Source organism: Myxocyprinus asiaticus, chromosome 12, assembly GCF_019703515.2.
Source record: "Myxocyprinus asiaticus isolate MX2 ecotype Aquarium Trade chromosome 12, UBuf_Myxa_2, whole genome shotgun sequence".
In the NCBI taxonomy this organism is placed as follows: domain Eukaryota; kingdom Metazoa; phylum Chordata; class Actinopteri; order Cypriniformes; family Catostomidae; genus Myxocyprinus; species Myxocyprinus asiaticus.
Genome location: NC_059355.1, coordinates 22,915,082 through 23,203,439, shown reverse-complemented (window position 1 = coordinate 23,203,439; position 288,358 = coordinate 22,915,082). Strand labels below are relative to the sequence as shown.

At 39.5% G+C, this 288,358-nt stretch overlaps 4 protein-coding genes and 1 long non-coding RNA gene across 14 annotated transcripts; 4 read left to right on the top strand and 1 right to left on the bottom strand.

The window, feature by feature from the left end:
- Nucleotides 1-73,373: 73,373 nt before the first annotated feature.
- On the top strand, nt 73,374-161,202 carry LOC127449629 (serine/threonine-protein kinase N2-like). The gene is made up of 22 exons (XM_051713151.1): nt 73,374-73,793; nt 110,505-110,805; nt 124,214-124,374; nt 129,855-129,978; nt 130,071-130,225; nt 131,360-131,573; nt 132,834-133,019; nt 135,918-136,027; nt 142,103-142,246; nt 142,352-142,427; nt 142,778-142,943; nt 152,896-153,022; nt 153,339-153,466; nt 153,556-153,631; nt 155,364-155,455; nt 156,032-156,208; nt 156,309-156,371; nt 156,460-156,536; nt 157,170-157,312; nt 158,112-158,219; nt 158,386-158,466; nt 159,837-161,202. The coding sequence occupies exons 1-22, from the start codon at nt 73,773-73,775 to the stop codon at nt 160,038-160,040; spliced, it is 2,934 nt and encodes a 977-aa protein (XP_051569111.1). The 5' UTR covers nt 73,374-73,772; the 3' UTR covers nt 160,041-161,202.
- A 4,064-nt stretch (nt 161,203-165,266) lies between these two features.
- On the bottom strand, nt 165,267-171,984 carry LOC127449633 (kynurenine--oxoglutarate transaminase 3). 4 transcript variants are annotated; one of them, XM_051713162.1, is made up of 14 exons: nt 171,520-171,983; nt 170,794-170,848; nt 170,658-170,722; nt 170,424-170,568; nt 170,156-170,305; nt 169,960-170,046; nt 169,746-169,871; nt 169,547-169,667; nt 169,371-169,447; nt 167,976-168,065; nt 167,705-167,891; nt 166,292-166,365; nt 165,960-166,046; nt 165,267-165,754 (listed from the first exon to the last, which is right to left on the bottom strand). In XM_051713162.1, exons 3-14 carry the CDS (start codon nt 170,714-170,716, stop codon nt 165,698-165,700), a joined length of 1,260 nt encoding a protein of 419 aa, XP_051569122.1. In that variant the 5' UTR covers nt 170,717-170,722; nt 170,794-170,848; nt 171,520-171,983; the 3' UTR covers nt 165,267-165,697. The 4 variants fall into 4 exon arrangements, with proteins under 4 accessions (XP_051569122.1, XP_051569121.1, XP_051569123.1 ...); XM_051713161.1 differs by lacking the exon at nt 171,520-171,983 and adding an exon at nt 170,929-171,023; XM_051713163.1 differs by lacking the exon at nt 170,794-170,848 and having other exon boundaries at nt 171,520-171,984.
- Nucleotides 171,985-183,064: 11,080 nt separating this feature from the next.
- On the top strand, nt 183,065-216,530 carry LOC127449632 (volume-regulated anion channel subunit LRRC8C-like). Of its 2 annotated transcripts, XR_007898763.1 has the most exons (4): nt 183,065-183,159; nt 194,039-194,180; nt 197,705-200,037; nt 214,246-216,530. XR_007898763.1 is itself a non-coding variant. In XM_051713159.1 (3 exons), exons 2-3 carry the CDS (start codon nt 194,043-194,045, stop codon nt 199,937-199,939), a joined length of 2,373 nt encoding a protein of 790 aa, XP_051569119.1. In that variant the 5' UTR covers nt 183,065-183,159; nt 194,039-194,042; the 3' UTR covers nt 199,940-200,231. The 2 variants fall into 2 exon arrangements, 1 of the variants encoding a protein (XP_051569119.1); XM_051713159.1 differs by lacking the exon at nt 214,246-216,530 and having other exon boundaries at nt 197,705-200,231.
- A 1,341-nt stretch (nt 216,531-217,871) lies between these two features.
- Nucleotides 217,872-229,178, top strand: LOC127449631 (volume-regulated anion channel subunit LRRC8D-like). Of its 3 annotated transcripts, none has more exons than XM_051713157.1 (2): nt 217,872-217,992; nt 225,787-229,178. In XM_051713157.1, exon 2 carries the CDS (start codon nt 225,789-225,791, stop codon nt 228,303-228,305), a length of 2,517 nt encoding a protein of 838 aa, XP_051569117.1. In that variant the 5' UTR covers nt 217,872-217,992; nt 225,787-225,788; the 3' UTR covers nt 228,306-229,178. The 3 variants fall into 3 exon arrangements, with proteins under 3 accessions (XP_051569117.1, XP_051569116.1, XP_051569118.1); XM_051713156.1 differs by lacking the exon at nt 217,872-217,992 and adding an exon at nt 218,006-218,610; XM_051713158.1 differs by lacking the exon at nt 217,872-217,992 and adding an exon at nt 218,735-218,812.
- Nucleotides 229,179-233,058: 3,880 nt separating this feature from the next.
- On the top strand, nt 233,059-238,055 carry LOC127449638 (uncharacterized). 4 transcript variants are annotated; one of them, XR_007898769.1, is made up of 5 exons: nt 233,059-233,177; nt 235,369-235,414; nt 235,522-235,603; nt 235,882-236,718; nt 236,813-238,055. It is a non-coding gene; the product is annotated as an uncharacterized LOC127449638 (long non-coding RNA). The 4 variants fall into 4 exon arrangements; XR_007898768.1 differs by having other exon boundaries at nt 235,522-236,718; XR_007898770.1 differs by having other exon boundaries at nt 235,369-235,715.
- Nucleotides 238,056-288,358: the final 50,303 nt, after the last annotated feature.

Sequence of the window (288,358 nt, the reverse complement as noted above, 5' to 3'; positions counted from 1 at the left end):
CTCTCGAACTCTCTGTACAGCTGCATGCAGCAGACTTATTGATGGAAACATGTAAAGATGCGCTGTCGGCCACTGATGCACCAACGCATCGATGCCCAGTGGTACCAGAGGTGAGAGGGAAAACCAGAGGGGACAGTGCAATGTCTCGCTCGAAGCAAACAGGTCAACTTCTGCTCTGCCGAACCTTCTCCAGATTTGTTCCATAATCTGAGAATGTAATGTCCACTCTCCTGGCACCAAGCCCTGTCTGTACAGGAGATCCACCCCCAAATTCAACTGGCCCAAAACATGTACAGTTTGTAGAGACAGCATATTTTCCCGTGCCCACAGAAGAATGCGACGTGCCAGCCTCAGCATGGCATGAGAACGCACTCCTCCCTGGCGATTGATGTAGGACACCACCGTCCTGTTGTCTGACCAGACGAGGACATGGCTGTCTTGAATCTCTGGGAGGAAAAACTTTAAAGCCAGCAGCACCATGAACATCTCCAGACAATTTATGTGCCAATATTGCCACTGGCCCATCCAAACCCCATAGGCTGGATGACCCTCGTATACAGCGCCACAACCCAAGGAGGAGGCATTTGTCGTTATAACTTTGCGGCGACACACCTGTCCCAATGGAACTGCCGACACCAGAAGGCAGGTCCATTTCCATGGTAGCAGAGTTTAGTAGCACCCACGCATCACTTTGAAGAGATGGGATGCATACGTCAGTGGTTGAAGTCCCTTTGTGGAGTTCATCCAGCATTGAAAAGGTCTCTCATGCAGCATGCCCAGGGGAATGACAGCAGAAACCGCAATCATGAGCCCCAAAAGCCTGTGAAATGTTCCCACAGGGAGAACTTGTCCCACTCTGAAAATTACTAGACAATGATGAAAAGACAATGCGAACTGGAGACAGATGCACCTGCATCACCCATGAATCCAGCTCCAACCCAAGAAACAGAGTCTGTTGCCCTTGCAACTGAACACTTTTATCCAGGTTTACACACAGCCCTAGATTGCTCAAATGTCTGAGAACGACATCTCAATTTTGGGCAGCCAAAGTCTCTGAGTGGGCTAACACCAACCAATCGTTGAGATAATTCAAAATGTGAATGCCTTGATGTCTCAAGGGCATCAAAGCCGCAACCATGCATTTAGTGAAAGTGCGTGGTGCCAGAGCAGGTCCGAATGGAAGGACGCAAAATTGATATGCTTTGCCCCCGAAAGTGAATCTGAGAAAGCGCCTCTGCTTCAGCGCAATCTGAATATGGAAACAAGCATCCTTCAAATATATTGTCACAAACCAATCCCCCGGCTGCACTTGTAACATTATTTGTTTCTGCATCAGCATTCTGAATTGACATTTAATTTGAGTGAATTTCAAATGTCTCAAATCCAGAATGGGACACAAGCCGCCATCTTTCTTCAAGACCGGAAAATAACAGCTGTGAAAGCCATATTTTCTCTGAGAAGGGGGAATCTCCTCTATTGCCCCCTTTTCTAAGAGAGAGTGAATTTCCCAAATTAAAAATGGGGCTTCCCGAACAGAAACTTCTGTTAAAACAACTCCGTTGAATACCGGCGGAGCCCGCCTGAATTGAATAACATAACCGTGCTTTATCATTCGGAGTACCCAGTTCAAAATTCCCTCCAAGCCGACAGATGGGCAGACAGAGGGATTAATGCATGGCTCTTGCCTGCAGCATGACATGTCACCACTAGATGGCGTGCTTGGCTTACTTTTGGTGACTGCTCCAGAACCAACGGCACAGCAGAGGGAAGCCTTCGCTCCCCCAATACTGTGGCTGGTTGAAGGGAATTTTATAATGTTTTTGTGAGAGCCCTGAAATGTATCTACAGCAGGGATGCTGACAGAATAAACCTTTTCCCTGGCATTTTGAATGGGGAAAAGAGTATGAACATTGGGGGGAATGTTTATTTGAGAAAACTGGTTCACCACAACAACCCCAGCATTCTTTATGGGGGGGAAAACTTGTGGTGCATATGTTCACTGTGTGTCTTGTGTACACTTGTGCTTGATGAACATCGAATTCTGTTATGCATGTCTCGAGATGGTCGTGGAGACAGAGGCTGAATTCAGGATGCATTTTTTTATGTTCGCTCCCCAGCGCAAACTGAGGAGGGAAACTGAAACATACTCTGGCTGTCGGGTGTTCGAGGTGTATACAATGGTGAACTCAACCTGATACTGTCCAAAGGGCAAACAGGAATGACACAGATATGCTTGTATGGTCCGGTTTCGTTCACTGAATGGGGGCTCACCCTTCGTTTCGCCGCAAGTCCATCAGGCTCGCTTCTGGTGTCCTGTCAGCAATTTAAAAGGGGCCGAGCCAACATCTAAATGCCTACGTGGACACGTCCGTGATGCGGGAATGAACAAGGACCCAAATCCTTCTGAGGGGGTGCAAAACTCGTGTCCGGTGCCTTATGCGGCTCTCTGGTGGGACGTTGCGAGGATACGGGCTTTTCTCTCTCTCTCTGCGAGGAAGCATCTGCTGGAATGCAGCAGTCTTTCACCGCACGGAATTTTTAGTAAATGATGAGAGAACTTTTGGGTGAATTAACCCTTTAAGCCCCTATAGCCCAGTCTTAAAAGCAAACCCTGCTTAGCTCATAACTAACCAAAATGAAAAACATTTAGTTTTTAGTCCCTGCATAAGACTAGAAATAGTTTTGAAGTTATTGCTCAGAAACAACACAACATTGTCCATTATCTGTCCCAGTTTTCATAAGTAATCCAAATTAGATTCACATCAGAAAATTCTAAACACACCAAAGTACACCACATGTTGTTTTCTAAAGTAAAAATGTGGTGTGTTTTAAGAGGACCCCCTGAGAGCTCTGACAGTTCGAACACTGAAACAGTCCAAATTACGCTATATTTCAAGTCTTCTTAAGCCATGATAGCTTTTTGAGGAATAGACCAACATTTAAGTTGCTAAATTGCTATACATGCTTGCATTTAGATAGCATTCATGTCAAAATTACAATCTCTCATGTGTCACAAAACTATAATATGACTTCAGAAGACTTGGATTATACAGTAGTACACAAGTCATATGTACTAATTTTATGGTGCTTTTAAGGTGTATTTTTATCACTTTTTTGGAGATTAACAGACATGGTCACCATGTGCTCTTGTTTGCTTAAGAGCAGTGTGAAGATTCTTTAAAAAAAAGAAATCTCCTTTTGTGTTCCACAAAAAAATAATAAATAAATAAATAACAGCAGTGGTTTGGAGCAACATGAGGGTGAGCAAATGATGATGGAATTTAAATGTTTGGGTGAACTATCCCCTTAATTCTTCTCACCTAGAAGTTATTACCTTTAAGGTTAAGTGAGTAAACCTCACAAAGAGAAATTGAGAAAGAATTCAATGAGTTTCCCCAATAAAAGAAATTTTCTCTCATCTTGCTCATGTTTTTCTTCACTCAGGTCGGCTCTCCGCAACTCTGCCTTCAAAACTCCACCCTTCCACCCTCATTTAATTCAGTTCTATCAGGATCACATGCCTAGGGGTTTCAATTAAATCAAACAGTACATTTTTTTATGGGGCTCTTCTGAAGATTTAATTTTCACATTATCTAATTCACATTAGACATTTATTACAGAAAGTATCTGAAAGTAACACATGATTCAGTATAAATAGATGATTTGATTCTACACCCAGACTCTGTACATTGTGTCAGTGGACTGAACTACTGCCATGTAATTGGTGACACCTACAGTCATGTGATTCAGTGTAGGAGTAATCATAATTGATAGGGTCAGCTGTGTGTGTGTGTGTGTGTGTGTGTGTGTATGTGTGTGTGTGTGTGTGTGTGTGCTGCTTCAAGGTGTTCATCTAGCTGAGGCATAAGTACTACACCAGTCAGTGCCAGGAACTGTATTGGACATACACACCTGCACTGTCTCCCTTTCTCTGTAGGCTCACTGTCCTCTAGTCTGTCCTGCTGATATTCCACAGCAGTGATACATTGAAACATGAATCTGAATATTTTTTTTAAGTCGATAGCTATTTTTTCCCCAATTCCTTCTGAAAATGTACCTCCTGTCTGAAGTACAAAAACTATGAAGGTAAATTTGTGCCTTAAAGATTTGCATGTGTAGAGTAATATTTGTAAAAGTCAAATCCCAAGCGTAAAAAATAAATAAAAAATTGCACGAGCACAGAACGTTTTGTAAAAGTGTAAATCAAGTTGCAAGCATAAGGAAAAAATATTTGCAATATTTTAATGTGTTGCATAAGTGTAATTCATGTGTTGTGAATCTGTAACTTCGTATTAATGTGATCTGTAATTTTCTTACTTTTTTCCGCACTTACACTTTTGCAACTGTTTTTTCTTAAATAGGGCCAAAAACAATGCAACCTGCAAACAGCTATTTGCAAGCAAAGAAACGGTGTCATGAACAGCAAAACAGATTGACCACATAGAATCAGTCTGTATGTTGTTATGACCATTAAAGACTACAACATAAAGGCGAGTCAAACACAAAATGTGATTAAGAAAATAGATTTATTTTGAATGAAATCAAATGAACAAAGTACATCAGAATGGTCTAGGGATTTAAACAAAATGTCTAGGTTACTATGCTAACCCCAGTTTCCTGAAAGGAGGGAATGAGACATTAAGTCATTGATCAACATTAGGGGTCGCTCCCGAGCCCCTGATCTCTCTGAATGGCATTTCATCATTCTTTCGAAGTCCTGTCTTCTTTGCTCGCCGAGTATATAAAAGAAAGACAGCTTCCTCAGGACATACAACTGAAGAGGCGAGAGGATCTCTAAATCCTTTTCAGTGGCAATCAGTATTGTGGAAAGGGTACATAACATCTCATTCCCTCCTTTCAGGGAACTGGGGTGATCATAGTAACCTAGCTGTTCCTTTTCAAGTCGCTCTCTCCTTGTTGCTTCGCCACAATACTGATTTGGCTGCGCTTGCTACAAAGAATGTGGTAGAAAGCTCTCAGAAAGTCCGCTTCCACACCTAAGTGGGGAAGAGCCCTGGACATAGAGTGACACATCAGTGATACTAAATAAAAATATCTTGCCTAAAACGAGACAAGATAATAGTCTGGGGGTAGCCAATTTCTCCACCGAACTCACATCAGTTGAGGTGATGAACTGATTGGAGGGAGGACTGAATTCACAGTCCTTTGATCATGGTTATAAAACGGGCCTCCAGCAGGGGCACCTTAAACCGATCAGAGGAAGACTTGACTCTTCTTATGTGGAATCTAGGATAAATTCACTAGATTAATGGTCACTATAATTGTTTTATAAACATTGAGAAGTAATTGAGGTGATAGGGAAAAGGCTCGCCCATGGGAAGCACTTTTAAATATGGGAGACAGGAATGGAAAGCTCCCTGTGTGTAATCTAAGTAAAAATCACTAGACTAGAATGATTACAATAGCTATTTTTATAATAATAAAAAGGTAATAATAAAAAAGGGCTCATCCGTGGGGTAGCCGCTTTCTTATAACAGATTGAAGCTTAGACTTCGTACGTGTAGTCTGGGAATAATCACTAGACTAGAATGATTACAATAGCTGTTTTTCCATAAAAAGAAAAATGGCTATGGTAATAATAAAAAAGGGCTCGTCTGGGGGGATCCGCTTTCTTATAAGAAATAGAAGAGACAGCTTCTTGCGTGTAGTCTAGGAAAAATATTGCTAGACTAAAATGCTAACAGTAACTGTTTTGCCGTTAGTAGGTAAGCAGTTAATGTTGGTAGAGAAAGGGCTCCCTCTTTTGGAAGCTCTTGCAGATAGAAAATATTTTCTAATATATAGGATTAAAATAACAGGATAACTGGTTTACCACTGGGCGGCAGTTAACACTTTTTCAAGGACACGCTGTCCCGCAGACACAATGGTACTGTATGAATTGAGATATGATTGATCTCTTACATCAAATTGAGAGAGCCAAAACCTGACAACCAACTTGTTAAGACAAAACGCATAACAAGAGGTGTTTGCCAAGAAGGAACACTTCTTTTGTGCAGGTACAGAAGGGGTTAACCTTCCGAAGTGAGTTCTCAGTGTGACTAACCAATTGGGTAGTGTACAAAAGATTGGTGCAACTAGAGCAGTATTAAACTGATATTGTGTTTAACATCCGAGAGAGAAGTTGTTTTTCAGAATGGAAAACAACCTTCTGTGTGGTTAAAGAGTGAAGCCTTACAGTGACATTCATGTTGTAACAAATCCGAAAGGGGCGTATACAAAATTTGTGTCACAAGGCAATTGTTTCAGCACTACTCATTAGTGATGAGAGCTTAGTTTCCCTCCACAGAAAGCAGCTGTGAAGAGAGGGAGTGAAACGTCTAGATTATAAAATCTAGCTAAAGTATTCGGGGAAGCCCAACCTGTTGCTTGGAAGATGTCTGATAAGGACAAGCCTTTTGCCCATGCCCAAGAGGAAGCTATGCCCTTTGTAGAGTGGGCTTTAACCCCCGCAGGGCATTCCAAGCCCTGTGATTTGTATGCTGATTTAATAGCATCTAGGACCCAATAAGACAGCCTCTGTTTAGAGACTGCTCTGCCTTTGGATCGGCCTCCAAAGCATACAAAGAGCTGATTCGACAGTGGGCGTGTACGCTGAAAGTAAATGTGAAACGCTCGGACTGGGCAGAGTGTGTGCAATAAACTTTCTTCCTCTAACTAAAAAGGATGGGGAGAGAAAGCCTGTAAGTTTATCATATGCGCTGTGAAGGGGGTGGATAAAACCTTAGGAATGTAGCTAATTTTGGGCTTCCAAATAGCTTTAGAAAAATCTGGACCAAACTCTAAACTGGAATTTTCCACTGATAGAGCTTGGAGATCTCCCACGCGCTTCACCGAAGCGAGGGCCAGTAGTAATGCAGTCTTTAACGAGAGAGCGCGCAACTCTGCTGTTTCCAGTGGTTCGAATAGAGAGCTTGTGCTTGCTTATAGAAATGGCGCTGACAGGGGCGTGGAATGCCACAATAGCTGCAGCATATACTTTTAGCATTGATGGGGAAAAACCTGCATCCAAGCACTCTTGCAGGAAGTGAAGCATCACTTTTACCGAGCAATATGCTGTGTTCTCATTCTGTGATGAACACCAGTCTGAAAAAGCTTGCCATTTTAGTGCACTGAGGCACCTGGTAGAAGGGGCTCTAGCTTGTGAGATGGTGTCAAGCACTGTGTGTGACAAACCATCTATTTCCCACGTGTTCTGTTCAACGGTCAAGCGTTTAAATTCCACAGCTTTGGCTGTGGATGCCTGATCGTGCCATGTGCCTGAGAGAGTAAATCTCTTCTCAATGGAATTTCCCATGGTGGAGCTTCCAGTATTTCCAACATCTCCGTAAACCAAAGCTGGTTGGGTCATTTCGGCGCAACCCATAGCACTATTTCCTGATCCAGCCTTATTGTGCACAGCTCTTGGTGTATCAGGTGAATAAGGGGAATACACATATTTGTGTTTCTCCTCTGGACATTTGTGAGCTAAGATGTCCGTTTTCCCAATGGAGCCTGGCTCGGTGAGTACCACATCTGAGAGTGTGCGACCATGTGTAAATCTACAGGGTTTTTCATCCCAAGATGAACAGCATGGGCAAATACCTTGATGCGAGAGCAGTACAGCTCTGCAAGTCAGTTGCCTGGTCCGATTTAAGGTGTTTTGATAGCGCAAGGGAAGATGGTGCATCAAATTCGATATTGTATGCCACTGATTTCCTTTCTGGTGTAATTTATATATGTCACCACAGAAATGTTGTTCATTTGAATCACACCTCTTAATACTGGAGTTCTGGTCGGAATAATTTCGGAGCCAGAAGTACTGCCAGTTATGCGTGTGTCTACGGACATGCACTCATTGTGCAAGAGAACTCTTCACTGAGTTGACTCTTAACCTCAATTGCTATATGTGCGAGCAAAAAATGTTTTGTAAGAAAAATGTTCTCCGCCTAATCTTTTTTAACCGAAACCTGACTAGGGTCTGATTCAGTTGACTAAAGCCCGCAATTGGCCACACGTCCACCGTCTTTCTTTGGAGTAAGTAAGTAACAGCTGCAAAAAGCCCAAAAAGAGGTTCTACACCTCCGGACACAGTATAAATGTGTCCTGCACTCAATCATAGAGGACGCAACGCTGTTAAAGTGAGGTGGCTGCCTCGCGCATGGAACTGTGTAACCGTACATCACGGTTCCCAACTGGAAATGGCTGGTAATGTGTTCAAATAATTTGCATGAAGTGCAATAGGGCATACAGTCTCGGTTTCTGGCCAAGAGTGTGAGTTTGCGGCACAGTGAGGAGGAAAAAAAGCTCTTTTTTTGAGTATGTAACTGTATCTCTAGGCAACATGTTTGCAAGAACACATGATTTTAACTCTCTCCCGGCAGTGATTACAGGGAGAAGAGACATGAACCGAGCATCTTCTGGGCCAGGGCAAACAATGGTTTGGGGCTCTGGTTTCTTCTTTTTGCCAATCTGACATAGTCAGGAGCACTTCAGCTGGCCCGGGGGTTTTATCCTGCCGTAGCGCAAGCCTGGCCATGATGCTTTAAATCTCGGTCATGGGCGCTGTAGTCCCAGCTGTAGCTTGAGGAGCATTCGTTTTGTCAGGGTGTGGCCCAGACAAAAATCGTGAGCGAAGTGGCTTTTCTGCGGTGGCTTTTCTGCAGCTGCAGCACGAAGAGGCATGAAATGTTTCATAGACTACGAGTGCTTCTTTGCAGCTCTGAAACCCAGAGATGCCGGTCGAGTGCCATCAAACTGTCCAGCGATTCTCCGATGGTATAGGCAGTCATATAAGTTGCGCGCAAATCGAGATGTGTAACTGCTCTGAAGAGTGCAAAGTCGGGATTCCGCTCGTCCATGTCCTCTAGGATTTTGCATGAAAGACCTGCAAAACTGTAGGTCTGATGCAGCTTGTCCTGGGGCTGCAGGAGTGTGGGGTGTTACTTTCTAAATCCCCTGTGCTCTGCATGGTTCAGCATGGTAGAGGTGTTCACTCCTGAAGTAGGCTGCTTAGCACATTCTGGAGAGCTCTGCTCCATTTGAAGAATGGCACTTTAACGCTGAAGAGCAGTTTTTCGCCACGCGTCCAGATATCATTTGCCCAATTGGGCTGCAATAGGCACCACACAAATGTCTGGGGATATGCCACACAAAATCGGATCTTCTGTCTACTTTCGTTGGCATGTTGCATGGGCGAAAACACTAAAAATGGAGAGCAAGAGGTCCACAAAGCTTGCACCGGAGGGAGCCTCTTGAATTCACCATGCATTATGTCTGAGTCTTGCGCAACCCCCATCTGTGTGTTCCACAGAGGAAGTGTTGTGGAAAACTGTAAACATGGCATTATTCGTAAAGAATGTCTACCGTGAGCGTAGAATCTCAATGCTCATGCATCCGCAGAGAATACATTGCATCATCAAACATTGCATTAGCATGGACGCTGCCCAAGCCTGAAAGACAGCAATCGTTCAAGAAATACACTTGTGATTATTCCGTTCTTAAAAGGACGTAAATATCACAGGCGTTTGTTTGTTTTGTATGTTAATAAAAAGAACACACAAAACAGTATTTTATCAAGAGGGTTACCAATCCTCTTTTGTAAATATAAGGATGCATTTTTTTTTTCATGGATGTCACTCTTTTCAGACAACAGCTGTTGGATTTACACTCTATGGTTTTACACTCTATGACCAAGGGTCTTGGGACATGCATAACAGAATTTGATGTACTACAAGTGTACACAAAACACATTGTCATAAACACCACACACCGACCCCCCATAATAATGCTGGGGCCCTTGTGGCGAACCAGCTTGCTCCCAAGTCCCCCCAATGTTCACACATTCTTCCCCTTTCTAAATGACAGGGAAGAAGTTTTATCAATGAGCATTCCTGCTGTAGATGCATTCAGGATGTCCTTTTTATAATTGCCTGGTCGAATTCGGCCTCTGTCCCCATAACCAAGGGCCTCAGGACATGCATAAAATAATTTAATGTACAACAAGCAACGTTTATGTACAATTTATGTACAACATAAATTCCACACATTGTCCACCCATAATAAATGCTGGGGCTGTTGTGGCAGCCCGGCTTGATTCCAATTCCCCCAATGTTCACACAATCTTCCCTGTTTCAAATGCCAGGGGGAGGTTTTATTAATGAGCATTCCTGCTGTAAGCACACTTCAGGGAGAATTATAATATAATATAATATAATATAGGCAAAAACATTATTAAAAACTCCCATTCAGTAGATGAGGCACAAGAGTCTTCCCTCCGCAGAGCAGCCGCCAAAAGTAAGCCAAGAGCACTATCTAGTGGTTACACATTGCACCACAGAAACTGATGCATTAATTCCACTGTCTGCCCATTTAGCGGCTTGGCAGCAGTTGCAGAATTGGGTAATTTGAAAGATAAGGCATGGTTATGTCATTCAGTTTAGGCGGGCTCTGCCGATGTTCAACGATGTTCATACAGTCGTTTACATTCAGGAAGCCCTGCTCATGATTCAGGAAATTCACTCTCTCCTGCAGAAAAGAGGCATTAGAAGTGATTCCCCCTTCTCAGAGAGAATGCGGTTTTTACAGCCATTATTTCCTAGTCCCTAAGAAGGACGGTGGCTTATGTTCCAGTCTGGATTTGAGGCATCTAAATTTCACCCTAGTGAAATGCCAATTCAGAATGCTCATGCAAAAGCAAATAATGTCACAAGTGCAGCTGGGGGACTGGATTGTGACAATAATTCCCTGTCTGGAACCAAAAAATGAATTAATTGCTGCTGGATTTAAGGCGCGTATCAGTGGTCACTCTCACACGGTTGAGTGTTGTGCTTCCCCTGGGCGCTTTGGCGGCTAAGTTCACAGGTGTAAAAGAGCAAATTCTTAAAAGAGTAATTTCCTCTAAAAGAGCTCGCACAAATGATTGGCGTCTTTTTAAAGATGTCCTTTCGCCTTTGTGCTACTGGGTGAGGCCATTATCTCTCCCCATCGGACGGCCACAAAATCTCAAAAGTCTCAAGTGCTTGGGTCGCCAGCATGCTGAGGCAGCATTTGTGGATGGGTCATGTTCTCACTGTGAGAATATGCCCATGAGAACTTTGCAGTTGCAGCTCTCTTCTTTCTTAATGAAGCAGAGAGCCACCGCGGCTGCTCTCCGACCCAGTCCGTCCTGTGTTGAAGCACAGGTGGCTGGGGCGGCGAGCGCTGTGGGTGATTTGGATGTGGTTATGGGAGTCTATCCGCCGGCTCCCGTCCCCCAGCATGCTCGTTCTGCCTGGTAGAGTTCACGAGCGAGGCAGGTGGTCCGCCTCAGGGAGGATTTAATATCTCGTTCGGGGCTCATGATGAGGATGAGTTGTCGGTCGCAGCATCGGAGGGTGGGCTGCTATTTTCAGAAGCGGACAAACTCAGAGTAGAAGATCCTCCCACAGGAAGGCGGCACCGCCTGCCCGTCAGCCGGCCGCTAAGAACCTCGGACCGGCTTCGAAGTGGCCCTGAGACAGGCGACCCAGGGATGAGGTTGTTGACTCCGACTGGCCTAACCCAGGTGAGTGCATGGGCTCCACTCCCGCCCCGGGCCAGCACGAGGCAAGTGCGTCGGCTCTACCTCACCACGAATCACCCACCCCGGACATGATAAAACCGATCATCCCCCTGCTTAGCGCTCTCCAGCTCATCGCAATGGCTTATCAGGACGATCCGTCTTGGCTACGTGATCCAGTTCACCAGACGTCCGCCCAGGTTCAGTGGCATCCTCAGCGAAGCGAACCTTCAGGTGGAGGTCGCTACCCTTCTGGCAAAGGGAGCTATAGAGCCCGTCCCTCTAGCCGAGACACACAAGGGCTTCTACAGCCCTTATTTTATCGTGCCCAAGAGAGGGGGTGGGTTGTGCCCAATTCTGGATCTGCGTACCTTGAACAGAGCCTTACACAGGCTTCCATTCAAGATGCTGACGCAGAAGCGCATCCTGGCGTCAGTGTGACATCGGGATTGTATTTGACCTCTGAGGGGTGGCTGAGGGTCTGACCTATGTCAAGAATGCAGTAACAGTGTTTGCTCATTTAGCCTGGCTCCCAGAGAAAAGTGATACATGTGAATTGTAATTAATTCATTGATCATTAGTCAAAGTCAGTAAGAGTTTTATTGTGTTTAAGTTTTTGGTCACTAATGTACCATATGTATTTACAAACACAAATGCATTCTTAGCATTCATCACTAAAAGTAATTTTGTGCCTAACTTTGTTCTGTTGCATTTGGATGTAATGTTCTATCATCATGTTTGTTCCAGCTGGATAATTTTGTGACAGGTGGAATGTTCTGCCTGATGTATTGCTCTACAAAGGTTGATACTTTTCTATCAGGCATTAGAAAAAACATGATAAAGGCTAAGCATAATTATAAATTATTTTATCATTTCTACTTTCCTGGTAATTTATTATACAAATTAACACACTCTCTACATTAGGGGTCGATATTATTAAACAAACTAACAATATTATCAAAATATCACTGTTTTATTCTATTACATTAATATTTTTAAAGCTACTCAAGTTATTCAGCCAAAATTAGTGAGTGGTTTTCTTGTTTCCTTGTTATTGTTGTTTAATTAATAGCCTTTTTATGATATAGGCTACTAGACAGTGCTCTATTCAGTTACATGTACACTTCAAGTCCAACATTTTGATGCAAATACACTTTTTGTCCCACTGTTTACGCTCACTTTAGACCAAACCAACTGCGTTTACATTATTACATCATCAAGATGGGCATTGGCGGAATTATAAAGTGTTTTTGATTGTTTAGGCACGAACCCCCCATAGCGCTCAAACATTAGCCGCCTGTCAATCAAACAACACGCAGCTACAGACATCAGGAAATAAAAAGTCAATCTTTTATATTTTATCTAGATCAACCAACCAGTGGTTGTCTTGTTATCCCGATCGGTGTAATGAACTCCCCTGGTCTAGATGTAGAACATAGGCTAAGTGTAGAAAATTACTCAGAAGTTTATCATCGATATCGATCTCTTTTTTTTTTTTAAGATAAACATCAAGACTGTTTTATCGCCCAGCCCTATTGATAACATCGCCTTAATCTCTCACATCAACCCAATAATCTCAGTGATAGATAGCTAATTTACAGGCTACATTATAGACACACAGAATCTAGTAAGCAGAAATATGAAATTTACCTCGATATGTTTATTCAAATTAGAGGCAGGATTAATGCTGATATCTGGTTTGAGCATGTTAAACTCACATGACACAATCATGCAATTGGCATTTTTCACTGCGAAAAGCCCTTTCAGGTGCGGCCGTGATGTTCAGGTTTTGAACTGTGCTTAAGGCATCCTGCACATCCATAACAGATGGTGCCAGATCTACAGCTGCTGTTCCTGATTTGATTTGATGGGAGTCACAAGACTGTCTAGCCAATCATGTTGATAGTTAAAAATAAAATCAGGACAGGGATGTAGCAAACACAGAGGGTGGGAAAATAGCACAGTCAAAGTACAGTTACAGCACATAAAATGTACTCAACTAAAAGTAAAATTATACAATTTTTAAACTACTTAAAGTACAATTCCTGGGAAAAACTACTTAATTACAGTAACGTGAGTATTTGTAATTCGTTACTTTACACCCCTGCCGCTCATGTTATTGCTTCCTGCATTGCATGCCACATGTTTACTATAGCTTCTTCCATCAGCAGTGAGGGATTTACATGTGATAATTGTAAGGAATTAGTCAGGCTGATGGAGAAATTTAATGAATTAGAGACATGCATCCGAAAGCTAGTGGAGGTCAGTGAGAAAGAGAAGCCGGTAGATACTGTTTTGGAATGCGGGTAGAATAGCGAGCAACACACACACTTTGTTTCTGGCTGTAGAGGTGACGTCTCGGCAGCATACTCGCTCAGCAAAGCAACAGCACTCTCCCATTCCTCTTAGGGTTTCCAGTCGATTCTCCCCACTCAGTGATGCAACCAATGAGAATCATGTTGAAAGCGCCCTTGTTATAGGAGATTCTGTTGTAAGGAACATGGAAAAGAGACTCCAGCCACTATTGTTAAATGGATTTCTGGGGCTCAGGCGTCTGACATGAGATAAAATTTACAAGTGCTGGCTAATGCTAAACGCAGATTTTCTAAAATTGTTATTCATGTCGGCACTAACGATGTCCGGCTTTGCCAGTTGGAGATCACTAGAGATAATGTTAAAGAGGTGTGAACTTGCAAAAATGACGTCAGACACTGTAATATGTTCTGGCCCCCTCCCTGCTTGTCGTGGTAATGAGGTTTATAGTAGATTAGTGTCACTAAATGGCTGGATGTCTGAGTGGTGTCCAGAGAATAGCACAGGATTTATAGACAATTGGAAGAGTTTTTGGGTAGACTTGACCTGCTTAAGAGAGACTGACTCCATCCCTCCAGGGGAAGGTGCCACTCTCCTCTCTAGTAATTTGGCTCATAGTCTTAATAGTGATAGAATTTGAATAACTGGGGACCAGGCCAGGAAGCAGACAGACTTGCTAATCCAAACATCTGCTAGCTGCCTTGAGATGTCACACAGGTCACATAAACTACTACTACACATAGCGAATGAATCACCTATATATATCACATAGATACCGTGTCTGTTCCCCGAACTACCAAACACAAACCCCTCACTAAATCATTTAGAAATAAACTGATTAAGGTAAAACTTGAAAAAAAAAATAATAAAAAAAATAATAATAATTGAAGATAAACATCATATAAAGGTAGGGCTACTAACATTTTTATCTTTTTCAACCAAAGCACTAATTGTAAATATAGTTTGGATGTGCTCTGTTTGACTGAAACCTGGCTTAAACTGGGTAACTATATTAGTTTACATGACTCTACTTCCCCAGGTTATTGTTATAAACATGAGCCTCATCTGAAGGTTCGAGGAGGAGGTGTTACTGCAATTTACAGTGAAGTTTTTGGTGTTACTCAGAGGACAGGATATTAGTTTAAGTCTTTTGAACTAATAATGCTTAATGTAACACTGTCAGATACAAATAAAAAATCTCTGTCATCTTTTGCCCTTGCTACAGTATATAGACCACCTGGGCTGTTTTCTGATTTCCTTGGTGAATTTGCAAATTTTCTAGGAGTTACTGTGGATAGAGCTTTAATTGCTGGTGACTTCAACATTCACATAAATAATGAAAATGATACATTGGTATTAGCATTTATCGATATTCTCAACTCTCTTGGAGTCAATCAAAATGTGACAGGAACAACTCATAATCAGCCATAATCATACGCTAGATTTAATTATGTAATATGGAGTTGATGTTGATACTATAGAAATTCTGCCATAGGGCGATGACATCTCAGATCATTACCTTATCTCTTGTATGTTGCGATCAACTAATGTTACTCAAGCTACACCATGCTATCATTCAGGTAGAACTATTCTTTCGACCACTAAAGATAGCTTCACTAATAATCTTCCAGATTTATCTTATATACTAAGTAAGCCAAAAAGTCTAGAAGAACTTGATGTAATAAAAGAAAATTTAAATACAGTCTTCTCTAGCACTCATGATAGTGTTGCCCCCCTTTGATTAAAGAAAATTAAAGAAAAAAGCTCTGCACCATGGTGCAATGATCATACTCATGCTCTCAAGAGAGCAGCTCAGAAAATGGAGCACAAGTGGAAGAATACAAAATTAGAGGTATTTTGTGGTGCATGGAAGAATAGTGTCTGTAGCTACAGACAGGCACTAAAAGCTGCCAGGTCAGCGTATTTTAGCAAACTCATAGAAAATAACCACAACAAACCTAGGTGTTTATTCAGTAATGTGGCTAAATTGCTAAATAAACTGCTGGCACTGGAAATGACGAAGATGAATTGAAGAACCCAAGTGCAATTTATTAAACAAAAGTGAAATCCAATAAAACCCTAACTATAAACTTGAAACATAAATATGAACTTGACTAGACATAAACATGAACTTGACATAAACTTGACCTGACATGAACAGCGTACCAAACATATACAGTACTTGACAAAGGACAATGGAAAACATGAGGGTTTAAATACATGGCATGGGAGAACAAACAGAACTCTAAACAAGATAATTAAACAATAAACTAATGAAAACAAGACACATGAACATGGAGGGAAAACAGGAATCACATGACTAGGGAACCACATGACATGAACCAGGAACTAGAATTTTCTAAATAAAAGACATGAAATACAAGAATCAACAAAATACACATGACATATCCCCCCCACTAAGGGGTGGCTCCCGAAGCCCCAACACATAAACAAAACACATTAAACATGACATAAATTTAAACGTTCAATAGGGAGCTGGGGGGTGGTCTTGAGGCATGGCTTGGCAGTGTGTGAAGCATGGGATCAGGGCGGAGCCCGTGGGGGTGGAGCCATGAGAGGCTCGAGGGGTGGAGCCATGGAGAACTCGAAGGTCCAGGGTGGAGCCGGAGGCAGGGAGGACCAAGGCGGCTCCGGAGGCTCAGAGGAGCAAGGCGGAGCTGGGGGATCGGAAGACTGAGGCGGAGCCGGTGGGACTGAGGATCAAGGCAGAGATGTAGGGAAGGAGGTCCCCAGTGGAGCTGACAGATTGGAGGGACGAGGCACAGCCAGAGGATCGGAGAGCCAAGGCGGAGCCAGGTGATCGACAGACCAAGGAGGAGCCGGAGGGACGAGGGACCCCGGCACAGCCGACAGGCTGAAGGACCGCAGTGGAGCCGAGGGAACGCAGAGCTGAGGCAATGTCGAGGGACCGACAGGCCAAGGCGGAGTCCAGGGCTTGGAGGGTCCAGGCTGAGTCAGAGGGTTGAAAGTTCCCCTTGCCTGCTCAGGAGAACAAAGGGTGGGTACAAGGGCGGGAACCATCTCCAGGTCCAACTGCTAAGATGTGGCCATGACATGGCATGGAACAGGCTCAGGCGTGGCTGTGACGTGGCATGAAGCAGGCTCGGGCGTGGCTGTGACGTGGCATGGAGCAGGTTCAGGCATGGCTGTGACATGGCATGGAGCAGGCTGAGGCGTTGCTGTGACATGGCATGGAGCAGGCTGAGGCATTGCTGTGATATGGCATGGAGCAGGCTGAGGATCCGGGGCAAAAGATGGCACTAGCTCAGCGACCATGACGAGGAACTGTGGCTCGGCGGCCATGACGAGGAACTATGGCTTGACGGCCATGACATGAAACTCTGGCTCGGCGGCTATGATGTGAAACTCTGGCTCGGCGGCCATGTCGTGGAACTCTAGCTCGGCAGCCATGTCGTGGAACTCTGGCTCGGCATCCGCCTCCCCCACAGTGAACGTAGAATCAGTGATCTGCAGGGCAAGGTCGATATACTGAGCGAGACTGAGGGAACTGCGACCATCAGGCATAAAAGTGGAGATAGGCTCATTTAGTCCAAATCGGAAACATTCTTTGAGTGCAAACTCATTAAAGTCCACCTGGCAGGCCAGAGCGCAAAAGTCCTCAACGTAATCCTCCAGGGGACGATTCCCCTGACGCAGGCGGAGGAGCTGGATTACTGGGTTCATTGTAGGTGAGGTATTCTGTAATGTCGCTGCTGGCACTGGAAATGATGAAGACGAATTGAAGAACCCAAGTGTAATTCATTAAACAAAAGTGAAATCCAATAAAACCCTAACTATAAACTTGAAACATAAACATGAACTTGACTAGACGTAAACATGAACTTGACATAAACCTGACCTGACATGAACAGCGTTCCAAACATATACAATACTTCACAAAGGACAATGGAAAACATGATGGTTTAAATACATGGACATGGGAGAACAAACAGTCTCTAAACAAGATAATTAAACAATAAACTAATGAAAACAAGACACATGAACATGGAGGGAAAACAGGAATCACATGACTAGGGAACCACATGACATGAACCAGGAACTAGAATTTTCTAAATAAAAGACATGAAATACAAGAATCAACAAAATACACATGACATATCCCCCCCACTAAGGGGTGGCTCCCGAAGCCCCAACACATAAACAAAACACATTAAACATGACATAAATTTAAACGTTCAATAGGGAGCTGGGGGGTGGTCTTGAGGCATGGCTTGGCAGTGTGTGAAGCATGGGATCAGGGCGGAGCCCGTGGGGGTGGAGCCATGAGAGGCTCGAGGGGTGGAGCCATGGAGAACTCGAAGGTCCAGGGTGGAGCCGGAGGCAGGGAGGACCAAGGCGGCTCCGGAGGCTCAGAGGAGCAAGGCGGAGCTGGGGGATCGGAAGACTGAGGCGGAGCCGGTGGGACTGAGGATCAAGGCAGAGATGTAGGGAAGGAGGTCCCCAGTGGAGCTGACAGATTGGAGGGACGAGGCACAGCCAGAGGATCGGAGAGCCAAGGCGGAGCCAGGTGATCGACAGACCAAGGAGGAGCCGGAGGGACGAGGGACCCCGGCACAGCCGACAGGCTGAAGGACCGCAGTGGAGCCGAGGGAACGCAGAGCTGAGGCAATGTCGAGGGACCGACAGGCCAAGGCGGAGTCCAGGGCTTGGAGGGTCCAGGCTGAGTCAGAGGGTTGAAAGTTCCCCTTGCCTGCTCAGGAGAACAAAGGGTGGGTACAAGGGCGGGAACCATCTCCAGGTCCAACTGCTAAGATGTGGCCATGACATGGCATGGAACAGGCTCAGGCGTGGCTGTGACGTGGCATGAAGCAGGCTCGGGCGTGGCTGTGACGTGGCATGGAGCAGGTTCAGGCATGGCTGTGACATGGCATGGAGCAGGCTGAGGCGCTGCTGTGACATGGCATGGAGCAGGCTGAGGCATTGCTGTGATATGGCATGGAGCAGGCTGAGGATCCGGGGCAAAAGATGGCACTAGCTCAGCGACCATGACGAGGAACTGTGGCTCGGCGGCCATGACGAGGAACTATGGCTTGACGGCCATGACATGAAACTCTGGCTCGGCGGCTATGATGTGAAACTCTGGCTCGGCGGCCATGTCGTGGAACTCTAGCTCGGCAGCCATGTCGTGGAACTCTGGCTCGGCATCCGCCTCCCCCACAGTGAACGTAGAATCAGTGATCTGCAGGGCAAGGTCGATATACTGAGCGAGACTGAGGGAACTGCGACCATCAGGCATAAAAGTGGAGATAGGCTCATTTAGTCCAAATCGGAAACATTCTTTGAGTGCAAACTCATTAAAGTCCACCTGGCAGGCCAGAGCGCAAAAGTCCTCAACATAATCCTCCAGGGGACGATTCCCCTGACGCAGGCGGAGGAGCTGGATTACTGGGTTCATTGTAGGTGAGGTATTCTGTAATGTCGCTGCTGGCACTGGAAATGATGAAGACGAATTGAAGAACCCAAGTGTAATTCATTAAACAAAAGTGAAATCCAATAAAACCCTAACTATAAACTTGAAACATAAACATGAACTTGACTAGACGTAAACATGAACTTGACATAAACCTGACCTGACATGAACAGCGTTCCAAACATATACAATACTTCACAAAGGACAATGGAAAACATGATGGTTTAAATACATGGACATGGGAGAACAAACAGTCTCTAAACAAGATAATTAAACAATAAACTAATGAAAACAAGACACATGAACATATGACTAGGGAAAACAGGAATCATATGACTAGCAAACCACATGACATGAACCAGTAACTAGAATTTTCAAAATAAAAGACATGAAATAAAAGAACCAACAAAATACACATGACAGTCATGAAGAGCTAACCAAACTTATCGAAACATCAAAAGCCACAACATGTATGTTAAATCCAATGCCAACTAAGCTCTTAAAAGAGGTATTCCCTTTAATCTCAGAACCATTTCTTAATATTATTAACTCCTCGCTCAACCTCAGGATTTAGATCCCGAGGTTTTTCAGAGCCGGTCAGATCTAGCTCCATTCCTGATTGGTGTCAGACTTCACTACTACGTGTCTCTGAGAGATGACGACTAAATGCAGCCGGCACCAGCCAGACATCACTTCAGACTATTACGATGGACTTCAGAGGATGAACTGATGCCAACTCCAACTGTTAAACATGGGATACATCATATGCCACTGCCTAAACCTTGGATTTAGGATAGACCTCACCAAAATGACCTGCCGGTTGAATTGCGATGCACCTCACTGATCTCTGTCTGCATCACCTTAGTCTAATGATGGACTACACTCTTGAAATGGAATACATAGACTATCAATTAATTGCCAACAAATGCCTTCATCAGCTAACTAACAAAGGACAATGCATCTCTGTGAACGTCTGCAGTTAATTCAGGATGGACTTCAGAGACATTAATCATTAATCTTACAATCTTACAAAATCTTTTTTTAAACACTGGCCCTTAACACTAACTTGGTTTGCTAATTTTAAACCATGACTTGTGCTGCACATAAAGAACTAATATGGGCATTATATTCATGCTGTTTAGACGGAGGGGAACTGACCCCAACAGTGAGCCTGGTTTCTCCCAAGGTTATTTTTCTCCATTAACCAACATCTTATGGAGTTTTGTGTTCCTTTCCACTGTCACCTTCGGCTTGCTCACTGGGGTTGTAAATACAATTATTATTTAATTTATTTTATTCTTTATTTTTATACACAATTTACAATCATATTTAATCAAACTACACAATGATGACGCTAAGACTTGATATTACAGTTTCATTTTCTGTTAATGCATGATTTTCTGTAAAGCTGCTTTGAAACGATATGTGTTGTGAAAAGCGCTATACAAATAAAAATGACTTGACTACATTAGATTACACCAACACATTTTTATGGGTCAGGTTAGCACATTTTCACTTTGAACAATGTGCACTACTTTTTTTAAAGAAATTTTTACAAATACATTACCATAAAATGTATCTACCACTTGCCAAGAAACTTTGCTATGGAAAACCTGAAGTAACGATAAATCATGAAGGATTTAAAAAAGGATTTCAACCATATTCCTTAGCTATAACTTTGAAGAAATAGTATGGCTCTGCACCCTCACAGTCTGTGCTTTCCAAAATATTTTGCCTGAATTCATTTAAAAAATAATGAAAATGTAATTGAAAAATACATATTATTTTCTCTTTCTTTTTCTCTCTTTATTTCTCTCTCTCTCTCTTTCTCTCTGTGTGTGTGCGCTCATGCGCGAGTATTTGCTGAATGAGTGGAACGTGATTTGGAGAGTGGCTTTAGAGTTTTTTTCTAAACTTAAGGTTTGTCAATTTTGTGTTTTTACCACTGTTTCCACTTCACTTTTTGTTTATACAGTCACAAAGTACTGCAAATACTGTTGGGGGAAGAGGGGGGTTGTTTTGTGTCAGCCAGTTTTTTTAATTGGTGGTCATGGAGAGTGTGGAGCGGGCGGGTTATAAGCAACTCACCTGGCAGCATGGTATCTAATTGCCAGTCAGAGTTAAGTACTCGTTTAAGGATTGTGTCTTAGCGATAGGAGAGGTGGTTGGTCACAGCAGCATTAGATCAGCTTCTAGAATTAACAGTGCTGTTGTTTTATTCTTAGATAAGGTTGAAAAGTGAAAAAGTGAATGAGATAATGGTTTTATTAGGGTATTCCCACTCGTCAACCCGGTGAGGAATATTTGGCTCTCTAATGTACCTCCGTTCATTAGTGCACTGCAACGAGAATTATCTAGACATGGACAGCTGGTTTCTATGATAAAGAAAATCCCCCTAGGTTGCAAATCCCCATTGTCGAAGCATGTTGTGTCATTCCATAGGCAAGTTCACATGATTTTGAGGAGTGATATTGATGAGTTGAATATTGCCTTTAAGTCAGTGGCTTTGAATATGTGATTTTTGCTACTACGGAAAATATGAAATATTTTGGATGTGGAAAAGAGAGACATTTGGTACGTTCCTGCCCTGAAAAAGAAACGTCAAATGGCACGGGAAATGAAAAAGGGTCTCAAAGTCGCAGTGCAAATCAAGAAAGTGGTGTAGAGAAGAACGTAGAGGGTGGCGGGGGGCTTGAAATGCTTGAATTAAATGCGGATAAAGAAAAAGTAGAGAGTGAGAATGAAAACTGTGATAAAGAAAATCAAAGCAATGAAGAGAGTGTGGATATTGAGATTGATGAAGTGGAAGATGAAATTCTTAGAGAAGATGAAGCAGTTTTTAAAGTGCCAGCTGTGAAGAGAGAAACAAGTCTAAGGAAGACAGCATCTAAATCAAAGACAATGCTAAATAAGACTACCACTAGAAGTTCAGACGAGTGTTTGGGTGCGAATGATTTGTCTGGTTCAGAGAGTGAACAAGAATTTTCTGATTCCTCTGTTAAGGACAATGTGATGCAAAATTACAGTGAATATAGTTTAGAATGAATGAAGATTTTTTTGCAGTGCACGAAAGGAAAGAGGAATGTTTAGGTCAAATATTTCTTCCCGGATCTTTCATTATTCATTGATTCAGCAAAATTCTTAATGAAACAGAAAGGCGATAATTGTTTATCAATCCAGATGTGTATCACTTAAAGAAGTTTGAACAAAAAGTGTGTTCTCAGACAATGCACTATGAATTGTCACAAGAATAATGAAATGGTATTGGTTTGGTATTTAGTGCTGGTTTTGTCCCTCGCTATGAGTGAGTTTAAAATCTCATCTTTGAATTTAAATGGAGCAAGGGATGCAAGCAAAAGAGCACAGCTTTATGATTTAATAAAACTTAAGAAGATAGACATTGTTCCCTGTCTGTCATGCACTCGACGTTGTGTTGATGTAGTGACACTAGGGGTTCGCTCTTGAGAGCCCCAATCACCTTTGCTTTATTCAGAAAAGGCCAATGAAAATTGGCGAGTGGAATTTGCATGCCATTCTCCGGCCCGGACATACAGGCATAAATGGAGATGGCATGCACCACTCATTCAGACTTGTTCTTTGGAGCCGAGCACATGTGTGTGTTCGTCCCGTCACCTTGCTATTGCTGCTGGAATTACGGCACATATCAGCGGTCACCCTCGCTCGGTCGAGTGTTGTGTTTCCCCTGGGTGCTTCGGCGGTTCACAGGTGTAAAAAAAGAGTATATTTAAAAGAGTATATTTTCTCTAAAAGAGCTCGCACAAACGATTGTCATTTTTTTAAAGATGTCCTTTCACCTTTGTGCTACTGGGTGTGGCTGTTATCTCTCCCCACCGGATGGTCATGAAATCTGTCTCGAGTGCAGGCAGTATCAATGGCACATCAACTGCCTAGAGTTGCTGGCAGTATTACTGGCCCTGCAGAGGCTTTGGTCGTTGATTCAGGGTAAGCACGTGTTGGTCCAGACAGACAACACAGCGACCGTGGCGTGCATAAACCCCCAGGGCAGCGAACGCTCACATCGCATGTTGCATCTCGCCCACCGCAGCCTCCTTTGGAGTCAGCAGATGCTGAAGTCTCTGCGAGCCACTCACCTCCTGGGCTTCCTCAACTGTGCAGCAGATGCGCTCTCACGGCAGGTAATGCTCCGCAGAGAGTGGAGACTCCACCCCCATGCAGTCCAGCTAATTTGGGAGAGGTTCGGGGAGGCGCAGGTGGACCTGTTCGCCACCCGAGAGTCCTCTCATTGCCCCCTATGGTACTCCCTGTCCGAGGCTCCCCTTGGCACAGATGCCTAGGCGCACAGCTGGCCTCGGGGACTGTGCAAGTACGCTTTTCCCCCAGTGAGCCTCGTTGCACAAATGTTGTGCAAAGTCAAGGAGGATGGGCAACAAGTTCTGATGGTTGCGCCGTACTGGCCCAACTGGACTTGGTTCTCAGACCTGATGCTCCTGGCAGTAGCCCCTCCCTGGCGCATTCCCCTGAGGCAGGACCTTCTCACTCAGGGGCAGGGCACGCTCCGGCACCTGCGGCCAGACCTCTGGAATCTCCACATCTGGCTCCTGGATGGGACACGGAGGACCTAGCAGGCCTTCCGCCAGCAGTGATAGACATGATCACTGAGGCCAGAGCCCCCTCCACGAGGCGGCTGTATCGGGACCAGGGAGACGCCTTACCTAACTCGCTAGAAGGTCACGACATGGTCGAGCGCTCACTGCCACGCAGCAGCCTGCCCATGTCCGCTGCTCTGTACCTCATGACATGGTTCAGTGCCTGCTGCATTTCATATAGGAACACCTAGTGTCACTACATCGACACAATGTCGAGTGAGTGACAGACAGGGAACGTCTTGTTTACTGATGTAACCTCTGTTCCCTGATGGAGGGAACAAGACATTGTGTCCCTCCTGCCGCGGTGCTGAACCGACCGCTGACATGGCCAGGATTCTCTCTCAGCTCCTCAGCACAACTGAATGAGTCTCCTTTTATACCCGCATGTCCGGGGCAGAGAGTGGCATGCAGCAAAGGTGATTGGGGCTCTCAAGAGCGAACCCCTATTGTCACTACATCGACACAACGTCTCGTTCCCTCCATCAGGGAACAGAGGTTACATCAGTAACCAAGACGTTTTTTTGTTTGTTTGTTTTTTTACAAGAAACACATAGCACAAAGGCAATTAAAGTTGAATGACAGAAAGAGTGGGAGGGGAAGTTTTTTTTCAGCCATAAGACAGCTCTTAGTGCTGTGGAGACTATTTTGTTCTCCAAAAAAAATGCAAAATGTCTTATGATGTTGTGGAAATAATTGAGGGCAGAATACTTAAGGTAATAGCAAAGTATGAAAACTTTACAATGGAAATATTTATGCCCTGGTTAAAACAACTGAGAGAATGCTTACACTTTTAAACAGTGTAATACAGAACATTTCTTAGTATTTGGTGGTGGTTTTAATTCCACATGCAATGATACTGACTGGAATCATATATAACCTAATGCAGCTTCAAGGCATAAACTATTAAGCATTACTGAAACTCATCAGCTTTGTGATGTATGGAGAAACTTTCAAAAGAAAAAAAAGAAAAAAGGCAATATACATGGGCACATGTGAAAGATAATTGTGTTTCATTAGCAAGACTGGATCATTTTACATCAGATACAATGGTATAGGTCTTGTCATATCTGTCCTGTTGATTTTTCTGATCATTCAATGTTGGTAGCATGTGTTTTTATTAATTTTGTTAAGCATATTGAAAGTGTTAAAAAGTATTAAAAATAAAAGTGCATATTGGCACTTTAACAATACTTTGCTTGAAGATGCAAATTTTGGTAAATGTTTTGTTTTATTTTTGGATGGGATGGAAATATCAGAAGTAAAATTTTTACATCAATACAGCAGTAGTGGGATATTGGAAATTTGCATATACAAAATTTTTGTCATCAGCACACTTCAGCGTCACCAAAGACACTGTTCGATCTATTAGAGATCTAGAGATGGATATAATGGAACTCCAGTGTTTGAGTGGAGCCACAGAAGATCGAGGCCATATTCAGGCTCTCAAAAACAAAAAAGCTGTTTTAGCAGATCTGTTAGGTTTTAGAACACAGAGGGCATTGATCAGATCTAGATTTCATAAGTCAGCATAAAAGTAATCCATAAGACTCCAGTGGTTAAATCAGTATCTTCAGAAGCGTTGTGATAGGTGTGGATCAGAAACAGATTGCTTTCACATTCTTCTTCTTGTGTTTTTGGTGATTCACATCACTCTTTGCATATCGCCCCCTGCTGAGCAGGGAGAAGAATGTCTAGCAAAAAATGACAAATATTGATCTGTTTCTCAAACACACCTATCATATCACTTCTGAAGATATAGATTTAACTACTGGATTCATATGGATTACTTATATGATTCCTTTATTTGCTTTTTGGAGCATCAACATTTTGGCACCCATTCACTTGCATTGTACTGACCTGCAGAGGTGAAATATTCCTCTAAAAATCATAATTTGTGTTCTGCAGAAGAAAGGAAGTCATACATATCTGGGATGGCATGAGGGTGAGTAAATAATGAGAGAATTTCCATTTTTGGGTGAACTATCCCTTTAAAGTGATAGCTCAGCCATAATTTAATATTCTGTCATAATTTCCCTACCCTCATGTTGTTCCAAACCCGTGTGACCTTCTGTATTCTGTGGAACACAAAAGATGTTAGACATAATGTTAGAGACGGACAGTCTCAGTCACCATTCAGTTTCAAAATACAGAGAAAAATAACACATTCACTGAAAGTAAATAGTGACTCAGGCAAACATTCTGTCTAAAATCTCCTTATTGTGTTGTATGGAAGAAAGAAAGTCATACTGGTTTGGAACAACATGATGGTGAATGATGATTGAATTTACATTAATAATAATAATAATTCTGTAATACATGTTCAATGTGTATTATGTAATGGAATATAGGGGCGTTAATGTCCATTATGTCATTTGTGAAAGGGGACTTATTAATACATAATTTTAAGTTCAGCCATATGTTCGAGGCAACATTTAAATAAATGTCCGAATTAAACACTCTGGGCACTTTTGTCCATACTGAGTGCAAATGCGAGATAACGGGGTGTAACTTAACTTCGGTTAGTTTAAGAGAAAGGCTTTGCAATGGCGAAATAGGGGCAAGAACTTCCTTTTCAATACAAAACCAGGGAGGGGCTCTCTCAGGTGGAAGCGACCAATGAGCCAAATGTCTGAGACCGAATGCATAATATGGCCTATGCAACTTACTGAATAGTAATCCGGGACGTTTACCATTCCAAATGAAGGACTTAGCTATGCTATCAAATTGCTTAAAATTCATTTTAATAACATTAACCTTCCAAATCGAATTAAGCCCACCTGCCCACATCACTCGTAAACCTTTTTATTAAAAGGGTCAAAATTATCTCTAACTAAGGGTACATTTACACGACAACGATGCACTAAAAACGGAAACATTTTTCCTTTGCGTTTTTGAAAAGTTTCACGTACAGACAACAATGTTGTCAAAACGATCCCCGTTCACACAGATCCGCGAAAACGACTAAAAATATGTATGTATGTAATGTATTATACATGCCAGGCCAGTAGTTGGCAATGTCACTTTGTAAAGAAACACTACGCGCCTGCGCATATAAGCATTCTTCCACAGAGCGCTGAATACAAACAATGAAGATGGCGAAAACATCGAGCAATTTTGTCTGGACGGACGATGAGGTTGCTTTATTACTACAATTACTTTGCTGGAGAAGTGTCAATAAACTCAAAATCTTGAGCAGCACAAACACAGTCCTGTAGTCCGCCATTGTAGTTTTGAATGTCTCGCGTGCTTGCCTATAGACTGAACTCTTAAGATTATGCAATAAACTCATTTTTCCCATCAGTTCATCTCCTGCCTTCTTCTGTATTCCCCCTGCTGACTCTTGGGCTGGTAGGAGAGTAAGTTAACATAACAAGCTGTTGATGTTGACTGGTTTTGGATATCAGACAGAACTCTGATATATGGATATCTTCTGACGGAGAGAGTGGTCTTGTGTACACTGGATCTAACATGCATTTTCACTGCCTCATGTTTTCATATTCTAAGCATATCATTGAATACTGTACATGGCATCACATCTCTGTCTATAGGCTATATACATAACGAATTGCAGGGTAAAGGTACATCAAATAAAATTAAATAAATAAATAACATTTAAAATACAAATACATTTTTCCCATCTGAATCCATACATTAATTTCAAGATTTTCAAATTGCAGGTTCTGCCTACTGTAGAATGTTCACACTCCATACAAAACACTCCAAATGAATACATTGTTGATTATTGTTATTTGCACAGACACCAGTATTCATACTGATAATTATAAATCTCAAATTGATGCCTATCAATCCATCATTCTTTATATAACACGTAATCCACGTGCACATGTCGTCATCGTTTTCAAAAATTCGCGTTTTTGTATGTTTACACAGAGACGATAATGGCATCCTTTTCAAAAACTTGCACTTTGAAACCCGTTTTCAAAAGTTTGCGTTTTCAGGCCCCAAACGCCGTTGTTGTGTAAATGGCCCCTAAATCACATACATTTGCTGGGAATAAAATACCCAAATACTTAATGCCCTGTTTGGGTCACTGGAAGGCGCCTGGCTGAAAAGCCATTACTGGGTATTACGCTGTTAGAGCCAAATCTTCAGATTTAGACCAATTAACTCTGTATCCTGAGAACTTAGAAAAGGAATTAATGATTCTGTGTAGGCAAGGGATAGATCTAGTTGGGTCGGAGATTAATAATAAAATATCATCTGCGTAAAGCAAAAGCTTATGCCACACCTCCCGCCACCACCCCTGGAAAATCATCCTCCTTTCTTATCGCAGCTGCTAATGGTTCCAGGGCAAGACAAAACAATAATGGGGAAAGAGGGCAACCCTGCCTGGTGCCCCTATCCAGAGTAAAATATTCTGAAATTAATCCATTAGTTTGTACCGCCGCTACCAGGTGTCTATAAAGTAACTTAATCCAACCAATAAAAGTATCATGGCTGACCCTGCGCTCTGACCCCAGCTTAGCTGGGATACAGTGCATCCAGAAACTATTCACAGCGCTTCACTTTTTCCACATTTTGTTATGTTACAGCCTTATTCCAAAATGGATTAAATTCATTATTTTCCTCGAAATTCTACAAACAATACCCCATAATGACAACGTGAAAGAAGTTTGTTTGAAATGTTTGACTGAGAAAAAAATCACATGAACATAAGTATTCACAGCCTTTGCCATGACACTCAAAATTTAGCTCAGGTGCATCCTGTTTCCACTGATCATCCTTGAGGTGTTTCTGCAACTTGATTGGAGTCCACCTGTGGTAAATTCAGTTGATTGGACATGATTTGGAAAGGCACACACCTGTCTATATAAGGTCTAACAGTTAACAGTGCATGTCAGAACACAAACCAAGCCATGAAGTCCAAGGAATTGTCTGTAGACCTCCGAGACAGAATTGTATCGAGTCACAGATCTGGTGAAGGGTACAGAAAAATTTCTGCAGCATTGAAGGTCCAAATGTGCACAGTGGCCTCCATCATCCATAAATGGAAGAAGTTTGAAACCACGAGGACTCTTCCTAGAGCTGGCCACCTGGCCAAACTGAGCGATCGGGGGAGAAGGGCCTTAGTCAGGGAGGTGACCAAGAACCCGATGGTCACTCTGACAGAGCTCCAGCATTTCTCTGTGGAGAGAGGAGAACCTTCCAGAAGAACAACCATCTCTGCAGCACTCCACCAATCAGGCCTGTATGGTAGAGTGGCCAGACGGAAGCCACTCCTCAGTAAAAGGCACATGACAGCCCACCTGGAGTTTGCCAAAAGGTACCTGAAGGACTCTCAGACCATGAGAAACAAAGATTGAACTCTTTGGCCTGAATGGCAAACGTCATGTCTGGAGGAAACAAGGCACCGCTCATCACCTGGCCAATACCATCCCTACAGTGAAGCATGGTGGTGGCAGCATCATGCTGTGGGAATATTTTTCAGCGACAGGAACTGGGAGACTAGTCAGGATCAAGGGAAAGATGAATGCAACAATGTACAGAGACATCCTTGATGAAAACTGCTCCAGACCGCTCTGGACCTCAGACTGGGGCGAAGGGTCGTTGTCCTGTTGGAAGATGAACCTAAGCACACAGCCAAGATAACAAAGGAGTGGCTCCGGGACAACTCTGTGAATGTCCTTGAGTGGCCCAGCCAGAGCCCAGACTTGAACCCGATTGAACATCTCTGGAGAGATCTGAAAATGGCTGTGCACCAATGCTCCCCATCCAACCTGATGGAGCTTGAGAGGTCCTGCAAAGAAGAATGGGAGAAACTGCCCAAAAATAGGTGTGCCAAGCTTGTAGCATCATACTCAAAAAGACTTGAGGCTGTAATTGGTGCCAAAGGTGCTTCAACAAAGTACTGAGCAAAGGCTGTGAATACTTATGTACATGTGATTTTTTTTTTCTTTTTTTTTCAGTTTTTTTATTTTTAATAAATTTGCAAAGATTTCAAACAAACTTCTTTCACGTTGTCATTCTGGGGTATTGTTTGTAGAATTGAGGAAAATAATGAATTTAATCCATTTTGGAATAAGGCTGTAAAATAACAAACTGTGGAAAAAGTGAAGCGCTGTGAATACTTTCCGGATGCACTGTATGTGAAAAAAATAATTTCACTGTATATGTGCAAAATGTATAATGTGTGATAAATAAATAAATTTAATAAAAAAATTAAATCAAATTAATTAAAACTTAATCGGTTAGCCAGACTTTTTGACAAAATTTTAATGTCTAGCTGGATCAGGGAAATTGGATGGTAACTCTTACACTCGCTTGGATCTTTGTCCTTTTTAAGAATCAGACTGATCTGGGCTTGTGTCATGGTTGGCGGAAGCTTTCCATTCTTTAATGATTCCGTATAAACTTCTAACAAAAGTGGAGCCAGTTCTGTAGCATAAGATCTAAAAAATTCAGTGGCAAAGCTGTCTGGCCCCGGAGCCTTGCCTGTAGGCAAGGCCTTAATTACCTCGCCAAGCTCCTCCAAGGTTATCTCAGAATCAAGAGAATTTTTTTGCTCAGTTGTCAGTTTAGGGAGTTCTAATTGTTCTACAAAGTTTATTATATCTTCATCAGTAGACGAAGATGTGGAACTATAGAGATCAAGATAGAATTCTTTAAAAGCATTATTAATATCAATGGCCGAGGTAAATATTTGAATGGGAATGGTAGAAAAAGACTCTCTCAGCTTTATATATCTAGCCAAAAGCTTCTTTGCTTTGTCCCCTGACTCAAAGTATGACTGTCTTGCCCTGAATAGCCAAAACTCCACCTTCTGTGACAAAATAATATTATATCTGTATTTCAATCAGGTCAATTCTCTGAGGCCACCAGACGACATTCGGCGCTTCAGCTCTGCCTCGGCACTTTTAATATTCACTTCCAACTCCACAAGTTCTCATGCTTTGGATTTTTTGGTGAATGAGGCATACTGTATGATCCGACCCCTAAGAACCGCCTTAAGTGCCTCCCAAGCCACACCCACAGAGGATACTGAGGACCATATAAACATTGATTTCAACCTTTAACATTTGTTGGAGTTCAGGATTTTGCAAAAAGGATACATTAAAGCGCCAACTATATGATTTGGCAACACCTCTAAACTTACCAGGGTGTGATCTGAGACTAAGATGTTTCCAATTGAGCAATCAACAACAGATGAAATGAGGGACTTAGATATATATAAAATAAAAGCTATTCTAGAATAAATCTTATGAACTGATGAAAAATATGTATAGTCCCTACCAGATATGTATAGTCTCTACCAGACATTTGAATTGTAGATGCTTACTTATCAGTGTAATGACTCCCCTGCTCTTACTTGAACAGCACTAATGAAAACATGTCCACCCCATATTTTCCCAATTTTTTCAGCTTCCTGCGGGAAAGATGCGTTTGTTGAAGAAACACTATATCATATTTCTTACATTTAAGAAGAGAAATAACCTTCCTTCTTTTTATGGGGTGCCCCAACCCATTCACATTCCATGTGGAGAGAGACAATGCACTCATATTAACATTTGACATTTTGACATATTAGAAAAAATTGATTGTGTGTCAAAAATACAATTGTTAAGACCACATTCCAACATTAGTGTAACAATCAAACCCCGAACTTCCCCACAAACCAAACAAACAGAAGAAAGAAAAACGTGCGCATTAACCCCATGCATGACAGCGCCAACTGGCATCCATCCCTCAAAACTCAAACAGTCCATGTACACCTACGAGATCCCCCGCAACAACTTTGCCATCAGATTGCTCAAGTCTGGTGTTTCTATACAAATTTTGTGAGACAGAATTACCCAACAGAAGATAATCTATAAAACAAACTCCAGCCAATAGGCTGAATAAGCACAAAGAACGTGCAGATTCATCTACAACACTGTCCAGAAGGTGTGTTCCTCCACAAAACAAGCTCCAGCCACTAGGCGGAACCAGCTAAAAAAAAAAATAAAAAAGCCATTTAGTGTCCTCGGGCAGTCAAACGAATGTTCAGTGAGCCGGCTCATTCAACTACTACATGAGTGCAACAAATGACCCAGTCACTCCAATGTCCTGCAAGAAATACTCCACAAAACAAACTCCAACCAATAGGAGGCATAAGCACAAAGAACGTGCAGATTCATTGACAACACTGTCCCAAAGGTGTGTTCCTCCACAAAACAAGCTCCAGCCGCTAGGCAGAACCAGAAAAAAAAAAAAAAAGCCATTTAGTGTCCTCGGGCAGTCAAACGAATGTTCAGTGAGCCGGCTCATTCAACTACTACATGAGTGCAACAAATGACCCAGTCACTCCAATGTCCAGCAAGAAATACTCCACAAAATAAACTCCAACCAATAGGAGGCATAAGCACAAAGAACATGCAGATTCATCCACAACACTGTCCAGAAGGAGTGCCACTACACAAAACAACTCCAGCTGCTATGTGGCACCAGCACAAAAAGAAACAAAAAAGGCACTCAGTTTCCTTGGACGGTCAAGTGAATGTTCAGTGAGTCGGTCCACTTGGCTGCAACGTGAGTACCACAAAATAACTTACTCAGTCCATTGACTTTATGAAGTTTGCGGTGGACATGTAAATATTTTGCGGCCCCATCCTTAACATCTATTCTCAATTTAGCCGGGAACATCAGTGCAAAAGCAATCTTCCGTTGATGTAAGAGTTTCTTGCATTCCTTGAATCGATCACGTTTCTCTCTTGCCAAATTCACAAATCTGGGAACAAGAAAATGCTGTGGTTCTTCCAAGAAAGCCTTCCTTTACTCCTCGCCTCGTGTAACACAAGATCTTTATCGGATGATCTCAGAAATTTGGCCAGATTGCCTGTCTCCCTCAGCGGATTGCCGAGCCGGAACCCTGTGAGCTCGCTCGATTTCCAGCGTATGGCCTGTTATGTCGAGCAGACTCGGGAAGAGCCCGTCCAGGAATTTCACCATATCCCGACTTTCTTTGTCCTCAGGAATTCCAACAATCTGGATGTTATTCCACCGGTTACGATTCTCCAAGTCCTCCAACTTCTCCCAGACGCACTCCAAATCCACCTTGGTCACTAGCGGATTAGCAGAAAATTCCCTCTCCGATGACTCTAGATAATTGATCCGTTTCTCGATATCCCCCACTCTTGTAACCACCTCAGTGAATTTCGTCTCCATGGCAGTGATCGATCGACATATTACAGCAAGATCCTCCAAGTCAGCAATGACCTTCATCAGTATTGCCGACATATTCAGCAATTCTCACCAAAATTCACCTCACTTCTCCAACCAAATCGGCTCCCTGGCTTGCGGCCTGCTGCTCAGGGGCATCAATTTGAGCTTGTAAGTGTCTTTTAATGTCTCCAGAGCCCAAGGATTTTGAATTCTTTGACATATTGTCTTCCTAGAACAGTTAAGGATCAGGGTGTGTCGAATCTCACTGGTTTATGACATAAAAAGTATTAAAACTAGCAAAGTGCACAGAGCTCGCCGTTCACAAGTCCGATTGTGTCAAAAACAAAATTATAAAAACCACATTCCAAAATTAGTGCAACAATCAAACCCTGAACTTCCCCCATAACCAAACAAAAAGATAAAAGAAAAACGTGTGCATTAACCCCACGCACAACAGCGCCAACTGGCGTCCATCCCTCTAAACTCAAACAGTCCATGCACACCTATGAAAGCCCCCACGACAACTTTGCGGTCAGATTGCTCAAGTCCGGTGTTTCTATAATCTGTAAAACAAACTCCAGCCAATAGGCGGAATAAACACAAAGAATGTGTAGATTAATCCACATAACTGTCCCGAAGGTGTGTTATTCCACAAAACAAACTCCAGCCACTAGGCGGAACCAGCACAAAAAAAAAAAAAAAAAAAAAAAAAAAAACAAGCTCAGTTTCCTCGGCAGTCAAATTAATGTTCAATGAGCCGGCCCATTTGGCTGCAACATGAGTGCAACAAATGATCTAATCACTCCAATGTCTTGCAAGAAAAACTCTACAAAACAAACTTCAGCCAATAGGAGGCATAAGCACAAAAAACGTGCAGATTCATCCACTCAACAATCCCGAAGGTGTGTTACTCTAGAAAAAAAAATTCCAGTCTGGGAACATCAGTGCAAAAGCGACCTTCCATTGATGTAAGAGTGTTGTGTGCTATGTTCAGGAGAGGGTTTGGTTATTAGCAATAATTAATAATTATCAAAGATAAATATTAATTATTAAAATCAATAGAACATTGAATAGAATCATGTTAGCTTTTTAATCCTTTAAATCAACACAGGTGTATGCAAAACAAACCAAAACACTTCTCTGTAAAGTATAACAAAGTTTATTGATGCAGTAAATTCAATTAATAATCAATACAATGCAGTCAATAAACTTCCCACTTCCAACTACAAACTAAACAGTAACATGATTAGATATGGTAACAAGATAAGACTATAATACATGAGAGGAAGGTATGTGTGTGTGTGTGTGTGTGTGTGTGTGTGTATGAATGGGTGTGTGTGTGTAAGGAATGACGTGCACAAAATGGTGGACGTGGCTCTCGTGGAGAGTACGTCACGCGAGGTTTCTGGCGAGAGAATATGGCCGCGAATGTGGGTGGAGAGAGGCTGGTTAATGGCGTCTGCCCGTTTAGCACGTGTCTCCGCTTGTATGATAACTTAGGGACAAAGCTGAGATCCTCCTGGTTACTTTCATACTCCCCATTCCCTGATGGAGGGAACGAGATGTTGCGTCGATGTAGTGACATTAGGGTTCACTCTTGGGAGCCCTAAACACCTCTGCTTTTTGAAAAAAAGGCCAATGGGAATTGGCGAGTGGAATTTGCATGCCACTCCCCCGGACATACGGGTATAAAAGGAGCTGGCATGCAACCACTCATTCAGGTTTTGTGCTGAGGAGCCGAGACAAGGTCCCGGCCATTTCAGCGGGTAGTTCAGTGTTGTGGCAAGAGGGACACAACGTCTCGTTCCCTCCATCAGGGAACAGAACGCTCCCTATCCAGGACAGGAAGGGAACCAGGACGTTCCCTATCTGTCACTCACTCGATGTTGTGTCGATGTAGTGACACTAGGGGTCCCTATTCAAAACGCCACAACTAGCTGAACTGTGTTATGTGGACTGGCAGTGCGAGATGGGCAGAACGCTGTGTGCCTTGTAGCCAGCGCACCAGGCCGTCACGTAACCTCCCCCAATGCACTTATGAGCGTCGAACGGTCCTTTGGGAACAAGTCGACTGCCCAACAAATAGGGACAGGCTAACCCAGCCATGGCCTCTTTTCCACTTTTTTCTCCCCAAAAGGAGTGGAATTTTGTTTACCGGCTGGGGGCCATAAGTGTCTACATCAGGGGGGTTTCACTCCAAAGGGGAAGAAACCGCGGAGACCACACCCCACCTGGGGGGGGGGGGGCATTTCGAGTGGAAATATGTCACATGGTCTTACCGAGTCTTGTCGGAAGTATGTCATGTGGAGAAGTCCCATGGTAGGTCCTACCCAACAGGGGAGGAGTTCTACAAACACTGTGACCGGGGGCAGAGGATCCTCTGCCCAAGGAAGATGCAGTTTACTGACAGGGAAACAATTTAGCTGAAGATATATCACATGGGGTCATCTATGGGGAACCAGCACATGTGGAGCACCTACCCCAGTACAGGGCTTAGTTAGCACATGTACTGGGCTGGCAGCGAGTTTCTCCGCAAACTTGTCTGCCACAGGGCTATGGAGGAAAGTTATCCAGGGATCACAACTTGTGAACACAACTGGGAGTCAAAAGTGCACGTCTTCACCTCATGGGAGGGAAAAGGTGCTATGCGCAAGCAGTACACCCAGACAGCTGTCCCGGAACTTACATGCTCGTACCTGACAACACACGGGACGAAACTGGCTCAACTTGGAGATTATAGAACCTCGCAAAGGTGTTGCCCAGCCCACTGCTCTGCAGATTCTGCCAAAGAGGTGCCACTGGTCAGGGCCCAGTAGGCCGCTACACTCCTAGTAGAGTGGGCTTGTAACCCCACAGGGTGTGGCACGTCCTGAGCATAATATGCCATCACGATGGCGTCAATGACCCAGTGGGTGATCCTCTGTTTGGAGACAGCGCTTCCTTTCCGCTGTCCACCAAAGCAGACAAAGAGCTACTCGGAGCTACTAAAGCTCTGCGTGCGATCCAAATAGATGCGTAAAGCATGCAACGGACACAGCAATGCCAAAGCCGAGTCTGCCTCCTCCTGGGGCAGTGCTTGCAGGTTCACCACCTGATCCCTAAAAGGGGTCGTGGGAACCTTGGGCACATAGCCCAGTCGGAGTCTCAGGATCACGTGAGAGTAACCCGAACCGAACTCCAGGCACGATTCGCTGACAGAGAACGCCTGTAGGTCCCCTACCCTCTTGATGGAAGTGAGCACAGTCAGGAGGGCAGTCTTCAAAAAGAGTGCCTTAAGCTCAACTGACTCCAGGGGCTCAAAGGGAGCGCCCCATAGACCCCGAAGGACTACAGAGAGGTCCCACGAGGGGATGAGGCATGGTCTGGAGGGATTCAACCTCCTAGCGCCTCTCAGGAACCTGATGATCAAGTTGTGCTTCCCCAAATACTTACCATCCACTGCATCGTGATGTGCCGAAATGGCGGTTACATACACCTTCAAGGTGGAGGGGGACAGCTGCCCCTACAGCCTCTCCTGCAGGAAGGAAAGCACCGATCCAACTGCACATCTCTGGGGGTCTTCGCATCGGAAAGGTAAGGGAATTGTAGGTAACTGAACAATATTTTTGTAAAATCATTATACGTTTGAGAGGTAATCATTTATAGAGAGGCTCTAAAAGTGACTATAGATCACTCCCATTATAATTAAATGAAACTGCACAAATAATTTACTATTACATTTAGTAAGCTTCAATGATTATAATAGGAGCGATCCAATAATCCAATATCTCTCTGCTGAGGACATAATTGTGAGCATCTAAACTATGAGCAATTTTATCACCTCTCTTGCGTAGATGCTCAGTATCAAGAACACATCTGGATAAGTCACTACAGGTAAACATGTTATGTTATTTGAGGAAAATATGTTAAAGGTGCTGTAAGCGATTTTTTCATGGAAAGGTACGCAAAAAATTGTCCTACTCCCTGAAAGATATTAATGAAATAAGCATTGTAAGATATCTCACCTGTCTCTGTGACAGCACTAGACTCTGTAAACAGCAAATAAAAATGTGCCGCAGGCCGTGCACAATAACGCTTTCGACCTGTCAATAATTTTGCGCATTCTCATAGTATTGTGAATGCAGCGAATTATTGAGGCTTACTGGCATTTTTGAGCCATGTTGTACATAACATTTGTCTGGTGAGGGCGCTGTTTTGCTGTTTTAAATAACCGTTTGTGCACAATGTCGGTCTCAATAAAGATAATTTGCTATCTTTGGAGTGCGGGGTTTTGGAAAGAGGGGGTGTGGCTAATTCAACATGGAAGTCTCGTGGAAGTAGAACGGCTGAAATCGTTTACAGCACCTTTAACTCAGAGTCTTATTTACAGGATTTGTTAATGATACCGGAAGTGCTTCAGGAATAGTTGCATTCTAATTCCTTTGTGTAACAAAGGGTAAAGTGGAAAGGAGGAGGCGGGAACAGGACGAACCATCAAAATAATGTTTAATGAGAAATTAAAACATAAAGACAAAACATTTACATTTACATTTATGCATTTGGCAGACGCTTTTATCCAAAGCGACTTACAGTGCCCTTATTACAGGGACAATCCCCCTGGAGCAACCAGGAGTTAAGTGCCTTGCTCAAGGACACAATGGTGGTGGCTGTGGGGATCAAACCAACAATCTTCTGCTTACCAGTTCAGTGCTTTTGTCCACTACGCCACCACCACTCGCACTGCAGCTGCATGTGGCTCTCTCTCTCCCAAACTGCCGTGTCCCGCTGCATTTATCCCTCTCCTCAGCTGATTAGCCCGATTGGGGGCCGGGCGTGCGTAGTCCTCCTCGTCATACTCCTCCCTCCTTTCTGGGGGGGGGGGGTGGACAAAGTGAGGGGAGGGGGGAAAAAGAGGAGAGGGAAAGGGCAAAGTGGAGCGACAGTGAGAGAGAGAGAGGAGAGAGAGAGGAAACACCTGGTTTGCTGGTGCCCAGATATGCTGTCGCCCGGCCCTCAGCCACTCCCCAACCTCCTCCTGCCCCGTGCAGACGATCACGCCCCCCCCCCCTTTTATTTTTTCTCTATTCTTTTTTTCTATGGAGGGGAAATGGCAGCATACCTCAGATCCTCAGCAGCCGGCAGTGACGTCTCCATCCCCAGGCGAATGGCTGCGGCTGCTCCTGAGTTTTCTGGTAGTGGCGAGGACTCCACGACAGTACATCCCTCCCCCTTCCTGGGCTTCGGCCCCAATGTAACAAAGGGTAAACTGGAAAGGAGGAGGCGGGAACCGGACAAACCATCAAAATAATGTTTAATGAGAAATTAAAACATAAAGACAAAACATAAACACAAACGCACACACTGCAGCTGCATGTGGCTCTCTCTCTCCCGAACTGCCACGTCCTGCAGCATTTATCCCTCTCCTTGGCTGATTAGTCCAATTGGGGGCCAGGCGTGGCCCTGCCCTCCTCCTCGTCACACTTTGTTACAGTTTACATGCTTGAAATGGTCTGTAGAGCTTTCAAGCTACATCCACCAAATTTGGCTGACTTAGTGTGCTAAGTCTTTTCTAACTGATTGGACATAGAGTTTTCCCATAATGGACCATTGAAAATTCCAAAAAAATCCCATGGATTTAGGCCACATCCACACTAATCTATTTTCATTTGAAAACTCTGCTTTCTGTTTCTTAATGTCATTGTTACAGCATGTGCCTATGGAGAGGGTTTCGATATGCTCTGTTTTGGGTGGAGGAAAAAGCCAATCTAGTGTGGATGAGAGGCGTAAATGTATCGAAATCAATGCGTATTCAATAAAACCATATTTGTGTGGAGGTAGCCTTAAAATGATGAGTCTTGGGGCCTGGGTAGCTCAGCGAGTATTGATGCTGACTACCACCCCTGGAGTCGTGAGTTCGAATCCAGGGTGTGCTGAGTGACTCCAGCCAGGTCTCCTAAGCAACCAAATTGGTCCGGTTGCTAGGGAGGGTAGAGTCACATGGGGTAACCTCCTTGTGGTCGCGATTAGTGGTTCTCACTCTCAATATGCCACGTGGTAAGTTGTGCGTGGATAACGGAGAGTAGCATGAGCCTCCACATGCGGAGTCTCCGTGATGTCATGCACAACGAGCTACGTGATAAGATGCGTGGATTGACATCTCAGAAGTGGAGGCAACTGAGACTTGTCCTCCGCCATCCAGACTGAGGTGAGTAACCACGCCACCACAAGGACCTACTAAGTAGTGGGAATTGGGCATTCCAAATTGGGAGAAAAGGAGATAAAAAAAATTATGAGTCTTCAAACTTTCCGGCCAAACTGAGAATAGATACTAAGGATGGCCGTAGAATATTTACATGCCCACAGCAAGCATTGTCTTTCATAAAGACATTGGAGTGTGTAAGCCATTTGGTGATTTTCATTTTGCCACCTAGTGGACCTGTCTCGCCGAACATAAACTCGACTGTCCGAGGAAATTGAGTGACATTTTCGTTTAGTTTTGTACTGGTTCTGCCTAGTGGCTGGAGTTTGTTTTGTGTAATATAATTTGTTCGGGATAGCTTGTGGATGAATCTGCTCGTTTTGGATGTTTATGCCTCCTGTTGGCTGGAGCTGGTTTTGTGCAATATTTCTTGCTGGGCATTGGAGTGAGTTTGACTGCCTGGAGAACTGAACGGCCCATATTTTTTTTTTTTTTAGCTGGTTCCGTTAGAGGCTGGAGCTTGTTTTGTGGAGGCACACACCTTCGAGACAATTAAGTGTATGAATCTACACGAGTTTGTTTTATAGATTATCTTCTGTTGTGTAATTCTGTATTACAAATTTTTGTATAGAAACACCGGGCTTGAGCAATCCGATGGCAAAGTTGTTGCGGGGGCTCTCGTAGGCGTACATGGATTGTCTGAGTTTATAGAGGGATGGACGCTGGTTGGCGCTGTCACGCGCGGGGTTAATGCGCACATTTTTCTTTTTTCTGTTTTTTCTGTTCTGGGGAAATTTTGGGGTTTGATTTTTGCACTAATGTGGAATGTGGTCTTTATCATTTTATTTTTGACTCAATCTATTTTTTTTAATATGTCAAAATGTCAAATGTTAATATGAGTGGATTGTCTCTCTCCACGTGGAATGTGAATGTGAATAGTGTTTCTTCAAGAAATGCATCTTTCCCTGCAGGAACCTGAAAAATTTGGGATGATATGGTGTGGGCATGTTTTCTTTAGTGCTGGCTCAAGTAAGAGCAGGGGAGTCATTACATTGATAAGTAAACATCTACAATTCAAATGTCTCAAACAGACTAAAGATAATTAGGAAGAGTCATTATTGTTTTAGCAGAAATTCAGGGGCAAAGGTTGATTTTGGCTAATATTTACGCACCTAACACTGATGATCAGGGCTTTTTTTATAGATCTTGAAGGGATGTTGCAAGCTGCTCGCACCCCTCATGATATAATATTGGGAGGAGACTTTAATCTATTGATGGATTCAGTCCTTGATCATAGTGAAGCAAAAGTGTGCAAGCCCCCTAGAGCAACATTGACGCTTCTCAGGATGTGTAAAAATCTTGGCCTTACAGATATTTGGAGACTTTTAAACCCATCTGGTAGGGACTATAAATTTTTTTCATCAGTCCATAAGATTTATTCTAGAATAGATTTTATATATATATATATATATATATATATATATATATATATATATATATATATATATCTAAGTCCCTCATTTCATCTGTTGCTGATTGCTTAATTGGAAACATTTTAGTCTCAGATCACACCTTGGTGAGTTTAGAAGTGTTGCCACATATGGAGAAAAAGAAATCATATAGTTGGTGCTTTAATGTATCCCTTTTACAAAATCCTGATTTCCAACAAATGTTAAAGGCTGAAATCAATGTTTATATGGCGACCAACTGGTCCTCAGTATCCTCTGTGGGCGTGGCTTGGGAGGCACTTAAGGCAGGGATCATACAGTACGCCTCATTCATCAAAAAATCCAAAGCACGAGAACTCGTGGAGTTGGAAGAGAATATTAAAAGTACAGAGACAGAGCTGAAGCACTGATGTCGTCTGATGGCCTCAGAGAATTGACCCAATTGAAATACAGATAGAATACTATTTTGTCGTGGAAGGTGGAGTTTTGGTTATTTAGGGCAAGACAGTCATATTTTGAGTCGGGGGACAAAGCAGGGAAGCTTTTGGCTAGATAAATAAAGCAGAGAGAGTCTTTTTCTACCATTCCCTCAGTGAAATCCTCTGGTGGTGAAATTTTTACCTCGGCCATTGATATTAATAATGCTTTTAAAGAGTTCTATCTTGATCTCTATAGTTCCATGTCTTCGTCTACTGATGAAGATATTATAAACGTTGTGGAACCATTAGATCTCCCTAAACTGACGACTGAGCAAAAAAATTCTCTTGATTCTGAGATAATCTTGGAGGAGCATGACGAGGTAATTAAGCCTTACCTGCAGGCAAGGCTCCGGGGCCAGATGGCTTCGCCACAAAATTTTTTAGATCTTATAACGGCTAAGTAACGGCAGTAACGGCTTTTCAGCCAGGCACCTTCCAGTGGCCCAAACAGGGCATTAAGTATTTGGGCATTTTATTCCCAGCTAATATGTGTGATTTATTTAGAGTTAATTTCGACCCTTTAATAAAAAGGTTTTCGAGTGATGTGAGTAGGTGGGCTTCATTACATTTATCTATGATTGGGAAGGTTAATGTTATTAAAATGAATTGTATTCCAAAATTCAACTACCTGCTACATTCTCTCCCTGTAGATGTCCCCCTCTGTTATTTCAAGCAATTTGATAGCATTGCGAAGTCCTTTATTTGGAATGGTAAACGTCCCAGATTACATTTCAACAAGTTACATAGGCCGATTGACAAAGTTGGGCTAGGCCTACCCAAGAATTTGTTTTATTATTATGCATTCGGTCTCAGACATTTGGCTCATTGGTCACTTCCACCTGAGAGAGCCCCTCCCTGGTTTTGTATTGAACAGGAAGTCCTTGCCCCTATTTCGCCATTGCAAAGCCTTTCTATCAAACTAACCGGAGAAGTTAAGTCACACCCCGTTACCTTGCATTTGCATGTGGTTTGGTCAAAAGTGACCAGAGTGTTTAATTCAGACATTTATTTAAATGCTGCCTCAAGCATATGGCTGAACCCTAAATTACGTATTAATAAGTCCCCTTTCTGTTGGTCAGAGTGGATTGGGAGTGGGGTTACTACACTCGGTGACCTATATGAGAGTGGAGTGCTGAGATCTTTTGAAAAATTGGTTCAACATTTTAAGATTCTTAGATCTCAGTTCTTGAGGTATTTACAGCTGCGCCACCTGTTCTGTACTATTTTTGGGAGTAGTATACACCCTTCTAAAGCGGCAGATACTCTGGAAGTGGTGATTACTGCTTTTGGAAAAGGTCATGAGGCATCAGTGTATTACTCCCTGTTAATTCAGAGTCTGGGGGACAGAGTTTCGTCTTCTCTCAAGAGATTATGGGAGAAAGATTTAAACTTGGTATTGGAGGAGGGAGTGTGGGCTAGGATTCAAAAAAGCATCAAGTCTATATCTAGAGATGCAAGGGTCCGTCTGATGCAATTTAAGATTTTGCATCGATTCTACTGGACCCCCTCTAGATTGTATATGTTGGGTCTTAAAGACACACCCACCTGCTGGCAGTGCCAATCAGAAGACGGGGACACAACACATGTTTTTTGTGGATGTGTAAAGATCCAAGAATTTTGGTTGGGGGTTCAGAACTTTATGTGTGAGGTATTGAACACTGAATTTTCATTTAGCCCCAGACTCTGTCCTGGGTGATGGGATAGCTGTTAATACTGGGGCCAGATATTTAATAAGTTGGGTCCTAGCCGGAGTCATGATTGGTAAAAGAAATCATCCTCAGGGTATGGAAGTTGGCAGGAGCACCCTCATTTAGGGAGTGGTGCGGGGAGAGCGAGGTGGCAGCGATTGAGGAAATGTTTTTTAGAAGGCTGGTGAAATGGGATTGGTTTGTCAGGAAGTGGGGAGGTTATTTGGCTTTTTTGGAGGGTTCTCGGGGAGGGGCTGTGGAGAGAGATTTGTAGTTTAGTTGGGTATGTGTATTATTGATGTTGTTTGAATGTATATCTTGTTTTGTTTTTGGTTTTTTTATGTTCTAGTTGTTGGTGACCACAGCAGTGCGAGTTTGTGTCAGGGGGAGGGGGTTTAATGTGAATAATCGATTCAGTTTTTTATGTTGTGTTTGTATGTTTTATGTTTGGAATCAATAAAATTGTTAATAAAAAATAAAAAAAAATTATAAAAAAAATCTTATGATTATCAACTGATAATATTTAAATCACCAATTTACTGTCCAAAGAAATATGGTTAGGCTGTTACAATATATGGAAATTAGAATATCTAGTTAGGGTATATGTTATTTTATTTGAGTGTGCTAACAATAAAAGCTTTATTTTAACTATCATCTCAGGGATCCAGCTGAAATTGGTATTCTTTGTTGGGTTCCCTGGCGTTTGCTTCCAAAGAAAGCCTTTGAAAAACAAATTACAGTGAATAAAAGAGAAAAAGATTAATTTGTCACTAAGGCAGAGCCTAATTGCAGTCAATTCTGAGCAAACTTAAATTCAATTTATGCTCATTAAAATGAATATGCAGTGCGTTTCTCCCCATCATTGCTTTGAGCTCGCAGATGAGAACAAGGGAATAACTTCATCCTTATTAAATAGAGTGGAGTTTATTTGGCCCTGTTGTTGCCAGGCCACTTTTATTTTGGCACGGATAGAAGAGAAGAGCAGCTGGAGGAGAAATCAAGTTGAAACCAAGCCGGAAAATTGACGGAAACGTGAGCGTAATAATATTTAATAATTAAATTTGCACAAACAATATCGGGCGGATAAGTAATTTGCAAAAAATGCGCACATGTCATTTGCATATTTGGTCCCCCCTCACCATACCATCATCCCCATGTAGCAGACCCCCTCCCCCCATAAATGAATAATGAAGATAATAAAAGATGTTGCTAAAATTGGGCACAATAACAGCAAAATTTCATCAAGACCCCGCGCTCTGATTAATCTGCTCTTGCAAATCAGCACAGTGAGGAGAGAGAGGGCGGGAAGCGCGTGATTAACAACGCCGGGGACCGCTGCGCTGGGCACGCTGCCCTGCGCGCCAGCCACCCCTCCGCGCGCAGCTGCTGTGCTCGCGCTCTCTGGCGGTGCCGCTGCCTGGAGGAACACGACCAACTTTCCGCTGCCGTAATTTGTAATGTCGTTAACCCCTAACGTACCGGTCCGTGGTTTAAAGCCTCATTAGGCGCTTTCCCTTTCGTATCTCACCCCAAGCGCACTTCTCGCTTTAATTAGCTGCGATGTAGCCTACCTTGAAAACAAATGAGGAAGCCCAAGGCTTTTTCTTTTCCTCTGGTTTATGGGGGTGATGAGGTAGGGAGGGGTAGTGGTAGATGTTGTCCTCAACTCAAGATGGTTAGAGGCTGGCTCTTCAAATGATTCACTGTGTGATGAAATGGAAACTAATTTAGGTTATTAGAAACTGGATTACAGTTTGTATCTGTATGATTTTGTGCTGGCATTAGCTCATTATTCTCATTGATATAAAAGCAGTTACAGGCTGGTATGTCATGGGGTTGTCTTTCTAATCATGGAGACTGTATAAAACACTGTTTGAGTGTGTTAGGCAAAGGTGTATCCCTGTCCTTTAATTTGATGAGTAAACACAGCATTAGGCTGCACAGACCTCCTGTGTGAACGCTAAAGGAAATATGACTGGACAAGTGTTTCTCTCCCTCCCTCTCTTGGTCAAGAAGCTGACACTACTGCCATCATTTAGATAATAACTGTGCTCATTTACAAATGTTTACCAGGTCTGAAAAGCAAGCACAGACAATATTTATATTTTCTCTTTGATACTTTTAATTGAGTTTGTGTTTAATAGTCAATTAGCTTGATTAAATTCATAATTATGGATTACAGTTTATTTTTGCTGAATGATACACTGCTGCATGCATTTGCTGTGCTACAGTCTGTTAATTGGAGTGTGTTGGAGATCCAGCAGGCAGTTGTACTGTCCTTCTTTTGTCACTGTCCACTACCTAAAAGCACAATGTGCACAGTTCCAATGTACTCAGTTGAGATGCTACAAATAATTTATATTTTCCTTTTTTCTTCTTTTTTTCTTTTTTCTTTATTTTATATTTGATTTATTTATGTTTAATTACCTTGCTTACAAGGACATAATTTCTTTTTTAGCATAATTTGTTATTTATCATCATTTTAAATTAGTGAAATTTTTGTAAATGTTGAAATTATCGATAATCGTTAATTGGTAATTGAAGTAGCAATAAGTTTGAGTTATGCATTGGGCATTAGATAGATAACGATCCCCCCTCCTCTCTCCACCCCATAATCAAAAAGACAACAAATGAAAAAAAAAAAAAAAACACAGATGGGCAATGAGAGCACTCTCAATGTGTGAGTTCTCAGTTGCCATTCGCCCAAGTGCTTCAACACATAATTCACATAATACACATTCAGAGCAATTCAATGAGTCATATATGGGGGAATCAGACTCCAGAAAAAAAATTAAATCTTTCACTTTCACTCTTTATTTCTCCCTCTTTCTCTCTCCCATTGGTTGTCAGTCTGATATGACAAAATGTTTATTTAGATATTAGATATCAGCTATAAGTATTTCAGATATTAAAATGTCATCTCTTTAAGATATATAGTTATAGAACAAATACCTGATATCTCAAATCTTTAAGAAATATTCTTGGTTCAAAACAAGTTAAGCTCAATCGACAGCATTTGTGTCATAATGTTGATTAACACAAAAATACATTTCAACTCATCCCTCCTTTTCTTTAAAAAAGAAAAAATTGAGTTTACAGTGAGGCACTTACAATGAAAGTGAATGTGGCCAATTTTTGGAGGGTTTACAGGCAAAAATTTGAAGCTTGTAATTTTATAAATACATGTACATTAATTCTTCTGTTAAAACTCATATATTATTACCAGCCCCCGTAACCTAGCAACCCCGGCACCTGCTGTGTTCATATCATCACAAAAAGGGTGCAATGTGTTTTATTAAATACGAAATAGTAAACTTAAAAACCCTTACAATGTTGAATTGTTAGGCATATTACAACCTCATGTCTTTGAGGATAGCTGAAATAGACTAAAAGACAACAACTAGCTAGCAAGACACACAACAGTGTTAGCTAGGTTTAGTTAGCAGTAGCTAGCTAACCTAGTCAAGATATTGCTTATCAGATGTTTCCTTGTGTTTTTGTACAGCAATGGACATTTTTGTGAAACAAAAACTCACCAACTGGAATCTTGAGTGCCTTGTTGTAAAATTTGCAGGTAACCATTCACAAACATCTTTTTCAATTTCTCTCAAGGTTTTTTTTTTTTTTTTTTTTTTTTTTAGATAATTATGATTTTCTCAGATATAGCCAGTGCCAGCTCCAGCATTTAAACAGTATCAGAGTAATATAGAATGTATATCATGTAATCCATGCCTGCTTTTACTGTTTGTTTTTGTTTGTTATATTCCAGATGAGCAGATAGATGATGACAGTTTCTTGTTATTGAATGAGAACATAATTGCAGCACTCATCCCAAAAATTGGCTTCCAACTAAAATTTTAAACACATTTCCAAGAACTAAAATTAGTAAGTTAGACATGCAATATATCTGTTTTAGTTGCCAAGCCAACTTGAAACAGTTTTTTACACACTTAAGGGCAGTCCACAGCATTAACAGTGCTTCCACACATTTTGAATGCAATCTGAATGGTTGTCAAAGGACTTTTTATTAGAGCTTGGGAAACTACGCCCCTACGCATTGCATTCTGGGTAGTTGCCGCCATGTTTTAGGTTACGCTCATCAGTTATCAGATATTAGTACACAGTGATAATGAACAGAAAAAAAAAAAACAAAAAACAATAATGGACCAAACGAAGACCAATCACACTCCATTTGAAATACGGTTTCCACGCCGGTCGTGAGTGTGATTATGGCAGTTAATTACACAACAAGCATTCACCATTGTTACATATTTTTATCTGTATAATACAAACTATACCGTCTATCTCCAATACAACACAGTATCCACCACAGCTTCCGTGTCCTAAAGTCCCAACATGCATTGCGTTGCTGACGTCACGTTCCCAGAAGCTATATGAGATCATACAGAAGGCACCAAGTTCAACACAATAATGACCATAACACCAGCAGCTCAGCTAGGTGTGATTCTGACCAGGCTCCCAGTTTGACATTTGAGGCACTTGATGCCATCACATGTGTTGATGTCCCTGATCTGACTGATCATCATCCTGTCATTCAGAAAGAATGATGACTGTTTTTATGTGTCTCTCCGATGCAGGGTGTTGTAATGGTCTGAAAAAATGGTCTGTTATTGTTTAAAATGGTAAAATATAATGTTATTTAATTCTATGTAATCTAACCATATCTGGTTTAATCCAAATAAACCTTTGTTAGTGTTTAGTGTTATTGAAGGCTTTTCAAAAATTATTTAGAAAATCAGTTTACATTTTGTCAAACAAATACAGTCTAGGTAGGGGAAGATATTTTTAGTTGGAAGTAAGCTTCATAATTATCTAGCTCCAAGCATGCATAGAGTTCTGTGAAACCAGAGGCGCCTATGTCCACAAACCAGCTATGGAGACGGGTCAGGACCAGCAGACCTTTGACATAGAATTTGTGCACATTTCAGGCTTGGCAGTTGTGTGAGTCAAAAAGTGCAATATGAAATATGATTTGTATTTCCAAGTCTTCCTTATCAATTTCTCAGTTCATTTTAAATGCATTAAGTTAACTTATATTCTTATATAGAATACTGTATATTGTATTTGCCTAACATTGCTTTTTTTTGCTCTGTAGAACGGTATCCCAGCACAGCACTGCATATGAAAATGCGCAGGCCACCATTGCATCTGAAATTGCAGAGCCCAACACTGCATCGGAAAATACACAGCCCAGCACTGCACCTGAAAATGCACAGCCAACATTTGTTCTTAAACTTTTTCCAGATGACACGTTAGTATGTTTCCTTACAACTAGGAAAAGCATGACTACTGACAACTATTTTTAATTTGTTGTCAGTACCTTTTTGCAAAGTAACATTTCCTATTTGCATTCAGTAAGATACTGTAGTTTACTGACAACTCTGCTATGTACCAGGATATCCGTGCAATACTGATGAAAGCACCACATGGACCCTCCATTGTGGAGAGTCTAGAGAGTAATAAAATTACCACCAAACAAAGGCGTGCAATGGTGCAAATTACTGTTTCTTATCTTATTAAGAAATATATCGAAACGTGAGTATAAACATGTTGTATTTGCATGTATTTTCACCCAAATCAAGACAGAATGAGACTATCTATTTTGAAACAATGTTTTTCTTTCTTATTTGGCAATCAAAATACAGACCATCAACAGAGACCAAAAAGGCAATGGCCATGTCTCTAGTAGAGACATTTCCCTGTCTCCGTGACCCTGAAGGAAATGGCTTTGTGAGTATATTCATCTTATTTTATTCTGCTGACTGACATTATCTATCTCAGCTGTCATTTAACTTTTCTGTCATACTGAGTCGTACTGGTCAACTTTTCGTTCCCTTTTATGATTTTTAAAAAAAAATGTATGTGAGTCTACCATTACTGGTGTTTTTTGCACATTGGTGATTAAAGGTTGCAAATGATACTATGTAGATTTTGAAACATTATATAACAACAACAACAACAACAAACATTATCTTTCAGGAGGCCTGGTTCAGCCAGGGGCAAAAACACAGGCCTTCTATAGGATTTCTTGAGGAGCGCCTTCACAATATAAGAAAGAGGATGTGGAGATTAAGAACACAGCCCTCCGTAGTGCCTGTCTGTGAGGAGAGGTTGACTTTCATTCCTAGTAAGACTTTTGCTTATAAAGAACTACAGCACCCTTGGTAAATATAAGGAAATCAAGCTGTGGAAACATGTCTTTCCTGTCTATATTCTTAGTCTTTCATTAAAATATTTAAAATATAACCATTAAGTAAATTAAGGAATAATTGATAATGATCCATTGAATTATTGAAAAATAATGCACAACCAGAGGTGGTAGACAACAAAAGTCTTTTTTTTTATTTTTTTTATTTTTTTTTTTATTAGATTCTTAATTTTTTTTTTTTTTTTTAAAGTAAACGTTCCTAAACATTCTTATAACAACATAAATTTACTTGACAAGAAAAATGCCATAAGATATTATGTCTTGTTATGAGAGAAAATCAAAATTTTAGTAAGATTTGTTTAAAACAATGAAAAACTATTTGCCAATGGGGTAAGAAAAAATCAACTTAAATTCATTGGGAAAACAAGTTTATTTTTCTTAACCCCATTGGCAGATTATTTTGCTTGTTGTAAGAATAAAGTCAGATTTCTCTGAAAATAAAACTTAATATCTTATGCCATTTTGCTTGTCAAGAAAATTAGTTTGGTTTTAAGAATGTTTAGATATTTTTACAGTAAAACTGTAATTACTGAGTAAAAAAAAAAAACATGCTGTGTAATGTGGCACAAGTTTTCATAGCTAGTTGATAGTGTCACTTTAGAAATAATAATGGTGCTTTTAATCAGTTACTGGGGTAACAAGGTTGCATGTGTGTGAGAGATCTAGAGAGCGAGCGAATGAACAGGCTTGTGTGATTACCTGCTTCAGCCATGACTCTCGTCTTGGAGATTATTTAGCCACTAAAACTATTCTCCTCACTATGTGTGGGGTCAATATTGACACATGTCCTTTTCCATTCTCATTATTAACATTACCAGTAGATATAAACTTCTTACTTATTCTTACTTAGAGATGTCCTGATTTGTGCAGCTCAGCAACATTTTTTTGCACATCAATACTGTATTCTATGACTGTAGAAATTTGGCCTGTGTGACACCTCATATTTATACTCCAGTAAAATTATTTTGTGGATTTTCCCCCCACATTTATTTATTTATTTACTTTGATTTTTCAATCATTTTACTTGACTTAAAGGTTAGATTTTTGTGAATATTTAAATGAAAAAACAAGAGGATAAACAGCCTTTTTTTTGCTCATATTTACCAAGGGTGGCAATATTTGTGGAGGGCACTGTACATGTACATCTGATGTAAATTAACCAATATGACTTTTCACTTTGTCAACTTACCTCTCAACAGCATCAACTTTGTCTCTTGAGAGAGCAATTAAATTAAAAGAATGGCTAAAAAACAATACCAGACCACAGGACCAGGTTGAGCAGTATATGAAAGCAATTGCTCTTTTTAGGGCTCACTGGATTCGCCAGAACAGTTCCAAACCAATATCTGAGATTTTATCAGAGTTCCCTCATCTAATGGATACCCCAGGCATGGTAAATGCAATATAACCTCAGTGTCTTTTTCACTCTGTTTCCCAGTAGATTGAGGCAGATGAATTTTAATTTTGATTTAATAATAACTATAATGACATTAATCATGTGATAAAGTGCCAGCCTCACTTTCATCACTTTAAAAAAACTGAGTAAAATAAAAAATACAATAAAAAATAAATTGAATTTATCACTAAAATTCTGTGATGTTATAAACATAATTGTCATAATCATAATTTCCAACTACAAATATCTCAAGACTTTAGTGTACTTCACCCTGATGCTGCTGACAAATTGTGCTCATCCTGGTTGCCTGACTTTGCTGACAAGATCCTGGCCTTTGCTAAAAGAGATGGATGACAGATAGATTTCCTCAATTTAGACAACATGTCTGCAGGTTAGTAATTATGTAAAATCAAATGCAGAAGGAACAGTTGCATTCAAAGTACTTGCCCCTTTTTGATCTTCTCTTTTCTCACTTTTTAAAAACACTAAAACGCTGTTTAGCTTATTTAAAGATGCGTTTCAGGTGAGTTGATCACAAGTGGCCAGGCGAGACATCAGGGGAGGGTCTCTAATTTCATCACCTTTTATGTCATCTCAAACTCAAATAACTTTCATTCCTCTGCAAAATACAAATAAATTATTGTTGATGTGTGCGACCTGTAACAAGTTACATTTTGGTCTGTTTCTTACGCAAAATCTATCGAATCAGAAGACAAGGATTAAACCACTGGAATCTGGAAGGTATGGATTACCTTCATGTTGCCTTTAGGTCAGTTTTGGAACTTGAATGTTTCAGACCCCATTGACATGTATTAAAAGGACAGACAGACATCTTCTTCAAAATATCTTTGTTTGTGTACTGCAGAAGTAAGAAAGTCATATGAGTTTGAGATGGCATAAGGATGAGAAAGTTATGAAAGAATTAGATCTTTTTGGTGAGCTATTCCTTTAAAGCCACACAGAACCAACAACGTTTAAAACTCTTGTTAGTGCAGCAGTTGTTTAGGAGCTGAGAGGTGTACTTTAGCTACTGTCCAGGACGCATTGAGGATGGACTAGTGTTTACACCTAAAATGTGATGTGGTCACTTGTGTTTTTGATGACCTCCATACAGTATATGCTTTTTGTGATCCAGTTACAAAACATTTTGGGCCCCATTTACACCTGTATTTAGTGCTGATCGTTTGTGATCGGATCACTGAAATTAACTTTTATCTCCTTTTAGATACCAAAGGCACCATGGTACTGAAAATATTACCTCAGATCATTCCGCCATCAGTGTACAAGATTGGCAACAAAACCTTCCGGCCAACTATTGAGGAAGCCAGAACCTCTTTCATTGATGTACAACCAGTAAGTAGAACATGTGAAAACAACACCAGAACAGGCTCATTTATTTACTTTAAATTACAGCCATTCATCAAGTGCACTACACCTGTAACAATTTTTTGGTAAGGAGTACATGCATTTTAATGTTTGATGTTATTTTCTTATTTAGTCTGGAACCAACATGGTGCAGTACCTACTAAAACAGAGGGAGGAGAAGCCCTTCCCATTTGTCTTAGAACTTGGAGTTGGTGGACAGTTTTTCGTGGTGGTGAATGAGGAAGCCCTAGAAGAGCAGACTCTCCTCAAGGCAGTAGATGTTTGTTTCAAGTCCTTTTTTTGGTTTGACACCCACTTCCCAAAACAATGTGCCCCTGCCTGGGAGTTTTTACAGCAGGTAGTTTATGAGATGCCTGGTTCTGAAAATTCAACAATTCGCTTTTTGCGTGCCTCCATTTATGCTGTTGAGGACTAAATTGTTTATTAAACTAACAAATGCAGGTATTTTGTATCCATGTATGTATCTATTTTTATTTATTTATTTGGTGTATTGTGAATTGATTTGCTACAATTTAGTAATTCATGTACATTCTTAATAATTAAAGCACTGCCTTGTTCCGAAAATTTATTTAAACATTGTTTGAATTATTTTATGCTGGACTAAATAAATTAAATGTTAAATAAAAATATTGATAGTATTTATTTAATTTGATATTCTGTCAAATATCTATTTGCTATTATTTTGTCATCCAAAAACATAGTTTTTTATTTTTCTGCCTGGTTCAGAACAAAATGACCTTTACTAATTAAATAATATGCTTTCATGTTGTACATGTATACTGTTTTGTTTATTTGGAATTTTGTGAAACATTTTTTTTTTTTTTTTTTTTTTTTAATAAGCATAACATGCTTATTACTATTTTTAGTAGTAGTAGATTATCTAAAATAAAGAACCTTTAAAAAGTATTCGCTTTAACCCAGCATTGTGTCAAGAAACAACCCAGCACACTGGTTAAAATAAATAACCCAGCAAGTTGAGTCAAAAATAACCCAGCATGTGTTCTGTCCAATATTTACCCAGCATTGGGTTACCAAATAACCCAGCAATGGTTATTTTTAACCCAGCATTTTTTAGAGTGTAATAAACATTCAGACTGCAAGGGAAATGAACCCCCTAATGCATAAAAGATATTCCAGGTGATACTGTATTCTAATGCAAAACCAGCCTTTTATTTTAGCTCTTCAAAGATAAAATACTGAAACAAGACAATAAGTGGTACAATTGCAGATTAATTCAAGAAACAAATGCGCTATTCAGTCAGCATGTACAGAAATAAAATTTTAAAAAGTATAGTAAATGCCTTCATTGCATGTCTGACAGAATGCATAGCTTAACTGGTAATCATTTGGATATGGCTATGGCTAATTTTTAAGGTTTTTTTTTTTACCACTCAAAGGAAATAGTATGTAAATGGTTTAAGTTTGTTATGAACTAAATAAATGAATATATTGAAAGGAACTCATGAGAGGAGGGCTCAGAGCTATGCAGAACAAACTCAGTATCAGTAACAGCGAGACCTCCGTGCCTCTCTCTGTGCTGTTATTTCTGTCCACTGCAGCATTAACACCTTTGACATCATTTGCACTATAATCCCTCCACTCAGTGTATTAATAAAGGCTATGAACATCTGTGAGTGTTGAAGTTTCATCTGCACACAAAGCACATGTATGAATGACACTTTCCCTTATTTAATGACAACAGCCTCCCTCAAGCACCTAGCTAAGATCATTCATGACTTAATATTCCTGCAAGCCAGCCGCACCGTAGACTTTCTTGCAAATTCCATACAATTAGTGGGCTCTCGCATAGCCGGAGACATCATTTGATTTTAACCTCCTCTGTACAATTAACAAAATGTAGGTTGGAAAATAAATGGCAGACGCCGGGGCAAATTAATTATGTGTCCTGCAAGATGTTAGCCAGCGAGCACCATGCCGAGCTGCCATTGGAGGCGAGGCTGTGTATGCACCATATGGCTTGTGTGAGAGCGGATATCATTTGGGGTGCTGCAGTAAACCCAATGGATTTCTCACAAATCTTCTCACTTGGATTTCTCACTTTCTTTTTTACTGTCACTAGTACATAGAATTGCATTGTCTCTTTAAACAAGAACAACTACGTGTTATTTGATATAAGGCTTTTTAAATTGCTAGAAATTATAAAAGTTTTTCAAAATCTGGGTACCATTATATTGTTTGTTCTTATACGTCCTTCCAAAAAGTCTCTCTGTGTACTTTTAATATTACAACGCAATCAGTTTGAGTGACTCGCTGTGCAATACCACCCTCTAGAGGTTACATTTAGAATGATGTTCAACATATTCTTTCTTTTGAAAAGTAGATTTAAAGGGGACATATTATGCCCCTTTTTACATGATGTAATGTAAGTCTCAGGTGTCCCTGGAATGTGTCTGTCAAGTCTCAGCTCAAAATAACTCATAGATCGTTTATTCTACCATGCCTTTATACCCCTGTTTTGTAGCCCTGTTCCAAACGGGCTGTTTTAGTGTCTGTAGCTTTAAATGCAAAGGATGCTGCTCCCCAGCCTTGTGTTGACCCTCATTGATGAAGCAGTCTGACATAAAATGGTTTGCACAAACATATAGGGATTTTCCTATTGTTGTGGGCACATTGCCATCAAAAATAAAACTAATCCACTGGGTCTTCAGTGGCTCAGATGCCGGGAGTACATGAAGACTCTTGTGTTCGCTCTTGCAGCCAACAACAGAACATTTGCCGTGTTTACCTCGTAGCTGGGACATTCTCAAGTTAGCACAAGCTGCTCTAGTGAGGAGATAAATATGGCGGACTGTGCGCTGCTCGCTCAGGTTTTAATGAGGGCGGATCTAAGCTACTCTGGCAGATCTCTTCGCCAGCCATGGGTGATACCTTTCCCCTTTTGACGTCATATGGGGCTGCAAACCTGAACAGCTCGTTCGGAAACACTGTTTTTTATTGATGGGGAAAGGGATGAAATGAGAGGATGGTCTTTTACCATATTTTGTGGTTGCCTACACACACTGGGGACACATATAATTATGTAAAAAAAAAAAAAAAAAATTTAAAAGTGGATTTTGCATAACATGTCCTCTTTAATAACTGAAATAATTTGTTTACACCGTTCCCAGATAGCACGCAAACATCTCCGAGATGTCTGCTTTAGATATTTTCATCTGATAAGCATCACGGTCTGATAAACATCTGCTAAATATTTTTAAAAGATCAGGTTTACAAACATTCTAAATCATGAATGTCTCAAAGAAATCTGCTGAATGTCTTATTGACATCCGAGAGGAAGCGTCTTATTGATGTATTGCAGATGAGCGAACAACCTCCAAAATATGTCTTTCAGATGTAAACACACACATCAAATAGACATCTGGGTGATGTATGTGTACTATCAGGGTTGGAACTGAGTCGAAGTTTGCATGTTACTCTTAAAGGAATATTCCGGATACAATACAAGTTAATCTCAATTGATAGCATTTGTGGCATAATGTTGATTACCACAAAAATTAATTACGACATGTCCCTCATTTTCTAAAAAAAAAAAGAAAAAAAAAAAAAAGAAATGAAAAAAATCAAGGTTACAGTGAGGCACTTGCAGTGGAAGTGAATGTGGTGAATAGGGTTTTAGTGTTTGTTGACATTACATCGTCATGGTAACAAAGTTGTAGAATTTGCTATAACTTTACACAGAAAAGGTCAGTAAGTAATTTAATCACACTAAATTCATGTTTACCTGCATATTGTTTACATCTTATGGCTATACTTTTGAAACAGTGAGTATTTTACTTGGAACCCATTCACTTCCATTGTAAGTGCCTCACTGTAACCCAGATATTTGCTTTTAAGAAAATGTCAAAATAAATTTTTGTGGTAATCAATATTATACCACAAATGCTTTTGATTAAGGTCACGTGACGCCATGCAAGAAGCAGACGTGAGAGCGACGAGCTCTGCGCACTTTGCTAAATTCTTTATTATTTTCATGTTATAATTTGGTGAAATTTGATACACCCAGTTACACATTTGCTCTTTGAAGCAAAACATGGCAAAGAAGTCAAAATCCTCAGGCTCTGGAGACATTAAAAGACACTTACATGTTCAGGATGAAAGCCCCGACAGGGGACTCAATTTGGATGGCGCGGCGGGAGAGGAGATCCAGCGTCAGTTGTCCAACATGTCGGTGATGCTGACGAAGGTTCTTGCTGACTTGGAGGATCTCGTTGTAATACGTCGATTGATTACGGCGATGGAAATAAAATTCTCTGAGATAGTTACAAGAGTGTCGGATGCTGAGAAACGAATCGATTATTTGGAGTCTTCAGAGAGGGAATTAACCGCTAATCTGCCTGCGACCAAAGTTGATTTGGAACATCTCCTTGAAAAGCTTGAAGATCTTGAGAATAGAAGCCGCAGGAATAATGTTCGAATTGTTGGAATTCCTGAGCAAGAGGAAGGCAGAGATATGGTGAAATTTCTAGATGAGCTTTTCCTGAGTCTGCTCGACATAACAGGCCACAAGCTGGAAATCGAGCGAGCTCACAGAGTCCCAGCTCACAGATTTGCTGAGGGAGATAGGCCCCGATCGATTCTGGCCAAATTTCTGAGATCATCCGATAAAGATCTTGTGTTGCGCCAGGCGAGGAGCAAAGGGAAGCTTTCTTGGAAGAACCATAATATTTTCTTGTTCCCGGACTTTGCGAACTTGACAAAAGAGAAATGCGATCGGTTCAAAGAATGCAAGAAACTCTTACATCAGAAAAAGATCTCGTTTGCTCTGATGTTCCCGTCCAAACTGAGAATAGAAACGAAGGTCGGTCGCAAAGTATTTATATGTCCCAATCAGGCAATGTCTTTTATTGAATCAATGGCTGAGTAAACTGTGATGTCTTTTATAAAGTTGACGGATTGTGTAAGTCATGGTATATACGTTTATGCAGCCTCCGAGAATATTGACTTGACCATCCAGGGAACCGGGATGCCGGTTTTGTTTCTTTTTGTATTGGTACCACCTAGCGGCTGGAGCTTGTTCTATTGAATAACACTCCTTTGGAACAGCTGTGGATTAATCTGTTCGTTCTTTGTGCTTATTCCTCCTGCTGGCTGTAGTTTGTTTTGTTGAGTATTTTTACAGGACACTGGAATAATTACGTCATCCGCTGAACTCATAAAAGCTGGCTCACTGAACATTTGTTTGTCTGATCGAGGAAAATGAATGGTTTTATATCAGCTGGAATTTGTTTTGTGGAAGATCACACTTTTGAGACAGTTCTGTGAATGAATCTACATGTCCTTTGTGTTCATTCTTCCTATTGACTGGGCTTATTTTACAAAGTATTTTCACAAATTTGTGAGGCAAAATTGAGCAATCCGATGGCAAAGTTGTCACGGGCTTTCGTAGGCATTCATGGACCTTTTGAGTTTAGAGGGATTTTCGCCAGTTGGCGCTTTCGTGCGTGGGGTTAATGCGCACATTTTCCTTTTTTCTGTTTGTTTTGTTCAGGGGGGAGTTCAGGGTTTGATTGTTTCACTAATGGGGAATGTGGTCTGTATAATTTTGTTTTTGACACACAATTTATTTTTTCTGTTATATCAAAATGTCAAATGTTATTATGAGTGGATTGTCTCTCTCCACATGGAATGTGAATGGGTTGGGGCACCCCATAAAAAGAAGGAAGGTTATTACTTTTCTTAAACGTAAGAAATATGATATAGTGTTTCTTCAAGAAACACATCTCTCCCCGCAGGAAGCTGAAAAAATTGGGAAGATATGAGGTGGACATGTTTTTTTTAGTGCTGGCTCAAGTAAGAGCAAGGGAGTCATTATATTGGTAAATAAACATCTACAATTCAAATTTCTCAAACAGATTAAAGATAAATTAGGAAGAGTCATTATTGTTTTAGCTGAAATTCAAGTGCAAAGGTTGAATTTGGCTAATATTTACGCACCTAACGCTGATGATCAGGGCTTTTTTATAGATCTTGAAGGGATGTTGCAAGCATCTGGCACCCCTCATGATATAATATTGGGAGGAGACTTTAATCTTTTGATGTACTCAGTCCTTGATCATAGTGAAACAAAAGCGTGTAAGCCCCCTAGAGCAACATTGATGCTTCACAGGATGTGTAAAAATCTTGGTCTTACAGATATTTGGAGACTTTTGAACCCATCTGGTAGGGACTATAAATTTTTTTCATCAGTCCATAAGATTTATTCTAGAATAGATTTTTTTTTTATATCCAAATCCCTCATTTCATCTGTTGTTGATTGCTCAATTGGAAATATCTTAGTCTCAGATCACGCTCTGGTGAGTTTAGAGGTGTTGCCATATACAGAGAAAAAGAAATCATATAGTTGGCACCTTAATGTGTCCCTTTTGCAAAATCCTGATTTCCAACAAATGTTAAAGACTGAAATCAATGTTTATATGGAGACCAACTGGTCCTCATTATCCTCTGTGGGCATGGCTTGGGAGGCACTTAAGGCGGTTCATAGGGGTCGGATCATACAGTATGCCTCATTCATTAAAAAATTCAAAGCACAAGAACTTGTGGAGTTGGAAGGAAATATTAAAAGTGCCAAGTGCTGATGGCCTCAGAGAATTGACACAATTGAAATATAGATATAATACTATTTTGTCACGGAAAGTGGAGTTTTGGTTATTCAGGGCAAGACAGTCATACTTTGAGTCGGGTGACAAAGCAGGAAAACTTTTGGCTAGATATATAAAGCAGAGAGAGTATTTTTCTACCATTCCCTCAGTGAAATCTGCTGGTGGTGAAATATTTACCTCGGCCATTGATATTAATAATGCTTTTAAAGAATTCTACGTCTTCATCCACTGATGAAGATATTAGGAACTTTGTGGACCATTAGATCTCCCTAAACTGACAACTGTGCAAAACAATTCTCTTGATTCTGAGATAACCTTGGAGGAGCTTGATGAGGTAATTAAGGCCTTGCCTACAGGCAAGGGGCCTGACGGCTTTTCCTCTGAGTTTTTCAAATCTTATGCTACAGAACTGGCTCCACTTTTGTTAGAAGTTTATACGGAATCATTAAAGAACGGAATGCTTCCTCCAACCATGACACAAGCCCGGATCAGTCTGATTCTAAAAAAGGACAAAGATCCAAGCGAGTGTAAAAAGTTACCGCCCAATTTCCCTGATCCAGTTAGATGTAAAACTTTTGTCCAAAATTCTGGCTAATCGATTAAGTAAAGTTATGACATCACTTATACATATAGATCAGGTGGGGTTTATTCGAGGCCGTAGCTCTTCTGATAATATTAGGCGTCTCATCAATATCATGTGGTCAGTAGCGAATGATCAATCTCCGGTCACTGCCATCTCTCTTGATGCAGAAAAGGCGTTTGATATGGTAGAATGGGATTATCTTTTTAATATTTTGGAAAGGTATGGGTTGGGGAGTACATTTATTGGTTAGATTAAGTTACTTTATAGACAACCTGTAGCAGCGGTGCAAACAAATGGGTTAATTTCAGATTATTTTACTCTGGATAGGGGCACCCGGCAGGGTTGCCCTCTTTCCCCATTATTGTTCTGTCTTGCCCTGGAACCATTAGCAGCCGCGATAAGAAAGGAGGATGATTTTCCAGGGGTGACGGCGGGAGGTGTGGCGCACAAGCTTCTGCTTTACGCAGATGATATTTTATTATTCGTCTTCGACCCTATTAGATCTATGCCTTGCCTCCACAGAATTATTAACTCCTTTTCCAAATTCTCAGGATACAAAGTCAATTGGTCTAAATCAGAAGCTTTGGCTTTGACAGCGTACTGTCCAGTAACGGCCTTCCAGCCGGGTGCCTTCCAGTGGCCCAAACAGGGAATTAAGTATTTGGGAATTTTATTCCCAGAAAATTTGTCTGATTTAGTCAGAGTTAATTTTGATACCTTAATAAAAATGTTTTCGAATGATGTGGACAGGTGGGCTTCATTACACTTATCGATGATTGGGAAGGTTAATGTTATTAAAATTAATTGTATTCCAAAATTTATCTACCTGCTACAATCTCTCCCTATAGATGTCCCTCTCTCTTATTTCAAGCAATTTGATAGCATAGCAAAGTCCTTCATTTGGAACGGTAAACGTCCCAGGTTAAATTTCAATAAGTTACATAGGCCTATTGACAAAGGTGGGTTAGGCCTACCCAAGATTTTGTTTTATTATTATGCATTCAGTCTTAGACATTTGGCTCATTGGTCGCTTCCACCTGAGAGAGCTCCTCCCTGGTTTTGTATTGAAAAGGAAGTTCTTGCCCCTATCTCGCCAATGCAAAGCCTTTCGATTAAACTAGCTGGAGAGGTTAAGTCGCACCCCGTTATTTTGCATTTGCACTCGATATGGACAAAAGTGTCCAGAGTGTTTAATTCTGATATTTATTTAAACGTAGCCTCGAGCATATGGCTGAACCCTAAACTATGTATTAATAAGTTCCCTTTCTGTTGGTCAGATTGAATTGTGAGGGGTGTTAATACACTTGGTGACCTATATGAGAGTGGAGTATTGAGATCTTTTGAAAATTTGATTCAACATTTTGGGATTCCCAGATCTCAATTTTATAAGTATTTACAGCTGCGCCACCTGCTCTGCTCTGTTTTTGGGAGTAGCATACACCCCCCTAGAGCGGCAGATACTCTGGAAGTGGTGATTGCTGCTTTTGGGAAGGGTCATGAGGCATCAGTGTATTACTCCTTGTTAATTCAGAGTCTGGGGGACGGAGCTTTAAATTCTCTCAAAAGATTATGGGAGGAAGATTTAAATTTGTTATTGGAGGAGGGAGTGTGGGCAAAAATTCTAAAAAACATAAAGTCTGCATCTAGAGATGCAAAGGTTCGCCTTATGCACTTTAAGATTTTACATAGATTTTATTGGACCTCCTCTAGATTGTATAGGCTTGGTCTTAAGGACACTCCCATCTGCTGTCGATGCCATTCTGAAGATGGAGACACCATCCATGTTTTTTGGGGGTGCCGTAAGATCCAAGAATTTTGGCTGAAGGTGCAAAGTTTTGTGCGTGATGTGTTGGGCACTCAGGTCTCGTTCTGCCCCAGACTCTGTATTTTGGGAGATAGGGAGGTCATGGATTTGGAGGATAAGTACATGAAGGACTGGGTTTTGACCAGTGTGATGATTGGTAGGCAGGTTATTTTGAGGAGATGGAAGTTGGATGGAGCACCCTCGTTCCCGGAGTGGTGCGCGGAGATGGGGAGGGTGGCTGCCTTCGAGGAGGGGTCGAGCATAAGGATGGGGGTTAGGGACTCTTAAAATAAGAAATGGGGCAATTATTTAGCATTTTTGAGGGAATCTCGAGGAGGGGCAGTGGAGGGAGTAATTTAGAGTTTAGTTTTTTATTATACTTAATTATTTTATGTTATTTTATGTTGTTGTTTTAGTTTTGTGGGGGGTTTTTTTCCTGTGTGTGTGTCTGTATTCTACTGACCACAGGGGTGTTGGTGGGGGGGTCAGGGTGGGTTGAGAGTTTGGTAGGGGGAAGGGATATAGTGGGGGTTTAACGTTTAAAGTGTTTGATTCGTTATATATATGTTGTTGTATTTTTTGTGTTAATTTATGAATCAATAAAAATGTTAATAACAAATGGTTTTGATTGAGCTTAACTTGTATTGAACCCAGAATATTCCTTTAAAGGTAGGAAACACTAAAGCAGAAACCTAATTGAGCAGAGGGAAGTCAAATGCAATCAAAGTGCAAATTTATTGGCCAAATTAAACTGACCAAATGAACATTTTGTGGAAGAGGCCTTTCAGAGTTTTGCCTCAGCATGAAAAACATAGAAATGCATTAATTCCCTTGGAAGCTCCATTAATTGAAACAGATCCCTCTTAGTCTAAATATCTGATGTATTTTTGTTGGTCTGAGCTGGCTCAGTTAGTGTATATAAACATGAGGTGTGTTCTGTGCGTCATGGCTCAGGTGGCGGATTTGTAAGCTAGAACTCATGAATGTCACAACATCCCTGTTCGTACAATGGTTCATACTGTGCTTGATAAACATAACTGCTGCCATCTGCTTCAGAGAAATCTGTGATTATACATTGTTTTCTCAACCATTTAAAGTATGGCACATAAAAAAACTGGAATAAGTCAAGATCAGAATAAAATAGCACACACAAGCCCAACCAAACCTACTCAAGAAAGTTTCTAATGTAAATCAGTTTATTCTTTAGCAGATATTGTGTCAGCCCAAAGCTAAAACAGATACTTCTTTGGTTGTTTCTTTGTCAGATGATAAATACAATTCTAAGTGACTGATTGCTGCAAAGTGCATTATAGTTACACGGTGGGCAGTTATCTACCCAGGTGCTACAAAATAATTTCTTCGTTTGAATTAAAGGAATATTCCAGGTTCAATTCAAGTTAATCTTAATTGACAGCATTTGTGGGATAATGCTGATTACCACAAAAATTTATTTCGACTCGTTCCTCATAAAAAAAAAAATAATAATAAAAATAAAAAAAGCAAAAATCGATGGAACAGTGAGGCACTTACAATGGAGGGTTTAACGGCAGAAATGTGAACTTTTAAGTTTATAAAAGCACTTACACTGATTCTTCTGTTAAAACTCAAATGTATTATTTGAGCTGTAAAGTTGTTTAAATTGTAATTTTTACAGTCATTTTAGGGTTTTAGTGTTTGTTGACATTACATTGTCATGGCAACGAAGTTGTAAAATTGGCTATAACTTTACACAGAAAAGATTAGAAAACAATTTTATCACAGTAAAATCATGTTTACATGCATATTGCTTACAGTGCATTCATAAAGTATTCAGACCCCTTCATTTTTTCACATTTTGTTATGTTGCAGCCTTATGCTAAAATGCTTTAAATTATTTATTTTTTTTCTCACATCAATCTTCACTCCATACCCCATAATGATAAAGCAAAAACCAGATTTTTGGTAACTTTGCAAATTTATTCAAAATAAAAAACTGAAATATCACATTGGCATAAGTATTCAGACCCCTAACTCAGTACTTAGATGAAGCACCTTTGGCAGAGATTACAGCCTCAAGTCTTTTTGGGTATGATGTGACAAGCTTTGCACACCTGAATTTGAGGATTTTCTGCCATTCTTCTCTGCAGATCCTCTCAAACTCTGTCAGGTTGGATGGGGACCATTGGTGAACAGCCATTTTCAGGTCTCTCCAGAGATGTTCGATTAGGTTCAAGTTCGGGCTCTTGCTGGGCCACTCACAGAGTTGTCCCTAAGCCACTCTTGAGTTGTCTTGGCTGTGTGCTTAGGGTCATTGTCCTGTTAGAAGGTAAACCCTCAGCCCAGTCTGAGGTCCTGAGCGCTCTGGACCAGGTTTTCATGAAGGATATCTCTGTATTTTGCTGCATTCAGCTTTCTTTCAACTAGAGTTGGGGTACTCGAGTTTGAACTCAGACTCGAATCCAAGTCACGAGTCCAATTTTAATGGACGTGGACTTGTTACAGATTCGGTCAAGTCTTCACTGTGTTTAAGCAAACACACAAACATACCCACGTGCACAGGCACACTCATCAGTCAATAAAGTAATAAAATCTGTCTTGAATGTTACTACAGAGACTACTATATAACATCGACTATGAGGTGGCTGGCACAACGAAAACATAAAGACGGATATGTATCCAGTGTAATAGAAACTAAACAAGGCAGTTTCACATGACATGGACCTGATGACTGGTAAAATTGCATGTGGCATTTGTGCAGCTAAGACGGTGCTTGCATTGCGGTTTCATCGTGGTTAAAAACTTAAAATCAAGAACTTAATTGAGTCAAGTCACCCACATCATGTCTCTCACAGTTTACTAAAATCAGCATATCGAAATAAAAATAAATAAAAATAGTACTATTATTGGATATTAAGTCTTTTTAGGCGTAATGCAGGCTTCTATAGTCTCTTGTGGTCCACACAGTGTTGTCAGCTTGAACTGGTCCATAATAGTTTGATGAATTAACTGTGTAACTTTTTAAATAGCCTGGGAAAAAAAGCGTTATTGCTAAAGCAGACAGCAACTCTAAACAGATAAACTGCACCTATTTATTATTGACTGACTATTTTCAAAGCATTGACGAGCTGCTTAAAATACATTATTTTACAGCATTTGTCCACCATTCACATCATTCAACCATGCACAATAAAATATTAGGATATTTTGGGCAGTGAAATGTTTTGTTTAAAATTTAATTATAGACTATAAAATAAATGTATTATTCGATGACAGAGTTTGTGTACGAAGCTAAACTTCATGTTACGAGATTAATTTAGTTGGTTATGACGTTTTTATTTTAAATTGTATTTTTATTGTAAACCACTGGGTAACTTATGCACATCTTTTTTTTAGCTTACATCTCTGATACTTTTGAAGGACAGTTCTGTTAAATTTATGACTCCATGTTTTTGCAGTTAAAGAAATGAAATTTTCTTTGGTTGGCATTTAAAGATTTCAGATTGATTGCAGACCAACGTGGCTACCACTCAAGCAATTTAAATTATTATGTTTTTGATCTTCTGCAGCAGCTGCTGCATGACGCACATGGACACATCAGGGATTTAGGTACACACGCAACACGCAGAACTGCATTGTGCTGTTTCCCGCAAATTAACTAGAAAATCATGTCCATGACGACATGGCTCTAATATTATCAGTGGGCTTTTCCAGTGTTTTTGGATGTGGCATTTGCAGTCAAATTGTGAAACGTAACTTCTCAGCAAGTGCCATTTACTACTGTATTGACTCATTTGTATGTACTGTATTTCCCAAATCAGTCAGCAGATAGAGAAAAAAGATTCAGAAAGAAATCTCAGTATAGACTATTATTTCTTTAGACAGGGATAATTTGAATTAAAACTAAATTAAATTGAATTGACAGATTGAAAATCAAGTAGAAATAAAAACTAAATAAAAATTTGAAACATAACCTTGGTTGTAATGACTAATGCAGCTTTCACTTTCTTTAGTCTATGTTTGAGTGGGGGGGGAGCAACAAATAATTTAAATGTCATTCTGAAACCACTTTGAAGTTTGTTCAGCAGGATACTAATCATATATATATACAGTATATGAAAGGCAACAGAGGTGTTTTTGTTACATTTATATTGACAAACTGTTTTTCTTAGTTTTGAAGTTTAAAATAAGCTTAAAATATTGAAGTTGAGTATACGGTTATAATTTTAATTCAGATTCATGAACAGATTCATTCGGACTCGACTTGGACTCGGCCTGTTATGGACTCAGTCTTGAGTCCGACTCAGCCCCTTTTGGACTCGGACTCAACTCAGACTTGATTCTTTAAAGACTCGGACTTGACTAAGGTGGACTCGAACCCAACACTACCTTCAACCCTGACCAGTCCCCCAGTCCCTGCTGCTGATAAACACACCCACAGCATGATGCTACCACCACCATGTGTCACCGTTGAAATGGTATTGCGCAGGTGCCTGGTTTCCTTCAGACATGATGCTTGGAATTGAAGCCAAATAATTCAATCTTCATTTCATCAGACCAGAGAATCTTGTTTCTCACATTCCGAGAGACCTTTATGTGGTTTTTGTTAATTCCAAGCGGGCTTGCACTGAGGAGAGGCTTCCGTCTGGCCACTCTGCCATAAAGCCCAGATCGGTGGAGTGTTGCAGTGATGGTTGTCCTTCTGCAAGTTTCTCCCATCTCCACACATGATCTCTGGAGCTCAACCAGAGTGACCATCAGGTTCTTGGTCACCTCTCTTACCAAGGCCCTTCTCCCCCGATTGCTCAGTTTGGTTGGGCGGCCAGCTCTAGGAAGAGTCCTGGTTGTACCGAACTTCTTCCATTTATGAATTATGGAGGCCACTGTGCTCTTGGGAACCTTCAGTTCAGCTGAAATTGTTTTGTAGCCTTCCCCAGATCTGTGCCTCAATACAGTCCTGTCTCTGAGCTCTGCAGGCAGTTCCTTTGACCTCATGGCTCGGTTTTTGCTCTGATATGCATTTTCAGCTGTGAGACCTTATATAGACAGGTGTGTTAAACAGGCCTTTCCAAATCATGTCCAATCAATTGAATTTGCCACAGGTGGACTCCAAGCAAAGTGTAGAAACATCTCAAAGATGATCCAGAGAAATGGGATGCACCTGAGCTAAATTTCAAGTGTCATAGCAAAGGGTCTGAATACTTATGTCAGTGTGATATTTAAGTTTTTTCTTTTTAATAAATTTGCAAAGTTATCACAAATCTGTTTTTTTGCTTTGTCATTATGGGGTATGGAGTGTACATTTATGTGAAAAAATAATAATTTAAAGCATAATAGCATAAGGCTGCAACATAGCAAAATATGAAAAAAATGAAAGGGTCTGAATACTTTATGAATGCACTGTATGTTTTGTGGCTATACTTTTGAAAAAGAGAGTATTTTAACATTTAAAAATTGGGTCCCATTCACTTCCATTGTAATTGCCTCAATGGAACCCTTTTTTTGCTAGTTTTTAAAGGAGGGACAAATCAAAATACATTTTTGTGGTAATCAACTTTATGCCACAAATGCTTTCGATTGAGCTTAACTTGTAATGAACCCAGAATATTCCTTTAATGTTATAAACTCTATTCAGTGAAGTCAGAAACTCTCAACTTACAAGTGAAAAACATGAACATTTAACTCTGGCCAGTAAGCTTGAGTTTACTTACCCTATTTATGAGCATCTGAGTTGACACATGTAATTATTTACAGTTGTGATTTGCTCTGGTTAATATGGAAATAAAATTAGGTGCTGTCGCCTTTAACCCTGAATTGGTAGCCGTCATGCATTAAAGTTGATCCCTCGCTGCACATTCACAGGGGATTAAGGGGTGAAAATGTTTTGAATGTGTATAAAAGTGTTTAAAATGTTTTGAGTTTGTGCAGAGCATGACAGCATTATGTTACAAGGTAGTGAGTAAAGTTTAGAAGCATAAAAAAAATAACAATTTACACATCTCAATCACATATGCATTCACTTCTGCAAGAAGCATGCAAACTCTATAATACAATTAACAATGACAAAATGTAAAACAAGCAGGCCTGGCTCCACAATCATGAACTTGGCCCACCTTGAGAACTACACCTACACCCATCCCTCCAACTGTTCGGCCCACCCAGCGGGTCCTATGGCCCACCTTACATCTTAGAGCTGGAGCCAGGCCTGAAAACAAGTGTGACACATGAGTACAAACATATATTATGGCAAAAAGTATTTGGACGTCCAAACATATATGTGCTTGTTGAAGATTTACTGTAATTAAATTAAATGTATAATTTCACATTTCAAAACCATGAACATTAATAAGGAGTTATTAACAGCTAACAGCTTCTGGTCTTCTGGGAAGGCTTTCAGCTAAATATTGGAACATGGCTGTGGAGAATTTCTCCCATTCAGACACAACTGCATCAGTCAACTCAGGCACTGATGTTGTGTGATGGGGCCTGGCTCGTAGTTGGCATACCGGTTCATCCCAAAGGTGCATTGGGGTTCAGGTCTGGGCTTTGTGCAGGCTATAGTCAAGCTCTTCCACAATAGGCTGAGTAAACCACTTCTTCATGGATGGACAGAGTCGCCCCAACCAAAGGGCAGGGCCCATGGTGAGGTCAATGCAGCGCCCCTAACTGTCCAGGTTTTCTGAATTTTAGTCTTTTCAGGGGCTGGGCCTTCTTGTTTAAAGTGAAAATGTACTCATTCTATGTAATGTTGGGGATATTATTTCCCAGGAACTTGATTTACTCATTTACTCACTCTTGTGTTGTTCCAAACCCTCATGAGGCTCTCTTCCATTGAACACAAAAGGAGAATTTTTAAAGAATATTCTGGCTGCTCTTAACCATATAATGAAAGTTAATCGGGACTGGGCCTGTCAAGCTACAAAATAAATAAATAAATAATAATAATAATAAAACACCTCATAAAGTATAGTAAATGTCTCATTAAAGTAGTCCATATGATTTGTGTGCAATATTCCAAGTCCTCTGAAGTTATACAATACGAAAAGACAAAAAATTATGTCAGTACCAAAGTGCTGAAATGAACTACAAAAGTCATATATGGACTACAAAAATGGCACACCAATGCTATTTGACACCACTGATGCCAAATATGCTTGTCTCCTGCAACGAAACTTCAGTGTTGTCAAACATGACATGAGGATGTGTAAAAAAAAATTTTGGAGATGAATGATCCGTTGAACTGTTAACAGAATTTTGCGAATTTTATGAACTAATCTTGGATGCCAAGCTCAAGATTGTTGCTGATAAACCGCAAAGCCTAATAAATTAATTTAGGGTGTAAAGTGTTACATCTGTCCCCCACTGACCACCTGTTTGCCTGATTTTCTCAGTGACCTTGTATCCTAGCATGTCCCAAAATACATTCATTCTAAGTAAACAAAACAATATACAACAAGCAAGGTTCCTTTCATGATCACTCAGGTTTTAGAATCAGAATCAGCTTTATTGCCAGGTATGCTTACACATACAAGGAATTTGTCTTGGTGACAGGAGCTTCCAGTGCACAACAATACAATACAGCAACAAGACAAAGATAATAATAAAAAAAATAATAATAATAAATAAATAAATATATATATATAAATTTAAAATTGAGTATATATAGAAAGTATATATAGAATACACAATAAGACAATATATAAATATATATATATATATATATATATATATATATATATATATATATATAGGGTTGGGGAGTAACGGAATACATGTAACGGGATTACGTTTTTAAAATACAAAATATAAGTAACTGTATTCCACTACAGTTACAGTTTAAATCATTGGTAATTACAATACAGTTACATTCAAAAAGTATTTTGATTACTGAAGAGATTACTTTGCGTTTTATTGTCATTTGTTTCATTTAATATTTAGTCCTTTCAGATGGGAAACATTTATACATATAAATGATGTGATCCAAAGTGCATTTGAACAGTGGTGAAACACTTTCTTATGATGTGTTACATTCATACGAGCAGACAGAGAAGTAAGTTTGAAGTAAGTTTGGAACAGAAGAAATAGAAATAAACCTTGTGTAAATTGTCAGCTTTACACTAAGCTAAAATGCTTTTTCTAGCCACGTTACCAGGCACGATCATATTTTATCAAGAAAATTCACATTGGATCATAATTTCTTTTTTTCTAGTAAGACCTTTGATATTAGGGCAAAAATCATATTCTTTATAATAATTTTTGTATTGTTTCCCTGTAAAAATGTCTAAAAATCCTTAAAACAAGATCAATTTAATGTATCTTGTTTTAGAAACAACACTGCATAAGATATTTAGGTTTTTCAGAGAATGTGTTTTTAACATGTGTATTTTGTCTTACTGTACTGGCAGAGTTTTTATAGTCAAAACAAGTGAAAAAAATCTACCAGTGCTGAGGAAGTAATCCAAAGTATTTAGAATATGTTACTGACTTTGAGTAATTTAACGAAATACGTTACAAATTACATTTTACAGCATGTATTCTGTAATCTGTAGTGGAATGCATGTCAAAAGTAACCCTCCCAACCCTGTATATATACACACACACACACACACACACACACACACACACACACACACACACACATACATATGTATACATACACATACGTAGTGCAAATTTAAATACAAATCTGTTATATACAGTGCAAGTGAATGTAATGGCAGAAGAGGTAGGATGTGTTGGATAAATATAAAAAGATTAAACTGTGAATTGCACATAATTATTGCTCAATGGGGCAGTTTTAACTGTTCATGAGATGGATAGCCTGAGGGAGTTTAATTTATGATTAATTCACAATGAAATCAGAGTAAGAAAATGAAAAATATACCCTCCAGACAGATGATTCTCTAGTAATTTCGCATTAATGTGGATTACATCCTTCAAATTTCCCACACAGAGAGAGGTTGCAAATATGAATGTGCAGGGTTACACAGTGTTACATCTATACTTATCAATTATAAGTATACAAGCCTGGAGTAAGTGTGCCAGTGCTTACAAACATGTTTATAGTGATACATATTAATTAATCACAAAGAATAAAGCAATAAAACTCTTATTTTTCATTGTAGTTCATAGTTATATTGATATATTATTCCAGAGAAAACAAAAATACTTTCGCAGACTTGTTGAAGACTCTCCATCAAGGGAAGCCGTCAATACAAAATAAAATAAAAAATCCCAACGTATATTAGGCCTATATTTTAGGTCACACATTATTAATAATATTATCAGTTCACTTATTTCTGTGTATTGTGTAAAAAAAATAAATAAAAAAAATAAAAATCATTAGTACAAAATGATGCTCCAATAACTTACCAATGTCTTTTAAAGCAGTTGAAGGCTTAACCTTAACCTAATGGTTATTTATCCATAACCATCATAGTCCACTCTTGGAATATTGCAATGTAATACCACTGATAACCACTAGAGAGCGCCATAAACATGGTAATAGCCAGACGAAATGACTGCGTCGTCCAATCAGAATCAGCCATTATTCCTGATACTGAAATTATTTGAAAGTATACAGTAAAGTAGTACAATGCAATAGTAGTACAAATATATATATATATATATATATATATATATATATATATATATATATATATATATATATATATTTACACCCAATTCATGTGCTACTGCGAAGTTTATTCAGGATTCACTTGCAATCATGCGATCAAATCATTATTTTAACAGACTGCACATCACTTATGGCATAAATGACTGTAACATTGTTAATGAGATAATTATTTGCCATTTTAACAGTATTTGTATCATTTCAACAACTCTACAACATTTAATCTTTTTGTGTCATTACATTTGTTTGTTTGTGTATCAGAAGCATTGACATAGGGATGGTGCACTGTCTCTCTCTGGTGTGACAGGACATTGAGAAAATCCCTCCTTCACATTTAATGCATCCCTGAGTTTGCTTTAGAGATGACTCATTGCCAACCCAGCTCCCATTGCAACACAAATGCAAAAATCAGTTGCTATTATTAACTACATTACTCCAGAGACTGGTTTTACTGGTTTTTCCTTTTGAATCTGTCTGTGCACTGAACTTATATGGCATTTACACCTTTTGTGCTAATATTCTCTTCCCCATTATGTTGTTAACAGCACCATATATGAATTACTGTATTATAAATAATATAAAAAATATACACATCAACAGTTTAAAGATAAAATGCACAATTCCTATTAATACTGTGCCACTGACTGCTATTAAAGACTATCCTTCTAAATAAGGAACTCCTGTATTGCTGAGTAGGGATGCCATTTTGCCTTTAGTCAAATATCTAGACCTCATGTGCCAAGTGAACTGGCATAATGTATTATATGAAAAGCTACTGAAGATTATCATTGTTGATAGAGAAACACATGGTCTAACACAGGAAGCCCAGTTGTTACCACAGGAAGTTTCTAGCTTGTTGCTCTTTGGGAGATGGGGAGTCAGAGTCAATGGTGGTTACAGAGGTTTTAAACAGGACATCCCCACTGTATGAAGCAAATTCAAGCCAAAGACTTACAAGAAAACCAGGGAAAGGAGGAGTAAGCACATTCTCTGTATAAAGTTACTTTACAATGTATGTGAACCAACATAAACAGTACAAAACTAGAGAGTATTTTAAGAATGCAATATATTTTATTTTTTATTAGTTTATTCATGAAAAGATAACCTCACAGTCCTTACAATGAGTCTATTATTCTTTGGTCTAATTTCACTATGTGACCGTCAAACCAAATTATTTACATACATACACACATGCTATATTTATGACTGTTGTTTCCACATTTATCAGTCTTTTTCTTGTTAAAGGTCTTGTAATAAATTATATCATTCACATGGCATTGTACTGTTATAGCCTGCATTACAGTTTTGAAGTACTTCATGCACTCAAAAAATATTTTTGTCTATTTTAATTAGATTTATGTCAAGTCATTTTTATTTGTATATCACTTTTCACAAAATCATGCATTAACAGAAACAGAAAATGTACATTGTGTAGTTTGATTAAATATGATTGTAAATTGTATAAAAATAAATAATTAAATAATAATTGTATTTAGAGCCCCAGTGAGCAAGCCAAAGGTTGTATTTCAATTTCATAACAAAATTCCATCAAATTGATTTAAATGAATAGACTAAAATATTTAGGTTTTTTACATTTTAAGTTTTTAGGTACTTAGATTACTCATTTCAGTTTGATGGTATTTATGTTATGAAATAAAAAAAAATTGCAAATCTTTAAATTATTATTATTATTATTACTATTATTATTATTGAGTGTATGTGCATAGTTTTCAATTAAATTTGACTAAAATTGTGCTGTGTATACTTTCAAGGCATATTGTGTGTTAAAACCACAGGACCAACAAAGACCTTAAACGAATAGTTGGCATCCCAGATGTGTATAACTTTCTTTCTTCGCTGAACACAAACAAAGATTTTTAGAAGAATTGGTCCATACAATGAACATTGTTGGTCCATACAATGCAAGTGAATGGTGGCCAGAACTTTGAATCTCCAAATCACATAAAGCCAGGATAAAAGTAATCCATAAGACTCCAGTGGTTAAATGCATATCTTCTGAAGCAATATGACAGGTGTGGGTGAGAAACAGATCAATATTTAAGTCCTTTTTCACCATAAATCTCGGCTTTCACTTCCACATTTTTATATTTTATTTATTTATTTATTGGGTGATTCGAATTCTTCTTGCATATCGCAACCTACTTGTTGGGGCTGGTCAAAGGTGGAGATTTAAAGTAAAAAAGGACTTAAATATTTATCTGTTTATCACCCACATCTTTCACATCATTTCAGAAGACATGGATTAAACCACTGGAGTCTTATGGATTAATTTATGCTGCCTTTGTGTGATTTTGGAGCTTCAAAGTTCTGGTCTTCATTTACTTGCATTGTGTGGACATACAGAGCTGAGATGTTCTTCTAAGAAAATCTTAATTTGTGTTTTGTAGAAGAAAAAACGGCATACACATCTGCGATGACATGAGGGTGAGTAAATGATGAGAGAATTTTCGTTTTTGGGTGAACTATTCCTTTAAGATGCACATGTAGCCTATTAGTAGCATGATGGTTGACAGTGCAGAACATGCAGCCTTATCAATCCCAATGTAAATATAAACAACATATTTGGCCACTACATTAACTATTCTGGCATTTCATGCAGGTTGTACAGTACTGAACCCCGCCCAGTGTCAGTCTTGTGTAAAAGTGTACGTCTACACAGGGCTATAAATGTTCCTGTTACCCAGGGGGAAAAAAGTGACATTCATATTTGATGTGTTCGGATGTGTGTTTTTGTGATTATTAAACGTTATTGGTTCAAATGTCTGAACCGATCTCTAGTAAATACACAAGAATTGTTGAAACTATATTTGGCAGTGTGCATGGACACTCCTGAGAAAATGCTTGCATAGAGTTTCTGATCACATGACTGGAAGTGTAGGATTTGACTCCAGCTGGGAGAGGAGCGTGTTCAACTATACATGCATTCAAAACACTCGCCTTTCCACATTACAAGACGTGGATCTGTCACAGGAAAACCACTCCATTGATTTCCCGATACTTTTGAAGCTTGTATATGATTGTTTTTCCATACAAGAAACTTAAACAAGGAGACGTCGGCTCCGTCATGAGAATTGGGAAGTTTACCGGCTGAGCGATGGAATAAATCGTGGATCTGATGTTGTTTTCTTCAGTATCGGGAAGAAAGAAGGGCTCGTTAGGAGAGAAGTGGAGGGGTTTTACTTGTTACTGACATTCCTCCCGTTTGCTCTCTTGAGTTTGATTCAAAGTTATTAAGAGGCAAGATGGCGGCCGATTCCGTGCAGGTGAGAAAATGATTTTATCGCATTTACTAAATACGCTCTTCAGCATCGTTAACCCACACTTTGATAGCGAAATAAATCTTTTCATCCCATCTCTGCCTTAGAGATTCAGCAGTCATCTTACCGATAAGGTAGTGACTTTTAACTGTGTCTGAAAGGGTTAAATGTGGCCTAGAAATAATGACACACAGAGACCAACTGTTGCTTCAATCCCAGCCCATAGTTAATTTATCCATACTTGACTACAATAGACTGCATGACATGTGTAATTGCATTATATTTGCTTGACCAGCTCTAATAGCGTTCAGTGCAACCGTTTCGATGAGTTCATTAACATTTCACGTTTTGTAGCTTTTTCTGTAGCGATTGTTTGCTCTGTGTCTTGTTGATAACTAATGCACTGTTAAATGTTACTTTGTTGCGTCTTCAATGTATATTTCTTAAATCTGCCAACTTGACTGATTAAAAACATGTTATGTGAGAAGGAAACACTGAATGATTTAATCTGAGTGTCGATATTACATGTAGAGACGGTATAAATGTACAAACTGTGGAGTCTCTCGTGTATGTGTGGGGAAAATCTGGAGTAAAAATCTATTATTAGTAACATATCCTGAACCATTCCAGACTGGCAACTCCCTTCAACGTTGCTACAAGGCAATGCCATTGTTTGTTGCCTTTTTTCTCCTTAAAATTCACTTTTAGAAAGTTGAACTTTTTTTGTGAAAAATGCAGTTTTACAGGCAATTAACATATGCATAAACGTATAGTGATAAGTTTCAAATACGTCAAAAGCCAGCATTGAATATTATGGAAGTTTAGATTTTTTTTTCTAGGAAAGAATTTACAGAAAATAAAAACCTGAGGCTTATTGCAAATTTAAGCTCCTAACATGTAAATGGCTCTTTTGCCTTAAGTTTTTTTTTTTTTTTTTTTTTAAGACCAGCTTTTGGTTAACTTCATGTAGGCTAACTAGTGTTTTTTGATATTGAGTCTTTTGTAAAATTCTGTAATGTTAACTGATATTTCAGCCTGAATAATTTTCAGAGGGACATTGGCAGGTTGGTTTTGGCTGGAGTGTGCAACAGGTATCCTCTTCAGCATAGCCATTATCTGAGTCACTGAAGGAGAGAGAGAGAGAGAGGCATTAGCTCAGAAATGCCACAGCCTCAGGGTAGGAAGTTATATGTTCCAAAAAACAGGGAAATGTTTTAATAGTGCCCGCAAAAACCCTGGAATTAGAGCTGCTCTTTACTCTTTATTAGAGTAAAATCACGATTCTCTCACAATTCTGAAGAAAAATGCTTATTTCAGTGATTTACAAAACCTGGACATAAGGGTATTAAACAAAGTAACATATAATTTACTAGAGGTTCTGACAAAGTGTTCTCTGCTTCAATCTATGCAAAAATGCAATAAAGTTGTAAATCGAATATATAAATTTAAGTCCACTAGAGGGCACAACGAATACATTATAAACCAAACAGCACCTTGTGATTATTGCAAAAAAAATAAAAAATAATAATCCTGTTAAAAAAATTGCATAATAAATAAAAAAATAAAAAAAAAGATTTAATCTGTTTTTCGCTAAGTAAAAGGCAAAACGAGCAGAAAAAAGCTTCATTAACAGTTCTGTGTTAACTTGGTATTGCACTTGTAAGCAAATATGCAGTAAAACACTGTAATTTTACAGAAGCTTGTTTTATTTAAATAAATATTAACAATTTAAATTAAAACAACGAGGTCTTAAGTGTTTCTCTTGTAAAACTTGCTTCAAGCTTGTAAAGGAATTATTCAAGAGCCAGTAATTAAATAGAGAACAAAGTAAACAGTTTTTAGCAACAGTAGCAATTAAACATTTAAAAAAATTATAATATAAAACAATAATTGAATGCAAAATGAAACTACTTAAATACTTGACACTCTTTACTGTGTGATAGATCTACAGTTTTAGATCCACGTATCAATATTTATATTCAACTATTTGTATATCAAGTCCAGCATTTCAATAAAAAAGAAGCATGTTGTCTAAAGCGTTGAAAGGGGTGTTCCTCAGTGCAGTTAATGACGCTTCTGTGAGAAGCGATCTTCATTTAAGCGATCCCCAAGTTGATTAATAAAATCCCAATATTGCTCTTTTATTCTATATGACAACCTTCTACAATGTACTTAAATCACTCACATAGTCGCATATGCGACTAAAAATGTCTGTGATTGATTAACCACTGGCTGGTAATTTTTCAGATTTCAGTCACCAGTGTTTGAGTGGTGTAGGGGCAAAGAACTATAGCACTGAAATCTTTTCACTGTGTGCTGAGAGTAAAAGTTTGGTTTGACTCTTTCCATGTAATGTGCTTTCAAAGACTAGATCCGCACAATCCATTTGTCATTGAATATTGACTGTTTAAATGGACACCAGAAGGCAGCTTATTGCGAGAAAACAGTGTTCCGGTTTACATGCACTGTATAAGCGGCATACTCTTTAGTCCCATATACAAGCGGTCAATTAGCAGCTTTCTCTGCAGCAATATAATTTCACTGCGAAGCTTGTGTAAGATAACAAACATGGGATCCGAGGAAGACTTTGCCATTTTATTCTCCGTTGCTTTTATTAATTTCTAGATATTCCAGAGTTGTTGCTGTGTTTGTTTCTTTCACTTTCTATCGCGACCTGCAGCGGAATTGGGATGCAGTAGCTGTGTTTCCCTCTTAAAACTCTGGGATTCCCCTAGTGTATGAACTCATAGGCGAATGTGAGGGGCCGTCGATATTTTCCATTGGTGTGTATAAATGGGTATTGTAGGTTCTAGTGGTTTAGATCAGTGTTACTATCAGAAATAATGAAAAATTATTTATTTAGTTATTAATTAATATTGAAATTAATTAATAGAATCTAACTCATTAAAACCTCACACGGCGCACCATTAAATGTAGTGTGCCACGTTCAGTAGCGGGTTTGGTTATTAGCAATAATTAATAATTATCAAAGATAATTACAAAGTTTGAAGAGTGTCCATGCACGCACACTCTTCAAACACCTCAATGCTGCTTATGTGTTTACATGACCACAATAAGCCGCATTCTCTGAGAGAAACGTAGGTGTGTTAAACCGCTTTCTCTTAATCCCTTAAGCGGCATCTGGAAATCAGATCAGCAAAAACCTCTTTCTTAAGTGCATGTAAACATGGTCGATGTCTCTTTTTAATACCCTTTCTGTATATGCAATTTTAAGACATTATATTTATTTATGGAGAACATGGATATTTTTAAATATAATATAATTTGAAAAATTTACACTGACGGCCAAAAGTTTGGAATAATGTACAGATTTTGCTCTTATGGAAAGAAATTGGTACTTTATTCACCAAAGTGGAATTCAACTGATCACAATGTATAGTCAGGACATTAATAACATGAAACATTACTATTACAATTTGAAAAAATATTTCAGAACTTCTTAAACTACATCAAAGAGTTCTCATTAAAAAATCCTCCATGTGCAGCAATGACAGCTTTGCAGATCCTTGGCATTCTAGCTGTCAGTTTGTCCAGATACTCAGGTGACATTTTACTGCACGCTTCCTGTAGCACTTGCCATAGATGTGGCTGTCTTGTCGGACACTTCTCACACACCTTACAGTCTAGCTGATCCCACAAAAGCTCAATGGGATTAAGATCCATAACACTCTTTTTCGATTATCTGTTGTCCAATGTCTGTGTTTCTTTGCCCACTCCAAACTTTTCTTTTTGTTTTTCTGTTTCAAAAGTGGCTTTTTCTTTGCAATTCTTCCCATAAGTCCTGCACCTCTGAGTCTTCAGTATTGCATACTGTGGCAACTCAAAAGCAAACACAAAGACAATGTTAAGCTTCATTTAATGAATCAAATAGCTTTCAGCAGTGTTTGTTATAATGGCAAGTGACTTTTTAGTACCAAATTAGCAATTTAGCATGATTACTCAATGGTAAGGTGTTGGAGTGATGGCTGCTGGAAATTGGGCCTGTCTAGACTTTTTTCATATGGTGATGGTGCTGTTTTTTACATCAGTAATGTCCTGACTATACTTTGTGATCAGTTGAATGCCACTTTGGTGAATTAAAGTTCCAATTTCCTTCCGAAACAGCAAAATCTGTACATTATTCCAAAATTTTGGCCACCAGTGTATATGTTTGTAATGTACCTATAGTTAGAAGGTCCCCTGCATAATTAACAGAATTAGCTGAGAGAGAATTTATTTTATATTTAAGCACAATTGTCATGAAAAATAAATAAGCACAACTGAAATATACCCATATATACTAGTGATGGACCGATATGGGTTTTTCAATGGCCGATGCCATTGAAGCAGGGTGGCATATAGTCCGATACAATGCCGATATATCACACATTTTAATATAGTAAATAACATAAACATAAAATTGCTACAAAATGAATAAACTCTTATTTAGCACTATATTTACTCAATTTCAGACTAAACTTCAACTTTGTAAAAAGAAATAATATTGTATTTTATATGGTAGATAGCAGTTTCTTCTGATTTCTGTTTAGTCATCTAATTTTAGTAATACATTTGCACATTTAGTTAATATATTAGGAAGAAGGAAATAACAGTACACACATTAGTCCAGCAACCATGGATGGCATGTCCACGTTAGCAATTGCATTTTCTCAAAAAATACAGAATCAAACCAATTGCACATAGACTGCATGCACAATTATTAGGCAAGTGAGTATTCTGACCTTATCATTATTTCCATGCACATTTTCCAACTCCGAACCATATAAACTTGAATGCTTATTGGATTCAATCATTTTCAGGTGATATATATTTGTAGAATGAGGGAGGGTGTGGCGAAATGACTAACACCTTATATCAAGGTGTGCATAATTATTAGGCAGCTTTATTACCTCAGGTAAAATGGGCCAAAAAAGAGATTTAACTGGCACTGAAAAGTAAAAAAAAAATTGTAAAATGCCTTTCAGACGGATGCAACACTCTTGAAATAGCTAAACTATTGATGCGTGACCACCGGACAATCAAACGTTTTGTTGCGAATAGTCAGATGGGGCGCAAAATTAACTGCAAAAGACTTGAAGAATTAAACGTGAAGCTACCAGGAACCCATTATCCTCCAGTGCCACCATATTCCAGAACTGCAACCTACCTGGACTGTCCAGAAGTACAAGGTATCAAGTGCTCAGAGACATGGCCAGGGTCAAGAAGGCTGAAACACGACCACCACTGAATAAGATTCACAAGTTGAAGCGTCAAGATTAGGCAAGAATGGTCAAGGTTTTATGGACAGATGAAATGAGAGTGACTCTTGATGGACCAGATGGATGGGGCCCATGGCTGCATCACTAATGGACCCAGGGCACCACTTCGAGTCAGGCGCCAGCAATGTGGAGGAGGGGTACTGGTGGTGGGCTGCTATCATCAAGGATGAGGTAGTTGGACCTTTTCGAGTTGAAAATGGACTGAAACTCAACTCCCAAACCTACTGCCAGTTTCTGGAAAGTACTTTCTTCAAGCAGTGGTACAGGAAGAAGTCCTCAGCATTCAAGAAGGCCATGATCTTTATGCAGGACAATGCTCCATCACATGCATCCAAGTACTCCACTGCTTGGCTAGCCAGTAAGGGCCTCAAAGATGCCCAAATAATGACTTGGCCCCCTTCCTCACCTGACTTAAATCCTACATTGTGGGCCCTTCTCAAACGTGAAATTTACAGTGAGGGAAGACAATACACCTCTTTGAACAGCATTTGGGAGGCTGTGGTTGCTGCTTCAGCAAAGGTTGATCGTGAACAGATCAAGAAACTGACAGACTCCATGGATGGAAGGCTCATGGCAGTTATTGAAAAGAAGGGTGGCTATATTGATCACTGAATATTTTTGAAAGGCCAAAAATGTTATTTAATTGTCATTTTATGTTACTTATTTGTTGCGCTTACTCTAAAAATTGAGAATAAATAATTGAGTTGGAAGAAATTCTTTGTTATTTAGTTGCCTAATAATTGTGCACAGTTATATATTCCCCTGAGGAAGACAAAACTCACTTTTCCTTTAAACATTCAGGTTTGAGGTTCAATAACATTTTGGATTGACTGAGAGCATTGTGTTTGTTCAACAATAAAATTAATCCAGAGGAATACAATTTGCCTAATAAATGTGCACGCAGTGTACAATGCCTAGTGAATAAGACATCTACTTACGGCACACATGAAGCGCTTTTACTTTGAAGTTGCACTCATGCACTGGTGCGGATCCAGCGCGAGCAGCAATATTCTGACAGTTTAAATGGCCTGGATCGCCTGCTTGGATTGTCACGGACTGACTGTCATGATTTGTGAATCAGAGGAACTTTTGATCCTGAAGTTTTTAGATTCTGGTTGATTGAATACGCGCTTCAGAGCAAGATATTAGATGAGCACTCGGCGGGAAGAAAATGCTGGATTTTCATGAGGTTCCTGAATTACATCTTATATCTGCATATTTGCAGATGATATATAATATATGTTTTATGGATATTTGTCTTTTATCATTAGAAAAGTTACAGGGAACTGCTGAGGAGAGGCTGATAAAATACGTGCTTTAGTGGTAAGTGAGCGTTCCACTGGATTCTTGATCTGAAGTTGTGTGAGGTTTGCTTAAGACCTCTGTTTAAACGAGATATGCACATATTTGCAGACAGTATATGATGTTAGATTGATATTTGCCTTTTTATCATTAGAGAAGACAGTTAAAAGTTACAGGGAACTGTTGAGGAGAGAGAGGGAGAATGAAACAGGATAATGAAACTTTAACATTATGAGCTCAAACGCATCCGCCGTGGCTCTGTTATGCAGACCATTTAAAAGAGACTGTGTTGCACACTGGTCTATTATTTTAGTAACATGATGGGACGTAACAACAAAACGAACCATGACTGGCAGTTTTGTCTCAGTTGCTTCACATGCAGACAGGCGATTCTCAGCGCCCTCAAGTTACAAATCAGCCAAAGGGGAAAAATTAGATGCCGATAATTAAAAACATTCAGAATATCGACTGATTTATCAGCCCCGGCGATATATCGGTCAACCACTAATATATACCCTTATGAATCAATATCGAATCAAATCAAGAGCTTGTGAATCGGAATCAAATCAGGCAATCTGTATCAATACCCAGCCCAATGCTTAAGTTTTTTTCCTCAAAGTTTTGGACTGCTTCTTGGCGCAAACAACTATAGTATTTAGGCATGTGCACAAGTAATTGTTATACACCAGCTAGTTGATAATTAAAACGCTACTCGGATGTAGCAAATTGATTTTCTTTTATGCATTTGCTAGCCATGAGCGACGCTGAATTTTACTGTACTTTCCCTCTGAATCTCTAACCAAATCTCATCCACTGGGTGGTGCTGTGGATGTGTGCTGTCAAGGTTTGGATGAGAGCAGATATCATGGTGTCTTTGGCCAAGTGTGAAGTCAAGTATAGCAGTACTTGTAATATTTTGATTCTTACTGAATTGTACTGTATTGGTATTCAGTTCTTGTTGAAGTTATGCCTACCAATGGACAAGGGTCTGATTTCATGTTGGAAAGAAAAGGGGAAGCGCTACGAGAAACTCGGAAGCTTATAGTTTACCAGTTACAGTGCTGTGAAAGTATTTGCCCTCATTCTGATTTCTTTTGTTTTTGTGCATATCTCATACTAAATTGTTTAAAAAAAATCAAACTAAATCTAACATAAAACAAAGGCAATCTGAGTAAACATAAAATACAATTTTTAAATGATAATGTTATTTGTTGAAGCAAAAAAGTTATCCAATACCAACTGGGTCTGTGTGAAAAAGTATTTTATTATAGTTACTAAATCCCCAAATCTATGAAACCTCATTTATAATGGAATTGAGCTGGACTAGACACACCCAGACCTGATTACTACCAATCCTGTTCAATCAAATTAACACCTAAATAGAAATTATTCAGCAGCATGAAGTTGGTTAAATGGTCTCAAGCACACTATGCCAAGTGGAAGGAATGAGGAGGAAAAAGGTGGTTGAAATACATCAGTCTGGGAAGGGTTATAAAGCTATTTCAAAGGCTCTGGGACTCCAAAGAACCACAGTAAGAGCCATTATCTCCAAATGGAGAAAACTTGGCACAGTAGTGAACCTTCCCACAAGTGGTCTACCTTCCAAAATTCCTCCAGCAGCACAGCGACAACTCATCCGAAAGTCATGGAGTGGCCTAGTCAACGTCCTAACTTGAACCTGATTGAGATGCTGTGTCAGGACCTTAAATGTGGCTGAACTAAAGCAGTTTTACAAAGAAGAGTGGGCCAAAATTCCACCACAGTGTTGTGAAAGACTGATCTCCAGTTAACGGAAGCATTTGGTTGGAGTTGTTGCTGCTAAAGGTGGCATAACAAGCTATTAAGTTTAAGGGGGCAGTTAGTTTTTCACATGGATGATAAAGGTGTTTGATAACTTTTGCTTCCAAAAAAAATTAAATAAATAAATTATATATATATATATATATATTAGTGGCGGTTCAAATTTCTCACGGTACGGTTTGTATCACGGTTTTAGGGTCATTGTTTCGGTACGGTTTGGTATTTGCAGTGTAAAGAGAAATTTTTTTTACTGCCAAATCCAATGTAAGAATACTCTATTTGGTAACAAACACTCAACAGGTTTGCCTTGAATAAAAATCTTTGTTTTACAGTAACCATAGTTTAACTATGGTATTTGTAGTAAAATCATAGTAACCACAAAATCAACATGGTTACTGGCATGTTTACAATATATAGTATAATCATGGTTACTATATGGAAACTACAGTATTACTGTTGTAAAACCATGGTTAATTGTGTCAACCATGATTTCTGCAAAGAAAACCATGGTGACAGCAGTCATGGTTACTACAGTATTACTATAGTAAAACCATGGTTAATTTTCGCTGGGTCTTTAACTAAAAAAATGTTTAATAAGTCAACATTTTAACTTAATACCTGCACTATTACGCTACATGCATCGACATCAAATGCATTTCAAACTCTACTGCACATATATTCAATATTTGGAAACTATACATCACTATAGAAGGAACTTTGCTATTAAAATGGATACGAAGGATGTTGTGATGCGGCTCGAGTGTTTTAATCATACGTGGAAATCAGACATCTTCGTCAGCAAAGTAGGGAAACATATCGTTGGCCTAATCTTTTTAGTTATTGTTTTATGCCTGTCGAATCAGCACTGAGTGCTTGCTTAAAAACGAAAGGGAGTGTGTGTGCAGTTTCGGCTCATCTGCAGCTCTGCAGATCTTTCCCCAGTGATTTCGGCGTAAATGATCATGTCGATGTATTACCAGTATACGGCACCCGTGTCGAGCGACGTCTGAAAACAGTGCCTGTTTTGTAAATGTTTTTTGACCATCGCTGTTGTAATTGACTGCAAAAAGAAAATGTTTCCAGTAGGGATGTGCGCTACGACTAATTTGACTGTCGTTTAAACGGAAGTTTTGTAACTGACTATTGAACTAGTCTAAAGAGAAACCAACCTTCAGAAAACAGTAAAAAAAATAAAATAAAAAAATGTATGCGACCCATTTAAAATACTTAATCTATTCCAAATCCGATGCTAAATTCTACTGAAAAGGGGCATTTAGCTGCGACGTGCTCGCCTTGAATTATGATCATTGTATATTAAATATGAACATGACACGCATTCACTGAATCAACATTAGCGAATATTTAATAGACATATTTATTGAAAACAATTGAATGAATAGTGCAGGATCAATGGAACAACCCTAAAACCTGTTCTAAACAGAAATCAAGTAAAGTTTACTTAACATATTAAAACAGTCAGGACATTGTTGAAAATAATTAACAGATAGACTAAGCCAAATCTATGAGAGAGAAAAAAATGCGCTGAAAAGTCACACGTATTTCACGACGTGCGGTCATGCATTAACCATTGATCTAATATGACAGCTGTTCGGTAAAGAATGTTAACCAATAACAGTTATGATGTAAAAAAAAAAAAAAAAAAAAAGTAGCTATAGGATAGAAAAAATAGGCCTGTGATGTAGCCTACAATAAACCTAATGTACTCTAAACATGATGTGCACACAGAATAAAAGATAGTTTAACCCGTTAAGCAGTCGGCACCTCGTTGAAAATAGCCTTCTTAATCAGCAGATTAAAAAAATGGCATACCTAGTCTAAAATATTTTTTAGGCTACTTACTCAAAAGCATACATTTTTTTTTGAGTAAAATTAACCCATCGACATGGTCTGGTGAAAGACGGGACTTGACTCACCTGAGGTGTCTATCCTGTGCTTGAAAAAGCCTGCTCAGTGGAAAAATAACATACAAGCATGCACAGATTTAAAGAAGACTCAAATGTGAAAACATCCTTAGGGACTTTCAAACGTTTGGAAAGTCGATTCCCGCACCACTGAAGTGATTTCACAACTACTTTGCTGAGTTTGCTTGTCTAGCGAGAGGACATTTTCCTGCGCGCGCCGCGAGTGAGAGAGGGAAGAAGCACGCACAGCCTGAGGTGAAATTAAATTCTATCTACTCCAGATATGATATATTTTTTTTTTTTTTTTATAAATAATATTTGTATTATTAATTCTATTTAAAATATGTAACATTAATATGACAGTAATTTAAGTGCAGCCTCTGTAAAAATATAAAGCCAAACGTAAATGTGTAAAAATTATCAGTTTAATGGGGGGAAATATTAACTGACTAGTAATTCCAGTGTGGACTAGCAGCATCAGAACCGTTTAGTCGACTAGTCTCGCACATCCCTAGTTTCCAGACAGGAGACCTGAATAATGCAGGGGGCTTCTCGATCAGCGGGTTGTTTTCTCCAAATTTTCAACTACACACAACGCTTGCAGAACAGTGATGTCATCAAGTTGACCCGCGTGAAACACAGGCGGAGTGTATCCATTTACAGATTAATTCAGGTGCATTGGCGGAGGTTATGCGTGTCTATTTGATGCACAAAACCTTGTGCTCCAGATGCGTCAATAAACTTGAGGTGAACCGCGGTGCCAATGCTTCCTGAATCGTGGGTGACGAACCATACGGTTAGTTTTTTTTTTTATTTAATGAGAACCGTTACACCCCTAATAAATAATTATATATATATGTATATATATATATATATATATATATGTATGTATGTATGTATGTATGTTTGAAAACTGTATTTTGTGTTTACTCAGGTTGCCTTTGTTTTATGTTATATCTCATTTGAAGATCTAAAACAATTTAGTATAACAAATACTCAAAAATAGAAGAAATCAGAAAGGGGGCAAATACTTTTCCACAGCACTGTATGTGTACATGCATTAAATCTCTGAACACCGGCAGCTTTCACCACTTCTGTATTTTTATTTTATTTTTACCGTATAACGTGAAATTATAAAAATGCGATGGCCTTTATGTGGACTCAGAGTTTATTTATGTGCATTTCACTAATGCCGTCAGTAATGATTTCTTGTGTGAGCTCTGGGTGAGTGCAAATGTTTTTTACTCTTATTTTTATTAATGTATATTTTTAATTTCTCTTTTTTTTTTTTTTTTTTTTGAAAAGCATAGTTTAAGTTGGCTTATTTTGAAACTGTTCTTGGTAATGTTTGTGAATAAAACAAAATATGCATGTCACGTGTGTGTCATACTTGTTATTTTTAACTTGCATTTTAATTTACAAATAATCTATTACTCGTTTTTTGTGGGTTAGAGTACTCGAGTACAAAATTACTCCATGCCCATCCCTAGTATTGTGGTTACAAGTGCTAATAATGACAGCCCTTACTTCTGTCTGACTGTTTCTGTGTTTAGATCGCAGTTAGTGATTGTAGCATGAAAGAAATAGCCTAATTTGATAGACGTTCCCTCTCATTCCTCTGAAACACATGCTTTGAAGTGTATGCTCATGATGTCATTTAAATGGAGGTATAGACAGAATAATGTCAGTTCATTGGAACTGAAGTAGGGTTGGGGAAACATACTTCTTAAAATTATATATTTATATAGCCTAATCATCTTTTCTCAGTCAGAGGAACCAATATTTTGACCATGGTAAATATGCAAAATAACAATACCCTATAAAAACTCAAAACCAAAAACAAAACAACTATTTGGCTGAACTTGATTCAATCATGGACAGTGGTTCCATATGTTTGAAATTGATCACCAATAATAACCAATTCCAATGACCATTAAATACTTCAAGTTAGTGTTGCATGGTATAGAGGTGCTACAGTAGTATCACAATACTAAATCTTCAAAATATTGGCGGTGCAACAGTACTTTATTTTTACGGTAGTACCGGCAATAAGGTAGTACCATAAGTTATGTTGTATATGCGGTAGTAAATATTATTTTAGCTAAAACCTTCATTTGAATCAGAACTATGTCTGCCATAACATTAAAAATATAGTCTTTTCGAGTGATGTCCCATTCATGCAGTGCCCTTTAATAGCACAAAATTCTGTTTAGAATTTTCCCTTTACATGGTATTGTTTATTTTGTTATGTGTAGTTTTCCCATGCTTCAAACACACATGTATGAATCCCAGCGTGTTATTTTGACGGTGGTGTCTCCTTATGGATAATATGGATTTAAGTAAAACTTTGGAGAGTGAGAAGCTTTTTACACAACACAATTAACGTAGCGAGATTTGGAATTATTTTGGGTTTTGTCTGATGAGACCGGGAAAAACCCATCTGCCGTGAATGTCGACAGAGATCTCAAACCAATGGGGGAAACACCAGAAATGTATTAAACACCTTCAGACACATTCCACTGCTTCTGCGGAATACACATGGGTTAGTGCCACTTCATTTAACCTAAATGCTTTAACTTAACATTTACAGATTTTCTGTTTCTCTGAAAAATCTAATGTTGCACTTAATTTATTTTCCCCAATAGAGGAGTAGAGGAGTGTAATTTGCACATGTGTGGGTCCTAATGGTCATGGTAAAGCCATAATAGGATAATCTTTTAAGATAAAACTGAAAAGATGAAGCTCAAAACTCATTGGCTCCAAGCTCATTCATGGCTCTGTGCAGTGGGTGGAGTCTAAGATAATTGGCTGTTCATTGATGATGTGTTTGAGGCCCAGCATAGTGCAATGGTGGGCTTAGCATGTTAGAAGTTTTCTTTCTACTTATTGTGAACTTGTTGATTTTAGCAGATCTAAATACATGGATGCCAAATGCAGTTTGTACTTTTTGTAATATGCTTGGGCTGACCACATATCTAGCTTAACATTGTCAGTGACAGTATTTCTCACAAAATGTCTCGCTTGTATGAAATTTGGTACAGAATAGTAGTCAGTGTGTTTCAGGCCATGTGGCAACCTGCTGTCTGATGTGTTGAAATTAATTTGTTATGGAATATGGCCACTGTGTTCCCCGTAAGCGGATTTGTCCCAAAGCCAAGACTTTTCACAGGGTGGGTCATTTATTACAGGACAAAGGCAGAAGCAGGAGTTATAGGCAGTCTCCTTTTTCGTACTTTATTTCTTCCTCTCTTATTTTCTTGTGTTATTGTGCCCGCCTCCCTCTCTCAGTAATTGATTTTTTTATTATTTAAAGTTGTTGTTCTTAGGTGGTAGGACAAGACCCAATAATTGGTTGCAGGTCTGTTCTAATAAGGTCATGGACAGAAGGAAAAAGAATGTCAAATTCAATAAGTTAAAATGCAGCTAACCACATAATTCTTTGTAGTATTAAGTATGCTTATCAAATTTTAAAAGTGTCCTAATTTCTTTTGCTGTTGAAGTTAAAGACCGAATAGGCTACGGTATTTAGGGCTGTCACGATTATGAAATTTGGCTGATGATTAATTGTCAAACAAATAATTAGGATAATGACGATTGTCTGTTTTAGGGCTATGACGATTGTCTCTTTAAGGCTTTCACAATTAATTGTCATATAAATTGTCATATTTCATATGGTGCATAATAAAAAAGGGACCCCCTTAAGGAGCTACATCATGCGCTCCTTAAAAGTGCCCGCCTGCCCACGCTATCATCTCCAGATTTTCTGTACTGCAATGCACACATTATTGTAGCCCATGTTGTTCCTAGCGACTCGCATCGAAGCGAGAATTATTTTCTCCCTTTTTGAGTGGCAGCGCACAAAGATGTTGTTGGAAATGGCGTAACTTTCAGAGCAATTTGATATGCTGCTTTCTGCATTGCAAAGGACCGACGAGGACAACGGCGCTTCATCAAGGCTCACAATTTCTTGCCATGAGGCACTATCCCCACTTGTTCCGGTTCTATAGCCTCCGAATATGGAGCTCCATGAGCTGGATCCGTTTGGGATTTCAGCTCTGTGTTTGAGAAGATGCACTGCAGACAGACACTGGAATCTTCCATGTGATTGTCCCCCTTCACAAGAGCGAAAGATTAAGTCTCGCCAGTCGGACATGCTCTGAGGCCAGGAACAGGCTGATCTCGGCGGCCATTTTCTGATGAATCTGCGTGCAAGAACCACGCTTTGTGAGCCGCCACCATTAAGAAACACTGTATAAGGGGATTCAAAGTTGGATGGTAAGAAAACAAAATGGGCCTCTTTGCCCCTATTGTGTGTTTCTGTGTCGTTCTAAAAGAGTGTACATGAATAAGGCATTGGAGGCGTGGCCTCATGCCTCTCTTTCCCCTCCCTATTCGGAGCTCAGCTCATGGCGGAGGAGATCCTGCATGGACCTGTGAACCCCGGCCTTGGAACAAGGAGGCTGGAGTAAGAGAAAATTCCCCAACTGAGTGATGCCAAACCATCGCGCAGAGTGTTTTGTCTGTGCCATTATTCTCCTGGGATTCTATCAGGAAAAACAAAGTATTTGTACCGTTTTGTTTGCCCGTTTCATGGATTACGCGGGTGTTCTTGCGAGGGCAACAGACAACAGCTGTTGGATTTACACGTGATGGTTTTGCAGTCCAACCAAGTGCATTGCATTAAGGCACGTCTGTTTGAGTTCAAAAAATCGAAATCTCCGCTTGGAATTTTCCTTGACCTTCCCCGCATCTCGCTCGCTCTGGGGAACGAGTCTGTCAAGGCGATGCTTTTGCTTGTGAAAGGGATGATGAAAATGGGATTTAAGGGTTTGTGCCTCCTACGAATTGAGGTTAGCAAATGCTTCCCCTGCACATTTGCATCTCTAGACACGCGAGTGTTTGGAGTTTTAATTGGCACCGTTAAGAGAACCACAGTATTCTGGCCAGCTGAAGCCCATTAACATGGTTTTTGATGAAGAGGATGAGCCCTCATTTAGTGGACGAAACGGACAGTTCATATTTTCCCATCACTTCCTGGTCTGCTCTTCGAACATTGTCGAGACATGTTCGCTGTTCATCACGCCTCGAACGCTCAATTGTGTCTTAATCGTGCTCTCTCCCCCTTGAATCAAATTGTGGATTTAGTATTGGGCATTCTCAACTAAAATTTTGCCTCTGCCCCCCTTGACCAAGTGTCTTGGGGCACACGTAACTATCCCCTGAGTGCAAAAGCACTTTGTCTCAAGCATTACATGTTGTTTTCATTCCGAGTTCGGCCACTGCCTTAATGACCAAGGGTCAAAAAAATCAATCACTTTTATTGTCACACAGCCATATACACAAGTGCAATGGTGTCGTGACAGTGATGAGACATATACCAATTTACAATAACATCAAATTAACACAACATGATTTATAGTCTAATATACACATAATTACACAACACAATATACAAATAATAACATTCAATGTACAGTATACAATACACACAATATAGAATACACATTATACAATAAAAAAGTGTATATATAGTATATATTGAATGTACAATAGGTTGTATTGTACTGTATTGATATTCAGGCTGTCGGTTGATAAAGTTGTTAAGAGAGAATATAATATAATAATATAATTTATGACAGTCCGGTGTGAGATATAAGAGTAAGAAAGTGCAGTGCTGATGTATTTTGATCGTGGGAGATCAAGAGTTCAAAAGTCTGATTGCTTGGGGGAAGAAGCTATCATGGAGTCGGCTGGTGCGGGTCCTGATGCTGCGATACCGCCTGCCTGATGGTAGCAGTGAGAACAGCCCAGGCTCGGGTGGCTGGAGTCTCTGATGATCCTCAGAGCTTTTTTCACACACTGACTGGTATATACAGTATGTCCTGGAGGGAGGGAAGCTCACCTCCGATGATGTGTCTGGCAGTTCGCACCACCCTTTACAGTGCTTTGCGGTTGTGGGCTGTGCTATTGCTGTACCAGGCGGAGATGCAGCCAGTCAGGATGCTCTCTACAGTGCAGGTGTAGAACCGTGTGAGGATGTGGCGGTTCATTCCAAACTTTCTCAGCCGTCTCAGGAAGAAGAGGCGCTGATGAGCCTTCTTCACAACGACTTCAGTGTGGTTGGACCATGTGAGTTCTTCAGTGATGTGGACACCCAGGAACTTGAAGCTGCTGACTCTCTCCACTGGTGCTCCATTGATGGTGATGGGACTGTGTTCTCTGTCTTTTCTCCTGAAGTCCACCACAAGCTCATTTGTCTTACTGACGTTGAGGGAGAGGTTGTGCTCCTGACACCAGTGTGTCAGAGTGTGCACCTCCTCTCTGTAGGCTGTTTCATCATTGTCAGTGATCAGACCTACCACTGTCGTGTCATCAGCAAACTAAATGATGGCATTGGAGCTATGTGTTGCCACACAGTCATGTGTGTACAAGGAATACAAGAGTGGGCTGAGAAAACAGCCCTGTGGGGCTTCAGTGTTGAGGGTCAGTGATGAGGAGATGTTACTGCCCATTCTAACCACCTGGCGTCTGCTTGACAGGAAGTCCAGGATCCAGCTGCACAGCAAGCTGTTTAAGCCCAGAGCCCGGAGTTTCTCATCTAGCTTGGAGGGCACTATGGTGTTGAATGCTGAGCTGTAGTCTACAAACAGCATTCTCACATAAGTGTTCTTTTTTTCCAGGTGGGAGAGAGCATTGTGTATTGTAGATGCAATGGCATCATCAGTGGAGCGGTTGTTGCGGTAAGCAAACTGCAATGGGTCTAGAGAGAGAGGCAGCACAGAGCAGATGTAATCTCTGATTAGTCTCTCAAAGCATTTGCTGATGATGGAGACCGGAGCAACAGGACGCTAGTCATTTAAGCAAGTGATTTTTGATTGCTTTGTAACAGGCACAATGGTGGACGTTTTAAAGCATGTGGGGACTACAGACAAAGAGAGGGAAAGGTTGAAAATGTCCGTAAAAACACCAGCCAGCTGGTTCGCGCATGCTCTGATGACGCGGCCCGGAATGCCATCTGGGCCTGCGGCTTTGCGGATATTCACCCGTTGGAAGGATCGGGTTACATCCGCTACAGAGACGGAGAGTGAACTAACCTCCGTAACTTCGGCCGCGAGAGCGCTCTCCACGAGGGCTGTGTTATTTCCCTCAAAACGAGCATAAAAAGTATTTAGCTCATCCGGGAGAGAGGCAGCGGTGTTCATGGCGGAGTTTTTATTCCCTTTAAAGTCCGTGATGATGTTAATTCCCTGCCACATGCCTCTAGAGTTGGTGGTGTTAAACTGTCCTTCAATCTTTTTCCTGTACTGCGTTTTGCTGTTCTGATAGTTTTTCGGAGGGCATAACTGGCTTGTTTATGCTCCTCCGCGTTCCCAGAATTAAAACCGGAGGTCCGCACATTAAGTGCTGCGCTATTAATCCGTGGCTTCTGGTTCGGATAGATCCGTGTTGTTCTGGTCGGAACGACGTCCTCTACACACTTTCTGATGAAACTCATTACGCTATCAGCGTAAAGCTCGATTTCGTCATCAGAGGCGGACCGGAACATCTCCCAGTCCGTGTGATCAAAACAGTCTGTAGCGTAGAGTCTGATTGGTCTGACCAGCACTGGATCGTTCTGAGAGTGGGTGCTTCCTGTTTCAGTTTCTGCCTGTAAGCGGGCAGAAGCAGAATGGAAGAGTGGTCCGATTTGCCAAATGATGGGCGGGGGAGAGATTTGTAGCCATCCCGGAAGGGAGAGTAGCAATGGTCCAAAACCCGGTCCCCTTGTGTGTTGAAACTAATGTGCTGGTGGTATTTTGGTGCGACTGATTTGAAACTGGCTTTATTAAAGTCCCCGGTCACAATGAACGTGGCCTCAGGGTGCACGGTTTCCTGCTTGCTTATAATCCCATACAGTTCCTTGAGTGCCCGGTCTGTGTCGGCTTGTGGGGGGATGTACACAGCTGTGATAATGACCGCTGTGAATTCCCTCGGTAGCCAGAATGGTCGAGCACAGAAGCATGAGAAATTCCAGATCAGGAGAGCAGAAAGACTTGATAGAATGTACGTTCCTCTGATCACACCAGGATTTGTTGATCATAAAACATACACCACCACCTCTGCTTTTACCTGAGAGGTCTTTCGCTCTGTCTGCTCGGTGCAAGGAGAACCCCGCGGGTCCAAGTTTCCGTAAGGCAGATAATGCAGCAGTCCCTGGTCTCTCGTTGGAAAGAGATCCACGCTTTCAGCTCACAGAGCTTGTTATCTAGAGACTGAACATTTGCCAGTAGAATACTGGGTAGCGGGGGTCGATTTGCACGGCGTCTTACTCTGATGAGAACGCCGGCTCTGTTTCCCCTTTTCCTCCTGCGTTTCCGCGGCCGTGCAGCCCAGATAAAGGGCTCCGCTTGCGTGTTTGTAAACAGCGGGTCGGCATTGAGGAATTTGAAGTCCGGTTTACAGTGTGTAATTGCTGAACCAATGTCCAAAAGTGTTTGTCTGTCGTAGACAATAAGGCAGACAACATCCAAGACAAAAACATAAGAATTGTAAACAAAACAACAAAACGCTACCATGTTGTGTCGGAGCTCGCAACGCAGCAGCCATACTCGGCGCCATCTTGAGTCCAAAAAACTCGGGGCATGTGTAACAGAATTTGATGTGCAACAAGCACAAGTGTACACAACACACACTCATAACGACACACACTGTCCCCCCTAGGGCTGTCAAATTAAAATGTGAATATTTTCGTTGAATTTAAGAAAAATACGCACATTCAAATGCTAAAACTACGCATTAGAATTTTGGATGTGTGCCAAACAATGACTAAAGACCGATCACGTTCTTGCACTAAAAAAGACTAGATGAATTGCAACAAAATACAGTTAAACAGTTTAACTCGAGATGCATTTTAAAGTTTTTAACATGACACACCATCTAAAAACACAGTGCTCCTACATGAGACGCTGAATAAACAAAAACAAAACGAAACAAAGATGTTTGTCTTGCGCATTTACAAATGGTAAACTAAAGCGTTTGGTGTGAACAGCCCCTTACAGTAGGTGGAGGTCTTTGGCTGTTGCGTCTTGCTCTCTTATCAGAATTTCTCAGATTAAACACTGGATTTGTCTGTAAAAGTGTTCAAGTTGGAAATGTGTGTCTCCACATCCTCGTGTTCTGTTCCTTTCTGTTGTGTTATGTCTGTTTGAACAGCCCCTAACCAGGGATCATGAGCCGCTTTACCACGAGTTCAACTGAATACCATTGCTATCTTGGAATAATTCTACCCTACATACAGCTGTAAAAACACTGGTATATCGTTGTTATTATGAAGTTTGAGTCTGTTGTAGTATATACTGTAACACCATGTTAACACAGAACTGCCTATTGAAGCGTGTCCCCCCTCGTTTTACTTTTGACTTAAAATTTGAGAATATAAACAGACTAAAACATTTTATTTTTTTATTTTATGCACTTTAGTTTAAAAATTTTTTTTTTTTTAATAGCCAGGAATGTTCTTTGCAATAATATAACACGGTGCTGTATGGTTATATGTATTCAATGTGCCCTCTTGTGGACTAAAGAAATGATGTCAATTTAAAAAAATCAGCTGACTTTAAAATTCTAATTTAATTCAAATTAAGAAAGTGTTTAAGGTAAAAATTCGAATTTAGTTTCTCTTCTCAATTCACAGCCCTAGTCCCCCCCCCCCCATAATAATGCTGGGGTCGTTGTAGAATTCGGCCTCTGTCCCCTTGGACATGCATAACAGAATTCAGGACATGCATAACAGAATTCATTTTACAACAAGCACAAGTTTTCACAAATCACACTGTCATTAATGCCACACACTGTCCCCCCATAATAAATGCTGGGGCTGTTGTGACAACCTGGCTTGTTCCCAATTCCCCCAATGTTTCACACACTTCCCCATTACAAATGCTAGGGAGGAGGTTTTATTAATGAGCGTCCCTGCTGTAAGTACACTTCAGGGCAACTTCCATACATGCCTTGATATAATAAAGGCGAAAACATTATTAAAAACTCCCATCAGTCAGCTACAGTAGCAGAAGCACTCTGCTGTTGCGCTGAGTGCAGGGCAGCAGCCAAAAGTTGCACCACAGACATTCATGTGTTAATTCCACTGTCTGCCCGTGAAGCGGCTTGGCAGCAGTTGCAGAATGTATCAAATTGGGTAACTCAAATGATAAGGCATGGTTATGTCATTCAATTTCAGGCGGGCTCCAGCTCGCATTGTCATTTCGCCAATGTCTAGCAGTGTTCATGCTGAGGCTGGCACATTGCATTCTTCTGTGGGCGCAGGACAATGTACTGTCTCTACGTGCCGTGCATGTTCCGGGCTGTTTGAATTTGGGGGCAGATCTCCTGTCCAGACAGGGTTTGATACCCGGAGAATGGACATTACATCCTCGGATTGTGAAACAAATCTGGAGGAGATTCGACATAGGGGACGTGGACCTGTTCTCGTCAAGCGAGATGTCTCACTGTCCCCTCTGGTTCTCTTTTTGGCCCTCCGCATCGTTCAGCATCGATGCGCTGGTGCATCAGTGGCCAGTAGAGCGTTTCCACAGAGCAGCCTACTGCACGCAGTTCTGCAGAGGGATCTGGAGGATCGAGTTCGTCTCCTGTTAGTGGCGGCGTATTGGCCATCTCGCATATGGTTTTTGACTCTGGTCTCTCTCCTTGAGGAGATGCCTTGGGAGATTCCAGTCAGAATGGGCATGTTGTCTCGGGTGTGGGGCCGCATTTGGCACCCCCTGCCGGACTTATGGAAATTATAGGTTTGGCCCCTCAACGGGGCACTCTTTTGAATTATGTTTCATCCCCCGCTGTAGTTGATACCATTCTAAATGCTACAGCTCTATCAACGAGGAGACTATATACGTTTAAGTGGCGTAGTTTCACCTCCTGGTGTTCAGCGCGAAGTGAAGATCCAGTTCACTGCCCTGTCGTTTCAGTGCTCAGAGAGAGAATGAAGCCATGGTTACAATACAAACTGATGCACTAATTCCATTTCATGCCTTCTAAATGGGTTTCTTTTGCCTTTAGTATTTCTTGTTTGGATTGAAAAAATATGTTGAGTAGATTTAGTATGTTTGATGAGAAATTTTTGGAAATTAGGCCTACATAACTCAGTACTGTGCTAAAGTCTTATGTTTTTCACAAAACTTTTGTCTTAACTGTTATTTTCTATATTCTGCTTTTAATGTATCAGTAGGAAATATCAATTTTAGATTTCAACATTCCCTTTGCAAATAGAATTGAAGAGAAAAAGAACAAGGAGCCCTACAACAGATGGTATGTCCCCAACAGTGTCAGTCTAGGATTACATGAAGAGACTGGGACAGCCAAAATAGATAGAAGTGTCCAGGTGTACCTAGGAGAATTGGTGCCATTTTGAAGACAAAGGTTGTTGCACCAAATTTAGATATATATATATTTTTTTTAGGTTAACTGGACATTGCTAGAGGTTAGTTGATAAATTATTTATGCCACAACTTTAAGACATCCTCATTATGCAACATTTTTCACAAGTACCTTTGCACAAGACTGTATATAAAAAATAACTTATTTTTTCTGATGTTTTTGATTCACTTTTCCATAAAAATCTGTTTATTGTGGTATATATCATTACCGACCAGAACATTAAAGAATATTGTGATATACATTTTTGTTTACCCAGCCCTTATTTCAGTATTTAAGGACATTTTTGTTGACTTTTGAATAGTTGTGGTACTGTTGAGTTAGCTCTATTTTTTTTTTATTTAAAAAAAATTATAATTTTTATCCCCTCTTCTCCCCAATTTGGAATGCCCAATTCCCATTACTTAGTAGGTCCTCGTGGTGGCGCGGTTACTCACCTCAATCTGGGTGGTGGAGGACAAGTCTCAGTTGCCTCCGCTTCTGAGACGTCAATCCATGCATCGTATCACATGGCTTGTTGTGCATGACACTGCGGAGACTCCCAGCATGTGGAGGCCCATGACACACTCCGTGATCCACACACAACTTACCACGTGCCCTATTGAGAGCGAGAACTACTAATCACGACCACAAGGTTCAACTATTCCCTCCCTAGAAACTGGGCCAATTTAGTTGAGTTGTTGAGTTGGCTCTTAATGTCCTTTGTAAAATCTGGGTCCTGAAGCCAAACCAGTTGAGAACCACTTACTTGAAGCATAGTGTCAGTTCCTGGCTTCTGTGTTAGCTGGATTACTCTCACTCTCTGTGTTCAGCCAAAGCTTTTACACAACTCTTCACAGACTGCACACAGAAGTTTCACTGTCTCTGACTGCTGTATATCAGAAATCTGAGCAGGGATGTTTTCCATCCACAGAGTTTTGTTTACTTTTAATTGACCTGCCTGTGAGTCATCTTCCACTCCCTCCCCATACACTAATGGATGGAGTGCTGACCCTGGGTTGCTTTTAAATTAAAATTATTAAGAGAATCTAGGGAGGGATGATGACGTCGGACTCCTGTTCTTTTCTAGTATTAGCTTGTCCTCCTAAACATACTAACAAAAACAAACCACTTCCTACTGTGGCCACATAAAAATGAGTATAGTTTTAAAGAGAAACTAGACTACTTATCATGTCCATTCTTTAGTAATGTACGATAATTGTTGAAAATCTAAAATCGGTATGGCCTCCATGATTCTTTGTTTTCCACTCTATTGTTGCTGCTCTGTATAGATAGTTGTGTGGTTCTGATTGGTTGAACTGGAGGAAGGAGATTTTTAAGGCAGCTGGAGTGTGTTTGTCTTGGTTCTTGTTATTTTAAGACCTGCCACGACCTCCGTCAGAGTCGTCATCATTTAGCTGTAATGAACAGCTTATCCGACATAAGGCTTATCTGCAATGGGACCTGCTGCTGCCAGAACTAGCTTATATGCTGTTCTGATTTCCACAGGGCTGCCCTTGTTAGAAGATCTCTGGGCTGCTTCACCTTTAGAGTGGACATGTTGGTATGTTTAGGAATAACTCTGAATCCTTAAAATTGTTCGAAAAAGAGATCCTTAAAATTTTCTTTCAAAAAAATGCTGGGATCTGTGTGTGTAGCTGGAATCGTCCATATTTTGGTAAGAAACCAGTTATGTATTGGTTCTGCATGGTTATTATGCCATATACACATTTTATTGACCTTTTTGTCTTGCGAGCATTGCCCTGACATTATTTTGACAGGATATGGACTGATCCTTTAGGATGTATGTGTTTTAGCACTTTAAAGCTTGTGGTGACCTTCCAGAGGTTTATCCCTTTCTTTCAGGAAGCTTTCAGTTTAAATCACACAGCTTGGCTTTTTTTCACTCTGTGTGGCCACATCTTGCTGATGTGAAGCAGTTGGAATCTGTGTGTGCTGACCCCACCCTGCTGATAACACACACTCTGAATGCTAAACCCTGTGTTTGCTGCATGTCTATAAATCCTCCTCAGAAGGGGTCTCCTCGTTCAACACACAGGCATGTTTGTGTGAATACAGGCCATGTTGTAGTGAGAGAGCTGTATGCTGAACCGACCTAAAGTGGAAAACGATTCTCAGATGAACTTGTTTTTGATGTATGATTTGACCTTAACAGAGGAAAGCTTGATGTGTATAATCTCATATACTAGGGCTGTCACGATTATGAAATTTGGCTGACGATAAATTGTCAAACAAATAATTGTGCTTTCAGGATTAATGGTCATATAAATTGTCAGATTTCTTAAGGTGTGCTTTTTTTATTTTTTATTGCTGTGTGCTTCATACACCTTAAGAAGTCATATGTAAGTACATATTTAAATAGAAATATATAAATCAAATATTAAAATAGCGATATGTGATTTCCTTTTAAGGCTTCAAAAAATAACAAAATTCTTAATGTCTCTCTTTGGTCAAGTTTAGTTGGAAAATTTTACATTTACACTGTTGTTTTTTTTTAACTCATATATTTTATATTTTTATAAATAAAAATAAAAAATATGTACCAATCAGCCACAACATTAAAACCACCTGCCTAATATTGTGTAGCTTCCCCTCGTGCTGCCAAAAGAGCATTAGCCCACCTTTCAGAATAGCATTCTGAGATGATATTCTTCTCACCACAATTGTACAGAGCGGTTATCTGAGTTACCTTAGACTTTGTCAGTTTGAAACAGTCTAGCCATTCTCTGTTGGCCTCTCTCATCAGCAAGGCATTTCCATCAATTTTTGTTTTTGGCACCATGAGTAAATTCTAGAGCCTGTTGTGTGTGTGTGAAAATGCTAGGAGATCAGCAGAGTCAGAAATACTCAAACCAGCCCGTCTGGCACCAACAATCATCCATGCGATTATCTAATCAGCCGATCTTGTGACTGCAGAGCATAAAATCTTGCAGATATGGGTCAGGAGCTTCAGTTAATGTTCACATCAACCATCACAGTGGGAAACATGTGATCTCAGTGATTTGGAGCATGGCATGATTGTTGGTGTCAGACGGGCTGGTTTGAGGAAGGAAAATTATGTGGATATATTGAAGCAACATCTCAAGACACAACCAGGAAGTTAAAGCTCGGTCACAAATGGGTCTTCCAAATGGACAGTGACCTCAAGCATACCTCCAAAGTTGTAGCAAAATGGCTTAAGGACAACAAAGTCAAGGTATTGGAGTGGCCATCACAAAGCCCTGACCTCAAAATTTGTGGGCAGAACTGAAAAAGCATGTGCGAGCAAGGAGGCCTACAAACCTGACTCAGTTACACCAGTTCTGTCTGGAGGAATGGGCCAAAATTCCAGCAGAAGCTTGTGGAAGGCTACTCAAAATGTTTGACCCAAGTTAAACAATTTAAAGGCAATGCTACCAAATACTAACAAAGTGTATGTAAACTTCTGACTGGGAATGTGATGAAAGAAATAAAAGCTGAAATAAATAATTCTCTCTACTATTATTCTGACATTTCACATTCTTAAAATAAAGTAGTGATCCTAACTGACCTAGGACGTTGTTTTCTACGATTAAATGTCAGAAATTGTGAAAAACTGGGTTTAAATGTATTTGGCTAAGGTGTATGTAAACTTCTGACTTCAACTGATATATTATATACAGTACTCTGCAAAAGTTGTTGGCACTTGTGAAAAACATAAAAATAGCTTTTTTTATGTTTACTAGACTTTTTATGACATTAAGTGATAAATGAAAACTATTTGTCATTTATTTTTGAAGACATCCTCACTATTATCCAACATTTTTCACAAGTGCCTAAAACTTTTGCACAGTACTGTATATATACTGTTGTTGTTATTATTATTCAGGGTTCCTGCGGATCCTTAAGTCTTAATGTCTTAATTTCAGTTTTCCAAAATTTAAGGTCATAAAAAGTCTTAAATATCTTAAATGATTCAACAAAAGTTTTAATTATCATTTAAAGAGGTCTTAAATTTGGGGGCGGAAAGACCGGAATCGTGATATGACCTAATGTGATCATCAAACTTCAAAAGAAAATTCTAATTAAATAAATGCATGCGCTGCATCCTTCAGAGTGAAAACATGGCACTGTTGTATTTTCTCCAAGCACGCATGGGCTTGTGAGTGTTTCCAGCTGTTGCAGAGCAGTCCACAATCATTAAGCCATATCGGAAATTTATGAAAAGCAATTACTAATGATCAACTGTTGATGATGATGATATAGTGTTACAGAAGTATGACTATGTTTAATTTTAATTGTTTATTTTGTAATACGTTGTAGATTATTGTAGGAGTGCATATTTTATTTCCCTTATCTGTTTGAATGAGCAGCTAGAAACAGGGAAGGGCTTACATTTCAATATAACAGTCCCTGGTGTATTTTAGCCTTTAAAGTTAAAGTTCTGAGCTAAAGTTCTGCCCTGTTATTAGTCATTTGGTTGCACCATAAACTGCATATGGAATTTAATTCAGTTTGGACTCTTGTAGCCTCTGTCTGGCCCTCTCCATCACAGGAAGGAAAGACTAAGAACATTTAATATAGTGTACCAATTAAAAAAACTATTGGCAGATTAATTGTCTGCCACTGTCTCCTTAAGATGATTCGCTTATGTGTTCCTCTTTTGTAAGTCGCTTTGGATAAAAGCGTCTGCCAAATTGTATAAATGTAATTGCCTTTCAACACATCATCGGATCAGAAAAATCCAATATTGGTCGACCTCTAAATTGTATTTATTTATATAATGGTACATAAAACAATTTTAATGTGATATTTTTTTGGAAAACATGTATTTTAAACTTTTTTTAGATTGTGATTTTAGTGGGTTTGTTTTGGTATGGGGACACAGTATTTTATCCGTTCAGGTCTTGGAAAAAGTCTAACATTTGATTTTAAAAACTCAGCAGTAACTCTGTTATTATATTTACAGTTTATTATATTTATATAATATTTTATTGTATTATCCAATAGAAAAATATTTCTGTCCTAATTTCTTCACTTTACACATTATCTCTATGCTCTTTGATTAAACCTACAAGCCCTTTTTTGTCATGAAGCTAAACCTTTATTTCGTTTCATCATTACATCACCACAGAAATAAAGGCTAATTTATACTTACTGGAAAAACAGACTTTGCTTAGTTTGTCTACAAATGATGATGAATTGCAGTGGTGTTTTTGTTCTGCCAAGGTGTTCTTTTGGTGAGATTTCTCCTGTTCGTGCACATCTCTGAATTCTTGACCCAAGAGAACTTGGCTGGTCAAAGAGTGCTGATGATTGGTTAAAACTATTCGTGGGAGTGGTTTGGATGTGATGCTTTTTATTTACAATTGTGCATGCCAGCTGAGGACTTGTTACTTAGGTTACTGTCGTTAAAATGGATAACTTTGAACCTGTCTCTCAGAGATTGTGCTGAAGTGTGTATATGTATATATATATATATATATATATATATATATATAGATATATATATAGATATAGATATAATTTTTTTTTTTATACATGATTTGCAACAAAAAACTCTACAAAGACAGCGCGGCCACAACAAATGAGTAGAGAGAGATTGGAGTTTTTTTAAGTGGAAGGAAGCGTGACAAGTTTAATAAAACAAAGATGTGATACGGCGCTAAATGCGGCGGTCCACAGAAAGAAAAACATGAATTATTGGCTTTACTTGCGGCTGGAACAGTACGTTAAACACGTGACATCACCAAACAAACTCATTTTAAAATGATGCGTAGTATAAATGCCGGCTTCGTTCGCCTAGGGTACTTTAGATCATCCAGGAGGAAAAAGATAAATAACCACAATTAGATCAAATAACTGCGATCAGACGGTTATTTATTAATCGCAACAGGCCTGTTATATACCAAAAGTTTGATGTCTATTTGTGTTAGATGGATGTGGGGAAAACTGTCCTAAATCATGTAAATAGTTCAAAAGTGGTTTTTACTTTATGCAGATGTGCATCTTAATGTTGTTTTATAATATTATCTGTGACTATTAATGTGTGCATGGCATTCACTACATTTAAATGCACATTATAATTGAGCTACAACGTTTTTTCTTGCATTGTCGAGCTACAGTCTTCATCTGTCTGTCCATGTATACATGACACCGTGCATAATCTAATATTTAAGATTATGAAAAAGAAATTGGTATTGCATGTCGCACACCACCACTCTTTCATGCAGTGTTGATCTCATCAACAAAATAACTTAAGAAAATGTTTGTTGACTAAGGGCTTTTTGACCAGACGAAAAGACACATCATGACAATGATCAAAATGATAAAATATTAAAACGCAAATGTTGGTGAAAATATGATGAGGGAAAAAAATATACTGAAAGATATTAACAGTGTACTAATACAGTTTTTTATTTATTTATTTATTTATTTATTTTAATGAAAGAAAAATCTACAAAGAATTGATTCAAATAGTCCAGTCATAGGGGGTATTTACACTTGGTCACTTTACGTGTTTTTAATGATCGGTTTGCCACCCGATTGAATAAGCACATCCCATTTACATTTGGCCACATCAGTGTGTCTCTGCCAAATGGATATAAATCTTTAATTCCAGCGCTGTTGTTGTTGATTATGCTAATGCTAGGCAGCAAGTTTAAAAGATTTATTATTTGATTCCAAATGACTTTGCCCTGTGCTCGTGTGTGTCTTTGTGTGCACGCTGTGTATTTTTCCCCTCCGTGCTTGTCATAGGTAAGATATGTCCATGTGCGTCAGCTGCACTCATTGTCAGTGTTTAGTTTGTTTCTTCAGCAACCTGCATCAAAGTTCTGCCTCTCCTACTATGTGCATCCATTTCTTAATTTGGTATTATTTATTGCGTAATGCGAATACAAACACACTGTACCCTTAGGGGGGTATTTACACTTGGTCACTGCATGCGTTTTTGCTGATCGGTATGCTATCTGATCATGAAAAGACCAAGTGTAAATGCCCTCCAAGATGGATTTGAGACGGATATAAATCCAATCACTCCGAATGTGATTTGAAACACATTCCAGACAAAGCTCAGTCAAGTGTAAATGCATTTGGCTGTTCAAGCCACATGTAAACATTACTATGCCCAAACAGAGCTATGTCAGCAGAAAAATAAAAAAATTTGCAAGTCAAGTCATTTTCATTTGTATAGCGCCTTTCAAAACACACCTCGTTTCAAAGCAGCTTTACAGAAAATCATGCATTATTACTGTAATATCTATAATGTCTTAGTCATTATTGTGTAGTTTGATAAAATGTGAATGTGAATTGTTTGAAAATAAGTAATTAACTGTATTTAGAAAACCAGTCAGCAAGCCAAAGGCGACTGTGACAAGGAACACAAAACTCCATAAGATGTTGGTTAATGGAGAAAAATAACCTTGGGAGAAACCAGGCTCACTGTTGGTTAATGGAGAAAAATAACCTTGGGAGAAACCAGGCTCACAGTGGGGAACAGGTCCCCTCTGGCTAACAACATGAATATAATGCCAGTATTACTTATGTATAGTGCAAGTCATGGTTTAAAATTACTAAACTAAGTGTTAAGGGTCAGTGTTTACACAAAGATTTTGTAAGAACTGTAAGATTAATGACTAATGTCTTTGAAGTCCATCCTGGATTCACTGCAGAAATTCACATAGACGCATTGTCCTTTGATAGTTGGCTGATGAAGGGTTTTGTTGGCAATTAATTGATAGTCTATGTATTTCATTATAAGAGTGTAGTCCATAATTAGACCGAGGTGATGCAGGCAGAGATTATTGATGTGCATCGCAGTTCAACCAGCCAGTAATTTCAGTGAGGTCTATCCTAGAGCCCGACCGATATGGGATTTTTGAGACCAATACCGATTTTAGGGGGGGGAAATTTACAGATTACCAATACGGTGGCCAATTATAGTTAATTTTTGAGCTGGAATGAAAACAGACCTTTTCTATGTGGATTGTTCACCGATTTTGCACCGATATGACTATGCAAAGGTACTCAGAAGGCCGCTTTCTTAAACAAATATTTTTATCAAAGAATATTTGACATTATTATTATACATTGTCAACAAATTCTAGAAAATAAAGAATAAATAAAAATACAATAAATAGCTTAAAAAACATCAGTATTGTATGTTCAGTATCAGTCAGTTGCTGACCATATAAATAAAAATAAAATAAATAGCTAAATAAACATCAGTACTGTATGTTTAATATCAGTCCAATGCTGACCATTAAAATAAAGAATAAATTCAAATAAAATAAATAGCTAAATAAACATCAGTATTGTATGTTTAATATAATACAGCAGCGGTGTTACACCGTATTCTGCTATACAATTTCAGGGGAAACTTTCAACGGTGGAAAACCAGACTTTTAAATATTACATTTTGTAAATGCAATGACTGTAATTGTTTGGTTGAATGGGGTACCAAACTGTGAATCCTGAACAAAACAGTTTGGTGAATACATGTTTACACATTAGCTTCCACTCAACTGACAAGGGATGAAAGTAGCTACGTGGTTAGCTAGTTAGCTATGAGCTCGTTGTCACGGAGAGCAAAAGATGGATTTTATTTATTTTCCAGCATTGCGTCTCACCAACTAGGTAACAACGTAGCATGAAATCAACACTCAACAGACACAATCCACCACCGCACCGTTGTCTGCTGAGCTGCAAAAAGATGCTCTGATGTTTACCTTTCAATCTGCTACATTACTGACTGCACTGACAAACTATAGCTGGCTAACATAACAAACAGATGTGATATGGTTGTCAGGGACAGGGTTAACGTTATATTAGTTATATTGAAAAGGGAAAATGATGGGGTTATTGTTTATTAACTTTCCAGTATGTATTTCACAAACTAGTTAGCAACTTACCGAAAAGACACCGCTTAACACCGCACCACTTAACTCCACCCTGTCTGCAGAGCCACCGTCAGTTCACAGTCAGCTCTGTAAACAGTGGAGTCGGAGTGCGCTCCTGGACAAACTACGTTATGACACCAATTCTAAAGCATTGTTATCTGCATTATATGTTCTAAAAAAAAGTTTTCATATCTGCGCATATCAGTAAACGTATACGGCGATTCCTATTTATCGGTGAAAGGCTAATATCGGCTGATAATATCGGTCAGGCACTAGTCTATCTTAAGTCCAAGTTTCAGGCAATGGCATATGATGTATCCCATGTCTTATGGTTGGAGTTGGCATCAGTTTATCCTCTGAAGTCCATCGTAATAGACTGAAGTGATGTTTGGCTGGCACCTGCATTTAGTCGTCATCACTCCGAGACACGTAGCAGTGGAATCCAGCACGAAGCAGGAATGGAGCTGGATCCAGCTGGTTCTGGTGACCTCAGGATAGGAGTCCTGAGGTTGAGACAGGGATACAAATAGAATAATAGTAGCATAGATGTCATTCAGTTTATTGCAGAGCTGTAGATCATGATCAATGTTTCTGGTTTTTGGTTCCGGCAGACCTAACTAAAGCAGCCTAATTGTGAGTTGAAGGATAAATTAGGTGTATGCCTGGCTAAATAGATGAGTCTTTAGTCTAGATTTAAACCGAGTGAGTGTGTCTGCATCACGAACAGTGTTAGGGAGACTATTCCATAGTTTAGGAGCCTGATATGAAAAGGATCTACCTCCTTTTGTGGATTTTGATATTCTAGGAACTATTAACAGGCCAGAATTTTGCGATCGTAATGAACGTGATGGAATATAGCGTGGTAGAAGGTCACTTAAGTACTGCGGAGCTAGACCATTCAAAGCTTTGTGCGTAGTTAACAGAATTTTAAAATGAATATGAAATTTAACAGGTTGCCAAAGTAATGACGATAAAATGAGGCTAATATGATCATATTTCTTGGTTTTAGTTAGCACTCTGGCTGCAGCACTCTGCTGCATTTTGAACCAATTTAAGTTTATTTATTGATTTTGCTGGACATCCTTCCAGTAATGCATTACAATAATCTAGTCTTGAAGTCATAAATGCATGAATTAGTTTTCCGGCATCAGCAACAGAGAGCATGTGTCATAATTTAGCAATATTTCTTAGGTGGAAGAATGCTGTTCTACAGACATTGGTAATTTGACAGATTGATATAAAATATAACACCTAAGTTCTTTGCTGTTGAAGTACATCATCGAGAATAAAATTATATTTTAACGGCTTGTTTTTAGAGGATTTTGGTCCAATAATTAGTAACTCTGTTTTGTCGGAATTGAGCAGAAGGAAATTTCTGGCCATTCAATCTTTGATTTCATTGATACACTCTGCTAATTTGGGGAATTCGTCAGGTTTTGAAGAAATATAAAGTTGGGTATCGTCGGCATAACAGTGGAGCCTTATTCCACGATTCCTGATAATATCTCCCAGGGGAAGCATATGCAAGGAGAAAAGCAGAGGCCCTAAAACTGATCCCTGTGGCATTCCATATTTTGTTTGGTTTTACAATTCCTCATTTACATAGACGAAGTGGTAACCGTCTGCTAAAAAGGACCTAAACCATGCTAATGCAAGTCCACAAATGCCAACATAATTCTCTGGCCTATTCAAGAGAATGTCGTGATCTGTCGTGTTGATGGCAGCACTAAGATCTAAAAGCACTAGAACTGAAATGCAGCCATGATCTGATGATAAGAGCAAGTCATTTGTAACTCTGATAAGTGCAGTCTCTGTACTGTGATGGGGCCTAAATCCTGACTGAAATTGTTAATATATACTATTTATCTGTTGAAATGAACATAGTTGGGAGGACACTACCTTTTCTAGTATTTTCGACATAAACGGGAGATTTGAAATCAGTCTATAATTAGCCAGTTCTCCAGGATCAAGTTGTGGCTTCTTAATAAGTGGTTTGATAACTGCCATTTTAAAGTTTCTGGGGACATGTCCTAAGGATAGCGAGGAGTAATAATATTAAGAAGAGGTTCTGAGATTACAGGGAATACTTCTCTTAAGAGCTTAGTTGTTATTGGATATAACATACATGTTGTAGCTTTTGATGTTTCGATAAGTTTTGTTAGCTCTTCATGACCTATGACAGTGAAGGATTGAAGTTGCTTGTGAGGAAAATTATGAGACACTGTTTTCTGAGCTACTGTGACAGATGATTGCATAATTCCAATTTTATTTCTGATTATTTCAATTTGATAAATTCATGAAGTCATTACTATTGTGCTGCGATGGAATATCTGGTTCAGTTGAGGCTTTATTCCTAACCAGTTTAGCCACAGTACTGAATAAACACCTAGGATTGTTGTGGTTATTTTCTATGAGTTTGCTCAAGGATGCTGACCTGGCAGCTTTTAGTGCCTGTCTGTAGCTACAGACACTATCCTTCCATGCACTGTGAAATACCTCTAATTTTGTATTCATTCACTTGCGCTCCATTTTCCGAGCTGCCCTTTTGAGAGCATGAGTGTGATCATTGTACCATGGTGCAGGGCTTTTTTCTTTCATTGAAGGGGGGGGGCGACACTATCAAGAGTGCTAGAGAAGACGTATTTATATTTTCTGTTATATCATCAAGTTCTTCTAGACTTTGGGGCTTATTGAGTGTATGAGATAGATCTGGAAGATTATTAGTGAAGCTATCTTTAGTGGTCGAAAAAATAGTTCTACCTGGACGATAGCATGGTGTAGATCGAGTAACATTAGCTGATCGCAGCATACAAGAGACAAGGTAATGATCTGAGATGTCATTGCTCTGCAGAAGAATTTCTATAGTATCAACATCAACTCCATATGACAATGAAATCAGCATATGATTATGGCGATGAGTTGGTCCTGTCACATTTTGTCTGACTCCAAGCGAGTTGAGAATATCGATAAATGTTAATCCCATCGTGTCATTTTCATTATCTATGTAATTTAAGTCACCAACATTTGAAGCTCAATCTACAAGATCTGATAAAAAAAATTGCAAATTCACCAAGGAAATCAGAATAAGGCCTGGGTGATCTATATACTGTAGCAAGGGCAAAGACGACAGAGTTTTTTTTATTTTTATTTATATCTGACGGTGTCACATTAAGCATTATTAGTTCAAGAGACTTAAACTTCTGTCCTGTTCTCCGAGTAACACCAAAAACTTAACTGTAAATTGTAGCAACACCTTCTCCTCGACGCTTCAGACGAGGCTCATGTTTATAACAATAACCTGGGGGAGTAGATTCATTTAAACTAATATATTCATTCGGTTTAAGCCAGGTTTCGGTCAAACAGAGCGCATCCAAACTATGATCTGTAATAATTTAATTTACATTTAGTGCTTTAGTAGAAAGAGATCTAATGTTTAGTAGTCCTACCATCATATGATTTTTATCTTTTATTTATTTATTTATTTTTATTTTTTCAAGTTTGACCTGAATCACATTTTTTCTAAATGATTTTGTGAGAGTTTTGTGTTTGGTAGTTCGGGGATCAGACATAGTCTCTATATGATATCTAGGTGATACAGTCTCTATGTGTTGTAGTTTATATGAACTGTATTACGTCTCAAGGCAGCTAGCAGACGTTCGAATTAACCAGTTTGTCTGCTTCTTGACCTGGGCCCCAGTTAGTCAAATACTATCACTATTAAGACTATGAGCCAAATTACTAGAGAGGTGAGTGGCACCTTCCCTGGAGGGATGGAGTCCATCTCTCTTTAGCAGGTCAGGTCTACCCCAAAAACTCTTCCAATTGTTTATAAATTCTATGCTGTTCTCCGGACACCACTCAGACATCCAGTCATTCAGTGACACTTATCTACTATAAACCTCGTCACCATGATGAGCAGGGAGGTGGCCAGAGCATATTACAGTGTCTGACATCGTTTTTGCAAGTTCACACACCTCTTTAACATTATCTCTAGTGATCTCCGACTGGCGAAGCCGGACATCGTTAGTGCCGACATGAATAACAATTTTAGAAAATCTACATTTAGCATTAGCCAGCACTTGTAAATTTGATTTGATGTCAGACGCTCGAGCCCCAGAAATACATTTAACAATAGTGGCTGGAGTCTCTATTTCCATGTTTCTTACAATAGAATCACCAATTATTCTCTTGTAAACAAATCGAGCTGCACTTTTTATTTTTATTTTATTTTATTTTTTTTTCTTCAACGATTCTGGATCGATTCTCAAACATTCAGATTCAATTCTGAGAATGCAGCAGTGCAGTGGCGCTCATGCGCACGCCAGAGACTGATGTTAGAAACACGCATATCCTAAAGCCAAGCACATCCTACAAAACTGATCGCAGACTGGATGTACCAACCACACACCATTCCTCACCTAATGAAACTATGATCCCCAAATTAATTCACAAACTCCTGCACATGGCAACGGGAGAGTTGATTTCGTGCTTAAATATCAACAAAGAAGAAAGAACATGAAATATGAGCTTGCGCCTGTTATTGCGCTAATTTGCACAACACTGGGGAAAAAAAACTCCTGAAAATAATGAGACAGTGGTTCGGGAGGTGTGGGTGATGTTTTTAATTTTGTAATTATGTTTGGTCTGCTGCTTCCCAGTGTCTTTTACTCCTCTTGCGCTCTTTCACTTGCTGTGTTGCGTATTGCCGGTCTCTCGCTCGTCTGGAAGAGTGCGCACACCTGACGGCTTGTTAGACAAATGTTAAGCAGGTCAGACTTCTACTCGCAGAGCAAACGGATGGAACAGCACATGCGAGATGCCCGCTATTTGTGCCGCTTTATCGGCTATTTATTGGTGAGGAAAGGAGAAGACATCTGTACTCTCACAGAAGCAGATATCTCATGTAATCAACTTGGAGCACCAATCTGTAGTCATAGTTAAAATAAAATAAAATGAAAAAAAAGTCCTCGGATAGATTTATTCAAATTTTAAATGTAATACTTTTAAATAAAAATGATTAACAAAGACTGTAAATACACTGTACACCAGTAAAACAGTTGCAGTTTTCTCAAAACCTGGTTATACTGGAGCGAGACCTGTCTGTCACTACCCCGTTTGTTAGGGGTATGAAGAGGATTTCTATCTTTTCTCCATTAAATAGCCTACAAACCTATTTGGGTTCAGGATATATATGTAGCAAGAGTAGTCACTTAAGATAAGTTAACTTGACTGATGCACCAAAATTGCGGCTGAAAATATGAAAAGAAACAATTACTTTAACAGATACGATAACGTAAACTTTGATATGGATGAAGCTATATGGATGAAGCTTATAGAATGTCTGTTCTGCAGTCTTGACATACACACAATGCTGGGGGTGTGATTTAGTGTGGCTGACAGCAAATGCTGGGAACCATAGTTACCCAGACCAATTCTTTAAAAAATAAAGGCAAATATCCAGTAGATTTGGCTTTTTTTTTTTTTTTTTTTTTTACTTTAAGGAAAAAACAAAAGTGTGTTCAGAATATTCAATTTTGGCCAAGAATTTTTATTTCTCAAGAGTAATGCTTTATAGATCATAGAGGTATTTTATAATCTTTATACACTTTATTATACCTCTGTTATACCCCCTGCTTAGAGTAAAAGTTTTTTTTACAAGATAGTTTATTGTAATAAATGGCATTTAAAATATGATGTGTTGATTTGTTTAGAATGTAGTTTAAACTTCAAACAAATGGGGGAGGGGCATAATGGTGGATCATATAGTGTTGCAACATTGCTTGCCCTTGTGTGACCAGTGGGCTTTTGGTTTGTTCTTTTGTGTATACCTGAAGTTGTGTTGTATTGTTCTTGAGAGGTTTCAGGGCCTCCTCAAGCTGATTAACTAGCACTTTATTCCATTACATAACGACTGAACCGGATCATACACGCCACCATGTGAAAGTGAATTCCTCTCATACTGCAGTGCAGAGGAATATTACGCTCAGAATGCATGTCACTAATTATTCTGATAACTTGTCATTGCGTTGCATTTTGAGAATGATGCTGCATTCCAGAATGCATGCCCTGCCTATGAATGCCTCCGATAAATTGAAACATTTCTGCTATCTCACATTTTCTCCTGCTCCACAGGGTGATGCTCGGGGTCAGATGGTCTCAGAACGCCTGGGTTTGGGTCATAATCTGGACCTCTCAGACACCATGGTCCAGCAAAAGCTGGATGAGATAAAGGACCAGATCAAACGAGAGATCCGTAAAGAGCTGAAAATCAAAGAAGGAGCAGAGAACTTGAGGAAGGTCACCACAGATAAGAAGAGCCTGGCTTATGTTGACAATATGCTAAAGAAGTCCAACAAGAAGGTGGAGGAACTACACCAGGAGCTTCAGGAACTGAATGCACATATAGTGGTGAAGGATCCGGAGGAGCTTGTAGGTATGGCTGACTCCACTTCTCTATCAACATGTATTTTTTGCTCATACTGTAACTTTAGACAATGCAAGCATTGTGTACATTTTTGTATTTGTTTTTGAGCCCGTTACTGATTAAAAAAAGTACCACAACTATTGTGTTTTTTTTCGTGGTACAAGAGTTGGTACAAGATGATTTAGCTAGAAAGGTAAATTGATCTGATACATTTGAGTCCTTTCACTGATCCATATTCATGTATTTGCTCTAAAATGGTTTAAAATTTTGCTATTTCAGTCAGAAGAACCATAATTTTATGTCATTGTTACAAAGTAGATAAATGTTTTTTTACCTTAAGAACTAAACTAATATTCCTTTAAAAAATGAAGGCATAGTTAAAAAGTTTTTTTCTCTAAATGAAAACAAGAATGAATTGTCACCATTTTTATGAGTATGCTCCAATAAACAATAGTAGTAAACAGTAATATTGACCAACAGTGTATGAAATTAGAACCCATCACACATTAAATGCAGATACTTTTTGTGCAGTGGCGGGTAATTTTGGAAATCTACCCACGACTGTGGCAGGTGAGCTGTAAGACGTCTCGGGGTGACACATGTCAAGAAATGTCTTTAGACACATAGACTCGCACTTGAAGAAATGCATCTGTTTGAATTTTTTAAAGACTAGACAAAAGAAAGCTGTCTCTGTGTGTCTGATTCACTGTTTGTTGCTTCTCACGGAACAATCATATGTAAAGTGTTTTCACTGTTCTCTGTCAGTCGTCTTGAAACAGTTTGCAAGAATAGTGTCGTATATGTGAAGTTGAAAGCTGCAAATGAACTCTGATCATCTCAGGAGCTCCTTGAGTTTAGTTTGCTTTATTTCCATGGAACAGTTTCTGTTTTACATGCATTGTGAATGCAACTCTGAAGTTTATATACCAATAATTCCATATATTTGTGGCTGTGTTACTGTTCAAAGCAAAGGTCATACAGCAACATTGGGGCTATAGGTGAATTGTCATGTGTAGTCATAATAACTCAGTGCAGCCTCAGAAATAGTGCTTGAACAACAAGAATCTCTTCTGTGCTTGTCTACTCTTTCACCTCTGTGTGTGTTGCAGATTTACCATTATGATGATGATAGTATTATTTATTAATATGTGTTATACAGTAGTATATGTTCTATGTATAGAATAATTTCTTACATTTCTTTCACACAAAGTTTACCCCAAAACAAAATATGCTTAAAAATCTAGGATTTTATAGTTGGTGGCTTGCTTCCTTAAAACACTTTTAAGAAGGAAAAAATTAAATTCATAATCAAGCCATTTTCAAGCCAAGTCAATTCCAAGAGGGGTCGCAAAATCCTTCAATGTGTACCTCTGTTATGTTCTTTGTGCCAAGTTTTTGCTCCGGATATTTGTTACAGTGTGAACCGGCTTTTAGTCCAACTCACTTGATGCTCTTCAGTACGGTTTACTTAAGTTGTTTAGTTTAACTATTGCATTCAGCCGATCGTTGACATAACACAGTTTAATCAAGTAAAATCAACAAATTTGCCAGAATTAGTTAGGTTTACAAGCTTTTATTAAGTAGATTCAGTGATTACTTTTTACAGTGTGCAGGGATCGCCAGCGATTTTACGATCAGTATTGTTTGCATTAACTATGTTATTAACATTAAATTCTTATTTAATCGTGACAAACTATACAGAATAAGAAAGGTGTAATACTTCAGCTTTGATATTTAGCCAATGTTACACAATAGAAATGTTACTGCCTTAATTTCTTTATTTACGTCAACATATCAAAATATCAAAGCGTGAGTTATCCACATGAAACCGTTATAAAGACGCACTTACCTATTCAGTGATGTAATCTCCATACGAGTTATCCTTAGCAGGCTTCAGTGAACAACATCCAATAGAACATTTTAGTTTAACAGTGTGCACATTTATTGAAATTGATATATTCTCATATTTCATAAAGAATTGTTATTTATGTCCATTTTCCACTAAATTATGCGATATGATCTGCTGACACGCTGTAATTCTTTCATATGGTTATTTTCAAACCTCCTCAAAACTAGAAGGCGCACAAGTTAATTTCTCTGTCCAAATATGGTGAAGGTAAAGAAGTTATGACATCATGCATACCTCAGTGCCCACATGACAGGGACTTCCCCATACCATAGGATAAATTATCAACCAGAAAATGAATCAGTTGACTGCTGAGACTTATTGTAAATAAATAGACGATTACAAAAATGTATGATTTGTCTTATTTCCATGCAGTCTCTGGTATTTGTATATGATTATTGAAAATTCTGTAGCTGTAATTGCTGTAAGAGCTGTACACCTGCTATCATCTTCACCTGCCAATAATCTGCTTTCTGCCTCATTATATGATTGGAATCCATATGAGATTATTAAAACGCACTGCATAACAACTCAATTATGATTGGAAGTAAAATATATGCACAAGATAATGTTTATTTTATAATGTTTACTATTCTGTATTTAGGCACTAATGCTAACGGCTTATGCTATTTGCGGCCAGAATCACAAGACATGGTCTTGGAAAATGATTCATTTAACTAAGAATTTTAAAGTTATCATCCTCAAATTTGAAATAGAACATTATCAGATGGCTTCGCTACATTGTTTCTATGCATCAACAAGGTCAGTGTCATTTATTATTTAACATAAATATTTATGAAAAAAAAAAAAAGCTGATCACTTTACAATGAATGTGAGCTTTACTAAAAAAACAATTCATGACTTTTATAGATTTTTACTTTTTAACAACAAACTTCCAAGTGTCTCCTTTAAAAAGAGACCACCATTATGCCTGTAATACATTGTGGGGATGAAATACAGCCATTGTATTTTGAGTATGTCCTATTAGGCTTGTGCTCAAAACAAGGGGGCAGATTAAAGGCCTAATAAAGAAGCACATTGAAATAATTGTGACATTCATAATATTGCTTAATTTTGTATCACCAGCAAAATCATAATGAATATGTTTATGAATATTTGATAAACCATGTTTTTGGACGTAGCATACCAGTACCATGGATTTTTGCATATGGACTATGAACATTGTATTCTTTGAACTAACTTGGAGTACCATTTAAATAGCTAGATGCATGAATATTGTAATATCATGTAATTACTGAATCCATCACTCTTTCGTACTTTTTGACAAGAGCTCTGTCTCCAAAACAACATTTATCAATGAATATTACTTTGAAAAGCACTTCTGAAAAAAACTGTAACCCAACAAAACAAGGAACAATGTTAGTAATTTGCCAGAGGTTTAAGAGGATTATTATCTAAAATAGAAGGTATTGTATTTGTTCCTGTGCTGCAACAAAAATGGCTTGCTGCTTTTGAATTTTGATATCACAACCTATTTAAACCATCGGTTCCATATAGAAGGATTAAATGCTGTTCATTTAAATGCAACAGTCTCCCCCCCCCATTCGCCCTTCCCTATGTGCGTTATCAGCGCTCATATTATAATGGTAGCCTGTAATGTGAGAACCTCAAAGTTATTAATAGATTATTGCACATAAACAGCATGATGTGAATGGATTGAAGTATGTTGATATATACTGATGGCATTGTAATATATCATAGTTTGACTCATGATTACGAGCCCTTTATGTTGCTATGTTTCTTCTCAATTTACTCGAGTTGTTCTTCAGGGGACCTTTGTTTTAATTATAACAGTATCTTTGCTTTTTCATTTGTTTGTGTCTGAATGCTTAACTGTGTCTGTTCTTGGTTAGTCTATGCAAATATACATGAAGCCTAAACATTTGTTGACTTGAATATGTCTGTTTGAGACTTCATATTTTCTGGCAAGATTAGGTTAAGCAGAAGCAACCTGTAGCCAAACTCCATCTCAAGAGGGGGGATGGAGATAGAGGGATTAGGGGAGAATTAGGGCAGGAAGTGTGTCTTTTCCTGGCTCCAAAAAGTGGGGAAACCAAAGAGTAGGGAAACTGAAAGCGTGATTTATTTTTTTATGTATTTTTTTTTCTTAGTCGGTTCCACAAACATTTCATGACACTCAGTGTAATTGTATAAGAGCCGTATTGTGATTGTTTACTCTTTACACGCTGTCCTGCATTAAGCTTGTTAAATGTTAAGGATCTAGTTCGAACACAATAATAAAGCTGCAAGCAGCAATTGTGGAGCCAAGCAGCTAAATAGCCTACAGACCTATCTGACCTACATGACTCATACAGGGCTGCAGTTTGCGACCATTTTTCCCACTGGTGCAGCAAAATTTTGTGATGGGTCACTCTGGTGCGACTGCAGAGTTGGCCAACTCTTCATCTCTGTCTTTCTCTCTCTCTCTCCCTCCCCCCGTTTATGCACTGCTTTTTTCTGTTAACGACTGTTGTATGCCGAAACAGTGCATATTTTTTGTGATGGCCATGTTAACAGGTTAGAGTTTTCACATTGGAAGCAGTGCGAGGCAGAATTGTCAGGACACTCTGGGCTGTCAGTAAAGGGTTAAAGTCATGTCACAAAAAATATGGCGCCAATCACAGCAGCGTTTGTCTTTGTGAGAAACGCCAACAAAACTACATCTGGTTAAGAAACCTAAGTACGTTTTTACATTGAAACCTGTTTGAGTCAAAAGATTAGAGTGTCTAGTTTGATCCAGTATGCCATTTTAACATTTTGAGCAATTTATTGTGAAACGGCACGCTGTTAAACACTGTAATCACTGATGTGGAACACAGGCCTTTTTCCTTAGAAATCACTATATTTACTGCCCGTTATCACATTGAGAATCAATGACTTTATCCAAAAGCAGAAAAATGTTGCTTTCAGGGGCTTTATATGGAGTTAGGATGAAAATAAGGTGCATTTCGAACTGTTCTGAGACCAGTGCAGACAGACGACACACTGGAGGTTAAGTCATTCACTAAATAGGGAGCAACAGAGCATCCTTTCCTATGCTGCCAAGTGCATTCAAAACTAACATCCGATGATGTTTGCACCACTCAACATGGTTGGCAGACATGGGACAATGGTAATCAGTACTTGGATTCAGAATTTATAATGTATCATTTTATTTTAACATGGTTTGCAGTGATTGGGCGATGCCATTACTTGTATCAAAATTATGCTAATTTCTGATTGTTAAAATGCTTTATCACTGGCTATTACATGTTTGTTTGACAGTGCAGAGAGAGAACATTCAGATTTTGTTGCCAGAGTAGGAAAAAAGAAAACATTGTAACGTAAGTCAAATAAAGTCGAATCATTTTTATTTGTGCTTTTCCCAATACACATTGTGCCAAAGCAGCTTTACAAAAAAATCAGCTGTAATGTCTGTAACGTCTCAAAAACATAAGTAACCAAAACTCCTGGAAACATAATTTTATTTAAAAAAATCGGCAGAATTCCCTGTATTAAATGAAATAAATTACCACGTATAAAAATAATATTGTTAGACATATATAATTGCCTTTTCTTTACACAAACTTAAATTAGCCTTACCCTTTTCTGTAGATGAAAAAAGTCAGCTGAATGACATTCTCAGAATGTTCTACACTTTTTTTTTCAAAATTATAAACTATCAGAACTATTTAGGGAGTTAGGGACATCTAAGAGGCAAAAGGTACACAATTAGCGACTCATTTCTGTATGGAAATGGCTGAAGGGCAGATTTCTTTTGCGATAAACCAAAATTTATGCGACCAGTGTTTGAATAGTCTTTGTTGATAACAAAATAGCACTAAAAGTGGATGGAAACTAGGCTAATGACAGCTTTGCAGATCCTTGGCATTCTAGCTGTCAGTGTAGCACTTGCCATAGATGTGGCTGTCTTGTCGGGCACTTCTCACACACCTTACAGTCTAGCTGATCCCACAAAAGCTCAATGGGATTAAGATCCATAACACTCTTTTCCAATTATCTGTTGTCCAATGTCTTGTTTCTTTGCCCACTCTAACCTTTTTTGTTTTTGTTTCAAAAGTGGCTTTTTCTTTGCAATTCTTCCCATAAGGCCTGCACCCTTGAGTCTTCCCTTTACTGTTGTACATGAAACTGGTGTTGAGCAGGTAGAATTAAATGAAGCTGTCAGCTGAGGACATGTGAGGCGTCTATTTCTCAAACTAGAGACTCTGTTGTACTTAACCTCTTGTTTAGTTGTACATCTGGCCTTTCACATCTCTTTCTGTCCTTGTTAGAGCCAGTTGTCCTTTGTCTTTGAAGACTGTAGTGTACACCTTTGTATGAAATCTTCAGTTTTTTGGCAATTTCAAGCATTGTATAGCGTGTGTTCCCCAAAACAATGATTGACTAACTAGTTTCTAGAGAAAGCTGTTTCCTTTTTTTCTTTTTTTGCCATTTTTGTACCTAATGTTGACCTTAAGGCATGCCAGTATATTGCATACTGTGGCAACTCGAACACAAAGACAATGTTAAGCTTCATTTAACAAACCAAATAGCTTTCAACTGTGTTTGATATAATGGCAAGTGATTTTCTAGTACCGAATTAGCAAATTTAGCATGATTACTCAAGGATAAGGTGTTGGAGTGATGGCTGCTGGAAATGGGGCTTGTCTAGATTTGATCAAAAATGACTTTTTTCAAATAGTGATGGTGCTGTTTTTTACATCAGTAATGTCCTGACTATACTTTGTGATCAGTTGAATGCCACTTTGGTGAATTAAAGTACCAATTTCCTTCCAAAACAGCAAAATCTGTCCATTATTCCAAACTTTTGGCTGCCGGTGTGTGTGTATGTATGTATTGTTATATTATATATGATATTATATTATGCATTAGTAAAATATTAATGTCCTAATTTCTTAACCTTCACAAGTTATTTTAATGCTCTGATTAAACCCACAAGCCCTTATTTGTCATGAAGCAGAACCTTTGAGATTTCGTTTAATCATTTCATCACTCCACAGAAATAGAGTAAGCGTGCCTCTCATCCTCTGTGTCACTGCATGTAATTAAAACTGCGTCTATGAACCCGCTATGGCCAGGATAATTTGTCATCACACGATAGATTAAAGTGAAGCTGGAGCGCTTTGCTATTGTCGCGGGAGTTTGGCGCTTGAGCAGCTCTTCACATGCTCTTCCAGACAGGAGCTGGTTGATGTCCGTGGTGCAGCTCAATCACGCTCGGACTCGGAGTTCAACTGAGTGACACACACATGCGCTGTTCATGGCATTTATGAAGTAGATGATATTCGCTTAAAATTCCCTTATTTTGCCATTAAAATGTGATTGGAATTTGAATGCCCAGTAATTGCAGTTATCTCAAATAACCTTGGTTAGATCAAATAACTACGATATTATGTAAATAGGGTTATTTACTAATCGCACCAGGCCTATCTTACAGTGTGATAGCAACACTATTCTGCACACACCCTTGTCTCATGTCTGTTGCGTTTTATCATGTGGGGTTCTGGTAACAGACATATGAGCAATATGTCATATGAAGGTTTTATATCCAGTCGCTGTCTTCCATTGGAGCTGCTCCCATCAGTTTTGTTTTCTGGGACATGATCAAATGCTGCACTCTAGACTTATGCTAAAAAAAAGACCTTTAAATGTTAATTTTTGAATTCAACCGACAAATCTAACTTATTTAATAAACAACACTGTCAATTGTGAATTCATGATGTTAGAAATTTTGGCATATTTGATATTTCATTTAGTTTGGCTACTGTTGCAATGGTTATAGGAATTATTCAAGCTTATTGCGAGAATTAAAAGGGACTTCAGTTCTTGTCTTTACAGATTGTATTTAAGATGCTCCTATAAGCTGTATGAACAATTTGAAAGTCACCTGTTAGTAAATGTAGTTGCCAATCACATACACTGACTGTTTGAACATAACTATAAGAATCACACTTGTAGATAATGCAGATGATTTATTTTAACCGAAATCTACCCATAGTTGGCTAAAGAATTCCCGTCTTCATAGCTTATTTTGTGTAAGCTATGTACAGTTATTTGATGTAACTGTGTGTGTGCACGCGCCTGTGCATGCGTGCGTGTGTGTGTTGGTTTTAGTGGTTTAAAGGGATTTTTTTACGGTTATACACTAGTAGTTACGAGGGTATTGTGCTATAAAGGTGGTTTATGAGGACATCCCTAGTGTCCCTGTAATTCAAACAACTTAAACATGCAAAACAATGCTGTTGTATTTTAAATTTAAAAATGCCAAATGGTTTCTGTGAGGTTTAGGGGATAGAATAGATAGTTTGTACAATATAAAAAGCATTGTCTATGGAAAGTCCTCATAGTGATAGGAGTACTAACAAGAGTGTGTGTGTGTGTGTTTGTTACGATTGAGAGATTGTGAGAGAACAGAAACAGGGCTTCCACCTTACCTTTGCAGGTGTATAATTTGTGGTTTACTGTTCTTGTCAGGACATGAGTGGATGATCTAATCATCCTGAACCTCAGCTAATCATAAAGTAAGCCTGAAGTGTACTCCATGTTTTTGTGTGCATGTGTTTCAGAGGGAGAAAATGATAGAACTGCTGAATAGTTTGTGTTTTTTGACAAAAACCTGAAAAGTATGTAAAATTTAGTGTCATCAAAGTTTTAACATTATTTGTATGATTTTGTGTCAGCTACTTTTAAGCTCTTTTTAGTGACCAAAAAAGTCAAAACATTATTACTGACAATGTTGTAGGTTTTTTCCTTTGGTATTTTCTGTTCATTTTGCTGTTTGCTCAAACTTGTGCAAGTCTTTCCATGATAGTCTAGCTTTTCTCACAGAGAGTCTTTGAGAAACTGGTACACGCTGTCACCTGAGAGAATATTTGTATTCATCTTGCCTGCACAAGTCCTTCACTGGGTGTCATTATATCATTGTCATTTCTGTTTATTGCACAACCCATCAAAATGTCAAAGTTAATCAAAAGGAAAAAAAAAAAACACCCTCATATTGTTTGGCTAAATGTCTTTACGTGTTACGATGTGATTTTGGTTTAAAGGAAATTATTTTTCTTTTCTTTTTTTTTCTCAACCTCATGTTGTTCCAAACTTGTATGACTTCTTTTACTCATTTGAGAGTGAGTAAATTGTCTGAATTTTCATTTTTGGATCAACTATCTCTTTAAAGGGGTCATGTCATGCATTTTAGTTTTTATTCTTAGGTATTTTCCATGAGATTCACTTATGTTAGAAATTTTTGCACAAGAAACATCTACGTGTGTGTGTGTGTGTGTGTGTGTGTGTGTGTGTGTATATATTTTAGTATTACAAGACCTTTTTCCACCCTCTCCAGCCCAATGTCTGAAACACTCGGTTTTTGTGTACTTACGCATTGACTTCAGTCTACACGCCTGTTATGATTGGCTAACATTTTTGTAGAGCAAATAACCCCCAAAAATGGGCATCCTTGCAACCAGACAGTTGAGACAGCTGGCAACCTGACTAGCAAATACTTAACCATTGTATTTTGTTGCACACCGCACTACACATTCTTCTTAGAAAATAAAATGATTTAATCTCAAATCAATATTTTGTGAGCAGTTAGGTAATTCTTCTACGGTGTAAAGAGTGATTTGCTCCACGTTGGAGTCCTCATCATGATTTATTTTGCATTACTTTCTTGTCCGATAGAGTTAGCGCTGCTTCATCTTTCAGTACAAGTTTCTTTGCAAAGCCATATTGGTTCTCAAAAGAATCCATAGAGAAATGTGCCGAACAAACGCATAATCCCACATTGATGCGTATAGGAACTTTGTTTAAATAAACCACTCATTCCTAATGTTGGGATGCTTCAGAAGGCTATGCAGAGATGCAATTTTCCACAACCAGGAACACAGCAACATCTAAAGGCCTTACTCAACATTTTAATCTTTCTGTTGGTTAAATGTCTGTCCTCCACAAGCTTGTTATCGGTGGATGAGCACAGAGACTCAGTCACTCTCAGACTTTCACTTCCTGCATTCCTCGATGGTGGAAGGATCTTGCTAACGCCATCTGAGCAGCTGATTCTTTAACTACTTTAAAGAAAAATCTAAAGACCCATCTCTTTTGTGTACTAATGCACTAACTGTGGTCGTCTTAAAAATATATATTCTCAATCCATTCTTTCACAACTATCTCTCACCTACTTGTACTTCTCTGAGCAACTTGAAACTTTGTAGCACTTCTCACATTATTGCCTTCTTAGGACAAATCACTTTTGCTGTATTCCTCATTTGTAAGTCGCTTTGGCTGAAAGCATCTGCTAAATGAAATGGCTAAATGTGAAAGCAAACTACTGGAACAATATTACCACTTTCACTGGAGTACCTCAGTCGCTCTTCACCTTAACGATAATGTATGTTGTGGAGATGGGGCTATTCAAATGAACACCACATGTTGACATCACAATGTGGCCCATTTCAAAACACGTCATTTTTTTCAGAGTGGAAACAATAAATGCTTTTCTTACTGGAGGGGATGCTTTGAGTTCTGAAACTAAAGACCTGTTCACACCAAGTCACTTTCTTTGGTGCGATTGTTCGTTCCAACGAGCTTTTTAACAGAAATAATGGATTACCATGGCACTATTCACATCGGATCCGACAAATCATCCAACGACAATCCGAATTTTTATTTATTTATTTATTTTTACGGAGAGTAGGGCTGGGAATTGCCACAGACCTCCCGATTCGATATTGCAACGATATTTCCAAGCAGATTTATGTATTGCGATTTCATGTTTTGAAATAAAACCTTCTTAAAAAGATTTTAAAAAACTTTGTCCTTTTTCACAGAAATAAATGTCTATTGAAGAACAGTTGTGTCTGAAATTATAATTGTTTACACTCTGTAATATATAATTTTCAGGTAAAAGGTAGGGCTAAATGTGCTAAACTACCAATTTAAAACTACCAATGGACCAGCCATTGTGTTGTCTGAGCTAGGTGGCTAGTTAGTGCTAAGGAACAGGGCTGCATTGTGTCCATTTGTATTATTTATTTATATATACATACACACACACACACACACACACACACACACACACAATATATTATTTTAACTTATCAAACTAATTTTGTTATTGTAGAAAATAAAATATAACATATATTACCATAGGCTATTACAATTATCATAATGATAATTTTGCAACATACAAATGAAGGCTAAAGTGTAAACTTGTTTAAGAACCGTTGCTGGGACTGTACTGAATTATGACACACATGACAGTTCACCTGTAGTCCCCATGTCATTGCATGTTATTTGCATATGCATCCTGAGATAGACTGAGATCCTATGCAGCGTTCTCATAGACAACATTATTCTTACAAACTGCTCCAAGAACACTGACAGAGAGAACTCACAATTTGCGCGTGTTCTGCAAGACATGATTGAGCTGCGCTCGTTGGCACCAAAGCGCAAATGAACTTCTGAACAAAAAAGCAAATCAAACACGCCTTGGGTGCATGTCTTTCGTCCGTTCTTCAAAATGTAATCAGGTGCGTTTCCTCAAGCACACCTCTTTGTGTCTAGCGGCATTTCTTGTCAACAGTGGTGGGTAAATGTGCAAAATTGCCTGCCACTACGCATGAATACTATGCTGTTAGATTATAAATACTGCTGGGGCTTGAAAACATGTTTACAACATCCAGCTGTTTGATAAGCCTTTTTACAGCTAAACTATTTATTAAAGCAGTGTCAGACAGAATCTGCAGAATGACTCCTGACAAATTCTCTCCACAACACCTCTCAAATAAACTTTAGGATTATGCATAATAACAGGAACATTGATCACAGCAGAGGATTTTGACATCCAACAGTGACAACGGAGCTTGATGGCTGTAGCAGCGGTGCATTAAAGGACTAAATGTAAAGAATTAAAGAGTCACTTCTCAGAGAGAAAACCTGTTAGTGTGGAGCTCTGCACAAAGATAGTTTCCTATATGTATTTATTAATCATTGTAGCATTAAGGTTTTTTAATAAAAAAATATTTTTTTTAAAAAACTACTTTTCATCAGGGAGACTATTTTAAATAATTTGGCTCAAGAATCATGATTTGTAATAGAATCCGTTTTTATTCCCAGCCCTAACGGAGAGTGGTCCAATTTTCTTTTTTTTTTCGGACTCCGATGAAAATTGACTGACCAATGAGATAAGCGCTTTTCGTCATTTTTATAGTGTCGCTGCAGCTGCTCAATCCAGCGTGATGGTGACGCTAATCAACTGGCAAACACTGGAATTGGACGTGCAGCTGGTGCCACCGAAAATTATATACTTAAATAAATAGTTGCAGTTCATGATCTTGTACTGCAAATGTAATCCTGGTCTGTTTTTTAAAGGATGCTTATGGTTTTTTGTCATTATGTACATTCAGTTTGTAGGCTATATCACTGTTATATTATCCTGCCATTTAAAATAGCAGTGAGGTACGGCAATTAATTTGCACTAAGATCGTAGTAAAATATCCCATAAAAAGACTCGTTACATGCAAAAAAAATTTTTTACTACAGTAGACTAACCATTTGTAGAACCACACCATTCTTAATGTACATTATTCCACATGTATTTATATCACTGTACCTTGTGTTATATTGTCCAGGCATTATAAAAGAAAATGGTTCGGGAGTCAGTTCTCGTAACAAAATACATGAGCAAATAAATATGCAATAAGCGCTCTTTACTCATCTCACTCGCATAAAAAAGAGATTTTATACTCCTCAAAATGCATCAACAATATGGAAAGAACATAATGAAACAGTTATGCCAAATTAGGTAAATTAAATGCTTTAACAGCATTCATTATGGTAATCTCTAACAGCTGAATGTTTCGGGCAGGGGACCACTGTAATAAATGTTTGTAGAACAGCAACAGCGCAGCCTATTGTACAGGGGTGAAATAGTTTTTTGATTAATTTCTTTACGGACTCCGTGTGAATAGACCTTCCGTCAGAGGTTCGTCTCACAAAATTGTCACTGATTTGGTGTGAACAGGCCTTTTTAGTGTGTTGTTTTTGTGTGTGTGCGTGTGCGTGTGTGTGTGTGCGCAGTGACCTTATGTCAAAATATCAGGGAAAATTTTATTCCTCATGACATGACCCCTTTAAACATCGTTCCCAACAGAGTGTGTGAAGTTATTAACAAAAGATGCAGAAATATCTAAAGGTTTAAAAGCAAGTACATGACTCAAGATTTCTTGCTAAGCTAATCTGAGTTTAGTATTAGCATCCTTCTCGGTCACACTTTTATTGTTGTGTTCACAGTTATATGTTGTGGTTATCTAAAATGCTGTTTCTGCATGTTCCTCATGCTAGCTGTCCTGTTTTTAGCATTTATTATCCAACCTGCAAAATCAAGCACGGTTTTGCTAATCTTGTGCGCTTACATACGCTGTAATTTCTCCTCAGCGTTCCTGTATATTTTGTGTTTTATTAAGTCTTTGATGTTGATTTGTCTTTGTTTAGTGTCAGAGTACCCACTTACCCCAGACACCCCAAAGAGTGAAGCCCGGACATCCACCAATAGTAGCCGACTGGCCGCTCTGAAGAAACAAGCCGACATCGAGCTCAAAGTGAAACAGGGAGCCGAAAATATGATACAAATGTATTCCAACGGCTCTTCTAAGGTAAAATGCCCTCAGAGTCAAGTCGTTTTATGGGTTTTTTCGTGTCTGATGTGTTTGCTGATAAAGGTGTTTTTTTTTTTAGCACAAGGTTCAGCACATTATTAAAAAGAATTTAACTAAATAGTATTCATCCCTCTTACTTTGAGAGAAGATGAGATTGTTTGATCTTTTAAAGAGCCTGTGAGAGAGGTTTCATCTCAAGAAATAAAAACAGTTGTGAGCAAACATATCCACTAAATTGGGCTTAAATATCCTCTACTTTCTCCAAAAAAAGTAAAGAAAACCAAAGACTGGCCAGATTTATTTGTACATATATGCCAATGTCATGGTTGTTATCCCCTGGGATGACATTAAGGAGAACGGGAATAGAACAGTGCAGTTCCACCACCCTTCTCCTCTTTAAACAAAAAAAAACAAAAAACATCAGGCTTCAGTGCTGGTTACTGTACACGTTGTTTGTCTAAATATATACTATCAGCAGAATCGCTCTCAGGCTCTGGCTTGGTTTTGGTTTGGAGTGTCTTCCCCTCTTCCCTGTGCTGCTTTTATCAAGAATGACACTGTTAATTACAGAGCCTCTGTGGTTACAATTTGCATCTTGGAGTCACAAAGGAGGTCTGTGAAATCATCACAGCCGTTGAGAGAGAAAAAAAAAAAAAAGATATATATATATATATATATATATGTAGATAAACAGGGATAAAGAACAAGAGAGTCTGATTCACTTCCAGATGTATAAACAGTTTAGTACCCTCCCCAAAGCTGTCACGAAAACATGTTCATGACATGACTTCATTTCATTTGACTCACACTGATTAAGTCGTACTCCGTCTCCATATTTCTGCTGGCCCATTACTGCAAGAAATTTCAAAGCTGCAGCAGATTTAGAAAAATAATGACAGGTTTCTCAAACACTCCCGTCCTCCATTGTTCGACAAGCAGGTAATCCTTCCCCAAACTAATGCCATTGGTTGAACCTATGTTGGCTTGTTGGGATGTTCACACAAATAGAGCAATGTGAAAGTGCCACACATCCACAGTGCTTATACTTATCCACAAATGGCTTACTTATTGTTGTCTCTACACATTAAAGGTGCATTCTGTAATGTAATATTTGAGCTATGTTGCGCTGGTCAGTATGGCATCTTGGACTAAATGTACAATCACATTTACTTTTGAATGGCAAATTTCTGCGAAATACAGTCCTCTTAATGAGAATCCGCGAGGACTGATGGACTTCCAGCGGTGAAGATTTTCCCTATTTGAATTTCACATGGGGTTAACTTTGACGTGCAAATTCAGTTCACAGAGTTGACCAATAGAAATTTGCTGGGTTTGTCAGTGACCTCTATGTTGGCAGTGCTTAATACATAGCTACTAGTGGTGTCAAAAATACCGGTATTTTGGAACCAAGTCGATAGTAAAATTGAAAAGATACAGTCACGATACCAGTACCGGTTGTACCAAGCACCAACTCAATTCGGTCCCTGCTTTCAAATGCACACACGCTTATGAGCATGTGCTCTGTTACTCATTTTACACTGAAATGCACAATCAAATTAAATTCATAGTATGTCCTAGTGTGATTGATTAACCGTGAAAGGCTACAATCTTCGTCTGTATGAGCTGCATACTTTAAATGAATGTTTGAAGCCAACTGCTCATACACTGGAAACTCCACAGACATTGAGAATCATTTGCATTGTATGAGATGACAGAGCAGAGCACTAAGCCATTGTGAAGCGTGCAGCACATGTAGACCATATATTTATATACTTAAATCACAGCATTTGTGCTTTAACGATTACACAGGGCAATGTTGATAACTGTTTATCCGGAGTGGTGAAGCACAAAATCATGTGTCAAAATAAAAGCATGATTCAAAATCGAAGTCAAGTCATTTTTATTTATATAGCGCAACATCACAACACACAACTTTTCAAAACAGCTTTGCAGAAAATCATGCATTAACAGAAAATTTAACTGTAATATCTACAAAGTCTTAGTCATCATTATGTAATTTGATTAAATATGATTGCAAATTGTGTATTAAAATAAATAAATAAATAATAATTGTATTTAGAACCCCAGTCAGCAAGCCGAAGGTGACTGTGCCAAGGAACACAAAACTCCATAAGATGTTGGTTAATGGAGAAAAATAACCTTGGGAGAAACCAGGCTCACTGTGGGAGCCAGTTCCCCTCTGGCTAAACAGCATGAATATAATGCCAATATTTGTTATTTATGTGCAGTGCAAGTCATGGTTTAAAATTAGTAAACTATGTAAGTGTTAAGTACCAGTGTTTAAACAAAGATTTTGTATGAACTTTAAAATTAATGACTAATGTTTTTTGAAGTTCATCCTGGATTAACTGCAGAAGTTCACATAGATGCATTGTCCTTTGTTAGTTGGCCGATGAAGGCTTTTGTTGATAATTAATTGATAGTCTATGTATTCCATTTTAAGAGCATAGTCTATCATTAGACCAAGGTGATGCAGGCAGAGATCAGTGAGGTTCATTGCAGTTCAACCGGCAGGTCATTTCGGTGAGGTCTATCCAAAGTCCAAGGTTCAGGCAGTGGCATATGAAGTATCCCATGTCTTATGGTTGGAGCTGGCATCAGAAGTGATGTCTGGCTGGCACCGGCTGCATTTAGTCATCATCCCTCAGAGATATGTAGCAGTGGAGTCTGACACCAAGCAGGAACAGAGCTGGATCTGGCCGGCTCTGGTAATCCCGGGATATGAATCCCGAGGTTGAGACAGAGAAACAAATAGAATAATATTAGCGTAGATGACATTACATTTTTTGCAGAGTTATAGATCATGATACATTTTTCTGGTTCCGGCAGACCTAACTAAAGCAGCCTGCTTGTGAGTTGATGGATAAATTAGGTGTATGCCTGGCTAAATAGATGAGTCTTTAGTCTAGACTTAAACTGAGTGAGTGTATCTGCATCCCGAACAGTGTTAGGGAGACTATTCCATAGTTTAGGAGCCAAATAGGAAAAGGATCTACCTCCTTTTGTGGATTTTGATATTCTAGGAACTATGAACAGGCCAGAATTTTGTGATTTGTAATGAACGTGATGGAATATAGCATGGTAGAAGGTCACTTAAGTACTGTGGAGCTATACCATTCAAAGCTTTGTACGTAGTTAACAGAATGTTAAAATTAATACAAAATGTAACAGGTAGCCAATGTAACGATGATAAAATTGGGCTAATATGATCATATTTATTTGTTCTAGTAAGCACTCTGGCTGCTGAATTTTACAGCATTACAATAATCTAGTCTTTAGGTCATGAACGCATTAATTCGTTTTTCGGCATCAGCAACCGAGAGTGTTGTAACTTAGCAATATAGGTGGAAGAATGCTGTTCTGCAAACACTGGAAATTTGATTTTCAAAGGACAGATTGGTATCAAATATAACACCTTCGATCTTCGCTGTAGAAGATGATGTAACAGTACATCCATCGAGATTTTAGTGTCTTATTTTTAGAGGTTTTTGGTCCAATAATTAGTACCTTTGTTTTGTCAGAATTGAGTAGAAGGGAATTTCTGGCCATCCAATCTAGTCTTTAGTCTAGTCTTAAACTGAGTGAGTGTATCTGCATCCCGAACAGTGTTAGGGAGACTATTCCATAGTTTAGGAGCCAAATAGGAAAAGGATCTACCTCCTTTTGTGGATTTTGATATTCTAGGAACTATTAACAGGCAGTTCATACAACTGCATAGTAAAATTTAATATTCGCTGTTGTAATATTAATGATAATAATAAATTATGATAAATAATAACAATAATAAGCAATATATCACAAGCAAGAGTACTGTTGTACTGAATAAACATTTGTTAAAATAATTTTTCTATTTTCACTTGTTAAACGTTTTAAGAATTAATTTGATTAGACACCATTTTGATGATGAAATTAAATTAAACTTTAAAACATGGAATTATGGGAGAAAAAGAAAGGAAATTAAAATGTAACTTTTTTTTTTTTTTTTTATAGGTTATAGGAGTGTTCATTAGCACATTACCATATTAGCATGTTGGTATCCAAATTGATCTCGAGAACCATGAAATTTCACTGGGTACATACTACTGAAATTTTGGTATTGTGACAAAACTAATAGCTACACTGATTTTTTGCTATTGATGAGCAAATAATTTTAACGTTTATCATTTTAGAATATAGAAAAAAATCACACACGTCAGCTTTAATTTGTACATAATATCAGACTGGAAATGCATGTAGCCTTTTGCCTGGTCAGTCATGAATTGGCTGTTGTGTGAAGTGGTGAGTCCTGCATACAGGTTCCCAGCTGGTTTAGACATCCGGAGGAAAGGCCTCTAAGGTAACGACAGCCTCTAATGGCTGCTTACAGGAAGTTCAGTCCACAGAGACTCCTGATGCATTCACAGTCACTGGATTTAAATACTGTGTGTGACAGGCAAACATGTTAACCCTTTGACGCATCACATCAAACAACAGGAAGAAAAAATACATTCATACTGCACTGAGTACTGAAAGCGACGCAATGATGGATGTATTGTTTGAATACAAATTTTAGATTGTTGCATGTCATTTGTGGGTTTCACTTTATAATAAATTTAACAGTAACAAGCAATTCATCAATAAGGGACAAAAGACTGTGCTGCATTTTGAATATACACAATATCATATATAATAACATCAAAGCTGACTGGAAAATCCAGTCAGATGAAAATCCAGGCACAGAATTATCTGCTTTATATTATAATGCGAGATATCATACTTTTTTTGGGGGGGGGATTTTCTCCCCAATTTGGCAAGCCCAATTCCCAATGCACTCTAGGTCCTCGTGGTGGCGTGGTGACTCTCCTCAATCCGGGTGGCGGAGGACGAATCTCAGTTGCCTCTGCGTCTGAGACCGTCAATCCGCACATCTTATCACATGGCTTGTTTAGCGCGTTAACCGCAAAGACCTAGCGCATGTGGAGGCTCACTCTATTCTCCGCGGCATCCACGCACAACTCACCACGCACCCCACCGAGAGCGAGAACCACATTATAGTGACCACGAGGAAGTTAACCCAACGTGACTCTACCCACCCTAGCAACTGGGCCAATTGGTTGCATAGGAAACCTGACTGGAGTCACTCAGCATGCCCTGAATTCGAACTTGCAACTCCAGGTGTGGTAGTCAGCGTCTTTACTTGCTGAGCTTCCCAGGCCCCCACAAGATATCATACTTAACTGTAATTAATTTAAAATAGAAATGGCATGAAACCTTGATCCATATGTTTTGTATATTTATATTTCAAAGTACATGAACTACCAACTCCTTCAGCATTATAATGTTTTACATATTAAACTTGTTGAAATTGTTGCCCACTTGTTACATTTTCAAAACTGCATATTTTGCTGCTCCTCTCCTATTTTAATTCGTATACTCCTTGTCCTGTTTTTATTTTCCTCCCATGGCGTTATCTGCAGGACCGCAAACTGCTCTCGGCAGCTCAACAGATGCTTCAGGACAGCAAGACAAAGATCGAGTTCATTCGAATGCAGATCCTCAAAGCCAGCCAGACCAGTGAGATGAACTACGAGAACAACGATGGTTTGTGGTCTAGCTGATTTACTCACTAATTGTACATTTGCATCTTAAATGGGCAGAGCTGTGGGATTAAGGCATCAATCCTGACATTACAGAGCCTACAAGCAAGCCTATCATCAGTCCACTAGACCTGAGGATAGAGGAGCTACGACATCACTTCCGGATAGAGTCTGCTGTGGCAGAAGGTGCAAAGAATGTGATGAAATTGCTGGGAACAGGGAAGGTGACAGAAAAGAAAGCTCATTTAGAGGTCAGCTCTATTTCCTTTTATGTCAACAACCAAATGAGTATCCTGTATTCACTGAAGTAGATTTTCATTTAACTAAATGCTTTTAATAGCCTGCATTGCCTCAAGGGGCAAATGTTTATAGCTTCTCTTTAGTCTATAATTATGGTATTACACAGGATTTTAAATATGAGATGGTGTTTAGAACTACCATATAATTGTTTTGTTTCTGTGAGTAATCCTCTGCCTATCAGTTTTCACTTTATTAGAGAAGGGCTTGTTTTATTTTTTTTTTCAGAATTCCATGCATAAAATGTCTCTGATACCTAACAGATATCAGTGCATTTTGCACATTTGGGTTTGCTGAAATTTCTTTGGATGGCGAGGTATTGGAGGGAGGGTGTGTGAAGTTAATAAAACAGCTGAAGTTAGCAACAACTGAACTCGCTTACATCAAAGTTAAAGGGCAAGTGTGTAATTTTTGGGCCACTAGCAGCAACAAACGGAATTGCAAAATAAGAACACTCCCCCTATCTACCATGGGCAGACAAACAAGTCCTGCCCCGAACTCATGCCATTGGTTGAGGCAGTGCTGCTGTGTTGGGCCAGTTAGGGTGCTCAAACAAGCAGAGCATTGTTTTGAAAGTGATACAGAGCCACAGTGTTTACAAGTCAACCTTACTTATAGTTGTCTATCCACATTAAGTCTAGATAATAGGAAGTATTTTAACATAGAAAAGACACACTTCACCTTTAAGTACACAGTCTCAAAAAATTTAAAAATATTTTCTTGAGATTGATCCGTTGTAATGAATGAGACTGTTTGGTCACAGAGAAATGTGAATCTTCTGCATCAGCAGTGTCACAAGTAAGTGAGGAATGTATGTGTTGAACTATGGCAGATGACCAGACATTGTCCCATAGATATACCATAGAGTTTCCCACTCATTTTGCCAAAGGTCTGCACACACCACTGTTTATCTTTGTGTTGGCTTCAAAATCTTACATATCTTTCAAGAGGTCTTCTATTGTAATATTTAGATCACTACTCAATGGCAATTACTGTAGTCTGTTCAAATTGTCTTTGTAAAAAAAATCAATGTGGTTTTATGTTTTGTCTGTTTGCATTTGTAAGCTATGTTTAACTCTGTCTTCCAGGCTCTGGCCCGTTTGAATGAGTCCAGTCAGAAGTTAGACCTGCTGAAATTCTCTCTGGAGCAGAGACTCAGTGAACTGCCCAAAAACCACCCGAAGGCCAGTCTGATTATGGGGGAGTTAGCCATGGTGTCTTCTCCACCTCTCAGTCCTCGCCAAAGCATCATGTCCACCAGCAACCAGTACAGCACTGTGGCCAAACCTGCTGCCCTGACCGGTAACAAAACCAATTCCATAAAGTCACATGGTAGAAAGGGAGTTTTGAAACATTTGATGTTATGATAACTGGTAGCAGGATTAAAGCCCAAAGGCACATGCGCATTCTGCACATTTAGAGTACACGCGATTTGGAAAAATCAGGCCACGCGCGTTCAGTTCTCGAGCACTCTGTTGATGACTAAATTTGCGTAACGCATCCTGTACGCAGACAGTTAGTGTTTGCCTCTAACCAAAGTATCCTTTGGGCTTAAGACCTATGCACACCAACCGTGAAACAAAAAAGCCATCTGAATTGCAGAACACATAACTATTCACATCATGAGCTAAACAAATATTCGCTGGGCTGAACAAAAAACAAAGTTACTCCAGAACCATAGTTGGTGCAGTGCACATTTCAGCTGATCTGCTATCTACTATAAACCACAGAGGAGTAGAAGATGACAACCAAACATTACTTGAAAATTCATGAAAGAAAATTTATAAAAACCTTTAAGTTCTACTAGCAGAAAAGAATAAGGTGAACAAAGAAATATGATTCTTCTAATAGCAACTATGCCCATGTCAGATGCCTCTTTCTTTTGGTGTTTAATGGTGGGTGGTAAATAGCTTTCTCTGCTTTAGCACCACCAAGTGTGGTGGAGCTTATAGTTGCATATCCATGGTCTATTCCACATGATCCAAATGCTTATAAATTATTGGTAAGTAGGTGAGTTTTGTTACTGGGTGAAGAAAAATAAAAGACCCACGCTGTTGTCAGACTGATTTCCGTTTCTATTAATAGTTCCTTGGAATGCAATATTTCAATATAAAGTCTTGTTCACAGCCAGTATTCGCTCCCTGTGTGAATAGCCTCCTAGTTCTCTATTACAACAGATAGTATTGTACAGCTCTGTTTGAGAGGGGAGAACAGCTGTCTGAGTAATGGCATGTATGATCTACATTCGACTTTTTACACTGTGTCAACACACACTTGCCCAGCGTTTCCCTCCCCCTTCCACAGCTTTATCTTACACAACTTTGACCTTCATTCTGAAGGAAAGAGAGACAGAGAGAGAGAGAGCTTACATTACCATTATAGAAAGTAGTACTTTCCAAATAAGGATTTATAACCACTGCATGTGTCTTGAAATAGACTTTTTGTATTTGTTTGCACACATACTTGTATTGTGTGAATTACAATTGATATATGTTTAGTGATTTACATCTCGGATTGCACAGCATTCTGGCTCTCAAAGGGGTTTGTGTTGTAAATCCACAGGCACATTAGACGTGAGGCTCATGGGCTGTCAGGACCTTCTGGAGAACGTCCCGGGTCGCTCTAAGACAGCATCTGTTACTCTGCCCGGCTGGAGCCCCAGTGAGGCACGCTCCTCATTTATGAGCCGAGGAAACAAGAACAAATCCGGAGTCAGCCGAACCCTCTCCAAATCTGACGATCTGTCCAGTTGAGTGGCTTCAGCATTTATTACTTTCACATTCAGATGTTGAAATGCCTGGTAAAAATGTAGGATGCTTTAATGCATTTAGAAGTTGAGATAATTCCAAAGGAACTTTCATGGGCATTGTGGTCCCCCCCCCCCCATCTTTACTCAGTGGTTTCATCCACAGAACTAATTAATCAGTTTTAGTCTCTGCTGGCAACTTTTTAGTCACTAATAACATCATTAGTCTTTAACAGATTACTGACAATGTAAAGAAACTTCTCTAGTAGATTCCTAAAATGCACTTTTACTTCAAGATGACTATTCAATATAGTTTGCTGGAAAATACCACTTTGCAGATGTTCTGTTCATACTTGGTGTGTATGTGTGAATTTACAGTGGCTCCATAAAGTGTTCAGACACTTAAGCCAAACTTAATGTATGAATTTACAAAACAATGAAAAATATCAAACAAAGTGGCAACTGCAAACAAACGATGTTCGTTGGATATTTTGGCTAAATTCGCACATTCCCAAGTGGATGTATTAAGTCAGTTCCTCTCAAGCTAAAGGGTTAGTTCACCCAAAAAGGAAAATTCTCTCATAATTTACTTACCTTTAAGCCATCCCAGATGTGTATGACTTTCCTTCTTCAGCATTTTAAAAAAGTTAATAAAGTTTTAATTATGGATTTATTTTTACACAAATGCATCGATTCGGTTCAGAAGACATTAATTGATTGACTGGAGTCGTGTGGATTACTGATGGCACCTTTTTACTTGCATTGTATGGACAAACAGAGCTGAAATGGGCTTATAAAGTGATATATCCTCGGTTCTGCTGAAGAAGGAAAGTCATACACATCTGGGATGGTTTAAAGGTAAGTAAATCATGAGAGAATTTAGATTTTTGGGTGAACTTGCCCTTTAAGTTTTGTTGTAGAGTAACAACAGGACTAAATAATTTGTTTTAATTTTGAACAGTGTATCTATTGTTTAATTTTTAATTTACAATAGATTTATTGTAATTTTAGAAGTACTTTTTTTTTTTTTGTCATATTTTTCTTGTAAAGTGCACTATATACTGTATAAATTACACTTGGTTTGATATTTTATCATTTAATGCAAAGACATTTCTGCACTAAGTGTGGCTTAAAGGTGCTGTAAGCGATTTTAGCGTTCTGAAGCTTTCACATGACTGAGCTGTTGAATTAGCCACGCTCCCTCATTCCAGAATTCCACCCTCCAAATATAATTTTGAGACCGAATCCAAGCAAAGAGTAGCATTGTTTGTTCCTGTGGCTGACAAATTCAACCAGTGGCACAATAGCACCCTCAACTGACAAACATTATGAGTCACAGCCTCAATGATCCGCTTCAAATGCAACGCTATGAGAACGAGCAAAATTATTGACAGGTGAAAAGCATCAGTGTCCACTGACACATTTTTGATTGCTGTTTACAAAGCTTACAGCTGTCACAGAGACTGGTGAGATACACTATATTGCCAAAAGTATTCGCTCATCTGCCTTTAGATGCATATGAACTTAAGTGACATCCCATTCTTAATCCATAGGGTTTAATATGACGTCGGCCAACCCTTTGCAGCTATAACAGCTTCAACTCTTCTGGGAAGGCTTTCCACAAGGTTTAGGAGTGTGTTTATGGGAATTTTTGACCATTCTTCCAGAAGCGCATTTGTGAGGTCAGACACTGATGTTGGACGAGAAGGCCTGGCTCGCAGTCTTTGCTCTAATTCATCCCAAAGGTGCTCTATCGGGTTGAGGTCAGGACTCTGTGCAGGCCAGTCAAGTTCTTCCACACCAAACTCACTCATCCATGTCTTTATGGACCTTGCTTTGTGCACTGGTGCGCAATCATGTTGGAACAGGAAGGGGCCATCCCCAAACTGTTCCCACAAAGTTGGGAGCATGGAATTGTCCAAAATCTCTTGGTATGCTGAAGCATTCAGAGTTCCTTTCACTGGAACTAAGGGGCCTAGCCCAGCTCCTGAAAAACAACCCCACACCATAATCCCCCCTCCACCAAAATTCACAGTTGGCACAATGCAGTCAGACAAGTACCGTTCTCTGGCAACCGCCAAACCCAGACTCGTCCATCAGATTGCCAGATGGAGAAGCGTGATTCGTCACTCCAGAGAACGCGTCTCCACTGCTCAGTGAGTCCAGTGGCGGCGTGCTTTACACCACTGCATCCGACACTTTGCATTGCACTTGGTGATGTATGGCTTGGATGCAGCTGCTCGGCCATGGAAACCCATTCCATGAAGCTCTCTACGCACTGTTCTTGAGCTAATCTGAAGGCCACATGAACTTTGGAGGTCTGTAGCGATTGACTCTGCAGAAAGTTGGCGACCTCTGCACACTATGCGCCTCAGCATCCGCTGACCCCGCTCTGTCATTTTACGTGGCCTACCACTTCGTGGCTGAGTTGCTGTCATTCCCAATCGCTTCCACTTTGTTATAATACCACTGACAGTTGACTGTGGAATATTTAGTAGCGAGGAAATTTCACGACTGGACTTGTTGCACAGGTGGCATCCTATCACAGTACCACGCTGGAATTCACTGAGCTCCTGAGAGCGGCCCATTCTTCCACAAATGTTTGTAGAAGCAGTCTGCATGCCTAGGTGCTTCATTTTATACACCTGTGGCCATGGAAGTGATTGGAACACCTGAATTCAATTATTTGGATGGGTGAGCGAATACTTTTGGCAATATAGTGTTTCTCAGGACACTTAATTATTATCTCTAAGAGAATAGGAATATTTTTTGCATACTTTTCCATGAAATGGAAAAAAAAAATGCTTACAGCACCTTTAAGTCTCTAAATATTTTTACACTGTGTACTCAAGTCTTTGTACACAACTAATAGTTAGAGTCATTTTGTTTTGTTATGGCAGATGAAATCAGTGCCGTTCTGAAGCTGGACAACACAGTTGTGGGACAGACCCATTGGAAACCAGTTAGCAATCAGTCTTGGGACCAGAAGTTTACGCTGGAACTTGACCGGGTAACGAATCTTAAATTACATGGTCAAAATCACACTCTAATCCCATAATCCCCTCAACACATGAGTAAATGTGCACACATATGCTCTCTTTCAATTAACTTTAGAACTGTTAATCCCAGATTTGACCCAGTTCTTATGGAATCTCATACAAGGCAGCTCCAGAAGTAATGTCAATCTTTCTACTCTCACAAATATAGTTGTTTCCTCTTTTAGAATGGCATTATTTTTTATTTATTCATGCTTCCACAAGCAAACCTGAATCAAATTTTAATGAGTGTCATAATCATTATCAACATTGGTTACCTGCTATTTGTTCATCTTATGGAGGAACGGAGACACTATAGAGGGTGTCTTTTTTCCATTATTATTATTATTATTATTATTATTATTATTATTATTATTATTATTATTTATTTACATTTTCCTTTGAGGAAAATGTTTCTTCTTGAGGTCTTCCAAGCAAGCGCAAGTTAAATGACTGTGAAATAAATGACTCCTTTGGGGAAAGAATGAGTAGTTATTTCATTAATAAGATTCCTATAAGACTGATATGCAATAGATGCTTACTGTTGACTGCATTGTACTTGTTTCTTGAGAGTTGATTATTGGATGATCTTTCACATACATGTCTATGGGTTTGGACTTTCTGTTGGAAAGTTAATCTCATGGCAGGTAACATAAGAGCACTAATTGTGCAATAAAGCACAAAGTTGTGCAATAAAGCCTGAACATGGCAGTCTGACTCCTCGTAGTTTGTTATTTGTACTGTAAATGTCGAACCGTTGGTTGTGAACTGTAGTAATGCTAATTAGTGCTGTTTGCTAAGGCAAGCATCATTTATACTGTTGCTCATACTTAGGGTTATCTATTTGAACAAACAAATTCATGGCTGCTGGACTGTGGGACTCAAGATGGCGCCGAGTATGGCTGCTGCGTTGCGAGCTCCGACACAACATAGCAATGGTTTGTTTGTTTTGTTTACAATTCTTATGTTTTTTGTCTTGGATGCTGTCTGCCTTATTGTCTACGACAGACAAACACTTTTGGACATTGGTTCAGCGATCTCACACCGTAAACCGGACTTCACATTCCTCAATGCCGACCCGCTGTTTACAAACACGCAAGCGGAGCCCTTTGTCTGGGCAGCACGGCCGCGGAAACGCAGGAGGAAAAGGGGAAACAGAGCCGGCGTTCTCATCAGAGTAAGACGCCGCGCAAATCGACCCCCGCTACCCACTATTCTACTGGCAAATGTTCAGTCTCTGGATAACAAGCTCTGCGAGCTGAAAGCGCGGATCTCTTTCCAACGAGAGACGAGGGACTGCTGCATTATCTGCCTTACGGAAACTTGGATGTCTGCGGAGATTCCGGACTCAGCCATTGAACCCGCGGGGTTCTCCATGCTCCGAGCGGACAGAGCGAAAGACCTCTCAGGTAAAACTAGAGGAGGTGGTGTATGTTTTATGATCAACAAATCCTGGTGTGATCAGAGGAACGTACATTCCATCAAGTCTTTCTGTTCGCCTGTTCTGGAATTTCTTATGCTTCTGTGTCGACCATTCTGGCTACCGAGGGAATTCACAGCGGTCATTATCACTGCTGTGTACATCCCACCACAAGCCGACACAGACCGGGCACTCAAGGAACTGTATGGGAGTATAAGTGAGCAGGAAACCGCGCACCCTGAGGCCACGTTCATTGTGACCGGGGACTTTAATAAAGCCAGTTTAAAATCAGTCGCACCAAAATATCACCAGCACATTAGTTTCAACACACGAGGGGACTGGGTTTTGGACCATTGCTACTCTCCGTTCTGGGATGGCTACAAATCCCTCCCCCACCCACCATTTGGCAAATCGGACCACTCTTCCATTCTGCTTCTGCCCGCTTACAGGCAGAAATTGAAACCGGAAGCACCCACCCTCAGAACGATCCAGTGCTGGTCGGACCAATCAGACTCTACGCTACAAGACTGTTTTGATCGCACGGACTGGGAGATGTTCCGGTCCGCCTCTGATGACGACATCGAGCTTTACGCTGATAGCGTAATGTGTTTCATCAGAACGTGCGTAGAGGAAGTGATTCCGACCAGAACTGTGCGAATCTATCCGAATCAGAAGCCGTGGATCAATAGCGATGTTCGCACGGCACTTAATGTGCGGACCTCCGCTTTTAATTCCGGGAACGCGGAGGAGCATAAACAAGCCAGTTATGCCCTCCGAAAAACTATCAAAACAGCAAAACGCCAGTACAGGAGCAAGATTGAAGGACAGTTTAACACCACCAACTCTAGAAGCATGTGGCAGGGAATTAACATCATCACGGACTTTAAAGGGAATAAAAACTCCGCCATGAACACCGCTGCCTCTCTACCGGATGAGCTAAATACTTTTTATGCTCGTTTCGAGGGAAATAACACCGCCCTCGCGGAGAGAGCTCTCACGGCCGAAGCTACAGAGGTTAGTTCACTCTCCGTCTCTGTAGCGGATGTAACCCGATCCTTCCGACGGGTGAATATCCGCAAAGCCGCGGGTCCAGACGGCATTCCGGGCCGTGTCATCAGAGCGTGCGCGAACCAGCTGGCTGGTGTTTTTACGGACATTTTCAACCTTTCCCTCTCTTTGTCTGTAGTCCCCACATGCTTTAAAACATCCACCATTGTGCCTGTTCCAAAACAATCGAAAATAACTTGTTTAAATGACTGGCGTCCTGTTGCTCTGACCCCCATCATCAGCAAATGTTTTGAGAGACTAATCAGAGATTACATCTGCTCTGTATTACCACTCGATCTTGACCCGCTGCAGTTTGCATACCGCAACAACCGTTCCACTGATGATGCTATTGCATCTACAATACACACTGCTCTCTCCCACCTGGAAAAAAAGAACACTTATGTGAGAATGTTGTTTGTAGACTACAGCTCAGCATTCAACACCATAGTGCCCTCCAAGCTAGATGAGAAACTCCGGGCTCTGGGCTTAAACAGCTCGCTGTGCATCTGGATCCTGGACTTCCTGTCAAGCAGACGCCAGGTGGTTAGAATAGGCAGCAACATCTCCTCATCACTGACCCTCAACACTGGAGCCCCGCAGGGCTGTGTTCTTAGCCCACTACTGTATTCCCTGTACACACATGACTGTGTGGCAACACATAACTCCGATGCCATCATTAAGTTTGCTGATGACACGACGGTGGTAGGTCTGATCACTGACAATGATGAAACAGCCTACAGAGAGGAGGTGCACACTCTTGACACACTGGTGTCAGGAGCACAACCTCTCCCTCAACGTCAGTAAGACAAAGGAGCTTGTGGTGGACTTCAGAAGAAAAGACAGAGAACACAGTCCAATCACCATCAATGGAGCACCAGTGGAGAGAGTCAGCAGCTTCAAGTTCCTGGGTGTCCACATCACTGAGGAACTCACATGGTCCGTCCACACTGAAGTCGTTGTGAAGAAGGCTCATCAGCGCCTCTTCTTCCTGAGACGGCTGAGGAAGTTTGGAATGAACCGCCACATCCTCACACAGTTCTACACCTGCACTGTAGAGAGCATCCTGACTGGCTGTATCTCCGCCTGGTACGGCAATAGCACCGCCCACAACCGCAAAGCACTGCAAAGGGTGGTGCGAACTGCCAGACACATCATCGGAGGTGAGCTTCCCTCCCTCCAGGAAATATATACAAGGCGATGTGTGAAAAAAACTCGGAGGATCATCAGAGACTCCAGCCACCCGAGCCATGGGCTGTTCTCACTGCTACCATCAGGTAGGTGGTATCGCAGCATCAGGACCTGCACCAGCCGACTCCATGATAGCTTCTTCCCCCAAGCAATCAGACTTCTGAACTCTTGATCTCCCACGATCAAAATACATCAGCCCTGCACTTTATTACTCTTTTATCTCACACCGGACTGTCATAAATTATATTACTGTTATTATATTATGTCTCTCTTAACAACTGACTATCAACCGACAGCCTGAATGTCAATACAGTACAATACTGTACATTCTATACATATATATATATACTTTTTTTTATATATATATATTTTAATTTTTATTGAATAATATGTATCTATATAGTATCTATATAGTAAAAAACAAAAAAACAAAAACAGCATATTGTATACTGTACAGTGTATGTTATTATTTGTATATTGTTGAGTGTAATTATGTGTATAACAGATGTTTAAATTGTGTTGTGTTAAGTTGATGTTTTAAGTTGTGTAATTATGTATAACAGATGTTTAAATTGTGTTGTGTTAATTTGATGTTTTAAGTTGAGTGTAGTTATGTATAACAGATGTTTAAATTGTGTTGTGTTAATTTGATGTTTTAAGTTGAGTTTAATTATGTATATCAGATGTTTAAATTGCGTTGTGTTAATTTGATGTTATTGTAAATTGGTATATGTCTCATCACTGTCACGACTGCTATGTTGATCGGAACTGCACCCAAGAATTTCACACACCATTGCACTTGTGTATATGGCTGTGTGACAGTAAAGTGATTTGATTTGATTTGATTTGATTTGAAACAGACACTGCACTGTTCGTGCTGTAGACATGAATGACAGCTCACATTGTGCAATTTGTTGTGGAGAGGTGCGCTATTACTTTTCTTAGTAATTGGACTGGGTGGAAGAGAAAATGTGGAAGAATACCAGATAGGTGTAGATTGAAGGATGAACCCGAGCCATATCTAAGGACCAAAATATAGGTAGACTGATATATCGGATTTACTGATGAATGTATGTTGATGGTTGCCGATTGTGTTTTTAAAAAAAAAAAAATGTATTATTGTTCTTAATTAACAATCATGTGGATTTGCTGCATCTAAATCTTTCATCAATGGCAATATTCATCAATGTTTCTGTCCTCACTAAATTGAAGTGAGGGCATGCAAAGAAAAATGCAACTATATGGAAATGTCCCCATCAGCGCATACATCGTTTCTCCAACTTCATATCTTGTGAATAATAATAAACCTTATTCTAAATTAAACCTCATCGGGTGAAATATCTATACACAAAACTCTTCATCTAGTGAATATATAGGCTACAAAATTTGGTAAATACATAAATGTAGAGCATTGTGATGGAGCCAAATCTCCCTTATTTTAAAATAACAGCCCCTGGTGTGTTTCGGGCTTGTTTACAGTACATGTGAAAGTACATGTGCACCAAATCTTCAATTGTTTTGGTTATTAATGGGATTTTGATTGAACATGCATTTTATGGCATTTTATTTATGTTGGACTCTTGTTGACTCTGTCTATGCCCATCATTTGTAAGAAAAGACTAAGACTTTGTTTTTTTTTTTTTTTTTTTTACATTCTATAAATCGATCTTAAAAACTGTCGGCTAAAGACTGTCAGCCTTTTCCACCACCTTTGTTATCGGTATCTGCAAAATCCAGTATCGGTTAAACATCTAGACCAGAATATCATTGAGACCTGGGAGTGGTTGTTTTTACTTGGGCAAGTAAGAAAAACCATCAAACAGCCTTGCAGATCACCATAATAGACCTTATTCACGCTAGTGCCATCTTTGATTTTTAATGGGAATGACAGTGAGGCTGTAAAGGATGGACTTACAGTCTCTACAATGGGCTGTACTGCAGTTTAAAGTGTTTTTTGTTTGTTCCAAGGACAAAAAATTGATAAAATATCTTTCCAAGAACATTCAGTATACAAAGAACTCCAGACAACATGAGTTGTGGAAAATCAGATGTGATCTAGGAGCTTTATACAGCTTAATACCGTTTGTGCCATTGAAGAGAATGTAAGTCTATCCCTCACTGCCTTGTTTTCATTCCCGTTAAAAATCAAAGATGCCGCTAGCGTGAATAAGGTCTGTAGCCACACAAAACACTGTAAAAACAATGTAGATGCATAGCAACGCCCTGGCAACCTAAAGAACTATATTATACGGAAGAATACAGCTTATTTTCTCGTGTTTTGTGTTTGGTCATGACCCTGATTTTGCATGCACTAAAGCATTTATGTAAATGGTTAGTATCTATCCTCAATAAACCACATATTAAATTTTTTATTTATTTTTTGTCTGGCCTGTAGTCTCGTGAGCTGGAGATAGCAGTGTACTGGAGAGACTGGCGTTCGCTGTGTGCTGTCAAGTTTTTACGGCTGGAGGACTTCCTGGACAACCAGCGTCATGGCATGTGCCTTTACCTTGAACCACAAGGAACACTGTTTGCTGAGGTAAAAAATTTTGTACTCAACACACACACACACATACAATATTTAAGTGTGATGACTTTGTTATGGATATTTTTGTTCAATTTATGTCTACCTTTTTGGATATAGGTTACATTTTTCAACCCAGTTATTGAGAGGCGACCTAAACTACAAAGGCAAAAGAAAATCTTCTCCAAACAGCAAGGTATAGTTATGAATTGGCAAATATGCCTCCGTGTTGAGAAGGGTTGACATGTTCTTTCAAACAGATTAGATAAAGTAGCTTACTTTGACACAGTTCTGTGGTTCAATATTCCTCTACTGTGGGGCCAATGTTTATACAGTGAAGTCAGAATTAACATTGACCTTCTCATTTGAACTTGTTTTAACAGTTTGGTTTCACCTAGAAAGCAAATATCTCTTATTTTAAAAGCTTAGGCCAGAAACATCCTCCGCAGTAGTATGTGAACATAGATGCTTCTAGCTTCGCAAACTTGACCATGCATTGTTGTGTTCTGTTTGCTTCATCTCACAAACAAACCCTGTTGCTCTCAGGTAAAACATTCCTGCGTGCCCCTCAGATGAACATTAACATTGCCACCTGGGGCAGGTTGGTGAGAAGAGCCATTCCATCAATCAATACCTCATTCAGTCCTCAGGTGACTGAACTGGGCTCTGAAACAGCACCTATTGGCCACCCAGACGCCCACTCCCTACCCAGGTACACATGCGCACAAATTCACTTAGGGATGTGTGAGGATGATTGACTTATCGACTAGTCATCCAACAACTTGTGAGGTCAACTTGTGACAGTTTTATAGCAGTTGACTTTTATGCATAGTCCAAAGATTTTTTGTGAGGTGTTGTGGAGAGATTCACCCACAATAAGGGATTTTGCACCCACGATAATCGTACAGTTTCTAACACTTTTACAGTTAATGCACTTTTGAATGCGGAGTGAGGATCACCCTGTGACTAAAGCCGGTCGCACACCGGATGGGAAGCGTTCCGTCACCGGTAGGACCAGGCACAGGTATCGCACAAGGAAGCGTTGATGCGGTGCAGGTGAATCTAGTCACCATACACACAAAAGTTATGAAGGATTTTGTACTACTTTGAGATTGAACAAAATGCTGTTGATGAGTTTGCAGGTCAGTGTATGAAACTGGTGTGACAACTGAATGATTAGAAATGGCTACGTTTCTTAGGCAGTTTCTCTGTTTGTAGCCTTGAATAGGTTTCATTCAAGCTCTCAAACCACAAAAAGACAAACTTGTAACTGAAAATACATTGTGTAGGCTATATGAAAGATACATACACTCATCAAGCACTTTGATAGGAACACTATGGTCCTAATAAAGTGCCTAACATTGTCTTCTGCTGTTGTAGCCCATCTGCCTCAAGGTTTGACATGTTGTGCATTCTGAGATGCTATTTTGCTCACCACAATTGTACAGAGTGGTTATCTGATTAACCGTAGCCTTTCTGTCAGCACAAACCAGTCTGGCCATTTTCCGTTGATCTCTCTCAACAGCAAGGTGTTTCCGTCCCCAGAACTGCCGCTCACTAGATGTTTTTAGCTTTTGACACCATTCTGAGTAAACTCTAGAGACTGTTGTGCGTGAAAATCCCAGGAGATCAGCTGTTACAGAAATACTCAAACCAGCCTGTGTGGCAACAAAAATCATGCCACGGTCGAAATCACAGAGATTACATTTTTTACCCATTCTGATGGTCAGTGTGAACATTAGTTGAAGCTCCAGACCCATATCTGCATAATTTTATGCACTGCACTGCTGCCACACGATTGGCTGATCAGATAACCACATGAATAAGTAGGTGTACAGGTGTTTCTAATAAAGTGCTCTGTGAGTGTGTACATAATATATCATCCAATGTTGGCTGAAGTAAACAATCTAAGTCCTTTTGATAATAATTTGTGTCTAATTTAATGGAAAACTATGCGAGTTGTGCTCCGTGACACTGCCGAATTTGGAGCAGCCTTTGGAGCTATAGCTGGGTGCTGCCAACAGATGCCGAGTAGTGGCGGTGGTGTCAAGTCATTTGTATTTGTATAGCGCTTTTCACAACACATCGTTTCAAAGCAGCTTTACAGGAAATCATGCATTTAAAAACAAAATTAAAAAATGAAACCGTAATATCTATAAAGTCTTAGAGTGATCATTGTGTAGTTTGATTAAATATGATTATAAATTGTGTATAAAAATTCAATAATTCAATAATTGTATTTAGAACCCCTGTGAGCAAGCTGAAGGCAATTGTGGCAAGGAATACTCCATAAGATGTTGGTTAATGGAGGAAAATAACCTTGAGAGAAACCAGGCTCACTGTGGGGGCCAGTTCCCCTCTGGCTAAACAACATGAATATAATGCCAATATTAGTTATTTGTGTGCAGTGCAAGACATGGATTTTTTATGAACTTTAAGATTGATGACTAATGTCTTTGAAGTCCATCCTGGATTAACTGCAGACATTAATATAGATGCATTGTCCTTTGTTAGTTGGCTGATGAAGGCTTTTGTTGATAGTCTATGTATTCCATTTCAAGAGTGTAGTTCATCAATAGACAAAGGTGTTGCAGGCTGAGATCAATGCGGTGCATCACAGTTCAACCGGCAGGTCATTTCGGTGAGGTTCGGTGGGGTCCATCCTAAATCCAAGGTTCAGGCAGTGGCATATGAAGTATCTGATGTCTTACAGTTGGAGTTGGCATCAGTTCATCCTCTGAAGTCAAAAGACTGAAGTAATGTCTGGCTAGCACCGGCTGTATTTTGTCGTCATCACTCAGCGACACATAGCAGTGGAGTCTGACACCAAGCAGGAACGGAGCTGGATTTGGCCGGCTCTGGTAACCTCGGGATATGAATTGCGAGTTGATGGATAAATTAGGTGTATGCCTGGCTAAATATGAGTCTTTAGCCTAGACTTAAACTGAGTGAGTGTGTCTGCATCACGAACAGTGTTAGGGAGACTATTCAATAGTTTAGGAGCCAAATATGAAAAGGATCTACCTCCTTTTGTGGATTTTGATATTCTTGGAATTTTTAACTTGCCAGAATTTTGTGATCGTAATGAACATGACAGAATATAGCATGTCAGTAGATCACTTAAGTACTGTAGAGCTATACCATTCAAAGCTTTGTATGTAGTTAACAGAATTTTAAAATGAATATGAAATTTAGCAGGTAGCCAATGTAACGACGATAAAATTGGTACAATTTCTTGGTTGTAGTCAGCTCTAGCGAATTACATTAAATAACTAATTTAGATCTTTGCACGCATTCTCCCACCATTATGTGTAGGGAAACAGTATGTGTGAGCTAGGAATTAAATTAAACTGTCCTTATTCTACATTATTATGTAAGGAAATTTATTATGGAATTAGTCACGTCGCGTTCAACCATTATAAATTAGATAAATGACAAATAACTAGATTATTTGTCTGAATACAATGTCTTGTATCCGCTCACAATTTCTATTGTAAGGAATTAGCTTTAATAAGGGAATTATGATTAATTCACTTATTGGAGTAATATTATTCTCATGGCTTATTGAAAATAATATTACACATATTTAGGTACAGCTTTGAAGTGAAACCTTTTAAAAACAGGGATGAGATTATTTATCAAAATATACCACAGTCAAATTATCTTTGAAATGGAAATATGAATAATTAATCACAACTCGTTATAATTAATTATAAATATTTGGATCAGTTAATAGAATTAACTTGATGTAGCTGAATTAACATAACGATCAATTAATCTGTTCGTCCAGCGAACACTCAATATTGATCGTCTATCAACTTTCAGAATGGATATTTTTTGTGGCCACAGAAAATTAAATCTATCTTAGCATGTAGCTGTGATCAAATCGTTAAATTGACGTTGATTTACAAGCAGACCAGAATCAACTCACAAGATCTGTGTACACAAAATCTTTATTTAAGTCACGAACACATAACTAATCTAAACAAACACATACACACAAATCACGCATACATGGGAAATGGAAAAGTGAAAGTGAATGAAACAAGAACAGAACAGGGGAATGAAGCTATGAAAAGAATAATTTAACCATCTAAAAGAACCATCAGTTTCTTACTTGAAAGCACCTTTGTTAACAAAGGGGTTCACAGCTTATACTAAACCTCTGTTTAGTTAGTTAATTATATGATACTTGCAATGCCTTGGCTGTTGAGAGAGAGAGTCCGGATGCAGTCTCAGGAGAAAGTCTTGATGGTTCCTTGAGTCGATGGTGTTGAAGTTGCAATCAATTTCTTCCATGTTGAATGAAGAAATGATGATGAACTTGCAGTGTTAGTTTGACTCTGTTATGGTCGGAAGTTACACGTGGCTTGGTGTGTTAAGGCCTGCCGGCCCGCGACCTCGTGGTCGGACCGGGTGTTTCCGGTCCAACACAAGCAGCAACCATGAGCAGAAGGGAGAAAGAGGGAAGAGAGAGAGAGAGCGAGGTCACTTCAACAGTGCCCTTTAACTCCTGAGGGAGGCCACTCCTCTCAAATTTGGCTTGAACAATGAGAAAGGTGCAATTTTCCAGCGGGAAAAGTTCCTTTGTTTGGAAGCTGACTCATTTGCATGATTGGAGTAAGCTAGCAGTTTGTGCCCCTTTATGCTCTGATTAATATAACAAGCATATGTTATAAGTGCATGCTAAAAGGGGGTGCTATACTCCAATATTTAGGGCATCACACATGGATTAATTTGATAGGAAGCATGATACAAATCATTTTACATTATCTAGTGGCTCTGTCATAAAACATGCCCAAAACGGTATACAGTACAAACGACACTATACGAGACTGTAATAATCATACACATAATGTCCTGAGGATATGCATGTTCATTTATAGAACAGTTTGTCTATAAATTAATGAAGAAAAGTCTGTTTTATGGGCTTTATGTGTCTTTCCTATGGGGGAGTGAGTTTCTTCTCAGCCACATTCTTTGCTTTTGCATGTGGCTACCTTCCCCCGCCTGGAATGTCTCTGAGGTCCACTAGTTGCTGGACCAGTGTCAGCAAAGGGGGAGTAAGAGCTGATAATTATTAGTGGGAGAGCAGACATCTCGGAGACTGCTTGGGCCTACTTGGACCTTTGCTTGTTACTGTCTTGAAAGGTCTGTTGGATTATTCATTAAATAATGAATAATTGTGTTTCTGATTGGTCCAGATGCTACACAGTACTCTGGCAGCTGCATTTTGAACCAATTGAAGTTTATTTATTGAACTTGCTGGACATCCTCCCAGTAACGCATTGCAATAATATAGTCTTGAGGTCATGAACGCATTAATTAGTTTTTCGGCATCAGCAACAGAGAGCATGTGTCGTAATTTTGCATTATTTCTCAGGTGGAAGAATGCTGTTCTACAAACATTGGAAATTTGATTTTCAAAGGACAGATTGGTATTAAAAATATAACACCTAAGTTCTTTGCTGTAGAAGACGACGTAACTGTACATCCATCGAGAGTCAAATTATATTTTAGCTGCTTATATTTAGAGGTTTTTGGTCCAATAATTAGTACCTCTGTTTTGTCAGAATTGAGTAGAAAGAAATCTCTGGCCATCCAAACTTTGATTTCATTGATACACTCTGCTAATTTGGGGAATTGTGTGAATTTTCGTTTGGTTTAGAAGAAATATAAAGTTGGGTATTGCGGCATAACAGTGGAAACTTATTCCATGTTTCCTGATAATATCTCCCAGAGGAAGCATGTATAAGGAGAAAAGCAGAGGCCCTAAAACTGATCCCTGTGGCACTCTATACTTTAGCTTTTGTTTGATTTGACAATTCCTGTTTATACATACAAAGTGGTAGCAGTCTGATAAATAGGACCTAATCTATGCTAATGCAAGTCCACTAATGCCAACATAATTATCCAACCCATTCAAGAGAATGTCGTGATCTGTCGTATCGAAGGCAGCACTAAGATCTAAAAGCACTAAAAGAGAAATGCAGCCATGATCAGATGATAAGAGCAAGTCATTTGTAACTCTGATAAGTGCAGTCTCTGTACTGTGATGGGCCTAAATCCTGACTGAAATTATTCATATATACCATTTCTCTGTGGAAATGAACATATTTGGGAGGACACTACCGTTTCTAGTATTTGTGACATAAATGGTAGATTTGAAATCGGTCTGTAATTAGCCAATTCTCCAGGATCAAGCTGTGGCTTCTTAATAAAAGGTTTGATAACTGCCATTTTAAAGTTTTTTGGGACATGTCCTAAGGATAGCGAGGAGTTAATAATATTAAGGAGAGGTTCTGAGATTACAGGGAATACCTCTTTTAAGGGCTTAGTTGGTATTGGATCTAACATGTTATGGCTTTTGATTTTTAGATAAGTTTTATTAGCTCTTCATGACCTATGACAGTGGAGGATTGAAGTTGCTCATGAGGAAAATTATGAGACACTGTTTTCTGGGGTGCTGTGAAAATGTGCATAGTTTGCATAGTTCCAGTTTTATTTCTGATTATTTCAATTTTATCAGTAAAGAAATTCATGAAGTCATTACTATTGTGCTGCGATGGAATATCTGGTTCAGTCGATGCTTTATTCCTAACCAATTTAGCCACAGTACTGAATAAACACCTAGGATTGTTGTGGTTATTTTTTGAGTTTGCTAAAATATGCTGAACTGGCAGCTTTTAGTGCCTGTCTGTAGATACAGACACTATCCTTCCATGCACCGCAAAATACCTCTAATTTTGTATTCTTCCACTTGTGCTCCATTTTCCGAGCTGCTCTCTTGAGAGCATGAGTGTGATCATTGCAGAACGGTGCAGGGCTTTTTTCTTTAATTTTCTTTAATCTAAGGGAGGCGACACTATCAAGAGTGCTAGAGAAGACTGTATTTATATTTTCTTATATTACATCAAGTTCTAATAGACTTTTTGTTTTACTGAGTATGTGAGACAATTCTGGAAGATTATTAGTGAAGCTATCTTTAGTGGTCGAAAGAATAGTTCTACCTGAATGATAGCATGGTGTAGATTGTGACATTAGCTGATTGCAGCAAACAAGAGACGAGGTAATGATCTGAGATTATCAACATCAACTCCATATGACAGAATTAAATCTAGTGTATGATTATGGCGATGAGTTGGTCCTGTCACATATTGTCTGACTTCAAGAGAGTTGAGAATATCTATAAATGCTAATCCCAGTGTGTCATTTTTATTATCTATGTGAATGTTGAAATCACCAACAATTAAATCTCTATCTACATTAACTATCAGAGTACGGCCCGGGTGATCTATATACTGTAGCAACGGCTAAAGAGGACAGAGATTTTTTTTATTTATATCCGATGGTGTCATATTAAGCATTATTAGTTCAAAACACTTAAACTTATATCCTGTCCTCTGAGTAACACCAAAATCTTCACTGTAAATTGTTGCAACACCTCCTCCTTGACACTTCAGACAAGGCTCATTTTTATAACAATAACCTAGGGGAGTAGATTCATTTAAACTAATATATTCATCCGGTTTAAGCCAGGTTTCGGTCAAACAGAGCGCATCCTTGATCTGTAATAATTTAATTTACAATTAGTGCTTTGGTAGAAAGAGATCTAATGTTTAGTAGCCCTACCTTTTATATGTTTATCTTCAAAATATTTTTCATTTTTTTCAAGTTTGACATTAATCAAATTTTTTCTAAATTATTTAGTGAGTTTTGTGTTTGGTAGTTCAGGGAACATACACTATAGTCTCTGTATGATATCTAGTTGATACAGTCTATGTGTTGTAGTTTATGTGATCTGTGTGACATCTCAAGCCAGCTAGCAGACATTCAGATTAACCAGTTTGTCTACTTCCTGACCTGGGCCCCAGTTAGACAAATACTATCACTATTAAAGCTAAGAGCCAAATTACTGGAAGGATGGAGTCCGTCTCTATTTAGCAGGTCAGGTCTACCCCAAAAACGCTTCCAGTTGTCTATAAATCCTATGCTATTCTCCAGACACTACTTAGACATCCAGCCATTCAGTGACACAAATCTACTGTAAACCTAGTCACCATGACAAGTAGGGAGGGGGCCAGAGCATATTTCAGTGTCTGACATAATTTTTGCAAGTTCACACACCTCTTTAACATTATATTTAGTGATCTCTGACTGGCGAAGCCAGACATCATTAGTGCCAACATGAATAACAGTTTTAGAAAATCTGCATTTAGCATTATCCAGCACTTGTAAATTTGATCTGATGTCAGATGCCCAAGCCCCCGAAATGCATTTAACAATAGTGGCTGGAGTCTCTATTTCCAAGTTCCTTAAAATAGAATCACCAATTATAAAGGCTCATTCATCATGATTCTCAGTAGGTGCATCACTAAGTGGGGAGAATCGAATGGAAACCCTAACAGGAGCGGGTGAGTGGTGTCACTTTGCTGAGCAAGTATGCCGCTGAGACGTCACCCAAACACCCTGCTGCTGGGGCTCTACAGTCAGAACCAAAGTGTGTGTGTTGCTCGCTGTTCTACCCACATCAGAAACAGTATCTGTCAGCATCTCTTTCTCACTGACCTCCACTAGCGTTTGGATGCGTGCCTCTAACTCATTAACCTTCTCCATCAGCCTGACTGATTCCTTACATTTATCACATGTATATCCCTCACTGCTGATGGAAGAAGCTATAGTAAACATGTGGCATGCTATGCAGGAAGAAACAACATGAGCGGATGCCATGACTTACCACAATTGTTGTTGTTGTTACGCCAGGTTCACACATCCTTTGTGAGCGTGGCGAGCGGGCGGTCGCATTGGACATTCACTCTTCCACGAGAAACAGCAGCGCCTCTGCGCAGGAAATAAAGTTATTTATGGGGTCCTATACCAGCTTTTTTCTTTAATAAGGTCGTAATAAGCTGAAGTTATTGCTGCTTCAAGGACAACAGTAGGCAGTCATGTGCACTTCATCTTTATCAGCACACTTGGTTGTGATTGGTTAATGTTGTGTCTAACATGTACACCTATATACACAGAATGGCAAAAGGTCCAGCATTTTATTAACACTTTATTTTACTGAGTTTACTTGCATGCAGACATATAAATTGTAATGTACTATAGGTTCGGTTTGAATAATTTTGATTTGCTGTTGTGTCATTTCAGTAATCTCCTGATTATTTTAGTGTTTTACTGCACCCAGAGCTGCTGAGCTCAGCGTGAGCCACACAGCAAAAATGGGCTCAATGCCGAAACTATCCGCTCACTGCCGCATCTGGGACGCTTCACCTCACGACTCACACCTGCAGTGTAAACGGTGTCATCTGTTAATATGGGTGCCGAAACGAAAACGCGCCGCTCATGCCTTGCTCACGGAGGATGTGTCGTTATGGTTGTTCTTGAACAATGTTGTTCGAGTTGGTTCCTAATCAGCAGATGTTTGAGATTGATGCAGTAATCCATGTAAAACACAGTGAAGAAAATGAATGCACGCAGTTGAGACGCGAGATGTAGACAAGTGGAAAAAAGAAAAGAAAAAAATGAGAGAAACTGTGAGTGTGGTAAAATACACATAGCTGAAACAGTAGAAAAGCGGAATACCCTGAAGCACGCGGTAAAATGGCTAAAACGATGAACGTGAATAAGCAATGCTAAGAAGGCTAGCAAGCTATAAAGATATGAAGTCGTGCAGTGTGCCGGTGGGGGCGGCGCTGAGACTCTGGGATTAGGTGTGCATACCTTCATAGAAATTTTTTTTTTCGAATTTTAGAATGTGCCATGTCGTCCACCAGATGCGTCAGGTGTGCAACCTCGCTCCCCGCTACCCCCCAAAGCGTTCCGTTACGCTGAAGTATATTTGGGATCTGGGATAATACATTTTTGTGTCGCTCTTTATTGGAGTCTTTCTTATTTTACTTTGATTGTTACATTATGATAAGGGGTTATTGTTATTTATCCAACTAATTTGAATATCTGTCAGGTACCATTTTAAAGTGCATCCATTCATATATCACTATGAAATGTGTCTGATCAGGGACTGGTGGACATAACGCAGCCTAATTATACATGGGTTCTTTAACACATCCAAGACCCTCAGATAACCCATTAATTTGTTGATTATGTAAATTGCTTTTTTTTTTTTCACACCCTATAACTCGTTCTATATACTTCACACAGACTCTTTCCCTCACTAATCATCTGGTAGCAGAAAGCCCACTGAATGTTCTGCAGTCTATCTTCAATAAACAATGACTAATATGTCTGTAAAACATAATTGGTTTTCTATATTTAGATATTGAGGTGACACCACAGTCCTCATCCTGAGTACATAATTTCTGGGGAACACTTTACAATAAGGTTCCATTCGTTAATATTAGTTAATGCATTAGGTATCATGAACAAACATTTAACAATAAATGTTTTCAAGCATTTATTAATCTTTGTTATTGTAAGGTAATAGAAATACAATTGTTCATTGTTAGTTCATGTTAGTTCATAGTGCATTAACTAATGTTAACAAATACAACTTCTGGTTTTAAAAATGTATTTGTATATGTTGAAATTAACATTAACTAATATTAATAAATGCTTAACAAATATTGTTCATTGTTAGTTAATGTTAACAGAAGGAACCTTATTGCAAAGTGTTACCAAATGCTGTAAATTTTCTCCCTCAGTGACCCTACTGTGACCAAATTAGACTTTGACAAAGGAGCCACCCCTCCCTCAAAACGACACACTCTTTCTGTGGAGATAGATGAAACCGCATCATCGGATAAGATCACAGATGGAAAAGAGGTGCAGGTAAAGGAGAAGTGGATAGGGGGTAGTTCACTCAAAATGGAAAATTCTGTCATCATTTACCCACCCTCTTTTTTTTCTTCCATGAAAGACAAAAGGAAATGTTAGGCAGAATGTTAGCTTCGGTCACCATTCACTTTCATTGCATATTTTTTCTGTACAATGAAATCGAATAAATATTGACTGTTTAACATCTCTTTTTGTGTTCCATAGAAGTCATTCTGGGTGAGTAAATGATGACCGTTTTCATTTAAGTGTGATTTATAAGGGGAGTTCTCTGTAGTGGTTTGGAATGACTTTAAGTGCCTCTCACTTTCAGGATGCCCTAGCGACTTTTGACTTCCTGAACAACACAGTAGCTAAACCAGATTTTAACAGTCTGGCAGAAAATGAGTCTGAGCAGCCTGACCTGGAACTGACTACAGTGCAACAGCAAGCTGAAATAAGGTACTTTGTTCCCCATTATGCGATGGCCACACATAAACATGCATACATTAGTGATAGTCAAATGCTTACAATGTGTCTCATGCCTTTAGGGAAGAAGAGGAAGTTCAATTCAGCTTGACAGACTTCAAATGTGTTGCTGTTCTGGGGCGTGGCCACTTCGGAAAGGTAAATTTTGTGCTTTCACGCTAGAGCAATAAAGACATTGCCCAAAAATATGGGTATTGTTGCAGTAAGTGCTGCAAATGCGCCATAAATTAAATTACCAATTTGGTAGTGGATAGTATTGCGGATGATCTGTACTTACTGTAGAAAATTAGCTTTTTGGCCTACTAACCATTTTATTAATCCAATTCAAATATGCAAAATTACAGTTCACATTTAGATATAATACATCTATGAAATTAAAGAAACATGCAAAAGACTTATAAAATAATCTGCATTCCCTGGCCTTGAAAGTGGTCTTGGATCTCATCACTTTATTTTTTATTTATTTTTTGCTATTCAGCTATTACCCCAATATCATTGTGTTACATTAACTTTTTGTAGTAACATATGCAGCCACCAATATTTGGCATTACGCAATGTGAAAATAAAGTTAATCGTTTGTTTATAGTGTTCCCTTTGAAGACAAAATTCTTAACTGCTGAAATGAAGAGTATGGGAACTCCTTGCGTGCATGTTACATGAAAAGAACTCTGTGTGAGCTGCATAGAGCCACTGAATATCAAAACAAACTGCGAACCAGACATGCACATGGATGGCTTTTCTGTTCTTTATGATATAATCAAATGCGTTTCGTCAAACATACATCATTGCTTCTCATTCAGAGATTTCTTGCAGGTCGCCCCCACAGTGGCTGGCAGATGAGTAAAATTACTGATGTCTGCAGGAGCAGCAGTTGCATTGTTTCAATCGCTCTTTGATTACACTATGTAACACAATTTTTGTTCCTGTGTAGTAAGTGTTATTTCCTAATTGCTTATGCCTCAAAAGTATGAAAATGGCTATTATTCCCCACAAACTTTACTTTTGTGACCAGGACCGTGATATTTTGAAATGTACCTATTTCCAATGAGAAAATGGGTAAATTTGTGTCTTTTCGTTCACAAAGTCAGAAAAAAACAACATATGTATCAAATATCCTTCTTTATCTGTGGTCCGACGAAGACACCGGCTTTGACCTTTGCCTCAGACAGCTTAGGGAAGAAGTATTGAAGGTACTTGAAGGCTGCCGTCTCATCTACATCTCTGACAGATTGTTTCATAAGGCCCAATTTGATGTGCAGTGGTGGTATCAGCACCTTCCGGGGGTCCACCAGTGGCTCCCACTTGACGTTGTTCCTCCCCACAGAGAACTCAGTCTGCTGTGGCCAGTCCCGCCTGTGGTAGTGCACCTTGGTGTCCCTGCTGTCCCAAAGGCAAATATAGCAGGGAAGCTTGGTAAAACCGCCTTGGAGACCCATCAGAAATGCCACCATTTTTAAGTCTCCTATGATCTCCCAGCCATACTCATCATACTTCAAGGCATCCAGCAAGGTCTTGATGCTGTTGTAATCCTCTTTGAGGTGCACCGAGTGAGCCAGGAGGAAGAGATGGGTACTTGTTACCATTATGGACCAGCACGGCTTTGAATACTTTAGTATAAATACATGTTAATTTGGATTCATATGTTTTTTTTCTGACTTTATGTGAACGAAAAGACACAAATTTGCCCGTTTTCTCATTGGAAATAGGTACGTTTCAAAATATCACTGTCCTGGTCACAAAAGCAAAGTTTGTGGGGAATAATAGCCATTTTCTATACTTTTGAGGCATAAGCAATTAGGAAATAACACTTACTACCCAGGAACAAAACAAAAAATAAAAAACATTTTATTGTTTAAATCTCTTCAAACAGGTTTTACTTGCTGAGTACAAGACAACTGGAGAAATGTTTGCCATTAAAGCTTTGAAGAAAGGTGACATCGTCGCCAGGGATGAAGTTGACAGGTAAAGACTATAAATGTGCTTTTTTTTATTCAAATAAATGAACAGTTTCATCCTAAAGGGATAGTGCACCAAATAAATTCTCCCCGTTCTGTTGTCCAAACCTTTATGACTTTGTTTCTTCCATGAAGAATGGGGATGTTAGGCAGAATGTTCAGCCTCAGTCACCATTTACTTTCATTGCATCATTTTTATTTTTTTTTTCTTTCATAAAATGAAAGCAAATGGTGACAGAGGCTGAACATTCTGCCTAACTTCTCTATTTGTGTTCTTTTGAAGAAATTCAAAAGGGTTTGGAACAATATGAGGGTGAGTAAATGCTGACAGTTTTCTTTTTTGAACTACCCCTTTAAAGGCAATTATAAAAGCATCTGTAATCATATACAGTGGGGACTGTAATATTCTGCTATTGTTTTACTTTTGTTATTAAGAGTAAAAAGGTGTCAGAGATTTTTCAAATAATTTCCTGCCATATCTATCTAATAAAACCCTAAATAAAATAAAAGGATCCTCCTTCTTATATAACCTTTATACACCATATATAACATTTATATATTAACCACTAAAATGTATCTACAGCCTCATGTGTGAGAAGAGGATCTTTGAGACTGTGAACAGCGTTAGGCACCCGTTCCTGGTGAATCTCTTCGCTTGTTTCCAGACCAAGGAGCATGTGTGTTTCGTCATGGAGTATGCGGCAGGAGGAGACCTGATGATGCACATTCATGCAGATGTGTTCAATGAACCGCGTGCAGTGTGAGTGACTGAATTTAGGTGACTGTTGCTACTAAATAAAATACATGGCTAAAAACATGTGGATTTCATTCTGAAATGTTTCATTTCTGTTCCCTCGTAGTTTCTATGCTGCTTGTGTTGTCTCTGGGCTACAGTTTCTGCATGACCATAAAATTGTATACAGGTGAGTGTCAGAGCTGTAAGCAGAAACAGGAGACTATATGGAAGTTTTATAAACCAGCCATGTGACTGTCATGATCATTCTTCTGCAGGGATTTGAAGCTAGACAATCTTTTGCTTGATAATGAGGGATATGTTAAGATTGCTGATTTTGGTCTCTGCAAAGAAGGTGGGAAACTCGTTGTATTTATACTGTGTGTGTGTTTGTGTGTGTGTGTGTGTACACTACCGGTCAAAAGTTTAGGGTCACTTACTCGTTCTTTATTATTATTATTTTTCACATTTAAGGATAATAGTAAAGTCATCAAAACTATGGAAGAACTATAGGAATTGTGTTGTGACTAAAAAAAATCAATAAAAATAAAATAAAAACTGTGTTATATTTTAGCATCTTCAAAGTAGCCACCCTTTGCATAGATTTTGCAGACATGTACTCTTGACATTTTCTCAACCAACTTCTTGAGGTATCACCCTGGGATGCTTTTTAAACAGTATTGAAGGAGTTCCCATCAGTACTGGACACTTATTAGCTGCTTTTCTTTATTATTCGGTCCAAGCCATCCATTTCAAAAATATGTTGGCACAATTATATTTTTGTCTACAAAAATAATTTCAAACATTTAAGCATATGCCTTCAAATCAAAAGGTTTTTAAGATCATGAGAAACATTTCAGTCAAGTGACTCCAAAATTTTGAACGGCAGTTTATGTATGTATATGGTCTCACTGGTGTTAATTTCTTGAATTTTTTTGTTGTTTCCCAAATGCTATGAGTGTAACACGTTCCATCATTCCTCATTTAGGTATGGGCTTTAGAGATCGCACTAATACGTTCTGTGGCACTCCTGAGTTCTTAGCACCTGAAGTTTTAACCGAGACCTCATACACGCGAGCGGTGGACTGGTGGGGTCTGGGAGTTCTCATCTTTGAGATGCTGGTTGGAGAGGTATGATAAATGGATGGATGGACATTTATTTGATCCCGAACGGGAAATTTTATTACACTGTTTTTAATAAGGATTACAGTTTTGTGTAGCGTTCTGCAGCCACCAATAAACTATATAATTGACCATTGTCCCTACACTATGGTAGTTCTATGTCTCTTGTTGCAGTGCATGGTCTCTTTCTACTCACTCAGATCATTTCAACTCAAATCGACACTTCATGGCCATTTTATTTATTAAGTTGGTAATTAGTTGTGTAATATATGTAGGATTATGTACAGTCAGTTGGTCATTATCACAAAATCAGCCCCGTCAAGTTGATACAAGTTGTGGCTCAGGTGGTAGAGCGTGTTGTCCACTAATCGCAGGGTTAGTGGTTCGATTCCCGGCCCACATGACTCCACATGCCGAAGTGTCCTTGGGCAAGACACTGAACCCCAAGTTGCTCCCAATGGCAGGCTAGCGCCTTGCATGGCATCTCTGCTGTCATTTGTGTGAATGGGTGAATGAGACACAGTGTAAAGCGCTTTGTAGAACCGCTAAGGTTACAAAAGGTGCTATATAAGTGCAGACCATTTACCATAATGACAGGCTGACTGTACATTATCCCTTATTGACTAAAATTATTATTTTAATTAAATGTAATTAATATAATGATTGGTGAATAATACAAATTCTAAATGGATTATTATTAAAGTTGTAATTGTGATTTTGTAGTGTTCATGCTGAAAGTTCTTCAAATGTAAATCATTCAATTGGTGTTAGATCAGTGGAGATAGGACATTTCTCTTTGTGTTCACAGTCCCCGTTCCCTGGTGATGATGAAGAGGAGGTTTTTGACAGTATCGTTAACGATGAAGTTCGCTATCCAAGGTTCCTCTCCACAGAAGCCATTTCCATAATGAGAAGGGTATGTTTGGAAGCCTCATTTTATTGTTCTCAGATTGATATCCGGAAAATAAGAACCCATCTTTATTAGGGAAGGCAGTTCTCTTTTGTAATGGTAATTTTAAATTCTCAAATTAATTTACCAGCTTACGATTTTTAGAGCTTATAGCATTCTCTTTCCTTTGCAGTTGTTAAGGAGAAATCCAGAGCGACGTCTTGGTGCAGGGGAAAGAGATGCAGAGGAAGTGAAGAGGCATCCGTTTTTCAGAGTAAGTCTTTTTTTATTTTTTTTTTTATACCTTACTGGGTTTGTCGCAGTACCAACATTTCAAAAGTTAATACAGATATCAGTAAAATGTACGTTTTTGGATAATAATTTTGATACTAATATACATTACTATTATGCTATCGATTATAAATTACTTACAAAGTTAATATAAATAAATTAAATGAAAACAAGTATTTTTCAGTTAAGTGACAATGGCATGTTGCCTTCAAATTTTCAAAAGTTTTTAATTAAGTAAACATTGCTTTAATTCGATAAAGAGCAAAATGATAAATTACAAGAAATAGAACAATAATATTAACAACATTAATATTAATGACGTTACAGACAGCAACAAGTTTATTAGGCTGCATTTACATTGCAAAACCTAATACACAGATCTGATATTTGACACATTAGAATGGTTTTTGTATTTTTATTTTTTTGGTCCTCGTTTAATTTTACTTAAAACCGACTGTTAAAATTAAAGGAATAGTTCACCCAAGAATGAAAATTATCACATCATTTACTCACCCTCATGTCATCCCAGATGTTTATGACTCTTTCTTCTGCAGAACACAAAGATTTTTAGAAGAATATCTCCGCTCTGTATGTCCATACAATGTAAGTGAATGGGTGCCAAAAGTTTAACACTCCAAAAATCAGTCAGTATTAAAGTAATTATAAGACTTCAGTGGTTAAATTAATGTCTTCAGAAGTGATATGATAGGTATTTAAGTCCTTTTTTGATAGAAATTCTTCTCCCTGCCCAGTATGGGGTGATATGCATGAAGAATGTGAATCACCAAAAACACAAGAAGAATGTGAAAGTGAAGTGAAGATGGACTGAGCAGGGAGAAGGAATTAAATATTGATCTGATCCTCACCCACACCTATCAAATCTCTTCTGAAGACATTGATTTAACCACTGGTGTCTTATGGATTACTTCTGTGTTATGGAGCTACAAAGGTCTGGTCACCATTCACTTGCCACTGTATGGACCAAAAGAGCTGAGATATTCTTCTAAAAATCTTCATTTGAGTTCAGCAGAAGAAAGTCATACACATCTGGCATGGCATATGGGTGTGTAAATGATGAGAGAATTTTAATTTTTGGGTGAACTATTCTTTTAATAACTCGGCAAGGTGGGTATTCTGATGTTGAAATGCATTGCATTGAATTTGATTTGCAATCATATTACTGATATACACATGTGAGTGCTGGAAAGCAGCTGCACCGAGTACTCTGTGATACGATACAAGAGGGACTGGCATCAATAATTGTTTTTTGTTTTTTTCCTTTAGTATTTACTGTTTACATTCCTACACATCACCAATAAAATCTTTACCACACACTTCTTTATCCTCTCTCAGAATATGGATTGGGCTGCACTGCTGGCAAAGAAGATCCGGCCACCGTTCGTGCCAACCATCAAAGACCGTGAGGACGTTAGTAATTTTGATGACGAGTTCACCTCAGAGGCACCAATACTGACTCCACCTCGTGAGCCAAGGTTTCTAACTGTCAACGAGCAGGAGATGTTTGCAGACTTTGACTACATCGCTGACTGGTGTTAACCCAGATCAGCATAAACCCTGTTCACACATGCTCAACACTGTGAACCAGCTGAAAAACTAAGGGAACAACTCCCTCTCTTTAAGACACATTACAGAATAAAGTGCTTTCCCTCTTCTGTGCTCTTACCTGTGCCATTTAATAGATTGGCACTAACTTGCTTTAAGAAATGAGAATTACATTTTCAAGTCTTGGTAGCCCAGTGGGGCATCTTTTTGTCATCAGAGCACTAGGACACTGAATAGTAAGCATTACAAACTTCTGAGGATTTGACAGGATCAATGAAGTTCAGCTTCCCTCTCCATTTTCCACACTTTTGCAGGGAAGAACAATTTCGATTGTCATTTCTTCTTTTTTTAATACAAAAATGTGCCATTGCCACCAGATTTGGAGGGCAGACACAGGTGACCTAAAGAATTAAACCCAACCGAGACATCATATTACAAATTCTTTACTCTTAAGAGCAGCATTTTAAACAGAGGCTCAAGGACCCTCTCAAACCCTCTAAAATTATTTATTTTTGTCTTATTTTCCCTTCAAGGCCTTAAATTCTTTACAGGGCTTCCAAACAGTAACTATCAGTTACAGAAAACCTACCAAAGCATCCTGCCAAATGTTCTTCTACCCTTTGTGTATTAAATTTGATTTAAAAGACCATGGCCAAGAGCACAGATGGATGAACTTGAACTTTATAAAGGAAAATGAGAGAAAGCTGCAATAAACTGGTCTTTTGAGAATTTTCAGTTTCTCTTCCTTTCTATAAAAGCAACCTTGTACTCTAATCATTTAAATAAATGTAAGTTATAGTTTTATACTGTATTTTTAGAATATTAGCCTTTTGGATCTGCTGTATGCTATGACAATGGTTGTACACATATATATGAATTGTAAGATTAACATTTTGGAGAGGGCAGCTCAAAGTTGAGAGCAATTCTGAACTTTTCAAATGGAATGTAAAAATGTATATTCATGAAAACAAAACAAAAAAATTATATTTTTGGCATGTGGTTATGCCAATGCTGGCTGTATGTTTTATTAGTTTACATTTTTTAAAGGACATTCATAGTCGGACTGTTTCTGATCTGTGTAATTTTCAATGATTTCTCACAATTTAGCCATACTGTGGTTGTATATGTCAATATTAAATACCACCTTTGCTAGAAATTGTGTTTCATACTTGGGGGATGTGCAGCTTGAGAACTGTGATCACAGTCACTATTTCTAGCTTGTTTGACACATTTATTCCTACAGTGATCTCACTGTTCTCTCTGTGGACTCCTGCCATGAAGCAGTCATTTATCCATCAGAGGTAGCTTTTGATGGACTCCTGCCAACATTTCCACTTAGTATCATGAAACCTTCCTCAAATACATTCTGTACACCAACCTAGACCTGGTTTCTGTCTGTTCCTCTTGGTAAGCACTTCACAGATGAATGTTTATTCACCAAGCAAACTGAAGTCCACACACCCCCTACTTTCATCGGACTGCTTTGTATTGCTTGCAGGATGTCTGTTATGAGAAACAAACCGATTATGTTAGTACTTCTTACTATGGAGTTAGAATGGGACAAATGTGAGATTTTTCTATAGGTGAAAGATTATTGACATGTGGAGAGTACCTGTCTGGTCCAACTTGATGGTCTAGTTTTAGTACTCAGTTTTACAATATGTTTTAGTATCACTGTCAAATGAAAACCGGTCTAGAGGATTTACTAATAACCTCATTTTTCAATTTGCAGTGGATAAAGGCAGAAGGGAGTTTTAGTGTTTGAGTAATCCGACTGCTGAGGGAAAGAGGCATAAAGCTAATGTGCTGCATGATCGGCAGGTCTAACAGGTCCTGGGTGTGTACATGATAATACCAAATGAGTAACAAGGATTTCCCAACCTACTTTTGCCTCATCACTTACTATGAACTGTAATAATTCTCCTTCCCTCCTATCTGTGCTCATGATATTAGTTCACCCAAAAATGAAAATTCTCTCATTTATTCACCTCATGTCATCCCAGAAGTGTTTGGCTTGCTTGCTTCTGCAGAACACAAATGAAGATTTTTAGAAGAATATCTCAGCTCTGTAGGTCCATACAATGCTAGTGAATGGTGATCAAAACTTTGAAGCTCTAAAAAGGACATAAAGGCAGCATAAAGTTAATCCATACGACTCAAGAGGTTTAATCCATGTTTTCTGAAGTGAACCAATCGATTTTGGGTGAGAACAGACCAAAATATTACTCCTTTTCACTGAACATCTTGCCATTGCAAGGCCCGATCATGATTTCAAGCTCGATTATAGCGCTTGACGCGTGCGTTGAGCACTAGATGGTGCTAGCCAGTGTAATCAAGCTTGAAATCATGATTGCCAAGAACACCGCTGATGTCCAGGTTTATAGTGAAAAAGGAGTTACATTGTGGTCTGTTCTCGCCCAAAACCAATTGGATCGCTTCAGAAGACATGGCTTTAACCACTGGAGTATTATGGATTACCCTTTATGTCCTTTTTAGAGCTTCAAAGTTTTGGTCACCATTTACTTGGATTGTATAGACATACAGAGCTGAGAAATTCTTATAAGAAAAATGTGTTCTGCAAAGGAAAGAAAGTCATTCACGTCTGGGATGGCATGAGGTGAGTACATGAGATAATTTTTGGTTTTGGATGAACTATTCCTTCAGGGCAGTGTGTTTAAACAGCCACCACTGCACAGTATCATAAACACCTCAAATACTTCTACTGGGGGGTGGTTCTTAAAGGCAATCTCCCTTTTTGTGCAAAATGGTGTATATGTGAAACAATACCATGAACCTATGACTGCTCTTTGCGGGTATAAATGTATGTGGAAGCCTGTTTGTGGTCCAGGGTAAAACATTAGTTGCTGCCAAATAACAATAATGATAATCTGATCTTACTCTCTGACTGTCAGTGACCAGACAGTCTCTTGGGAAACTGTCATGGAAATAGTAGGCTACATGGTCTCCTGGGGAAATTTGGGACATGGGATAGATTTACAGACAGGAAGAGGAAAGGGAAGCTGGGGAAAAAGGTTGGAGAGGACCGGCTCTGCCCTTCAGTTTTGGCGCTTTAGAGAATCCCATCTATTAACTGCAGACAGGAAGTGAGCAGAAATATAGAGTGAATTAGGGGTGGCACTGATAAAGTTTAAATTAGTGAGCAGTACTGATGTATTGTTTACCATTTGTGTAGATTTATATAAGGTTTCAGCAGCCTAATTGTGCATTAGAACACTATATTTTGGCTCCTTAATTGAATGCCCCTTTTGCTGGTTCTCAATCACATAAAGGAAGACAAGCTTTGGACACCTTGAATACACTCATGCCACTATTTTAGATAATGGTTTTATGTCTCATTTACCTTATTATTCATTTTACATCTCTGTCTCTATTGTAAAAGTATCCCAGTACAATTTTGCATTTGCACCTTATTGTGACAACTTTATATACACCTAAACTGATTATGAGATAAATCAACTGCTCTAGAAAATGCACAAGTCTATTGTCTGAGCCCAAGATTGTGTGTTCGATCATTTCTATGCATACATGTTAGCAAACGTTTCAGATCTTTAACTTCTCACTAAACATTTGCTGCCAGCTGAAAAAATGCAAAATTCAAATGAAAAAAGAAGAGGCCAAATTTAAATCAAATGTCTAATAATAATCATGCATGATTAGAACGTAACGTTACACATTTTTTACAGAATTTTTTTCAGGTTGAATGATGCCACCATGAGGTTGATCAATGATATTGTTAAAAACAATTTCAACTTCAGAAAACGTGCACACAACTCTGGTGCTTTTGCCTGTCGTTTTGTTAACTTTAGTCAAGAGAAATCATGCTTATGTTTCAGTGATGTTTACTTTTTTGGACTTTTGCCTATTCTGTTGACTGTATGGAGTGACTGGGCATTGTTGGAAAGTGGGGGAATGGGACCCCAAAGGCTGGACTCACATCTACTTCAGTACCGTGGTTCAACATGTCAGAAGGATATGGTTTAACTTCTGCAGTACAGCTCCGATTTGAGTTAAATATCTTTATATTACTGTAACAATTGTGAATCACTGAAAAACAAACACACGGGCTAAATTATTTTTGCCTGGTATACTGTATCTGTATGCTAGTAGGGTCACAGTTATTGTACTACTTGGCACAGTAGTGAACCTTCCCAGAAGTGGCCGACCTTCCAAAATTCCTTCTAGAACACAGCGACGACTCATCCAGTAAGTCACAAAAAAGCCAAGGACAACATCCAAGGAACTGTAGCCCTCTCTTGCATCAATAAATGTCAATGTTCATGACTCCACTATTAGAAAGTCACTGGCCAAAAATGGCATCCATGGAACAGTGGCAAGGCGAATACCACTGCTAAGCCAGAACAATATTAAGGCTTGTCTGAATTTTGCCAAAACACACCTTGATGATCCTCAAACATTTTGGGAGAATGCTTTGTGGACTGATGAGTCGAAAGTGGAACCGTTTGGAAGAAGGGTCTCGATACATCTGGCGTAAATCAAACACAGAATTCCACAAAAAGAACATCATACCTATGGTCAAGCATGGTGGCGGTAATATGATGGTATGGGGATGCTTTGCTGCTTCAGGGCTAGGGTGACTTGCAATAATTGAGGAAAACACGAATTCTGCTCTCTACCAGAAAATCCTAAAGGAGAACATCCTGTCATAAGTCCGTGAGTTGAAGCTTAAGCGAAACTGGATTATGCAGCAAGACAATGATCAAAGCATAGGAGTAAGTCCACCTCTGAATGGCTCAAAAGAAGCCAAATTAAAGTTTTGGAGTGGCCTAGTCAAAGTCCTGACTTGAACCCAATTGAGAAGCTGTGGCAGGAACTTAAATGGGCAGTTTATGCTCAAAAACCCTCCGATGTGGCTGAACTAAAGCAGTTCTGCAAAGAAGAGTGGGCCAAAATTCCACCACAGCATTGTGAAAGACTGATCTCCAGTTATTGGAAGCATTTGCTTGCAGTTGTTGCTGCTGCTAAAGGTGGCACAACCAGCTATTGAGTTTAAGGGGGCAGTACATTTTTTACATGGGTGATATAGGTGTTGGATAACTTTTTTGCTTTGATAAAAATTTGTTTATATATATATATATTTGAAAACTGTATTTTGTGTTTACTCAGGTTGCCTTTGTTTTATGTTATATCTCATTTGAAGTTCTAAAACAATTTAGTATAAAAAAAAAAAACACAAAAACAGAAGAAATCAAAATACTTTTTCACAGCACTGTACATTTTTTTTAATTAAAAGTTGTATCCATTAACATTAGTGACTGCACTATGAATAAACAATGAATAATTGCATTATTTATACAAATTTACCAAGATTAAATGCTGTAAAAATATATTGTTCATTGTTAGTTTATGATACCTCATACATTTACTAATGTTTACAAATACAACCTTATTGCCAGTATAACGTTACCAATATTTTCATAATGCACAATTCATCAAACTGTAAATACAACATCTAAAATCACTGCTCCCAAAATTGAGGTGATTGTAAGAGGAAGTAACAATACAAAATATGTAATAGTTTTATGCAGTACCAAAGCTGAGAGAACATGTACACTTCTAACTCAGTGAGCCTGAATTACAGAATCACAACATTAGCAGCTTTGCAGCAATCATCAGCCTTTATTCCAGTTCTTTAGAATGGCCTCTGCTGCATCCAAAGTGCTGTCTTGCTGTAGAGACAAAAAAATCCATTATATAACAACAGAAATAGTAAAACATTTAACAGCTATTGGGTTTTGTTTCCCCTTAACAAAAATGTTTGTGTATCTCAACATTTAGACAGATTCAAAGAGGAAAGACGGCTAAAATATTTCAGTAGTCAAATTATTTTTTAATGTATTTCCTGTATAAGCCTGCAGTGAACACTTTCCTTACCTTGATAAAGCACAAACGAATATATTTCTCAAACTGCTTCACTGAATCTTCCCCCACAAATGCTGTTACAGGAATGGCAGCCAGTTTCTAAGAAAATACATTTTCATTTTGAAGGTAATTCTGTAAATTTAAGTGTAATTCCAGTATACGAAGTCTTTTTTATGCATTCTTGAAAACTAAAATATTTCAAACATCAAACAGAATGGACCCTTTTCACAGACTGCGATGATGCAAAAATTATATTTGCCGAGGTCTGCCATTCACTACCATTCACCACTGTCGAAATTTAAAAACCCGGAAGTGTGAAAAGAGTCCATATGCCATGACACTACCTTCTCTTTTATCATCCATTTGACAAACTTGTAGTCATATGATTCATCATCTCCCATATGTGGCAGGTCCTGATCTATATTTAACAGGCAAGACAGAAATGTATCATTTGAATGTTATCCTGCATTACAAGCTTTACAAAACTAATCTCAGAACAGCATTAATTCAAGAAGTCATGAGTCAAGTAATCAGTAACTTTAATGCCAAGCTAGGCATGTTTCCCTTTCCATCAGTCACTCCAGCTTTAACTGACCAATAAAAGTAAAAAATATCTGTTAGATCCAGTATGTAATTATTAGGCTCGTTTGAGACAAGCAAGATCTGCACAGAACCGATCAGGGGTGATCACCGGCAGGTGCATGCTGGTTAGACATTTGTCTGACTTGCGGTGATGTAATGGCAACGTATGTTTAAAATACTCTTGCAAGAGAGAGGCGGCCACAATTTTTATAGCCAGGCGGCGCAGTTGCTTCCTCTCAGCTGCTCAAACTGGGAAACAACTTGCCGATGACACAGCTTAATGATCATTGGCTTAAACAACTGTGGGGTTTTGTTCTCTTCTAAAATTTTTGATTTTAAGTTTTTATGTGCATAAATTATGTGTGAATATTCCCAACACTCTGGCTCTCACTCTTCTAAAATCTCTAAAATATGTGTCTTTATTCAATAAAAATGGATGAAAAAGAAAAAGCGGATCAAATAACAGGTCATTGCGTGACTTGTTCATCATTTTCATTTTCATTTAAAAAGCAACAGAATTTAAATGACATTCACTTTATCAGCAGCAAAGCACATGTACGCAAATTACACAATATCTGCCTTTGATCTTGTAAGTGGATGATCCATTACAAGAAGTGAGAACTGTCTGACATGGCAGCACTTATTTCTCTCCTTCCCGGACTGCAGCCGCCTATTTTCATCTACTTTCCACGCAAGGCGTTTGGCATCTCAAACGAGCCTATTCATCCTTTCTGATTGTCTCTACTAGTGACCTCATCAGTGTCACAGTGTTCAAAACAGACAAACCATAAAAGGAAAACCTCTTTCCTGTTTTCACTGACAGAACATAGCTAAACTGATATTACATTTGCTTCTTTTAATCATTTTATTATTAACTTAAAGCGTTAGTTCACCCAAAAAAACATTTCTACAATCATTTACTCGCCCTATTTTGTTCCAAACCCATGATTCTTTTTTTTTTTTCATACAATGAAAGTGAATGGTGACTGAAGCTGTCAGTTCTGAACATTCTATCTAAGATCTCCTTTTGTGATCCATTAAAGAAAGTAAGTCATATGGGTTTGGAACAACATTAGGGTGAGTAATTTATGACTGAATTTTAATTTTTGGGTAAACTATCCCTTTAATGGGAACAGTCATAATATTAAACAGGCAATAACAGAGAAGCCACTTACTGAGCGCTGTGACATCCACTATCATGAAATATCCTCCCTCAGGAACCACTGGAGTCATGCCAGTCTGTCTCAACATGGCTGCCATACGGTCTCTTTTCCCCTCCAGCTCTATTGCTAGAGAGGAAAAGTAGCACTCAGGCTGACCCATTAGCTCACAGTCCCGTAGAAGACCCTGACCAACAGCCTCCTATTGTGCAATACACCCAAATAATGTCAAACCAACTGGACAGGACATAAAGAATATAGTCATACCATGGGAGGCAGCACTTGCCTGTAATGGGGTCGGACACGTATAAAGGGTGTTCTGCATAACAGTCTGGAGGTGTTTGATCAAGTGTTCAGGCCCGATCGACCAACCCAACTGAAAAACAAAAAGGTTTTGTGTTAAGATTATGTGAAAATAATACTTGAGTATCACTGACTTGCAGATGTAAAATCATCTCTTCTTACAGGAATAGTTCCATGAAAATGTATTAAAAATATTAATTCTCATGTTGTTCTAAATGCAGTTATTTTAACCATGGAACATAAAAGGGGATTTTGAAGAATGTTTACACAGCTCTTTATCATTTAATGACAATTCTAAGTTATCACGGACAAAAATACACAACTATACGACTCATGCGCTATATTCAGAGTCTTCTGAAGCCATACGATAATATGCGTGAAGAACAAATTGAAATTTTGGTTGTTATTCACCGAAAATCTTCCCCTCCACTGAAGCTCTCAAATCTCATTCTACATTCATATATTTTTAAACTGCCACATTGTGTTACGGTTATGACAAATGCGAGAACCAATGGGGTTTTAGTGTCAATGATGTTAAAGCTGGCACAATGCATTGATACACCATTTTTTAATCTGAATGAGAGTTTACATCTTTAGCGGAGGGGAATATATCAGTGAATAACTTCATTTTGGTCTCTTCCTCACACAAAGCTATCATATGTATTCAGAAGGCTCGAAATATAGTACACAAGTCATATGGACTACTTTTATGGTGGGTTTTGTGGTCCTTTTTGGAGCTTGGCAGCCTTGCACTGCAAAAAATGATTTTCAAGACAAGTATTTTTTGTCTTGTTTTCCTGTAAAATTATCTAAACATTCTTAAAACGTGATTTATTTACTTGTCAAGCAAAATGGGATAAGATATTAAGTCTTGTTTTAAGATAAATCTGACAAAATTTTGTGAACTTTAGACTCAAAACAAGAAAACAAATCTGCCAATGGGGTAAGCAACATAAACTTGTTTTCTCTTTTAATTAAGTTTATTTTTCTTACTCCATTGGCAAATAGTTTGTTTCTTGTTTTAAGCACAAATCTCACTAAATTTGATTAGATTTCTCTCAAAACAAGACTTAAAATCTTAAGCCAGTTTGCTCGTCAAGTAAATAAATCACGTTTTAAGAATGTTTAGATATTTTTACTGGAAAACAAGACAAAAATACTTGTCTTGAAAATATTTTTTTGCAGTGTGGTCAGCTGTAATTTGAAAAAGAGCTGTGTAAAGATTCTTCAAAATTTCTCCTTTTGTGTTCAACAGACAAAATACAGGTTTGCAAAGACATGGGGGTGAGTAAAAAATGACAGAATTCCCATTTTTGGGAGAACTATTCCTTTAAGGTCATGTTACAAATAAATAATGCCTAAAGAATTGGCTGAATACCTTCCATCCAGTCACGCTGAATGTTTTCCCTGCACTGCCGATAGTGATGGTTCTGTCCCACATTCCTGGGAGGGTTGCTGTTCGGAGAGAATACCACAGAATCATGCCATCGCAGTAGCACACGAAATTCCTCGACACAAAAAGATAAGATGCACTGCTGGAGAAATATCACATACCTATCTTTACGTGCTCATTGCCTTTATATATGAGCCATTCATATACCTCATCACTGAAGCATAGGGTGTCATGTTTGATGCAGAGATCTGCAATGGCTTGCAACTCACTCCTACTGAATATCTATGAAATGGAAATATAGCTTTAGGATTTTAAAAAGCCATTTCAGAACTAAACGTGATGTATAAAGTGTGATCTCACTTTTCCAATAGGGTTATTAGGAGTGTTGATGATAATGGCCTTGGTCTTGGAGTTGAATTTACTGGCAAGTTCTTCCTGGTCCAGAACCCAATCCGCACTGCTTATAGTGGTTGTTGAAGTTGACTTCTACAAAACAGGTCAATCAAACATTATGCTTCCTAGAAATTCGGATATCTGTGCCAAAAATGTTCATCATGGAAAAGTGTAAACCTACCAATCGCAAGGGTATTAAAACAGGTTTGGCCCCAGCCATTTTCACCATGGGAACATAGCAGTCAAAAAAAGGTTCTATAATAATAACCTAGATGGAGAAAGGGAGAGAATGGGGCAGAGCGTCAAGTGAATCAAGAGAGCAATATGTCAATAAGTTAAGTCATACAAATGCTATGTTTTTTTAAATATGCCTCCACCTCATCTCCCTCCTCAACCAGAGCCTGCATTGTGCTGAATAAAGACCCATATCCACCCACTGTTACCAGGATCTCTTTGAACGGGTCAAGTTGACGGTCATACACTTTTCCATATACTTTTGACAGGGCTTTAACCAGCGTCGGGTGGCCCTGAAAACAAAAATTTTAAGCACTTTCTTAATACCTTGTACAAGATGATGTAAGCACATTGCTGGTCAAGTATAAAGCCAAATCAAAAAATATTCCACTAAATGTAAACATTACGTACAAAACCACGCGTGTACTGGTTCAGCCTGTCAACCATTGCTGCCTGAGCGAGACCTTCTTTCACATAGAATGGAGGAGGAATGTCTGGGTAACCCTGACCAAGATTAACAATGGAAGAGTCTGCTGCCACTGATGTGAAGGCCACCCTAAATAGCACAAACAACACTACTGAGTATATTTAAAACTTGTTAAACATGTCTGTGAGAAAGTGTTACCAAATATTCTGCATTCTTACCATACATTCTTGTCCAGACCTTCTATCCTTTTCGTGTTGATATGTTTAATGGATGCCATCTTATACTTGAAAAGAAAAGGAACAAAATAAAGGAGTGTAGATGAGAAACAGACAACTCAATGAAACTTGCACTCACTTGACAGGTGGAGAAAGTTCTGAATCGACTGGTTTCTAATATGCGAGGAGCAGATCTGCAGATACGGAACAGATGAGTGGGATTCATGCTTGCCATAAAAGGAGTCACTTTAAAATCAAGAAATTCATTGCTCACTTCAGATCATCCCAGTCACAAATTTGACACTCGCTTAAAGTCACTGCAGATCACTGGTTGCATTACAGTAAGGGTATTTTGTGTTTCACGGGAGCAGATTCCGTTTGACGCAAATAGCCCACGCCTCTAAAACGGACCAATCAGCTGCAGAGTTCTACAAAGTGCTGGTAAAGTTGATACGCTTGATTATTAAAGCATTAATAATCATTAACGGAAACTTGTACAGAGCCCTACTAGCAAGGGTAGCCTACAAGCTTAGCATAAAAGAGCATAACCGTGGCCCCTATGTACAATGGGCCCCATATACATTCTATGGTGGTACATTGGCGAGATAAGAGGCCTTTTTATTATTATTTTTTTTATGTATGTCTATGAAGATGTTTGAGTGTGCTGAATAAACTGCTTTTGTGAGGAAACAGCTCATCACTTAACGAACTGTCCGCCTGTCCGCTAATCTTCAACATGTTTAAACACTAAACAATACATTTAGAATGAACGAGTTTACTACGACACGGACAATTTTGCGACAGGTAGGTATCAGCTTACGGCTCTCGCCATTCATTTGTATGGTATCCGCAAAGATTGACTTACTGTCGAAACTCGCAAGTAGACTGTTACACAGGCGTCTCGTTTCAAAGGCTGTGTGCTAGGTAGGACGCGTCCTTTGAAGGCTGCATTATACCGAGTGTCCTCCTACAAGTATCGTTTAAACGAGACGTAGGATGAACGAAGCAGAACGTGACATGGTTGCTATGACAGCACGGCACACTTTAACAAGTGGAGCGCTTTGAGTGAGAAGGGAACTAAGTCCCTTTGGAAGGAAATGTATTATGTAAATTTTAGGAGCGTTATAAAGATGTAGAGAGATTAGATTTTACAGGTGTACTTTTAGTCTATAATACTTTATTTTAATTATATATTACTATAATTATACATATTATATACTCTGCACCCGTCTACTTAGGTACTTCAACTTGGGAATTAACATTACTTGCGTTTGAACATCATATTTCGAGCAAATTCCGAATTCCCGTGAAAGAAGGTCGCATTCGAAGTGTCCTACTCGCTTTTCTGAAACGAGACAGCCTCGATGACGTATGCGGCCGACAAATGCGACCTCCGGAGGAAGCAGCCTTCGAAACGAGACAAAGCTACTCTCTCCTCTGCAGTGGCGTCTTCACGTCATTATTTAGTGTGGGGCAAAAACAATCACTTAACAATCAATTATTTGACCGATATTTGAAACATCGACGAATAATTACAAATTCTGTCCGTCATTTTAACAGATAAAAAGAAACATGAAAAACATTTTAACTTAGTGCATCAGTTTTTACTTCACTCTCTGTGAACTTGTGCATGTGTGTATGCGCTTCAACCAGCAAAGGTTAAAAATATGGAGATAGAATTGTTGCATATTAACATTCAAATGGAAAGAGATTTACAATTAGAAAGTTAGTTCAAAAATAAATTGAATGAGATCCACAAATAAATGTAAGGAGTTTCACAAAAATAAAGTGAATTCTCAAATAAATAAAATGAGATTTGCAAATAAAAATATTATTTACAAATATATTTTTTAACTCACAAACACAACTCTGTCCAGCATTCATTTTTGAATCGCGCACATTTATTTGTGGATCGCTTCCCGTGCATTTGCGGATCGCTACATGCATTTGTCGAATTTGAAACAAATCTAGCATCAAGACGTGCACACAAATCTACAAATAGGTGGACTCCAACCATAGTCTACTCAAGCCAATCAGAAAACGGCCACGTTACTCGGACCAAATTTCTTGACTGAAATGTGTCACCAAAATCTTTACTCTTAATGTTACATGGCAGATCCAAACAGACACACTACTAGACACTACAAAAGATCAGTAGTACAGATAGTGTCTTTATAAAACATTAATCACATTAGATGATCTTAGGAGCACAAACCATAAATGTATACCATATATTACACAGTGTACAAGATCTGCTATGCCAATAATTTGGTTTCACATTATGGTAATGTATTTAAGAAAAGCAGTTGTAAGGTAATATTTATTAGAATTTTATATTTTAGCACTTTTGTGTGAATGTTTTAGGAGGTACTATTTAGTGCCCGACCGATATATCAGTATCGGCGTATATTTTACCGATATGAGCCGATATGACAACTTTTTTTCAGAACATATAATGCAGAAAACAATGCTTTAGAATTGGTGTCATAACATAGTTTGTCCAGCAGAGCGTGCTCCGACTCCACTGTTTACAGAGCTGACTCTGAGCTGATGGTGGCTCTGCAGACAAGGCGGAGTTAAACGGTGCGGATTTGAGCGGTCTCTTCTTGTTAAATTGCTAATTAATTTGTGAAATACATACTGGAAAGTTAATAAAAAATGACCCCATCATTTTATATAACTAATATAACGTTAACCCTGTCCCTGACAACCATGTCACTCATGTTTATCACGTCTGTTTGCTGTTAACCAGCTATGTTTTGTCAGTGCAGTAAGTAATGTAGCAGATTAAAAGGTGAACATCAGAGCATCTTTTTGCAGCTCAGCAGACAATGGTGCACTGGTGGATTGTGTGTGGTGAGTGTTGATTTCACGCTTCGCTGTTACCTAGTTGGTGAGACACAGTGCTGGAAAGTAAATAAAGTCCAACTTTTACTCTCTGTGGCAACGAGTTTATAGCTAACTAGCTAACCACATAATTTCTTTCATACCTTGTCAGCGTGTAAACACTGAACTGTTTGGTTCAGGATTCACAGTTTGGTACCCCCTTCAACCAAACAATTCCAGTCGTTGCATTTATAAAATGTAATATTTAAAAGTCTGGTTTTCCAGACATTAAAATAGGATACGTAATAAAAGTAGATTTAATAAATAGTATATTTGCCCTGTGTAAATAATAATATATAGGAACTGTATCTAAAATAAATGAGGGGTGATAAATACTAATACAACAGGCTGGAAAAATAGACATATATTCATTTTAATATCATATATATATATATTGAAGGTGTTGAAACTTGACACCGGGCGACGCACCCTAAAAACGGCACTTCTACATCGGTTTCATGCTGAAGAGCCGCTTAAAAGTTGTTGTTTTTTTCTCGTAAATGTAAATGAGTGTAAATGCCAACATCATCATATATGTCGAAAGGACTGAAGCCGGTCAACCAAAACATGAGCTCATTGATGTCATTAAATGAGTCTGCTTTTTTATTCCATCAGTTACTCCTGGTCGGAGGCTGCCGTATATATTTAGTTTATACGTAGGGTTACGTTCTACCTAAGTTTGATGGTGCAATGGTCAAATATTTAGTAGAGCGTAAATTGTGACTTAGTGCCCATTTATGTCACAACTAGGCTAAGTTGTAAAGTACGTATAGCTCCTGATGTTTATTTAGCTATTTATTTTATTTTTAATTATTCTTTATTTAAATGGTCAGCCATTGACTGATACTAAACAGTACTGATTTTTGTTTAGCTATTTATTGTATTTTTATTTATTCTTTATTTAAATGGTCAGCAATTGACTGATACTAAACATACGGTACTGATTTTTATTTAGGTATTTATTGTATTTTTATTTATTCTTTATTTAAATGGTCAGCGATTGACTTATACTAACAATACTTATGTTTATTAAGCTGTTTATTGTATTTTTATTTATTCTTCATTTAAATGGTCAGCAATTGACTGATACTAAACATATAGTACTGATTTTTATTTAGCTATTTATTGTATTTTTATTTATTCTTTATTTTAATGGTCAGCAATTGACTGATACTAAACATTCAGTACTGATGTTTTTAAGCCATTTATTGTAATTTTATTTATTCTATATTTTCTCAGTGTTCATTTCTAAAGTTTGTTGACAATGTATAATAATAATGTCAAATGTTCTTTGTAAAAATATTTGTTTAAGAAAGCAGCCTTCTTAGTATCTTCGCATAGTCATATCGGTGCAAAATCAGTGAACAATCCACATAGAAAAGGTCTGTTTTTATTCCAGCTCAAAAATTAGCTATTTCAGTCACCATATCGGTAATCTGTGAATTTTCCCCCTATAAAATCGATATCAGTCTCAAAAATCCCATATCGGTCGGGCTCTAGTCCTATTACGGGGTCCCTTTCTAAAATACAGCTTCATGTTCTGACAGTGATAACTGACTCATTAGTTATTGCCATCTTTTTCAGATGTTCCCTCTGTATACTGCCCATCAGCTTTGAGCACTTGACTCACCTGCTCCAAAACTCAGTGGTTCCAGCTCCAATACAGGACACCTTTTAAAATGTGTAATAGGAGATTCTTTATTTTTCAGTTATGTCAGATTTCTTTTAAGTTACAATGTCTTTTAAGTTTACAATGTCTTTTTCAATTTCTTGAAATTAAAGTGCAATACAAAACATTGTCTTTGAGTTGACTTACTTACAAATGAAAATTCTGTCATTTACTCACCCTTACCCATTTTAGACATTAAGACCTTTTTCATGACCTGAATAAATAAAATTAATACCGTATCCCCATACCAAAACAAACCAATACTATCTCAAAATAAATCATGCATCACAGATTCTTCCTTAAACAGGCAGGGGCACACATTCAACATGGCCATAACATTGCTTATCAGTAAAACAGGGTAGGCTATATTCAAGTTTAAAATACTCGAGACATGTTTTCTACAGATATATCACATTAACAAATTGGTTTATGAACAATTATATAAATAAATACAAATTAGAGGTCGACCGATATTGGATTGTGCTGATTCAATAACGTGTTGAAAGAAAGCCAGTTAATCTACCAATAGTTTTTTTTATTTATTTTTTTTAATTGGTAGCCTATATTAAATGTTCTTAGTCACCTTCCTCTGATGGGTAGGGCCAGACAGAGGCTATAAGAGTCCAAATTTAATACAATTCCAGATGCACTTTATGGTTGCTTCCAGCTGCTCATTCAAACAAATAAGGGATATAAAATGTGTACTCCTACAATAATCTACAATGTATTATAATATAAACAATAAAAAGTAAACATTGTCATATTTCATCAACACTATATCATCATCATCATCAACAGTTGGTCTTAAGTGTTAGTTTTTCATAAATTTACAATATGGCCTAATGATTGTGAACTCCTCTGCAAACGTTGGAAACACTCACAAGCCCCCGCATGCTTGGAGAAAATACAACAATGCCGTGTTTTCACTCTGAAGGACGCAGCGCATGCATTTAATTAATTAATTAATTAAAGTTTAATAATCACATTAGGTCATATCACAATTCCCATCTTTCCGCCCCAAAATGTAATTTAAAACCTCTTTAAAAAATTTAAAAAACAAAAAACGTATGCCATATGTTAAAATGAACACAGTTTTGTTTGAAAGAATACACATAGAAAAGAGGTTCAATTCTCACTTGTGTATTATTTCAAAAGAACAAAGTCAAATAGATCTCACACAAATGAAAGGCAAAAGGATGAATGATACAATAAATCAAACAATAAACAACAATAATTTAGTATCCCCAAATAAATGTATGTGTATGTGTGTATGCATGCATGTAATTGCAATGTGGGGGCAAAGAGGGAGTTTGGGAAGTTGATTAACATAGACCTTTTTTAAACTCTGGGTTTTGGAATGTGGAAGTAAACATTTGCAGGGTAAACTTTGACAAGAATGAGAGGGTGCTGGTTAGGAGAGTTCACATGTACCTTGGTGTGGTTTGAGGCTTCAAGGACGCAGAGGGAGTCACAAACGAGGGTGTGGAGTAGGTCAGCAAACCTAGGTGATCACCTGGCACTTCAGACACTTTTATCCAACTTATCTCTGCTATAGAGCACTTCAGCAGGTCAGCAATCCTCTGCTATTCACGCCATTCCGTTTTAAACATTGAGTCAATGGTTAGATGGTGTGGTCCATTCTTTGTATCCAGGCAAACAATGTTAAGCACTAGTTAGTACCTTTTTGTTCTTTTCTCACTCCAGTGGTGCTCCTGATATCACACGTACACTGTGCAAACTTTCTCCAAGCACTAACTCTATTCACCCCACACTTGTATCACACCTTGTCTCACAAACCTGGGGTGCTTCTCATTTCCTAAATTTTGCTTCCTCATTTACTCGCTCCTCCATCCTCGAGCCCGTGACCCGGAAACTGATCAAAGTCTGCCATCATGAAGGATGTATCAATTTGCTAAATGCACCACGAGGAGGCAAGGATCGAGGACCGAAAAAGCTTACCGAGGATGCTTGAGTAAGGAAATACAAGAACTTCCTATGCAGAAGACTTTTTGGTCGAAGCACCTGACACACGCACAAATTCTCCTCCCCCTTCACATCTGACACAACAGTTTTAATTCATGCTTCACCTTTGCAGTTTAAATAAACCATAATTGTCACATACTTTAACTGTGCATCTTTTATTTTTTATTTTATTTTTTTCTCCCAATTTGGAATGCCCAATTCCCACTAGTTAGTAGGTCCTCGTGGTGGCACAGTTACTCACCTCAATCCGGGTGGCGGAGGAAAAGTCTCAGTTGCCTCCGCTTCTGAGACTGTCAGTCCGCTCATCTTATCACATGGCTAGTTGTGCACGACACCGCAGAGACTCCCAGCATGTGGAGGCTCATGCTGCTCTCCCCAGACCACGCACAACTTACCACGCACCCCACTGAGAATGACAACCACTAATCGTGACCTCCCTAGCAACCGGGCCAATTTGGTTGCTTAGGAGACCTGGCTGGAGTCACTCAGCACACCCTGGATTCGAACTCATGACTCCAGGGGTGGTTGTCACCATGATCTGGGCCAAGCCGGAGAGCAGCAGTAGCAGGTAGAGGGCCCATTGGGTTTGCGCCCAGCCGGAGGCGGTGGCTAACTGTTCGAAAAGACTCACAAACACCTCCGGCTCATCCTGAGGCCCCATCTTGGTGAGAGGGATGTGCGGCCTCATTGCTGCCTCTGGGGTCATGGTAGAGGATCCGCCTGGAGCTAGCCAGCTCCATAAGGCCTGCCGATCCTCGGTCTGGGCTTGGAGGAGCTCCTGGAAGCGATGTTCTTGCATGAGGAGAGCTTGGTGGTGAGTCTCCTGGATGCTAGTCAAGGCACGGATGGCTTCATCCAGCGGTGAGGTGTCCATGGTGACCAGTCTTCCTTTTCGGCACCAGTGTAGATTACTATAATAAGGAAGCTGAAAGCAGGGTGGCAGTCCAGGTAAGTCAACCTTTAATGGCGTTTCAGTTTCACAAACACAGTCTTTGGACTTTTCAGTCTAACACACGGCACTAACTGTTCAGCTTCACAAATAACAATCATTGCATTTTCAGTGGTCACACATACAATGTCACTGGTCTGTCTCCCTCTGGCATTCTCGATGGCCTTTTTTAAGCCCGTCTCCGTCGTCACTGTAATGAGACACAGTTGTTAAGCATCAATAATCACCAGGTAATGGCCCTTATCACTTCCTCTCTCCCCAATGACAGACACACAACCACGTCCCACTCCACAGCCTTGTTGATGAGGTCAACGGAGAATGTCCAGACTTGTTCAAACTGAAAGTCTACAGTAACTCAGATAACCGCTCTGTACAATGTGGTGAGAAGAATATCATCTCAGAATGCTATTCTGAGATGCGGGTTGGTGCTGTTTTGGCAGTACAAGGGGGACCTAGTTTAGTTTAAACTTTATTATCCATTCTGTTTGTCACAGAGCAGAAATTTGTCTTTGACGCTGACATCATACATGCATACACAGTAGTTACACATTTACACAAAATACCCATAAACACATAACTGATTAAAATGATGCTAACAACATGATTCTCAAGTATACTTCCAAGCATCTCAGAATAACATTAGTAAATTAATCAAACAAGCAATTAAAATAATACCATACCATAGAGCCAACCTTAATTTCCATTTAAAAAAAATAATGTGGTTTAAAATAATCACTGCCATTGGAACAATTTTTATATATTTCTTTTGGCCATAGGGATTTTAAGTCTATGCCCAGATGGGAGCATCTCAAAAGTAGAGTGAAGGGGATGAGTATAATCATTAAATATCTCAATTGCCGTGTTTTCTATGAAATGAAAAAATAAATCCTGAAGTGCAGATTGTTTATATCCAATGAGCTTACTTGCCTGGTTAATGACTTGTTACCATGAAACAATGTTAAATGTAAGAATGCTTTCAATCATTGATCTATAACCCATGGTTAGTGTAACACGGCAGGCTAGGATGGAGGATCAAAGTGCAGCCTTTAATTGAAACAAAAGATGAACAAAGTAACTCAGAATAAGAAAGAAAACAAACCACAGGGAACCCAGTACAGAACATGACAATACATGTGAAGACTGACAAAGGACACAGGGAAAACAAGGGCTTAAATACACAGGGACAAACAAGGGAACTAGGAACACCTGTGGAAACAATCAGGAGAAAACCCCAATCATAAAATGAAACTACAAAAGGACTACAAACTAACAGGAAACAGAAACATGGGAACTAAACAAGAATTTCAACATGTCAATACAAAAAATAGGGAATATGAGACAGAGCCCCCCTTTTAAGGAGCGGATTCCAACATGGTCATGAACATGGCAGAGACTCTGGCAACGGTGGCTCTGGGACGGGCGAGGCTGGCAGCTCGTTGGCCGTGGCAGGCGTGGGCGCAGACAATTTTAGGAAGGGTCTTCATGGACCAATGCACCGACATTAGTGGCAGATCATACAACTTGGAGACAGGGGCCGTGGAGGGCGCCAAAGGCGCAGGTTTTGGCCTGGGTTCCCGCCATAATCTACTGTATAAAGGGAACCGCAAAGTTCCAGAGCCTTCTCCACATATTCGCCGAGCATCCAGTGAGGATCAGCCGGAGGCATCAGTTCTCTCAGTGCACTATTCAGACCAGCCTAGAAGAAAACTACCAAGAGTGGTCTGGATAGTGCACTACATTTGCCAGCTCTAAAAACTCACGGACGTGATCCTCAACTGGACGGTCCCCTTGTTGAAGGAGCAGAATTCTTATGGCCACTAGATCCATTTTTTTGTCAGTCTTTCTGTAACACGGCAGGCTAGGATGGAGGATCTAAGTGCAGCCTTTAATATAAACCAAAGAACAAAGTAACTCAGAATAAGAAAGAAAACAAACCACAGGGAACCCAGTACAGAACATGATAATTACATGTGAAGACTGACAAAGGAAACAGGGAAAACAAGGAACGAGGAACACCTGTGGAAACAATCAGGGGAAAACCAATCATAAAATGTAACTACAAAAGGACTACAAATTAACAGGAAACAGAAACATGGGAACTAAACAAGAATTTCAACATAAAAGTCAATACAAAAAACAGGGAATATGTGACAGTTAGAGTATGTGGTCTAATATTGAAACTCCTCAGTTTCCTGAGGAGTGCAAGGCGTTGCCTTGCCTTCTTGTGGATAAAATCTACATTACTTTGGAAGTTGAGTTTATCATCAATTATCATACCTAGATATTTAAAATTTGAGACCCGCTCTACATCTTGGCCCTTTATGCTTACTGATTTATTAGTGGGGCCTATGCTTCCAGCTCTATTTTGGCTCCCAAAACATAGCTCTTTTGTCTTTTTGATATTTAGATATAAAAAACTATTATCAAACCAAAGGACAAGACTGTCAATATACTTAAAAAAAAAAAAAAAAAAGAGGGGCTGTTCATTTCCTCCTGACATGAATCCAGAGACATATCATCAGCATACTTTATAAGGGAAAGATTACCATCATTACACTGCAGTTCACTGATATAAACAGAAAATAACAGAGGAGATAATATGCATCCCTGAGGTACACCAGAATTTAAGACCAGGCAGTCAGACAGAATGTTATTGATACTGACTCGCAGAGGCTGCTCCCTGAGGAATTCCTTAATCCAAGAAACCATCCAGCTACTAACACCCAAATCACATAAGTGCTTTAGGAGAAGATGCGATTGAACAGTATTAAAGGCGGATGAAAATCCATAAAAATAATTCTAACATAGGTTTATTTATTTTTTATTGAATCATTCAACAACTTTTACATAGAACAACATATGATGAATTCTAACATAGGTGTTAAACCTACACAATATTAGGCAGGTGCTTATAATGTTGTGGCTGATCAGTGTATTTGCAAATATCACCAGAATTGGCTAGCCATCTAGATATGGATACCTATCTTTCCAAGGTTTTACAAGCAGTATGCTAATGTACTGTATGTATGTTATGAACAACAGCTAAATTGGTTGAATTTTCTGATGTTGGTAAATTAGAGCAGTTTTAGTTCAGTTAATCAAGCACCAGCTCTAAATTAGTTCTGGTCAAATTGTCTCCATCCTACATACATACAAATGTAGTGACTCATATTGGACTTTAAGAGCATTTGGAGGCAATGGCTAAGCATGGCTCCACCCATTTGTTCAAAGAGAGAACAATCATCAGTAACAAAAGACATTCATTCGAGGTGCAGCTGCAGGGTGTTCTGGTCAAGAGATAGGATGTGCAGGAAAAAAGGCATATTTGAAAAGGTAAAGGTACTGAAAGTCCATTGTATTCTTTTAAATTTATAGTTTATTTTGGATGATACAGTGACAATGTCAAGAACGACTTTACATTCACTGTCATTCACTGGATCAGTACAATCCATTGTTCCCAAAGCGATTGGCAGTGTTCTTGTCTGAAATCAGTGAAAAAAAGAAACTAATCTTGAGACTATGAAAAAGATGATTCAGAAGGTGGTATGAAATGGTTAAGGGTTATGAAGATGCTGTTTTTTTAACCAAGGGACCTAGAGGTTTTAAAAGTACAATTGATTCCAGATCCCAGTCTACCACTGAAACTACACAAGAGCTGGCTAGACTATGCGGCCGCATCTGTTAACCAAATTACCATAGGCCTTGGCTTTCTAGCTAATTATCTGAAAGCCTTACAGCCTGAAATTAACTAAACTGGACAAGATCCCAAAGCAGATCTTTTGCCCGCAGAACTTATGAGAGCTCTATTTATTTGGAAATATCTTATCTGAATATAACCAGACCTTTATCAATGACATCCTTACTGAATAAAACACCACACACAAACACAAAAACTTGCTGGTTCTCTTTAAGTTTAGCACAAATTATTGGCCAACTGTCTAATATCATCAAAAAAAATAAATAAATAAATAAATAAAAAAAAATAATCAGTGAACAATGAGGGAACTGCTACTTAGTGAAACATGCAACATCTAACCTGCTTTAAAGGAATAGTTCACCAAAAATGAAAATTCTCTCATCATTTACTCACCCTGATGCCATTCCAGATGTGTATGACATTCCTTCTTCTGTTGAACACAAACAAAGGTTTTTAGAACAATATCTCAGCTCTATAGGTCCTCAGAATGCAAATGTGAAAGGGTACCAAAATTTTGAAGCTCTAAAAAGCACCTAAAAGCAGCATAACAAAAATCCATACAACTCTAGTGGTTAAATCTATATCTTCAGAAGCTATATGATTGGTTTGGGTGAGAAACAGATAAATATTTCAGTCCTTTTTTACTATAAATTCTCCTCTCTGCCCAGTAGGGGGTGATATGCATGAAGAATTCAAATCACCAAAAACAAAAGAAGAAGAATGTGAAAGTGAAAGTGGAGACTGATGGTAAAAAAGGACTTAAATATTGATCTGATAGCTTCTGAATATATAGATTTAACCGATTACTTTTATGCTGCCTTTATGTGCTTTTGGAGCTTCAAAATTTTAGTATACATTTGCATTGTGAGGATCAACAGAGCTGAGATATTCTTCTTAAAATCTTTGTTTTTGTTCTGCAGAAGAAAGAAAGTCTTGGATGGCATGAGGGTAAGTAAATGATGAGAGAATTTTTATCCTTATAGTGACACAAAGTAAATTGTTTAATTTAGTTATTTAAGATGGTTAGGCTTTGGAGGAGTTGCCTCTGGCTGGGACTTCCTACACTATAACAATGAGGTGCTTTTGGGTCATGGACAGATGTAGCGCCACATAAAAATAAGCGCAAAATCCGAACGGAAAGTGAGAAAGTCGATCTGCAAAAGCCTCTCATTTTACTCATGTATTGAAGACCCCGCCCAGGTAGCTCAGCCTATTGCAGCTGGAGTACAGAACTGAGTGAGTACCGCAGTCGCAAGGACATGCTAGCACCCTCTCTGATTTTCAGCTGTAGAGTGAGAACGCTACCCAGATCATTTTAAGGGTGAGTCAAACCTGAGTCTTTTTGCCTAAGCTTATCTCTGTTTTGCGATCAAACGTTGCGAGTGTGTCTGTTGAATTATTTTATCTAAATGACGTAATAGCGGGATAGTTGTTGAAATACGCGCTCGGGTCAGCGTTTAACTTTTTAGACCCCCTCAGAGAGGGCAGCGTGGGACAGTTGTTCCCAAAACGTGTTAATGGAGCGAATTTGTTGAATTTACTAAAACAGATTTACTATATCAAACAGTCACGCATAAGCGACGAATTAAAAATTATGACAAGAAAAAGTCAATTTAGTTTTTAGAATATGCTCAGTGAAAGAAAAGTTCATTGGAAGTTTTTTATGTGATGTAAAAAAAAAAAAATTATGCTTGTCCTGTTAACTTGTAGCGTTGAGATGGAATCCCACAGTGGTTAGACGCAGGCCTTCATTTAAAAATGTTAAAATGAAATTACAATTGCACGAGGGAATGCATATTTGTCTATTATTGTTGTTTGCCTACTCTTGTGAGAGTGAAATAATGTTGTCTGCTTGTTTTCCGTAATTAGTAGAGGAAATCTGCTCCATATATCATTATGAAACATTTGTGTCCGTGCGCATGTTTGAAATAGCTCACTACTAAACGCGGAGCTCTGCATGCCAAATGTGTCTGTCTGCCTCTCGCAAGACTACAAGGAACACCCACTTCACGACACGCCCGCTACACATAACGCCCCCCTTGGATCATCAAGCGATTTTATTGGCTTCAAGAACTTTTTAAATCCTATGCAATCGTTGTGTGATTTATTTTCTCTTAACTCTTTAAATATGACAAAGAAAACTTTTTAATATATGTCACATATCATATTAAACCGAAGATAAATGGTAAACTGAACTTTGTTTAATGTGTATTTTTGTCTACTCCTGAAGGTGTTCGTACAATTTCTGCATGTTCAATAATAAAAAAAGATATAAATGGTAAAATAAACATTTATCTGTTCTGTTTCCGATTAGCCTGTTAGCTTAGCATGCCGCTAGCTTTTTCTCTTAATTTTCATCACATTTCTTCTCAATAACTAAGTTTCCATCCAAGGGTTTTTTTGCGACAAAAGGTGTAGCGCAACAAAAAGTTTACTGATATAGCTGATGGAAACGCAAACTATCGCTTTTTACTAGTGTCTACATAATATTTTTCCGTTTCACTCTAGCGCATAAACTCTATGTCGGTACTTGTCGCAAAGTCTGGTTTGGAAACTTTTTGTCGAGAAAATTGGCATTAACACAAAAATATAGTGTCACATGACAGAATTTACCCCAATCGTGTTAATCATGACGACAAGGTTGAAAGCCAGTTTATTGTACATGAAGCATTACTCGCACTGTTATGGACTGGTCTTAACGGCATACCTGCACAGATCCGATGCTGCAAAACACATCTGCGTCATGACACTTCCAGGAGTGCCAACACAAATATCTCGTATCATGCACCTGTCATCGACAAGTGCATGGAAAACAAATTAATGGCCACTCTTTGCGATTAATTTAATCGCAGTAGCCATCTGTTTATTTATTAAAGTTGCTTTTCCACACCATTCAAAATAATAGACGGCAGTCATGGAATTAGCCAACAATACAAAAAACATATAATTTCTATGCACAAAGATATATATATAAAAAAATAAATAAAAAATACACAATACTAGGAGAAAAACATCAGTGTGCTTTTTTGGAACACTAACATAGCCCAATTCTATAAAATTCTTGTTCAGTTTTTGAAAAAAATGCCAGTAAAATTCCCTGTATTAAATAAAATAAATTACCAAATGAAAAAAGCATTAAATTAAAAAAAGTAATTACCAAACGAAAAATTAATATTGTTAGGCCTACATACTTGCCTTTTCTTTGCTCAAACTTAAAGCTACACTATGTAACTTTTGGCTCTCTAGCGGTTATAAAACTGCATGCGTCTTGCGGAAGGACATTGTTTTGGTTCGGCTCTGCTCCTTTGCACGGATGAATGTGGTTCGAGGCACCGGTGTACACATGAATACAGGACATCTTATCAGAGTGAATGGACAAATAAATAACGAAAGAAAGGAAAAGACGGATATCTGAAAACATGTCATCTGAGCAGATAAGTGCTATATCTTATGCTGCTGTTTTGACTTATTGGAAACATTGATGTTTTGAAATAAATTACGTTACAAAAGTTAGGCAGCATTCCTTAACATTAGACAACGATTGCTAGTCTGATACGGTGAAACGCTGTAAAGGTTTTATAACTGCAGGATATTCTGGCCAAATAGACCACGTTAGTAATTAATTTATAGATTGTCATTGTTACTAACCAGTGGTCAACATCATTTCAAGACTCACATGTCCTTGGCAAGCCTAGGACTAAAGGATTTATTTATAAAAATTATTTCCATTATAAAGAAAAATATGTGTGCTAGCAAGTGAAAAGTTCTGCACTGATTACAGTATAATTAATGTATTTCACTACACACACACAGATATGTGTGTGTGATTACACATCTACACATACACCATATCAATAAAATATATTACCTGTTGAGAAAGAAGAAAGCCATATCTGGGTCGCTTTTAAATCTTTTCAGTTGCACCACCTCTGAAAAGCCAAGCCGATTTTGATTCGGGTTTTATTATGAACACTGTTGCTTTCACTTTTTGCTTTGACTCTACACTGTTCAAGGTTTCTTTGCTTTTACAAAGTGATTCCCTGGAGGTTTGCTGTATTGAAAGATCCATGGTCAATTTTTCTCATTCATTGTGACAACAAATTTTCAGCTTTAGCTACTCCCACACACGCGCTACAGTAGCCAGATCTTATTTTCTCTGTGTATGGATATGACGTCAACATGCACGGGTGAATGACGTATGTATGCAATTTCCTGCGAAATCTGTCCCGACAGCTCTAAAATATTTATAATATAATATCATTATTATAGGTTTATCAAAGTATATTTGGGTAAATACATGGTTTGGAAGATAGATTTTTGTTGCACTACTCTCATTAATAACATTTTGTTATTTTTTAACAAAAAAAAGTTACGCAGTGTAGCTTTAAATTAGCCTTACCCTGTAGACAAAAAAGGTTGGCTGAATGACATTCTCAGAATGATCTACACTTTTATCAAGACTATAAACTATATCAGAACTATTTGTCTAATGCTGAGCTCACTTTCAGAAAACTAGCTTTTGAACATTTTAAAACTTTTACATGTTTTAAATCTAACCCTCTTTACCTCGGATCACATTTGCTGAGCTTCTTCAGAAAATGTAAATTGCATTATGATGCTAAAATTAATTTTAGATGACAATCAAGTTCAGTTTGTTGTTAAAAGTTGCTGGACAAATATGCGGGACATAATGGCAATGCTTTAGATTAGATGATTGTTCAAATAGCCTGCTGAATATCAGGAATGTATCATACAGTTGAAGTCAGAAGTTTACATACACCTTAGCCAAATTAATTTAAACTCAGTTTTTCACAATTAATTACATTTAATCATAGAAAACATTCCCTGTCTTTGGTCAGTTAGGATCACTGTTTTAAGAATGTGAAATGTCAGAATAATAGTAGAGAGAATTATTTATTTCAGCTTTTATTTCTTTCATCACATTCCCAGTGGGTCTGAAGTTTACATACACTTTGTTAGTATTTGGTAGCGTTGCCTTTAAATTGTTTAACCCATTCCTCCAGACAGAACTGCTGTAACTGAGTCAGGTTTGTAGGCCTCCTTGCTCACACATGCTTTTTCAGTTTTTTCAATTGGCTAATTGTCTAAAGACTTGACATCATTTTCTGGAATTTTCCAAGCTGCTTAAAGGCACAGTTAACTTAATGTAAACTTCTGACCCACTGGAATTGTGATATAGTCAATTAAAAGTGAAACAATCTTTCTGTAAACAATTGTTGGAAAAATTACTCATGTCATGCACAAAGTAGATGTCCTAAACGACTTGCCATAACTATAGTTTGCTAATATTAAATATGTGGAGTGGTTAAAAAATTAGTTTTAATGAGTTCAACCTAAGTGTATGTAAACTTCTGACTTCAGCTTGATGTAAACCCTAATATTTTCTTTAATAGCTGTGTACACGGCATATACACATCAATGGATTGTCCTTATACTAAGACTGAAGGTTTCCCCTACTACTTGGTGCAGGTTGCCAGCTTGAACAGGGCCATGACAATCCGCTTTCGGGTCGGAACCGGTGACAACCTGCGATTGGCGCAATATCAGGACCAATATTACAGTCCTATCAGAAGGGCAGCTGCTCTCTTTTGATTGCAATTCCTCGTCTTCTGATTACATTTATTTGTGAAATTAAAATGACAGTAAGCTGGCTAATTTCAATGAATTGACTCAATACTCTCCCCATTTTACTAAAACTTTGGGGTTAAAAAAAATAAATAAAAATAGGAACATTTGCGAGGCAAAATGTACACAATTAGCGATATACATTTTTGAATGGAAACGGCTTAAGGGCAGATTTCTTTTGTGATAAACCAAAACTTATGCGACTAAGTGTTTTTTTTTAAGCATGACGTCATCACACACACCATTTTTATCAATAAAAGGCCATTTGAATGGAAACAGGCAGAAGACAGCAAATTTCGGCAACATTTTTCTACGCATTTTCACATTGTCGATAACCAAACAGCGCAAAAAACTGATGGAAACTAGATTTCTAGGTTGCGTTATATTTAATGATTTTACCAACTTTTGTGGTTAGGTTTAGAGTTATGGATAGGTGTAGGGTTGCTGTGGGACTCCAAATAAACACAACAAACAGTGTATGAACGTGGCATCCAACTGTTCCAAGAGACCTCAGGATTTCGCTGGTTATTTGGAGGGGGCGTAACTTGTAGTGGGCGTGTCTTGTAGTCTTGCATGATGCAGACAGACCCCTCTTCTTCATCCTGCTTTGATTCAGATCCCTGTTTTTTTTTTTTTTTTTTTTTTTCATGGCTCTGTTTGAGAATCACCCAATTTCCTGGCAGGAAGAGCTGCTCAAAGAGATGGTACAGATTTCTATTGAGCGGAGTTTAGTACTTAGAGCAATTAGATTATATAGCTGGTTTGCAGGCAGCAACGTGCAAACAACTCCCATCCCTTTTTACAGTGCTTATTTCTGTTTATCAGAGCTCATTTGATGAACTCCGCCAACTTCGTCCCAGTTTTACTGGATATATCGCAGCATTTAGCCATAACAAAAGTAAAGGATTTCAACCTTTCAGCATTTATTCATAATGATCAATACTTATATCTCGTAGGTCCTGCGAGTATAAGAGATTTTTGTATGCACTGTACACCAGTAACAAGTCATTATGAGTACTAAATTATCATGTAACAAAATCAGCCAGAAATCAGGAGTTCCAAATACATGAACTGCTGCAGACATTGAACAAATGTCTAAATATTGCGCACTGCCTGAAGTAGCCTGCCTGTTGAAGTTGAATATACAACAAAGGTCTTCTGGGTTTTTGTAATGGTTTTAGTTACACATGCTTTGTACAGTGTCACATGGTTCTTTCCAGCCTCTACACATGCAGATGGTTCTTTTGCATGTAAATATGCAAGCTTTGTGTTTGACTACTGACTTTTTACTTGACCTTTTCTTCTTTTGGAGAAATGTTTATAAAAGTTTAAACAGTAGGTTGGTGCTTGTAGTACGTTTCAACCTGAGAAAGACTGATTTTGTTTACTGTGATGTAGGTACAATTGAACCATTAATATTTTCAGCAAGTACATCTTTGGGATTTAAAGTTAGATAAGGTCAGGTCTGTGTGCTTAATTTGCTGATCATTTGCATAACCTACTTGCATAGTACACTTTTCTATAGCTATTTGTAATTCTTTTGATTTTTTTTTTAATATAGTATTTTTTTATTGATTTCATTTTAGCTGCAGTTACTGAGAAGTCTTATTGTTTTATTCCATGGTCTTTTATGTAAATTGTTTTGCAGGATATTTAAAGGCAAATTTCACCCAAAAATTTTCTGAAAAAAAAAACAAAAAAAACAAACAAACAAAAAAAAAATTCTGTAATTATTTACAGATTAACAACATGAGGTTGAGTAAATGATGACAGAATTCAAATTTTAGGTTGAACTGTCCCTTTGTTTTGACAAGGTGAAAATGTATGTTCCAAAGGGGACAAATCAGTTCGAAGGGCACTTCGAAGGAAGAAAAATAAGGGCCATCATGTCGGAGGGTCGTCCTTAAGTGCTCATAAATAGCTGCTTCGAAGGCCCCTTCAAAACGAATGCTTGTGTGCGGTTCAGCTGACGGACAGTTCACTTCCAAGTGGACCGGAACCGGACCATACGTCAAATCAATACAACCATAAATCAGGTTGCCAAATGTAATATAATTTAAACCAGCTGCACCTCTAAACGTACTTTGGTTGTATAAACAAAAACATGTGAAATCCCATCATCTCTGTGGTTTATAAAAACCTATAATTATTATAATAATCTTTTAAAAAACATTTTAAACCTCTGACTTACAGTTTAAAACTGTCTATTGTGTTATTTTACTGTAAACTCGCTTGATTTGTTATTCTAATAAAGGAGTTGAAATAAAAGAATACACAGTAGGTTGCTCCGATACCAAAATTTTGGCTTTGGTACAATACCAGCCCTGGTACCTCGGTATCGATACTAACTCGATACTTGGGCAACAAATAAATAAACCTCAGATTTTTGATGAAAATACACAGAAAATTATTGACAAAAAGAACTGCACAAGTCTTATAGATACAAATTTGCCTTTTCTGTTTTAATTTTTCTGGATTCCATGTTAAATGTTTTAATTAAATGTTATGATCAAATTGTGTTTAATCAAATACATACTGTACAGCTTTGATCAAATGAAAATATAATAATTTGGAAATAATTATTTTTGGTAAAATAACAAAAAAGATGCACAACAGAGCTTTACAGTAATGAAAACAATCTTATTACCTGAGGCTGCCATGGCTGAATCACAACATGCTGATATTCAGTACTGGTATTCAGGTTTTGTGATATTGCTTACAGATAATATTACTAATAATAGAACCATTTAATATTATATTATTGTTATTATGAGTATTATTGCTACTACTTTGAATATTACACTTTTATACAGTAGTAATATTTTTCTGCCGTAATGTCTTCAATTTCACGCATCCAGTTAAATAAAGTTCTCATTTCAGCGGGACTTTTAGTTTGAAAGACCTTTTGAAGTTCTTCCTGTTTTTGAAGTGTTCGCTATATCAAACGTCCCGTGACTCGCGAGCTGAAATCTCTGTCATTTGAGAGTTCACAGCCGTTTATACACTAAACACTGCTCTGCGGCCCTGCAGATGGATACTATTGGACACACTGCATGAAAATCAAGCAGCAGTAATGTGTTGTGTGTGTGTGGTGTGTGTGTGTGTGTGTGTGTGGAGATGACACAGCGGAGCAGAGCCTCTTATTCATTCGGTGGCACGCAGTGCATGTGACTGTATATTATTTAATTAGACATCCTTCTGCTGTTTAATGATCACACTTGGCCATATTGAGACTTTTTTTTATTATTTTCAAATAGTCTTTGATTTCTTCTCAAAACCCTTACATTACATTACATTTTGCTAATGGCAACATACTTTAATGTAGTACCGAAATTAACGACAAGATGATATCATACCATTTTTAATTTTTTGGTATCGCGATATTTCGTTAGTGCCAGTATACCGCGCAACCCTAATACACAGTGGTATTTTATTTATTTAGTTGAACATATACTGTAGATGTGTTTACTGGTTATTTTTTTTCAATTAAAATAAATTAAATATTTAAAAATTAAGCTTATATTTCTTTATAAAGTCTACAAGTTTTAAAGCATTTCTTTTTGGTTTGCATTCTGAAAGTAGTTAAAGGTGCTGTAAGTGATTTTACCATTCTGAAGCTTTCATGTGACTTAGCCGTTGAATTAGCCATGCCACCTCATTCCAAAACCCTGCCCTCCAAAGATAATTTTAAGACCAAATCTAAGCAAAAGTGTTCCATTGTACAAAGGGGCTTCAGTTTTTTGATGGAAGGCAGCAGATGCCCTAACCCCGCCCCTACCCTAATCCTAACCAAATGTAGCCTGTAAGGCTGAGTACTCACCCAGGAACAAACTGAGGCACTATTCTCCCATCGCGACAAAAGAGCAGCATTGCATGCATTTCATTAATATCTTTAAGGGAGTAGGACATTTTTTTGCATACTTTTCCATGAAAAAATAGCTTACAGCACTTTTAATAGTGATTCCTCAAATCATGTGTAAATATTTATAATTGGTTACAACTGAAGTGTGGTCTGAGTGACCGATATTTTTGAGCACTACACCCTTCAACCCTTCGAAGCTCTCACGCTTGAGCGAAAAGCCTTCAAAGTGATGAGCACTTCGGAATGGAACGAACCCGGCTGTGTGACCTACAAAGGGTTTCAGGTTTTGACATCAGGTGGAATCTTATAGCTGGGTACTGTTGTCAGATTTGTGAAAGGTGCCTTAGTAAGCCTACTCATTAATGGTGGTTAAAGAGATATACACTAGTATAGTACTAACCCTTCCTTGCAGATTTCTGTTTCTCTATTTGTTGTGTCAGTGCTCTCCATCTGTGCAGCCTTTTAAGGTTCATCAAACAGGAGCCTCTTTTGTTCAATGACTGCTGCAAACAGAGGCCATATTTAATTCAATAACTGTACATACCCGTACCTTTCACATACATTACTACATGCACATATGCCATTCTGTTATATGTCCTATTATTTGTATGCCTATTTATACTGTTACCTTGTTTTATATTCTGTGTCTCACTGTAATGTTCTGTGTGCACTTGTTTCTCCTATCACCAAAAAAACAAAAAAAAAAACAAATTCCTTGTGTACATGAGAACACTTGACAATAAAGCTCATTCTGAATCTGATTCTGATTTGCGATCGCAACAATCATATTTAGAATCAGTAAAAATATCAAAAGATCACATAGCCATGTGTCCTGTATCTTTTGAAAGGTCTTTATTAGAATATAATGAGCAGATTTGTTTCACTCAGAGTTCAAACTACAGTTTGTATTTGCATGTGAAATGCACATGTATGATAAACAGAGAAAACAGAATCATCGTCACATTTTGGTTTATAACTTCATGAAAAATAAACATGATGTAGAAAATGGAAGAAACTTACAGCAGACGGCTCTGGATAAAACAAGCCCACACTCGACGTAATACAGTATGTAGTTCCTGAAATATTCCTCAGAGAGTGTCATGACAAGCAATGGTAGCTAATTGCGTCACTATGACAATGGTTTCTCTGGGATTGATTCACTGAAACACGATCCTTTACATCATAGATGTGTCAGATTGTCCTCACTGGCTGTCTAGAGAGTGTTAGATTCCATTATTTGGAACAACCTGTGTCCCACTTGTGGTAAACAGACCCAGAGCGCACATATTTGTTTTATATTTTTTATGAATTGATGGAATTAGGTGCCCATGAGAGCTGAAATAAATTTTTGGCACTTAGTTTACAGTATATAAGTTTATATATATATATATATATATATATAATTAGATTTTCACATTCATAATTTTCAGATATTTTGTTTTAATATTCAATAAAACTTACTTGGAGATGTTTTTGGACACTTTGATAAATTGAAGTTATAAGCTCTTTCTTTTGGGTATGCCATTTAAGCATGCAATCATTAAAAATGCCTTCAGGGTGCAAGCTAGTTTCATCACCGAGACATAAGAGTTTTTCAACAGACAATTCTGTACCGCATTCAAACGGGTTTCGCAATCCCCGCCGTGCATTTCACTGGTTCACAAGAGCATTTAAAATAGTCAATGCGGTTGAGATTAGTCCACGAATTACCGCACCTGTTCTGCCCTCGTGCTGCTATGATTAAGCTGTGTTGATAATTTACCTGCGTAGTGCTGTTTCATTACGCTTTTGAAACAAGCAAAATGTGCTCCAAAACATACAGATGACAGGGGAAGGCTAATTAATGTTCAAAAGGAAAGCACTAACTGATTGTTCATTGAAACGTTGCGATCCCATGCCATCCTAAGTTTCAGAAATGAGCTCGTGGCCAACTTGAACTGAAGCAAGTTTGACACGTGTTATGCAATGATGTCACTGAAAATAAGTGCATGTATTTGTGTGTGTGTGTGTGTGTGTGTGTGGTGGGGACTCTTTTGCAGTGTAGAAAGTGCACAGCTGACTGGGGCTGGCAAGCATTATGTTGCGTCAAGAGTATTCAATTAACCATGTGAAATCCCAACAGCGGCACTCATAATTTAGCAGTGGCGCAGCGCCGCGGCAAAATGCATATAGGGGAAACACTGCCAGTAAGGTACACATAACTCGCCAATAGATACAGATAGTGAATCATAATTAATAACCAGAGAGTACATAATGATGCTTGGATAGCATAGTGGTATGAGTGTTGCACCATGAATTGCAAATTTGAATATTCAAACACTCTCTTGCAAAGAAATGCTTTGGGGGTTAGGCCTGTTTGGCTATTGTAAAAATGTGGTAAAACAGCAAATATTTAACTTGTTTTTAACTGAAATAAGAGAATACCAACCACTAATATTTAAAAAATACCTCTTAAGTTTTGTTGCACACAGCAATGATGGTAGGCTGTCATTCCAGGGCATATTTCAAATATCCAGAAGTGTGCATTTATGATATCAGCTGTCTTTAGTGAGGATTCTTAGTAGTGCCCAATTTCAGCTGGTCACAGAAGCAATGCCTAAATCAATAAAAACTGATTATACAGTTTATCTTGTTGTATAGTTATAATAATGTATAGTTCATTTATTCATTATTGCTCATTGTGCCTTAACAGGAGCATGATTCCAGTGACAGAATTCCGGCAGTTCACGGAACAGCAGCCAGCGTTCCGGGTTCTGAAGCCATGGTGGGATGTGTTCACAGACTACCTCTCTGTGGTCATGCTCATGATAGGCGTGTTTGGATGCACTCTGCAGGTAAATATTACACTTCTTCTCCTGTGTGTGGTTGCTCAACAGTAATACAGAAGGCACAGATTTCTCTGATGGGACCTACGTACTTGCACATTAAACTAAAAACCACAAGAGCACTACTGTCTTTTAAAATTAAACTGCAAAATAAACAAACAAGAAACTTAAGTACTAAGATAAAACACCTTGATCAACAGCAATGGAATTATAAATGACTTAACACCATAGATGGATTTTCACTGCCGCCTCTTTGCATGAACAGCCCACTGTTGGGCAGTGCATACTGCATAAAGAAGTGGGAGTTTGCTAACGGAAAACAAGCTAAATTCCAGTCACCCCACACAAAATGATTACCCCTCCTTCTCTTCATGGCTGGCCCCTCTATAAACACAAAATGACTCCTGTAGTCTAGCTACTTAGCCTCATAAACTAGTGGGTGGAGCTTCAAGCAGCATGGTTGCCCTTCAGTTTGAATTCCTGTGGATGACCCAGATTATTTTTAGTTGCAGCAAACATTAGCAGGAACTCATTGTTAGGGTGGGAATATCCCCCACTCTCCCTGGAGGTGTGCATAAAAGAATGGCACAGTTGTATGATGTATAATACCGCAGTTTGTAAATTGCGACTAGATGTTTTTGATGATACCAGTGAAGGCCGTAATAATTGTGCTAATTAATACTTTTACTGAAATCATTGCATAGTCCCTTGGTTCTGAGAGAGGGATAAACACTATTCTTTACTAAAAGACCATGTTTGCCTGGGAGCACTTTGAGCGGACCTGTTGTGCATAATGCACATTTTATTAGCCACTTGGGGCTTCTGTGCCTCACATCCATTTTACCACAGAGATGCCGTGCACAGAGCTGCTGATTCTTCCTTATGAGGCCTTACTCAGCAGTCAGACTGTTGTGCTCAGCCATACTAGAGCGCTGTGTAGAGGCCTCATAGTTCTCTTACCCTCTTTCTTTAGCTGATAGTTTATTACCTTTCCAGAGTGAGCCTCAGCATGCACACAAACAACATGGTGTGTGTGGGGGCGGGGGGTTTGGGGTGTTACACATCTTGAATCAAATACAGAATGCTTTCTATAGTGTTTTTGTAGTGAGACAAGTTTTTTTCTGGTGTTGGTGTGTTCTTAAAAAAAATTACGCAAAGTTTAGTGACTTCTGAGCACTCTCCTGTTAATGCAGAGTTTCCACTGACCAGTGTAATGATCTCTCATATCCTGTCTGAGTCACAATACTGATGTCAGAGCACCAAAATAGTAATCTCTAAAGAGATGCTCCTCCTTGGATATAATGTTACACTGTTCCAGGCAACGTACCAATGGTGTGGGATGTAACACAATGCGTAAATGAGTCTCATTTACTCCATTTTAGATTTAAAGGGGTCATGAACTGCCTTTTTTTTTATTTTTATTAAGTACTGTTCTCTGAGGTCCACTTATAATGTTATCAAGATTTTTACATCAAAAAACATCATAATTTAGAAGTAATAGGCTATTTTCTGTCCTGTTTTGACACCCCTCATCGTAACACACCATTTGAATAGGCGTGGTGGATTGTAGACTCGGACGAAAAAGATCACTGGTATGACTGGCTAACAGTTTTGCATATTTAAAAATCCTACATACTTCATAGATGGACGTTGCTGTGATTTAGGTTAAAAATGCATAAATTCTCAGTACATATCAAATGATCTGTAATAACAGACAAAGCAATAGTGACCACGTAATAAAAACAGTTACTCACACTTGTGTGGTGCGACATTACTGTCAGATCCAATATAGTCGGCACAGAATCGTCTTTTAGTTTCAATCTTTCTGAAAATCCTGCGTCGAATTGTGCCTTGTTTGTAAACTAATCCGTGGTAAAATGAAGTGAACAAAAGGACCAAGTTCTTACTGACGCAGTCTCATTAAAAATAAAGTTCATCCACTCTTTCCTAATGTTGGGATCAGAAGGAAGGCAATGCAAAGACTGTGTTTTTCCACAACTTGGCAATGCACAGCGTTGTTGTTGTCTTCTGAGCCATCTTTATTGTTTGGTTTCTGCATAGGCCTGTGTTTGCCTCTCTCGTTATTTACCTACTACATGCGTGAATTGGTGGGCGGGGCTAAACAGGCAGTGATGTAGAAGCAGGCGTTGATCATCTTCTGCGGAGGCGGTGTTTAGCCACACTATTACGTAATAAAGTGGCACATTCCACATCCTGTCGTTTTGGCAGACTGGCTTCGATATAAGCTGTTTTTAGACTAACGAGAAAGTTTTGAGTTCTGAAACTTACAGGATGTTTTTATAGTACAATGACCTCTTATATGTCAAAAGATCAAGGGAATTTTTATTTCTTAATTCATGATTTGATGAATTCCTTTAACAGAGATTTGAGGTTTATGCAAGGGCGTTGAAATGACCTGAAAAGTGGGTGGGACAGATAAACCTTATCAGCTTGGCTCATGAATATTGAATAGGTGACGTAACACTAAGAGAATGCATTTTTCTATCACACAGCTACTGTCAGGTAAATACTCGTGTCGTGTCCCATTTAGGCCAATAAATATTTTTATTTTACAGTTACAGCTGTTGTAATTTACTGCCATGCAGTGATGTTAAATGTTGCACTGTAGTTTTCTGTTAAGAAATATTCTGGGTTCAATACAAGTTAAGCTCAAACGACAGCATTTGTGGCATAATGTTGATTACCACAAAAATATATTTCGACTTGTTCCTCCTTTTCTTTAAAAACAGCAAAAAACAAGGTTACAGTGAGGCCAATGGCAGGCCAGTTTTTGGAAGGTTAAAAAGGCGGAAACGTGATGCTTAAAATTTTATAAAAGCACTTACATTAATTCTTCTGTTTAAACTTGTGGATTATTTGAGCAGTAAATAGTTGGTTTTACAGTCGTTTTAGGGTTCATGGCATTACGTTGTAATGGCAACGAAGTTGTAAAATTGGATATAACTTTACACAGAAAAGGCAAGTTAACGATTTTATCACACTAAAATCATGTTAACACACATTTTTTACATCTTGTAGCTATACTTTTGAAACGGTGAGTATTTTAATGTTTACGGATTGACCCCATTCACTTCCATTGTAAGTGCCTCACTGTAAACCAGATTTAAATTTTTTTTTTTTTTTAAAGAAAAGGAGAGACGGGTTGAAATAAAATTTTGTGATAATCAATATTATGCCACAAATGCTGTTGTTAAGCTTCACTTGTATTGAAGGCAGAATATTCCTTTTAATGTTCATCTGCAATGTGTAGAAATGCTAATAAAGCCTGCTTTGACTTCGCCTAGTAGTGTGTGATGAATGTGGCGCTGGCCATGGTACTTTACCGCTTACCACTTGCACGTCCCTTCAGTTCACTGTCCAAGCAACTGGTTGGCAGAGGGTTCTGCTGGGTCTTATAGACATCTTTTTATGTGGTTGGGTACTATTTTTTGCACAGCGGCAGAAACTCTTAAAATGTAGAATTTTCAAAAAATATGCTGTCTTAATTTTTACGCTGTTGTGTTTTTTTTTAGGTGATGCAAGACAAAATCATATGCCTTCCTCAAAGGTCAAATCAGACAGAGCTGATGAATGCAACTGTTCCCTCATCACCTGTATCCTCAGTGCCTGTGGTCCATGAGCTGAAAGGACTGAAGACCAACTTGGATATTCAGCAGTATAACTACATAAATCAAATATGCTACGAAAAGGCACTTCATTGGTATGCCAAGTATTTCCCATATCTGGTTCTCATACATACCCTCATTTTCATGGTGTGCAGCAATTTCTGGTTCAAGTTTCCTGGCTCCAGCTCAAAAATTGAGCACTTTATATCAATACTAGGCAAGTGTTTTGACTCTCCGTGGACTACAAGAGCTCTGTCAGAAGTATCAGGGGAGAATCCTGAAGAGAAAGACAACAAAAAGAACAGTGACAGTAGGTCAAACCTTGATACTCCAATTGGTGAGGGCAACCTAGAGAAGACTCCATCTCTCAGATCCATTCCTGAGAAAATTGTTGTGGACAAGCCAGCACCCAGTGTCCTTGACAAGAAGGAGGGAGAGCAAGCCAAGGCCTTGTTTGAGAAGGTCAAAAAATTTCGCCTACACGTGGAGGAGGGTGATATATTGTATGTAATGTATGTCCGTCAGACTGTTGTAAAAGTGCTCAAATTTATCCTTATAATTGCTTACAACAGTGCTCTGGTGTCAAAGGTTCGGTTCACTGTTAGTTGTACTGTGGACATACAACACATGATAGGTTACCGGGACTTCTTTTGCAATCATACTATGGCCCACTTGTTCTCTAAGCTCTCCTACTGTTATTTGTGTTTTGTCATTGTTTATGGACTCACTTGCCTTTATACATCCTACTGGTTGTTCTATCGTTCTCTGAAGGAATACTCTTTTGAATATGTAAGGCAAGAGACTGGAATTGATGACATCCCAGATGTGAAGAACGACTTTGCTTTCATGTTACACATGATCGATCAGTATGATCCACTGTACTCCAAGAGGTTTGCCGTGTTTCTATCAGAGGTCAGTGAAAACAAGCTTAAACAGCTCAACCTCAACCATGAGTGGACAGCTGACAAGCTTCGTCAGAAGCTGCAGACCAATAGCAATAACAGGCTGGAGCTTCAGCTCTTCATGCTCTCTGGTCTCCCGGATACCATCTTTGAGGTGACAGAGCTGCAGTCTTTGAAGCTTGAGATTATTAACAATGTTACCATACCTGCAGCTATCGCCAAGCTGGAGGATCTCCAGGAGCTTTCACTTTATCAGTGCTCGCTCAAGATCCACAGCGCAGCCACATCATTCCTCAAGGAGAACTTGAAGGTGTTGCGAGTGAAGTTTGATGACTTTCGTGAACTTCCGCAGTGGTTGTATGTGTTGCGGAACTTGGAAGAACTCCATCTGATTGGCTCTTTGTGTTCTGATGCATCAAAGAATATAACCCTAGACTCTCTACGAGAACTAAAGGCGCTCAAGACCCTGACACTCAAGAGCAACTTCAGCAAGATCCCTCAGTCTATTGTGGATGTGGCCAGCCATCTACAACGTCTCTGTATTTGCAATGATGGCACCAAGCTGGTCATGCTAAACAACCTTAAAAAGATGGTGAATCTTGTAGAACTTGAGTTGGTGCACTGCGACCTGGAACGCATACCGCACGGCATTTTCAGCCTTACTAATCTGCAGACATTGGACCTGAAGGAGAACAATCTACGCTCCATTGAAGAGATTGTCAGCTTCCAGCACCTCCGTAAACTGACCTGTCTGAAGCTCTGGCACAATGGCATCACTTTTATTCCTGAACACATAAAAAAACTTGGCAGCTTGGAGCGCCTATACCTCAGCCACAACAAGATCGAGATTCTGCCTTCACACTTGTTCCTCTGCACCAAACTGCGCTACCTCGATCTCTCCAACAACGACATCCGTTTTATCCCACCGGAGGTCGGCGTTCTCCAGAGCCTTCAATATTTTTCTGTTAGTTGTAATAAACTCGAAAATATTCCAGATGAACTCTTTTTCTGTAAGAAGCTGAAAAATCTCAAGCTCGGCAGGAACACACTGTCTGTTCTCTCGCCAAAGATTTCTTACCTAAGTGTACTGACTCACTTGGAGTTAAAGGGTAATCACTTTGAGGTCTTGCCAGCCGAACTGGGCTGTTGCCGTACCTTGAAGCGGAGTGGACTTGTGGTAGAAGATGTGCTGTTTGAGACGCTGCCTTCAGATGTCAGGGAACAAATGCAAGAAGAGTGATGTTCAAATGGTTTGCTTTAATGCCAAATGCTAATCGGACTTCTTAAGAGACAACACTTGAAGGTTCCATCCTGTAGTATGTGTTGTGATCTATATGGGTGAGTACCTGCAATTTCATGATTAGAGCTGGACTTAAAAAGGCTTAAAGGAATAGTTCACCCAAAAATCCCAGATGTGTATGACTTTTTTTCTTCTGCAGAACACAAATGAAGATTTTTAGAAGAATATCTCAGCTCTGTAGGTCCATACAATGCAAGAGAATGGTGGCCAAAACTCTAAAGGTCTGAATATCACAAAGGCATCATAAAAGTAATCCATACAACTCGATGGATTTATTCAATATCCTCTGAAGTTATCCAACCGGTTTTGGGTGAGAACAAACCAAAATATAACTTTTTTTTTTCACTGTACATCTTGCCGTTGCAGTCTCTTGGCACGGTCATGATTTCAAGCTCGATTACTCTTCCTAGTGCTGCATGCATATGCAGAGCGCTAGATGCCGCTATAGGTAGTTTAATTGAGCTTGAAATCACGATCGCGAAGGAGACTGCTGTCAAGATTTACAGTGAAAAAGGAATTACATTTTGGTCTGTTCTCAGCCAGAACCGATTGGATCACTTCAGATGGCATTGATTAACCCACTGGAGTTGTATGGATTACTTTGAGGCCTTTATGTGATATTTTGACTTTCAGAGTTCTGGCCACCATTCACTTGCATTGTATGGACCTACAGAGCTGAAATATTCACTGCTTATGACTGACATTTGCTTTCATAAGCCATTAAGCTTTTAAAGGTCAAGTACTGTGCAAGTTTGGCACTGGAAATGTCAATATTAGAATTTGCACTGGAAACTTCAACATTCCTTTATTTTTATTTTTAATGTGTATATAGGACTTTGCAAGGGTTTATTGTGTGATAGGAAAGCACACAGTGGATTTAATCATTTATGCTAGTGGTTTGTACTTTTTTTCCCTCCCTACATATTAAGGATTTTAGATATTTACTCTTGAAAAACAGGGAGCAGGAGCCTTATTATGCATGTGTTCTCAGGTAGCCTTAACAGTATTTATTATCACTGTTTTAACATTAAACTGGTTTGTGAGCTGGTGACAGTAGATTATTGCTAGATAAAGAGAACTGCATCGTAGTATACCTCTTATCTAGTATTACCTCTTTTCGTAAAGAGTAGGGGCCAAATTCCTCCCATGGGCCCTTATCAGTCATGGCCTCCTAATAATCCCCATCCATGAATTGGCTCTAAAACTCTACTCTCTCCTCTCCACCAATAGCTGGTGTGTGGTGAGCATACTGGCACGCTATGACTGCCATCGCATCATCCAGGTGGATGCTGCACACTGGTGGTGGTTGAGGAGAGTCCCCCTATACTATGTAAAGCGCTTTGAGTGTCTAGAAAAACGCTATATAAATGTAACATTCATTCATTCAAATGAATAAATGTAAAAAATTTAAATGTTACATTTATTCATTCATTCTTATGAACAAGTTGTTTAAGCTTCAACTTGTGTAAGCAGCATTTTCAAACATAAAAGGGGTTACTTGCCTATTTACACTATATGGCCAAAAATATGTGGACACCCCGTTCTAATTAAAGAGTTTGGTTACTCTGTTAATACCAGTGAAGATAAATCATAATTCTACTCCAAACAACGGCATTCTAGGGCATTCAGTGCTTCCAATTTTATGGCAACAGTTTGGGGAGAGCCATTTTCTATTCCAGCATGAAAATGCCCCTGTGCACAAAGCAAAGTCCATAAAGAAATGGTTTACTGTGTCTGATGTGGAAGAAATTGACTGGCCTGCACAAAGCCCAGACCTGAACCCCACTGAACACCTTTGGGGTGAATTGGAACGCCAACTGAAAGCCAGGCCCCATCGCCCAACATTAGTGCCGGACCTCAGTGATGCACTTGTGTCTGAATGGAAGCAAATCCCTGCAGCCATGTCACTACATACAGTATAGTGGAAAGCCTTCCCAGAAGAGTGGAAGTTATTGCACCAAAGGGGGAAATTGATGCCTATGGTTTGGAAATTTAAGGTTCATCAAGCACATATTGTGTCCACAAATTTTGGCCACATAGTGTACCTGTTAATTATTCTAACTTAGCTTCTCGAGTGTAAGACAATCCAGATGTATTCTAGACATATTGCCTTGTCTTTTGCCTTAACCTATTTTTACACTAAACACATTTTTCTCCACCTGCTTTTACAAATGGTAAACAATATTCAACAATAAACTAGAAGTTTGGATTATTCACCATATTAAATTAAGCGATAGTATGTGCCAATATATATCTTTCATTGTATGCTGTCATTGTTTATATTTTATGTATATTGAAAGAAAACAAGATATAAGCCTATATCTAAACACTTTAAAGTACAGTCATGATGTGTCTGTTGTTCTCATGTGTAGGGAATATTCAATTAAGTGCTGTTCTATAATATCTTTATGCAAAAACCAGCCAAAAAAATATTTTGAGCTGAGCTCAGATAAATCAGGTAGACATTTTAAGTTCCTTTAGTATTTTCTCCCACCAACTCAGTGGTGATAAATTTTGATTTTGAGTGAGGTTTTGTCTTGAGGTCATATAATGTAACATGGTAATTGCAATGTCTCTGATCTAGTCATGTGGGAGGCGACTCATCTCATGTTTTGAGATCAGCATGTGGTTTTTCTGTACACATTGCATGTCACACTCGCTTGTCATAACAGACAAGTACCATTGAATCAGTGTTTCATCTCTGTATTACCAGTGATTTGGAAGTCATATATCTTTAGCTGCTCTTAGAAGGTTAACGCTGAATACTTTATCTATTTAAATCATCAGACTTTTGTTGTGTTTTGCCTGAAGTCATTTTAGTTAAAGTATCCACATAAATGGCTAAGCTTTGGAGCATGAGTAATCATGTTTTACAGGTAGGCCTGTCTTGGGTTGAGGAGGTTTCAGTTAGTTTCTTGTGTTTGTGTTAAAAGTCAGAATGTTGTGGATGCCAAAGCATTTAAACGTGGACACTGTATTTTATTTTATTTTTATCAGCATAAAATTAAGGCTATAGTAATTCTTATCATTAGATAGAAGTGTTGACATACTATAGTGCTACCATATGCCTTATCTTTCTGTTTTGGAATTTTTTATTTTTTATTTTTTTGCTTTCTTCCAAAGTGCTTAAATGTGTGAAAGGGCATAAATAAAATACATTCTTTTTGTCCCTGGTGTTGCATTCAATTAATATTCTGTAGTTTTCCCTTTTAGAGTTGTCACCCAGGTGGCAGTATTGTGCAGTAACTGACTCAGCAATATGGATTTTTAAGGGCTATTTGCATTCTGCGTATGAAAGCATATCCAGGAAAAAAAAAAATGAATATTTGCAATTGCATTTATTGTCTGTACATGTGTGATTTGAGACAAAAAGTTGCTGTTTTTTTTGTTTGTTTGTTTTTTTAATAATGCTGGGTAAATAAACCATTGATGATTTTTCATTTGAAGTTTGACAGATTTTATAAAAATTTTGCTTGCACAAATCTCGACACATTCTTGCAAATACAATTTTCAATATTTGAAAATACAAAATTTCAGTTGCAAATAGGTCCAACAAAAAATAAATTATGCTTTTAATTTATTTACTTATTTTTCATTTAAATAGCAATAGGCAAAAATGAAAAAAGGGCTTGTTCTTTGATTATTTGTTTATTTTTTAATTATTTTTTTTTATTTTTTTTTTTTTTTTATAAAAAACCAAGAAATTAGCTCATTTCTTGTTTATTGCTCATGGATATAAAATTAATGTACAGCTTGAATATTTGATTTGCACATGTGGGTGGGTCTGAAACATGGTTCAAACATGGTTTCAGACCTGCGCTGTCATCTGTCCTGCCTAAATCACACCCATCAGAATAAGAGTTCAACACAATACAGCTCTACAGATGGATTAATTTTATTTTTAATTCTGAACATTAACAGTCTTCCAAATGTTAGACAGTTGCATATTTATTACGACTCTGCTCTTGCGCATAAAGCAGCCAAACAATGGATTTATCCGACAGCCCACCAACATATAAAATGCCGCTGCATTACAGTTCTGAGAAAGTATACTTTGTTATTAACATTATTGATTCCATTCATAAAAAGCCAATAGACACAACATAAAATACAGAATGAGATATATAAATTAAACCCTTCCCCCAAACATCCCCCCCACCCGACACAAACACGCATTACAGTGGTCTCTTACAATTATAGCAAAAAATTAGAAACAAACTAAAAAAAAAAATACTTTCAAAAAGCAAGAGTGCACATATACAAATTAAAAATCAAAAATCCCTTTCCACTGCCCCTCCCCGAGAACCCTCCAAATAAATCCAAATATCCACCCCACTTCCTATTAAACAAATCCCACTTTCCTAACATCTGAAGATTGCCTCCTCAAATGCCGCAACCTCGCTCATCTCCCCGCACCACTCCCGAAATGAGGGTGCCCCAGCCGTCTTCCACCCACTGAGTATTATTTGCCTGGCCACCATAACTCCGGCCAGGACCCAACCTCTCAAGTGGCTATCCCCAAAATGTATGACTTTCCCATCACCCAAAATTCAGAGTCTGGGGCAAAATGAAAACCTTGTGTCCAACACATCACACATAAATCCCTGAATCTTTAACCAAAATTCCTGTATTTTAACACATCCCCAAAAAACATGGGTTGTGTCCCCGTCTTCTGATTGGCATCGCCAGCAGGTGGGTGTGTCTTTAAGACAAAGTCTATACAATCTGGTCCAATATAATCGATTCAGAATCTTAAATTGCATGAGACGCACCCTCGAATCTCTAGATGTAGACTTGACATTTTTTAGAATCTTAGCCCACACTCCCTCCTCCAATACCAAATTTGAATCTCTCTCCCATAATCTCTTGAGAGAAGTTGAAGCTCCATCCCCCAGACTCTGAATTAACATGGAGTAATACACTGATGCCTCATGACCTTTTCCAAAAGCAGTAATCACCACCTCTAGAGTATCTGCCCTTTTAGGGGGGTATATGCTACTCCCAAAAATAGTACAAAGAAGGTGGCGCAGCTGTAAGTACCTGAAGAACTGAGATCTGGGAATCCTGAAATGTTGGAGCAAATTTTCAAAGGATCTCAACACACTACTCTCATATAGGTCACCGAGTGTATCTCAACACCCCTCTCAATCCACTCCGATCAACAGGAAGGGGACTCACCAATACGCAACTTTGGGTTTAGCCATATGCTTGAGGCAACATTTAAATAAATGTCTGAATTAAACTCTCTGGACACTTTTGTCTATAGCACGTGCAGACGCGAGATAATGGGGTGCGACTGAACTTCTCCAATTAGTTTAATAGAAAGGCTTTGTAATAGTAAAATAGGGGCAATAACTTTCTGTTCAATTCTAAACCAGGGAGGGGCTCTCTCAGGTGGAAGTGACCAATGAGCTAAATGTCTGAGACCGAACGCATAATAATAAAAAAATCTTGGGTAGGCCTAGCCTACCTTTGTCAATCGGCTTATGTAACTTGTTGGAATGTAACCTAGGATGCTTTCCATTCCAAATTAAGGACTTTGCTATACTATCAAATTGCTTAAAAAAGAGAGGGGGACATCTACAGGGAGAGATTGTAGTAGGTAGTTGAATTTTGGAATACAATTCATTTTAATAACATTAACCTTCCCAATCATCGATAAATGTAATGAAGCGCACCTGTCCACATCATTCGAAAAACTTTTTATTAAGGGGTCAAAATTAACTAACTAAATCAGACACATTTTCTGGGAATAAAATTCCCAAATACTTAATTCCCTGTTTGGGCCACTGGAAGGCGCCCGGCTGAAAAGCCGTTATTGGGCAGTACGCTGTCAAAGCCAAAGCTTCGGATTTAGACCAATTGACTTTGAATCCTGAGAACTTGGAAAAGGAATTAATAATTCTGTGGAGGCAAGGCATAGATCTAGTAGGGTCAGAGACGAATAATAAAATATCTGCATAAATACCTCCCACAATCACCCCTGGAAAATCATCCTCCTTTATCGCAGCTGCTAATGGTTCCAAGGCAAGACAGAACAATAATGGGGAAAGAGGGCAACCCTGCCGGGTGCTCCTATCCAGAGTAAAATAATCTGAAATTAGTCCATTTGTTTGTAACGCCGCTACAGGGTGTCTATAAAGTAGCTTAATCCAACCAATAAAAGTACTCCCGAACCCATACATTTCCAAAATCTTAAAAAGATAATCCCATTCTACCATATCAAATGCCTTTTCGGTGTCAAGTGAGAGGGCAGCAACTGGAGATTGTTCATTCGCTACTGACCACATGATATTGATGAGACACCTAATGTTATCAGAAGAGCTACGGCCTTGAATAAACCCCACCTGATCTATATGATTAAGAGATGTCATAGCTTTACTCAATCAATTAGCCAGAATTTTTGACAAAATTTTCACATCTAACTGGATCAGGAAATTGGACGGTAACTTTTTTCACTTGGATCTTTGATCCGGGCTTGTGTCATGGTTGGCAGGAGCTTTCCATTCTTTAATGATTCAGTATAAACTTCTAGCAAAAGTGGAGCCAGTTCTGTAGCATAAGATTTGAAAAACTCAGCGGCAAAGCCGCCAGGCCCCGGAGCCTTACCTGTAGATAAGGCCTTAATAACCTCGCCAAGCTCCTCCAAGGTTATCTCAGAATCAAGAGATTTTTTTTGCTCAGTCGTCAGGTTAGGGAGATCTAATGGTTCCACAAAGTTTCTAATATCTTCATCAGTAGACGAAGACGTGAAACTATAGAGATCAGAGTACAATTCTTTAAAAGCATTATTAATATAAATGGCCGAGGTAAATATTTCACCACCAGCAGACTTCACTGAGGGAATGATAGAAAGAGACTCTCTCTGCTTTATATATCTAGCCAAAAGTTTTCCTGCTTTGTCCCCTGACTCAAGGTATGACTGTCTTGCCCTGAAAAGCCAAAATTGCACTTTCCGCGACAAAATAGTATTATATCTGTATTTCAATCGTGTCAATTCTCTGAGGCCATCAGATGACAAACGGCGCTTCAGCTCTGCCTCTGCATTTTTAATATTTCCTTCCAACTCCACAAGTTCTCGTGCTTTGGATTTTTTGGTGAATGAGGCATAGTGTATGATCCGTCCCTAAGAACCACCTTAAGTGCCTCCCAAGCCACGCCCACAGAGGGATACTGAGGACCAGTTGGTCTCCATATAAACATTGATTTCAGTCTTTAACATTTTTTGGAAATCAGGATTTTGCAAAAGGGACACATTAAGGCACCAACTATATGATTTATTTTTCTCTGTATATGGCAACACCTCTAAACTCACCAGGGCATGATCGGAGACTAAGATATTTCCAATTGAGCAATCAACAACAGATGAAATGAGGGATTTGGATATAAAAAAAAAAAAAAAAAAAAAAAAATCTATTCTAGAATAAATCTTATGGACTGATGAAAAAAAAAATTATAGTCCCTACCAGATGGGTTCAAAAGTCTCCAAATATCCGTAAGACCAAGATTTTAACACATCCTGTGAAGCGTCAGTGTTGCTCTAGGGGGTTTACACACTTTTGCTTCATTGTGATCAAGGACTGAGTCCATCAAAAGATTAAAGTCTCCTCCCAATATTATATCATGAGGGGTGCTAGTGGTTTGCAGCATCCCTTCAAGATCTATAAAAAAGCCCTGATCATCAGCGTTAGGTGCGTAAATATTAACCAAAAGCAAACTTTGCCCTTGAATTTCAGCTAAAACAATAATGACTCTCCCAAATTTATCTTTAGTCTGTTTGAGACATTTGAATTGTAGATGTTTATTAATCAATATAATGACTCCCTTGCTCTTACTTGAGCCAGCACTAAAAAAAACATGTCCACCCCATATCTTCCCAAATTGTTCAGTTTCCTGCAGGGAGAGATGTGTTTCTTGAAGAAACACTATACCATATTTCTTACGTTTAAGAAAAGTAATAACCTTCCTTTTTTTATGGGGTGTCTCATCCCATTTACATTCCATGTGGAGAGAGATAGTACACTCATATTAACATTTGACATTTTGATATAGTAGAAAAAACAAATTGTGTGTCAAAAACAAAATTATACAGACCCACATTAGTGAAACAATCAAACCCTGAACTTCCCCCCGAACAAAACAAACAGAAAAAAGGAAAACGTGCACATTAAGCCCGTGCACGAAAGCACCAACCGGCGACAATCCCTCTAAACTCAAAAGGTCCATGAACACCCACGAGCCACCACGACAACTTTGCCATCGGATTGCTCAATTTTGCCTCACAAATTTGTGAGGCAAAATTACATAACAGAAAATACTTTGTAAAATAAACCCCAGCCAATAGGAAGAATGAACACAAAGAACGTGCAGATTCATTCACAGAACTGTCTCAAAGGTGTGATCTTTCACAAAACAAATTCCAGCTGATATAAAACCATTCAGATTCCTCGGACAGACAAACGAATGTTCAGTGAGCTGGCTTTTATGAGTTCAGTGGATGATGTAATCATTCCAGTGTCCCGTAAAAATACTCAAAACAAACTCCAGCCAGCAGGAGGAATAAGCACGAAGAACGAACAGATTAATCCACAGCTGTTCCAAAGGAGTGTTATTCAATAGAACAAGCTCCAGCCGCTAGGCGGAACCAATACAAAAAGAAACAAAACCAGCATCCTGGTTCCCTGGATGGTCAAGTCAATTCACTCGGAGGCCGCATAAAAGTATATTCCATGACTTACACAATCTGTCAACTTTATAAAAGACATCCTTTGTGTGAGCATGTAGATATTTTGCGTTCATCCATAGTGTCCACTCTCAAACTGGCCGGGAACTTCAATGCAAAAGTAATCTTTGGTCAATGCACAAGTTTCTTTAAGGAAAAGTGTTATTCACAAAACAAACTCCAGCCGCTCGGTGGAGCCAACGCAAAAAGAAAAAAGAAACCAAAATGACGCCCAGCTTCCTCAAAAGCCAGAGTAAGTACAGCGAGTCGACCCACTCACATGAGAAACACCGCCCATTTATTCAATAAAAGACATTGCCTGATTGGGACATGTAAATACTTTGCGACCGTCCTTTGTTTCTATTCTCAGTTTGGCCGGAAACATCAGAGCAAAAGTGATCTTTCGCTGATGTAAGAGTTTCTTACATTCCTTGAACCGATCGCGTTTCTCTCTTGTCGAACTCGCATGGTCCGGGAACAAGAAAATATTATGGTTCTTCCAAGAAAGCTTCCTTTTGCTCCTCGCCTGGCGCAACACAAGATCTTTATCGGATGATCTCAGAAATCTGGCCAGAATCGATAGGGGCCTATCTCCCTCAGCAAATCTGTGAGCTCGCTCAATTTCCAGCTTGTGGCCTGTTATGTCGAGCAGACTCGGGAAAACCTTGTCTAGGAATTTCACCATATCTCTGCCCTCCTCATGCTCAAGAATTCCAACAATTCGAAAGTTTTTCCTGTGGCTTCTGTTCTCAAGATCTTCAAGCTTTTCAAGGAGATGTTCCAAATCAACTTTGGTCACGGGCGGATGTCTTTCAGCATCAGTCACTCTTGTAACTATCTCAGAGAATTTTAATTCCATTGCCGTAATCGATCGACGTATTACAGCGAGTTCCTCCAAGTCAGCAAGAACCTTCGTCAACATCACCGACATGTTGGACAACTGACGCTTGATCACCTCTCCCGCCGCGCCATCCAAATCGAGTCCCAGGTCTGTAGACCTGTCGGGGCTTTCATCCTGAACATGTAAGTGTCTTTAATGTCTCCAGAGCCCGAGGATTTTGACTTCTTTGCCATGTTTTGCCTCAAAGAGCAAATGTGTAACTGGGTGTATCAAATTTCACCAGATTATAACATGAAAAGTATTTAAAATTTAGCAAAGTGCGCAGAGCTTGTCGCTCACGCGTCTGCTTCTTGCATGGCGTCATGTGACCTCCTGAGAAAGTATACTTAAAGCTAACAGTTGTGTAGCCATTGCTGATTAGGCTCAATATCACTTGCTATAGCTTTTTGTGATTTTTGTTCTCACTACTGTTTTCTGCTGACAACATGACTATTTTAAACATTATATGCATGGGTTCACTAACAATTAGCAATCGGTGTTCAAAGAGTAAAACATGACTGCCCCCTACTGATCATGTCTGTTCTTCGCCGTCTAATGCCCTGTGATGCAACATGTTTTTTGGGTTTTTTTGGTCACGCATTCTCAAAGGCCACATCTGTATTGTGTAAGGAGCAAATCCATTAGCCATCATATTTTACAATTTCAGCTGCTTTTCAGTGAGCAGAAAACAACCGAGGGAATGCACAAAGTTTCAAAACAACATTAACCAGTAGGCTATTAACTCACTAATGGAAGAGTCATTTATAATTCATAGAAATGTGTGAATTTGTGGTTATGTTTGGTAATTCGCATTACAACATTTTTATAATAATCTATGCCCTGCCTTTAAAAACCGGAGCTATGGCATCTTAGCGAGTTATTGCTGCTCAAGTTTGTATGTTGCTGGATATATCCATTGTCTGGTTGCTTAACAAGCGAAAGCAGTGTTGTAATAAATATGCAACTGTCTAATGTTTGGAAGAATGTTTATGTTCAGAATTAAAAATGAGAGTAATCCATTTTGTAATCCATGTGCAAATCAAATATTCAAGCTGTATATATCCATGAGCAATAAACACAAGAAATTAGGTAATTTTTTGTTTTGTTTTTAAATTTCAAAACAAAAAAACAAATGAACCCAAATACAATTTTCAATGTATTTATTTTATTTTGCCCAGAATGTGCTCCAATGTGTGTTTCTTTTTAAAAGCTTGAAAGCATTTTGAGTGATCTTGTTCTGTTTGAAATGTAGATTTATTTCTAAATTTACTTCACCCAGGTTTACCAAGTGTTTAACTATGAAAAAGAAATATTGATAATTATTGTTATTTTTACCTTTAACAATGATAGTAAGAATTCTTGATATTGTATTAAGCAACACTATTCAATTAAAAGAGTATTATCAAAGATGGAACTGTGTGTGCGAGAAAGACAGACATTCAAAATTAAAAGATGTCTGACAGGTGCGCGTGTGGGTTGCAAAGAGACTGCCTTTGATTATAAACTGCCACTTACATGGTAAACACCCAGGGCTGAGGCTTGCATTTGTCTCTCATCACATCTCATGCTCAAGCTCCAAATAGGGGTCAGAAAGTGTTTGTTTAGTTACATGATCAGCTGTGAGGGATATGGATAATGATAGATTAGACATGGCCTGGTATACAGTTAAAAGCCAATTAGGAGCACAAGTGCACAGCTTTAGCTCCTTACAAAGGCATTACATCTGCCTTATATATGGTTGTTTGATACAGAATATGGTACATTTCAGCTAAATATTGTAAATGTATTGATTTTGGTACATTTAAAAGGAGAATGCACGGATAGGTCTTCTGTCTCCTGTACAACATGTAGTCCAAAAAGTCTTTAATGCGTCTTTCTCTACAGAGGGTTATACTGAGAGCTAATAGCAACAACAACAATATATTAATATGATACCAATATGACACTGATTAATTTTATTTGTTTATTTAAGCTTTTGCAGTGTTTTGTAGCATACATTCTAACTTCTAACAAAAGTGGAAATGCAAATACCTTTTTATTTTATTTTTTATTTTTTTTAGAACATATTTAGTGTAATTACTATACTGAAACAACACCATGTTAAGATCTATGGCAGGCAATGTAATTATTTTAACCAAAAGCAGATAGTACTTCCACAATCTTTTTCAAGAAGAGGGATATGTTTAACTCTTGCCTGATCACTTGTCCTGCACTTTGTATGCAAGACTGTACACATTCTTTGCATTTACTCACAAAAACATTGCAGCATACCCCTTACTGTGTGTTTAGCTCATGAACATTTAGCTTTTACAGGCAGAGTTTCAAGGAATTCCTTAACTTTCATTGAAATTCAGTGAATTCACATCCACATGGACTGAATATAGTGTCGCTAACTTGTTACAAGTTTAACTAAAATGGCCTTGTCACTGTGACACAGCCTTTTCCAGACAATTTACAGTATTTTTCAGGTTAGAGGCCACGTGTGAACACAACCTTTTTTGAAAGTACCGGTAAATTTTGCTCTGGCAAGTTCTCTTAATAAGAAGTTGTATCATTACCTATAAATTTCCATACTAATGGTGTGTGTGAACAGCACATGTGGTACATTTACCAGTAAAGGCAACGCAGTGATTTTCTTGTAGTTTATCTGGTTGCATGTGTGAACAGGGCTAATGTCTCTGCATAGTGATTTAACAAAAACTGAAGTTGCTAGCAAAGTAATAATATAGAAAACAACATTGATATCTGTTCAGTGATTGTGGTTTTAGATTAATTCATCCAAAAAAGAAAACTGGGTCATCATTTACTTACTCTCATGTTGTTCAGTCTGTGCTTTCATAACTTTGAAACAATGTCCCCAGTGGCCAAAGCGGGAAGTGTTACTTCCTGGTTATACTGCAGGATCTGAATCGGGGTCTTCCACACTGCTGAGTGCTGACACAGCATGCTTCCGGTCACACCACAAGTGAAGGTAAACACAGTGGATCTGATGCAAAAATATCTGATGGGAGATGCCGCTTGTCAGCAAGTCGGCATAATGTGGCCGATCCTAGGGTATTGGAACTCTTGGATACATGACGATTTCCCATGTGATCATGTTGAGTGTTCTATGTTCCCCAGTCTTCTGAAGCCATATGATAGCTTTGGGTGAAAACATGACTCAAATGTAGTTGTTATTCCAAACTCAAACTCTTAAGCCCAAAATATATTTCAGATTTGACGCAAACAGTCGAACGCTAGTATTTCAGAGTATATTTAATTTGACACTGCGCATAAACAGGTGGTTGCCGCATGCGCGTTTGACTGCTATAAGATACCAGAGTTTTTCTCATCAAGGGCTGAGACCCATAAAGGTCTTTATATTTCTTCATACTCTAGTTACACAAATGCAGGTATCTCGTGATCTCCACACACACATGCGCTCTTCACACGCATTCACTTTAGTTGTTTCCACCTTTGTCTCCTGTTGTTTACCAAAGATTACATCATCTTCCAGCGCTTCTTCATGACAGCAATGGCTCACTGAGTGCTGCCACCTTGTAGACCCACTAATTAGTGCAAATAATTCCCCAGGGCATGCACATTTTGCACGATCCGAGTACACACGGTTAGAAAAATTGGGCCGCCCGCGTTCAGTGCTCGAGCACTTGGCTAATGAAGAATTTTGCGTCACACGTCCTGTACGTATACGGCTAGCCTTTGCGTCTGACTGAAGTATAGACCTTATTCACAGCAGTGCCATCTTTGATTTTTGACATTGACAATGAGACTGTAAGGGACAGATGTACAGACTCTTCAATGGGCTGTACTGCAGTTTAAAGTGTTTTTAGATCATTCCGCGATCAAAACATTGAAAAATATCTTTCCAAGAACATTCAGTAGATAAAAAAACTCCAGACAAAATGAGTTGAAAATCAGTGAGTTGTGGAAAATCAGATAGGCTCTAGGAGCTTTATACAGCTTTATACCGTGCATGTTATTGAAGAGATGGTAAGTCTATCCCTCACAGCCTCGTTTTCATTAACTTTGAAAATCAAAGATGGTGCTGCTGTGAATAAGGTTTGAGCTTTAACTGCTGTAACTGAATGGAGGCAGTGAGTTGAACAGATCAGTTTGGTTTGTTAATGAATCATTCAAACTGTATCAACAAATAAATTGGTGAATCAACCAATTTATTGAAAATATCTGATTCAAAAGCTGATCTGATTAGTTTGCAAATTAGACATTTGTCATGCCTCATGTTAACTCTAGGCTGGATGTCAACATGACTTAAATTTCAGTCTGTTTATCACACAAAGCTATTTTGTAACCTCAAAAGACTTGGAACATTGCTCACAACCCGTTCTAATTTTATATTTTAATGTTACATTTGCATCCTTTTTTAAGCTTGAAAGCTTCAATCCTCATTAATTGTAATTGCATGGAAAAGAGCAACCAGTACATTATTAAAAAAATATTTGTTGTGATCCATGGAAAAAAGAAAGTCATACAGGTTTAAAACAACATGAGAAAATTATGTCAGAATTTTCATTTTGGGTGAACAAATCCTTTTCCAGTTATTTTTAATGCAAAGTAGAGCATGTAGCCATTTGCATGGTATGATTACATTTATTTATGTGTTGTCTGTGGGGACATTTTTTGCAGGAAGGTCTTGCCATTTCTTCCTATGTCTGTGACTGAAGTGCTTTTCAGTGTTGCACAAAGTGCAGAAGTGAGGAAAAGCTCTTCACTAGACCCCAGGCCTTTATAAATCGATAGCAAGCTAATGACCCTGGACACTTTGATCTTGATGATTCACCCTGAAGAGAAGATGGCTATCTGTTCAACCATGACAAGGTGAAATCAATAGCAGCTGTCAGTGGAACGGTGGATAGAGGCAAAAGGACATTTTCAAGGTTCCCATCAGAGGACAATACAGACTTGAATGCAAAATAAACCAGTTTATGTAGATTAGCTTCAATTTAAAGCATGTTTAAACACAGTCTTAGAAATTGCTGTTCCTTGCAGTCTTTCAGCCATTTTCTCCCAGAGCTAAAGCTAAGCTAGTCTTCCACTGTATTTAGATGGCTACATGGCTATTGAAAAGGCAAAGGTGTGAGTGCCAAGAACTGCCCTCCTGTACCCAGAATTTGCCTGTGGGACAAATGTGAGTGTAGAATGTGGGATTCATCTTGTCATTCTGTGTTTCAAACAAACACCGAGACAAAGACCTTTAAGGGTTTCTGTTATCTACCGTCCTTTGTCTCCCTCTGTGTGTGCAAATAGCTGTTCATGCAAACCCTCTTCCGACCCTCACCTTAACACTAAATATGACCTACACTATTAGGTTAATGTGGCATTAAAATACAAGTATGGTAAACCTGCAAGACTTGATTGTCCAGTGGGGTCAGAGGGCAAAGCCTCTTTAATCTTATTTGCAACCATATGGCTTACTTCTTGTAAAACATTTATTTATTTACATTTATTTACATATGAAAAAGACAGACAACTTGAAAAGGCATGCATTTACTGTGAACGAAATGTGTGTATTATTATTATCATTACTCAATAGGTTTATAGGGTACTATTATGTTTTAGCTTGTTTTTCCTATCTTGTTCATCCATATCAGCTGTAATAGAAATAATATTTTAATAGTATAGCCCTATTTTTCATTGTTGGGGCAACCATATGTGTTCCAGTGGCATTCATATTAACTCACCGAGCACTTTATTAGGAACACTATGGTCCTATGCTGTTTTGAATACAGCAGCCATATCACCCAGCAGCTCTTGCCTGGTTGCCCACTATAGCTAAGCAGGGTTGATCCTGGATGGGAGACCTCTTGGGGAAAACTGAGGTTGCTGCTGGAAGCAGTATTAGGGTGGTCAGCAGGGGGTGCTCACCCTGTGGTCTGTGTGGGTCCTAATGCCCCAGTATAGTGATGGGCACAATATACTGTAAAAAGGCTGTCTTTCAGATGAGATGTTAAACTGAGGTCCTGACTCTCTGTGGTCATTAAAAATCCCAGGACACTTCTCATAAAGAGTAGGAGTGTAACCCTGGTGCCCTGGCCAAATTCCCTTATTGGCCCTTCTCAATCATGGCCTCCTAATAATCTCCATCCATTAACTGGCTCTATAACTCTACTCTCTCCTCTCCACCAATAGCTGGTGAGTGTACTGGTGCACTATGACTGCAATCGCATCATCCAGGTGGATGCTGCACACTGGTGGTGGTTGAGGAGATTCCCCCTCAGGCCTGGTTCTATGGGGGTGCTTGAGGGTGCTAAGCACGCTCAAATGAACCTGAGCGCACCCTCAATTGCAGACCAGGGCAAATTACTGCCCGCGGGTCGATTTATCATGAATGTGTTTTATTAGAGCTTTCATTTATCTGGCTTTGGGACCTATCACATATCCACAAGTATTTAATATGCTCAGGGTTGTCATAATAGATACAACATCCCAATCAGAGATATATACTTGCACAAATTGGAAATATTTCACCTTATGTCATACTTAATTTATGCAATCTGCCAACCATGTGTGCGAGTGCGCGCTTTCTCCTCTTCGAAAAAAATAAAATACTTAACGCTCAACAGTGCAATATTCTGCTCAAAGAAAAGTGTGATGTAGCCACTCCACGTCCATTCGTGAGGCTGCGTGTGCTGTTTAGTGGCAAGTCTGCGAGCAAACCTTTTCAGTGATGATCTTTAGTAAAATCCCAATAGATCTTCGCATCATTCGCACATGGAGGGGACATGCGAGCAAATCCGAGTGAGAGAGGAATAGGACTGTTTTTTTGTGTTATTTGTAAAATGTCCCTCACACCTGTATGTGAATGTTACTCTGCCAGTAATCATTTATCACTGTCATGCAGCCTGTTTTATTCAGTTGTGTGCTGAATGGGATGCCAAACAAACAATTGATGAGACATACATCATGACCCATGAGCGTGTATACAGGTTGATAATGTTTTCAGAATAAAACAACTTTAAACATTAAAATAAGCTTTTAGAATCTATAATTTCAGAATATTTTATTTTACTATTAAACCAGACTAGTGATGTAGAGTGTTAAATTGAATACTAAATTACCACTGCAGTGAAGTATGGTAAAATAAACAATTAATTATTTTATTCAGCCTTTACTCAGTTTTACTAACACATGATAGAAAAGTAGCAGCAAAACTTCAAGCAATCACAGAATGGTCCCATCAGTCAGTACACACTTCAGAAAATTGTGCATCATTCATTAAGTGCATGAGTGCACTTCTACTTCTGGGCTTAAAAAATACAAATAAGCTGAAATTTGTATCTTCCCTCTTCCATGTTCTACTTAACAGCTCATGTGGCCCCTGTACCAAAATAATAGCACACCTCTGCTCAGCTGAATATGTAAGCCTTATAACTGGCAAGCAGATTTCCTTGAATCCCAGCAAACACACAAAATGCTGCATCAAAACCTACAAACGTGTATGATTTTGCTAATCAGTATGTTCTTATCTGCAGGCGCAGCATTTTGCTGTCATTTTCAGCGACAGATCACATGAAGAAAAAACAAAACAAAATGAAGCAATAAATGATTTGTACATAAAAAAAATAAAAATAAAACCCTCTCTTTACATTGTTTTAGTAGCCTAGTATTTAAACATGATTTAATGTTTAAAAAAAAAAAAAAAAAAATAGTAATTACGATACATCTCCACTTTATACAGAGCACCCTCACTATTTTCAGAAGCACCCGCAGTGATTTTGATCTGGAACTGGGCCTGTTCCCCCCTATACTATGTAAAGCGCCTTGAGTGCCTAGAAAAGCGCTATATAAATGTAAGGAATTATTATTATTTATCTCTTGGTGACAAAAAAAGTAAAGGTGATAAAAATATAAAGAAATACAGGAAATTCATAAGATTGAGCTGGTTTAAAAGAAACACTGAGTTTAGAGTTTAACCAACTTTATTTTGGACTCTACGATTATTATTTTTTTTCCTTTCTTTTTTTTCTGTAAAGCTATAATCTCTAATGCTAATTTTAACTGGTTGTAAAATCTGACCGATTTCCCTTATTTTAAATTAAATTCAAAGTTGTTTTTTTGAAAAACGTTTCTTTCCAGTTGCCTAAATGATAAGTTTGTTTAGTCAGTTATTAAGGTCTGGAGGTTACAATGCATCAGCCGTGTATTCAAGAACAACAAATGGGGTTTCGTTGCTTAGTAACTTAGGAGCAACAATCAGGTGTTTGGAGCGTAAATCCCCCCGTGAACTTTAGCTCCGCCCACACACACTTCCTCAATCTGACTGAACTGTATTTCTGTGTATTAGAGTCAGACATTACTTTTCCCATTCATCACTTCACAAGCATGGATATCGTGGAAGCTCTGGCGTTTTTAAAATTATAGCTTTAGTTTGAGGTATGTATAATCCTGTAAATGTGTGTTTGTTTGGTCTAGATGTGGCTGATATGCAGTGTAGAGAGAACTGGTGCAGACTGGTTGACTCTGCTGCTGTGCGCTCGGCACTGACTATCATAATAATGACTGGAGCGGGGACTCTCACATGTGTGTAAAGCCTTCTCTGGTAAATGATTAGTAAGTTGCCCCTTTTGCACCGTCACTTTTCTGTTTAAACACTACAGTTTCATCAGCCCTCCTATGATTTTTTGCTTTTGAGTGGCGTTAATCTGCACAGAGCCACGAAGACACAAGACACCGGTTTGCGTTCGTAGGGAATATTCCAGTGCGGTCCAGCAAACTGCGTTCTGTTGTAGTTTATGACTGATCGGAGAGTAAAGCTGTGTCGTTTATATATCGTCAGCCTAATGCTAAAGTTACCTAGTCGGTGTCGAAACACAATGGCTTGGACGCCGTTAAAAACGACGTCTCCCGCGCGAGCGAAGCGCAGATTTGTCTCAAACAGTGTTCCCGTTCCTGCAACGGCAACTGGATGAAATGTGTTCAGTTTCTCTGGACTTAATGAAGTGCATGGCGGAATTTCTCAAACGTCAATGCCGATGACGTTGATAGGAGACAGTAAGTATGTACGTTATGTTGCACAGACATTTCTGGAGTATAGCATCTACATGAGTGTCTTGTTTAACTTGACTGTGTCCTAAGGTCGTATTTGTGGTGATGTTCAGAGCACTTTAAGCAAGATGGCTTTGGCACTTTCTGAAGGAGCCACAATGTACAGACAGTCATGCTGCAGTATAACCAGTTGCATCAATTCTAATAGGTATGGAGGACTAGGAATATTATTTACACTTGTAAATAATATAAATAAGTAATTTAAAAAAGTGACATTAATAGTGATATTTAAGGTTTAAAAATGTAGTTAAATATGTAATTAATACAACAATGAAATAATATATATTTTTAAGTTGACATATTTAAAACTGTGATGTTATAATTTATATATTATAAAAAAAATTTAATAGTTCTGTTTTTCCCCCCGCAATTTATTGTTGACCATGGCCATTCCTACAAGTGCATGCAGCAGGACTTAAGTTGTGCCCGGCAGCCTGTGCTGTCAAGTGTAATTTTTGTATCATAATGTGAATTTATGCAGTTTAGATTTACCAGTTCATTTTGCTGTAATTTTGAGACACATTTATGGATGTGGGATTGCAATATTTATTTGCACTAGCACTATATATTTATTACTTCCCTGGGTTTCTTGACTTTGATTTCTTATACTTGACTGAGCAGGTGTTGCAATGAACAGATATTCAACAGTTCCCACATCATGCATTCAGTACTGTTTTGGCTTTGCTGATATTTACCCATTTAGAGTTTAGAATTAGCACATCTATATATGTGCTATTTCAATTCATTTAAGGATTTCCTGGCAAAATATTTATAATCTCTGGACATACACTCACCAAGCACTTTATTAGGAACACCTGTACACCTACTTATTCATGCGATTATCTAATCAGCCAATCGTGTGGCTGCAGTGCATAAAATCATGCAGATAGGAGTCAGGAACTTCAGTTAATGTTCATGTAAACCATCAGAATAGCAATTTCGACGTTGGCAAGATTTTTGGTGCCACACGGGCTGGAGTATTTCTGTAACTGCTGATCTCCTGGGATTTTCACACACACAACAGTCTCTAGAGTTTACTCAGAATGATTACAAAAACAAAAAACATCTGGTGAGAGGCAGTTCTGTGGACGGAAATGCCTTGCTGATGAGAGAAATCAACGGAGAATGGCCAGACTGGTTCAAGCTGACAGAAGGGCTACGGTAATTCAGATAACCCCTCTGTACAATTGTAGTGAGCAGAATAGCATCTCAGAATGCACAACATGTTGAACCTTGAGGCGGATGTGCTACAATAGTAGAAAACCACGTCGGGCACTTTATTAGGACCATAGTGTTCCTAATAATGTGCTTGGTGGGTTTATATGAATGCCACTGGGACACATATGGTTGCCCCAACATTGAAAAAATCTGCAGGATAACATGAAGAAATATGATTGGTTATCAGAGATGTCATTTAAAAAAAACATTGAGACCCAGCAAATGGGAATTACAGCTGCAACCATGACCTAGTTACGAAGTAAAAGCTCAGACTGAGGTTAGGTGTGATAGTAATTGTGTTTTTTGTGGGTTAGGGTTGTTACCCAAGTGAGGTTCTGAGACTGAGGCTGCTCATAACCATGGATGGAGAAACAGTGAAAAACAACAATTGCTAATGCAAACCTGATTTATGAGCCTAAATCCCAGATATAATTTTAGCCCTCTAATCCATACTGGTTGGATTAAAGAGTAATGTTGTAGAAATAAAGGATTTCAAGGAATGTTCAGTTTGTGGGGAAACCTATTTAATTGTGATGTTTGCTATCTTGATTAGAGAAAATAATATCCTCGGTCAATTGTCTGCCTTGAATTTGTATTTAAAGTTTAAGTAATTTCTGCAGTTCTAGCCACACCAAATTGAATAAAAAATGATTGTTTCCAAACAGGTTTCCTAAACACTACTTCCGTGCCTTCCACTCAGTCCCCTTCTGACATTGTTTGAACAAAAACAGGCTATCCTGCCCAGAGCTCACGCCATTGGTTGACATGTTGAACTGCTCAAAAAACAAATCAGCATTTTAATAGTGCCACAGAGTCATAGTTGGTACTTTTATATGCACTTTAAAAGTTTGATTTCAGTCAATAAATCGAAGAATAATTTTTATAATGTGATGTAAATGCTTTTGTCAGAATGAAATCATACCAGTCCAATTTTTGCAAAGACGAACCAACAGACCTAGATAATGCGATTGTAGCTCAGCTTTGTCCAGCATGTATACATATTACTCGGACCACAATTGGCCTCGGCATTGTGCGCTTGCTCCGAAAGACAGAGGTGATGCATGATGCATATTTAACAGTTGCATAGCTGCCGTCCTTCAAATATTCAATTATACATTGTGTCATGTATACTTGAACATATAGATGAAGAATGTAGCTTGTCTTCGCAAAACTTTAATTAGATTAAAAAATAAATAAATAAATAAATAAAAAGAACACACCTTTCTGTGTCTATAAATAAAAACAAAATAAAAAAACTGGTGGAACAAAAGGAATTGAAAGCAAATTACTATATGTTAAAGTGCATATAATATAGGAAAAAAGTGAGCCTGTGACAGACCTGTTAATAGGCCTATTATTTTATGGGACTGTTGGGCTGTATAAATTGCTAAATAAATTAAAGTATTCAAACAAGGGCTTTTCTAAAATTCTATTTACTGTAATTGAAAACAGAAGCATATTTCCTTCCATCTTCAAACTCAGTGCCTCTTTGCTTGACATCATGGGAAAATCAAAAGTAGTCAGCCAAGACCTCATAAAAAAAAATTGTGGACCTCCACAAGCCTGGTTCATCCTTGGGAGCAATTTCCAGACGCCTGAAGGTACCACGTTCATCAGAACGATCAATAGTATGCAAGTATAAACACCATGGGACCACGCAGCCATCATACCGCTCAGGAAAGAGATGCATTCGGTCTCCAAGAGATGAACATAATTTGGTGTGAAAAGTGCAAATCAATCCCAAAACAACAGCAGAGGACCTTGTGAAGCTGCTCGAGGAAACAGGTAGACAAGTATCTATATCCACAGTAAAACAAGTCCTATATCAACATAACCTGAAAGGCTGCTCAGCAAGGAAGAATCCACTGCTCCAAAACCACCATAAAAAAGCCAGACTACAGTTTGCAAGTGCACATAGGGACAAATATCTTACTTTTTGGAGAAATGTCTTCTGGTCTAATGAAACAAATATTGAATTGTTCGGCCATAATGACCATTGTTATGTTTGGAGGAAAAAGGGTGAGGCTTGCAAGCTGAAGAACACCATCCCAACCGTGAAGCATGGGGGTGGCAGCATCATGTTGTGGGGGTGCTTTGTTGTGGGGGTGCACTTCACAGAATAGATGGCATCATGAGGAAGGAAAATTATGTGGATATATTGAAGCAACATCTCAAGACATCAGCCAGGAAGTTAAAGCTCAGTCGCAAATGGGTCTTCCAAATAGACAATGACCCCAAGCATACCTCCAAAGTTGTGGCAAAATGGCTTAAGGACAAACAAAGTCAAGGTATTAGAGTGGCCATCACAAAGCCCTGACCTAAGTCCAGTTTTGTGGGCAGAACTGAAAAAGCGTGTGTGAGCAAAGAGGCCTACAAACCTAACTCAGTTACACCAGTTCTGTCTGGAGGAATGGGACTAAATTCCAGCAACTTATTGTGAGAAGCTTGTGGAAGGCTACCCAAAATGTTTGACCCAGGTTAAACAATTTAAAGGCAATGCTACCAAATACTAACAAATTGTAGGTAAACTTCTGACCTACTGGGAATGTGATGAAATAAAAGCTGAAATAAATAATTCTCTCTACTATTATTCTGACATTTCACATTCTTGAAGTAGTGATCCTAACTGACCTAAGACAGGGAACGTTTACTACGATTAAATGTAATTAATTGTGAAAAACTGAGTTTAAATGTATTTGACTAAGGTGTATGTAAACTTCTGACTTCAACTGTACACTTGTTAGGTCTGAAACAGTGATTGCCCTGTAATAAAGTTTGGCTAATTCCAAGTTTTTTTTTTTTTTTTTCATTTTTTTTTTCCATTGTATGTATGCGTGCGTGTCCTTGCTGTCTTTGAATGCCTGTGTAGTGAAGGGAGAGGGGTTCACCAATAAAAATGTTATCCCCGGCCCGCTGAATTTTAGCGATAGCCCTGGTGAAGGCTGTACTATAGAAAAATGCATCCATAATGTGGGTGATAGACAAAGCAAAGGGAATGGAAAACTATTAATCGAGAAGAGTTTTCTTTATTTTTAAATGCTCGGTTTTGTGTGCTGTTGCAGTGGAACAGGATATTCTAGAGACTCTTCAAACAATTTGCAAACAGCCTTCTCTGATCCACAGCTCATAAAGCTACAGTGTGAGTGTGTGTGATGGTTTTCAGAACCAATAGCTAGCAAACTAAGTTGGGTAAAGTGTGGGAAAAGCCATGAGGTCAGATGTTTTCTGAAGTCTTGTAATAAAGGAGTCCTGATTTGCCTTTTATTGGGTGACTTGATTTTTAAGCAGTCTAGCTGGTAGCTGTGTTCTCTATTTCTACTTAGTTTGATAGACCTATATTAATTGTTTATTTCAAGAAATTATTATAATTTTTTGACACTGAAATACCATCAAAGTAGTGATAAGTTCAGCGTAAGTTTAGTCTTTTAAAAATGACAGATCTTCCAAAATAGATAAACATGTTGGAATATCCAGGCAGAATTTGGATTTAAATTTTAAGAAATTATGAGTACTTTTCTAATCTCTTGGCAACACATTAGTAATTGTTGTTTTATGGCAGTTTGACTTCACTAAACAAGATATTGTGTAATAGAACCAAATTACAGAGCAATTATTGCTGAGGAAAGGAGATGGCCAAGTCTGCTGCAGTTAATGGAGGATTACACTATTAAGTTAGGTAGAGGCTATTTGTGCTAAGTGCAAATAGCAACAAAAAACATCTTTGCACTAAGTGCAGTAGTGTTAGATGCTATTTGCACATTTATTATAAAAATACTAACATTTGGGGCCTGGGTAGCTGAGCGAGTATTGACACTGACTACCACCCCTGGAGTCGTGAGTTCGAATACAGGGTGTGCTGAGTGACTCCAGCCAGGTGTTCTAAGCAACCAAATTGGCCCGGTTGCTAGGGAGGGTAGAGTCACATGGGGTAACCTCCTCGTGGTTGCGATTAGTGGTTCTCGCACTCAATGGGGCACGTGGTAAGTTGTGCGTAGATCACGGAGAGTAGCATGAGCCTCCACATGCGGAGTCTCCGCGGTGTCATGCTCAACGAGCCACGTGATAAGATGCGCGGATTGGCAGTCTCAGAAGCGGAGGCAATTGAGACTTGTCCTCCGCCACCCAGATTGAGGTGAGTAACTGCGCTACCACGAGGACCTACTAAGTAGTGGGAATTGGGCATTCCAATTTGGGAGAAAAGGGGATAAAAAAAAAACCTAACATACAATATAGGGTTATTACTGCAGCATGTTTACCATGTTTATTTAGAGTCCAACAGACACCCTACATCAAATCCTACCCCTAAACCTAACCTTCCCTTACAAAAAATAACCATGGTTTTACTACAGTAATCATAGTATCACCATGGCATTTTGTAGTAAAATCATAGTAATCACACAATTAAACATGGTTACTCTAACACCATATTACTGTAGTAACATTATGGTAAATTGCATTATAAAACTATGGCTTCTGCCAAAAAAAACATTGTCACTACAATAACACAATGGTTAATTTTACCCAGATCAAACCTTCCTCTCAACTCCACGACCTTCACTGTGAATAAATCAATCTTTATATTCATTATTTTTTATTATTAGTAGTCTTAAAGGAAATATTAAGAGTGGAGACAGGAAAAAGCATGGGAAAAACTGGGACAAAAGGCAGAATTAAGCACGTCCACACCGTCGTTACACTCCATGGCACTGCGGTGACACCAGGGCACAGTTTGTCTTCAATTTCTGTTTCCACCAGACAATTGGAGTTTAAATAGCCATGCTGTGTGGCAGGTGCTATTTACACCTAGTGCAAAAAGTTACTCCGTTAAAGTTAATCTGTTACATACAGTATACCCTGCCTAAAATACAACATTCAGTGCGTTTTAAACTGAAACATTCCTTCCATATTACTGTCCATTATCCTACTTAGGTTCTTTCTTCTTCCTTAATTGAAATGTTAACATCAAAGTCTCTGTAAATCTTGTAAGATCTGTAGGACAGTTAAAGCAAAAGAACAAATTGCTTGTGACTTGAATAGTTGGTGTGATGAATGGAAGGAATGTGATTGGGGAAAGCAAGTCTAGCCTTTTTTAGAGGCCTAGAGGCTGTAAATGTCCCCTTTTTTCCCCTTACCACCACAGTGATCTTCGCAGTCCACATTGTAGATATCTTGAAGGTATTAAGTAATACGACATGCAATCTGATAATGCATTGCTATAAGGAGATAACTTAATCATTCAACAATAATCATAACATACTGACAAAAATGTTCACCGTTTTTGATTAACATAATTAACAGCTTGATTGGCCTAGTGAAATACAAATGAATTAATCATCATGACATTCAGTCAATTGATCCTTGCCAGTGAAAAGGTCATTCACTTATGGCTATTGGATGTTTATGAGTAAGTCTTAGCAATGTGAAAGAAGAGCTGCACACATGAATATCACCCCTGCAAAATGCCTGAAAATTAGAGTAGACTCTTGCAACTTGATATTAAAGAAAACATTATCTTTGGCCAAACTCACCACTACAGCACTATTATCTTCATGCAGTTTAGTGTTGACCCACTAAGGCTGATAATCTAATAAGGTAGTCTAATGCAGTACTTTAGTACTTGGGCAATGATCAAGCTCTATGCTTTGGAAACTGATACAGGGAAGAGACACTAGGATGCCTCTCAAGTAATAGGAGACATTTGTTATCTTTAGTGGTGTACCAGTCCTTACAGCTGTACATTATTTGTCATGTAAAGTGAGAGTGAGATTTTTTTGTGTGTCAAACCTGTATTTGACATGGGAGCAACTGACCATGATTTTTTTATTAGCATAAAGAAACCTAACAAAAATTAATCTTTATTTAACTGTATAAATACTAAATACTTGTTTTTATGTTTTCATATAGGAATGTTTACCCTCACAGAAGTTGCCTCTTTAAATGACATCCAGCCAACTTATCGTATACTGAAACCATGGTGGGACGTCTTTATGGATTACCTGGGTGTGGTCATGCTTATGCTGGCCATATTTGCAGGCACCATGCAGTTAACCAAAGATCAGGTGTTTTGCCTTCCTGTTCTAGAATCGTGGGAAGACCCTAACTCCATACCCACAGAAAGGCAACAAGAGAAAGCTTTTGGCTCAGGGGGGGGAGGAGGCCATGTGACTTTGGCAAGTAAAGAACAAACCGACAGTGTTGTCCACCAGATACACTTCCCACACCTGTCTGCTGTCAGTCATCCTCAGCCTATGGGTCTACGAACAAACCTGGATTTTCAGCAGTATGTCTTTGTTAATCAGATGTGCTACCATGTTGCCCTCCCCTGGTATTCGAAGTACTTTCCATATCTCGCTCTCATTCACACCATTGTACTTATGGTAAGCAGTAACTTTTGGTTCAAGTATCCAAAGACCAGTTCCAAAATTGAACATTTTGTGTCTATTTTGGCTAAGTGTTTTGAGTCTCCTTGGACGACCAAGGCATTGTCTGAGACCGCCTGTGAAGACTCCGAAGAGAATAAGCAGCGATTGACAGGAGCCTCTACATTACCAAAGCATCTTTCCACCAGCAGTGAAGAGGGAAGTCCAAATCAGTCTACACCCATGCTTGCAAAATCTAGCATTAAGTTTTCTGCAGAGAAGCCAGTCATTGATGTCCCAAGCATGACAATACTTGATAAAAAGGATGGCGAGCAAGCTAAAGCCCTTTTTGAGAAAGTGAGGAAATTCCGTGCACATGTTGAGGATAGTGACTTGATCTACAAATTTTATGTTGCTCAATCTATAATAAAAACAGTCAAATTTATTTTGATCCTGTGTTACACTATGACTTTTGTCACCTCCATTAATTTTGACCATGACTGTAAGCCAGATATTAAACATTTAACTGGATACACCAAATTTAAATGTACCCATAACATGGCTTTCATGTTGAAAAAGCTTCTTGTTAGCTACATTGTCCTCATTTTTGTTTATGGCTTGGTTTGCATTTACACTCTTTTTTGGCTGTTTAGGCGGCCTCTTAAAGAGTACTCCTTTGAGAAAGTTAGAGAAGAAAGCAGTTTTAGTGATATTCCAGATGTGAAGAATGACTTTGCTTTTCTCCTTCACATGGTGGACCAGTATGACCAGTTGTACTCAAAACGTTTTGGTGTCTTTCTCTCAGAGGTAAGCGAGAATAAACTGCGGGAAATCAGCTTAAACCACGAGTGGACATTCGAGAAACTACGGCAACATGTGACTTGCAATGCACAAGAGAAGCTTGAGCTGCATCTTTTCATGCTTTCAGGTGTGCCTGATGCAGTCTTTGACCTCACTGATTTAGAGGTCCTGAAACTAGAGCTCATCCCAGAGGCTCGTATCACAGCAAAAATTTCCCAGATGATCAACCTCCATGAGTTGCACTTTTACCACTGCCCTGCCAAAGTTGAACAGACTGCATTCAGTTGCCTCCGCGATCACCTCCGGTGCCTTCATGTCAAGTTTACAGACGTAGCAGAGATTCCCACTTGGGTTTATATGCTAAAGAACCTGAGAGAGCTTTACTTGGTGGGAAACTTGAACTCCGAGAATAATAAAATGATTGGATTGGAGTCCCTCAGGGACCTGAGGCATCTGAAGATCCTACATCTCAAGAGCAACCTTACCAAGATTCCGACTAACATTACAGACTTATCACCCCATCTGATCAAACTTGTGGTACACAATGATGGCACAAAACTTGTGGTATTAAATAGCTTGAAAAAGATGATGAACCTTGCTGAGCTTGAGCTCCATAATTGTGAACTGGAGAGGATACCGCATGCAATTTTTAGTTTGACCAGTCTACAGGAGTTGGACTTGAAATCGAACCACATTCGTACCATTGAAGAGGTCATCAGCTTTCAGCACCTCAAACGGCTTAACTGCCTCAAACTGTGGCACAATAAAATTATCTCCATTCCATTGTCCATAAGCCATGTCAAAAACCTAGAGTTCCTCTATCTTTCCCATAACAAACTAGAGACCTTGCCTACAACTCTCTTTAATATTCTTAAACTAAGATACCTGGATGTCAGTCATAACTCAATTGTAGTGATTCCTCCCGATGTGGGCTTTCTCCAGAATCTACAGCACTTTGCCATCACAGGAAACAAAGTAGAAGTGGTTCCCAAGCAGATGTTCAAATGCACAAAGTTGCGTACCTTGTCTCTTGGGCACAATTGCATTACTTCGCTGTCAGAGAAAATTGGCCAGCTATTGCAGCTGACTTATCTTGAGCTGAAGGGGAACTGCCTGGATCGCCTGCCAGCACAGCTTGGACAATGTCGTCTTTTGCGACGAAATGGTCTCATTGTAGAGGACCACCTTTTTGATTCACTGCCCCTAGAGGTCAAAGAGAGCATCAGTCAGGAAACCAATGCTACATTTGCTAATGGAGTGTGATTGTGGATCAGAAAAGAAAAAATCTCCATTGAATGTTCTGTTATGGTCAAGTTTCTCAAGTAGAACTGAATTATGATGAAGGGGAAAATCAATGTTTCCATGCTGCTGCCTTTAAAGGTTTTGTCTATAAAATAAATCTGTCCAGGACTGCATGCATGAATGGATGTTCTAGGTGTAAAGAAAGATTGAAGAATGAAAGCTGAGGTTAACATTTGTTATTACTGTCTTAACAGGCCAAAACAAATAGCCAGTATGCCAATAAGAACCCATTTGCGGACTACAACTATGCTTAGTGCATAAAAGAAGAAATTTTTATTAGTTGTCCATGTTACAGTGTTGATATAAAGCAGGTGGTCCCTAATACAACACTGATATTTTACTGTTATTTTGTTTCCTGTAGCTTTCGATAAATTTATGTTTTCACCAGCTATTATCAGCAAAGTCTGCATCATAATGTACATTTTGGTGCTGCTAACGATTGTGTTTATTGTTTGGGAGAACCCAGAACAACTGACAATTTAGTTAACCACAACTCTTTTGACAAAAATTGTAAAAGGATTGAAAGAAGTGTCTTGGGTAGCAAAATAAAAAGTTCATTGAAAAGTGATTTAGATAAAACCTGAATGTTAACGTTATCAGAGTAACCATACTGTATATTTAGAGGTTGAATTAAATGCAGATATAACTCTTTAGTTAAGGTCCCATCTTTCTGTAATGAGATTTTCTCAACCTGTTCAGTTTCTAGTGACTAAATATATTTAACTCAATAACAATGTTTTCAATTTAACATTAATTTGTGATTTTGTGGCAACATTTGATGATGCATGTACTAAAGGTACAAGTTTTGGCAATAAAATAACCTTTTCCTATTAACTGCATCTTTACATGTGGGTTACAAGAGTAATGCACAAGTTATGGTGACCTCATTTGACTTGTGCATGTTTTGCAAATAACACTACAGTATATGATGGAACGCCTGTAATATGTGTACACTGCATGGTCATTGCTCCTTACAAAACTCCAACAGACATGTTTTGTAAACATACTGCCCTGATAGATAGATAGATAGATATATATATATATATATATATGTATGTAGAGCCATATTTTAGTCTGTACTACCATCTGCTTAACGGTTAGCTGTTACTGGCTATTTAAAGTAATGAAAGTGATTGCATTGTATGAATCACTATTTTAAGTTACCTTGCTATTGACAAATGCTTTACATTAGGGCTGCAACTAATGATTATTTTGATAATCAACTAATCTAATGATTAGAACGATTATTCGACTATTTGAGCAATTATTGCAACGATTAGCTCTTAACTGACTATTCAGCTTGTGCCAAATTAAAAGATTGTATTAAACGTGCTTGCTACAATAAAGCAGACAAAATCATCTTTTAAAAATACCTCTAAATGACATTCACTGAATTAAAGGAAAAAAAAAACTTTACTAAGTTTAATTCATTAACAAATCCACTGCAAAAAAATCCCATTATTATCATCAAGTGTTTTTGTCTTGTTTTCCCATTTAAAATAGTCTAAAAATACATTTACTTGAGAAGCAACATAAGATATTTAGACTTGCTTTCAGAGACAAATAAGTGCATTTTTTCACTTGGTTATACTTCTGCGAGTGCAGTAAAGACAAAATATACTTATTCAAGATCGCTTCTCATAAAGCAAGTCTAAATATCTTATATGCTGCTTCTCAGGTGAATGCATCTTTTTTTTTTTTTTTTTTTTTTAAGATTTTTAAATATTTAAAAATATTTGTATTTTTAATATTATAGTCAACATTCTCAGATAACAATTTTTTCCTCTGCAATATAGCTGCTAAGGTAAATGTACATTGTTTTAAATGAGTTTTAGGTATTTATATTGGAAAACATGCCAAAACAAAAACAAATCAAAAGTGTATTTTGTTGCAGTGTGTAATGGGTACTACCCTCTCTCACCTTTTTGTTCACTTCAATCCATCTTTAACTCACAAAAAAAAAAAAAACTCTCATATTAATAAAGCTGCATATTGCCAGTTTTCTTCACGATAAGAAATGCAGAGATACATATTATGATTCAATAAGTTGCGAGCCATCACGTTATAATCTAGCTGCATTAATCGTGCGCGCATGAGGGGGGACAAGCGTCCCCACGACATAGTGTTCATCAGCCGGGTGCAGTTTCAGTCTCTACCCCTTAGATCGGGACATTCGCGCAACTCATAGAAGAGGCGCTGACCGCACAGAGAAATGCCAGTTTCGGAGTTTGTAGTTATTTACATGACCTGCTTCCTTATTATTTGAACTTTAATAAAGCTATAGCACATTATATATAACTGCATTAAAGTAGTAACGACGGGGTGTTTCCTTTAAAAACGCTCGACGCGCAAGTTTTGCTTCAGTGGAACAGCAGCTCCAGCTCCACTTATTCCACAACGAGAGTGCTTCTGTATTTACTTATTTGGTATTTTTTTATAATTCCCCTCATACTTTGCGATCTACATCGCCTGAGGCTGTGAAAATTTAGAGTGCATCTGGACTGTGAGCTGTGTTTTCTTCCTCTCCTCAGTCAGGCGCAAACTGCAGTGCTGCTCTCGTGTCATTAGAGTTTCGTATGATCTCATGTTATATTAAATGACATCAAACGACAATTAGACAATGAAAATTTTTGTAGACAATCTTTGTCGTTGTCGATAACGTCGACTAATCATTTCAGCCGTACTTTGCATTATGCATCCCCATGCCGTCAGCTTTTGTGGCAACTACACAAAATGGTGACTTGCAAGATGTTAGGTATAGATATTCACTCTGATGTTGGGACTAAGTGTTAAAAAACCTAACCTAAACATTTGTAAAATAATAATATCTCCCTTTTCATCACCTTTCTTTCTTTATAGAAAGGAGATGTTGAGACAACAGATTAAATTATATTTGGTTAAAATCATCCTTCTGTTTAAGAAACTGTGCAGTACACACTCAAGAATCTTGATGTCCTGCCAGATGAGGCTTGAACATCATTCATGTTTTATACATGTGTGACTGAGAATAATCATAAAAGCATTATTGCTTAATTTCACAAATAATACTAGGGTTAATCTAAAGGTGAGCAAGGTTAATCTGAAGGTTGGTAGGATTTGTTTTAACTGTTGCACTATTAAAATGCTTCTTTTGAAGAAATGACAAAGAAACCATGTTTTGAATGAAATTTTGTTTTAATATATGTGAAGTTTTAATATTTTATGTTCAGTTTTTATAGACTGTGGATAGTTTAACTATGACCTATTTTCAAAACTTCCACCAAAAATACATTTGTTTTAAAAGTTTGATTTCACGTGCATAAAACACTTACTGGTCAATCCAAATGATTATGTATCTGCAGAACAGAGGCAATTATTTTTTGGCAAGTTACTGTACTTGCTCTTCTGAGGTGTATTTGTCTTCAGCCTTGAATGTAGCCTGCTGCATCCCTTGATATCTAGCCTTTCCTTTAGTAATGAAAAGGAGAAATAAATTAGCTTGCTTTGCTCCTTATCACATACACATTTCAATGTTAAAACTTTGAAAATAAAATACCTTGAATACATTGGTGTCTCTGCAGTTGGGCACATTTACATTTAAACTGCATGCTGTCTATCTACTCGATGTAGGTCTCTGCGGAACAATAATGGGAGTTTCTCAATCTATGGGTGTTTCCAAATCGGGATAGGCGTTTTTCAACTATCCAATGAAAACAGGGGATCTTAATGTAATAGTCAGTGGACGTTTCCAAACCGGGATGGGCGTTTCTGAACCATCCAATGAAAACCATCCCGGTTTGAAAACGACTACCGATTGGAAAACGCCTATTTTTATTCTGCAGAGACACAAGTCTCATCTTCTATGACAGCAAAATAAGACTCGATATTTGTTGATATTACATTAGCTTAGTACTTGAATAAACTACATATTTTGTGGCGATTCACCATTATAATACGGTGATTTTCCATTTGCCTAATATTTTAATATAGGAATAAATTTGGGGAAAATAATTCAATATTTCACCTTGATGCCATGGTCGAATCCTGACACAGCAGTTTAAGTTTCAGCTCCCTCTAGAGGTGAAGGATAATAACGTCTTGCAAGCGTTTGATGTACAACATTGCTGCTTTGGGTTAAAATTAAACAAATGTAGAACATGTATATGAACAGTAAAATGAATTAAAGAAATTCATTCAGAATAAAATTAACAAAAAATCCAAAATGATTGATAAGAGGGAGTTTGAATAAATTAGTGGTTTGTTATATCCTACATTTCGGAACAGTTAAATGTTGCCCTAAAGCATACTATTTTTTTTTAACCTTATTAACCTGCATGGACTATAACTACAGACAAAGAATAAGCGAATACAGAGCCAATTCGCCAGAAACGTAAGTTTCGAAAATTGATATGGGCGGCGTTGCCACATAGCATCTGTTACTTTTCACCGCGCTGCTAAGGATTGGCCATTCACAGTTCACAGTCGTTTGTGGTTACTGAAAAATGCTTTTTTTAAAAAAAACAATTTTATGGAGATTGATCTTGGCAGATTTCCATTTTGTATATCATAAATCATTGACTTAAAAAAAAAAAAAAATTATACGTTTTCCTTTACAAATATTTTCATTAAGACAAACAAGCACCCCGCAATTGAAATGCGGCTCAAATGAGGATTCGACTTTGTGAGCGGCAGCGCCATCTGGAGGAAGACAACTATATTCCAAAGGTGTAGTGTAGTTGGTAGCAACACATCCTTGAAATTCCTTGAACAGTTTGTTTCCAGGGGGAAATGATTTCAGTGACACCTGCTTTAACTTAACGCGGCAGGACTGATTGATTCTCACGCATTTATGTGGTAAGTGATGCGACCTCGGTATAAAAAGTGAAATAGCATTTCTTTGGAATATAATATTTCTTGTGTTATCATGTAATTCCTTGAAACGGAAAAAACATCCATTATTTATTTATTTTTAAATTGGGGCCAGTTCAGTCATGTTTACAGTTCCTTGCAAAAATATTGAGACCTTTAACTAATGCTGTGCCTTTATTTCTAATATCTAAACTAAACGATTAATTTAATGAGATATTTAAACACAAAACACTGCCACACAGCGAGTCTGGTCTTCATTATGAAGGAACATGGCATGTTGTTATAATAGGAGGAATGGATGGTGCAGAAAGCATGGAATACAGAAAGCTTGATTTTCGTTGTGGATTTTTTTAAATATGCCTAAATGCTCAAAAACAGCATATTGTAGCCTTTTTATTTTCTAACATAAAACAATGTACCATTCAACTATTTAAGTGCTTTTGAAAAAAATATCAGAGAGAACAACATGTTGGTTGTAATTCCAGTACAAAGGTCAGAAATTAATGGGGGCTTGGGGCAAAAATTATATATATATATATATATATATATATATATATATATATATATATATATATATATATATATATAAAAAAAACACACACACACACACACACACACACATAGATCAACCACAACATTAAATCCACCTGCCTAATATTGTGTAGGTCCCCGTTGTGCTGCCAAAACAGCGACAAACCGCATCTCAATAGCATTCTGAGATGCTATTCTTCTCACCATAATTGTACAGAGTGGTTATCTGAGTTACCGTAGAATTTGTCAGTTCGAACCAGTCTGGCCATTCCCTGTTGACCTCTCTCATCAACAAGGCATTTCCATTCACAGAACTGCCACTCACTGGATGTTTTTTTGTTTGTTTTTGGCACCATTCTGAGTAAATTCTAGAGACTGATGTGTGAAAAATCCCAGGGAATCAGCAGTTACAGAAATACTCAAACCAGCCCATCTGGCACCAACAATCATGTCACGGTCCAAATCATTGAGGTCACATGTTTCCACATTCTTATGGCTGATGTGCACATTAACTGAAGCTCCTGACCCGTATCTGCATGATTTAATGCACTGCAGCCACACGATTGGCTGGATACGACAATACTTGAACAAAAATGAGCTGCATGGTCGAGTTGCTAGAAAGAAGCCAATGCCACGAAAAAGCCTGGTTACAATATGCCTGACAACACCTTGACACGCCTCACAGCTTCTGGCACACTGTAATTTGGAGTGATGAGACCAAAATAGAGCTTTATGGTCACAACCATAAGCACTATGTTTGGAGAGGGGTCAACAAGTATTGTGATCCTTGAAACAACTACACCATCTCTTTGCAGAGCAGCCTGTATTTCTCCTGAGGTTACTTGTGGGTTTTTCCTTGTATCCTGAACAATTCTATTGGCAGTTGTGGCTGAAATCTTTCTTGGTCTACCTGATCTTGGCTTGGTATCAGGAGATCCCCAGATTTCCCACTTCTTAATAACTGAACAATAATGACTGGCATTTTCAAGGCTTTGGATATCATTTTATATCCTTTTCCATCTTTATAAAGTTCCATTACCTTGTTACGCATGTCTTTTGACAGTTCTTTTCTGCTCCCCATGGCTCAGTATCTAGCCTGCTCAGTGCATCCACATGAGAGCTAACAAACTCTTTGACTATTTATACACAGACACTAATTGCAATTTAAAAAGCCACAGGTGTGGGAAATTAACCTTTAGTTGCCATTTAAACCTGTGTGTGTCACCTTGTGTGTCTGTAACAAGGCCAAACACTCAAGGGTATGTAAACTTTTGATCAGGGCCATTTGGGTGATTTCTGTTATCATTATGATTTAAAAAGGAGCCGAACAACTATGTGATAATAAATGGCTTCATATGATCACTATCCTTGTTTTTTTTTTGCATGATCAGTCATATTTTCAAAATCAATGCCAAAATTTCACAATTTCTGCCAGGGTATGCAAACTTTTGAGCACAACTGTTTGTGTGTGTGTATATATATATATATATATATATATATATATATAAAAATTGGTTTGTTCTTATCTTTGTATCTTCTTATCTATCTTCACTTCTTAGGACTAAACATTTCAAAGAATCTACACTCAAAGTTGTCACACACAGGATCAGTACTGAAACACTGTATGTTTTATTACTTTCCACAGGACAGTTGCATTTCTCCTGATAACAAGAAAACAGATGGAAAGCATGGTATGTAAAGGCTTTATTGTTCAGCAAAAAAATAAATAAATAAATAAATAAATCCCATACTTCACACCATCATTTTACATGGTTGATGGTTTCATGTTTGAGTGCAGTGAATGGTAAAAAAGTTCGAGCTATACAGAAGCGGAGAAGGCGACGAGAGAAGAATCATGAAAAATATGGAGATAAGCACAGGTGAACTCTTGAGTAGCCTTCACCACTGTGATATTTCAGCTGGATTCTGGAATCACTCCCTTTGCATGACTCCTTAAATGTTCTCAGAGTGTTTCTTAAAATTGAGTGAAATGTAAGTATTAGCAGCATTGTTTTGAGGCAGCTCTTAATTTGGTTCTATTCCATCCAGTGGCAAAATACTGTCAGTTTGTGAGAAGCTATGGAATTTGAAAATCACTGGCACAAAATCTAATTTCAAAATGCTGAATATACTGAGCTGCATATATGTTTCTCTTTAGGTGGGCTTTTACATGTGCTTTCTGTAAATTCCACACATTTGAAGACAAAGACACTGAGAAACACTTTGGAAGCACATATCACAGAGAGACTCTTGACTATATACGACGGCAAGCCAAATTTGATGAAAAGGTCATAAGTTTTTTTTGCATGTAAGAGTTTTTTTTTTACCGTTGTTTTACGTTTTTGTTATGGACTTGTATTATATTTGTTGATATACATTTATTCCATTCTAATATTACACTGGATTGCATGGTTCACAAGTTTCGTAAAACTGTCTCTACACAAACTAAAGTCTTCCTGTGGATGCAGCAAAGATGAGTGGGCAAAAATAGTGGAAGGTATGACGACTCATGGCAACCTCAAGTTCTAAATTTGCTTACTATGATAAAAAAAGAAAAATCCTTTACTTGTTCATATATTTGCAATGATGCAATTTCAATGTTGCTTTTTCCACTTGGCAATTATGTAATAGAGATTTTAATGCTTTCAGCCTTTTTGTGGAACATTGTGGAGTTTGCAGTTTATTCTGTGGTTTCTGTATATGCAGGGGTGACAGATGAGGATTACATTAGGAGAATAGAGGTGGTTTACTGTGTTGCATGTGACACTCACATTCCTGTGGTTTTCAGCTCTGTACAGCAGCATCTTCACTCACTCACCTCTAGAGCAAAGTGGTGAAGCCTATCTGTCCTTTTTAATAAGGAGGCTTGTTGGTTTGTTTATTGTCTTGTGTTTCCTTCAAAGGCCTACAAAGAGCAGTTAAAAAGAGACCGCGTGGTTACAGCCAAAGCTATAATAATGATAATGTGAAGATGCACTACAAGAAATACATGAAGGTAAATTAAACACATTTGTCACCTATTGAAACACATTTAGATAATAAGGTTCTCTGAAAGCATGTTTTATTTATTTTAATTGTATTTTTTATAGGGAGAAGACCCGTTTGCAGCTGATGCCAAAGACTCAAGTTCTGATTCGCAAGATCAGAGAAGATGAGTCAGAAAATAGTGACTCATAACGATGGACATAAGGACTATTGAACAGTCCCAGAAAAAGAGAAAAGAGGGAAAGACTCTTTCTAGTTTGTTCTATATTCTTAAATCTTTAATCTATCACATGTGTGGTTCAGATGAATTTGCTCTAGAAAAGGACTGAGATTTAGTTCATATTTCAGCCCACAATGATCCACATTTATCAGTGTTAGGCTAGTGTTCCACACAAAGTGTAATTCCCCTTTTTTATTGTACTCTTTGCAGTGCTGCCTGAGAAGTCTTTCTGTTTAAGTCAAATTGTGCTGTTTCATTAGTATCTGTGCAAGTTTATAATAATGTTTTGGCACTGTTCTGAATGGCATTAAATTGAAATATATATAAAATGCAGATGTTTATGGCTTACATTTTTGTAACTCCCAATACTATTTGGGATTGGAAATTTGCCTTTTCACTATTCTTGAATGAGATCTGTGCTGACAATTAAATGTTCACTGTACACAGGCTGGGCTTCTTGTGAAATTATCTTGATTATTTAAAAGCAGTTATTACTCCATTTACCCAATGAGGTGTAATTAGACTAATGTATTGCTGTTCTAAACTACAGTAGGAAAACTGGCACCAGCTGCAAAACAGCTGTAGTGCAGCAAGGGCCCCCCTCCTGGAGCAAACAAACAATGACAGCTCTGGCTGGGATGAAATCACAAAGTGCTGTCAAATTTGAGTAGAGCAAATTAGAAGAACCATTAAAAAACATAAGTAGCTTTAGTTTTAAAAGTGTTTGATCAAATGACAAAATTCTATGAGCAGAATGATTGCAAAGTTATTGTTTTGAATGATACAGTTTATAATAGATAATCAAAGAGGTGTAGATTAGACCCCATAATGAGCACATTTTGGACAAAATAAAGGTTTTTGTCTCAGACTCTCTCACTCTATTGACAGATTTGATTAGATACTATTTTGAAAGTGAAGCAACAAAGAAGATCCAGTAGGGGGAGCACACCCTCATGTTGTCATTCTCTGTTTACAGCCACAGAAGTTTTAAATTATACATGTCTGAACTTCACTATCTCAAAGGTGTCAAGTTTATAAACAATTTAGTGTTTCAGTTAAAGGAAGATTGTCTAACCATAATATATTATAAAGATATTAAAGCTAAAGTGTCTTATTTTTGTGCCACTTGCACCATCGAACGTAATTGCTAAAATAAACATATTTGCAAACAGCTTTCCTGAATTTATGAGTTTTCCCTGAAACTCAAGCTCAGTCTGTATCTGACGGTCGGGATGGTCAAAGAAACAGCAACATTTTTATAGCGTCACTCACATAGACACTAGTATTTACTATCTTCAAGGAGATCAACCTTTGAATAGCAACGTTTTGATAGGATATTAAGTAATTAACATCAGAAAAAGTTGGCCTACACTACACACTTCAGGCAACATGTGATCAACGTTGTTGTAGACATCAATATAAAGTACAGATATTGACAGAACTTTTAAGCATTACATTTAAAATAAATGGATTACTGTTTATTATTATTTTTTAAAATATTGAATTACCTTCGCTGCCATCTTGTTTCTTGTCAATTATTGTTGTATATTCATGTAATGTAATGAAATGTCTGATGTGTAGTTAAAAGCACTAATGCACTATTGCATAAAAAAACCGAAGCACTAATAATGACTAGGTACTATACACCGATCAGCCACAACCTTTAAAATCACCTGCCTAATATTGTGTAGGTCCCTCTCGTGCCGCCAAAACAGTGCCAATCCGCATCTCAAAATAGCAGTCTGAGATGCTATTCTTCTCACCACAATTGTACAGAGTGGTTATCTGAGTTACCATAGACTTTGTCAGTTTGAACCAGTCTGGCATCAACAAGGCATTTCTGTCCACAGAACTACCGCTCACTGGATGTGTTTTGTTTTTGGCACCATTCGGAGTAAATTCTAGAGACTGTTGTGTGTGAAAATCCTGTTGTGCATGATTGCCTCAAAATCAACCATTAGACATTAAATGCAATGATCTCATGGAACAGGAAAATTTTGCAGTGCATAGTGACAAACAGCTGTTTTGGAAAGTCCTGTGGTAGTTTTTGATCCTATTTAGTGTTTTGAGAGAAAATAAAGTCAAAGGAGCCTTTTACCCTGGGGAGCCTTTAGGCCCGTTGTACCCTATACTGTATAATGAAGGTAGAATTGAACTGAAAGGTTAAACTGTTCTCAGGACAAGATATTTATCATAAATGTCAGGGCAAGTCACATGTGTTTTAATATGTTATGAATGTATGCAATAAAAAAAAAAAAAAAAAAAAAAAAAAGACGGCCAAATCAATAGTTTGACATTTTGGTATAGCTTTTTTACTAATTATTTTTTATTTGCTAATTGTTTTACTGCTTAAATTGAGCTGAAAAGCATATAATAAGCTGTTTAATGGAATGTTTCATTGTGAACACACCCCATATTGTGTGACAAGTTCTGACAATATGCCCAGCTGTTTGGATATGTTGTCACAAATGGTCAATGTGTGTTTAAATAACTTTACATTTTTATCCTGGGCAACAACAGTGTAGATGTTCAAGACTATAATAAGTAAACCAACAATGGTCTCCCCTATTCTCAGTATATCAATATATCCCAAAAACCTGATGACTTTACTGCTTAGCCTGCAGAGTTTTTGTTGTTAGACCCTTGTCATGATCTGCTTGTGAAGGTCAATGAGACTAGTTGTCTGAAATCTGTTTGTCTTGTCTGATGTTCTAAGGGGCCTATGCCTGATGCTGATCAGGTCTGACAGAGGCCTGTTATGGCAATCCCATCATACTGAGTTCACAGTTTTCTTTCAACTCATGAGGAGCATCAATCCTTTGTTTGCATCATCCTGCAATAGTCTACTTAAAATTCAGTGTGTCTACTCGTAGTACTCGATATAGATTCCATCTATAGAGAAAAAGACATTGTGTCTTTGAGTTTTTGACATTGTCTTCACTCTAATGAGATGGGAACTTGATGTCAAGTGAGCACAGTAATTGGTATGTGGATGTTGTTGTCATCTAAAATTCACTGAAGCAATCATAAAATTACTTATTGTAGTATGAGATCTGAAATGACACACGTTTACATTGGTTGCTCACTTGTGTTCCAACTCATTTTCTGATTCAGAATCTGTTGAACAGAAGAAAAAAATTATAATAAATAAACATGGAATTCACCAGAACCAGTATCAGAGTCCTGCAAAACACACTTGATGCTAACATTTGTAAACACAGGCAAGTGACAGATTGTAAATTAAAATCATGTTGATATTCAGTGCTGGGTGGATTACTTGTGAATTGTAATCCGGTACTGATTACAAAGTACATGACAAAAAAATGCAATCAGTAATGTAATCTGGTAGATTAAATTTTTGGGTAATCTAATCCAATTACTTTTGGATTACTTTTGTCAGTCTGTCTCCTTCATGTTTTCCCTAGGACTCTTATTTTGAAGTTTTCCCCTGGACTACATTTCCCATGGTACACTGCCCTCATCAGCCATCTGTTCCCCATCATCCTCACCTGTTTTCTATTCCCTCATTAGTTCCTTTTGTATATATATCCTCCAGTTTTGTTCATTGTCAGTTCTTGTCTGTGTAATGCTTGTGTTAGTTTGTAGATTTGGTTTATGACACTCCAAGTTTTTATATCGTCTTCATTAAAGCCTGTAAATTGACCCATCGCCTCTCGCTCCATCATCCTCACTACACACAATACGTGACAACTTTCAACTGAATTCTATTTTATGTCACATGCATTTGAGTAGGCTAATTATTTTAACATAAAAGTACAAAGAGGAAGAAAATGTATTCAATTCTTTAAAAAAAGAGCCTCACTAAAAGAGCACATGACATTTTTTAAATGTGCATTAAACCAGGGCTGTAACCACAATATACATTGAGGAGGACAAGTCCCCTCCAAAAGAAAATTCACTTGACATTGTCTAAAATGATCTATAAAACACAAAGTAGAGTGTTATTACCCACAGATAAGAACTAGAACATAAGACCTGTTACTTCTGGCTTCCATTGAGTTTTTAGGAGTGGCAGAGACAGTGTCATATTTTTTATGCAAATATTATTAGGTAATAATTTACAATCAATTTAAGATTTTCTAAATAATTTCTTTAATTCTAAATTTTGTACATCATCTCCTAAGAGTCTTCTTTAAAATAGGCTATTTTATTTTGAGTATGTCCTTGTCAGGTCAAAAAATTAGCCACCAGTTAAAGGAGTAGTTCACCTAAAGATGGAAAATTTACTTTTACTCACCCTTATGTTGTTCATAACCATATGCTGTTACTTTGTCAATGGTAACTTTTTCAATACTTCCATACAATATGTTCCATACAATATGTTTTTGTATGGAAAAGAGCAGCTTTAGGATTCTTCTAACAGCTAATGGCAGTGCATGGCCAAAGTGTATAATTCAAAACACTGAGACATCATGTTCATTTTAAGTGCATAAAACAATAGCAACATTAAGAACATTAATGACCATAAAATCAACCGCAATGACTTTGCTAGTTCAAAGCTTTCATCTAAAAACACTGAAACACTTTTAACCCTTACTGCTTACTGATGGTCCATCACCTATTCCAAAGCTGAGGTGCAAGATATTATCTTTTGAACAGCAAGTATATTCTAAAAGACCAGAATATTTTAAAACAGCACAGTTCCACCGAGTCACACAAGGAACAGTTGTGTCAATTTTTATGTCAAGTTTCATGCAGTGGACTCCACTGCATCAGCAGCAACAGTAGAGCAGTGCAGTTGAACTATTGTGTACCCTGCGGGCAGGACACTCAGAGATGGCATCTACGAGATCCTTTGAAGCACTTAAGTTCAATGTGTGAGCTGCACGCCATTGGTGTAATTTCTTTCTTAAAAATCAAATTATCTCTATAGATCCAGTGGTTAAATTCTGAGGTAGACCACTCCATCTTCACCAGGCTGGCTAGTAGTGAGTATCAATTCTGAGTGCAATACACACAACCCTCCTCCTCCCCCTCTCCTCTGAAAAAACTCATAGACTTACCAAACGTACACAGATCAGCCACAACATTAAAACCACCTGCCTAATATTGTGTAGGTCCCTGTCGTGCCGCCAAAACAGCGCCAACCCGCATCTCAGAATACCATTCTGCGATGCTGTTCTTATCACCACAATTGTACCGAGCGGTTATCTGAGTTACCATAGACTTTGTCAGTTCGAACCAGTCTGGCCATTCTCCGCTGACCTCTCTCATCAACAAGGCATTTCCGTCCACAGAACTGCCGCTCACTGGATGTTTTTTGTTTTTGGCACCATTCGGGGTAAATTCTAGACACTGTTGTGTGTGAAAATGCCAGGAGATCAGCAGTTACAGAAATATTCAATCCAGCCCATCTGGCACCAACAATCATCCATGCGATTATCTAATCAGCCAATCATGTGGCAGCAGTGCAGTGCATAAAATCATGCAGATACGGGTCAGGAGCTTCAGTTAATGTTCACATCAACCATCAGAATGGGGAAAAATGTGATGTCAGTGATTTGGACCATGGCATGATTGTTGGTGCCAGACGGGCTGGTTTGAATATTTCTGTAACTGCTGATCTCCTGGGATTTTCAAGCACAACAGTCCCTAGAATTTACTCCAAATGGTGCCAAAAACAAAAAACATCCAGTGAGCGGCAGTTCTGTGGATGGAAATGCCTTGTTGATGAGAGAGGTCAACGGAGAATGGCCAGACTGGTTCGAACTGACAAAGTCTATGGTAACTCATATAACCGCTCTGTACAATTGTGGTGAGAAGAATAGCATCTCAGAATGCTATTCTGAGATGCGGGTTGGCGCTGTTTTGGTGGCATGCGGGGGACCTACACAATATGGGGAAGGTGGTTTTAATGTTGTGGCTGATCGGTGTATATCAGCGGTGTGCTGATTTAGAATTAAGAATGTAAATGACTGAATAAAGAGAATGAATATGGTGATCAATAAATTAACAATTTACTGCCGTTGCCTTGTTAATATGTAATCATGTAACCTGTAAAAAGTAACTGTAGTCTGATTACGAGTATTTTAAAATGTAATGTAATCCAATTACAAGTACTTGATTTCTGTAATCTGATTACGTAATCAGTTACTACCCAGCACTGTTATTATATACAGCACTGATTTTGCATTAGACAAGGACCAAAAAGAGCCACTTCTTGACAAAGATGTTAAGTGCTGCATTTGAGCTAAAGGGAGTGTTTTCTGTTCTAGATGATCTTTATTTTAATTGGGCATTAAACGTAGTGAGAGATTGATTGTAAAACTTTTATCTAGGGTATGGCCTTGGATTTAATTTTGTCTGTGTGTATGTTTGTTTGTGTGTGTATGTGTGTGTTTGTGTGTGTGTGTGTGTGTGTGTGTGTGTGTGTGTGTGTGTGCTGCCCAGAGGAAAGAAGCACAAATCCAGCACTGGCACTTTGTAATCACTTGCACAGATGATGAGGAGTAATTATGCTTTAATGATTTCTTTAGGGCATCTCCCCCTTTCCCTGGCTCACTAACTCTCTCTCAGTGTCTTTCTTCTCACTCCTACTAAATTAAGACTTATTCTGAAAACATTTGGTGATGAAATGCAGCTTAAGTTCTCTAATTGCCACATGAACCTCATGCAGGCATTTTCGCTCTGCATCTTTGATGTCAGATGCCCCTGCCTGGGTGTTCCGGGCACTGATTGGTGCTTATTGGCTGTAATTGGGACAAGTTGTTTTAAAAAGGGCATCCGCTGCATGACTTTGATGGCTGCAATGGCCTCGCCATTGCTCTGAGTGAAGGAGCCCTCCCCCAACGCACACCCACAAGCACTAAGGCCCTGTCATTTATTAAAGGAGGTTTTCACCACAAAGTGACAGATGTCCAGATAGGATCTGGCTGAGTCTTTGGCCCCCGCCTGGCTTGTTAGTACACATGGTTCAAGGGAAGAGAACTGTTCGTTTTTTTTAATAACTGTTACTTGTATTCTTTGGTGGCTTCTGTCTTTCCCACCCTTTCTCTCTCTCTGGTACTATTTACTCATTCTTTGCCATATATCCATCTGTCCTCGATGCACAGTCTATCTCTCTCTCTTGTCTCTCTTCTTTTTCTCCTGCCAGGAGGTGTTTTAAAGTCCTTGTAGCTGCTCTCAGATTCCGAGCTCTGTTCTTGTTTTTTCCCTCAGGTGCTGACCTTGACATGTCAAGGGTTCAGTGCCATCCACATGTTTTTAAAGCTCCATTTTCGCGACTGCGCTGCCCCCCTGCTTGTCACATGAAGATGAGGCTGGTGTCCTGGGGTACACACCTGGCACTCTCAGTCCCTCGTACTCCCCTGTCAAGCCGATCCACCCCTCTTGAGAATGGCCCATCCTTTTAGGTTTTTTCCACAGGTAAAATTGTGAAAAACCATGCAAGGCCCCAGGTTCCCCCAGAGGTAAAATCTTTAATGGAGTTTTGATTCAAGCTACAAGGGCCTTGAAAATTGTCTGCTTTAACCACACAGCTGCCTTTCAGAAGGTCAGCACTGCTCTGATATAAGAGAAAATCACTGGCCCAAACATGGCTGCAAAAGGCCAGAGCAGCTCACTGCAAATTACACACCAGTAGGGCAATGTACAGACATGCCTTTTTTTTTTTTTTAAATGTGCAGTGTGACTTCGTAAACTTTCAAATTTTTTGACAATAAATTATTCACAATGTAAACTTATTGAATTATGGAACTTTCAAACCAATAACAGCTCTCATGCAGACTGAGCCCCACTCAAGGATACAAAATTATAGGTTTGCTTGTGTTTGATATCCTTTGATGATTGCATAAGGTCAGTAAGCTGGGCTAGCTATAAAGAGAGTATTTTTATTGATCTCTAAATGAGGCCTGTAATATACTTGGGTTTCTTGGGTAGCTTTTGGCTCTGCAGAAAATATAGTACTTCACGTACTACGTCTAAAGGGCAGAGGGCGCTATAGTATAACTTTACAATATTCAAAGATTTATTCCAGTTTCAATCAGGTTATTGTCATTTGATATCAACTGACACATAACTGATCTCCTTTTTAAAGCTCTTGCTATATTCCATCATATGCTGCAACACTGTCATAGCAGCAGGGAATCCTATGCATTTCTCCTTATGATCACCTAATTCAATCATCAAACAAGCTCAAAGCTCAAAAAAAACAAAACAAAGTATTTTGTTTTTAATCAATTACATTGTATCTAGCTATATTACTTGTCCGTCTCACACCTGTTTGGAGAACCTAAATCCAAAAAATTTAAATTAAATTTGTATTTAAAAACCATAATGGTTTAGTGTATGGTCATCTAAAAAAAATTAATAATACACTCTCCTCTTTTAAAACACTCTCACCCTTCTCTCAGTCTTGGTTTTGTTATGGAGTATTCATCTCAATTGCTGTTGGAATCATTACTATTCATCTCTTTATCATCCAACTGGTTTTACTGTTCCTGTCTACCAGCTCTCGGTCTCAGATCACCAATGGCAATTTCATGTTTGTTTGAAGAAATAAGAGTAGTCATTACTTCCTGTCATGACCCTTTGAATATATTGCTACCTGACAGATAAATTCAGCTTCTGACAGCACCAAACTTGTTGAATTCCCACAGAAGTTAATCCTCTAAATACTCGTTGTTGCAATCAGTTAAACATCCCCGGGAGGCTCAACAGAGTTTTTCTTTTGAACTAGTACTCGAGGGAGGCCAGTCTGGGACAGCGCCAGAACCTACAGGTCTTAACGGCAGGTGCTGCTGGGAGTTTATCTAATGAAACAATTGGTAATTTCTCCCACGACTGGGTAAAGTAGAGAGAAGATGTTGAAAAAAAGGAGACACACAGAGAGAAAGAGTTGAGAGTGTGTTTTAAGTAAGAATATTTATCTGGGCTTAATTTCCCATGCTTGAGCAGAGTGGAGGATTTTTTTCCTCCTTACTGATCTTTTTGTCAGATCCTGCCTACCCAGGATAGACCCAGGGGCACTCTAAGAACATACACATCACCAAGATTTGCCTTCCAGCCCACTTCCCTCTCCAGCGATCGCTCTTTCAATCCCCGGCGGATTCTTTGTGCAGCAAAGACGAGAGAACGTTTTAGAAATCAAATTTCACTTTGTCAGATGGAACAGACTTTAATTTGAATAGATTTAATAGGACATAATTGTTCCAAATGCAGAGTCACACATCTCCCCAGATATTGAATGCTTGCTCAAAAGCCCTAAAACATCTAAAAAACATCTCCGTGTAATGCAATGGCACAGTGTTTCTGTAGAATTATAAACAATTTGCCCACACAATGTAGAATGTAATGAAATTGTAGACTTGCTTTTTGTTTAAATTGTTTATGACTTTCTTTGAGCTACACCCCCATTGAAAGGGATAGTGTTGCTGATCACAGTATGCATGTGTCACTACTCGACCCGCCCCGATCGGCGATCCCCGGCATGGGAGTCGAATGCACTAGCAAGGAGGCTATAAAAACCATGGCTCTTGCCTTGGTCAATAGTGCATCTCTTAGGGCCAGGAGAGTGAGGTTTACACACTGCACAGCTATCATGTACCAATTGGCTACCATTACACTACCCCCCTAAACCTCAATCCCATCCGGGTCACCGCACCAGTGTCACCAGTCCTACTAGACCCACCCCGAGCAGGATTCGAACAGGCGATCCCCGGCATGGGAGCCAGACATGCTGGCAAGGAGGTTATAAAAGCCATGGTCTCTAGCCTCAGTCGCTAATATTGCTCTTGAGGCCAGGAGAGTGTGGTTTACACACTGTATAGCCATCACATACCAGCTGGCTACTGTTACACATGACGTAAATTTCGTCATCAGCACAGCCTACATGGACTGTCTGCACGCAGCCCAGATTTTCTCACCACACGGACACTCCTCGTCTGTGCACATCATCAGACATGTGCCTGCCATTGACTACTAAGAGAGCATCACAAAGCAGTTGTAGTGTGCATTTGTTGAACACGTTCCTATTCACTCACGGTCAAAAGAGTATACTTTGAATGGCAATGTGGTCGACGGGGCACAATCCAATCCGAACCCAGAAAAACTAAGTATACCCAAGCCTGTACTCACCCTCATGCCATTCCAAATCTGTATGACTTTCTTTATGAAACACAAAAGGAGATGTTCGGCAGAATGACAGCCTCAGTCACCATTCACTTTCATTGTATGGGAAAAAAAATTGCAATGAAACTAAACACAAAAGCTCCCTGGAAGAAAGTCATAGGTTTCTAACACATGAGGGGAAGTAAATGATGACATATGATTTTAATTTTTTGGGTGAGCTATCCATTTAAGTTGGGCATATTTCCAACTGTCATTTTAAAGGCCTTTGAAATTCTGGTGAGTCATTTTAAAGCTTAAACCTGCTTGTGTTTGCTTCTTCATAAACACCTCAACCCCTCTGTTCCCTTGAAAGTATCACTCTTATTTCTCATGGTTGCATGATGACAGACTTGTGGCCCATTTGGGAATTTTGAAGTATACTGGTAATCATAAGTATGAGTCAGTCTAGTGAGACACAAGGGACATGGAAGTGGTCTACAGAGAGAGCTGCATGCTAAGGGAGGGAGTGCTGGTGTAGGGCTTTGGAGAAGATGCACATAGGTAGTGTATTCCTCCATCCCTCAGCACCTTGTCTACGCTGACCAGAGTGTCCATCAGTGCAGTCTCTTGAGTATGGTAGGAACAGCAGTGCTGGCAAAAATAAAAAACACAAACTCCAGGAAAGTGCTTTTTTCATGGCCAGAGTAGGAGTGATGGATTGGGTAAGCATGAGAACACTATATATTTGTTACAAAAAGGAAGAGAAAACAAGGTCTGGCAGAAAAACACTTCCAATTTACCTGCAGTTGGCATTGAAATATATAAGACCATGATGTGTTTCAATTAACATTTTTTGTTGATTCATGGATATATAACAAAGAAAAACACAACATATATACATTGAATCAACATTTAACATTTAACCCCCACTATTACTCCTCCCCCTCCCCAATCACCAACCCCACCCTGACCCCAACGAACACCCCTGTGGTCACATATAAGAATACACACACACACATACACACACAAAAAAAAAAAAAAAAAAAAAAAAAAGGAAACAAAAAAGAAAATATAATAATCATACATAATTAAAACTAAACTTTTCTCTCCACAGCCGCTCCCCGAGAGTCCCCCAAAAACGCTAAATAATGCTGTATGATTATGGAACCAAAATTAAGACCACATTCCAACATTAGTGCAACAATCAAAACCCAACTTCCCCCCGAACCAAGCAAACAGAAAAAAGAAAAACATGCGCATTAACCCCGCGCATGATAGTGCCAACCGGCATCCATCCCTCTAAACTCAAACAGTACATGTACGCCTACGAGAGCCCCCACGACAACTTTGCCGTTGGATTGCTCAAGTCCGGTGTTTCTAGACAAATTTTGTGAGATAGAATTACACAACAGAAGATAATCTATAAAACAAACTCCAGCCAACAGGCGGAATAAACACACAGAATATGTAAATTCATCCACATAACTGTCCCGAAGGTGTGTTCCTCCACAAAACAAGCTCCAGCCGCTAGCAGAACCAGCACAAAATAAAAAAAAAAAAAAAAGAACGAAAGAAAGAAAAAAAAGCCGTTCAGTTTCCTCAGGCAGTCAAACGAATGTTCAGTGAGCCGGCCCATTCGACTGCTACATAAGTGCAACAAATGACCCAATCACCCTAATGTCCTGCAAGAAATACTACACAAAACAAACTCCAACCAATAGGAGGCATAAGCACAATGTACGTGCAGATTCATCCACAACACTGTCCCGAATGAGTGCTATTCCACAAAACAAACTCCAGCCACTAGGTGGAACCAGCTCAAAAAGAAACAAAAAAGGGGCCGTTTCCTTGGACGGTCAAGTGAATCTTCAGTGAGTCAGGCCCACTCAGCTGCAGCATGAGTACCACAAAATATTGACTTTATGAAGGACATGGCTTGCTGAGAAGATATAAATATTTTGTGGCCATCCTTAGCATCTATTCTCAATTTGGCCAGGAACATCAGTGCAAAAGTGACCTTCCATTGATGTAAGAGTTTCTTGCATTCCTTGAATCGATCACGTTTCTCTCTTGTCGAATTCACAAAGTCTGGGAACAAGAAAATGTTGTGGTTCTTCCAAGAAAGCCTTCCCTTACTCCTCGCCTCGCGTAACACAAGATCTTTATCGGATGATCTCAGAAACTTGGCCAGAATTGATCGGGGCCTGTCTCCCTCAGCGGATCGCCGAGCCGGAACTCTGTGAGCTCGCTCGATTCCCAGCTTTTGGCCTATTATGTTGAGCAGACTCGGAAAGAGCCGTCCAGGAATTCCACCATATTCTGACCCTCTGCTCCCTTAGGAATTCCAACAATTCGGTCGTTATTTCGCCAGTTACGATTCTCCATATCTTCCAACTGTTCCCAGATGCACTCCAAATCCGCCTTGGTCACTAGCGGATAAGCAGCTAATTCCCTCTCCAATGACTCTAGATAATCAATCCGTTTCTCAACATCCAACACTCTTGTAACCATCTCAGTGAATTTTGTTTCCATGGCAGTGATCGATCTACGTATTACAGCAAGCTCCTCCAAGTCAGCAATGACCTTCATCAGCACTGCCGACACGTTCATTAATTGTCGCCAAATTTCCTTCACCTCACCGGCCAAATCGACTCCCGTGCTTGCGGCCTGCTGTTCGAGGGCTTCAGCTTGAGCATGTAAGTGTCTTTTAATGTCTCCAGAACCCGAGGATTTTGAATTCTTTGACATATTGTCTTCCTAGAACAGTTAAGAATCAGGGTGTATCGAATCTCACTCAAGTATTTAACTCGCTGATGCATGAATTTCTAGGTAACAAAAATATCAAGGAAAAAATATAAAAATATAAAGGAAAAGAAATTTCTTAATGTTTCTTTTTAATTCAAATAAGAAATTAATTATTCCCATTTTTTGCCGAATATTAAGTATTTTTCAGTTATAGAACTATGAATTACCTCGCACTTTACTAGTTTTCTCACTCTGTTCTATATACAGTAAATGCTATTATGTTTATGAATGACATATTCAACAGTCATATATATTTATATTCGGGTCAAAGGTGATCATCCAGGATGGTTTGGATCAGACTCATCTCACTAAATATTGGCAGCAGGAGGTTGAATGTTTTGTCTGCTAAAACGTGAAGATTGAACTACAGCTGTGATGCACTGTGCAAGAACTTAATTTTTGGTTGGATGTCATGCGAAAAGCAAAGTCTGATTTTCTGAAACATTTTAGAAGTAATTATTATAGTAATTATTGTAATAATTATTCTAATATACTTCTGACCCTAACTGTAAACATAAAACCAACCAAAACAGCTTTCTTTACATACTACTTTGCAAATGTATTATCTGGGTTGTTTTGTCAAAGGTGCAGTTTGGACAATTTTCGGGGTATGAACATTCGTTGCATGGTGGTGCTTGTCCGGAATTCAGCACATTGAGTCCAGATATAAGCGGCAAATTATTTGGCACTAACACGCCAATTTTCTTTGTGATCATTATTTGGATGTAACACCCTGCATTGTTAAACATGGCTTTTAGACCTGTCAATTGTAGTGGCCACCATTCGTCAAAGGGTTAAGATTTATTGAATTTCATTTGCAAATTATATTTGTATCCTAATCAACAAACTGAATATTTGACTTTTTAAGTACCACATGGAGTGCTTGTATTATGTCCTTGAATTGATATCTGACTTAATGTGGCCCTTTAAGTTTTGCATGCGTCCTCTGACCTTTCTTTGCCTATGACATTTAATTATTTGTTGTTCTGATAGATATGAAACATGTCCTCCTGAGACATGTCTAAAGGCAGGCTACCTGCCAGTGATTCTGAGAGCATAAAATATGAACCACCTTTTTCGTGCAAAAATTGTCCCAATTTCCTTTAAAGAAGGCAATCATCCTGGATGTTCACCAAGAGCTTATTTTGGGATATCCTCTTTTCCATCTAGGTTAGATTAATTAATGCATGCCTTAGCTCAAATTAGCCTTCTGAGGAGCAGTAACTCAAATTCTTGTATTTATGTAAGTAATAGGTCAGAAAAAAACATGCTAAACTGAAATAATTATACTGTCCAACACTTTGCTTTGAGAATAAACTGCTTGAAAAACCTAATAAAATATGAATGTGTTTAGGGTGCAAATTTGTAAAATATTTACAGCCTAGTATTTGTGGGGTACAGCAGTTAAGTCAGTAGTCAACTTCAGTAATTGCTAGCAAATGTGTGTGTCATATTGTCTTATGTTATGAGTTGTAATGCATTGTAATGTGTTAAAAGTACATTAAAAAATTGCTATCAAATGAAACTTTTCACTGAATTTACTGTTACTCACCTAACTGTCAATTGTCAATTGTTTTCAACAGTAATTATTGATCTGGAAGATAATCATGGAATATCTCGTGAATATTGCAGAATCGTGCTAAGGAATGCAGTGCTCAGTTGTGATGTGAGAACTCAAGGAGGTTGCCTGAGAGTCAGCAAGTAGCCCCCATGGGGACTGATCTTATGTCAGGAGATTGCAGATTTTTACGCGAAAGAAGCTACTCAGTCTCTCCAAAACTGAATTATTAAAGACCCTGCATGTTTTTCAAAGGCTGGGTTTAGCTTTTAGATAGGAGTGGGAGGGGGGGGGATCATATCTGTCCCACCCCCTACCTTTACAATTCTCTCCATACTCGCTCAAATGGCCCTTTACTTTCTAAGCATGCTTTTACTGCCTTTGAAGAGTTATTTTTGTTGATGAAAAGGATATGCCGGCTTGGTAAAGTGAACTGCTGTGATTCGTTTGCTCGTTTAATACTCCTCCCTCCTAGGTTTGGTTCATAAATGTATTATCAGTAAAGTATACAAGCAGTCTCATGCCTTAGCGGGGCCTGGAAGCTAAGTGTTGCTGATGTGAAGAGATTGAGGGCCAGACAGAGCAAGAAAGAGAGCAAAGAGGTGAATAGTAAGAAGAGAGGGAAAGTGTTTCGATTAGTTATCTTTGACTGATGGAGGGCCGGATGAAGGGATTCATTGATACTGTAACTCTATTGACAGCAGCCTGACTTCTACACTCAAATGTTTTTTTGTTTTTTTTCACCCAAAATTTAATTATTTATTCACCCTCATGTTAATCCAAACTTTGTTTATTCAAACAAGCATTCCTCATACAATGGCTTACATATGGCTTTAACGCACAAGTCGTTTAGACCACTTTTATGTTATTTTTATGGTTGACCAATTGACAAAGAAGACTTCTTTATGACAAGACTTCACTCTGATTTGTATTGTGTGAAAAGGTATAATTGGAGAAAAGTTTTTACTATATGTTAAGGCATTTTCTGTTAGATAAGCATAAAATGTTTTGGTGATAACCCGCATTTTAAGTGATTTTGCAATGAAAATTTTGTTCATGGATCATGAGCGCTCTAAGGGAAACTCGTTCACAGTGGCGTAAGCGTTCACACCAGAACTTGTGATTTTTAGTGCAACAATGTAGGTTCTTGCATGAACACTGATATTTCTTTAATTAAGGGTCAAAGAGAGAGAGAGAGAGAGAGAGAGTGTAAGTGGTTATATCTAAACTAACACAACACTAAATTTACTAAATTATGACTGTTTTGGCACAAAACTCTACTCACATTATGTGGACCGTATAATATCAATAAACTCAGACTCAGGCTTACGCAAATGTATATGTATACACTGTAAAAAATAAATACATAAAAAAAGAATCAAATTCATAATCTATTTTACAATATTTGCATTGTAATGAGAGGTCAGGGCTGCAACATTAAATTCATGACTCATCATGATGGGTACTCATTTGAAATATAAATAGAATATTTCTTGAATATTGTTGATTGACACCAGCATATTCAAATTGTCATATTTAAAGGGATAGTTCACCCAAAAATGTAAATTCTCTCATTATTCACTCACCCTCACGATATCCCAGGTGTGTATGACTTTCTTTTAAACGATACGATCGCTTTTGGTGTGAAAAAATATAAATATTTAAGTACATTTAACTCTAAATCATCACTTCCAGTAAGCTTCACAAGAGGGTGGAGATCATGCGATCTCTCATGTGACGTATTACCATTGCCATGATACGGACGTAATCTCACACTCTCCTCTCGGATGAGACATCCTGGATAAGCACACAAACGCACCATTGTGAGTAAAGAAACAGATAAAAACAGATCTAAACAAAAACCAATTAAGCTTCTGTACAGCGTTCCTCCTACACAGTTGTAAACAGCACTGCTGTGACTTCCGACTTTGACTCACATGCGTCAGTTCTTGCGTGTTTCAAATGCCAATGTGATTACGTCACACGCGCGTACCGCTTCTGACTGGAAGCATAATTTAGAGTTAAAAAAAGTACTTAAATATTTATCTTTTTCGCACCAAAAGCGACTGTGTCACTTTAGAAGACCTTAATTTAACAGCTGGAGGCATAGGGATGACGTTTATTCTGACCGTCTGTGATTTTTGGAGCTTAAAAAATCGGATCATCATTCACTTGCATTTTAAGGACTTTCTGAGCTAAGATATTTTTATAACTTTCTTCAAACGTGTTCTGGTGAAGAAAGTAAGTCATACACACCTGGGATATCATGAGGGTGAGTAAATAATGAGAGAATTTTCATTTTTTGGTGAACTATCCCTTTAATCATATAAACAAAGTTAGATAAGCTAAGAAGCAGGCACCACCTCAAAATGTAGTAACCGACAATTATGCAAGTTCAGATGATCCTACATCAAACGGAGAACTTTAATATGCACTGTAACTAAATAAATGGGGGTTATGAGCACCAAACTTCCGTATTCTGTAAAACAGGTCGCATCGCTTCCAGTTCTGTACGTTCTATGCTGACATGGTGCTGTTTTACTCAAGATGCCTTCAGGAACTACCAAAGATGAGCATAACCGATGTCCATTGCATATGCAGGTTGACATCTAAAACTCCTGCCACCAAAATGGATAAGGGATTTAAGCTATATGCTTCCTCATACATATGCGAATACGAGGGTATGTAGTAGTCCCGAACGGAAATGCTGTACAATATGACACTAGCTAGCTAACGCTAACATAAACTACCTAGTCTTATCTATGGATCTACATAATCACATTAACACATTGTTAATTTTTTCACCAATATCAAATAATGACAGGCTAACTGGTGCTGTCAGCATCAGGGCAGCCTGTCACAGGTCTATGAGGAAAAGCGAGAAGCCACACAGCCTGAGAGTAACGTTAGGGATGGTTTGGGTGTTTTGTTCAAGTTCTCAGTCTGTTCCAGTTCAGGGACAGTTTTTATCAAGCCTTTCAGAGTTGGAATAAGAATAGACAAATCTGTGATCATGACTAAGTCAATTGGTAAATGCATGCACAGTTGTTACAAGTTCATTGTTGTTGTTATTTGTCTACTTGTTAAAAGACGAGGATAGTGAGGTCACTGGGGTATAGTTGACTGACTGTAAATCCTTGATTCTTGAGTGCCACCTATTATTCCATGTTATTCATAATCAGGCCTCCCAAAATAAAAATCTCTCTATTACACACAGTATTAACAAATTCTGTTATTGTATTTATTGTATTAATGGCATTGCCAAACTTGCCCCAGCAACCAAACTAGACTGATAATCAAATCAGTGTCAGTGTTTGTAAGAATTTCTCTCCATATACTTTTTTACAGATTGTTCTTTGGGATTCGGACCCTGTCATCCTCATATTAAATCGGTGCTCGTGTGTAGCTGGTACTGCAGTGTGCAACCACATTGTTGCTTTGATGTTTCAAACAGCACATTATTCAGAGCTTGATGTGCAGGTTGTGCCCCCTGTCCACTCCTGCACTGAGACAGAGCAGCAATGGCACAAGCCCAGAACAGCTGTAAGTGTTGAGATGCGACTCCTGGTATTAGTGATATTAAAATATAAACAATAAGACAACTGTATTGGAAGCATGTTTTGTCAATGCCACAGTCCAACTTGTAATGATTAGGAACCTTAGAAGGACAGCAATGAATTATTAAATGCAATATGTTTGCTCTCATTGTTTTGACATAGGCAGTCATAGGTAATATGTCACATACTTTGCCTGACTAGTTTGTATTTTGTGTTATTTTTTTCCTTTTTATTTTCTTGTCTCTTAATGTTGATATTATCTATCTATCTATCTATCTATCTATCTATATATATATATATATATATATATATATATATATATATATATTATTTTTTTTATTTTAATTTTTTTGTTTTTTTTGTTTGTTTTTTTTTGTCAGGGAGTGAAACGTCCTGGTTACTTATGTAACCTCCGTTCCCTGATGGAGGGAACGAGACGTTGTGTCGATGTAGTGACACTAGGGGTCACTCTTGGGAGCCCGAAACACCTCTGGTCTTTGATAAAAGGCCAATGAAAATTGGCGAGTGGTATTTGCATGCCACTCCCCCCGGACATACGGGTATAAAAGGAGTTGGTATGCAACCACTCATTCAGGTTTTATGCTGAGGAGCCGAGACAAGGTCCCGGACATTTCAGCGGGTAGTTCAGCATTGTGGCAGGAGGGACACAACGTCTCGTTCCCTCCATCAGGGAACGGAGGTTACGCAAGTAACCAGGATGTTCCCTATCTGTCACTCACTCGACGTTGTGTTGATGTAGTGACACTAAGGTCTGCCTCTGCAACCTTCATGAAGACGTGAGGGGACAAGGACAGGCCGAAAGGGAGGACCTTGTACTGATATGCCTGACCCTCGAATGCAAACCGCAGGAAGGGTCTGTGTCGAGGTAGAATCGAGACGTGGAAGTACGCGTCTTTCAGGTCTACCGCCACGAACCAATCTTGATGCCGGATGCTCGCCAGAATGCATCAGCATCTTGAACGGGAGTCTGTGTAAAGCCCGGTTCAGTACTCGCAGGTCCAAGATTGGCCGCAAACCACTGCCTTTTTTCGGTACGATGAATTAGGGGCTGTAAAACCCCTTCTTCATCTCGGCAGGTTCTATCGCACCCTTCCGTAGGAGGGTAGCAATCTCCGCGCACAAGGTAGCAGCGTTTTTGTCCTTCACCAAGGTGAAGTGGATACCGCTGAACCTGGGCGGACGCCTGGCAAATTGAATTGCGTAGCCGAGTCGGATGGTCCGGACCAGCCATCGTGACAGATTGGAAAGCGCAAGCCACGTATCCAAGTTCTGCGCAAGGGGGACCAAAGGGACAATGTCGTCGGACGTACCAGCAGGTGGGGCCTTGCGGCAGGGTGGAGCTCGAGGTGCCACACCATGTCGTGGCCATGCTGAGTCTAAGGACATCGAAGCACTTACCTGGCTCCTTGCGACCACCCCTGGAACAGCCTGGGACGGGGGAGGAAGAGGCCTGTCCTCACAACCCATGGAGACTGTCACATCGGGGGCGGATGTGTGCCACAGCTGGGCGCGCAGGGGCGGGGAGCCAATCCTGCAATGAAAAACCCGTGGACGGTGGTCGTGATGACGACTGTGCACACTGGCTATGTGACCCAGGGAAGGAGGAAACCGCTCTTTTGCTGAACTGTTGGTTACCGCAGCCACTCGGGCATGTGGCGAAATTAAACAAAAAGGCAACAAAAAATTCTCCACCTGGCCCTCCACCGGGGGATGGAGTGGTCTTACTACCAGATCCGGTTGAGTGGGTTTCGTCGACCCTGGGTCGCCCGTCTCAGGGGCGCTTTGACGACCTTCATGGGTTCTTAGCGGCCGACTGTGAGATGAGTGGCGTCTGCTTCCTGCGGTGGGCTCCACGCCAGGGCCGGGGCTGGGCCCGGGCTGCGGCGGAGCCGGTGCTGTCACCGCAGGGGGACGCCCTTGGCGACGAGCAGATATGCTGGATAGCCTCCGTCTGCTGCTTCACCGTCGAGAACTCCTGGGCAAAGTCCTCGACCGTGTCGCCGAATAGGCCAGCCTGGGAGATGGGGGCAGCAAGGAACCGTGTCTTGTCGGCCTCACACATCTCGACCAGGTTGAGCCAAAGGTGGCACTCCTGGACCACTAATGTGGACATCGTCCGCCTGAGAGACCGCGCCTTGACCTTCGTCGCTCGGAGAGCGAAGTTGGTCGCCGAGCGCAGTTCCTACATCAGATCTGGGTCGGAACTACCCTCGTGCAGTTCTTTTAGCACCTTGGCTTGGTGGACCTGCAGGAGAGCCATGGCGTGCAGGGCAGAGGCGGCTTGTCCAGCAGCGCTGTAGGCTTTAGCCGTCAGGGATGACGTGAACCTACAGGGCTTGGATGGGAGCTTTGGGCATCCGCGCCAGGTGGTGGTGCTCTGCGGGCATAGGTGCACTGCGAGCACCTTATCCACTGGGGGAATCGCCGTATAGCCCCTGGCCGCCCCGCCATCAAGGGTAGTAAGGGCGGGGGATCTGAGGAATCGGAACCGGGCAGTAAAAGGTGCCTCCCATGATTTCATCAGCTCCTCGTGCACTTCCGGGAAGAAAGGCACTGGAGCGGGGCATGGCTGCTTTGAGAGGTGCCGCGAGCCCAGGAACCAGTCATCGAGCCACGAGAGTTCAGGGGAGAGTGGAGGGTTCCACTCTAGCCCGATGCTCGCGGCCGCCTGGGAAAGCATGTCTGTCATCTCTGCATCAGCCTGTGACTGGGCAACCGACCCCGAAGGGGGGAGCCCAGCTGAGGCTTCTGCGTCCGACTGGAAAAGCCCACTCTCCGATGCTGCACTCGAGAGCTCATCAGCTTTGCGGGCTCCGAACAAGAGGCCGAACTCGCCGTGAGACTCATCCGGACGAGCATGCTGGGGAATGGGAGGTCTGCAGGGGGATATCCGGCGGAGGCGATCCCATTGGAGTCTCCAAATCGCCCCCAGTGCTTGCCGCGCTGGCCTCAAACCCATAGGTAGAAGGACCGAGGCGGTGAGCCGCTGGGGTGGCTTGCTATCTTACGAAAGCAAGCCACGACCGCAACGTTGCCATGGTCATGTTCTCACAGCGAGAACATGAACCATCCACGAACGCTGCCTCCGTGTGAGTCGCGCCCAGACACGAAAAACAGCGATCATGACCGTCTGAATTTGAGAGGTAACGACCGCAACCAGGAATAACACACAATCGGAAAGGCATCTTTAAAAAGATGCGTCTTTAAAAAGATGTTCCGTGTGTGCCGCTCTTTTAGAGAAATATGCTCTTTTGGAAAACATACTCTCTTTTTTCTGCCGAAGCGCCCAGGGACGTTCTCTGCAGTGCACCGGTGCAGAGGAGGGAGAAGCCGCTGAAATGCGCTGTCAGATCCAGCAGAGGTGAACGAACAGTCGTGAGAATTCAGTTCAATGAGCATAACCGTTCGGCTCCGAAGAGAAAATCTGAACGAGTGGTTGCATACCAGCTCCTTTTATACCCGTTTGTCCGGGGGAGTGGCATGCAAATACCACTCGCCAATTTTCATTGGCCTTTTATCAAAGACCAGAGGTGTTTCGGGCTCCCAAGAGTGACCCCTAGTGTCATTACATCGACACAACGTCGAGTGAGTGACAGATAGGGAACCTGGGCCAATAAACAAAATGGTCATCACAAGACCAAGACCCACATTGCTCATGAAAGGAGGAATCAGGTGAGTTAGTTAGCTCCTATTACTGTAATTACTGCATCAGGCAAGGTTATACAGTCTACAGAGTCATAGGCAGTATGGTAAATGTTATTACTATATCACGTGCTGCACTCAGTGGTATTGTTGAATACCCCTGTTGTACACTTATCACAAAAACTGTTTCTCCAATATATTTACTTGTAAGTGCATGACAATTGCTGTCTTTCACATTTTCACTATTACTGTCTTTTACAGAAGTATACTCTACAAGGGCTTGGTTGGGGACCCACTTGACATCTCTTTGCTACAGATTGGAGACACATACAAAGACTTTGACATTACAGAGAAACCTTTAGTAGCAACTGTGGGCATATGTGATGAGAAGACCCTTGCTGAGACAGCTTTTGGCTTAGCACAAAAGGGGAGTGTGCTCTCTTACCAGCAGCCTGTATTGCCCACAAAGTTGGTCAACATGCACCAAGATCCTCCAACTTACCCACTGTTGCCTCTTGGGGAGTACAGGCTTGACCCAGCAGAATGTGTGCATGTGTGCACTGAAGAGGAGCACTTCCACCTTAAAAGCTTGATAGTCACACTGGACATGGCCTATAAGATTGAGGCTGCCACAAGAGAGCAGGCAGCGGAACAGGAGTGGCATCAGCTCCGTAGACCTAGGATCACCTCCTCACGTTTTAGGAAGGTGTGTTTTGTCAGGGGAGTGAGTTCTGCAGAGTCTCTTGCAGAAAGAATCCTCAAAGGAACAAGGCAGACAGCAGAAATGAGAAGTGGTGCAGACATGGAGTTTGAGGCAGCAGTGGAGTACTGCAGGGTTAAAAATGTCAACTACACACCCTGTGGCCTTGTCATCCACCCTGATGCCCCTTGGCTTGGTGCCTCACCAGATGGCTTGATTTATGATCCATTCACAAAGCCACCATTTGGATTTGTTGAGATAAAGTGCCATAATGTGAAGAACTATTTGGACTGTAAATACCTTCAAATGCAGCATGGCACTTTAGCACTCTGTGAAAGCCACTTGTATTACTGGCAGGTGCAGGGTCAACTGTTGATCACTGGCCTGCATTGGTGCGATTTTGTGATCTGTGCCCAGGATGACATGCTGGTGCAGCGTATATATGTTGATCCGAATGTAACAGCAGCCATCAGAGAGAGGGTGGGCCAGTTTTATTTTAATGTGTATATGCAAAAGTACCTGTCTTTCTCCAAAAGGTTGTAATGATTGATGCAGGATAATGTGAGTTGACCATTTTTATTTTTCCTATTTTTTAATAGACTTTTTGTTTTTGAGAGCTCTTATGGGCAATTTTAATGTTTCAGTGAATGATTTAGATTATTAAAAAGTATGTTCTTCAAAAAGTTACACTGTAATTGTACTGTATATATTGCAATGAACAAAGAGAAAAAAAATTTTTTTTCCCCACACAGATTTAATTTTCAGTGACAAAAATAACTAATAAGCATTTCAAATAAAAAAAAAAATAAAAAAAAACATTTTAAATACAATTTATATCTCATTGTGACTGTATAAAATAAGTTTTCTAATTTCATTCATTTTACTAGATTAAAAAAAAAGAGGGGGGCAGTTAATGAAAACAGTAAATGAGAAACACAAATTCAAACATAACTTGTATACTACATAAATATGTATCAAATCTCTGGCTCAGTGAGGTTAACACAGGTTAACAGGTTATTTGGCCCATGCCTTGACCAGTGGCTTGTTTTGATAGTTAGTTAGAAGGCAGGCTACTGCAAAAAGCTGGTTGATATTGCCAGCAATGGTCAGAGGGATATCAGTGTCAAACAGTTTGTTCTCTTTGATGCGCCTAATTGTTCTCTCTACATGTATCCTTAACCGTGCAATTTTCTGAGTGACCAGCACTTAGACAGCTGTGACTTTTTAGTTAGAAATGGTGGTCTGTAAAATTGCAGGGCACTAGGTCATCGATTCTGAATCCCTTGTCTACCATTACAGCCATATCTTTATTCAAAAGAGGGATAATGCCAGATTGCCTGAACAATTCTTTGTCACTGACAGAACCAGAATACAGTGAGGAAATAAAAGTAATTTTTTTTTTTAAGCATAAACAAGTTGGTTATCTTTAGTTCAGCTGTTTTGTCTTTGGGTTCCAGATTTTCTTGAAACATCCTTTACTGCCCATTGGTCTGTAAAAATCAAAATCACACTCGATCCATGCACTAATGAAATCACTGAGCACCAGCCCCATGATGTCCAATTTCTTGCTCAGCTGTATTATATTTATTTTGCTATGCAAAGCTAATAGGTGCAAAGCTCAAATCCAGGAAACAATGTATCCCTTTTAGCTCAGAATAAACATGAATTAGTTACTTGCCTTTTATCAAATGGGTAACTTTAGAGTCCTCTGATCCCCCTCTGAGCAGCCTGGGGTTAAGTGCTGTACTCAGGGGTACAATACTTGGGTCATCCCTATTGCAGTAACCCTGGACCTTTGTTTTAGCAGCTCATAACCTCGTGCATCAGCAGAGCCATCCATTTGAACTACCACCACCCCTTTTTAAAGTCATGTGGGTGAGTAAAAGGATTTTAAATAAAAATGCATGAGATCATTGCACTGATGGCCTTTGGTGTGCTCCACTGCCTTTAACCACTACCAGTTAGTTAGGTTTGGGGTTTAACTTTCAGTGATTTGTAAATGAATGATTCTTTTGAATAAAATCATTTTTTGATCTGGTTCACAAAACTTTTCTAAAGGATTCCTTCATGAATCTGATCTGGTTCTCAGGTTCAAATCACTGGCTCACTAAATCACTGACTGTAATTACATGTAACTGCGATATGCTGATAACTACCAAAAATCCGTGTGATGAGGAGGAGGGTATGGCCGGGCTGTGAGTGTGGCAGACAAGCCTCTCGTTCATCTGTAAAGGAGGAAGCAGGAACCGGATTGACACTCAACAAGACTTTAATTACAACTAAACTGAACTGAAACATAACAACATGATGAGACACACACACACACACACACACACACACACACACACACACACACACACACACACACAGAGCTCTGTGTGTGTCTCTCTCTTCCTCCAGCACTCCCAACTCCTCCTCTTATCTCTCTCCCGCTGATTGGGCCGCTCAGCACCAGGTGAGCACACTCACAGCCCGGCCATGCCCTCCTCCTCGTCACAATCAGTTTATTAAAAAAAAATCTGACAACATAAGAAAAACGTGTTTTCGTGAGATTTCATCTTTTGACATCAAAACGTAAACAGATATGCACACAACACCTGCGCACACTGGATAAGCTAGTAAGAATGCTGGTAAATGTGTAGACATGTAACACAAAATCAGGGTAATGGGCAAACATGTATGTTTGTATGCCAACACCAAACCACATACTGCCTGGATTACAAGTGGATTGATGCGTAAACAGAAAGTGCGGGTGCTAGACTGTCCTGCCTGCAGTCCTGACCTGTTTTCCAATTAAGAATGTGTGACACATTTTGAAGTGCAAAATACGGCAACGAAGGCCCCATGCAATTGTACAGCTGAAAACCTGCATACTAGATGAATGGGGTAAGATTTAGTGCAAAGACACTTAAGTGTTATTAGAAGAAATGGTGATGTTACAAAGTGGTAAACACTCAACTGTCCTAAATTTTTTGGAGTGTGTTGCAATCATCTGATTTAAATTGAGTGTTGTTATAGTGCTTTCAATATAGCTCAGGGTTATTAGAATTGACAAATCACTCCTTTTGTTTTTATTAGCATTTTCCATACTGTCGCAACTTTTTGGGAATTGGGTTTGTAAATTTCAGTGTGTTAAGCTATTGTATTATTTTTCGAAAATTTGGAATATTATGAATATTGAGTGAAATGGACTTTTATGATACTTTATGGGGCTTTTGTGTCCTTTTTGAAGCTTGAAAATTATTTCCAAATTGAGTGGAAAAAAACAACCAGAACATTCTTCAAAATTTCTCCTTTTGTGTTCACCGGAATGAAGAAAGTCAAATGGGTTTGGAACGGCATGGGGGCGAGTAGTGTAAATGATAAAGGAATTGTAATTTTTGTTGAACTATTCCTTTAATGGTGTTTTATATACAGTACATGTATGGATCATACTAGTCTAACCTGGCCCCAGTACTCACATGAGCATGCCAAGACATGTCTACCTTCATGTGCCAAAAAAATGGTAAATGGCTTGACACCCGAGCAGAAAAAAGACTAATTTCATAAAATAGGTGACTAATGTGAAAAATGTGAATGATGTCACAATTTCTTGGTCTACTTTGAAGTCATGTGGGATGAAAATGAAATCAAAACTCCAAAAGTGCATGCATTGTCACCAGAGGTGGGTAGTAATGTGCTACATTTACTCCATTACATTTACTTGAGTACATTTTTGGAGAAAATTTACTTTTAAGATTCGGTTTAATATTGGGTACTTTTTACTCTTACTCAAGTAAATTTCTAATGAAATTTTTTTACTTTGACTTTGTTACAATGGGCAAAGTTCCTTTTGTTACATTACTGGTTTCAATTAAATAAGTTTTAATAAATGCGTAATTTATTGAGAGATTTTTGAATGGGACTTTTACAACAGCGGAACTTTACAGTTGCACTTTGTCATTCGAGTCGAGTTCAGGACTGCAGCAGCAAGCACGACAAACAAACACTTTTTTCACTCACTCACTTTCATTTTACACCAATCATTTAAGTGTAAATTCCTTTTGTTCTGCCTATCGTGTGTGTGCGTGACTACTGGAGCGCATCTCTGTGCATGCACATAATAAATTATTATTACTATTATTCTGTAATGCATGTTAAATGTGTATTATGTAATGGAATATTGGAGATTAAATGTCCATTACGTTACATATGAAAGTAACCAATTACTCGCTTCTTGAGTATTCTTTTAATTGGATACTTTTTTACTCTTACTCAAGTAATTATTAACATCACTACTTTTACTTGAGTAATTATTTTTTTCAAGTAATTGTACTTTTACTTGAGGACAGTTTTTGGCTACTCTACCCACCTCTTATTGTCACTAACAATTGCTAATGAAGATAATCATGCATTGTCAAAGTGTCTGACTATTGGTGTTATAGATTGCAAGCTCTGGCATGTGTTTGGTAATTTAAACTGCTGGTTGGGGAGCTGAAAGTCATCTAATGGCTTGCGTAGATGAGATCCCAGGTGGGATACTGTTGCAGCACCGTCCTTGTGCTAAAGGTTTTTTTGTTTTTTTTTGTTTTCTGAAGTGCTCTGGCCTCAGCCTAGGATGAAAAATGAGTGGAGAAATATAATCAAGGACACAAGCTGTGCTCACATAAGTGCTGAATCTTAACTGTTTAACTCCAATAATGTTTAAACAAAACATAAGGGCCAAGTGCATTTAATTATTGAAGTTAATATCTAGTTCGAAAAGGTTTCATTTTGCAAAAAATTTTGACAATAAATGAATTTGATCTCACTGTTAAAAACCGCATAAAAGCAAAATGTAAGTTTGGTGGCAGTTAATCCATGCCTGTTAGTTTTAAGATTCTTTTAAATGTTGAAAGAAAGAAAAAAAAAATTTTTTTTAGCAGATACATGCATTTCTCAATTGTGAAAACAGACCAAAAGTATTTATGAACTTACTGTTTCAATAAGAATATGCCAACACTGGAGAAAAAAAAAAAAAAAAAAAAAACTACACATATCAATCGATTTCTCAACAGTTTCTCACTGCCAAGGCATCAAAAATGCTGCTTGTGCAAGAGCTCTGCATATCATTATGTAGACACCCAAGTGACCTTTTAGGGTCTTGATTGTGACGTGGCCGGTAACCTCATTGCTTTCAATGAGAAACCTTTGGCATCAATAGAAGCGCAACAGAATTTTATCATCATAAATAATATGAAAATGTATATATGTGTGTATGATTTTTAATTTGAACTCAGCAATATTTAATGTTCAATAATTGTGATCATCCGGCAATCCGGCGTAAAAAATCCCACACTTAAAAACACAAATCCACACATATAAACATTCCAAATATTGCTGCCTCTTTTATACTGTTGAGCAGAGGTTAAGTTTAGGCACAGGGGTAGGGTTAGGTGCTCAGTAATATCTATATAATAATTTATAGGCAGGCTACTGCAAAAAGCTGGTTGATATTGCCAGCAATGGTCAGAGGGATATCAGTGTCAAACAGTTTGTTCTCTTTGATGCGCCTAATTGTTCTCTCTACATGTATCCTTAACCGTGCAATTTTCTGAGTGACCAGCACTTAGACAGCTGTGACTTTTTAGTTAGAAATGGTGGTCTGTAAAATTGCAGGGCACTAGGTCATCGATTCTGAATCCCTTGTCTACCATTACAGCCATATCTTTATTCAAAAGAATAAACCTTTGGCATCAATAGAAGCGCAACAGAATTTTATCATCATAAATAATATGAAAATGTATATATGTGTGTATGATTTTTAATTTGAACTCAGCAATATTTAATGTTCAATAATTGTGATCATCCGGCAATCCGGCGTAAAAAATCCCACACTTAAAAACACAAATCCACACATATAAACATTCCAAATATTGCTGCCTCTTTTATACTGTTGAGCAGAGGTTAAGTTTAGGCACAGGGGTAGGGTTAGGTGCTCAGTAATATCTATATAATAATTTAATGTAACCACAATTGTGACTAAATTTATCTGCCTGTTATATGTTTTGTAGTGTTGAAAAGTGGTTAGGTTTAGGGTTAGGGGTGGGGTAAAGGTTAAAAAAATGTAATACAATAGTCTAATGTAAATAAATTAAGATTTTAAGTATAAAACCTATTGTGGTTAAACACAAACAGTAATATCAATATAAGATTGAATTTCATACAGTGACACTTCCCTAATGAGACTGGCCTGGGCTTATTGGCAACATTTTTGGTACACTCAAAAAATACCTCATCAGTTGAATGTATTTTAATCATGTGGCAAATTTCCACATAAAATTATTGCATTAATATAGCTGTATCTAATCATGTTTGTTGGATGTAATCGAACTGTTTCTATCGGAATTATCACAGTCACATTGAACCAATATGATTTTCCTTAGACCAAAACTTGGCTACATTACACTGACCTAATGTAATTTTTATTAAAATCAAACTTAGCTATATTATATTAAACCAATGTGTTTTCCCTAAAAGTTGAACTTAGCTATATTACATTGACTTAATGTGATTTTTCCAAAGTAAAATGTAACTATGTTATGTTGATAGAAGGTGCTTTTGCAAAATATTAACATATTTATATTACACTGACCCAATATGATTTTCCGTTAGGTCTAACAGAACTGTCACATTAATCTTATGTATTTTTCCTTGAGTAAAATATACCAACATTTTTCTTTTGTCTGTATAAATCCAATACAATATTGTGCTGATCTTATAATTGTTTGCATGCATATCTTTCACATTGTTGCATACTTTAACATACATTTACAAATATGCAGTTACAGTATGTACACCAAAAAAGCAAACAAATCAAATAGCCTTTGTGTTAATTAATTTCATAAATTTAACACAACTGCACAATGGCTAAAAAAAACAAAAAACAACTGTACACATGACAATGTACATATTAAACAGTAAACAGTAGTGCTGCTGCTGTGTCACATTAAAAGCTAGTAGAGCTCTGTTAGCCATGTCATTGCAGAACAAAAACTGGTCTACACAGCAGAATAAATACTGGTCTTGTAGGTGCAAGAGTGGTTTGTATGAACCAGCACAAATCCAACAGTTCATCAAGGCAAACAACACCTTTTACCTTGCTGTGCTGTCCTGTTGTCAAGGCCGCTCATGGCTTGGCGCAAGGATGTTAGGTGTTAATGGATACAAAAATATATTTTTATAAGACAGACCGTTTTTAAATGTTCACAGAATAGTGGTGCATAGCAGCACAGTTATGTTGGGCTCTTAACAAGACACTAGCACCACTCGCCCCTCTGCACACTACCATCACAACTTGAGAACTTTTGCACAGGCAAATTCAGTGTAACATTTTGATCTTGCACAGAATGATAAAACTGATAAAAGTATGGAACACTTACCACACAACTCGAAAGTGCTGATACATTGTATAGAACTGAGGTGCACTCCAATATTAGACAGTGACAGTAGAGGAACAATTTGCTCACCTTTACAATTCCTACAACTAAATAACAAACACACATTCAAATTCTACATGTTGTTGTTGCCTCATAACACAAGACCACAGTTTGTGAGTCATATTTCATTTTAGGTTTATAACACCTATCTGTAATAGAACAATATATCGGCTGATATAAGATTAATGCAGATATACCAGTATCAGCGTACATGTCGGCCATCAGTAACAGAAATGCTGACAAGATATAATTTTCTCCATGTAAAATGTAAAACAAAAAAAAGTTAGTTCCCTATCTGTCACTCACTCAAAATTGTGTCGATGTAGTGACACTAGGGGTCACTCTTGGGTGCCCCAAACACCTCTGCTTTTTTGAAAAAAGGCCAATGAGAATTGGCGAGTGGAATTTGCATGCCACTCCTCCGGACATACGGGTATAAAAGGAGCTGGTATGCAACCACTCATTCAGGTTTTGTGCTGAGGAGCCGAGACCAGGTCCCAGCCATTTCAGCGGGTAGTTCAGCATTGTGGCAAGAGGGACACAACGTCTCGTTCCCTCCATCAGGGAATGGAGGTTACGAAAGTAACTGGTTATACATGTATAATATTTTAATTGACCTAAAAGGAGTGATTTATTGTCATCCAATGAATGCCCATGAGCACTTTTGTGTCTATATATTGAAGAGCAGGGCTCTTGCACAAAAGGCAGTATTTGACCCCTTTGGGAGTCAAAGTGGCTTGAATTTCATGGGGTCTTTATTTATTTATTTTCTGCAAATAAAACAACAACAGAGATAAGTTCTTTCTCATTACGGCATTGTTTCCTCTCCCTAAAATGAACAGCATGCGTTTAAGCTTCAACATTAAACAAATCATGTATACTATGACATCCTCCAGTCTGACCAGCCCATGGGCCCTGTTCTCCCTCCTGTTCCCTGTCCTGATAATGAGAGGCTGGGGCTGTGACAAACTAAAGGGTAATTACAGCAATAAGACATGAAGGACATCAGTAAGAAAGATTAGAGGTGAGGGGCCTCTCTGCTTTGTGCCAGCAGCTCAATGCTCTTGTCCCCCTGATTTTACCACTCCCTCTTTCATCTCATCTGCTCACCCATTAAAAATTCATCCAAGACCCCCAGACATATTTATGGGCAAATGCTTTGGTTGAAGTGTAGTACTGAAAAATTCATGGCTACACTGGCTTCTAACAGTCCTGAAACCTGTAATTAATTTGATTGCCCACATTATACAACAAATTCATTTATACAATATTTATTTAGTGTTCTATTTTACCATCTCGATCAGGGTCGATCAAATAAAACTTTTCATGCAAGTGTGAGAGCTGAGAGTTCTGTTTCTCTCGTGCTTGTCTTTGTTACAGGATCGTTCTCTGTTAGGAAGAGGTGCCCTTTACCTTGGGACAGTTTCTTTGAGTCCAGGAATGAATTTTATATTGGTATTAATTTCCCATACAGGCACTGGGATAGTGTGCATGTTTACACTGTTTAGTGAATCTAACCATGCTTTACATGGTATAACAATCGAATCTATGCCCACAGGTTCAGATTTGATAGTGCACGATGTGGAGAGGATTAAGTTCTCCATAGCCCATGTTAAAAATGAGGTTTAACAAAACCTTGCCACAAGACCCTGTTAGAGAGATCTCAGTCATCTCTCTGAGCATGTGATACATGCCTGTGAGGACCTCATTTAATACTATCATAGCTTCATCTCTTCAATGTCAAAGCAAATCAACCTGGAACACCATGATGCATTTTTGCTGAGGATGGATACTGATTATTCATTTCAACCATTTATTGAAGCAATCCTTTTGTGCCCATTTAGGCTGGGCAATATATTGAACATTCATGGTATGTTCATGGTGATTTTTGGTACTGATAGAAAATGTAGGAACATTGTGTGTTTCACAATGATTTTAATGCGCTTTTTATTTGGCCAATAAGTCATTAGTTTACGATCCCTCCTTGACTCAGAAGAGAGCGTTTTTTAGTGTCTTTGATTTAAACTTCTGTAGCAAAAAATGGTGTTAGAGTTGATAAGTTCGATTAATTTACGTATTTCAGTTAAACTGTTTGTTCCCTATCTGTCACTCACTCGATGTTGTGTCAATATAGTGACACTAGGGGTCACTCTTGGGATCCCCAAACACCTCTGCCTTTTTGAAAAAAGGCCAATGAGAATTGGCAACTGGAATTTGCATGCCACTCCCCCGGACATACGGGTATAAAAGGAGCTTGTATGCAACCACTCATTCAGATTTTCTCTTCGGAGCCGAGCGGTTGTATTCAGTGCACTGAATTCAATTCCCTCCAAAGACGCACCTCAAAACTGCTGGATTTACGGTGCATTTCAGCAGCTTCGCCCTCTCTGCACCCGCTTCGGCAGAGCGAAAATAAGAGAGTATATTCTAAAAGAGTATATTTTCATTCACAAAAAGAGCGGCATACACGGAACGTCTTTTTAAAGATGACTTTCCATTTGTGTGTTATTCCTGGTTGCGGTCGTTATCTCTCCACTTCTGACGGCCACGATCGCTGTCTTATGTGTCTGGACACTACCCACGCGGAGACACCGTTCGTGGATGAGTCATGTCCTCATTGCGAGAATATGACCATGGCAATGTTGCGGTCGCGGCTTGCTTTTCGTAAAACAGCAAGCCACCCCAGCGGTTCCCCGCACAGGTCCTTCTACCTACGGGTTTGAGGCCACGTCGGTTAGCACTGGGGGCGATTTGGGCACATCAATGGGACCACCTCTGCTAGGTATCCCCCCACGGACCTCCCATTCCCCAGCACGCTCGCCTCAGCGCGAGTTCGACTTCTCGTTCGGAGTTTGGGAAGACGATGAGTTATCGAGCGCAGCATCGGAGAGTGGGCTCGTCCAGTCTGACGCAGAGGCTTCAGCTGGGCTTCCTCCTTCGGGAACGGACGCCCAGTCTCATGCTGATGCGGAAATGACGGACATGCTTTCCCGGGCAGCCGCTAGCATCGTGCTAGAGTGGAAACCTCCACTCTTCCCTTAACCCTCGCGGCTCGACGATTGGTTCCTGGGCCCCCGTTCCTTTCTTCCCGGAAGTGCATGAGGAGCTGACAAGAGCATGGGAGTCACCATTTACTGCCTGTTCCCGGTCTTTCAGCTCCCCCGCTCTCACTACCCTCGATGGTGGAGCGGCCAGGGTGTATTCGGTGATCCCCAGGTGGATAAGTCGTCCGAAGCTCCTGTCCAGGGCCTGTAGGTTTACGTCGTCCCTGACGACTGTGGCCTGCGGTGCCGCTGGACAAGCCGCCTCCGCCCTGCACGCCATGGCTCTCCTGCAAGTACACCAAGCTAAGGCACTAAAAGAACTGCACAAGGGTAGTTCTGACCCAGGATTGATGCAGGAACTGCGCTTGGTGACCGACCTCGCTCTCCGGGCAATGAAGGTCACGGCGTGGTCTCTCGGGCAGGCGATGTCCACCCTGGTGGTCCAGGAGCGCCACCTTTGGCTCAGCTTGGTCGAGATGGGAGAGGCGGACAAGGCACGGTTCCTTGACGCCTCCATTTCACAGATTGGCCTGTTTGGCGACGCCGTCGAGGACTTTGCCCAGCAGTTCTCGGTGGTGAAGAAGCAGACGGAGGCCTTACAACATATCCTGCCCCGGCGCAGCTTAAGACCCCGCACCCTGTCTGTTTGTCGCCAAGGGCGTCCTCCTGCAGTAACAATACTGGCTCCGCCGCAGCCCGTCCCAGTGGCCCAGCTCTGGCGTGGAGCCCTCCGCAGGAAGCAGACGCCACCCGTCTTGCGGCCGGCTGCTAAGAACCCGAGGAAGGCTTCGAAGCGCCCTTGAGGCGGGCAACCCAGGGGCGAGGAGACCCACTTCTCTGGGGCTGGTCGACAGACCACTCTATCCCCCGGTGGAGGGCCGGGAGGAGAATCTTTTTTTGCCACATGCCCAGGAGGCTGCGGCACCCAAAAGCCTGACAAAGAATGGTTCCCTCATCTCCTGGGTCACATATCCGGTGAGCACGGACGTCGTCACGACCACCGTCCACATCCCATTTTGGCAGGTATGGCGCTCCAGCGGTGGAGCCCCCGCCCCTGTGCGCCCAGCTGTGGCACAAACACGCCCACAGGGGATTGGTTCCAGTGGACTACGGGGACGAGATTCCTCCTCCCCCCTCATCGGCCTGTCCTTGTCTCCTTGCATCTTCACAAAGGTCACAGAGGCAGCCCTTGCCCCACTAAGGGAAGTGGGCGTCCGCATCCTCAACTATCTCGACGACTGGCTAATCCTAGCTCACTCTCGTGAGTTGCTGTGCACACACAGGGACCTCGTGCTCCGGCACCTCAGCCAACTGGGGCTTCGGGTCAACTGGGAGAAGAGCAAGCTTTCCCTGGTTCATTTACATTTACATTTATTCATTTGGCAGATGCTTTTATCCAAAGCGACTTACAAAAGAGGAAAACATAAGCGAATCATCTTAAGGAGACAGTGGTATGAAAAGTGCCGTATTACAAAGTTTCACTAGCAACAGAATAGTATTCAAAACAGAATAAAGTGCAACAGGATTTTTTTTTTTAATTACTGGTTAAGTGCTCATGGAAAAGATGTGTTTTAGTCATTTTTTGAAGACAGAGAGTGAGTCAGCTTCATGGATGGAGTTGGGAAGGTCATTCCACCAATGTGGTATGATGAAGCTGAAAGTCTGGGAAAGTGTTTTGGTGCCTCTTTGTGTTGGTACAACAAGGTGACATTCCTTAGCCGACCGCAGGCTTCTAGTGGGCACGTAGCTCTGCAAAAATGATTTTAGGTATGCTGGAGCAGACCCAGTGACTGTTCTGTATGCCAGCATCAGAGCCTTGAATTTGATACGTGCATCAAGTGGCAGCCAGTGGAGAGAGATAATGAGTGGTATAACGTGTGCTATCTTTGGTTCATTAAAGATCAGACGTGCTGCTGCATTCTGGATCATTTGCAGGGGTCTAATTGCACATGCAGGGAGGCCTACAATGAGAGCGTTACAGTAGTCCAGTCTAGTTATGACAAGTGACTGGAAAAGCAGTTGTGTGGCATGTTCAGAGAGGAAGGGTCTTATCTTCCTGATATTGTAGAGTGTAAATCTACATGATCTTGTGGTCTTTGAGATGTAGTCTGTGAAATTTAGTCTGTTGTCGATGGTTACCCCTAGATTTCTGACCGATTTGGAAGGCGTTACTGTAGTTGCACCCAGCTGCATGGTGATGTTGTGTTCAACAGCAGGGTTGGCTGGAAAGACAAGGAGTTCAGTCTTGGCTGGGTTGAGTTGCAGGTGGTGCTCCTTCATTCAGGCCGAGATGTCTGCCAGGCAGGCAGAAATTCGAGCAGTCACTGTGGTGTCGTTGGGCTGGAAAGACAAGTAGAGTTGTGTGTCATCAGCGTAGCAGTGGTAAGAGAAACCATGTTCCTAAATGATGGGTCCCAGTGCTGTTGTGTATATAGAGAAGAGAAGTGGCCCAAACACTGATCCCTGAGGTACCCCAGTAAGTAGCTGATGAGGCTTGGATACCTCACCTCTCCAGGCTACCTTGAAGGACCTACTTGAGAGATAGGAGTTAAACCAGTCAAGCACAATTCCTGTGATGCCCAGCGAGGAGAGGGCAGAGAGTAAGATCTGATGGTTGACTGTGTCAAAGGCTGCAGAAAGGTCCAGCAGAATCAGGATGGATGATCTGGATTCAGCTTTTGCCCATCTCAGCGACTCGGTGACAGACAGCAGGGCAGTCTCGTTGGAGTGTCCACTTTTGAAACCTGACTGATTGTCATCCAGCAGCTTGTTCTGTGAGAGATAGGCAGAGATTTGATTGAAAACTGCCCTTTCAAGTATTTTTGGGATGAGAGAAACTGGTCTGTAATGTTCTATTTGTGTGGGGTTAAGTGCGGGTTTCTTCGCCTGCTTGAATGTAGTGGGAAAAGTACCCGTAAGTAGAGATGTGTTAATTATGTGTGTGAGTACAGGTAGGATGGACGGAGAAATGGCCTGGAGAAGGTGAGAAGGAATGGGGTCAAGGGAACAGGTGGTGGGATGGATGGAGAGGAGGAGTTTAGAGACCTCAGTGTTAGTCAGAGGAGAGAACATAGAGACAGAAGAGTTGCATACAGGAGACGGGTGTTTGACAGGGTGTGGTGCTGAGAATGTATTGCTGATGGTTATAACCTTATTAGTAAAAAATGTGGTGAAGACATCTGCTTTCAGTGATGTGTCAGGTGGTGGAGGGGGAGGGCAGAGAAGTGTGTTGAATGTTCTAAACAAGCTGCGAGTGTCTGTGGTGCTGTTGAGCTTGTTCTGGTAATAGGAGGTTTTTGCAGATTTAACATTATCTGAAAAAGTTGCAAGCAGAGACTGATATTTACCTAGATCTTCTGGATCTTTAGATTTCTGCCATCTCCTCTCAGCTGCCCTGAGGTCAGTCCGATGTTCACGAAGGACATCAGACAGCCAGGGGCTGGGTGGTGTAGCACATGCTGGCCTAGAGGAGATAGGACAGATGTTGTCTAGACAGGTTGTTAAAGTAGAGCTTAGTGTGTCTGTGGCAGTGTTTACATTAAGCGTGGTAAATGCATTTAGTGTGGGAATAGAGGTAGAGACAGCAGTGGAAAGGCGTGAGGATGAAAGAGAACGGAGGTTACGGCGAAAGGAAACCAAAGGTGGAGACTGTTTTAATGTAGATGGGAGAGTCATGTTGAATTGAACAAAGTAGTGATCAGAACATGTAAAGAGTAACAAGAATATTCGAGCTGGTACAGTTACATGTAAAAATGAGGTCTAGCTGGTTGCCCGATCTGTGAGTTGCTGTGGTGTGTAGTCTTTCCAAGTCAAATGAGGCCAGGAGAGTATTCAGTTCAGTGGCCTGGGGCTTGTCTTGGTGTATGTTGAAATCACCAAGAACCACAAGTGGCCTACCATCCTCCGGCAAGGAGCACAGCAGGGCATCCAACTCCTCAAGAAAGTTTGTCAGCAGACCTGGAGGGTGATAGATGACAACAACATGTATTTTTGTGGGTTGAATTGTAGTAATAGCATGGAATTCAAAATTAGTATTGTTACATAGTGAAGAGTGTGGTGAAATAAACCTGTTCCCCCACCCCTACCAGTGTGTCGAAGGGTGTGAGAGAAGGAGAAGTTGTTGGATAGGGCAGCAGGTGTTGCTGTATCCTCTGGACGTATCCATGTTTCTGTCAGTGCCAGGATGCTGAGGGTAGACGGTGTGGCAAAGGCTGGAATGCAGTCATCTTTGTTCACAGCTGACTGGCAGTTCCAGAGTCCCACTGAGAAAGAGAGCGGAGCAGGTGCTGAAGTGAAAAGTGGCCGTAGGTTGTGTGGGTTGCGTTTGGTCTTGCATCGATATCGTGTAAACGGTCTGTAACAGATAACAGGGATGTGCTTGAAGGCATGTGTTATTTGTGAAGTAGACATGTTAGTATATAGAAGGACAATAAGAAAAGAGATACAATAACGTCCTGGTTACTTGCGTAACCTCCGTTCCCTGATGGAGGGAACGAGACGTTGTGTCGATGTAGTGACACTAGGGGTCACACTTGGGAGCCCAAAACACCTCTGGTCTTTGATAAAAGGCCAATGAAAATTGGCAAGTGGTATTTGCATACCACTCCCCCGGACATATGGGTATAAAAGGAGCTGGTATGCAACCACTCATTCAGGTTTTATGCTGAGGATCCGAGACAAGGTCCCGGACATTTCAGCGGGTAGTTCAGCATTGTGGCAGGAGGCAGCCGGTGCAGTCACCGCAGGAGGATGCCCTTGGTGACAAGCAGGCGGGGTGCGGGATCTTGATCCGCGCCGGGGCAGGATGTGCCGGATAGCCTCCGTCTGCTGCTTCACCGTCGAGAACTGCTGGGCAAAGTCCTCGACGGTGTCGCCGAATAGGCCAACCTGGGGAATGGGGGCAGCAAGGAACCGTGCCTTGTCGGCCTCTCCCATCTCGACCAGGTTGAGCCAAAGATGGCGCTCCTGGACCACCAAGGTGGACATCGCCCGCCCGCGAGACCGTGCCGTGACTTTCGTCACCCGGAGAGCGAGGTCGGTCACCGAGCGCAGCTCCTGCATCAATCCCGGGGCGGAACTACCCTCATGCAATTCCTTTAGCGCCTTGGCTTGGTGGACTTGCAGGAGAGCCATGGCGTGCAGGGCAGAGGCGGCTTGTCCAGCGGCACTGTAGGCCTTGGCCATCAGGGATGACGTAAACCTACAGGCCTTGGACGGAAGCTTTGGGCACCTGCGCAAGGTGGCGGTGCTCTGTGGGCATAGGTGCACCACGAGCGCCTTATCCACCGGGGGAATCGCCGAATAGCCCCTGGCCACCCCACCATCGAGGGTAGTGAGGGCGGGGGAGCTGAAAGATCGGGACCGGGCAGTAAATGGTGCCTCCCACGACCTTGTCAGCTCCTCGTGCACTTCCGGGAAGAAAGGAACTGGGGCGGGGCGTGGCTGTGAGCGGCGCCGCGAGCCCAGGAACCAATCATCGAGCCGCAAGGGTTCAGGGGAGAGTGGAGGGTTCCGTCATTTCCACATCAGCCTGTGACTGGGCGACCGTACCTGAAGGGGGGAGCCCAGCTGAGGCTTCTGCGTCCGACTGGACGAGCTTTGCGGGCTCCGAACAAGAGGTTGAACTCACCGTGAGACAAGCCGGCGGACTCATCCGGAAGCACGATTGAGTCAGACGATTTCTTACGAAAGCAAGCCGCGACTGCAACGTTGCCATGGTCATGTTCTCACAATGAGTACATGATCCATCCACGAACGCTGTCTCCACGTGGGATGCGCCCAGACACGAAAGACAGCGATTGTGACCGTCAGAAGTTGAGAGATAACGACCGCAACCAGGAATAACACACAAACAGAAAGGCATCTTTAAAAAGACGTGTCTTTAAAAAGACGTTCCGTGTGTGCCGCTCTTTTAGAGAAATATACTCTTTTAGAGAAATATACTCTCTTATTTCTGCCAAAGCGCCCAGGGGCGTTCTCTGCAGTGCACCAGTGCAGAGGAAGGAGAAGCCGCTGAAATGTGCCATCAGATCCAGCACAGGTGAATGAACAGTCAGCTCAGTAAACATCTACCGTTCGGCTCCGAAGAGAAAATCTGAATGAGTGGTTGCATACCGGCTCCTTTTATATCTGTATGTCCGGAGGAGTGGTATGCAAATACCACTCACCAATTTTCATTGGCCTTTTATCAAAGACTAGAGGTGTTTCGGGCTCCCAAGAGGGACCCCTAGTGTCACTACATCGACAAAACGTCGAGTGAGTGACAGATAGGGAACAAGATACTTAAGTGCTATGGTGAGTGGTGCCTTGTCGGTATCCTTGCTCGGTGGATTCGCACAGGTAGACTCGCTGGTCTTTACACAAGTAGGTCTTCACAAGAGTAGGGCTTTACACGAGGGCTACCACTTCCGCTGCCGCTTCCGCGTCAGCATTTAAGTTAAATATATACACGATGATAACAAGCCATTCAGTGAAAAAAGCAGGACATGCCTTAATGCTACTTAGCACAACAAAGCTAGTCACGTGGTTCAGAGCATCTCTTTTCTCGGTTTGGAGTTGGACAGCACGCCTCATGAATGAGAGCACGCAGTCGGTGCTGAACTGTCTGAAGGCATTCAGACGGAGGACAGCGGTTCCACTGAAACTTTTTCAGAGGCTCCTGGGGCATATGGCATCCTCAGCGGCGGCCACTCCGCTCGGGTTAATGCATAGAGCTTCATTGACCCCTAGAGCAGGTCTCCAGGCGCATCGTGGTTACAACAGACGCCTCCAAGACAGGCTGGGGTGCCGGATGCAACGGGCACACAGCCGCCAGCTCCTGGACTGGCCCATGGCTGCACTGGCACATCAACTGCCTAGAGTTGTTGGCAGTACTGCTCGCCCTGCGGAGGTTCCGGCCATTGATCCAGGGCAAGCACATGTTGGTCCGGACGGACAACACAGTGATGGTAGCGTACATCATCCATCAAGTGGTCTATGCTCCCGTTGCATGTCACAACTCGCCCGCCGTCTCCTCCTCTGGAGTCAGCAGCGCCTCAAGTCGCTACGAGCCACTCACATCCCGGGCGACCTCAACACCGCATCGGACGCGCTGTCACGTCAGGTTACCCTCAGGGGAGAGTGGAGACTCCACCCTCAGGTGGTCCAGCTGATTTGGAGTCGATTCGGTCGAGCACAGGTAGACCTGTTTGCTTCCTGGGAATCCTCCCACTGCCCGCTTTGGTACGCCCTGACCAAGTCACCCCTCGGTATAGATGCGCTGGCACACAGATGGCCCCCTGGACTACGCAAATATGCTGTCCCCCTCCACCTTGAAGTTGTATGTAGCCGCTATTTTGGCTCATCACGATGCAGTAGATGGTAAGTACTTGGGGAAGCACGACTTGATCATCAGGTTCCTAAGAGGCGCTAGGAGGTTGAATCCCTCCAGACCGCACCTCGTCCCCTTGTGGGACCTCTCTGTTGTCCTTCGGGGTCTACAGGGAGCTCCCTTTGTGCCCTTGGAGTCAGCTGAGCTTAAGGCACTCTCTTTCCAAAGGGTAGGGGACCTGCAGGCGTTCTCTGTCAGCAAATCGTGCCTGGAGTTTGGTCCGGGTTACTCTCACGTGATCCTGAGACCCCGACCGGGCTATGTGCCCAAGGTTCCCATGACCCCTTTTAGGGATCAGGTGGTGAACCTGCAAGCGCTGCCCCAGGAGGAGGCAGACCCAGCCTTGGCGTTGCTGTGTCCGGTGCGAGCTTTACGCATCTATTTGGATCGCACGCAGAGCCTTAGAAGCTCCGAGCAGCTCTTTGACTGCTTTGGTGGAAAGCAGAAAGGAAGCGCTGTCTCCAAACAGAGGATTGTCCACTGGGTCATTGACGCCATCGTGATGGCATATCAGCCTCAGGACGTGCCACCCCCTGCGGGGTTACGATCCCACTCTACCAGGAGTGTGACGGCCTCCTGGGCCCTGGCCAGTGGCGCCTCTTTGGTAGACATCTGCAGAGCAGCGGGCTGGGAAACATCCAACACCTTTGTGAGGTTCTACAGTCTCTGGGTTAAGCTGGTCTCGTCCTGTGTATTGGCAGGCACAAGCAGGTAAGTTCCGGGACAGCTGGCCAGGTGTACTGCTTGTGCATAGTGCCTTTCCCCTTCCTTGAGGTGAAGACGTGCACTCTTGACTCTCAGTAGTGTTCACAGACTGTGATCCCTGGATGACTTTCCTCCTTAGCCCTCTGGCAGTTGAGTTTGCGGAGAAACTCACTGACCAGCCCAGTACGTGCGCTAATGAGCCCCGGTACTGAGGTAGGTGCTCCACATGTGCTGGTTCCCTGAAGGCGACCCCATGTGATATCTTCTGTAAAATCGTTCCCCTGTCAGCAAACTGCGTTTTCCTTGGCCCTACCATGGGATCTATCCACATGACATACTTCCGACAAGACTCAGTAAGACCATGTGATGTATTCCACTCAAAATACACCCCCCCCCCTTTTTGGGTGGTGTGTGGTCTCCACGGTGTCTTCCCCTTGGGAGGGACACCCCCCGACTCAGACACTTATGGCTCAGAGTCAGTTAACAAATTCCACTCTTTTTGGGGAGAAAAGAGAGGGAAAGAGGCCTTCGCTGGGCTAGCCTGTCCCTATAGTTGGGCAGTCGACTTGTTCCTGATGGACCGTTCGATGCTCATAAGAGCGTTGGGGGAGGTTATGTGACGGCCTGGTGCGCTGGCTACGAGGCACACAGCGGTCTGCCCGTCACACACCGCCAGTTCACATAACACAGTTCAGATAGTTGTGGTGTTTTGTATAGGGACCCCTAGTGTCACTACATCGACACAACGTCAAGTGAGTGACAGATAGGGAACATCATGGTTACTTTTGTAACCTCCGTTTCCTGATGGAGTGAACGAGACGTTGTGTCCCTCTTACCACAATGCTGAACTACCCGCTGAAATGGCCAGGACCTGGTCTCGGCTCCTCAGCACAAAACCTGAATAAGTGGTTGCATACCAGCTCCTTTTATACCCGTATGTCCGGGGGAGTGGCATGCAAATTCCACTCGCCAATTCTCATTGGCCTTTTTTTAAAAAAGCAGAGGTGTTTGGGGCTCCCAATAGTGACCCCTAGTGTCACTACATCGACACAACGTCTCGTTCCCTCCATCAGGGAATGGAGGTTACGAAAGTAACCATGACGTTTCTATGAATCAATTCAAAACTCTTCAACAAAATTAATGAATTAAATATCATTCTTCATTCATTTTACTAAACAATTATTAAAAATATTGCAGCAGTTCCAAGGTTAAATGTCCACTGTGTGGTGCTAAAAGTGAGTTAAACTTTCTCAGAACAAGATGAGGGTTTTAAGTTAATGCTCTATTGAGTTTTAAATAAACAAAACCTACCTCCCTCTAAACTTTAAATCTGAACCAAACTGATAGTCACACAAAAAGCAAATGTTAGATGAAAAACACATGTGGTTTTTCAGGTTATTGCTGTGTTGAGTTTACCTACCTCCCTACTATAAACCTATTTTTGTGACCGTGCTCGGCGCAGCGCAACACACAACGACTATGCGTAACGTCTTATCTAATTTTCGTGAGAGCACTATCTATGAGTGTATGCACACAAACTGTGGGTTTTTTTGTACTCTCACGTGATCTTGAGACACCGGCCGGGCTATGTGCCCAAGGTTCCCATGACCCCTTTCAGGGATCAATTGGTGAACTTGCAAGAACTGCCCCGGGAGGAGGCAGACCCAGCCTTGTCATTGCTGTGTCCAGTTCGTGCTTTGTGTGTTCACTTGGACTACACAGAGAGCTTTAGATGCTCTGAGCAGCTCTTTGTCTGTTTTGGGGGACAGCAGAAGGGGAAGGCTGTCTCCAAACAGAGGATTGCCCACTGGATTGTGGATGCCATCGCTTTGGCATACCAGGCCCAGGGCGCGCCGTCCCCACTGGGAGTATGAGCACACTCCACTAGGAGTGTGGCATCCTCCTGGGCAGACCTTTGATGATCATTGTGCTGCATTGATAGACTGAACACCAGGGCAGGTGGATGCTCTGACATCACAATCCATGTATATCTTCTCCCTCATAATGAATATTATCCAGAACAAGCAAATTAAACATTAAACATGATTGTCACTAGAGGGCGAAATGCGACTGTTGTATCCGGAGATCAGAGATGGTGAAATGGGGGCTTTTTGATGCTCTATGACAGTTTGGGCATACCAAGATGGCTGCTTGAACACTTCCAGCGGCTTCACCTCCTGCTAGCAGTATACTGTTGCATCAGCGATCCAGTTCTATATATACTGTATATCAGTGGTGCATACCCATAAAGAAATAAATAATATTAAAAGTCACTCGATCGACAGCCTAACAGGAAACGCTGACACAATCACTGTTAATATTAGCCATGATTTATGTGTCACATGATCAATGTGATTAATAATACTTACATTCTCTATAATTTAATGGAGCATACATCCAATCCTGATGAGAACTACATTTTCCATGTATATAAAAGGGGCATGGCACTGTCATAGAAATATGCCTGACATTCATTAAGGATGCAGTTTATGCACTGAAGAACCCATAATTGAGTCCATAATTATATTCTTCTTATCCATTGCATTTACACTACCAAGTTATAAAGAATGTGCTGTATATGTTTATATCGCTACTGCTTGGTGCTTGGCAGATGGTGCAATAACCAAAGAAGAACCTCAGAATTAAGTTACACTTGACCCAGCCCATTAGAACTTTGTGTGTGCAATTTTGCCAAACCCATTTGCGCCTAGACTTAGCGCATGCTTGCACGTAAAAACCAAAACTTCATGGCCATGCCCACTGACTTTGCACTTATGACATATCGCATAGCACTGCACTTAGGCCCATAATGGCATACAAACAAAAATCACAGCATTTTATGGTGCTGATATAACACATGTCGACTAACATGTCAACTTGCATGCTGCTCAGGACTCGTACCCTGGTCCTTATATTGCAAATGCAAAGCTCTCAGTTACGCTTTCAGCCATCAGTTGAGTTACCGTGCAGTTTGATAGTGCTCAGACAAGCTTGTAAATGTAGTTGGTTGTATAATGCAAACGTTAAAACATTTTGTGTTACAAGTCAAGCGCTTCAGTAAAAGTGTTTTAATGCCATAAGATGGCCATGTGTGAGGAACAGGATTAAAAGTGTTTATGACCTGATACTCACAATTTGTGTGAAAGGTATGAAATCAAAATCCCGTCAAAAGTATTTCAGTCACGGATCCAAAAATAATATGCGTGAATCAAAATAATAAGCGTGAATCAAAAAATAATAAGCGCAGATAAAAAAACAATAAGCACGAAAATAAATAAAAAGCACAGATCAAAATAATTAGCACAGATAAAAAAATAGCAAGCATGAATCAAAAATATATAAACACATTTAAAATGTGCTGCAAAAAACAACAGAAAAATTTAAGCAAAGTCATCAGAATTGCAAACAAAATCATGTTTTCTTTGGTTATATTACTGTTTTTTGTGCTCTCTGACAATTTTGCTCATATTTTCATTTTTTTGTACGCTTACGCTGAAAGTCCTGCGCTTGGTTTTCCAAAACTTGTGAGTTTCATGTAAATCAGGGGGTGTTTTGCGTCCCCATTGGTCCACTAGTTCTTGATCAACAGCTCCTCCTCTAGCCAATCATTCGAAGAGGGGAGGTGACGTCACTCCAATGCGACTTCAACGGCTGCTGCTCAATTGCACGATGGTAGATGAAGATGGATAACCGTCAGTTGGCAAATCCTGGATAATCACAGATAATTGAATATGGTACACTGCTTGTGTCTGTTTTTAGGACTTTGGCTTAGGTGTAATGAAGACTGGAATTCTGTAATTTGTTGCCTCTTCTGTGAGCAATGAATTGATGGATTGCTTTAGTTTGTTTTGATGATTTCAATAAAAAAAAAATTATATTCACAGGCAGTGCTAAGGTTGCTGTTAGAGAGGCTTTTGTCATGACTGCAGGAAGCCATGCAGCGCTTGCCTTTAGATTATTTATATTTTGTATGCACAAATGGCATGATTTCGTTTACTTCTCAAGCAAATCATATACATATGCCTCAAGAGGTAATGCTGAGTCTATCAAACCTTTGCTCTATTCTTAGTAATTGACTGGAGACAAGACGTTTCTCATCAATTGTTCAGCATGAAATGGCTGGACAAATGGGACGCCCCAAACTCATTGTATCTGAGCAGCACCTTAGAGGATTGATTGCGTTTCAAAACTGCTTGGCATATCAACACGAACTGTGGAAGTGAGAATGCAAGAGTTTGGTATTACAGTGACGGGAACATACAATCAACTGACAGACGAGGAGTTAGACAATCTTGTGGCTACAATCAAAACAACATCACCACACTCAGGGTACAGAATGATGAGAGGACACTTGAAAGCTCTTGGTCATCGAGTCCAGTGGACTAGAGTTTGGGACTCAATGAATAGTGTAGATTCAGCTGGAGTCGTTGCTAGAATGTCACAACTTGGATGTGTAGTGAGAAGAACATATTCAGTCCTGGCATCTCTGTCCCTTGTACATTTGGACACCAACCACAAGTTGATCAGGTAGGTCTACAATTATTTTTGCTTAGATATTACTTGTTGCACAGCAATATAGCTTATATTATCAAAACTGTTTGGGTACTTGTGTGCATGTTATTTTTTAATTTGATATATGGCTTAGTAGTATTTGGTGGCATAGATGGCTACTCAAGAAAGGTAAGTGGTGGATTGCTCTTTGTGTGACTCTACACAATCATTAAAATATTGTGTAACTATATTATAGTCATACATTTTTGTATTGGCTTATAACTTTACAAAAAATATTATTCATCAGACAATGTATCTGGGAGCTGCAAACAACAACAGGGCACAGAGCTCTAGGTTTCTTTCTCGAGGTAGTAGAGAAGCATGGAATTCCCTCACGGTACTTTTGTGACAGTTGTTTTGGATTCCCTCCCTTACTGTCCTAAGTGTTGATGTGTAGTCACTGTTGGAAAAAAACTCAAATGTGCAGAAGATATTGGGAATGCAAAAAAAGGGGTAGAGAATCCTGTTCCTGGAGAGCCATAGCACTGCATAATTTGTATGCCTCACTTATCTGACAAACCCATTTCTGGTCATGAAGCACCCTAATAATGTGCTGATGACTTGAATCCGGTTTGTTTAAGGAAGACATACAAAGCATACAGTACTTTGGTTCTCCAGAAACATGGTTCCCTGCCTCTGAGTTAAGAGAATAACTCTGCAGCCAGACCTCCCCTCAGTGGACTTCTTGCTGCTGTACCACCTCAAAGTTCCCTGAATGAAACAGCATTAGATTATACTGCTTTTTTGTGCGTCTTTCTCCCTTGGAAACTGTCTTATGAGTGTTATAAAACATTCTGTATGTTAAGTTTTACTGTCTGTCTTAACATATAGGATAAGAGCAGACCAAGGCATAGAAAACATGGACATTGCAAGGTGGATGTTTGCTGTTCGGGGCTGTGGCAGGGGAAGTTTCATTTCAGGGAAATGCGTTCATAATCAAAGGTAATTTCTTGTTCATTGAGGGTGATAAATTAACTTGGTTATCATCTTCTTGAATTATAAATTATCGTTGGCTATAATAGGTGGAAATAGTCATCTGAGCAATCTAAAAGAGAGAGAGCACTGTATATATGATGTTCTTGCTGTCTCTTACATTTAGGGTCGACCGGCTATGGTGAGATGTGTGGATGTCTGTTTCGCACTTGTATTACGACTTGCTACACAGTTTGGAAGAGGAGGGCTCTTTTGATCCATCAAATATCCTTCACCTCTTCTGTGCACATTATGTTTTTCTTCCACGCCTCAAAAGAGACCTAGACACTTTTATTAATGCGTGGAATGACCATTCTATCTGTACTGAGCAAAACCTTACCCCCAAGTATCTGTGGGAAATAGGACTTGCACAGAATCCAGTCAATTTTCATGTAATATGCAGGTATGAATGTTACATGATATGAATGTTAAAAAACACAATGCAATGTAGGTTTTATTTAGACAGTATCTGCATATTTTTTAACAGAGCCTGACAGGTTGGAGCAAGACCACACTTACCCCCTGGAGGAGCAGACCACTGGAGTTGTGGTCCCTCAGGTGGAGTGCATGCTGTCAGAGCAGGAAATGGCACAGCTCAGTGCAGCCATTAATCCAACTTCACAATTCAGAGACTTTGGGTGAGATATTTACTTATAAGTCTTAAATTATACGCAGAAGCTTGTTGAATAATATTTAATTGATGCTAATAGAATCAGACTGTGATTCATATAAATCGTGTGATATATTCATGGAGTCATTTAGCTCCATTACGATGTTGATCTATGTCTGTCACACAGAGAACAAAAGCTGGGTTTTTTTTAGGTTTAATTTTTTTGTTCTCAAAGCAGATATAAAAGTATTGCAGACCTCCAACAAGTTTTGAGAGAGACTTTGAAAAAAACTACAAATAAATGCATCAAGAAATTCAACAACTCAAATCCAGAACTATTGGATATTCAAACCCTGCTAAATGCTCCCCATGATTTGATGAAATACAACAGTGATGTATTTAACCCTCTGGGGTCTGAGGATGTTTTGGGCCCTGGAGAAGTTATGACATGCCTTGACATTTGTGCTTTTTTCAGTTGCTTAAAAACATATTAATGGCTAAAGTCTGATAACACTGTATTCAGCACAAACTGGACTACAATAATATGTGAGCAACATGTATATACATGTTTGTATTTTTGAGAAAATAACATTTATGCATGGTTTTTTAAAAAACAAAAATTTTAAGTCACTGAAATAAGGCCATATAACACATACTAAACATTTGTTCACAAGACTTTTGAGAACTGGATCTTGTAGCCTAGAGCCTTTGCTACAAAATGATGTGAAAACCATCCTGATCACTCATTCATACAAAACAATATAGTCATTTAACTTTTGTAAGACACTTTTAGTGTTAGAAAGGCCATATGTGAGGAGGCATGGATGATCATGAATATTGATGTGATTCACACCTAAGGAGACAAAGACCCTGTCTTCAAAATGCAAACATTCATTGTCGGAGTCCCACTCTTCTTCTGAGAAAAATTGGAACTCTTCCTCACTATCCAGGAGCTTCCTCACCTGTGTAGCGTGCCATCTTCCAAACGCGCAGGAAAGTGAATGAATTTGATGATGAACTTGATGTTTTGTAAGGCATTGTTGGGGCGTTTACCATTTGCATTGATTACCTCAGCACATTACCGTATGAATAGCGCGCTCTGCTGGTGGGTGTGATCATATTAACGATAATTAGCTGAGCCAGGAGAAACTGTACATCGCTTTGTTTCACACAGATTACACTGCAGGAGAATATTTGTTTTAAATTTGAATTGTTTTATTTAAAAGTAGACATTTTAAGCTTTCTTTAGACATATGTTTCATGTTTGTCTGATAAGTATTCGCTGAGTTTCAGTTCATTTTTGTGACGTGTTTCAGAAAGATGCTCGCGGAGACAGAGACAGCTGAAAGCGCACCCTGTTTATTTTCTTTATTTTACAAAAGCACAAGGTTTTGTTGTTATTGTGAGTGTACACAAATAAAAGTAGACCCTTTATAGTCTCAAATGATGTCTTACACTTATCTGTATACCCAAAAATGACGGAGAATTTTAAGTTGCTTCCGCTGTTATGAGGAAAAAATCCAGCAGGATACGCCGGCGTGTCTGTCGACTCCTGAGGGTTAAAGTCTTCATACATTGCCATGTGTGCTGTTGGAAAGGTAATCATATTAATGCAAGCGCTAACTATTGGGTAGCACACAGTGTGGTGTGGCATTCGGACTTGACAGTCATGGTCAAATTTAAAAACGATTTGAAAAGTCTTCTGTTCTGAAATCAGTAGTGGTTTCTGCCCCTGGCCAGTAATCCACTGCATTACTTTAGGGACAGTGAGGTGGAATGCCTCAGTTTCCACTTCTGTTGCATCTTTGCCACAGTCTACGGCTTTGTAAAAAAAAGAAAAGAAAAAAGGCATGTAAGTGAGTGAAAGAGACTGTGGCAGCAGGGGCGTGGTCAAGCATCTCGCCGGAGAGAGAGAAAGCAGTAAGGGCGCTCACACCTGAGTTAAATTATGTCTAACACCTGTCTCTAATTTCAGTGAGCACGGGGAGAGCGGCATAAATAGAGCCATACCGTAGGTAGACGAGAGAGAGAGCCTGGGCACCAGAGAGCCAATTGTGAAGCCAAGAGTTTATTATTGAGTCAAGAGTTTATTTTTGTGAAGTAGTTTGTATATTCTTTAGAGTGAATCATTGAACAGTGTAAGAGCCGTGAACGAGTGCATTTGCTGCAGTAAGGAGAATAAAATGCTTACCTGAACCAGGAAATCTGCTTCTCGCCTCCTCCTTCCACTGAGAAGTGTTACACTGGTGCCAAAACCCCGGGAAAAGTTTGAAGATGGACGGAAGTTGCCCCGTAGAGTCCTCCCAGTTGGCTGAGATCCTCCAAGCCCTCGCTGGCTTGTATCGGAGCCACCAGCAATCCCTGCTTGAGCTCCAGCAAGATCAAGACCGTCAGTTTGTGGAGCTCATGCGCGCTCAAGCAGAGGACCGACAGGCGATCGGAGCCTCCTCAGCCAGGAGGCGTCCCCATCCACGACCCCGGACACCCACATGCTGTTACCCCCGCCTGCGTTACAGAAGGTGGGGGCGGCGGACGACCCAGAGGCGTTCCTGGATCTCTTCGAGTGCACTGCCGAGATCTGGGTCTGGCCGCTCGGCCAATGGGCGGCCCGACTCATACCGCTGCTGTCCAGGGAAGCCCAGCTCGTGGCTCAACAACTACCAGCGACGAGCCTCCTGGCTTACGGAGACTTAAAGAAAGCCATCCTGCAACGGGTTGGTCGGAGTCCGGAAGAAAGTCGTCAACTCTTCCGGAGCCTGAAGCTGGAGAACTCCGACCGCCTGTTTGCCTTCGCCCAATGGCTCTGCAATGCCTGCCGAAGATGGTTGCTAGCAGGGGACCGTGGCATCGACGGGATCATCGACCAAGTGGTACTGGAGCAGTTAATACTTCAACTGCCAAAAGGGACAGCGGAGTGGGTCCAGTGCCACCACCCGACGTCGCTGGAGGAAGCCATCCGGCTTGCGGAGGACCACATGGCAGTGATCCTGAGGGCGGAAGAGCCCTCCCACTCTCTCTCTCCTCCCCCATCTCATTCCCCTCCCTTATCTCCTCTCGTTCTGCTCTCTCTCCAGGTCCTGTGCCTGCCCACACAGACGAGGAGGACTTCAGCCACTGAGATCAGTTCCCTGGGTGTGGGAGCCGACACCTTCCCCTATCCCGATGCCCCGCTGCTCTCCCCCTCAGGGGGGGGCACCCGCCGATGCAAGTGCGGGCGTAGCACCTGGGCCAGCCTGCTGGAGGTGCGGGGACCCGGACCACTTCCGGGATCAGTGCCCTCTGATGGAGCTGGGGATGGTGGTGCAGGTCTCTGACCTCCCCCAGGCTGCCCCCGACCGAGCCAGAGCGTACCGGATACCGGTAAGTGTCAAGGGGGGTACTCACCAAGCGTTGGTGGACACCGGGTGTAATCAAACCACTATCCACCAATGCTTGGTTCAACCCGAGGCATTGGACACAACTAAAATGGTGAGGGTGAAATGTGTGCACGGGGATATTCACAAGTATCCGGTGGTGACCCTGACGATTAAATTCCAGGGGAAAAAGCATAGAGTGGAGGCCATGGTTAGTTCCCGCCTCACCCATCCGCTGATTCTGGGGACTGATTGGCCTGATTTTAGAGTTTTATTAAAGGGAATTTGCGCGGATGGGTCCTGTATGAAGTTAGGGAGATGTGCAATGTGCGATGCTCTGGCAGGGGAGGCGGAGCCGGGGCCATCCTCGACAGCTCCACGTCATAATGACGAGAGAGGGGGAGAGGCTGCAGCCCCTCCCCTTCTCATGGAATTCCCTGAGGGGGATTTCCCTTTGGAGCAGTCGCGAGACGAAACCCTCAAACACGCCTTCGACCAAGTGAGAGTCATCGATGGTCAACGACTCCAGCCGGACATCGCCCTTTCATACCCCTATTTTGCGATTATAAATGAGCGGTTGTATAGAGTGACACAGGACACTCGGACTAAAGAGGATACGACCCAACCTTTGATTCCAAGGAGCCGTCGGGAAATGGTATTCCAGGCGGCTCATTATAATCCCATGGTGGGTCACTTAGGAGAAAGGAAGACACTGAACCGTCTAATAGCCCGTTTCTATTGGCCGGGCATTGGCGGCGATGTCCGCAGGTGGTGTGCGGCATGCCGCGAATGCCAGCTGGTTAACCCACCGGCCACCCCAAAAGCGCCATTGCACCCTCTCCCTCTGATCGAGGTCCCCTTTGAGAGAATTGGAATGGACCTCGTCGGGCCATTAGAATGGTCAGCACGCGGACATTGCTTTGTATTGATCCTAGTGGACTATGCAACGCAATATCCAGAAGCAGTGCCTCTTCGCAACATCTCAGCACGCAGTGTTGCGGAGGCACTCTTCAAAATA

Excerpts from the sequence above, each read along its gene's own strand:
- LOC127449632 (XM_051713159.1), top strand. The coding sequence starts at position 194,043 with ATGATTCCAGTGACAGAATTCCGGCAGTTCACGGAACAGCAGCCAGCG. Across the intron at positions 194,181-197,704 it reads TGTTTGGATGCACTCTGCAG|GTGATGCAAGACAAAATCAT; the intron begins GTAAATATTACA and ends GTTTTTTTTTAG.
- LOC127449631 (XM_051713156.1), top strand. The coding sequence starts at position 218,586 with ATGCCGATGACGTTGATAGGAGACA. Across the intron at positions 218,611-225,786 it reads GATGACGTTGATAGGAGACA|GAATGTTTACCCTCACAGAA; the intron begins GTAAGTATGTAC and ends GTTTTCATATAG.
- LOC127449633 (XM_051713160.1), bottom strand. The coding sequence starts at position 170,889 with ATGGCAAGCATGAATCCCACTCATCTGTTCCGTATCTGCAGATCTGCT. Across the intron at positions 168,066-169,370 it reads TCAGCGTGACTGGATGGAAG|TTGGGTTGGTCGATCGGGCC; the intron begins GTATTCAGCCAA and ends TTTGTTTTTCAG. Across the intron at positions 165,755-165,959 it reads TTCGTTTGTGCTTTATCAAG|CAAGACAGCACTTTGGATGC; the intron begins GTAAGGAAAGTG and ends TTGTCTCTACAG.
- LOC127449629 (XM_051713151.1), top strand. The coding sequence starts at position 73,773 with ATGGCGGCCGATTCCGTGCAG. Across the intron at positions 142,944-152,895 it reads GACGCCCACTCCCTACCCAG|TGACCCTACTGTGACCAAAT; the intron begins GTACACATGCGC and ends TTTCTCCCTCAG. Across the intron at positions 158,467-159,836 it reads AGAGGCATCCGTTTTTCAGA|AATATGGATTGGGCTGCACT; the intron begins GTAAGTCTTTTT and ends ATCCTCTCTCAG.